Consider the following 227,444-nt stretch of genomic DNA (forward strand, 5'->3'; position numbering starts at 1 on the left):
CCATATCCCCAACAAAAGAAGAAGTAAAAGAGATGCTGTGGAGTGTGGATCATAACATAACAAACATTGGGATAGCAAGGAAAGCCAAATTCCAGACTTCTGCTTCATGCCTTGCTTTTCTTTGCAGGTATCCCAAAGCTAAGAAGTAGATTCATATCCCTATTAAAGAGTGACACCAAATATTAACGTGAATATGATTAAACTCTACCAATCTTGCAAACTATATCTCATATGATTATATGAATTTGTTACAATACTTGGAAATGATGAATGGTGAGCAAAATTCCGGGTACATGGTAAAGCTACCATGGGTCCGATCTGGATCCGAACGCCCGGTGGAATCAGGATCATAAACTAGGTACTAGGTCCGGAGTTGGTATGTTATGTTAATGTGGCTCATAAAGTTAAGCCTAAATCTCATTTATTGTCCCAAACCCAGAGTTATGCTTACCCAAAAAATAAAAATAAAAAATCAACAAATGTATAAAGCGAATAGGCCGGTACCCGATTTTGAAACTAATTCTTGCCATGTCCGACTTTTCATAACCCAAGACCCAGTTAGGTCCAATTTCGAGTTCAATGAAATTGACTAGGTGCATGACCTTGCTCGTTCGTAGAAAATATATTTTATAAGTAACATAATCACGTATTTTTAAACAGGATATTTTAGAAGCATGATTTTTAAATACTACGTTTTTTCACCAAATACTCCTGACAAAAAAATTTATTCAACAAATACCCCCACCTTTTTTCAAAATTCACCAGATACCCCTAACTTTTAAAAAAATTCACCAGACACCCTTACTGTTAACGGACGTTAGTGCTCCATTAGCCCGTAGTTACAAGTTTGTCATAAGTCAACTTAATTAACCCTAAGTCAACTTAATTAGCCCTAAATCAACCTAATTAGCCCTAATTAACCTAATCAAACCTTAAACTCTCCCTAACCCAACCCCAACCCCCAACCCTACCCCCAAACCCTAGACCCACCAACCCCACCACCCAACCCCAGCCCCACCCCTCCCCTCCCTTCCCCCTCGTCAGCAACCCCGCATACCCCCTTCCGGCATCCCCCTCCCCTCCCTTCGCCTCACTCGCACCTCCCCTGCCCCCTCCTTCCCTCGCGCCTCCCCTCCCCATCCCTCACTCTTGTTGGCCCCGCCAACTGCTACTGTTGTTTCTCGTTCATTGGAGGAGAGAGAAAGGTCGAAAATTCGCACAAATTCATAGTTCGCTGCAATCAGTGGCGGTGCGATGGTGGTCCATGGAGGGGAGGCGCGAGCGAGCGAGGCAAATGGAGGGGGCGGCGCAACTCGCAGGGAAGGGGAGGGGGCGACGCGACTGGCGGGGAAAGGGAGGGGGCGACGCGACTGGCGGGGAAGGGGAGGGGGCGACACGACTGGCGGGGAAGGGGAGGGGGGCTGGGTGGTGGAGCTGGGGTTGTTGGGGGGGGTGGGTTAGGGGAGAGAGAGATAGGGAGTTAGGTTAGTTAGGTTTTTTAGGTTAATTAGAGTTTTTTAGGGTTAATTAACACTAATGATTAATGGAGTTAAACGCGGTTAGTCATTAAGGGCATTATTTGTCATTTTTTAAAAAAATTGAGGGATCTGGTGAATTTTGAAAAAAGGTGAGATATTTGGTGAATAATTTTTTTTGTCAAAAGTATTTGGTGAAAAAACCGTAAATACTAACTCCTTAGACCTTAGTCCTTAGTACCAAACATAATCATCATATATCAAAATTATATCCCTTACTCTTTCTCTTACGCTTATGCCACATTACTGAACTTTCTCCATCCCTTCCACCAACATTGTGCTGCCGAACTTACCTTTAACTATGTTTAAAGTCACAAAGATTGTGGCCAATGTCATGTATAACTAGCTCCAAGTGTGTAATTTCTCTATTGAAGGTGGTAAAAAAATACTCCGAAAACTTCCACCTGTAAACTAGGTCATATCGACCGAACCACTTGAACTATTGCCCAAATTATAAGGCACTCCTTAGAGTTATAATAAGGACATGTACTCCTAACTCACAATCTAATTTTTTTTAACCAATATAATTTAAGTGAACTCCGTTTGAAGAAAATAAAATAAAATATTAAGATTGTGCGTTGATACATAATATTCCATGGTGTATTGTATATTGGTATACCTTTTGAAACTATTGTGTCTCTTGTTTCTCTTTTTTATCGCATTTTTTTTATACTACTTTCAATAGTCAAAACAGATTTGGGCTTCATCATAGCACCTTTTATTAGCTAACCACCCCATTTGTTCAAGGTGCGACCAACCTTATATAAAAATTTGTATATGTTCTTAATTACAAATATAAACATTACTCCCTCCGTCCCAAAATATAGTTCCCATTTCCATTGTGGGTGTCCCAAAATATAGTTCCCATTTCCATATTTAATTCCACATTTTTCTGTAATTTGTCTAGAAAAAACGTGTCCCATCATTTATTTGCTTTTTGAATTTTGTTTTTTCCTTTGTTTATTCAACCAAAATGTTACAATTAATGTTATTTCACCAATTATTCTCCATTATCTCTCTTAAAATCATCTTTTCCCATACAACATTTATTTAAATAAACAAAAAATCTTTATTATCCTTCTTATTTTCTACTTGCATAAATTACCGTGAAAAAAGGCAAATGGGAACTATATTTTGGGACGGAGGGAGTAGGATTTTTTGTTCGAAACTACCTTTAACTTTTAAGTTTTTACGAGAAACTACCTTATAAAAAAATTATTATCCCAAACTACCTTACTTTTACTATTTTGTTATTGACAGTTACCTTATGCCGTTTCCAGCCTCGACTGAGATTAATCAAGACTCAAGAGTTGGCAAATTGGCAATATAGACTTCATTAGTTCAGTGTGCAAGTCAGTCAACTCAAGACTAAACTCACCTCCCACTATTTAGGAGTGTCTTCACTCTTCCTCACAAAACCTCCCTCAGTGTTCTACCAAACAAAGCATAACACCACACCAATAATACCAGTAACCAGTGCAGCAACGTTGGTCGAAAACACACTCTAGCACAGCAGCAGTAATAAGCTCAATCTCTCTCATATTCTCAAACCCTAATTTTTCTTACTATTCACCAAAATTTGTCACCATTTTGATATTTCTTACTCATGTTCAATTTTTTTCCATGTATAATAAACTTTTCCCCTCATACTTCAATTTCAGGTGATTAGGGTTTACTGTGAATTTTGGATTTGCGCAATTTATCGGAATGACTACTTTAACGAGCCAACGATTGTTCTTGAAAGACTCCACTACTTTCAGACTCTCTCGCCCTGCTTCACCATATCTTTCTGACAGGTAAAATTTGTATTTAGCTGAATTATCTGATGTTTTAGGTTGAATTTGATGCTTGTTGTATGTAATTTGATGTTGTAGGTTGAATTTGATGCTTGTTGTATGAAATTTGATGTTATAGGTTGAATTTGATACTTGTTGTATGAAATTTGAATTGAAGCTTGTTATCTATTTCAATTTTTTTATGTACTACTACATAATCTTGTAAATTGGATTAAGGTAATTTCTGTTATTGATTGAGGATATAGAAATATGTCTCTGCTAGTGAAAAAGTGTGTGTTTCGTCATCCAATTCCTGTCTCATTTTTTCTTGCAGAGGATATGTTAGATGGAGGTCCCCTAAAGCTGCTGTGATTGCGAATTTCCATCTTCCTATGCGTAGTTATGAAATGAAGAACAGGTAATTTATCAATTTATGTTGTTATTAGTATGTGTTAACTACTGTTATGTCTTGTCAGAAAGTGTTATTTTTATTTCTGAGTTTTGTTTCCGTATACATCTTTGTTCGAGCATGTGAGTAACTTCGTTAAGCTGTTAACGGAGAACAACTTGCTGAAGTGTGCCACATATATTTGGATAGTCATTTGTAGATATGGCTTGTGTCCGTCCAGCTATGTCTGAAGTATGTAGGGCAAATATGGTCTCACACATATCTGGTTTATGGAATTCGTCATGTGCCGTTGCAAGGTCTAAGCTTCGAAAAGCATGTATGGTGCATTTGTATTATCAGTGAAGATGTAAATTTGGTCTACTTTCTTAGAAGTAGTTCTTCTTCTTCATCATCTTTAAGTAAAAGAAGTATAAAATACTTGAATATCTATATATGGATAATCTAGGAATTTGTTAATATGCATTTTACCTTGGTCATGTAAAGTATTTCCTGATGGCCAAACTTGTATGATGTATGGTAAATAATGTGCGAGATTGCTGTGATTGCAATGTGGATCACTGCCTCGAGTTTCTAGATGTATTTTATATAGCTATACGCCTATACTATTGTTTGCCTTTCTTCTTCTTCTTCTTTTTTTTAAACCTGTTGTTTCACTTATGTAATGTTTGTACATTTTGGTTGAGAAAATGGGAATTGGTTGCTAAAGGAGGAATAATGCCTAGAAAGTGGCGATAGATTCAAACTGGGAGTAAGAGTGGAATGTAGAATTTTTAGAGGATGAAAGAGAGAAACTTGGATTGGAATGTGACAATCTTGATTCTTGGTAATTCTTTTCCATTAACATGATGGACCTTCATTTTTTTATCTTCATGGAGCACTTCTCTCCATTAACATGATGGACCTTCATTTTTTTATCTTCATGGAGCACTTCTCTCCATTAACATGGAAGCACTTCTCTTCCTAATGTAATGCTCTTCTCATTACCAACTTTAAATTTATTGATGCACTTCTCATCAACCTTCAATAAATGGAGCACTTCTTTCCATAAACTCTATTTGACGTAGTCTTGCAAATTTGACCACATCCACTACTACAACTTTGGAAATCTTCTCTGCGTTGAGTACGACTTCTACACACTCGTAAAGATTACTCGATCTTCAACTTAAACAATTTTTTATGCCCTCTTTTTCACAGGATTGAAATCCATTTTCATGGGCTAAAAGGGAACCCAACAACACATCACACCCAACCATTACTTTCATGGTTAAACACAAAAAATTTCACTCAAACAAAAAAATTGCTCACAAATAATGAAATGAAGCTGCGTTGCTTGTTTCTTTTTACTCAATTTTTTTTAATACTCTTTTCCTCTCTCTCTTTTTTTTTTTTTTTTGCTTCATCTCTTTCCCTTTCCCGGATCTAACCCGATGCTCTTGATACCATGATAGTTTTTTAGAGTAGAGAGGAGATTGAATAAAATATAGAGAAGTTTTGCATTAAACTTGCTCAATTAATCTCAATACAATAAGCGCCTTTTATAGGCTTACAATAAAAAGTAACTAACCTAAAAGTTAGCCACACTACTAAGTAGTGGAAGACATATCTTATGCCATATCCTCCATAACTACTATTCACTAATCATATTTTAATTATAAAATAAATTACCCACTAACTTACTACTAGCCACTAATCCGAATTGTTAGGAAAATCATTTGACTATTTTTGGGGCATAATCCAACATGGAAAGCAAGCTTTAACTAGTATTTCTCCTGGTCTCAAGTCTCAACTACCATATCAATAACTAGCATTTTTACGTAGTTGAAAGGCATTTATTGGTGGAATTGCCCAATCCTAGCAATCGAGTTGTTCACTTCTTCAAAGAAAAATATAGTTAATTTGGGTGATAGTGTTGTTTCTCTTGTGGATGACTAGATGTTCCCATTTGCTGCAGTAGGAGCTAGATATCATTATATAAGAGGCTATCAAGAAATCAGCAAGTATCATTATGTATCAAATTTTCTTCATGACATTAACTCAATGAGATATTGCTGTTTAGCATGACAATTTGTTTTAGCCCAATATGTACATCAGATCTCCTCCTGCTGTAATTTACTCGCATGGGTGCATTACTCGAATCAGCTCACCTGACTTTGCGAATACATCCTAGCTTCTTGGTTAAGAACTTTTTAGTTATCTAGTTAAGAAAGAGATCTTCACGGGAGCTGGGACTTGGCAAAGATGGTTAACGAGGTCCTCTAGCCAGAAACAAATATGAAGATAACCCATAAACTTAAACTATATATCATGGTGTATGTGCTGGTTAAATGGGAGATCATATTACTTACCCCACTTCCCCCTCCTACCCTCCCCCCAACTCCTGAGAAAAATAGCAGAAAAAGAGAGGAAATGACAAGGTTGCTTTGTAAGTTTAATGTAGTTTTTGTGTCAATACTGCATCCCCCTCTTTTTTTACTGTTATGAAGTATTGCATTTTAACTTTTGTATAGCTGTTGTGGTATTGATATATTATAATATTAGCTTTGTTAATATTCCAGGACGAATGTGGATGATATAAAGTCCTTGAGGCTGATTACGGCCATTAAAACCCCGTACCTACCAGATGGACGCTTTGATCTTGAAGCTTACGATGCCTTAGTAAATATGCAGATTAATGGTGGCGCTGAAGCTGTTATTGTTGGAGGTACAACTGGTGAAGGACAACTAATGAGCTGGGATGAGCACATTATGCTTATTGGCCATACCGTCAACTGTTTTGGCAGTAACATCAAAGTGATCGGGAACACTGGCAGCAACTCAACACGAGAAGCAATACATGCTACTGAACAGGGGTTTGCTGTTGGTATGCATGCTGCACTTCATATCAATCCTTACTATGGCAAAACCTCAATGGAGGGTTTGAATGCTCATTTCGCAAGCGTGCTCTCTATGGGACCAGCCATCGTATACAATGTACCTTCAAGAACAAGTCAAGATATTCCTCCTGAGGTGATACATTCTCTAGCACAAAATGCTAACTTTGCTGGTGTTAAAGAATGTGTTGGAAATGAAAGAATTAAGCAATACACAGATAAAAGGATTGTCGTTTGGAGTGGCAATGATGATCAGTGTCATGATTCGAGGTGGTCATATGGGGCAACTGGAGTGATATCTGTTACTAGTAATTTAGTTCCAGGCTTGATGTGGCAACTAATGTTTGAGGGAAAGAATCCCTCTCAAAATTCCAAGCTTATGCCTTTAATTGAGTGGCTTTTTCAGGAGCCAAATCCTATTGGCTTAAACACTGCTTTAGCGCAACTTGGAGTAGCAAGGCCAGTTTTCCGGCTTCCTTATGTACCACTTCCACTGGAAAAGAGGATTGAATTTGTGCATATAGTGAAGCAAATCGGACGGGAGAATTTTGTTGGTGACAAAGATGTTCAGGTCCTTGATGACAATGATTTTATCTTGGTTGGTCGGTACTGAAATCTTTGTCTTTGTAGCGTTGCATTGTTGACAGAATCCGGAAATATGCTTGGGAATGAGGATTCAGGATTACCAGTTTGCTGATTCTTCTCCCTGCTTGTTTCAAATTTCGCTTAACTATGCCGACTGATTTTTCTGCAAGGTATGTGATGAGGTTGTCAGATTGGTATTAGTAGACGCCAAAAGTTTTGTTTCCAGTGTTTTATGTTAATTTATATGATTTTGGCATGTATGCTTTACCGCTGTTCCCAAAATATGTCATCCCTTGGTATATTGGCATATTCACTTGCTAAATTGCACCCCATGCTAATAAAATGCTGCAAGGAAACTAGTATGTGACTAATTTCTTTTCTCTTACTGTTCTCGTCTCCTGTTTTCATTTTTATACAATGCTGTGTGACCGTAAGCATATTTGCAAGACTGCTTGCTAGATAAGTGGGGTTTGCCATCAAAAGGAGTACTCTTCGTTTTTTTTTACTTGTTTCACTTTGAATTTATTCACTGTTTTTACATATCGGACTTTCACCATATTTATACATCAATGTATGAAAACAAATGTTGTAATGTGAAATATTATAGGACTTGTCTTAATGGTATTCCCAAAGTATAAAAAAATTATTGATAAATTTTACTTGTAAATTTTTAATATACTACTTGTCAAAATTGTGTGTTGGCAAATTGTGACAAGTCAAAGTGGAACAAGTATTTAAAAAATAAATAGTAGAGGGAGTAACATGCAGCTTGGAATTCAAATCATAGGCCATCGTCATCACTATTTGTATTGCATAATACTAAACACAACATTATGGTAATCTGTTATTTATTTATACTTACACAAAATCAGAAAAGTTAAAGGGAGTAACATTCAGCTCGGAACTCAAATGATATGCCATCATGGTCACTATTTGTATTACATAATACTAAACACAAATTATGGATTTGGTAATCCGTTATTTATTTGAACACACACAAAATCAGAAAAACTCCAAGGACCGTTGTAGGTTTCCTCTATCTTGTTGCCCCTTCAAACTCCAGCTCCAATTTGAATGCTTGTCCCACAAGCTGCCTTAAATCTGAAATCACTGACACAACAAAACCCCCTTGGTTGTGAGAACTTGTCCTCCGTCCCAATCCTTTGACCTTTATTGCTCCAGCATCCTTCTGTACTGTATACTCCTTTATCCTCACTCTTCTTTTCAAACCTAAAATGGTTATCTTATCCATGACCCATCTCTGGCTCATTGCATATCCTCTATTTACCACTTCTGACGAGATTGTCAAATTGTTTATCCCTGATTCTGCAAAAAACCTTACCAAAGTCCATTTTCCTCCAGGTCCCCCAATATCCATTTCAATTCCGTTGTCCAAGAAAAGCTCCCCGGTGCTGGCTACATGATCACTCATAACCACCAAGAGATGGAACGGTGTGCTTCGTGCAGCTTGAGTTGTCATAGCTTCTCCTTGCATAGCCACAATATTACCTGATAGAGATCAGCAGGAAACTTTATTCTATCTATCTTACTATCTATCTATCTGTATATATTATTTGAAATTTGGAATTCTGTTGACTGGTTGAAACCTCGAGAGTAACACCAGGCCATCTGTCATAATGTAAAAGAATCGGAGTGACGTCCCTTCCTAGCTTTGGGAGGGGTAAAAATGTATACATGCGGAACTAACTGCGCCCTACTAACAGTTGCAAGATCCAAAGTGCTCCTAGGTTTAATAATACCCAAATAGAAAAACAAAGCTCAGTTTTCATGTCAGTGGATTACAATAAACATTACCTTCGTGGATGTGAACATTGATGTGATCAGGGGGTGCACTGAGGCTCACATAAGTTCCTGCAGAGACACTCACTGAAGAAGTGTAGTTGAAAAGACTGAACCAGTTTCCTCTAGGGAAGTATGCATTGACAGATACTGCTCCAGGTTGCAGAACAGGTGAAACCATGATTCCTCTGCCAATGAGGAACTGGGAGCTAATTCCGTAAGTTGCGACATCATCCGGAAAAGTAAAGAAAAGAGGTCGGGCGATAGGGATTCCTCTTAAGTTTGCGTCGTACATCAATGTGTAGTAATAGGGGAGGAGTTGGTAGCGGAGTCCCAATACTGTCCTCGCTGAAGCAGCGACAGATTCCCATAGATAGAGCTCCTGATGAGTAGTATCGCGAGCTGAATGGTCCCTTGAAAAGGGATAGAAGGCGCCGAGCTGCATTTTAAACAAACACTCAAAAAAACTCACCAAATTAATGGTGTGCAGTTTGTACTTGTACAGTGGTACGAGTCTTTGGTCCAAGTTTATGCCAGGGTTTAAAGCATAAAGGAAGATTGTTATAAGGACATGAGTGGGGGAACACGACATTCATGTTAAAATGTATCTGATTAAAAGACTCTTGCTGTGACTTTCATGTTATCTGGTCGACTTGTTTGTTACCTGTGAACTATGATCTGCAAGTCATGTGTAACAATGTGAGCATATAACACATGACTTATGATTTTCTCCTCTTCCTCTCTGTTTTTTACTTTTTTTTTTTCCTACAAGTATGTGGTTCAAAACTTTTGAGCTGTGAGGATGAAAATAGAAGTGTTACGTACGGATTCCATATCCTTTTAGAGTGTCACGTGTCTGAGTTTCTGACACGGGTAGGCAAGACAAATGAAGTCTTGCAGTGACATGGCTCAAGATTCAAAGTATTAGAGAAATACCTGTATCCATCGGCGACAAAGCTCTTCTGTTGTACTCTCAGCAAAACCACATATATCTGCTCCAATCATTGGCATCCCAAAAAGTCCAAAGTTCAGCATAGTTGGAATTGAGTATTGCAGGTCATCCCATCTTGCAGCATTATCTCCAGTCCAATGTGCAGTGTACTTCCCAGACCCAGCAAACGTTGACCTTGAAAGTAGAAATGGCCTCTCGTTGCTGGTTCTAACGAGTGCTTCTCGGGTGGCTTGAGATTCAAGAAACCCATATAGATTATGGGCATTGTATTCTGTAACATTACCATAATGCATAGCTGTTGCTGGAATAGTCTTGCTATTTATTGGTACACGGCCTCCAGAATTATTGATCTTATATGGTGGATTGTCAAGCGTAGAACCAGGGGTAGGTGCGGAAGTAATAAAATTTGAAGCTTCATTCATATCTATCCAAATGCCATCAATCGGAAGAATATCGCGGAAACGCTTGATCTCGTCAACCCAGAAACTCCGAGCAGCAGGATCCAAAAAATCAGGGTAGTAAACTGGTCCTGGCCAAACAGAACCCAGGTATGGATTACCATTGCGCTTGATAAAGACATTAGATTGCATCCCTCTGATAAAAGTTCCATACGACTTATTTGTGTTGATCCCTGGGACGAAGAACAAAACCAGACTTAGCAGGTCAATAGCAGGTTTAATACACCTTTGTTTCAGGTGGAAATAGGTTATAGAGAGAACATGCTCTCTACAGAACCAGAAAATGTTCTCTACAGAATAAGAGAAGAGGAATTTAAGGGGTTACTCCAAATTGAAATTACAATTATCTCCCTCTCTATGCTTTGTGGAGAATAGTTCAGTAAATAGCTAAACTCTTTCAGTTGATGTAAAATTCTGATAAAAGCATTCCCAAATTGTCAGGTGAATTACCAGGATCCAAGATTGGAACATATCTTTGGCCATTCCTGTGGAGTTTTGTCACAAATTGCTGCATCTTGTCTAGTGGAAAATGTACAGGATCTAGAGTGAAATCTTTAAAGGCATCCATATAATCAATGTCTGTCCACATTACTTCCAGAGGTATTCTAGCTTCTGCATACTTGTCTACCACTGTCTCGATCTCATTTACATCACGATAGCCCCAACGACATTGATGAAAACCTGAAAATCGAGAAATAGCTTAGTTGCATACAAATCATCTGCTTTTGTTAGCATGGAATTAATGGTAGATCATCATCTTGTGCAGATTTTAAGATTAGTTTGCAGAGAATAGAACTTCAGTTACTCCCAGACCCCAGCATTTCTAAAAGGACCATTTGCTTTTGTTTCAACTCTATTTCTCATCAAGTGAAAAAGATTGAAGATCCAAAAGGAAAGTATGCAACAATTCTTTAATTCTCTTGCTAACTTTTTAGTTTGTTGCGAAGGATAGTCATATAAATGAGATTTGACCGTTGATATAGGGTATTTGCTTGCTAAATTTGATTTAACAAGATGTCAGAACAAGATTTGACTCGTCACCTTAAGTATTAAATTAAATATGTTCAAATGATGTCTTTAGTGATAAGTTCTAAATTTGTTTCTGTTTGTTTAAAAAGCTCTCATAAGTCATTATAATAAGCTTCCATAAGTTTAGATTAGTTTTAATAAGTTTAGATAAGCTTAGCAAAATTCAGATGAAAAAAACACACATGTAGAAATCCATGCATGGAAGTAATTAACAAGAATAAGCAAGAATCAAGGTAGAGAAACTAGAGATATGTAGATTACCAAAAGCCCAATAAGGCATTGGAGCTGGCCGACCGATGAGTTTAGTATACTGATCCACAACCATCTCTGGTGTACGTCCAGCAAAGATGTAGAGGTCAATAATGCCCCCAATTACCCTGTAAGTAATTCTATCACCAGTATATTCAACATCCATCCCATTGCTATTCAACAGAAACACCCCATGAGTGGAACCCACCATCGGCGAAGATCGAACATCCATGTAAAAAGGGTGGGATCCATACAAGTTAAGGTCCCTATTGAAGCTAGCAATGTCAGCATTCCACAGAGTGAGAATCTGGTTATGTGCCAGTTGGAAGGTGGGTTTGGTGTGCTCCCCAAGCCCATAGAGGTGGGCCTGTTGGGCTGGAAGAGAAGAGGAGAGTTGGAGGTATTGGTCCTTGTAAATAAGGAAGGTGGTGGGGTTGGATGGGATAGGAGTGGCGTCGAAAAGGACGTCATGGGTGGATTTACGATATATGGTGAAACCAAAGGGAGTGGTGTGTAAGAGAGTGAAAACGAGGTCGGAATGAGGGTGTGAAAGGACTGTGGTGGTGGGTTGGTTTTGTGGGATTGGATTGGGGAGGTGTTGAAGGGAGGAAAGTGGTGGCGGAGATGGTGGAGGTGGTGGTCGAGGGAGGACCTCGTTGGGGACTTCCCATCGACGATTGTTTGCATCGGTGATCCGAATTCTCAAAGTGTCGTCTTCCTCAAAGCTGCATGGTGAGTTTTGGGGTCAGCATAATTTGCAATATGGAACTATGGAAGAGGGTAGGGAGTAGAGATGGGTGTCTAAAACTCAATATTTCTGCACCTTATTGTAATCATAGTAATAAAATAAACATAACTTTTAAATCTAAAATGTAAGTCAATTTAATAACCTTAATACTCCTTCCGTCCCATAATATAGTGCTTATTTCTTTTTTACACGGTCCCCAAGACGTAACTTTAACCTTTAATATCTTTAATTTCGTATTAATAAAAAATATAAAAAGTTGATATTATTAAAGTACACATTGAGGTGAATTTAACAAGATCCTACATGAGTAGGTTTTTTTTTTGTATGTATTAATGAGAATATTTGGTCAAAAATTTTAAAGTTAGATCTACCAAAAATGAAGTAGGCATTATATTATGGGACGGAGGAAGTATAGTCCGTCTACAAACAATCAACATTTTGAAGGTAAAGTAGTACTATACCTAGCAGTGAAGCTAAGAAACTGAATGTCAGGCCCATAGACAGGGGAGTTACGAATAAGCTGCAGCAAAGCAGTCAATGATTTTCCAGTTGAGTTATCAACTTTAGCATTCTTCACTTGGTAGCCATACCCTATTGCTTCTCCTTGGTTATCATTCTTGGATGTTGTTGCTCCTTCTACGACCATGCACAACACTAGCGGTAACACTACCGCTAGTGTTGCGCAAATGTATCGCGGCAATCTAGATCTTTCCATGTACGATGAGTTCTGCTCCTCTTTCTTAACCCTCGATAAATGTTGAGCTTTTAGGATTGAAGACTAACAATATTTGCTGACAACAAAGAAGGTGTAGAAAGCTGAATGTTTAGGCTACTTTTATAGCAGTAGTCGTGGTACAATGTAAATTATACTATCTGATTGCCTTATGAGTTGTGTAGTGTATCATTGTATGCGTATTGCGTATCAAATTGCCTGGATGATAAGCAGAATAACAGGAAGAAATTGTGCAAAGGTCCCACTATATATCCACTCACAAATATCAAGAATTGGCCCTTTCTTCAAGTATTACTTTTTCTATTGGATTAGCAATATAAGTAAATTCTTAGTAAAGACAGTCCAAAAATCAAATCCTCAATTTGTTAAATTAAAGATAATTACAAAATAATCTTTGAAGTTAGATATTTACATAAAAACAATCGAACAGTAAGGGAAAAAGGTTAAATTTTAAATGATTTTAGATACAAAACGTTTAATCATATTGTCTCAGTGAAGACGACCTTTCTAACTTATAATTAAGATATACTTAAGTTATATAAAAAAAACTTGAATGAACGTGGTTCACAATAACTTATTGTGCACCAGATGTGATGTGATACAATTAGTTTTTATTTGATATAGTCCATTTATATTTAATATAGTTAGTTGTTATATGATATAATCACCTTTTGTATAATCAGTTTTTGTACGATATAAAAGTTTTCGTATAATATAGTCAATTTTCTCTAATATAGCCAATTTTATATGATAATTCAATTTGGGCTCACAATTTTTTATTACGAATCCCATTCATCCAAGACTGTCTATAAGTTATAACAAATTAATCCTATTAGAGAAGTCAATTTTCTCTAACAGTCAGTTTTTATATGATAAATTAATTTAAGCTCACCATTTTTTTATTATAAACCCCATCCATCCAACTATCCAAGACTGTCTATAAATTATAACAAATTAATCCTATTAGATATGGGTTCCTTTTGGAATTACTCCTACAATATTTTCTCGATAGGAATGAGTACTCCAAGATAAGCAATTGAATATATTATATTATAATATACCATTATAACAAGATCCAATAATATCAAATTTGGCTCTATATTCAGCTTTGGCATATCCACAAAAATGACGTATAATGATCAAATTATGATATTTTTTTCTTTACGAATTGTGATGATAAAGTAATGGTCTTTTTGTGCTACCCTTTTTTGAGTGCGGTTTTGGAAGTGGTCATACATATCCTAGTTCTTTCAATACCAAACCCAATACAAAAGTGACAAAAGAAGCTGTTGGCTCACAAGGCCACTACTATAAGTATTAAAGGTTTTCAAAAAAAACCTAATGGTCCCAAATCCCAATTACTTATTGAAAGGAAAATGTTGGTAATGTGCTTGGACCAGCCCACGCCTCCCCTATTTTTTTTTTTTTTTTTTTTTTTTGATTGGGAAATTAAGTCAGCCCAAGGGCTAACCCTACCAAGGCTACTAGCCTTGTAGGAACTACCAGCACATTGGCTGGTAAAGCATGCAAAGCATGCTAAGGAAATATCCCAACATAATGCTGGGGATAAGGATCGAACCCCTGACCTCAAGGATTAGAGGGGAGTGCTCTACCACATGAGCTAGCTCCTCATCCTTAATTAAGCCATGGTAGTGATGGTACCATGGAAAAAAAGTAAAATCCAATGTTTTTTTTTTCTAGAGGAACTAAAAAAATCCAAGTTAAATCAAAGAGTTAGTTGGATTAATAGTGGATTAATAGTAATTTTATAAAGATCCTCAATCTTACTATTAGATTAACTAATTTAAGGTGTATTAAACTTGTGTGTCCTTTCAAAAGATCTCTTTGTTAGTAAATGCTTACTATTTAGACTATACGCCGTTTATACTCTATGCGTTTTTTATTAACTTAAACATTTATTTGACCATAGGGTTTTAAGTGAATTAGGTATAATGTGAGTCATAAAAAGAAAAATAAAGTATTAATCTGTTGTATATTATATTTAAGTGAAATGCTTACTATTCAGAGTAAAAGATGTAAGTCATAGAAGGACAAAGTTTTAGCACAACTATGTGCCGAATCCATGAATCAACCAAAAGAACAAGAAAAGAAAGGATATGTGTAGAAAATGGTCTTTGATGATATAACCTCAAAAAAATTTATTAAAAGAGACGGTCTAATTTTAATATAAAAGTAGACATAGTTACTAAATGGATTAAACTAGTCACCGAAAGAAATTAACCTAATCACTATTGGTCTAATTCTCTTTTTAATATTGAGCTGATCATTGCCTAATTTTAACTTAAGCCGATCTCTTACTAGAAACTCTAATCTCAGCAATAAAAAATATTACTTATAAAATCATAAAAAAAAAACTAATGCCATGCACTAACCTTTACGTACTAGTTATAGGTTGATACTGAATAAAGATTGACAACCATTCTTCGGCGAAAACATCATGAATTACTGCTGTTGTTACTTAGGCTTAGCTTGTCCAAACAAGCCTAAGTATATATACTACTTCTGGAGGAGGCATTGGTAAATACTTAATTAAAAGAGTTGGAAGGCCCATGGTATTGATATCAATTGTATATAACAGTGGTATTGTGACATCAAATACTACTATAATAGGTGCGGAGAAATTGGCTGCTTCTTATATATGAAGCTGGAAATTAAGTGTAGAGCATTCGATAATGAAATGCATGCATGGAAGGCGTGAGTGACGGGAAATAAGATCAAAAGGCATTTACCTGTCATCCGAATATCCGATCCATTGCTTGATAGTGCTATAATAGCTAGATATTAGTATATTACATGAATCAAACAAAGCTTCGGATAAAAAGTTGTAACTGTTCGAAGTTGAGCTGGTGAATCTGACGATTATAGGCTAACACGTTTGTGTCATTTGCGACGCATCCATGTTGCCTTGATTTCTTCGAGGTAATAGCTTCTGTTTTGTATAATGGTTTAATTTATATTGTTACAGGTCAACACGTACGTGTGTTAGTGTGTCATTCTTGACACGTTCGTGTTGGCCTGATTCATAGCCGGTTTTATTTTACGACTTATTTTTGTGAGTTATGTTATCATAGGAAGCTAAAAAACTCTTTTATTTTGACGAGACTTAGGTTATATTATTTTTAAGACAAATATCTTCTTGCCAACTAAAGTCTTGTTCGGTTAACCTTAAAGATAACAATATTTTGCAAATACAACAAGAATGAGTATGATTCTTATTATATTTCTATCATACACTCGAGTGTACCGTGACTAGTAAACATGGTATACCAAAGATATTTTATTACTCATTACTCATCTGAAACTTCCAAATGTGCAAACTTTGTACAACAGGAAGAATTCTAGATGAGCAAATAGCAAAAAAACAGCCATACCATGGGTATACAATAAATACACTCGATAAGTCGATATCTTTGATAGTTCATATTTAAAACCACATTTACATGGAAATTCATTATTATTACAACATACACATAATAAGACTGAAACGAACCATTCAAAGAAACCTAGTTAGTAGGTTTCCTATCAGTACTTGAGCTCCAAGTTGAAGTTCTGTCCAATGAGCAGTTTCAAATTTGAGATTTCAGACACTACAAACTTCCCATTTATGTTAGAAGTTGAGCTTAGTCTCATTCCTTCACCCTTCAAAGTTCGATCAACACCTTTCTTTATGTTCACTCTTTTTCTTAGACCCAAAATGGTTATTTTATCAATCACCCATTTTTGACTCTTAGCATATTCTCCTTCCGTAACATTTGATGAGATAGTTACACTATTTGGTTCCAATTTTGCACCAAATGTCACCCAACTCCACCCTCCTTTCTTACTGTCCTTCACATCAACGCCGTCATCCAAGTAAATCTCACCGGTGCTGGCACCATGATCACTCATAACAACCAAGAGATGGAATGGTGTCTTCCTCGCAGCTCGTGTTGTCATGGCTTCACCTTGCATAGCCACAATATTACCTGATACATATTGGAGAGGAGCACTTTTATGAATGACAATAACCATACATCCAAGTTGATCTGTGTTTTTTTTAATAAGAAAAGATGAATGTCTCAATATATTAAAAGCCATGAAAACATCCAGGATGATATCAGATTAACTTGCTAATGTAATAATGAATGCTCATCTTCCACACTATGTTGTTATTGTTATTACTCTGTCACACTATTGACTATTTGGTCACATAAAATAATGAGAACATATCATACTTTTAAATTGTTGTAATAAGAACGTCAAGATTTAGTCTTTGCCAAAACATTAAACACATCTAACAGTATTAAAACAGAGAATATAATGATACTACAGAAAAACATAAGATTGCAATTCCTTCTTTTGGAGTGAATTTTTTTGAGCATTACCCAAATAAGTTTCTTGTTTTACCATTATATAGGTTGGCTATGCAATAATCTATTTGGATCTCCTCATCATACACTACCAGGCTACCAGCAATAACACAATCAATAGAAGATGGTCTTGTTGCTGCTATTGGTGCTTGGTTTCAGCTAGAAAATCACAGAGAAAAGGCTCAGCCTTTTTTATACATAGAAAAGGGGTACGAAAAACGTTACCTTCTCGGATGTGAACATTGATATGATCGGGGGGTGCGCTGAGGGTAACAGTTGTTCCTGTAGATACACTGACTGATTTCGAGTAGTTGAACATATCGAACCAGTTTCCTCGTGGAAAGTATGCATCAACAGAAACTGCTTCAGGCTTCAGAACAGGTGAAACCATCATTCCTCTGCCGATGAGAAACTGTGAGCTTATTCCGTAAGTTGTGGTGTCCTCTGGGAAAGTAAAGAATAGGGGTCGCGCTATGGGGGTTCCTCTCAAGTTTGCCTCATACATCAATGTATAGAAGTAGGGGAGAAGCTGGTAGCGGAGTCCGAGCACTTTTCTTGCAGAAATAGCAACAGAGTCCCACATATACAGCTCCTGGTGGATGCTATTTTTTTCTGAATGGTCTCTTGAAAACGGATAAAAGGCACCCAGCTGCAATTAAGAAGCATAATAACAAACAATAAGAAACCATATCAACAATTTGTCTATATTAATCGCCTTCTTTCAGCATGAATATCACATTCATGATTAATTATCATAATCCTATAATGACTATGCAATGCTTTTCATCAGAAAACTTAAAGACATCAAATGAAGCTCATGGCAAGGGCAGGAACATATCACACATAGAAATGTTGCTGATGCAGAATTTAGTCTGCAAATGCAATGGTTTAACATGCCATATATCATAAACACACACTAACCTGTATAATCTAACATACTACTAAAACTTGTAAGGATTCCAGATTAACCTGTATCCACCGACGACAAAGCTCTTCTGTTGTGTCTCCATTGAAACCACATATATCAGCTCCAACCATTGGTATTCCAAAAAGTCCAAAGTTCAATATAGCAGGAACCGAATATGCCAAGTCAGCCCATTTTGCAGCATTATCTCCGGTCCAATGTGCAGCATACTTTCCAAAGCCAACAAATGTTGATCTCGAAAGTACAAATGGCCTTTCTTTGGTAACTGCAATGAGTGCATCATGGGTAGTTCGAGCTTCAAGGTATCCATATAGGTTATGAGCATTGTATTCTGTGATATTACCATAGTGCAAAGCTGTTGCTGGCATAGTGTTTTTCGATATGGAAACCTGAGCTCCATTATTATTGATCTTATAAGGCGGATTGTCAAGGCTAGATCCTGGGGTTGGTGTGGAAGTGACAAAGTTCGATATTTCATTCATGTCAATCCACAGTCCATCGAAGGGAACAAGATCTCGAAATCTCTTAATCTCATCAACCCAAAAGTTCTGAGCAGCAGGTTTCAAAAAATCAGGAAAGTAAACTGGTCCCGGCCATACAGCACCCAGGTATGGTTTACCGTCTCGCTTGATAAACACATCAGATTGCATCCCTCTAATAAAAGTTCCATAGGAGTTATTTGTACTAATACCAGGATCAATGATAAGCACATATCTTTGCCCATTATTGTGAAGTTTACTAACAAATTGCTGCATCTTTCCCAGAGGAAAATTAACAGGATCTAGAGTAAAATCTTTGAAGGCATCCATGTAATCAATATCAGTCCACATTACTTCCAAAGGAATTTTAGCTTCTGCATACCTATCTACCACGGACTCAACTTCATTTATATCATGATAACCCCACCGGCATTGATGAAATCCTGCAACGCGAAAAGATAGCCACTATGTATGCTTAGAATAGTTGCATTGAACACATTTGCTTTGATTTTGTCAGAAGCAGTAAAAGAAAAAGAAAAGTACAAAAACAATTGACAGGATCACAATCATATGGCAAGGAAAGTTGTTCATGAATATGGTGGTTTCGAAGATCACCCTTCTTAACCAATCAAAACAAAGGTAAAGAAACAGTCACACAATTATACAAGAATGGTATCTCAAATATGCAACAGTTGAAGATCATCTTCCAGAACAGGGGCGGGGCAAACATAGCGGGGGCCTTATACGCTCTCTTAGAATTGGGCCTTTCATATTTAGTACATAGGAGAGAAAAGAGAGTAGCCACTAATGGGGAATTGGGGATTTGAAGCCGCGCCCCTTTGCCCCATCCCTTACTACTTTACCATTGATCCAAATGCTTTTCTTATGTTTTTCTTTCAAACATTTAATACATATAATATATTTAGGGGCCCTCTATTTTTGGGGTTCTATTGCATCGCCTATACTACATGGGCCAAGAACCGCCTCTGTTCCAGAAGATTGAACTCCCTTGCTCACAGAAAACAGTCAAATATAAGCATGGGTGGATTAGGGGGAGAGAGAGTTAGGGTTTACTTAGGGTTTGTAGGGTTAATTAAGGTTAATTAAGATTAATGACTAACGTAGTTTTCCGCCGATAGTCATTAAGGGAATTTGGATGTATTTTTTAAAAAGTCAGAGGTATATGGTGAATTCGAAAAAAAATTGAGGTATCTGGTGAATAAAAAAATTTGTTAAGAATATTTGTGTGAAAAAATCATTTCGTCAACCACCGCAACCACCACCACATCCGCTACCATGGCTTTTTCAAAAAAAAAAAAAACAATTTTTTTTTTTGGAAAAAACCATGGTAACGGATGGAAATTCCGTTACCTCCATGGTGGTAACGGAATTTCCATCTGTTACCATTTACCACCATGGTAGTAACAGATGAAAATTCTCTTACCACCATGGTGGTAACGGAAATTCCGCTACCTCCATGGTGGTAACGGAATTTTCATCTGTTACCATGCACTAGTGGTGGATTTTTTTTTAAAAAAAAAACTAAGAAAATTCTATTCTAGTGTGGTTGACGGTTCTTCGTGGTGCTCCAGTGGTGACAGTCAGCGATGGTGGTGTTAGATGGTGGTGTTGATGGTGGTGGTGGTTAGGTGGTGGTGGTGGTCAAGTGGTGGTGGTACGAGAAGTGAGAGAGTAAGAGTGGGGTAAACAGGGAGGAGTATGGGGGAATTTAAAGGAAAAAATACAGGTAATTTTTAGTAAATACGGATGGTAAAGAGCGATTGGCTTTGAAAAGTCATTTTTTTTTTTCTTTTTTGGTTCGGCAACATAGTAATTTTATACTTCTACTACTTCGGACTAGTACTTGGTACTTAGCCTAGGTATCAAAGTCTTACATTGTTTACTTTCAACTGCGCTCTCTCTCTCTCCCGCCTAAAAAAAACTGCTCTCTCTTTCCCCCCTAATAAAAAAACTTCTCTCTCTGATAGTCTGATCTCCCACTCGTTCTCTGGAATTCAGGTAAATGTCTTGCTAATCTTTGTTGTAGAATTTTCCTGTAATCAGATTGGTTTTCCAAACATTAACTAGATGAAATACTTGTGTCCCGTTTGTGAATTTAGCTTTTAAAAATTTTGATTTTTTAGAAATTTTCTTTCTGCCCATATAATACATATTCTGTTTTGTTGAATTTCTCTCCTATTCAATTCCATTGACGTGTTGATTTTAACCGTTTTCCTGAATTTTATCTATAATTGACTCCCTAATTTCAATTGGGTTGTATTTTCCGGAAATATTTATAAAGAAAAATCGCAGTTGAGCATGTTGATAATCTAGAAGATTTGGAAAGTTTAAGATTGGTATGCTCTTCATGGAGATCTGAAACGAAGGATGTTAGTTATATGAATTTGAATTTATGTCCATCAAAAAACACCCAACTTCCATGGTTAATGCTGGCTATTCACCCACCAATTTACACCGCCGATTTTACAGCCTCACGAAGGGCATGGTTCGTAAAATCGATCTACCTCGATTTGACGATGACGCTGACGCTGACGACCACCGAAGGTATTTTAGTTCAAAGGGATGGCTGATTGGTGTGAGTAGGAAAAGAGCTCTTATCTCATTTTTTTGATCCTTTTACTGGTAGTGTCATCAAACCACCAAGTCATCCCCTCCTTGAGTTTTCAGACGGATGGAAAGACTCACCGAAAGAGTACCAGAGTGCAAAATTTAAATTGTAGTTACAAGGATTCGATCCCTTCACCTCATGTAACTAAGGCCCAAAACACACCACTGCTCCATACACTTTTATTTGATTTATTATTGTTACAAACATTATAAGTACAAAGCTTTTGGGGCCCCTGTCAAACTGAGGCCTTGCGCGGTCGATCACTTCGCTCATGCCAAACGCCAGCCCTGGTTTCAGATTGAAGATGTGTGTTTTTTTAGGGGAGAATTTTATTCCATTAATGCCTACGGTCAAGTAATAGCCTTTGGAAGCGAAATACCAGATAGACCATTTAGAATCGTTGCAAATTTAAAAGCTCAAGGTTTTATACCCTATGTGGTTCATAGGTTTTACATAGTTGTACTAGAAAGCACACAAAAACTATTGTTGATACACAGGTTAGTGCACGTTAAGTTCCGCAAGGGTAATTTCAAGTATTGGAATACTTGATCTTTTCAGCTATTTGAGTTGGATGTTGACACTGGCAAAGCTAAACAAGTTAAGAATATAGGTAATCGGGCATTATTCATTGGTCACAACTCTAACTTTTTTGTACAGGCATCATCAGATAAACGTAGTTGTAGACCTAATTGTATTTATTTCACCGACGATAATTACGGACAATATTGGCGTACAACCTGTGGAGGAGGAATGGATATGGGCATATTTTGTTTGGAACAAAGAAAAGTGGTTGCTCCAGATTATCGAGGCCCTTCTCAGTTTAGTCACGAAACTCCACCTATATGGGTAGAGCTCCCCTAATTATCAAATCTCCAATACTTAGAAGTTTTTATTAGGAAGATGTTTTTAGTTTTACATTCTGCTTATCTGTAGTATTTAATCACACTTGGACTGAGAGAAACTGGGTTGAATTGAACTGAAAACAAGTCTAAAAAAACAGGGCCATAATCATATAACCTCTTGCCAGGGGACTATATATATACACAGTCATTGTCCCAAAAGGTATTTGCAAATCAAGACAAGTCGTGTTTACTTGTTCTAGCATAAAGAGTTAAAGACCAATCAATAAGCTAAATTCAACGGTTTGGTCCAAAGCATATTAAATTTAAATTTATACATCAGCAATACAATAAACTACTCCTCCATGCTCAATCCCAAAATAATAAGCCTTATTTGTTTTGTTTTGTTTTTTGGTACATCCTAGTCAAATTTTACTAATCATTTCCATAATAGGATGTTAGCAAAAACCATAAAATTATAATCTTACAAACATGGACTATTTATCAAGTTCAAAACAGAAGCATTGTTATACGTACTCCTCAATTCACATCATAACTCAATCAGAAATATCTATGATCTATCCACTTACAGGGTGTTTGGTATAGAATTATTTGATATAGAAAACGGATTCAAATAAGCATTTTTATTTCTAATTGTTTGGTATGAGTGTTAAATAACAAATACCGTTTTCGCAGGGATTCACAATCCCTCCATTTGTTACCCTTGTGAAACTAGTGGAAATAACGTTTCCATCCTCAATCATACACCTCTCAATTGTTTCTGTTTCACTAGGATACCAAACAACTATCAAAGATAACAACTATTATTTCTATTTCCCCTCCTTATCCAAATCTTTTCCATTCCGTTCCCATACCAAACGCCTTATTAGTTCTTGTATTTCCAATTAGTGTTGATCAGCAATTAACATAAATTGGCTATATATAGGAAATTCAAACTATACCATAACAAAGAATATATACACCCAATTCATAAAATCAATAACAAAGCTAATCAAGATTAGTAAAAAGATTACCAAAAGCCCAATAAGGCATCATAGCAGGCCGGCCCACGAGCTGAGTATATTGATCAAGAACTGCTTCAGGAGTTGGCCCAGCAAAGATGTAAAGGTCAATAATACCCCCAATAACCTTATAAGTAATCCTATCTCCAACATACTCAACATCCATCCCATTACTATTCAACAACAATACTCCATGAGTGGACCCCACCATAGGAGAAGATCTAACATCCATGTAAAAAGGGTGGGACCCATATAAGTTAACATCCTCATTGAAGCTAGCAGTGTCAGCATTCCAAAGAGTTAAGGTTTGGTTATGGGCTAACTGGAAGGTGGGCTTGGTGTGTTCTCCAAGCCCAAAGAGGTGGGCTTTGTGGGCCGGAAGGGAAGAAGAAAGTTGAAGATATTGGTCCTTGAATATGAAGAAAGTGGTGGGGTTGGTGGGGTCAGGTGTGGCGTCGAAGAGAATGTCATTGGTGGATTTGCGTGAGATGGAGAAACCAAAGGGAGATGTGTTGTGGAGAGTGAATGTGAGGTCGGAGTTTGGGTGTGTGAAGGTGGTTGTGGATGGATTGAGGTGGTGTTGTGGTGGTTGTGATGGTGGTGATGGTGGTGGTGGACGAGGGAGGATGTTGTAGGGGATCTCCCATCGAGGTTGGTTGGCGTCGTTGATTCGGATCCTTAAACGATCGTCTTCGTCGAGACTGTGAAAGTCAAATTGTATCGATTTTAAAAAAAAATTAGAAGAGAAGTATTATTGGAGAGTTAAAATACAAGAATAATAAAAAACAAAAAAAAAATTCTTTATCTAAATTAAGCAAATTATATTATTAGTCTCACATCAATTTAAGGGAACTATTTATTAATTCGATCTTGATTCTATAATAGAGGATGTGTTATCGATTAGCAAAAATTTTGTAACTCTGTCTTGATCTCATGTTTGTAGGGATGGTAGTAATGTGGCACTATGGCTCATAATCTTGCTAGGTTTATACTTTCGAAATTGAGCAAAGGTGGGAATGTCATGTTCCCGCCAATATTGCTTCTCGTGTATAAATGGACACTTTTTCCAGTCCCTTAATATACACGGTATGTTTTCTTTTAAAAAAAGAAAATAGAGGTGGCTGGTGAGCAGATTTGGGTTTGGACTAGGCCTGCTTTTTTATTAGAGATGCTTTGAAGTCAAGTATATATTTCTGAAAAAAAAATCTTAACGATATTCTGTAACCAAATGTAACGAATATGTAATTCAATACATCAAAATACCTGACAGTAAGACTAAGAAGTTGAATATCAGGGCCATAAACAGAGGAATTCCTTGTAAGTTGCAACAAGGCAACCAAGGATCTTCCTGTGGAGTTATCAATTTTGGCATACTTCACTTTGTACCCGTAGCCAATCACTTCTCCCTGACCACCATTTTCCGGTTTCGCCGCCGCCTTCGTTTGTACCGTCACCATGCACGACACTAGTAGTGACACCACTACTAATGTCAATGGCGATGCCAATAACTGTGATCGTTCCATCTCTCAATCTATTAACAATCACTGTCGAGTTCATTTGGGTTAGTAACTAGTGGAAATATAATAAGAATGTTGTTGAGTGCTCAATAGATCAACGTGAATAATGATGATTGTAATGCAAAAATACATGACCTTTTGGTCCTCCTTTGAATGTAGACTGATAATTGGCCGTAGCTTACACTGCCAAATACAAATCAACTTTAAATTGGTCAAAAATTCTTTGGTCCCATGAAAGAAGTGACAAAATTGGACTTAATTAACACATTTTCCTTGTACTCTAGTAGTGGTGTCAAGTGAATGATCAACTACTCCTAATTCCTATACACCTATTGGCTTTTTTTTTTAATGAGTATAACTTTCCACATCTCTTTAACAAATTATATTGTAATGTTCCCTAACTTATTTTAGTTCATGCAAATTAAACTCTTACCTTGGCATTGTACTACAACTTTAGAATTTTGTAGATGCTAATATTGAATGAGTCGAAGCATATCGTTACCGTGCTTCAAAATTTGACGTTAAATAAGTTAATCTTATTGACCTATTAAAATACAGTGTCAAAAAATCTTAATTTGAACCCATTTATTTTATTTTCATTGGTGTGAACGCAATTTGATAAATCCATTTAGTCTGAACTCTATTCTAGACTTTCTTTTTTCTCTTGTTTTTTAGGGACCTTGTTATCCATTTCGTCTTTTCATGTAATAAGGCCTAAGGAGTGTCAAGGACTTGATGATAACAATCATAAATAAATGATATAACTTTTATTAGTTCATATTAGGCGAAGTGTACACTCTTATTATTAGTCAATATTCCTAGTCTCCATCGAGACATATGGTACATCGAGGCAATGCGTGTCTCACCTAATATGTTTATGGAGATTCTATTTCTTGCATGGATTGTGAAGATCTGCAAGGGGGAAAATGGGATGCTTTTGGGTTTCCGTTTTTGCTTGGTTGGTGTTGTAATTTGAAAACAGGTATTTGAGCTAAAAGAACTCGAGAGAAATATGAGTCGTGTCTCAGTGCATCCTAAACAATAAATAATTATATTGTTCAACGAGATGAACAATTTTTTTTTCTTAAGCATGAACCAGTAAAAAGTTCATCCATTTACATTTGTTCAATCATTTGGAAATATGAATACTTCAAGGAATTGGTTCATCCATGAACCATTGCCAAGTGACGAACCATTTTGGAAGGCTGCAAACCGAATTTGGACCGTCAATTTTTGTTATCTTTCATTTTTTTTTTTGCAGTTATAAACCAAAAATTGGACCGTCGGTCTTTATTACCTTTTCATACATTTTTTTGTTGAGAAAGTCATGAACCAAAAAGACCGGCGAAAACATTTTGAAGTCGGTGTGAGCTGTTATTAGTGAATACAATGTATGATGGAACAGCTAGGTATGACTTAGGAGCATTGCTGACTTAAACTACTTGCAAAGACTTATAGAGTGGACAAGTATAAGTCTACAATCTTTGAGTCTTGACTAAAAGTCTAAAACTTATAGCCCTAACGGCCCGTTTGGCCGTTGGTCATAAATGGTGGTAATGGGAATGAATTTGTGTATAAATTTGTGAAAAATATCATTGTCCATTACCATGGTAATGCTAATTTATCCTAAAGTGTCCACTTTCCTTCTTGAATTTTCATTCCCATCCAATACCACCTTGTAGGGTGGTAATGAGTGGTAATGAAAATTGCTTCCCCTTGGAGACAAAAGCACAAGTTTAAGGGTGAGATTGCTTGTCCATGGAGAAAAAATGCCTCCCCATGGAGATATAAAGGGTGCTTCCCTAATAAAATTACACATAAAATTCATTCCCATTACCGCAATTTATTAACGACTACCAAACGGGCAGTAAGTGTTTACATATACTGATCTTTTCACGTAATGAACCAGAAGCAAAATTTTCTTGGCTTAATCAAAATTCAAACCTACACCTAGTCACCTACCATGGAAATCCTCCATCACCTTGTAATTCTCTTCCTACAAATTTCATGGCTTGTATTGTTATACCACATGAGTCAATGTCATGCTGCTGCTGTTCACAGTAGCATTAAGTGCATCGACCACGAAAGAGAAGCCATGCTTCAATTAATAAAGGGTATTCAACATGAATTTTTTTTATCCATATGAGCCACGAAAGCAGTATAAAGTTCAAAGAAGAGGAGGGGGAATCGAACTTGTGATTTATCATCACATCACCTCAATATTAACTACTAGGCTAAGACATCCTTGATTAGGGTATTCAACAGGATGATTGGTATCATTCCTTAGACGCTAGGAAACCTTCAAAATTAGCATCACTTGATCTCAATGACAACGGTTTTTAATTATCTCGGTGATAATTATGGCAGTGTTGTTCAATCCAACTTCCTGTGGCTTTCCCATCTTACGCTTTTAAAGTACATCAATTTGCGTAATTTGGAACTTGTTGAAGATAGCACAGCAAAATAGGCCCACCTGGACCTATGTTTAATCTCTCTCAGCCCATTGTCTTTAGTAATGGTATTTTAGTAATATGTCCTTGTTTTGTCTTGTAGTAAAGATCTCTTGGATCACGTGCCTGGTCCTAGGAATCAGTGTAGGGTTTCCTTTCTTTTGTATTAGCTCATATATATAAGCATTAGAGCTGTAAGGAATGGAGGATAAGAGAGAGATAAATGAATGAGAAAAGCTGCTGCTATGGGCAACCTTGAATGAAAATACTTCACTGAATCAGCTGATTATTCATGACATAAATGTCTTCATGGTATCAGAGCTTGAGGTTCGTTAAATCCTTCTGTTTTTTATTTAAAGTCTCAATCTTTATTGTTGTTGCACTGTGTAGTTGGTTCTCATGAAACATGCGCAGTAGGTTCTTCTTGTGTGAAAAATAATATCTATCAATGCTGTGAGGTTGTCTGCATGAAGAAGTAGAGTGCTTTAAATATCCTAGAAAGTAATTAAAGATTGAGTCTTTCAGTGATTTAGTGAAGTTATTTGAAAGTCTAGAAGGAAAAATGACTAACACTAAAATAGAGCCAGGTAGCTCTTTATACCTTCACCCTTCAGAAGGGACTCACACTATAAGTGTTGAGAAGTTAGAAGGACCATCAAATTACAGATCTTGGAAAAGATCGTTTGAGATAAGCCTTGCTTCAAAGAGAAAGCTGGGGTTTGTGACAGGGGGAGAGAAAAAAGATAGCACTGATGAAGTGAAGAGTGAAGCGTGGGAAACATGTAATAATATGGTGATTTCATGGATCCTGACCTCTGTGTCTGAATCCATTAAAAAGTCAGTGATGTTTGTTACCAATGCTGCTGAGATTTGGAGACAACTGGAGAGAAGATTCTCAGTAGCTAATGGTGCAAGAAAGTATAAACTTCATAAGGCTGTTTATGAAACAAAGCAGCAAGGAAGAGGAGTGGCTGAATATTATACTGAGATAAAGAGCATATGGGAGGAACTGGATGCCCTGAGAGACTACCCTGCAGTCACCAAACTTGAACCAGAAGTAGTTGCTTATATAGGAGCTGTGCAGAAAGAAGAAGAAGAGGAACGCTTGTTCCAATTTTTGAATGGCTTGGATGAGTGCTTTGGGACTCAGAGGAGTCACATCCTTATGATGACTCCCTTGCCTAATGTAGAAACTGTATGTGGTATGGTTCAGCAAGAAGAGTCCCAAAGAGATGCATTTAGCAGCATAAAGCAAGAAAATGAAGTGTTTGCCATGTATAGTAAAAGAAGTGAGATGAACTGTTCTAACTGTGGGAAAGTTGGTCATGGTGCTGACAAATGTTGGGCATGTAAGGCCTGTGGGAAGACTGGTCACACAACTGAGAAATGCTGGACAGTGGTTGGCTTCCCAAGCAAGCTACCTAAGTCTCAAAGAGAGTTCAAAGGAAAGAGCAAGGAAGTGGTGTATAAAGGTATGCAAGGAAGAGATGTTAAGCAGAGTGTACCCAGATGGAACAAAGGTAAGCAAGAAGGAAGAGTGCAAATGTCTGCTAATGTGTGTAGTCAGAATGAAGGAGGCAGTAATGGTGGGATCACTGCTCAGCAGTTGGAGCAGCTTCTCAAGCTTCTACCTCTTCCTTCAAGAAGCAAGGATGATGATTCAGGAGATGAAATGGAAACAAATTTTGCTGAAATGATTAAATGCAATCTTGCACAATCTGTGTGTAAAGATTGGATCCTTGACTCTGGCGCAACACATCACATGACAGGGAACTTTGAGCTCCTTGAAAACCCTATAAAGGCCACACATCAGCCAAGCATCAGTCTGCCTAATGGTGAAACCTCTCTTGTTTCCCATAGTGGAGAGACACAGGTAGCTGGAAACATGAAACTTCACAAAGTCATGTATATTCCATCATTTAGGCACAACCTTGTGTCTATTCAAAAGCTTACTCAACATCATGGGTGCAAAGTGTTGTTTCACCCTGAGTTTTTGCATTATCCAAGATGGGAAAAGCTCCCAGGTTCTTGCTATTGGGAGAGCTGTGAAGGGAATATATTACCTGGTGAATGAACCAGTGGAATGTGTGATAGACAAGGTCTATCAGAACTTGACTCAGTTGCATGAACATGATGAACGAAAAGGAAAAACAATGGCTGCTAACACTCAGCTAAAAATACCTACTACTGTTGCCAAGAAGAAAGTGAATCTAACTACTGTATGGCATTGCAGGCTTGGGCATGCCCCTGTAGAAAAGATAGGGAAAATTGAGGGCTTGCATGGTTTTGATGCTAAATGCAGTGAAGAGTGTCTGACTTGCCCTGTAGCCAAGTTCAGCAAGCTTCCATTTCCTAAAAGCACAAGCAGAGCCAAGAAACCATTTGATTTGATCCACATAGATACTTGGGGTCCCTATAGGGTGAGTACTAGACATGGTCAGCAATATTTCTTGACCATAGTGGATGACCACACAAGAGTCACCTGGATTCATCTTCTCAAGATGAAAAATGAAGCATTTAGAGTGATTGAAGAGTTTGTGAATATGGCTACTACTCAATACAATCAGAAAGTGAAGAGAGTGAGATCTGATAATGCTTGGGAATATGATGACAGGCACTGCAAACTGTTCTTTGGTAAACTGGGATACAACATGAGACTACATGTGTAGACACACCTCAGCAAAATGGGAGAGCTGAGAGAAGGCACAGGAACTTGTTAGAAATGGGGAGAGCTTTGCGTTTTCAGAGTGGTCTGCCACTCCAATACTGGGGTGACTGTCTCATGACTGCAACATTCATCACCAATAGAGTACCATCATCTGTGCTTGGACATCAAACACCATTTGAGGTACTTCACTCTCACAAACCTGACTACACTAAAATGAGAAGCTTTGGATGCTTAGCTATAGCTGTTAATCCTGAAAAAACTAGTGATAAATTCAAGCCTAGAGGAGTCCCTTGTGTCTTCCTAGGGTATCCAAGTAGTCAAAAGGGGTACAAGCTCTTGAATCTGCTTACTAATCATGTTTTTGTAAGTAGGCATGTCAAATTCTATGAGCACATCTTTCCATATCATGTTTTCAAACCTACTAGTGAAAAAACTACACCTTTTGCCCTTGATGATTTTGACATCTATTCTGAACCTCTCACACCTGAGGCTGTTCCTACCTCTCACACAAATGAGTGCCCTTCTCCAGTTCACTCTCCCATTCCCACTGAAGACTTTACTACACCTACAGACCCCCCTCTAATACCTTCTACTGTCAACACACAACCTCCCACTCTTCCTACTAGACACTCTACTAGAAACCATCAACCTCCAGCATGGCTCAATGATTATTACACTGGCCATGCTTCTCTTCACACCTCCCCTCTACCTATATCTCCCTGTACTGACACTCACAGCTCCAGTGAGTTCAGTTGTTTTCTCTCTCAAATTCTTCCCACAAGTGAACCTAAACACTTTAAAGAAGCTCTCAAACACAAGCAGTGGATCACTGCCATGAATGAAGAACTCAGTGCCCTAGAGGCCAATCATACCTGGGAAATCACCTCCCTGCCTTCACATAAAAAACCTATAGCTTGCAAATGGCTCTATAAAGTTAAATACAACCCAGATGGGACTGTGGATAGACACAAAGCCAGGCTAGTCATCATGGGCAACAGACAAAAATATGGCATTGATTATGAAGATACATTTGCACCTGTAGCTAAGATGGCTACTGTTAGATCCTTTCTTGCTGTAGCTTCCATTCAGGGCTGGTTAGTGCATCAAATGGATGTTAAAAATGCTTTTTTGCATGGTGATTTACAGGAAGTGGTGTACATGAAGTTACCCCCAGGCTATCAGGGACTTGGTCACAGATTCTCTGTTGCATCTGAGGGGGAGTCTACCTCTCCTCCTAATCAAGTGTGCAAACTCCTTAAGTCCCTCTATGGTTTAAAGCAGGCTCCCAGGCAATGGTTTGCCAAGCTCAGCTCTGCTCTCAAGGCCTTCTCTTTTCATCAGTCCAAGTGTGACTACTCACTCTTCACCAAGGTTCAAGGCCAGTCCTTCACTGCTATACTCATCTATGTAGATGACTTACTTGTTGCTGGTAACAACTTAGCTAGCATTAATGAAGCTAAAGCTTTCCTCTCTTCTCAATTTCAAATGAAAGACCTTGGTAACCTTAGGTACTTTCTGGGTTTGGAAGTAGACAGAAATGCTCAAGGCATCTTCCTCTCTCAAAGGAAATACCTTCATGATCTCCTCTCTCAGTATAACATGTCTCATTGCAAGCCTCTGAAGCTCCCTATGGACAGTCATATGAAGTTAACTCATGATCTTGGTGATCCTCTCCCAGATCCCACCTCCTATCAACAACTGGTTGGCAAACTCATTTATCTCACATTGACAAGACCTGACATAGCCTATGCCATCCATGTACTTAGTCAGTTTATGCACAGCCCAACTTCTGTTCACCTACAAGCTGCAAAAAGGGTGCTCAGATATCTCTCAGGCTCTCCACATCAAGGCATTCTCCTTGCATCTTCATCTGCAGCTAAGCTTTATGCCTACTGTGATAGTGATTGGGCAGGCTGCCCCAACACTAGGAGGTCAACCTCTGGCTTCTGTGTACTCCTTGGTCAATCACCTATATCCTGGAAGAGCAAAAGACAATCTGTTGTAGCTCGTTCCACTGCAGAAGCAGAATACAGATCCATGGCATTCACTGTCTGTGAAGTAATGTGGCTTAAAAACCTCCTCAAAGACCTTGGCTTGAAGTCCCTTGGTAACACCCCCATTTTTTGTGATAATCAAGCTGCTCTAGCCATCTCTGCCAATCCAGTGCACCATGAAAAGACCAAACATGTCGACATAGATTGTCACTTCATTCGAGACAAGACTCAAGATGGTCTCATCAACCCCACCTACATTCCTTCCTCCAAGCAATTGGCAGATATACTCACTAAGCAACTCCCTTCCACTCAACATCAGCTGCTACTGTGCAAGCTGGGAGTGTGCACATCCCCACTCTCAGCTTGAGGGGGAGTGTTGAAGATAGCACAGCAAAATAGGCCCACCTGGACCTATGTTTAATCTCTCTCAGCCCATTGTCTTTAGTAATGGTATTTTAGTAATATGTCCTTGTTTTGTCTTGTAGTAAAGATCTCTTGGATCACGTGCCTGGTCCTAGGAATCAGTTAGGGTTTCCTTTCTTTTGTATTAGCTCATATATATAAGCATTAAGGACTGTAAGGAATGGAGGATAAGAGAGAGATAAATGAATGAGAAAAGCTGCTGCTATGGGCAACCTTGAATGAAAATACTTCACTGAATCAGCTGATTATTCATGACATAAATGTCTTCAGAACTTAATAAAGCCACAAGTTTGTTCCAAAGTATCACAACCTCCCTTTATTAAGGGTCCTTTACATGGAAAAATGTCATCTTTTTTCACCAATTCCATCAACCTTGTCATACATCAATTCCCCAACCTCTATTCAAGACGTTACTCTTTCTGGCAACCAGCTCCATCAATGGATATTCCAATTTATAAATAATTGACAAAATATAAGGATTACTAGCATTATTCTTTCACATTAACCAAATCCCTCCAACTATACCAAAAGTTGGGGTTGGGGGTGTGGGGGTGGGGGGGGGGGCTGGTGGGCTAGGGATGGGTTAGGGAGAGAGAGAGAGTTAGGATTTACTTAGGATTTACTTACGATTAATTAGAGTTAGTTAAGTTTACTTAGGGTTAATTAGGTTTACTTAGGGTTAATTCAGGTCAATGACTAACAAAGTTAATCGTCATTAGTTTTTTTTAATCGCCCTTAGTTAATAAGGGCATTTGGATGTATTTTTAGAAAATTAGGGGTATATGGTGAATTCAAAAAAAAATTAAGGTATCTAGTGAATACAAAAATTTGTTAGGGATATTTGGTGAAAAAACTGTTTTTATTACACAAACTTTTAAAATGATATGGAAACTCATATTTTTTATTTCTTTTTTTGGTTCGGCAACATAGTTATTTTATACTTCAACTACTTCAGACTAAGTGGTTGATATTGGATAATATCGTATGTACAACCATATATTTAGAACTTATCCCTTGTCAATGATTGCAATACACACATATGACATGATTACAATATACATGTAAATAATCGCACACTTGTGCCTTAGAAGAGAGGGATGAGGAGCCATCCAGAGGCCCTCCTAGGCCGAGCGAGGGTCGTGCCAAGCGAGCCAAGGGAAGACAAAAGTGGGAAGGAAATGAAGGTCGTCTAAGGTCCCATGGGGATCCTCAGGCACCCCGGGGACCCTAGGGAGGTCCGGGAAGAAAAGAGTCAAGGGTCGCCGGTGCACCCCAGGGTCGTGCCAAACGAGCCAAGGGAAGACAAAAGTCAGAAAATGGCCCAAAAACATGAAAAATTGTGGATTATAGTCCACAAACTCTGGCGCCCGCTGGGCCCCCGGGCACCGGTGCCCATGGGGTGCACCCCAGGCTCGTGGGAGGCCCTCCGAAGGCACACTTGTATCCTGGAAGGGGCATGTGGTGCCGACCAGATCCCCTCGTAGGCCTACCGGGGGTCGTGCCAAGCGAGCCAAGGGAAGACAAAAGTGAGAAGGAAATGAGGGTCCGAGGCTCCCTGAGGATCTTCAAGGACCCCGGAGACCTATGGAGGCCTGGGACGAAAAAACTCGTAGGGCCCGTGAAAGTCGGAAAATGGCCCGAAAATTGGAAATTGTGTGGATATAGTCCACGAATCCGGCCCCCGGGACCCATGCAACGGTTCCCATGGGGTGCAACCTAGGGCCATGGGAGGCCCTTTGAAGGCACACTCGTGCCGTGGCAGGGTCATGTGGTGCCATCCGAAGACCCTCCTAGGACTAGCTAGGGTCATGCCAAGCGAGCCAGTGGAAGGCAAAAGTGGGAAGGAAATAAAGGTCTGAGGCCTCATAGGGGATCCTCAGCCACCCCGGTGATCCTAGGGAGTTCCGGGACGAAGAAATACGTTGGGACCCGGGAAGTCGGAAAATGGCTCAAAAACAACAAAAATCGTGGATTATAGTCCACGAACTCGGGGGCTTGTCGGGCCCGGGTACGGTGCCCATGGGGTGCACCCCAGGCTTGTAGGAGGCCCTCTGAAGGCACACTCGTGCCCTGGAAGGGGCATGTGGTGCCGACTAGGGGTGTTCACAAAAAACCAAAACTGAAATCCCGTACCGAAAAATTGGTTAAAATGGGCGGTGACCGAACTGGAAAATTTGAGATTGAATGGTTGGGTCACCGAACCGGTAAAAATGACGATTATGATTTTTTATAAAACGGTTAACCGATAATCGGATAAATTTAATTATTATTATTATTTACTTTTTTATAATAATTATATTAATTAGGCAGTAATTAGTAAGTAAAGTGTAGAGTGAGCACTCACTGGAGACTAAGAAATGTTTGTGCAGAGTGTGCACTCACTGGAGCAGCCCACGCACACTTGGATTTACATGTGCACTTGGAGCTTGTTCTCTTCGGCATAAAACAACCGAATTGAACTGAACTGAACTGAAATGAATAGTGATATGTGAGAGTAAAAGTATTGTCCAGAGCTAAACTGAATTGAATTGAACCGAACTGAACTGAAAATAAGTTGGGGAGAACAGGCCTTTGCTGCTGTTTTTCTTTTCTTGTAACTTCTTACTGTGAACTAAAAACTTGTAACATTGTGCTTGTTTTTTCTTAGAACTTTGAGATATGTATTCATTGTATTGTAATATTGTATGGTGTGGAATGTTTTTCGAGATGATTGTCTTTTATAGAGAATCTTGGTATTAATGGTATATTATTTATGTAGAGAAAAAATTGAAATCTAATATATAAAATTAGTAAATTTTTTATAATAATTATATTAATTAGGCAGTAATTAGTAAGTAAAGTGTAGAGTGTGCACTCACTGGAGACTAAGAAATGTTTGTGCAGAGTGTGCACTCACTGGAGCAGCACACACTTGGATTTGCATGTGCACTTGCTGCTATTTTTTTTTCTTGTAACTTCTCACCGTGAACTACAAACTTGTAATAGTTTAGATTTTTGTGCTTGTTTTTTCTTAGAACTTTGAGATATGTATTCATTGTATTGTAATATTGTATGGTGTGGAATGTTTTTAGAGATGATTGCCTTTTATAGAGAATCTTGGTATTAATGGTATATTATTTATGTTGAGAAAAAATTGAAATTTAATATATAAAATTAGTAAAATAATTTGATGAAACTTGAGAAACGGTTAATGATTAACCGGAAAACCATACCGAAAAACCGGTTAGTTAACCGTTTATGCAGTTACGGGTTTGAACTGTTACAATTACGGTTCGCAAATATGGCGAATCGATACTTTCAGTTACCGTCCCAAAATATCGCATGTACAGCTTGCTCAATTAAATGAATTGTACTATCAACTATAGTATGAATGTATGATACTACATATATTTTTTGAAGCTAACATGAAGGGGATCATTAGAGGGGAAATAAGAGGAAATCCTCAAATGAGTTCCATAAGGTTTAATGTCAAAACTGTAGGGATACGAGGTGGGATAATATGATTATATGGGTCATTCTTTCAGTGAATACGTGACCTAGTGGTAAAGGTTTGACCAGATGACTTCAAGGTTATGGGATCAAACTCCACTAGGGGATTTTTGGGGTTGAGGTTTCCCTTACCGTCCCCCTCCTTATCAAGGAGTATGACCAAAAAACCTAACTGATTAAACCCGAGCGATATGTCAGTTAAATAGGGTCTTTCATCTTACTTATCTAAAAATAGCAATAGTTATACAAGTAATATTACACGTATTTAGTGTACATATTTATATTCAAGTTGATTGAATGTGTTGTTGAATTTTACTTGGATTATCAAGTTATATTAGTTTGTGATTTTCATAATCTATTATATGCCTAATTTGCTATCGTGTTATGCATGAAGTTGAAAATTTTGTTGGTTGTATGATTTAGCATAGTCTATATAATATAACAATAGTATCAACTAGTTTAATTTAGGCCAATACATCATCATTAATATACTACAACAGTTGTCTTTTAATATGAAGTCATTTATAAAAACTTAAGTGTTTCTAAAATTCCATAACAAATTTCAGGTTACCAGAATTTATTAACATATCATACTTAGTTTAATTATTTATACTAGATTAGCCCAACTAGTTTTTTTTTTGACATCGAGAAAACGTGCATTAATTAAAAAAACGAAGTACATCCTATTACTAATACAACCAAACATAAAACAAAGTAAAACCTAAATGAGCTTTATGAGCTCTTACATGTCCTAAAAAACAAAAACAAGTAAAATCGATAGATAGTCACCTATCAAAGGAGAGTGTCCCTGGTCGACGATTATGCTGGTGGAGTCAAAAAAACTAATGACTGATGGAAGTGGTAGCAGAAGCGAGTGTTGTTAGGGTTTTATTTTAAATACCGCAAGTGTACGGTGTTATAGCACATAATTAAGGGTCGAACTTAAGGAGGTGAAAGATTAGTCACTACTTGATTCTAGATTATAACATAGTTACACAATCCAAAAGTGGAGAATAAACTATAAACTCAGGATAAACTAATGACAAAATCGGACAACTATGTGAATAAGATAATTAAAACACTAATTAAGATTAAGCATAACCACTAATATGAATTGATCAAACCATAACTCGCTTCCCATTTATTCAATTATAACTTAGGTGAGAATGACATTCCCTTATGACTTAACAATAGAGCACAGCTACGAACCGAAACTAAATCCTAAGTCATTTACCAATACCTAAAGCTCACTTTCATGATAACAAAAGGCCTAACCAATGTGTACATCTCCCATTTTCATGACTTACATACACAATTAGAAGCATTAAGAGCCAATGTCAATTAAAATCCAATTCCAATTCTCGCCTATTCTCATGGAAGAATTTGAATTAAGGACAAGGTGATCCTAACTAAGACTCAACTTTCGTTGATGAACTCAACTGAGAGTATAACAATTTAGCAAGCAAACATATAATCCTAATCCCTACTCCAACTTTCGTTGACAATTTAAATTAGGACTAAAATGAGATGCAAAATTGACTACAATAACAACCTTGTCAAACCCTAAGTCTATAATTCAATAAAATGGGAATTAGTGCAACAATTTACATGATCAATTCATAAATAGGGCTCAGCTTAACTTTAAATAGAAAAACTACTCACTAATCATGGCATTGAAAACAATAAACATAATTAAAGACATGATTAAAAAGATCAAAGAGAGAGGAAAGAGTAAAACTTATTGATAGCGCTTGAATTGTAGAGGAATCCCAAATACTTTATCAAAATTAATCAAAACTCTCAAGTGTTTCTCTAAAAACTGAATTTAGGGCTAAAACTAATAATAACGTGCATAACTAAATAATAAGAAACATCCCCTATTTATATTTTTCGAGAAAAAGGAACTAAAAAATAAAAACGCGAAAATAACATAGTAAGACTGTTGCCTATGAAACCGCGAGTTGTGGGCGCGAGTCGCGATCCAGACCACGAGTCGTGCCCACAGCCGCGAATCACTGTCCAGACCACGAGTCGCGGTAAGCTCACGGCAATCCACCGCGAGCTGCGCTCAAGACCGCGACTCATGGTGAACTGAATCTTCTTTTTTTTCCTTCCTTGGACTCTTCGAACTTGGCTTCCAACGCAATTTGACCTTGTAGGAGGCCCAAATACCTTCCTTTTGGACTCTACATCATATCCATGGTGCTATAAGGCTTCTAAATGAACTACAATGCATACTTCTCTCATAGTTTGACATTTTTCCTCAAATCCTATCACTTGGATACAAATCTCAACAAATCAATCTAAATCATACCATGATCTCCCTCAAAATGCACCAAAATAAGAACAAAATACGGGCTTAACAAGTGTCATTCACGATCAGGGCAACGAACAACTAAAGGCAAGATTCACATCTCGCCACATGAGCAATTTCAACGAAGTTTTGACGCTTGGGATTCTTGGCTCAAGATCTAATGAAGAGACACGTTCCTAGGGGACTCATGAATCTCTGTCAAGAGTAGTTCTTGTTTCTCCGTAATTCAAGATAGTGATATGTATGGGTATCAATCCCAAATATGTGTATTATTCTGAAATACTTTATCAACTAAAGATAGTTGAAATCCCTTATAGTTTGAAGTATATAGGACTCCGTAAGTGAAAATAAAAGCATGTAATTTCATATGGCCTCTAATATTAACTTTATGTCATAGTAATCCAAGAAAATCTCCATCGATAGTGAACAACTTTAGGCCTGTCTTATTTTTTGTCGTCTACTTCTATTGCTTCTCTAGGCTCGTCTCAGGTATGCTATTTTACATAAGATAAGAGATTCATGTGAAGAGAAGGATTTCTATTTTCTTTGCTGAATCAGCAGAATGAAATTGCAAAATCAATTGACAGGAACAGGATCACTTTATCGGGTATGTTAACATGTTAAAGTTGTGATAGGTTTCTTTTTCCGTGTAGGTAAGGTGAATTGCTCTATCAGGTAGAACCTTTTGCAAGTCAATCGGACTCTACAGTTCGAGATAAGATATTAGATACTTTAGGAGGGAAGGAAGAATAAAATAGTCCCTCATAAAGTGTCCTATCCTTTGTGTGTGGATTAAACTCTCAGCCTTAAATGAAAAATAATCTATTTTCCATTAGCTTTGTACGACAGAGTTTATTTGACATAGTTTGCTTAGCAAGACTTTGGAGGAAGTATACGGCAAAATCTTTTATTTTTCCAAGGGTTGACCAAGTCTATTTCGTTTGGTGAGACTTTGCATAAATTTAATATGACCAAGTCTATTTCGTTTGGTGAGACTTTGCATAAATTTAAAAATAATCTATTTTCCATTAGCTTTGTACGATAGAGTTTATTTGACATAGTTTGCTTAGCAAGACTTTGGAGGAAGTATACGGCAAAATCTTTTATTTTTCCAAGGGTTGACCAAGTCTATTTCGTTTGGTGAGACTTTGCATAAATTTAATATCTCTACCCCACTCTTGACTGCAATAGCATAAGGGCAACTGGGTACTTACAAAGTCACAAATCACAATAGCAAATTGAAAATAAAAGATAAGGACAATAGATTCCAACTATGTCGAGGATAATAATAATTTAGCAATGAGACGAGACAACTTGCTAACTACTCGAGATCGATTCAATCAACTCAACTCGATTAAGCTCGAATCAAACTCGAGCTTGACTTGAGACGTTAGCAAGTTGAGTTATTTAATACTCGACTCCAAAACTCGTGAGAAACTCAAAGTATGATGTAAGTTCATAAAATTATAAATAACCAAGGATGTATCTAAGTTTGTTTTTACTGATCTAACTTTTTAAAATTATAGTTTAGAATTCAGCTCCAGCTTCACTCTGACTAGAAATCAGCTTAAAATTTTCTAAATACACTCCTTATCCAGTGGGATCCATTGTACAATTCTACTAGTAAAATGATGAAATTCTATTACAAATCTGTGCTCTGGCATATATATAAAAATAAAAGGGTAAAGACAAAACCATGATCCATCATCTATACTCTATAGCTCTTTAAGACCCCAAACTCTTTATCATCATGAACCTCCCTGTGTGTACAGGAATTAATAAATCCGCTGACAAAGAATTAATAAATCTCGACCAAAATTTTCTAACAATTAAAAATCGGTCACCTTTAGTTCAAAAAAATAATAACATCTACAAAAAAAAAACCTCAATAATTTAAATCACTACCAAAAAAATTAGATTAAAAAAATATACGCCTATTCGTACATAATATTATCGACGCACGCATCACGTGCATATATACTGCTAGTATATAAAAAATAAAAGGGTCGAGACAAAACCATGATCCATCATCTATACTCTATAGCTCTCCCTGTGTGTACAGGAATTATTAGGATGTTTCGCTTGTTGAAAAATTAGCATTTCAAGAAGTCATTAATGTTGTTACATTCATCTTCAACTAAATATAATTAATGTAATCTATAAATAACCTCCCCCCCAAGCAATGATCATGGTCTGCATTAACACAATCTGATCATATTGGTGTTCTTTTTTTGTATACTATAGGCCTCTTATTCTCTGGATTTAATAAAGATGCAGAATTCTACTATGAAAACACTTCATCACCTTCTATTATCAATGTTCTTGCTTTATTTCCCTATTCTGCTATGCTTCTTCAGTCATTCTGTTTCTGGAAATGGGATTAGCAGTGGAAGCAAATGTATCAGCATGGAGAGACAAGCCTTGCTTCAATTCAAACAAGGTATCAATTTTGATCATTGTGGGTTGCTCACTTCTTGGGGAGACCATGAAGACTGCTGTCAATGGCGCGGCATTCGCTGCAGCAACGTTACTGGCAATGTTATCATGCTTCAGGCTCAAGGTAGTGGTGTAAATGATGACGAGATTTGTTTAGAAGGTCAGTTGGATCCTTCCCTATTTAAGCTTAAGCATTTGAAGTATTTGGACTTGAGCTGCAATAAATTTTCCCAGCCTATACCCAAATACATTGATTCCTTAGCCAATCTAGAGCACCTCAATTTGTCAGATGCTGGTTTTACTGGTGAAATTCCTCTGCAACTCGGAAATCTTTCCAAGTTAGCATATCTTGATCTCAGTAGTCATGGTTTTCCTTCTTCTGACAAACTTACTGCTAAAAGCTTGCAATGGATTTCCAATCTCACAATGTTGAAAGAAATCCACCTTAGTGGAAGTGATCTTAGTGAAGCCACAGACTGGTTCGACGCCATACACAAGATTCCTTCCCTAAGGGTTCTTTACTTGGATAGATGTAATGATCTTATTATACCATCATGACTTCCTTACATCAACACATCAACCTCTCTTCGCGTCTTGAGCCTTTCATCTAGCATTTCTGGCGATTATTCTGTATTCCAATGGTTGTTCAACTTGAGTGCAAATGGTAACCAATTTGAATATCTTGACTTTTCTTCAAACTATCTATCAGGGCCTCTTCCAAGTGCCTTTGGAAACATGCACTCCCTTTCATATCTCGATCTTTCTTCAAATCAACTTTCAGGGACTCTCCCAAGTGTATTTGGTAGCATACACTCCCTTTCATATCTCTCCCTCGCTTCAAATCAACTTGAAGGTGGCATCCCTACCAACTTTTCGAACCTAAGGTCTCTTAGAGTCCTTTCCCTCTCGGGTAATAACCTTCATGGTCCCGTTTCTAAAAGTCTGAGCAATTTATGCAACTTGCAAAAACTCGACTTAGATTTTAATAGCTTTGCCGATGATTTGTCCATTGTCATACAAGCATTATCAACTGGGTGCGCGAACAAGCCAATTGTGGAGTACTTGGATTTTAGAGCAAATCAGTTTTGGGGCTCTGTTCCAGACATGATCAACGCTTTTTCTTTAATGAAAGAATTACATCTTGATGGGAACAGGTTGAATGGCACAATCAGTGAAGGTATCGGGCAACTTTCTATGCTTGTCCAATTGGGTATTTCTTCTAATCCTTTAGAAACTACTCTAAACCACAATCACTTCTCAACTCTTTCAAGGCTACGTGAGTTGTACTTGCATAACACAGCATTGGCGCTTAGAATCAGTACCTATTGGATTCCTCCTTTTCAACTCAGCATCGCGAGTTTAAGATCTTGCAAGTTGGGACCTCATTTTCCAAATTGGCTTCTAACTCAAACCAATATCTCCTACCTTGACATATCCAATTCTCAGATTTCTGGCTCTATTCCTACTGCTTTTTGGGCTAAACTTTCGTCTAATATCCAGTACTTGAACGTGTCTTACAACAACTTTCATGGGGTGCTCCCGAATTTGTCAACCACCTTCGACTCCCTCGTTGAGATAGATTTGAGTTCAAACTACTTTGAGGGTTCAATACCTTCATTTCTTAGAGCAAATGCTACTCAATTTTTGTACCTGAGAGAAAACATGTTTTCAGATGCCTCTCATTTATTGTGTCCAAAAACTCAAATCATGCTGAAAGGTCTTTATTTGTCAAACAACTTGTTGTCCGGGGAGCTACCAGATTGTTGGATGAAATTTGATCAACTTCAGAGCCTGCACTTGGAAAACAACAAATTCTCAGGAAATATACCAGCATCCATTGGTGCCCTCTATCAAGTGCAATATTTGATCTTGCGAAATAATAGTCTGTCCGGAAATCTCCCTAGCTCCTTGGAGAACTGTACATATCTGGTTATATTAGATGTTGGGTATAATTCACTAACTGGCTCTATACCCTCAAACATTGGCAATGTTTTTGGAGGTCTAGGAATTCTTAATCTACGAGAAAACAAGTTTTATGGAAGGCTACCTTTAAGCCTTTGTCAATTGTCCAATCTTCAAATATTGGATGTTGCTAGCAACCACATATCAGGTAAGATTCCAGAATGCATATATAATCTTACAGCAATGATCTACGGATCAGACTACCTAACATCGATGGACGTCGAGGACCCTTTGGTGGGGGAAGTGGACACTCTTCCATATGGGGAATCTGCAGTTATTGAGTGGAAAAGAGAAGAACAGAGATTTGACAAGGCTGTGAATCTATATATATTAATCGATCTCTCTCGTAATCAGCTGGAAGGAAGAATTCCAGATGGAATTACACTGCTTAAAGGATTGATCTCTGTGGATTTTTCAAGAAACAAATTGTATGGAAGCATTCCTTCCAATATCAGTCAGTTGACAGTACTAGAGTTTCTTGATTTATCAAACAACCATCTCTCTGGAGCTATACCCATAAGCCTCACTCAACTCACTTATTTGGGGACCTTGAATTTGTCAAACAACAACTTGTCAGGAAAAATCCCATATGGAACTCAGCTACAAAGTTTTGATCCTTCATCATACATGGGAAACCCGTCGCTTTGTGGGGAGCCACTCAAAGAATGTCCAGGAGACGAACATCCTGCAACCAAACCGAATAGAGAGAATATAATTCCGCAACATGAACATGAACATGAACATGAACATGGCAATGGTAATTTCTATCTAGGCTTGTATATAAGTGTTGTGCTTGGATTCATTATAGGATTCTGGGGAGTTTGCGGATCTATAGTCCTGAAAAGATCGTGGAGACATGCTTTTTTTCGGTTCTTTGATAACATGAAAGACAAGTTGTATGTCATGGTATTCATAAATGTAGCCAGAGTTTGGAGGAAGCCTTGAGGTACTTCAAATAATCTGTATTGTATGATCTGTTCTTTTTTTAATGTTTGAAATCAATGATATATCTAGTATTCAATCCCAAATCACATGTATTCTTCTGCAATACTTGATCAAGTAAGATAATTAAAATCATTGTATGATCTTCAAGTATATTGTATATTTATTAAGTGAAACTGAGAGCATGTTATTGCATATGGCATCTGATATTGACCTATGACATACTATCATCCAAGAAAGTTTTCATTCATGATGAACTTTATGCCTGTCTTATATTTTTGCAGTCTACTATTGTTGCTGCTTTAGGCTCTTCTTAAGAATCCATCTTATGTCTCTTACGTAGAGAATATTTATAGTACACCTGCGTGTATCATGCTCATGGTACACCCAAGATTATTTTCTCCAAATGAGCAAAATGAGCGAATGAGCAAAATAAACAAATGAGCAAATGAGCAATGTCTACTCATTTAAAAAAATTGAGCAAACACTTTTATTACAAAATGAGCAAAGTGAGCAAATGAGTAAATGAGCAAAATGCCCATATGAGCAAATTTGGTGTCAAATGAGCAGCTGAAGTGTTAATTTATTACAAAAATACCCTTGTATGTACCATGCTCATGGTACACCCGGGTGTACCATGAGTGAACGAACTCCTCTTACATAGTGACCAATTCTTTTAATGACTAAATATATGACAAATAAAAAGAGTAATTTGCACCATAAACCTTTCTAACTTCTCTTTTTTTCCCCTGGCCTTTTTCAAGTCAGTCTTTTATCTTTATACATTAACTTTTGAGGATTTGCCATGATTAAATAATTAATACAGAAATTACCAAATTTAAATATACCTTCAATGAGAAACTAATGGCAACGCCAACAGTCAACGTTAGCTAGTAATATGACAACTAAATTCGAAAAAAGGTAGTACTATTCTTTCAAATTTCAAGTCATTATGAACGTACTACTAAACTATGATTGACGAAAAAAGAGAGTGATATATTACAAGTGAAACTATTATTTTGCAAAGCCGTGCATGCAAAGTAGAATTATTCGATTTTATTCAAGTGAATACAGTCCAAAAAACACCAGTCACAACTTAGCACTAAATGGAAGTAAAGCATATACTTCCAGGAGTTATAAGTAATTTTTAGGATATGTAGAAATCTTCCCAAGTTCTAAGTTCAGTTCTAACTTAAACTCACGTCCAATTAGAACTTCCCAACCTGAAAATTCAAGAATTAGGAACTTTCCATTGTTGTCCAGAGTAGTTGTTAGTCTAGTTCCATTGTCCTTAACAGTTCCAACACCACTCCTTAAGATACCCTCCTTAACATTGATTCCACTTTTCAAACCTAAGATAGTAAACTTATTGATGATCCACTTCTGCCCCCTTGCAAATTCTCCATTAACGACCTTTGACTTAATGCTTAAACTCTCTTCTGATAATTCAGCAGAAAATTTCACAAAACTCCAATTTCCTCCCTGTGAACCTATCATTACATCAACACCATTATCAAGGAAGAGTTCACCAGTGCTAGCTCCAGCACTGCTCATCACTACCAAGAGATGAAACGGTGTCCTGCGTGCTGCTTCAGTTGTCATGGCTTCCCCTTGCATGGCAAGAATATTACCTAAATAAGTGTCACACTTAATTTGTGAGGAACTAGGAAGTATTACCAAATTTAGGATGATCTTACACTTCAGCTATGTAAAATAAGACACAACTAGAGAAAAGTAAGTATGAAACAGGAACCTATTTACTGACAGAGAGAGTTATAAGAGGACATAGTACCTTCATGAACATGAACATTGATGTGATCAGGAGGTGCACTGAGTTTAACATGTCTTCCTCTAGCAGCGTATACTGAACGAGAGTAATCAAATAGATCAAACCAGTTTCCTTTTGGGATATATGCGATAACAGACACTGCATTGGATTTCAGAACAGGTGACACCATGACTCCTTCACCAATGAGAAACTGTGAGTTAATACTGTAAGTCCTAACATCTGCAGGAAAAGTAAAAAATAGAGGTCTTGCTATAGGGATTCCCGTAACATGCGCCTTGTACATCAATGTATAGTAGTAGGGAAGAAGACGGTAGCGAAGACCCAGCACTTTTCTTGCAGTTGCAGCAACAGAGTCCCATCTATAAAGTTCTTGATACAAGGTACCGATGTTTGAATGATCCCTCGCGAAAGGATAAAATGCCCCTACCTACACGAAAGAAGTAAATTTGATATAGTTTCAGGAGGGGGGGAAATCATCATATCCAAAGGTGTGACAGAGTTACCTGTGTCCATCTACGACAAAGCTCTTCAGTCGTGTTCCCAAGAAAACCACAAATATCTGCTCCCACCATTGGAATTCCGAAGATCCCAAAGTTCAAGATAGATGGAATTGAGTAAACAAGGTCATCCCAAGTTGCTGCATTATCTCCTGTCCAGTGTGCAGTATACTTTCCAGACCCAACAAAAGTTGATCTAGACAGCACAAATGGCCTTTGCTTAGTGACTTCAACAAGTGCATCATGGGTGGCTTTAGCTTCAAGGTGTCCAAATAGGTTATGTACATCGTACTCCATAATGTTACCGTAGTGCACAGCTGTTGGTGGTATAGTTTTGTTGATAATCGGTCGTTGAACTCCGTATTCATTGATCTTATATGGTGGATCATCAAGGGTAGATCCTGGGGTGGGTTCAGAAGTAATAAAATTTGAGGCTTCATTCATGTCAATCCAAATTCCATCAACAGGAAGTTGATCTAAAAATCTCTTCATCTCATCTGTCCAGTAAGCTGAAGTAGAAGGGTGCAAAAAATCAGGGAAGTACACATCCCCTGGCCAAACAGACCCAAGGTATGGTTTACCATCACGCTTGATGAAGATATCAAGTTCCATTCCCCTGATGAAAGTTCCATATGTATCATTTGTACTAATACCTGCAAATACAGTAAATACAATATCCGAATAATGTTAGCACACATTTTATTATCAATAAGATTTATTATGTGTTGGTTGCATGAGACGAGATTCTAGTTTTAGTGTTCGTCTACATAGATCAAAAGCGAGATCAGAATAATGTTAGTAGTTAGTACACATTTTAGTGTATTTTGATCTTAGAATGTCAGGTAGAATTTCATAAGTAGTGGGAAGATATCTGAACAAAATCTTACCAGGATCAACAATAGGCACATATTTTTGGCCATTCTTGTGAAGCTTACTAACTAATTGTTGCATCTTGTGTAAAGGAAAATTTACAGGATCAAATGTGAAATCCTTGAAGGCATCCATGTAATCGATATCTGTCCACATTACTTCCAAAGGAATGTTGGCTTTCGCATATCCATCAACCACAGACTCGAGTTCATACACATCATGATAACCATACCGACAATTATGAAAACCTGAAAGGTTTTAGATACATGCTTTTAGTCAAATACAAATAACAGACCATAGATTAGCAACTCAGTCTCCCCTCAGAGAAGGTAGAAAATCAAACAAAACCTACTATAATGTTCAAGTCTCAAATGCTAAAGTTTGTGCCTTGTGGTCATTGCCAGTATTATTTAGCTGCTCAAAAATCAGTTCTTAAATTTACAAGTATCCAATCATATTACTAAAATTCAAGAATGCCGCCAAAAAATTTCTTTGATATTATCCTATTCTTATTTTTTTTTTGAAACCAGTTGAGTTTTGATTCTTGGTTTGTTCCCTAATCTAGAGTTCTTGAATGCAAATTTAGATTTCGCCTTTCTAACAACTACTTCCATACTCACATGTGGATTATACTCTTAACAAAAGAGGTTAAGATGACGACAACTTTATCCTAATCATTTCAGCCAAAGAGATTGTCTTTAAAACCTCAAATAATCTGATTATATGAAATGACCTTACAAATTCAATCCTACAGCCTTTTTTCTACAATGTCCAAAGTAGTGCACAAATTTTGATAGTGAACAAAATAATTAACTCCTATGACCATTAAGGTAGAATCACTAGTTAAAAATAACATATCTCATTCGATCAACATCTTGACTCCCAAACGAGTTAACATATATCACAAATGTTCCACTGTACATTCAACAACTACGACAACACATATGTAGTATATTATTATCACCCCTTATCTATCTCTGATATCAACCGGCATTTTCTCTGCCCTTATCTAACTACATTATCAATCAACTTGAGAAAAAAAAAACAAGACAACAACAAACAAACAAACACATTCAAACATGTTCATGACCTCTAGCTTAGTTGATAAAATTTAATACTTCCTCCGTTTAGAAATAGTTGCACTATTTCTATTTTGTGCACTATTCACATCTTTCCCTTAGATTGTCTTTGGTGATTTATATTTTAGGAAAAACATTGTTATGTGGGGTCTTGTTATATTTGTCTCGATGTAATTTTTTTTAAAATTAACTTTTTATAATTTTTACTTATTGATAATTAAAGATATTATTGGTTGAAATCATACATCGACATGGGTGAAAGTTAAAAATGATGCAACTATTTCTAAATGGAGAAAATATATATCAGTGCGCTTGATTACTCATTTACAACCAAAAAAAACACACACATCCAAACATAAGAAACATTAGAACGAGAGATGGAGGAGAAATTACCAAAAGCCCAATAAGGCATAGGTGCAGGACGTCCAACAAGGCGAGTAAACTGCTCCACAACTTGGGCCGGAGTAGGCCCAACAAAAAAGTAAAGGTCAATAATACCCCCAATAACCTTATAAGTAATCCTATCTCCACTATACTCAACATCCATCCCATTACTATTCAACAACAGCACACCATGAGTGGACCCCACCACAGGAGCAGACCTAACATCCATGTAAAAAGGGTGGGACCCATAAAGGTTAACATCAGGAGTACTACTAGGAATATCAGCATTCCACATAGTAAAAGTCTGGTTATGGGCCAACTTAAAAGTGGGCTTAATATGCTCACCAAGCCCATAAAGGTGGGCATGTTGGGCCGGGAGAGAAGATGAGAGTTGGATGTATTGATCTTTGAAGATGATGAAAGTGTTGGGATTAGGTGGGTTAGGAGTTGCGTCAAAGATAACTTCACCTGTGGAAATACGAGATATGGAAAAACCGAAGGGGTTGGAACGTTGGAGGTTGAATGTGAGGTCGGAGGAAGAGGAAGAAAGGCGTAAGTTGCGGGGATATGGGGAGTAAGATAAGGGAGATGATGGAGAGGTCATAGATTTTTTGGGTAGTGATTGAGAGATCACTTGTTCAGGGAGTTCCCAACGTTGGTCGTTAGCATCGGTGATTCGGACTCTTAGTATTTCGTCTGATTCGAAGCTGCCAAGGTAACATACTATTCGTAAGCGGTAATAAATTGCGGTAATATAGTAACCAAACTTCCGGTCTTTGAATAAGTGACACACACTTATCGCGCTTTTATTTGAGAGCTTGTTGGGAGAAGTGTGTCACTTATTTAAAAACGAAGGTATTATTTAATAATATCGATTAACACTTGAATCTTAAATTAGGTGGACTTTGAATACTTAAAGTACTTAGAGTTGGTTTAGTCGAAGTGTTGTAAATAGAAATTACTCCCTCCGTTCTAAAATATAGTTCTCATTTCCCTTTTTTCGCAGTAATTTATGCAAGTAGAATCTAAAAGGGATAATAAAGATTTTTTGTTTATTTAAATGAATGTTGTATGAGAAAAGATGATTTTAGGAGGAGAATGAAGAATAATTGGTGGAAGAACATTAATTAACATTTTGGTTAAATAAACAAAAGGAAAAACAAAATTCAAGAAGCAAATAAATGATGGGACACGGTTTTTTTAGACAATTTACGAAAAAATGTAGTTATAAATATGAAATGATAACTATATTTTGGAAGACCCAAAATAGAAATGAGAACTAATACTATATTTTGGAACAGAGGAAGTAATAAATTAATATTTAATTTTCTAGGAAAATGTAAAAGTTCTATACTCTCAAATCTCAATCTTGATCTACAACAAGTCAACGCTAATCATATCAAAATAAAGTACTAAAAGCTAATAAACTTTAAGACTAAAAGAGTTAGTTATGCCTTCAATTTACCTAGCAGTAAGGCTGAGGAACTTAATATCAGGTCCATAAACAGGGGTACTCTTCACAACCTTTAGCCTGGCATTCAGTGACTTGCCATTCTCATCAAACTCTGCCCACTTCACCCTGTATCCATAACCAATATCATCATCCTCGCCTCTTCCCTTACTACTTTCGTATTCCGATGACGCCGGAATTGCGTTCACCGGACATACTAACAGTATTCCTAGTGTTAGCAACCAAGAAAATATAAGTATTTTCTTCATATTTAAGAAGTGTTCTATTCCTTCTCTCCGCTCTGCTACTTTCATCGTTGCATGAGTTTTAAAAGACTCATAAAGTATATTATATGACTATACAAGTATAATATAGGCATATAGCCAAAAGATGAAAGATTAATGAGATGTTGAAATTTGTGGATGAGAGCAATTTGTATCCTGCATTATATCTACCCATGGTCCCAGTTAGAGATGGCCAACATTGCGGGTCAATCCAGCCCATCCAACCCAACCCACCTCGTGGGCCGTGTGGGCCGGGCTCGCAAAAAGCCCAGTCCAGCCCAGCTCGAACCGTGAAATTGGTGGGTGGGCCTGGGCCAGATTTCTTGAGCCCAACCCACTAAAGCCCGCTACTAAAACCGCCCAGCCCAGACCACGAAACCGGTCCAGCCCAACCCATGAACCGGACCAGCCTGGTCCAAGTTATTATTAAACCAAATTGTGTATATTTTAATCAAATTGTATATATTTTAATCAAATTGCATATATTATAATTCAATCAATTTTAAAATAATGAAATTATTCATTAATTTTGATAATTGTATATATTTTTATTCATTTTAAAGATTTTATATAACAATAATGAATAATTTCAATGATTAAATAATTTTGAAAAAAAATATCTCATGCCGTCCCGCCAGCCCGGTCCATCCCACTAGAACCACGAACCGCCAGAACCGCTTCTCAAACCGTGAAAACCGGTAACAGACCGGTGTGGGCCGAGACTTTTCAGCCCGCGGACCAGCCCACCCAACCCATGAATTTCACGGTCCGGTCCTGGGCCGTGAAATCTCAGCCCAGCCCGCTATGGCCCACGGTCCAGCCCGCACCAGTGGCCATCACTAGCTCCCAGCTAGATTTTTGAATTTCAATCATTTCTTGATAAAATTATGACCACGTTTAAATTTTTTAGTACATTAATCTGTTTTATTAGCACTCATGTTATGAATCCACAAGTCTGAAGTCTCTATTATAAAAATTTGAATATTTGATAACTCAACTAACGAACCACAAGTCACTCCAAACCACAGCCTTCAGCCCTTCACTTTCATGTACTAGTAGATATAGTTCAATTTTAGCCTATAGTTTGTGCAATTGTGCCCTACTTCAAGAGTTTTTTGTGGAGATATACCAAAGTAATAGGGCATTTTGCAGAGATATATCTCACTAAATTTTTTTGTGGTGATATACCAACCTATATTTAAATTTTGTTAAAAAGTACCAAGAACATCATTTTCGACGAAAAAGTCAAATTTTCGACGTTTGACTTGCTTAAATACTCTTTGTATAGTGTGTGATATTCAATTGCTTCTATTACATTCATTTTCCTTCAACTTCCTCACTGTCATTTTGTGGCTCACTCTCGAGTTCTTACCAAGTCAAAGGCCGAAAAATTGACTTTCTCGTCAAAAATAGTGTTTTTGGTACCTTTTAACAAAATTTAAATTTAGGTTGATATATCCCTACAAAAAAAATTTAATAAGGTATATCCCCCACAAAATGCCCTTATCATTCTGATATATCCCCGCAAAAAAACTCATACTTGAATTGTCCTTATAAGTATTTAATCACGTGCACAAAAAAGTCATATCAAACATTTAGGCTATGTTCAGTTCACCTTATTTTTGCTTATTTCAGATCTAATCAGATCAGAAAAAATAAGTTCAGATCAGATCAGATCTTGCTCATATTTTAAAAATTATACTATTAAATATCTTTCATTACATATTAGTAAAAATTATAATAATTAAATATTAATAAAGTACTCATTAAGACGAATCAAACAAGACCCCACATGACTATATTTTTTCTTATATATTGAAAAAAATCTAAAAGATAAGATCTTATAATCAGATCAGATTAGAAAATATAAGTTCAGATCAGATAAGTTCAGATCAGAAAATTTCATGTGAACTAAACATGGCCTTATTCCAACAATAATAACAACCAGCAAGAAGCTCACAAATTTGGAAGAGTACTCCCTCTGTTTTTTTTTATCATTCTCACTTTCCTGTGCGCGTCTTCCAATGCACGTTTTTAAACTTAAATATCTTTCATTATATATGAGTAAAAATTATAACGATTGAATATTAATAAGTACTAATTGAGACGAATCAAACAAGACCCACATGACTATGTTTTTTCTTATAACTTGAGAACATTTGCAAAGATTCCTTCTAAACATGAATAGTGTCAAGATTCAAAGTGAGAAAGATAAAAAAAAACAGAGGGAGTATTGAAATTTGGAAATGAATGGACCTTCTATTTTATCCTTGCATAGCACTTGGGGCCTACGTAATGCAAAAGAAGTGTGGAATGTTGCTCGCTATGGTGACTTGGTTGGTGAGTATAGATAGATTTAAAACTCATACTTGAATTGTCTGTACAAGTATTTAATCACGTGCACAAAAAAGTCATATCAAACATTTTATTCCAACAATAATAACAACCAGCAATTTCTAAATTTTTCCTTTCTTCCTTTCTCTAATAACAACAACCAGCAGGAAGCTCTCAAATTTGGAAGAGTATTGAAATTTGGAAATGAGTGGCCCTTTTATTTTATCCTTGCATAGCACTTGGGGCCTACGTAATGCAAAAGAAGTGTGGAATGTTGCTCGCTATGGTAACTTGGTTGTTGAGTATAGATAGATTTAGAAAATACTCCTAAATCTATTCGAACAGTAGCACGCTCGTTTAAGTGAAGTATGCAGGTAAGTGAGAACGGTACTTTGTTTAGAGTAAGTCGTCTTTTCTCTTTATTGACAGGTTCTTTCCTCGACTTTCCTTCTTCCGTTTCCTCCGACACAATAAACACTCTTCCTTCATCATTCAAGGACACAACTGGGATATGTACTGCAATTGAAGGTTAAGTTAGTTTACCAGATGCAAGCTACCCATTCATAGTCAAACTGGAAGTATGTATTAGTATGTATTAGTATATAGAAAGGTGCCCAAAAGGCCAAAAGATACGGGAGGTTGGCTGCACAACTAGGGATGGCAATGGGTCCAGGACCCTACCCAGACCCACCCAGACCCTACCCTAAAATTAGGGTATGGGTATTAATTTTTTGGACCTATGGGTAAGGGTAGGGTATGGGTCTTGATCCTATCGGGTAAGGGTAGGGTATGGGTCCACTCCTCAAATACCCAAACCCTACCCATAGACCCATCTAAATAAAATATTTATTTTTTATTTTTTAAAATTAATATATATATATATATTATATATATATAAACATAACCTTCCAACTTCTAGCAGACTTCCTATAAATTAAAACCTTAACCGTTCCTCACTTACTAGCCGCAAATCTCACGTCTATCAGACTCACCATCTCTCACTTTGTCTTGCTCTACTCTATGTCTCTCACTCTCCACCGGCGACCAGTCAACCATCATTAGCCGAATAGCCGAGCCACGTAAAATTATGAATTTTCACTATATAAATAATATAATGAAGTAGAAGTGTAGAATTAGTAGAAGCTAATTGCAAAATAATATAAAATTGTGCTTAACGATTATATATACATGTGATAATGTACGCGGAATTTTTTTTGTTGGACCCATTTTAGACCCTAGACCCTACCCGGACCCTACGGGTATGGGTACGGGTCCTAAAAATTATTACCCTATGGGTATGGGTAGGGTATGGGTCTACATCCAAAAATTAGGGTATGGGTATGGGTCTAGCCTTACCCTACCCAGACCCTGCCATTGCCATCCCTATGCACAACTCTTGTAAAAACCACTAGTGAAATCAAGCACTGGGAGTCCGGGGGTTCTTGATTTCATTCAGACATGATATAATTTCATTAGAAACCAGCCAATGTCGAATCAGTATCAATTAGAAGGGCCAAAAACAAAGAGAAGCAGGTTTTGGATCCGATGAATCATGCATTAGCCACAAAACCAAATTAGACTAGCACAGCTCAGCATGCAGCTCTTGGCTTTAAGAAAATGAAAGCTGCAACTTCTGGACAGAAGTTGCAGCACTAAATATTAAAAAACAGACTTCAATGAATTAACAATCCTCTGCTATCATCCCTTTGTTTGTCCAAGTCACAACGTCACTAGGATAATATTATGCCAGTCTTAGCATAACGTAACAGAAGAGAATTTTGGTGCACAAAAGATAGATCTTTCTATGAACTTACAATTAGAAAAGGCAGCAACTGCTGAAAGTAATGCAGCATCATAAAGAGCACCATCAGCATCCAAACAGCATATATCCTGCACCAGTAAAAATACAAATAAAAATAAAGAATAAGGTCTAAAGCCTGATATATATGGTTTCGATAAAGATAGATCTTTCTATGAACTTCCACTGACCAAGCATAACTCCTTCAGATTTATCATCCCAGCACTGCAGGTCAGCAGATGGAAAGCATGCCAAAAGAAAATCAAACATATATTCAAGAGCTACAAAGAAACTTTAGAGGGCAAAAATCTTTGTTTCATGAAACAGTAAATTCATAATCGGAAAATATGATACAGAACTCCAAATAATTAAAGGTTGAGAGTTGAGACAGCAAACATTAAGGAAGAACAACATATCTATTTATGGTTTCGATAGCACTTGTAATTGATCTATAGCAAGTTAAACTGTACCCCCACTCAGATGGGAAATTTTCATGGTAAATATATTGAGATTATGATGTAGACTGAGATTAATTTTCATGTATGCAGTAGAATGGGTGTATTTCATCCTGTTTAATGGCTGTAATTCTGTAGCTCCTTTACAGCTGTAATCTTCTTGTTTTTTAGTGATCCTAGGATGCTTGTTTTAGGGACCACTTGGGTGATGTGTCTTTTGTCTTTTTGTACACATATCCCTAGGTTTATTGGAGTGCTGTGGCATATATACCCAGCACATTTTGGCTGCGCCGTTTTCATCACAAATAGTGAGAAAGACTGGAAGCTAGTTGCTGTCCAGGGAGAGAAACTTTGAATCTTTATTTTTCTTTGTATCAGAGCAGGTTTCCTTTAAGATCATTTAAACCTGGTTCAAGTTTTTCTGTTAATCTTTGAAAGTTCTTGTTCGAAATGGCTGGAACTAACAACAACAAAGATAAAGATAACAATTTAAATCCATATAAAGACCCTCTTTTCCTTGCTGTAAATGAAAATGCAGCAACCCCATTGGGAGGTATAATCTTTGATGGAGGAAATTTTCTCAACTGGAACAGAAGCATTAGGATAGCACTTGGTGCTAAGAACAAGTTAGGATTTCTTGAAGGAAACACAAGAAACCTACCACTGGAGCTGATGAAATCCAGAAATGGACAAGATGTGATTTTATGGTGAGATCATGGATTCTTAACACCATTAAACCTGAAATTGCAAGTAGTCTTGTTAGTATGCAGTCTACTAGCAGATTATGGGAAGAAATAGTTGAGAGGTATGGTCAAACCAACGCACCTCAACTATATCAACTCAAGAAAGAATTATGGGATCTTAAACAAGATAACTTGAGTGTGAGTGACTACTATTGTAGGCTCAAAGAGCTATGGAGCAGATAGCTGAGTTGGAAGATGTCCCACAATGCAGCTGTGGAGCCATGGGGAACTGTACTTGTGATTTGCACACCAAGATCTCACAGAGAGATTCTGACAACAAGCTCATGAAATTTTTGAATGGATTAAATGATAGTTATGAACAAATGAAAACCAATTTTCTCAGCATGGAACCTTTGTTAGCTGTGAACAAAGCTTATAATCTTGTTATGCAAGTTGAAAAACAGAAACAACTTGCTATTCAGATGAACCTTGGAGCAGAGATGAGTGCCTTAGCTGCAAACAGACAGAGCTATAGTCTTGGGCCTCTTAAAAACTTCCAGAAGAAGGATTATAAGAAAATGAAGATGGAAGACTATAAGAGAATGAAGATGGAGAAAGAGTTGAAGAAATGCAGTCACTGTGGCTTGAAAGGACATGTCAAGGAGGAGTGCTTTGAGATCAATGGTTACCCAGAGTGGTTCAAGCAACCAAGAGCAAAAGCATGGCAGAAGGAGGCAGCCAACATGTCGAGGCAGGAGGAAGAAGCTGCTGGAAATACACCTCTGGATCATTCTTACAGAGAGAAGGTTGTTTTGGTAAGCTTGATAAGAATGTAGTTTCTTCTTTTGTTCAGGAACTGATGAAGCTGATGGGGGATAAGCAAAATGGAGAAGGAGGAAGTTCTAGCAATTTTGCAGGTAAAGTTACAGCAAACATTGCTAACTATGTTCATCACAATGTAAAGTTAGATAATTGGCTCATTGATTCAGGAGCCAGTGATCATATCACTGGAAATAGGAAATTTCTAATGAACATAAAAAATGTAAAAGGAAATGTGAGAGTAGGATTACCAGATGGAAGTGTAAAGACAGTGAAGGAAATGGGAGACATAGAGCTGAATGAAGGAATCATTCTTTATGATGTTCTGTATATACCTGATTTTAAACATAGTCTTCTCTCTGTGAGCAAGTTTGTGAAGCAATGTAATAAGGAGCTTGTTTTTGACAAGAATGGATGCTTCTTACAGGACCATATCACTAAGAGGGAGGTGAAGCTTGGGAAGAATGAAAATGACTTATACAAATTTCTAGGAGGAGGAAGTACTGTCAAGGAGAAGAATGATTTAGGAAGACAAGGGAAAGCACATGTCAGTGCATGTAATAAAGTTGACAAACTGAACCTAATCCATGCCAGACTTGGACATGTATCTGTGTCTAAAATGCAACATTTACATTTTTGCAAATGTGATGATTTGAATGAATATTTTGTGATACATGTTCTATTGCAAAAATCTAAGCAGCCTTTCCTTCCTAGTGAGTCTGTCACTACTCACATATTTGATTTAATTCATGTGGACCTATGGGGTCCTTACAGAGTTGAAAATATCACAGGTGCCAGATATTTTTTAACTATTGTAGATGATTTTAGTAGAGCAACTTGGACACACCTTTTGTCCAACAAAGAACAGGTTAAGGGAGCCTTAACAGATTTTCTTTGTTATGTGGAGAATCAATTTGATACTAAAGTGAAGATTTTAAGAAGTGATAATGGGACTGAGATATTTCAGTCTGAATGCAGTGAGATTTTTCTTAAAAGAGGTATATTTCACCAGAGAAGTGTTGCAGGAGTGCCTCAACAAAATGCCAGGGTTGAGAGGAAACATAGGTATCTTCTGGATACAGCTAGGGCACTCAAGCTCCATGCTGGGCTTCCTGATTATCTATGGGGTGAATGTATCCCTCAGCCACTCATCTCATCAATCTGCTGCCTAGTCGTGTGATAAATTGGGAGACTCCCTACAAGAAGCTCATGAAAAGGATGTTAACTATGATCACTTGAAGGTGATTGGATGCTTGTGTTATGCAAGCCCTCACAAAAAACCCACTGACAAGTTTGCTGCCAGGGGATTGAGATGCATACTAATAGGATACCCACATAATCAAAAGGGGTACAAACTGTTAGATTTGCACAGCAAGAAAATATTTGTGAGTAGGGATGTGGTTTTTAAAGAACATATCTTTCCTTTCCTTTTAAAAAAAACAACTGATGATTTCAGTGATGTTTTAAGATATGATGAACTTTATAACAATGAAGATTCTGCTCCTAGTCATGACATTTCAGGTGAGTCAGCTGAACAGGAATCTCTACACACTGATGCTGTAGAGGAGGAGAACACAGCAAGAGATTCAGAAGGAATTTCTGATGATAATGTTCATCAGCTTGTGGAAGAAAGGAGACCTCAGAGAGGGAGCCACCTACCCAAGAGATATCAGGATTTTATTCTTGACATGCCCAAGAGCAGGAGCAAGGTTCATGATGTCAATCTTATTGCAGCCAACCTTGTTGATTCATCTTATTATTCAGCAGATTATCTAGCTTCTCTTTGCAATGTTCTCAGTGTAAGAGAACCTAGTCACTATGAAGAAGCATGTCAAGATGAAGGATGGGTGAAGGCTATGGATTCAGAGATCCAGGCATTAGTAGATAATGCAACATGGGAAATGGTAGATCTCCCACCAGACAAGAAAGCTCTTGATAGTAAATGGGTATACAAGATTAAATTCACTCCTGAAGGGCATGTTGACAAACTAAAAGCAAGATTAGTGGCAAGAGGTGATAGACAGGTAGAAGGGAAGGATTACAAGCATACGTTTTCTCCTGTGGCTAAGTTTGCTAGTGTTAGGATTCTTATTGCTCTTGCTACTGCCTTAAGCTGGCCTTTGCACCAGCTAGACATTAACAATGCCTTCTTACATGGGCATTTAGATGAAGAGGTGTATTTAAAGCCTCCAAAAGGTTTTCAAGGTGGGAAGGAAGGACAAGTTTGCAGACTTAAGAAGAGTTTATATGGGCTCAAACAGGCATCTAGACAGTGGTATTGAGCTCACTCAACACTTCCTTGCTCATGGTTACACTCAATCCAAGAGAGACTATTCCATGTTTACAAAGAAAATTCAGGTAAACAAACAATCATATTAGTCTATGTTGATGATTTACTCATCAGTGGAGATGATGATGTAGAGATTCAAAAATTAAAGACAGCCTTGACAGTGCCTTCACTATTAAGGATCTTGGGGCAATTAGATATTTTTTAGGGATTGAGGTCTCTAGAACTTCCCAAGGAACTATGTTGAATCAAAGGAAATTCATCCTTGATATCCTTAAGAGCACTGGGATGGAGTGTTGCAAACCAACCAAGTTCCCTTTTCCTAAGGGAATTAAACTGAGTATTGACACAGGTGATCTCATGGAAGATCCTGAATGTTACAGAAGAATAATTGGAAAGCTTCTCTACCTTAATCTAACGAGACCTGACATTTCATACAGTGTACAGCAATTAAGCCAATTCATGTCTACTCCTAGATTGCCACATTTTCAGGCTGCTGTTCATGTTATAAAATATTTAGCAGGGACTCTAGATTGGGGTCTCTATTATGCTGCTCATCAACCTTTGCAACTCACAGCCTTTTGTGACTCAGACTGGGGAAGCTGTGCTTTCAGTGCTAGGTCTCTCACTGGCTACTGTATTTTCTTGGGAAACTCTCTTGTTTCTTGGAAGACCAAGAAGCAGAAAACTGTATCTAAGTCTTCAACCGAGGCAGAATATAGGTGTATGTCTCAAACTACCAGTGAAATAGTCTGGGTTCATGGACTTCTGGAAGACCCTCTTTCTTCATACCTCAACCTATTGATCTTTTCTGTGACAACAAGTCAGCAAACCATCTTGCTTACAATCCATTTTCCATGAAAGAACGAAGCATTTGAAAGTGGATTTCATTATGTTCGAGAACACATTCAATCTGGTTTTCTTAAGGTTCTTCACATCAAGTCTTTTCTTCAACTGGCAGATATTATGACCAAATCTTTGAGTGAGACACAGCATAACCATTTATCATTCAAGTTGGGCATCGTGTCATCTGCTCCACCTTGAGAGGGGGGTATTGAGATTATGATGTAGACTGAGATTAATTTTCATGTATGCAGTAGAATGGGTGTATTTCATCCTGTTTAATGGCTGTAATTCTGTAGCTCCTTTACAGCTGTAATCTTCTTGTTTTTTAGTGATCCTAGGATGCTTGTTTTAGGGACCACTTGGGTGATGTGTCTTTTGTCTTTTGTACACATATCCCTAGGTTTATTGGAGTGCTGTGGCATATATACCCAGCACATTTTGGCTGCGCCGTTTTCATCACAAAATAGTGAGAAAGACTGGAAGCTAGTTGCTGTCCAGGGAGAGAAACTTTGAATCTTTATTTTTCTTTAAAATATCAGCAAAATCTTGATTGAGCTAATACTGTGAGCATTAACAAAAGTTTGACCACAATAATGTCTTATAGATTATGGAACTACACACCTAACACCACAATCAGTCATGGGGTTTATTGCATCCTATAAAGTCAATATGGGCAAAAATCGGATCAACCTTCCCAAGGACAGCGACACTGCTCTTGAAAGAAACCGTCATAACAACACCACCACAAATGCAAAACAAAGCCTAGTTGATTCTTAGGCTCCGTTTGGTAGGGCGTAAAATATTTTCAGTGTAAAATGATTTTCATGGAAAACAATTTACAATGGAAAACACAATTCCAAAATTAGTTTTCCGTTGTTTGGTTCGATGTAAAAAAATGATGAAATGAAAGGAAAATGAAAGGGAAAGTAAGGAGATAGTGAGAGAATTGTACAAGAGAGAGAAGGAAAATAGTTTTCCCTTCATTTTGAAAGGAAAATGGTTTTCCATCCTTGGAGAGTAATTTTACCCCAAGGGAAAATGGTTTTACACTCTTTTGCCAACCAAACAATGTAAAACTGAAAATAGAGGAAAACAGTTTTCCGGGAAAACGTTTTACGCCCTACCAAACGGAGCCTTAGTGAAACTTATTCTTTTGTGTTATCTTAGACCTAAGTAGACTTCTTCAGACTTAATATGAAATAATTTGGACGTATTATAGACCTAAAACATTTTAGGCAGAGTTAACGCACCCTCAAACCTCCACATTCCAGAACCTAAATGTGAGAGCCCCATTTCACATTTTGCGTAAAAGCTTAACGAGGAAAAACTACTAAGAATAGTATCTGATTTGTTCTCCAAGCCAGATTAAAATAATTCCTAGTGCATTTCTCAATCTAGGTTTGGTTTATATTCACAGCAAGAACCTCCCTACTCAACCTAAAAACCTACTCAAAGTTCTTAGCAACAGATTGCACCTAGGAAGAACATTAACGATGAAAAAACTTCATCCAAACATCATAATAAATCCTGCACAAAAAGAATAGATAGCCTACAGATCCAAAAGCAGAACAAAGCCTACCTAAAGGACAACACAAATCCTGCACCTTACACTGTTAAGTGTGAATGCCAAGCATAACAGAGTCTTTTGACTATAAAAGCTCTCCTACTCAACTCCAGCCCACAAAATTCATCTTCTGAGTTAGGAAAGAAATGATGAGCTCTATGCATAACCTTTCCCTACTTGTGCTAAGAAAAGAACATGCTCAACAATTCCATTTCTTAGCCGAAGAATTCAGATAATGTTTCTATCATGAGATAGAACAGACCCTAACCTGCCAAAAAGAGTGTTAGGAGAGGTAATGGACTGACATCAGTCAGTCCAAACAGGAGAAGTCTGGGTCACCAGTTCACCACTCACCAAGTTACCAATGAACCTGCAAATGGCACCTTGCTCCAGGTTAATTATTTTCTCAAGTCAAGAAACCATACTTCAGAAATTGAGAGTCGAGTCCCAACCAAAAGAGACAAGCTTCATGGGTTGAGCGAAAACTATCCAAAGAGAAATTGTGAAGTAAATAAACCATGTGTTTAATGTCCTAAAGAACATAAGACCACGGCCTAGACAACATGCATGGCTATTAACCATACATTCTGATACATAACAGCTTCCTCTCGGAAAGAAAGGAATCTAGCATTCTAGCAGTCCAATGCTTATCAAGGCAAATAACAGCAACAAAAGTAGCAAAGAAAAGTCGGAAATGCTAGAAGTGAAGGGAGAAGATTTTAAAAACCAAAACGGAAGATGGCCTTTATAAGCCCTCAGCCCACTACATCCAGCAAATTGCAACAGCAGTATAATAATCCAATACATTATATATATTGGATACCAATGGATTGGCCTAGAGGCATCAGAAACAAATCAAAGGTATAATTTAATATCCATAAGGAACTAGTCAATATGAACAACATTTTCTGTAATAAATATTCCTAACCAGATTGAGAAATAAAGTCAGCCTACAATACTTATAACCTGAAAACTACACAGGTTTACTCAAAGGAGAAGAGGAAGAGTAAAGACCTGCCAAGATTTCAACAATCAACATCATAAACTAATTAGCTGTTATTGTTGATAATGAAAAGCAAGATTTTTTAAATTGTGAAGCCAATATGCAGGGAAGAGCAACTGATAGAATGTGTATGCCATCAATGACAAATACATCTAAAGTGCAACCCAAATATTGTCTAAGATACAAGAAAGCTTTACAATGGAGTGTTCAGAACTAACATCCAATAATTAAAAATCATTACTTGCCTTGATATGGTGTCTGCTAATTGCTTTGATATAACTGGTGCTGTGTCTGCTGGCCTTCCGGGCCTAACAATGGGAGAACATATAGGAGGCATGTGAAACTCAATAGCTGCAAATAGCCAAATACAATAGACGACAATGTTAAGAGATAATATAGTCCCAAAAAGAGCACAAAACATAAGACACTGCAAGACAGGACTGACAAGAATGTAGTTTACCTAGGTTTACCCTCATCCGGTGACTCCATTGAAGGAGTCATAATTTCCATCTTGATCGCAGCTACCATAGTCTACATAAAGACACATGAATCCATTTAGAACAATATATAGAGGCACTCCTATTGACCATAGCAAACATAATTCCAAGCAATTATACTCGAACTCCGTTTCTCGTATGACTGCATTGTCATATCAAACACAATCAAATGTTTGCAACTGCCCAACTTGGTTATTCTATACTACAAAACTTTTATGATTTAACCCCATTTTGAAGCGTGTTGAAACATTCATACCCGTGTCAATGTGTCCTCAACTAACAAGGGTATTTAAGCAAGACCTCCACTAATCTATTTTATGAAAATATTATGTAATCTGGCTCAAATAGCAGTATTGAAGTCATTAAGTGCTAATATTCATAATAACTTCATACCCATGCAAAGTGTCGAGTATCTCACACAGGTACTAGAGTTAAAAGAACAAGTCGATTAAGATAATTAAGATCAAACAATCAGTATAATACAGTAACTTACAGTGCAGCCAACTTTAACAAGTGCTGAACCATTAGCAGATGAAACAGCCCCTACACAAGTATAATACAACATCATCATTTAGAAACCACAACTACAACAAATTTAAAACCCCAATTAAAAAGATGCAATTTATTCTTCATTCCTCTAATTAAAAACCAAAAAAATGCTGAAAAATTAAAGTAGACAATTGCAATTAAAACTAACCAAGGGCTATAGTAGTGTCTCTAGCAGAGCTAAGAGGCCTCGCATCAGGCCTTAAGGACTTGACAAAATGGCGTTCATAAAATTGCAATGGAAACAAGCGCCTGAATGCATCAACTTTCATATTAGCTGATCAGAAGCACTGATTTTATAGGAGAGAATCAAGCCAAAAAACCGAAAGCAGTATATGGGAGGATAGTAAGGGAATGTCATCAATCCTGTAACGGTCAAAACGTTACAAATCTCCAATGGTCACACACGCGCTCACGCAGGGTCCAAAAAGTTAGTTAAGTTAAGTTTATTCCCCAAGACCCATGGCCTTGACTCGGTCCGGGCGTGTTGATAGCAAGCCCAACCCAAACATGACATCCAACCACAAAACCATCTCAAGTACCAACTCAATAATAGGAAGGTGGGCCTCCCACAAGCATTGGGGACAATATAATAAAGGAAGCTAAGGTTTTTGAAGTCTTATTTCCAACATATTCATTTTGTTCCATTGTAGTCCAATTGGTATATTCAAGTCATTTTTTCCTCTTAGGGGTAGATTTTGGCTGAAGACAAGGTTGTTGATGAAAGTGAGCTAGGGAGATTGAAAAAAGAATTACAAGGGTTTATAAAGAAAACATATTGTGTTGCAAAGCAATTGCAATATCAAGCGTCAAGCATCAAAAAGCAGTTTGAGGTTCTGAGATCAAAGTGTGTTGAATTGTGAAAACTTACTGGGATTGAGGCTGAAATCTCAAAAATGTCAAGGATAGAGACTGAAATATCAAGGATCAATACTGAAATTTCGAACAAAAAAACTAAAATTTCGAAGATTAATGTTGATATTTCGAACAAAAAGATTGATATTTCGAAGATTCAACAACAACTAACTGACGACTTTGCTTTTGTTGAAGCTAAAATTGGAGTCAACGCTCAAAGGTTGATTCTTTCGAGTTCAATACTCTATCACTCTATCACCATGCCGTAGATTGTTGTCTTGTAGATTGTTGACTTGGATAGTCTTCTGAGCTATAGACCTCAATGCATTAACGATTTTAGAATAGAATTCTAGCGTGACGAAATTGTTCTCCCGCATCCCAATTAATCCACAGTGGAAAACCAATGAAACTCAAAAAGGTAGCAATCATACCAAATACCATTAGTCAATTTTCGCATGTTGAATGGTATTGAACAATAAAACTAATGAAAATATTGCCAAAACTCATTTGAAAAAAAAAAAAGACAAAAGAGAATTGACCATATCATCAATCCTTTCTTCAACTCCCTTGCTTGAACCAAAGTTGTGTTCATCTTATCAATGCAACCTTTTATTTGTTCCACGACTTTCTTGAACTCGAAAGAATCAACATTTGAGCGTTGACTCCAATTTTAGCTTCAACAGAAGCAAAGTCGTCAGTTAGTAGTTGTTGAATCTTCGAAATATCAGCCTTTTTTTTTTGAAATATCAACATTAATCTTTGAAATTTCAGCCTTTTTGTTCGAAATTTCAGTATTGATCCTTGATATTTCCGTCTCTATCCTCGACATTTTTGAGATTTCAGCCTCAATCCCAAAAATCTTTGACAATTCAACACACTTTGATCTCAAAACCTCAAGCAGCTTTTTGATGTTTGAGCTTGATCTTGCAATTCCTTCGCAACACAATTTGTTCTCTTTATAAACCCCTGTAATTCTTCTCTCAATCTCCTAAGTTCACTTTCATCAACAACCTTGTCCTTAGCCATAATCAATCTCTAAGAGGAAAAAATGACTTGAATATACCAATTGGACTACAATTAACAGGGCCGTATTTGGGCATGGGCGAGAGGGGCAGTTGCACAGGGATCCAAAACACATAGCCCAAATAAATAAAGGTAAAAGAGAATAAAAGGAAAAATAGAAAAAAAATGGAAAAGAAAAGATCACTGCAAAACTGCAAATGACGCCGACAAGTCGACAACTAAGCTTATTGCGAATTAAGTTTCTTATTCAATTCTCCCACTTGTTTTTCAATTTAATGTCAAACGCTCATAATTTTTGGGTAATTTCTCTCTTTTCTTTGCAATTTTTGTTCTTTATTCGATTTTTTTAGGTTTTGCAAATTCTGAATTTTATTACTTTATTGTTCGATCGAGAATTCTTATAATTATTTGAGAATTTCAATGATACACTATATTTTTTCATAGTAACTAAGTATTATATATGAAATCAATTTAATTTTTCTGAAAACTTAAATAAGTTTTGTGAAATAAGATTGTTGCTGATTAATTTTAATGAACGACTGAACTCGAAAATAGATTGGGCCATAGAAGTAGACAGATTAGGCCATGAAAATATGTTTTTATTTATGTCATGTTGTAGACCCTTAAAGGTTGTTAATGCATATAAATTTCAATCTTTCTTTAGTTTTTAGTCTTATACTCCCACTTGTATTTTCATTTAATATAAAATTTTGATATGTGTATATTGTAAAACTGCATAATGAATCGGAGTAATAAAATGATAAATTTAATTTTACCCCTATTGTTTATTGTTCTGAATAAGTTTAGATTAGTTCATAATATCTTATTGAAAAATAGTGCAAAAAAAAATTAATTAAAAAGAACATACCTTAATCCATAATTTTTTTTAATAAATTTGATATTATCTAATATAAATTTCAATTATTTTTATCAATTTGTTTCGGTCCAGGTTAAATTTTTCCGCCTTTGGTCTTTTATAATGGATAGTTGCAACTTTTTTTGGGTTTTGCAAAATTGCAACTTTATTTGTAATTTCTTTATTAATCATTTAATTGTGCCTCTTTTCAATTTCTTTTTTTGGATTTTCTGATTGACATATTAAATGATCAAGTACTTACATCCTTATTTTAACATCCCTTCAAAAATTTCGGACCAAAAAATTGTTTATTTTTTGGTCTAAACCGAAAAATAAAACATTCAAAAAACTTGGACTTAATCAGGGCCCTACTATGTAGGCTCGCCCTTGGGCCTCCAAAATCTCAGAAACGGGGCTGACAATTAAACAAAATGATTGTGTTGGATTGATGATATGCTCAACTCTCTTTTGTCTTTCTCTATTCAGTTGAGTTTTGGCAATAATTTTTTTAGTTTTATTGTTCAATACCATTCAACATGCGGAAATTGGTTAATGGTATTTGGTACGATTGCTGCTTTCTTGAGTTTCCTTGATTTTCCACTGTGGATTAATTGGAGAATGCTGGAGAACAATTTCGTCACACTAGAGTTCTATTCTAAAATTGTTAATGCATTGAGGTCTAAAGCTCAAAAGATTATCCAAGTCAACAATCTACAAGACAACAATCTAGAGGATGGTGATACAGTGATAGAGTATTGAACTCGGAAGAATCAACCTTTGAGTGTTGACTCCAATTTTAACTTCAACAGAAGCAAAGTCGTCAGTTAGTTGTTGTTGAATCTTCGAAATATCAGCCTTTTTGTTCGAAATATCAACATTAATCTTCGAAATTTCACCTTTTTTGTTCGAAATTTCAGTATTGATCCTTGATATTTCAGTCTCTATCCTTGACATTTTTTAGATTTCAGCCTCAATCCCAGAAGAGACTTGAGAACATCAAGCTGCTTTTTGATGCTTGACGCTTGATCTTGCAATTGCTTCGCAACACAATATGTTCTCTTTATAAACCCTTGTAATCCTTCTCTCAATCTCCCTAGTTCACTTTCATCAACAACCTTGTCCTTAATCATAATCTATCCCTAAGAGGAAAAAAATGACTTGAATATACCAATTGGACTACAATGGAACAAAATGAATGTGTTGGAACTAAGGCTTGAAAAGCCTTAGCTTCCTTTATTATATTGTCCCACATTACTTGTGGGAGGGAAGGTCTCCTTGTTTGTATATTCCTTCCCACCTTTCTATTATTGAGTTGGTACTGGAGATTTGTGGTTGGATGTCATGTTTGGTTTAGGCTTGTTATCACGCGCGCGCCGCACGCCCGGACCGAGCCAGGGCCATGGGCCTTGGGAAATAAACTTAACTAACTTTTTGGACCCGGGCTGAGCGCGTGTGTGATCGTTGGAGATTTATAACATTTTGACCGTTACAGGATTGATGGCAATCCCTTAATATCCTCTCATATACTGCCTTCCTTTTTTGGCATGATTCTCTCCTATAAAATCAGTGCTTCTGATCAGTTTAATACACACACAAAAAACATTCTCTTCTCCTTCCTTCTTTTCCTTTCTTGCACGGGTTCGTAGTTTTCTCCAAATTCTAGTCTGTTAGTGGTGGCAGTTTAGGCTGCTGTGTTAACCTTGGGGAGCTTTTCGACCAGATCGATTACCACCGTTGTCGGGGCGTAATTGCTTTCAAGTTAGTGGTCTCCTACCACGGCATAGCCTTGAAATCAGTGTTCTTTTGCCTTTGCAATTGTCAATTTCTAACAATTTGAAAGCAATTATTTTAATTCGCAATGGCCGACAGTTCGACCAAATCCATGGCTCACCTATCCAAACTTGGATCTCTTGACGAAAACAATTACAAACGTTGGACTCAAAAACTGCTCATGTTTTTTGAACAGCTGGACATCGATTATGTTCTGTTTAAGGACTGTCGTGCACCTATTTTTGCTTCTAAGTGATTCATGAGGACAACATATTCATAAGTAAACAAAGTACCTTTTGAACGCTTTCGATTATCAACAAATGAACTCAATCATGTATTCAATATAACAATATCATATTGGACAAGCTTTCTAAGATTCCCTCTTTCTAAAATAGGGTGCATGTATTTAATTAGGGGGAAGGTCTCATTAGTAATAGACTCCCTATAAATATTTCAAACAAGTATTTTGTTTCTGTAATAAGGCTCCTCGACACGTGCTTACTATGAGGTCTTTTGTAATACGTACTTAGAAAAAGAGTTGTAAAGGTAGCAAGTATGTTTAGTGCCTTAGTGATGGTATCATTTTATCATTTATGTTAGGTTAATTTTATGTTTGCTTAATACTTATGTGGTTGGTTCTTAATATAGTTGTAAGCCTGTAACTAAAGACATATGAATTCTAGTTTCCAGATTTGTTTGCATATTTTCTATAATATTATTGATCAAGCAATAGGTATAGTAGTACTATTTGTGTTTCCCCAGCTGTAATGGCTTGATATACTTTGGGTATGTATGTATGTATTCTTGTTATGATATGTTAAGCTTACTATCTTGTATTCCCGTGTATGCAAGTTTGCACTTGTCCAAAAAAAAAAGGTCCGTACTTCGGTAAATTTTTTTCTTAGACCTGTGTGGTTATGTACTTTAAGCGGTCTGATTTTTTTTTTTTTTTGTTTTGCAAAATGTAGCTTTTAACCTTTGTGCTTTAGTTTGGGATTTTAATGTTTAATTGTTGTGTATACTGTTGTATGTACTATTATTTTTCTTGGTAGGACTTTCAATGACGACATAGCAGCTCAAGGCTGACTTTCAATTGGTGTTCGTGAAAGAGCATTGATGGAAGGATGGATGCATCAAATTAAATTAGAAGAGTGCTTTGAACTAATCTATTTGGCTATAAGATAGGTTATATGTTAATGGAGTTGCTTGGACATAAGAACGTGTCTGATCTCTTTTGTAATCGGAGCCTTGGTAGGTGGTAGCCATATGGTAGCCTTTGACTACTTGGAGTTGGTGTTATTGACATGAGTTAGAAAAGCTTCCTTTAAGCTATTGGAAAGTACAGATTGAACTTCCCTTGACTACTTCCATTGTGTTTGTTTAAGCTTTTGTGTTAATGAAGATCCTTGATGTGGAACAAGATAGTTGTGTGTTACTCTGAGATTACACCGCTTCCCGGTGTTCCAATCGAACTAACATATAGCTTAAACCCACGATTACGTCCAGCAATGCATTGTTTGAACTTTTTGTTCTTCTTTGTTTAAGCAATTTGGCGTAATTATTTTGTCATTTGTCGCGATTACAACATCGCGTTTTTCACTTCTACTAGTTTCCCATGGTGCGCAATGCGCGTCGCGTTCAACTTTGATATTTCGTAGTATTTCTAATTTTAATAGAGTTATTAAATAAATTTTAAGCTAAAATAATCTGAAAGGGAGTAAAAAAAAATCTTACAAATGTTCAATACAATTATGAGTATGATATAACGTATGTCCCTCCCTTCCCATATGTCCTTAGCTACATGGCCACCAAAACTCGGGATGAAAGTCCCATCGATAAGCCCTCCTGCAACTGGACTCCTCGCGGACCAAGCCTCCACCTCGCCTCCTCCTAGAGCCATGCGAGCGACCACAACCGCGTCTAGGAACCGCTACGTCAACCCCAACCAGAAGTAGACTCCCCTCCTTTACCACTACCTCCACCCCTACCCATCTCCTGATCCCATGCCCCCCCCCCCGTCACGTCATGTAACTGAAGTTGCCTCCGCGCACCCTCCTGTCTACCCCTCCTCGCTCAAGCAGACACACCCCTTTTGCGCGGATGACGTGGACCTGAATCAGCATCGAGTGTCGCCCCCCGTATGTGACTAGAGTCATCCGCAGCTAAACTCGCAAAACTCGATCCGCAAACTGAGAGAAACCTAATTATTCCAGCAATGAAATTACAGTTAATTACAAATTATAGCATCTAACCATCTAGTTATCTAACGTCTTTAATTATTTAACGTCTAATTTTCTACACTAAAAAATAATTTTGATAGCATCTATTTAATTTTCTAACATAATTATCTAACATCTAACATAACTGCGGCGTTAGTCATCTCTTTAACGTCTAATTTTCTAACATAATTATCTAACGTCTAACAAATAATTTCTATAGCATCTCTTTAATTATCTAATTTTCTAACACAATTATCTAAAATAATTATTTTTTTAACATAATTACATAACATCTAACTATGTAACGTCTAATTATCTACCACCCTAAAAAATATTCTCGATAACATCTAATTATCTAATTTTGTACTAATTATCTAATAATCATACAATACTAATTATGAACTCATATATTTCCACTAGCCATAAGAATTACCAAAAATTAGCAACACAGCATAATCAACACATAATTATCGAGCACATATTAACAAATAATCTCATGATTCATTAATTAATGTAAAATTAATCACATCACATAATTATTGATTACACTTAATCATACTCCCTCCGTTTCCTAAAGATCTTCCCACTTACTGTTCCTACAGATACCAAGGAAAATCAAGTTGTGTGGGGTATGGTGTGAGTAAAGTAGGAGAGAGAAAGGGGTTAAGATAAATAAACAAATAAAAAGAGGTTAAAGTAGGAGAGAGAAAGGGAGTAAAATTGAATTAATAATGTAATGGTGAACACAATAGACATGAGAGGGTAAATAGGGAAATTTGTTTTGCCAAATAAGGAATAAAGCAAAAGAGGGAAGATCTTTTGGAAACACCCTTAAACGGAAAGAGGGAAGATCTTTAGGAAACGGAGGGAGTATCACATAATTAAGTAATTAATTTAAATGCATTAATTAACTGTTTCATCTCACTTAATTAATCACAAAATTAAACAATAGTTAATCAATTAATCATATCACCTAATTAATCACATAATTTAAATGCATGAATTTTCTCACATAATTAACTAACTGATGCATTAATTAATTCACTGATTAATCATAGAGAACGTATTGTGTTGGACTCGTCCGACACAATATTCTCGTCGGACGACTTCAGTTAGAAGCACTTGTGCTTCAGTTAGACTTATTTGAGTTTCAGTTGGTCTTTATTTTTTTTTAGGTAGTCTTCATTTTTGTTTCAGGTAGTCTTCATTTTTTTTCAGGTAGTCTTCATTTTTTTTCAGTTGGTTCTTCTGCTTCAGTTAGACTTACTTGGGTTTCAGTTGGTCTTTCTTTATTTTTTCAGGTAGTCTTCATTTTGTTTCAGTTGGTCCATTATTTGTTTCAGTTGGTATACATATTACGAAATAAAGTCCAACTGAAACAAAACAAAGTCCAACTGAAACATAACAAAGTCTAACTGAAAGAAAACAAAGTCCAACTGAAACAAAACAAAGTCCAACTGAAACAAAACAAAGTCCAACTGAAACAAAACAAAGTCCAACTGAAAAAAAACAAAGTCCAACTGAAACAAAACAAAGTCCAACTGAAAATGGAAAATAGGAAAAAAATGAAGACTGAAATTAAGAATTTCATGAAGAGCCCAATTTGTCACCACCCCAGCTACACGCCCTTCCTTCACAATCAAGTCTTCAGCCATACTCACGTAGTTGTCTTGCTCGTTATATATAATGTGTTACATTCAAGTGAAATTAAGAATGAAGACATGATGGTTGAGGTGAAAAGAGCAGCATGTTTGATTACAACGTAGTTGTTTTGCTCGTCATACTCAACACCAATCTCGTCTAAGAAGAGGTGTGCTGGTTTACGCACCACCATGGCAGAAAAGAGCTGAACACTGTACCGACGGCGAGTCTCCGGTGTCGGTGAGGGTGGGTTTTTTGCTGCATTTTTTGAGTCCCATTTTTTTGGGTTGTTATGGAGGAGAGAGAATGTGGGAAAGTTAGGGGTTTTGGGGAGGTGAAAAGTGTTGGAAAAATAGTGATGATTGAGCTTTGTGAAGAGCCAAAAGAGACGGTGTTTTGAGGTCAGTGGGTCAGCCCGTCTGACAGTAAGTATTTGATCAGACGGTCTGACCCAATACTTTCACTTAATCATATAATGTACTCATTAATTTCTCGGAAAAAAAAATTAAAAAAAAAAATTGGAACAAACGTCTAACACAGACGTTTCGTTTGTTGTCCAAATCGTCTGAAGTAGACGTTGCATACATGCTGCGAAACGTCTACCACAGAATCCATAACAATCGTCTAAAACAGACGTCAAACATCCATATAAAATCGTCTAATCCAGACGTTCTCAACCCATAGAAATCGTCTGGATCAGACCTGGACTGAAGTCTCCAAATTTTAAAAATTACTAACCTGAGCCGTCGCCACTAACGCCCGCTCCTCCACCATCGCGGCCCATCGCCGCCTGCGACGCGGCCAACTCTTGCGACGCCTACCTTCCTCACCTGCTCAACCTTCTCCCTAATCTCCGGCGCGACATGAATCTTCTTCCCCGGCCTCTCCTGCGCCGGCTCCTTGCACGGTCTGCTTGACATTGTTCTGATTTAAGTGAGGGTTGTTTTTGAGTTTTAAATTTTGTTTTTTTGAAACTTAAACTGAAGAGAAGAAAGAAGATGAAAGAGAATGGGAGTGAGAGATAGTGAGAGGGATGAGTGAGAGGGATGAGTGAGAGATTGAGTGATGTCGGTGGGTGGGGTTAAGGAAAGGGTTTTTTATGAGGGGTATAATGAGTTCCACCTAATAAAAATAGGGTAAGTATTAAATACTTCCTCCGTTCCATAATAAGTGAAACATAGGGATTGGGCACAAGATTTAATAAACATCACTTTCAAAAGCCAAAAAGTCATAAAATACCATTTTCATTATCAAAAGGAGGAGAGAGAAAAGCAAACCACACAAGTTTATGATGGGTATTCTTGTCATTTTATAACTTTCTTTTTTCGATTTAAGATATGTTTCACTTATTTTGAAACGTTCTAAAATAGTAAGTGTTTCACTTATTATGGAACGGAGGAAGTACATTTCTTTAAATAAAAACAGTTTAAGAATTCAAGACACATTTTCACATCAACTGATGTAATAAATACTTGATTCAATATTTTATTTCTATTTTAAGCACCTTATACATAGCCCTTTGTATATCATTTTCCTTAAAAATAAGTTCAATTCTTACGAACTTGAGGAGAGTTTCATTAAAAAAAATAGATTCAATTCAACAAAAAATAATAAGTTCAATTCTCTACATATATATACATTTCAGCAAAAAACAATTAACAATAATATGGCCTAAAGTTTTACTGAATTGAGTATGAGTTGCTCTGTTAGAGTAATATTAGGAGATATATTGTTAGGAAAGATTATTTTGATTGTTTCCTACTTAGTAAGGGTTTTCTTATTGCCCTTGTATATATTACTCTTGTGGAATTAATAAGAAAATACAAGCTTAACCTAATTATATCATGGTATCAAAGCCATATAGAGATTTGCGTAAACGACAAACCTGATTCGAAGAATCGCACGTAAAACCAGGAGGGGGTTTCATGTAAACTTCCTCACTAAAATCATCGTGAAGAAAAGCGTTGTGGACGTCCATTTGATGCAGCTTCCAATTTTTAGAAGTGGCAATAGCGAGGAAGGCACGGGCAATGACCATTTTGGCCACAGGAGCAAATGTCTCATTGTAATCAAGCCCTTCAGTTTGATGATTCCCAAAGACCACAAGACGGGCCTTGAACCGTTCAATACTCCCATTAGAGTTGTATTTTATTTTGTAGACCCATTTGCTCCCAATAGCCTTTTTACCTGCAGGAAGAGGTTCCATCGTCCACGTGTCATTATTTTCTAGGGCATGAATTTCATTTTTCATAGCCTGCTGCCATTCAGGATGTCACATGGCCTCTTTAAAGGATTGTGGCTCAGTACCTGCAGTGATAGCTGCCAAGAAGTGGCGATGTTTCATAGCAAATTTGTCACAACTAACGTAGTTTGCTATAGGAAATGGCGTACCTGGGGATGCTATGTCACGGGTGATCTATCTTTTTTATGTGATATTGTTTCTATTGATGATTGTCCTATTGGTCTTCCTAATGGGGCTTCGGTTCTTGCTACTCGATCCGGCATTGTTCATTTGAGTATACTCTTGGCCTCCATAATGTATTATATGTACCCCTTCTGCAGTGTAATTTGATCTCGGTCACCCAAATGAGCGATGATTTATCTTGTTTTGTCACTTTTTCTACTAACATTTGTGCTATTTAGGACCTTCATTCGAGGGCGCTGATTGGAACGGGTGAGAGGCGGGATGGACTTTACTATCTTCGCCAGCAACCTACAACTCTTGCGGTCTCTGTTGATCGCTCTGCTACTTCTGATTTGACTCTCTGGCACATGAGATTGGGGCATGCTTCTGAAGTTGTAGTGAAGTTACTCCCTTTTATTTCTTCTGCACCTCATTTAGATAAAGGTTGTGTTGTTCAATTTGTTATAAAGCTAAGCAGCCTAGGTGTAGTTTTTCTTTGAGTGGAAATAAAGCCTCTCGGATATTTGAGATGGTTCATTGTGATTTATGGGGTCCTTATTTGACACCCTCTTATTGTGGATCTCGTTATTTATTTACATTGGTTGATGATTATTCCCGAGCTGTCTGGGTTTATTTAATGGTTGACAAAACTGAAATGTTTCGTTTATTCATGTCTTTTATTGCTATGATTAAGCGTCAGTTTTCTCAAGAAATAAAAATTGTGCGTAGTGATAATGGAACGGAATTCAACTGTCTTGAATCATATTTTACTGCTATCGGGATTATCTTTCAAAAATCATGTGTGGGCACCCCACAACAAAATGGAAGGGTAGATAGCAAGCATCAACATATTCTCAATGTTGCTCGCGCTCTCCGTTTCCAATCTCACTTTCCTCTCTCTTTTTGGGGTGAGTCTGTTTTAGCTGCTGCTCATATTATTAACTGTACTCCCTCCATGTTGCTCCACAAGAAAACCCCTTATGAATTGCTTTTTGGTGTGCCTCCCCGTTTTGATGAATTGAAAGTTTTTGGTTTTTGAAATCTTGTTGCAAGGTAATTTTACTTTTGTATATTACTACATAGCACAATTACCATCTCAACCAACTTTCAATCATGTTTTAAGTGTTCACATTATAATATTTATACTTTTTAAATATTGAATTTTACTTAATATATTTTAATGGAAATTGGAAAAATACATATCAAATTCGAAAAATAAACCACCCGGAGCGACGCAGGAGCCCACATACTAAAATACAAGTTTGTATAGATAACCCGTTACAAATTTGCGGTTAATTCCTTGAATCCAAAACCTGGTGCGGGGACTCGTTTTCCTTCTCCAAGACTCCAACGTCCAATCTCCATTCCCAAAATTTTAAAAAATGAAAAGGTTCCCGCTAATACGAAGAACAAGACCAGACTGTTAATTGCTGTGTAATCCATTAATCCAATTCAAAAATTTCTGTGTAATCCAGATTTGCCATGGATGATGTCGACCGTTTGTTTGAATGTTTCAAATGTGGCGTCTCTCCTCCTCGTAATTCTCCTCACTCTCTTTCTCTCTCCTCAATTCATCTTTTCTTTCATTGCAATTTGCGAATCATCACTAGTAAACTCTATTTCATTAAGTATTATATTACAAATTCATTGCATTATTTGTTAACCATTACTGTTAATTGCTCTTCTAGGGGTTTGTAATTTTGATTTGCTTCCGAATCGTACTCCGTCGCTAGGTATAAGAATGTGATTGATTTTTCTTTTGAAGTTTTGGTTGAAATGAACTCTTGAGAAATTACTGTCTTTTTCTTTTTTTTTGTTAATTCGTTAAAACGTAATTATAATTTTTTGGGCGTTTTTTTATTTTATGAGAAATTACTGGCATAGTGCGTGATTTTACTAATATGCTTAATTGCTGACAATATCAAGATTTCTTTCATACTCTGGTCCTGTTTGATAATTATTGTAGAGTTGTTAGCTGTTAGCTGATTGTATAAGCTGATAGCGGATTGCACTAGCTGATTGTATTAGCTGTTTGTATATAAGTGTTTGGTAAGTAGCTGATAGTTGATTGTTACATAATTGTATCAAATGACCAATAAAGACATGTGTATAATTTTATTGTTGTACCTTTTGTTGTTTATTAATGTAATTTTCAACAACTTTAGGACATAAATGTTATTGACTCACTCATTCCCGAACTTCTAATGTCAAAAAGCTCCTCCATCTCGCTTTCTCAAAAAGAGCTTTTCGAGCGCAATCAACTAATTGAAACCTCTCTTACCAAACACTTAAATTAGAAGATTGACTAGTCAAATCCTCCAATATGAGTTCAAACCTCTAATTCTTCCCCAAACCTCTATTTACCAAACAAGGCCTTTATCCATTTCTTTTTCTTCTTGTTTGGAATATTTTTTGTGCGATGAAATTGGTCAAAGTAGGAAGAACTTTTTGAAAGGGAGGAGTAGCTGTTCGAGATTTATCCTTTTCTTAATATGCCATGGCTGATTATGCAACACATAAAAAAGGAAATAAATTGATAAAACATTCATATAAAAAGAATTCTCCTACTTAATTCGATATTTGATTTATAAAATTTAGTTTAGTATAGAATATCAGATCAAATGGGCTTTCTTTTGGTCCCTTCCGCAAGCGGATCAGTCATTTGAAATTAGTTAGAGCGAAAAGAGATGTTCCTATTGACGAATGCTGTTCTGAATTGATAAGGGAAATGCTGTATTTATCTTGACTGCATTTTTCATCTTCTTCAATCTAAAATAACTACATATGTGTACAGAATCTGCTTTTAGAGAGAAAAAAACAAGTGCGAGTAGATTGAAGCAAGACAATTCAAGCCTTAATAGCACCAAGTCTCCAAGTTCAGCCGGACAAGCCAAGAGAATTTGCCCGGATCCATGTCAAAGATTAGACAGCGTATGTCATTTGCTACTTGGAACTCTTTTAATTTTTTGTGTTAGGCCTATACTTCCATTGCAGAATTCAGATTTTGTGTTCCAGTTTATTGCTCAATTTATTCAAACATCTTTTCATTTGATGAACCAATCACAAGGTCAAGCTTGGAAAATTTCAGACACGCACTATGCAGGATTCTATGAAAGATAAAATTATTTCTTTGTTTATATGTAGTTTGTGATACATGGAAACTTAGTTTCTTGCACTTATTTTTCAGCTTGGTTCAGTGACAAATAAAACAAACAAGCTCATTGCTGGTAGACAGATTTCTCCTGGTGTATTTTATGGCTCACCACATGGAGTACCTCCAAAGAGGCCATCCAGTTTGCTTCGGGTATTGCGTGAAATACACCTTGATCTTGCTGGAAGACGTAAATCCAACTCAAGGTATATATGATGAACTATCATACTCTTGTTTCATTCATGTGTGTGACACGTCCCCTTTATTACCAATCGTTTATTTCCTTTATTTGATGATGTTGTCTTCTGATCTCTTCAAAATGAGAATTTTTCAAATGTTTTATCAGAAAGCAAATATGGGCTACATTTCCGAAGCAGGATGATGCTATGAAATTTGCAAAAGAACAAGCCAATGTTCGCATTTTTAGTTATCAAGATCACTTCAGTGGTCAAAGAAGATTTCTTGTTTCAACCTATCAAGAATTCTGGAGAAGGTTACTTATTACCATGAAGCTAACCTTATAGTTTTATAATTTGAACTTTCTCGGTGGCTTGTGATTTTGTTATCTAAAAATCGATCTTGCAACAATATTTAGGTACAAGAATATGGACTCAACTTTCCGTCATCACTATGAGGTGATTCAAGAGGTGAATATCTGCTGTTCGGTTTATTGCATGAACTTTTTCGAAAGATACATGATTATTCGTTGGTTTCTTGATATTTTTAAACCTTAGTGTGTACTGCTTGCCATTCATTTACCCTTGTGGCCTTCTTTGTGTTAATTCCTTGTATGTATTACTCCTATATGATCTTCCTAGTATATTTCCTTACAACCATGCCAACAGGAAGAGTCCCCTATGTTTAGTGGAGTTTGGTAAATTCTTCCATCACTATATATTTACATTTTTTTTGCGGTGCTGACCTGTCAATGCGTTTTTCCTTCACTCACGTTCATTAAAAAAGTAAGCTACTTTGCTTTGTACTTGAATCCAGAACGTGGACAAAATGTGCCATCTCCTTTCGCTGGCTGCAGCACTGACCCTTTAAACCTAAATGGAAATCATAGAGCACATTATCAGTTTATCCGTTCTTAATTCCATTAATATTTTTTAACAGTTTGCTCATAAATTTGGGAAGAACTGAAACTGGGAAAGAATTAGTGTAAAGCTTGTTCTAACTTGAAACTGAATAGAAGAGTGTTGGTTGTAGATTCCTTGTGTTTGATAAACACCATTCATGATTTACTTATTCTCTTAGTGCAATACAATGGAGGATTTACAAGCACTCAAATGTTCAGGAAGTTACCGTTTGCCTATGTGACTTCTTTGAGTATGTTTTACCTTGTCATTTAAAATATGTATATTATGAATTTTATGAGGTATAAAATAAATGAAATGGATTTGAAAGAAAAATATTAAGTACTTCCTCCATTTGGAACCATTAGATGCATATGCTATTTTGGGGATGTTTGGGAAAAAATATCACATTTCTTTAATTAGTATCTTAGTTAGATTTCCATGATATCCTATGACCCCCATTTGGATTAAATAAAGCAAAGGTCGGGAGGAACTAAATTATTACAAATGCTATTGTATCGAAATCGTTTTGAATCCTTCAAACAACTTTGTTCGAACAATGCGACGACTCTTACCTAAGGGACAGAGTGTATGAAGAGGAATACATGATAGCATTGTCTGGTACACTTTTTCAAACATGGTACTTGTTCAAATGAGACAATTTTAATCAGTTTGCTGGGTTATGCCTCATTCGCAGGGTTTGCCTTGTCATCTTTACTTTGATTTGGAGTTCAATAGGTTGGAGAATACAGATAAAGATGGTAATCAAATGGTTGATCTTTTGTTGTTGGTCATATTTGAGGCATTCTACGAGAAATACCAAATACAAGGAGAAGAAGATTGGGTTGTAGAACTTGATTCCTCCACTGAAGGTAGGGATGTCACTTAAGTGAGTGACTTAAAGACTTGAGTACTTTGACTTGATGTTCATGACTGAGTTTCTGAACTTTTCTTCTTTTACCTTTGTTCCTATTTTGTATATTTCCATTATATGCGCTGAGTGAGTACATCCGTATCATGATCTATAAAAAAAAGTTGCGACAGAGGCTGTTTTTGTTTCTTTGTTCTTACCATTTTCAAGAAAGTTACCAACCTTCCAGGAAAACAAATTCTGGTTTTTGGAATTTCGCTACATAACTTTTGTTTTTTGTAAATTTGGTTTTACAAATTTAAACTTTATGCTTTTTGGTTATATATTGCAGCAAAATTCTCTCGCCACTTGGTGCTACGCATTCCAAAGGCTGCTTTTAAGGATAATATCCATGCTGGTGCCTTTGTTTCTGAAGTATGTCTAGGAACAAGTTCTTGTGATGATTTTTGTTTGATTCGTAATGAAATTTTTCCTTATATCTGTATCAGATGTAGAATAGAGAGGTGAACATCATACATTGAAAGAATTGATTTATCTTCTTGATCTCTGTAGGTCTTGAAAAATGTAGATTTGTCTTCTTGATATTCATAATCATGAAAACTTCTGAACAAGTTTACTCCATCCTGTATCTTTTTACTATAATATAACCCAATATAGAGTTCGAATAGATACGTAATCACTTTGATGCCATTTTAATATCTGCACCATGTCCCCTCTTTTGCTCGTTCTTGGCTGTATAAACATCTGCATGCTTTTTTTGCCAATATCAGATATGCTCGCGAATTCATAGTGCAAGGGAGAAAGATGCAAGATTCGAGCAAATTTTTATATCCAAAGATTCAAGCTCCGCAGGACCTTCTTTGCAACTTTTTGTAGACAATGCTGTATATTCGAGAAATCGTTGTTTTCGCTTAGCTCTATCATCAAAAGCTGGGAAGACTTCTGTGCTCCGACCTACTGGGCGTTTCAAGTGTAGGGACATGGTACTGGACCTTTATGCATTTTCTTGTTATCACAATTTGATAGCTCAGAGAATTTACTTTTCTTTACCTGTCATTTCTTGCTTAGCTTGAACAATGGATGCATTTTGCTTTTTTTTTTTGTGTCCTTCCATATCTTAATATTTGTTATCTTTAGTATTTAAGGTCTTTTCTTTCCCCCCTCTTTTAACATAATATATGACTTACAGTGTGAAGAAGATGTTTTCATGGCATCCCTGATTTGCAACATAGATGATGACTGTGAAAAGCTTTTAGTCTGTAAAATGGAGTTGGATTGTATCAAAACTCTGCAGTTTGATACTGAGGTAATTTTCAGCTTGGATCGTATGCTTGTTTCTTGTTATTCACATGTTGATGCTGTCAAGAAAATTCAAAATTTTCCTTAAGATATCAGGATCTATTTGTAACTATTTTTTTTGAGGGACTGTTCATCCAAAAAAGTGTTCCTTGAGGGAACATAATGATTCTTTGAAATCCCTGTATTCAAGTCACTTCACACCATTCCTAATTTTCTTGATCTGATGCTTCAAAAAATCTATTATCTTTTTTGATCGCAAATTAGTATATTTGCTCGCTACAAATGCAGGTAAACTATTCTTGCAGGAGACCTGCAAATATACTTCAAGAATTAACATTGCACACCCGCGGAAGTGATATCTCACAAACTTACCTAACGGGAGCATCTCCATTTCCTGCCTTGGATGCATTTATAGAATCAGTTGCTTCTTTTGGAAGTGTGACTGGTAGGTAAAAAATTTGGACTGTTTATCAGCATTGACTAGCTAAGGTGCAATCTCAGATAAAATGGGCTTCTTGCCAGACTTACTGCACTAAATCAGCACTTGAAAGTACTTCTACTGAAATTACTACTGTGCTTATGCATTTCAGAGTTCTTTGGATTACATTACTTCCATTATAAGAATCAAGTACTTTTATCACCATGTAGACTAGTTTATTTGTAGTTAAAAATAAAAATTTTATGTGGTTGTAACTTGTATGTTCTAACTGCTAGGTTCTGTGAGCATTTACTTAATATTCTCAAATGGTTTAGAAGTGTTCTGATGAACTGCAAGGATTTTTTTTTTTTACAAATATCTTCCAAATTCATTATCTTTAGAGCCAATCTCATATTACAAGAGAATAAACAGCTAGAGAAATTTGATGCGTGTTGCTTGTATGTGGCGTCTGAGTTTTCATGAATACAAATATTGGTGCCAGAACTTTCAGCCCAGACAAGTCAAAAAGTTCCATCTGCTGTTGATTTTTATATTTTCGTTTTCTTTTGCATTGTTATGGTAATAGAGATTCCTATGATTTCCCTTCATCCATACCACTGGCTGCTTGATTAAAGGCTGTTGACTACTATCGATGAGTGATGACTCCCTCCAATTTCAGGAAAGATCCGAAGCTGGTATTGGTTCTCTGAGTACGGGTTGCTGGTCTACAGTATGTCAAAGAGTAGATACTGTGGGCGGATTGGTCGAGAACACAAAAGTAATCATGGTATGTTGCATCGACATAATTTGTCTTGTAGAACATTTAATGCATTTGTATCCAATTTAACTTCTTGTGCCCTCTAGTTATGTACGTGGTAGACTTACAGTGGGCTCTCTACTATCAGAAGTGCTATGATCCTGACTGTCGAGGTTTGTCCCATTGTATTTAAGAACATTTAAGTTAGACCTCCAGTGAATTCTTGCTAATTTTTTGCCTGGACCAGGCTATCGATCTCCCTCTCGTCCCATTCCGAATGATTTGATACCTGAAATACCCAGTCTGGGACACACGGGAACTATTGATGGCTCAGCTGATATCGATCAGGAAAATTTGGTCCCTGGTGGTCATGAAAGCTTGATAGATGGAGACAGTGATGATAGTTGGTGGCATGAAGCAGTGAAAGTTGCTGATAATGTTGAAAATATGGGAGATCTGTTTATAAGTTCCATGGTTAGTTTTATCATTATCCACCTGGTGTTAGTTCTGCTCCAGCAAATTTTTACTCTCTGATTAGTCAAAATTTATCCTCGTTTTTGTACATCTAGGATAATGCTACTGAAGACGATGATGAATGGTGGATAGCAGTTGAGAGGACTGCATCTCAGGCTGAACTAACTGCCACTGTCAAACACGATATACCCTTGCATTTATAGACATTCCCAACAAATACTACTTATGTCATGCTCATCCTCTTTCAAGCGTCATTCGGTAGGTCTCTGTGGATTTGACAGAAGAGAGGTAATTGTTATCACTGTGTAGTACTCGGAGAGGAGTTATCTTGGCACATGTCCTCTAGGAAAACGACCTAAATTTGCCCAATATTATCAACAGGGTAAGTAGTTGTGCATTTCTGAGAGGAATTCTGTGACTAGCTGCAGCAGTTGCTTGCAACAAGGGAACTGCAAAGCCGAAATCCTTACATTTCGAACTTTGAAGTTCAGCTTCTGCAGAGTGTAAAATGTTCTACATTCCCTGTACTATTAGCTTCTAGGAGTTCCTCAAGTAAAAAAATGAGTCTAGATGTCTAATAGTATCAATCATCTGGAATGCGATGAATACACGATTTCATTTGTAAATTAACCCTTGGATAACCTGCTTGTTGTACATTTTGAAAGATATTTGTGACTAGGTCAAAGGAGATTATGCACTTACCACGTAAAGGACTCTTGATGTTAAATAACTACAAGGTCTTGTAAACTTACAAATCAGGTTCCCTAGTGCAGATTGAATGTAATGCCATCCTGAATGTACAGTTTAATTTGAGGGATTAGCTTAATGCTAACCATTAAGGTTAGAAAATTCGAGAAATGGGAGATCAAATGAAAAACATCCCAGGCCAAGTACTCATTCTATTGTTCCAACAATTTTTTTTTACAAGTTTGTACATGGGTAATTTTCTGAATCAGATGATCTTAAACACTCTGTTTTACAAGAAAAAGTTAACTATGAATTAAGCAAAGCAAGTAAAAAATTACCAAGAATTAGTAGAAAGGGTACCAATTGTGTAGTTAACTACTATAAATTATGCAAAGCAAGTAAAAAGTTACCAAGAATTAGTAGGAACGGTAACAATTTGTGTACTTTTCACTTTTCATATATTTAGTTTGAGTATACTTGGTTCAAAGAAATGCTTATATTCGACTGTTTGACAGAAACTGGCTTATATGATAGTTGATGCACTTTACACTGCTAGTCTCATGGTAACTCTATAAGTTAGGTGTTTAGCCCCATTATTTGGATCGAGAGAAACTGAACTAAACGGAGCAGAACTAAACCGCAGAGAGTAATTGAACAGAACTGAAAATAAGTCCAAAAGAACATGGACTTTTATTCTTATCTAAGATGCAATAGTACAAAACTTCTATACCAAAAAATCAGGTATACATCATCATAAACCATTAGCAGTTAGCACTGCCCAATTTGATCTCTGATGACAGTTTCATACACTAACTGAGCAGTAAGAAGATCAACCACCCCAGAACCAACAGACTTAAACACAGTAATTTCCTTATCATTCTTCCTCCCAACCTTATCACCTTTGATCAATTCCACCAAAGTCCCACAAACATCATCCTTAGAAATCACTCCTCTCTCAAAAGCACCAACCAATTCCCCAGCTTCCTCCAATGCAACCTCATTATCAACAAACACTCTCCCCCTCCTTATCGCCTCGTCGTCACACTCTTTCATCGTCTGTTTAAACGACCCAACAAGATCAAGATGAGCTCCTTCCTTCAACTTCACTCCTTCAACCAATTCATGCTCCGAATTCGTGGCGCAACTCACAATGTCACCCAACCCAATCACATCCTCTAAACACCCATTACTCTCAAATGTCACCCCTTCAAAACCTTTCTCTCTTGTCAATCTATCTGCCAATGCAGCCGCCTTCTCGGCGGTTCGATTCCAAATGATCACCCTTTTAATGCTAGGCCTAACACTCAAATGGGCAGTGATCAAATGGGGTGATAAATTACCAGAACCCACCATAACAAGAACATGGGAATCAAAATTTGACAAATATAATGAACCTAAACCTGAAATTGAGGAAGTTCTGAAAAGGGTAAGTTCAGTAGCATCAAATAAAGCTAGGGTTTGTCCACTAAGGGAGTGAAAGAGGGTGTAACAAGCATGAATTCCGGGTAAATTAAGGGAAGAGTTTTGAGGATGTGAAGTTACAAGTTTGACCCCAATGTAAGGGAGAGAAGGGGAGGTAGAGAAAGAAGGCATGAGGAGAAGAGTGGAATTTTGGGATGTAGAGAGAGAGTGACGAGGTGGGGTAGAGAGAGAAAGAGAGGCGTTTGGAAGGGTGGATTTGAGGTGGCTAATTAGGGTTTTGTGGGAGAGGATTGATCGGAGTGTGGTGGTTGAGATGAAGATTGGTGTGGTTGTGCTTGTGATGGATGGTGTTGCCATGGTGTAAGAGAGATTTATTTGAGTATGAAATGGAATGTGGAAGACAAATGTTTTGAGGATTAATTTATAAGGTTAGGAAGGAGAATCTTCTTGTATGAGAAATTTCACTGAAATGTTGTTAGAGAATGTTGGAAATTTCTTCAAATCTTGAATTCCAATAAAGAATATGGGGAACATTTACATTGGTGTGTTTATATAGTGGCAAAATTGACTCGTGTAATTGTATTCCCTCTGTTTTTTGAAGTTCTACTTATTTACCATAGACACGGTATTTTAGACAACAAGAAAAAGAGTATAATTTTCTAGTTCACTTGTACTAATAAAAAAAGGAAAATATGATGAGAGAATATTGGGTCAAATTGTCTTAAATAAATACAAAAATGGCCATAATCCAATGAACTAATCATATTTCTTTTACCAATTTAAGTATAAAGTAAAATAAATAGAACTTCACAGAACAACTAAAATGGAAAATGAGTATAACTTCAAAAAAGAAAAGGGAGTATATGAATTTATATTTAGTTAAAACTCATAATGAATACTACAAGACTTAGTTAGATATAAATTAAGAATTGATCTTCTCTGGATCGAGAGTTACCGTGATATATATATATTTAATTTATCATACTGAGCTAATTGATTATATGGATAAAGTTAAACGAATCTACTCCAAGTACAGATGATATGATGTGGATATATGATCATAATTGGATAAACTATAATGAAAGAACTTAATTTAACATATGGTTCAGACTCTTTACTTTTGGAACATTGTTCACATATATTGAAGTATAAGATAAGTTCACTTGTGGAATTGAATCATTGTAGGTTTGGCTTCTGGTCGTGGCTTTAATTTACTTGTGTTAACTTTGACTTTCACATTAGACAACCTGCAGCATTGACCATTATATATTTATATGGCCATCTCCCATCAAATTATCATGAAATTCGTCCAACAATTTGATATGATATTTTTTAGGTTTTCAAGTTATGTGCAACTTGAAAGAAGAACTCTATTTAGATTGGCTTGTTGACCTCACATAATGCAGTAATCTCAAATTAGCTGGAAATTCCTCAAAAACATTCACTTGATTGTTTTCTTGATTTCCACCAAGCTGAATAATGCGTTTAACCTTTTCGTGTTTATACAAGATTAAATTTTTTCATTGCAGCAATATTCACAAAAAGGAAAAGGTGTAGTTGTTGCAATATGTTCATATAAAATGATCTAGGGAAGAATCATCATATAAGTTGCATAAGCTCATAATTTAACAAGGTAAAACCTTTGTTATAAAGGAATCTGGCTTTCCCGGGTCGGGTCATGGGCCGACTTTTCAAATATGCGGGTACCCGAAAAGCCGGGTATCGGGTTATGAACACCCCTACTACTATCAAAAAAGCTGCAGTAGAACGCAATTGCAATCAACACAGTAAATATCTATAATCAAGCCATCCATGCATTTGGTAAATGCATATTGACAAACGCATCTTTTTAAAATCGTGACAATGCTAAGTAAAATTTTCATACAAAATGTTTGAGAAAGCAGAGTAAAAACAATCTCCAGAATCATCACAGTAAGTTCTCTTGCATAGATGAAACTGTTGTTAACAATAACATTACATACAGCGCGATTTCCAGAATCATATGTTATGCCATTAACTTCATGATTGAACCTGATCTGCTTAAGTTTAGATGCTGATGTACACATCCCCCAAGGACATTTTCTTAGCAGAGGAGGGGGTAAAACAGTATATGCTAAAAAAACAAAAATGAAAACTTTGAATTTTCCCGAACAGGAGGAGAAATCTTCCCCCTCCGTCGTCCTCTCTACTGATCTACATTTGATGACAAATTTGTGCAATTTTACCATAAAAAAAACACCACCTCTACCTTGCTGTGAATCTATTACCAGAGCAAGCATATGTTGAAGGAAAATGGGCTGTACAAATTTCGCTAGTTGCAGAGCAAATGTAACTGAACTTTTGCTACATAATGATCTTGGTTAGAAATACATGAGATCTGGAGCTAAAAACAGAAATTCACCTGCAGCATCCCGCACCAAACTGAAGATTTCAAATGGAAAACTTTGAATTTCTATCCATTTAGCTTCAGCTTTCTTTCCTCCGGGTTTGTTTTACCTTTTGAGCCTTCTGATTGCTTCTAGGGAATAATAGATCATTAAGCTGTCTCTCAGCACTATATTCTGAAGTGGCCTGCAAGCATTATTATGATTACAGTGTGAGTAAGATTTCAGAATATTTAACATATAATTCTTGTGATCAAAGGGAAATTACCCGTGAATTGAATGCAAAACGCAACGTTTGTACTTGTGTTCCTGAGCAAACTCTTAGGTCGAAACCAAGAGAATCTACGCCAATAAGTGATGCCTCCTGCAACAAAAAGGAAGGAAATATAGATTACCAACTTGTTTGGAAACAAGAGTGAGATCCCTTTCAGAACGAGCTTTTGAAAAAAAAAAAAAAAAAAAGATCTAAAACAAGCCCGCAGAATCTCAAGGATGTTTTTTATCCATTAGAGATAGAAGAGCCCATGATCGTGAAAATAAGGATGCATGAAGCACCTTTACACCTAGAATTTAGGAATATCAACTACTATGATCTTTGTGAAAACCTTTCTTCACTGAATTGTTAACCAGGTATGGATGATTTGTTAAAGAGCCTTAGGTTTTGTTACTTGCAAGTTTAATGATGTAATTTTCAACCAGCTAGTGAGCTTAGGTTACTTTCCAAGTACACCTCTGCTCACTGTTATTTGGAAGAGGTATGCGTTCAAGTACTTTGGAAAGGAGCAAGAAAACAAGAAAGAGAACTAAGACCACGTTCACACGAAACATAATGCACTTGCAGGACAACGGGGTGGGGTGGGGTCGAGAGATAAGACTATAATTTGTGCACAGACATGAAATAATTAGCAATAACCATATATAATTTGTCTCACCTCTACTTGAAGACCCTTGCACCTCCAACACAGGGTTTTAAGGGCATTGGTCGTCTTTTCTCCTGCGGCACTCACACGAGATATTATTTTGGCAGCTGAATGCGCAATTGCGTCAGAACGTGCCTTACGGTAATCTTCAACTTCAACTGAAGTCTGTTACATCATCTCGACATCATTCAGAGAACGAACAAGAAGAATAACCACAGTCATAATTGTATTAACAACCTATTATTATATTTATTTAATGGCTGGGGAAGGAGAATTTGTTACAATGGACAAAACCATAAGTCCATAGCCACAGAACAGAAACTCACTTGAGTTGATGGCAGTTATAGTTTTTGGACTGAAAATAGCTTACATGGTGGATGCAAGTTCTGATTTAATAATTCTTCTTCCTCCATCCTTAGACTATCATTAATTCATAACTTCCACACGTGAATGATTGAAATATCTTTACACATCTAATATTGGTACCCAACCTGAATGGCCGAATCATTCATATGATGTACTGTATATCATATATAACCAATTATTTCTTTACTACTCCAAAAAGCTGGAGAGAAGTAGTTAGGGGTAAAGGCTATGCACATGTAGACCTTCCTAAACTTGCAAAATATATCGGCTACATTGGTATCAGTTTTACAAAGAGACCAAAAGGGTAGAATGGATATGAAATAATTGTGCCCTTCTCCAACAAGAGAAATGATGGCAACAGTGGAGAACAATTTTTGGTGATGCATTTTGCATATCTTCTTTTAAAATAACACTCATTTTAGGTGACCTCTCCAGTGATCACAAAAGAATCAATATATAAAATTGTTGTCAAGAACCAATTGTGCAATGACTGCAGTTAGATGGTCTTAAAATCTTAAACTGTAGGTAGTACCTGATTTCCATAGGCTGAAATTAGTTGTATCTTAGTCATCTCTAGCTTATAGAATGCAGTTCCACTAGACACACCATCATCCTTTTCCAAATCCTCAGTCCACACAGAGTTATCTTCAGGAGAAGCCGAAACATGAGCATGGCCATTAACTATACTAACATTTCCTACCTTGTTTTCTGTATTCTTTTCACCCTTGTTGACATCAGCGTCTTTATCTGGAAGAATCAACCTGTTCTTCTGAATGACAGATCGTTCTTCGATAAATGCAGGTCTCAGAAGGCCTTGTATAGCCAGGCCAGCTGGAGGTTGTACCATAAAATCTATAGGATTATCAGATGCAACCTGCAAAAAAAGGACTTTTTAGGACGATATTAACAATTTCCCAACAGTATAAAAACATATTGTACGAACCCTTGCTTCCAACTCAAACCAATCTTTAGCATTAGTCACACTGGAAAAATCACAACTACGTTTACCCAAATTTAAAGATACATCTTTGAACATGTACATCAAAATACTGCCAGAAGTGCCAGACATTAACATCAAGATATGCATTACATAATGAAATAAAGATCAAGGGGAACCTCAGAAATCTTTTTCGCGAAATACATAGGGTGTGAAGAACGCATTGTGTCTAATTTTGCCCAGTCTCCCAGAGATTCATCAGAATCAGCATGATCGTCATCAACTTCAAGAATATCAACCCAATCCTACAAAAAAGAAATTGAAAGAGGATGTCATACAGTCAGAACCATATTGTTCTCATTGAATTGAAGGCACAAATGAGCCAATAATGCCCACCCCCTCAAACTCATCATCCTCATCGTCATCACCCTCCTCCTTGTCTTCATCAAAATCACTTTCTTCTTCTTCTTCAATTTCCTCAATACCAAAATCTATTGTAGCTGGACCTGATAACTCCATCTCACTCAATATTTCCTTGGTGTCCAGCCCAATGATGACATGCTGCACAAAAGAAACCAAAAGTTCGACAAACCAACATGAGAAAAAACAGGAGGATACAGTTTCCGGCTCTCTGCACAAACTTATATGAGACGTTCTCAAACCAATTATATCGCTTTGAACAAGAACAGACTGCACCAAACTGGCACAGTTGGTTTTGGAGCAAAGAACTGAAGAAGTATCAGCGGATATAGGAGCTAGGTTTTCAAACAACAAAACTAGCACAATTGGAAAATCCGTCAAAGGAAAGTGCTACAAAAGTTCACATGTTTAGATATCAGATTTTGCATATTTGAAGCTCTTAAACTACATTAGATCCATCTTTAGATGATTCATTCTTTTGCTGCAGGAAATACAGTATCTGAAACCATAAATACGGATATAGACAAGCCAAATAATGATTAATACATGCATAACTTGTAATCATGTAATGAGCAAGTATTACTAAATGAAGCAAGGTTGCTGGGTGAATGTGGCCGTGTAGAAGTCAAAGAAAATATGGATCACAGTAAATCAGGTAATCTGAAATTTTGATATCTATCAGTAGATACAGAAGTAATGGGAACAGGAAGAACCAGATATCGTCCATGGACTTTCTCCCCTCTTTCTAATGATATCTTTTGTGATTGGGAACTGATAAATAAATCTAGGACTTCTGCAATGAACATAATCACCATGATAGCAAAGATATCAAGTTATGGAGTGTCATGTCCCACGCAGTAAGTAAAACATTAACTAGATATAGAGGCAAGAATATAACATGCTTCTAACTATTTGTAGGTTTTCGCTTATGATGAAGTCCATGAAACGTGATCAGGCTTTACTCCAGAGTCCAGACCCTGAAATAAAAAGTATAAATGACTACTATCTGGCAAGAGCTTTTCGTAATGATTAGCATTTTCACCTAGTCAAAACTCTGCGAAAGTTAATAAGCAAATAAGCTAACAGTTTTAAGAATCAATTAGAAGTTGAGGTAGCTTTTAGTGAAAAATAGATTTAAACTAAATGTAACATTGCTCCTTCACTACTTCAGATTCACTTACACTGCTGCCTCTTAGATCTAAACTAGATGCTAGTCACATCAAAACACATAATGGTTATCGAAAATGTCATTGCTAGTTCTACTAAACATGTCATATATACACTAACGGCAGGTATAGGTAACATAAGTGCTTATGTAACAGGAACAAAATGAAGATAATGTACTTAGCATTGCTTATAAATCAACATGGATTCAAAGTAAAACACACAGTATATGTAAAGGTTACATGGTCCCCCAATACCCAGGATCTCCACCACCATGTTGTCATGTTCCTCTGGGTCAAGGTTCTTACCACGTAGTTATTGTCAGAAGTCAGGGATTGCATAATGTCTTCGTCATTATCCACCTGGAAGTAAACATCTGAGAACAAGCCACATATGTGATACTTAGGAGCAAATAACGAGATTAAGCTCATCTAAAATAACTAAACAAGAGTACAGTAACACCAATACTAACTCACTTCCATGTTCGTCAATCAGGTAAGGCAGATCTGGCCAGAAAATGTTCTCATGAACTTCATCATTGATCATGCCAGAAAACATCAGAGTCGCTTTGCTGTTCACCTGACAACATATAGGCCACACAGTCAAAGGAAAAGATAACGAAAGGACCCATCAGCCAAAAGTACTCCAAGAAATTAGGTTGTAACAGACTTCCAAAGGACTTTTGTCATGTTGTATAAAGTACACTCGAAGGATAAGACTAGATGAGAAAGAGGTAAGTAAAGACCTTGGCCTTGAAACAAAAGGATATATAGAGCAATACTAGGGGAGTGACATATTTGACGCCTATAGTGCTAGAGTTTCATGTCTAAGGCAAAGACTCTAAGTAGACTTTAGGACAAAGTCAGAGAAATTCAAACTGTAAATTAAGATCTCCTATATATAAGCTCTAAGATCCACACTGTAATCTGTATGGGTGGAACCAATGATGTTCCAACAGAGATCACAAGCACCCAGCCTCGTCGAATGTTCATGGGGTTGAAAGAAACTCCTTGCCAAGCCACATATCGTTGAAACTCAACATAGACCCCCCAAGTTCCCCACCAGTACTTATATCTTATAGCTACAGCTTGCATCATTAGTTACCCAAACTTGATTTTGTTTGCTATACAGCATCTTCCTTCATCAAATAATGCTCCTATAAAGTCAAATCCAAGAAACTCTAACATCACTAAGGTCTCTGCTGGCTTTAGCCACTCCAACGGTCCAAATGTTTAACAATACCAACTACAACACACTATACAACATACAACTGCAAGTCCTATATAACATTTCAAAAAAGAAACCTTCATAAAATATTTCCCAAAATTAAAATTTGCAATAACTTTGTTTGTACCTCAATGATAGTCCTACTAGTTTCAGAAGTAGTAAGCCGACCCTCTCCAGCTTCAGTTGCTTCGGAGTCCGAAATATCCTCATATGGATGATACTTAGACTTGCCATTCTCCTCTATATGATCAGACCCTGAACCCAAATACTTCCCAGATGCTTGAATCCTGCTTTTACTTAACTCATTCCTTTTATTAACAAAGTTTTTTCTCAATCTCTTGACTTTATTCCTGCAAAACCATGTTCTAAAATCACAACATTTTCTTTTGTTCTCATCACAACTCCTAATGCAACACTAAACCCAATTCTCTTCTTATAATATTTACACAAATCAAAACCATATATTACATTTCAAATGATTTCTACACTACCCATAACCTCAAATTAAAAATCTTTATCAATAATTAATGGGTTCAACTTAAAATTACCAAGGTACAGAGACATTGACCCCCATAAAATCATCAGAACTCCAACTTGAACGGCAATCTGAAATCAATTTAAACAAGGGTATCTCATATAATGATCAATTATATTGCATGAAATACAATAATCTCTGCAAATTTATTTTTTTACAGAAAAAAATAAGAGCAAAGAGAAATCACAACTTACAAGCTAGTGAAAAAGAGGAGTGAACTCGAACAGCCATAGTTGTATCAATCAACATCATTTGCAAATTTTTTTTGCAATTTGCAAAAAGATAGATTAAAATATAGAAAGAGAGTGAGAAATAAAGATTGAGTGAAGTGCTGGGAAATTGTGGATGAGGGAAAGTTTACTCCTTTTGCAGCTTGTTCTAAAGAATGAAGATGCTTTTTTTTTTTTTTGGGTTTTTCCTCAATTTTAGTATTTCATCTTATTTTAGGAAATGATTTTACACGTCAATAATGCTTTAGTCCAATAGAAATGTGGCCACGTAGGCAGCTGCTTCTCTCTAATTGGTCAAGCTATTGTACAATCAGATATGGCTCTTTGGACTTTGGCATCCAACAAAACTTAAAACAATCAATATTCTACTACTCTTTATTTAATGGGCCACTTTAGGGATGATTACCGTCGTAAATCAACAACATCAAATCAATAAATAAGATTAGACATCTCCTTATTTTTGGATATTATTTAAATTCGTCATTCTGATCATCATTTGTACTTTATATATAAATAAATTTTATAGTTATGCAATGTCTTGTTTGATTATTTCTTTTAGAGATTGTTTTCATTTCAATGCAGAATTTTAATCTTTTATATTTTCATTTATTAATAAGGTAAAATTATAAAAAATTTATATATTAAATATAATTCGACATAAAACAAAAAAGATGTCAATAAAATTTATTGTTGGTTTATATAACTCACAAATAATACAAAGTGAGTAAATTTAAAGAACAAGGAACAAAAATACAGTATCTAAATGTGCAAAATTGTACTTTAATCATGATATTTTGTTGGAGGATTTTTTCATAGGATATTCTGTATTATTGCATATTCTACAAAAGATGCCTAATAAATGATGTTGTGAGCAAGTGATAGTACCGTCATACAAAAATGTGATAGTGTACAATTTTTGGGTGCAATGATGGTGTAAATTTCCCTCTCAAAAAGTAACATCATATTTTTATTTTTACTCTAACTTAACTCCTCCTTTAAATTATATTCCATCTCATTTTCACTATCACCACCGACGAGCACCACTGACTAACACAAAATTCCAACGAGAAATTTTTTTTAATAAATTTTATGGGACAAACTTTTGGCCTGGACGTTGTGTTCATAGAGCACAACTTTTGGCCTGGACATTTCATCTAAGGACGGAACATCTAGACTGGACGTTGCGTCCATGGATGCAACGTCCAGGCTAGTCGACACAATGTTCAGGCCACAAGTTGTGCCCCATAAGATCAACATGTAGGTTATATGTTAGCTTCATGGAATTCGTTAAAAATAAAATCTACTTTATTGGAAAAAAAATTATGTCGTCCACAGATTAGAGGTAGCGATTGATGGTCAGTAATTTTAGGTGGGAATAGAGAGAGTTGTAAAAACAGTTAAAAATATAATAGTACATTTACAATTTTACATGATAGTTGAGGTAATTTTAAGTAATCTCATAAAGATGAATAGAAGTTCATTTTCCAACATCTCCATGGGTTTTATAGTTTTATCTCTTCCTCAACTGCCAAAACCGTAACCAGTAACTTTCTTCCTCTATCTGCTATCTCCTCCACCACCACGTAACACCGTAACTGTACCTGTAACCTATGTCACTTGATGTTTAAACTATATCTATAGCTTAAACCCTTATCTTCCTCTCTGCAAAGTTGGATTTTTTTTCTGTGAATTCCCTCTAATGGTTGTAAAAATTGGTTGATAAAATAGTGAGCTTTTAGTACAAATGTCTCTGAAACTCATACCTTTTAGCAAGACTTGTGTTTTAAGACCACCAAATTTCAGAATTTCCAACAATAATTTATGTTCAAATATGCTTGGCTTGAGGTACCCACCACAAACAAAAAACCCTATATTGGAATCTGTTCATATTTCCAGCAATTGCAGCTCAAGATATGTAATTGTGAGTTTTAAATTTCTATCAAAGCTATTTTTTATTATATTTTTTGAGGAAATTTGTAATGATTTCTTGTTGGATTTTCATTATTTGGCAGGTTTGTGGGTTGAAAGGTCCAAGACCCAGATATCCTAGAGTATGGAAGACACACAAGAGAATTGGGACAATATCCAAATCCAGAAAGCTTGTTGATTGTGTAAGGTTACCTTTCTTTTCTTAAATACTTCTATTTGATTTGTTATGGCTTTTGTGTACCTGGAAGCAACCAAATTTGTTTTTTTTTTTTTGGGAATTTCCCATGTTGTAGGAAGAAGCTATTGTTGATTCATATTTCAGTTTTAACTTTAGCATTCTCTGAGCTATATTATGGCTAATGTTGAGGAGATAATTTGGTGAAATTCATTTTCTTAAGAATAGATGACAGTCTCAGTTCCTTGTGCTGGGATAGTATCAATTTTTACGGTGTCGTAGTATTTTGTAATCAACCTTATGTAAAGGATGGAAGCAATGAGGAGTTAGAAAGTGTGTTTATATGTATGTGATTGAGGAAGGATGGTAAGTAATTAGATGGAACAGAGGAAGAGTGTTTGGGGGTTTGATCCAACTTTTAAGCAGATAATGTCTTTCCTGTGCAGCTGCGCGGCTGTGCTTGATATTATACGTATATGTGAAGTGCGCACTGCACAAATGTTGATGCATTTTCTATGTGGGGTGTAACTGAAATACCCTTTATGGAATTTTGGGGTGAGGTTATACTTGTATCTGAAGCTCGATCCTTGTGAACTTCGAATGTTTTAGAGACTCTTTGAGCTTTTGTTTGATGGTTTTGTTTCTCATGAAAGAGCTTAACTGCCGTTTGGTAACAGCCTAACAGGTAATATAAATACTGGCTAAGGTGATGAGTTTATATGTAATTTTGTAAAGAAAGTGTTATGCTAGTGCCCTTATTAATGGAACATCATCCCCAAACATCTGCTTTTCTTCATGGATAATGATTACCAATCAGTCATGCCTCTACAATTGTAATGGATGGTAATGAAAACTTTATTAAAAAAAAAAAGAGGTATTTCTGATATATGAAAGCCAAGTTTTCGTGAGGAATTGTGCGAGTACTGTTAGATACACTACTAATGATCTTATCTTGCTCTTCTGGAAGACATAGGAAAGGCTCTTTAGCTGCACTGCACCTTCCCGCTGTTTGCTAAATTTCCTTCCTTTTGCTGCTTTGAAGTAATAATTCAAATGCTGAACATTGCAGATAAAGGGATTGTCAAATGTTAAAGAAGAAGTATACGGGGCTCTTGACGCATTCATTGCATGGGATTTAGAATTTCCTCTAATCACAGTAAAGAAAGCATTGAAGGTCTTAGAAATTGAAAAGGAATGGAAGAGAGTGATTCAGGTAGTAAGAAGTGCTGAAAAATTATTTCAATATATGAATGAGGATTTTTTTAGCAAGTTAAATAACTTTTGGGTGCAGGTGACAAAATGGATGTTAAGCAAAGGTCAAGGAAGGACAATGGGAAGTTATTATACATTAATGAATGCGTTAGCAGCGGAGGATAGACTTGAGGAGGCTGAAGAGCTCTGGACGAAATTATTTTCGGAGAATCTGGAAGCCACACCTCGCATGTTCTTTGACAAGATGATTAGTATTTACTACAGCAGAGAGATGCATGAAAAGATGTTTGATGTGCGTCCTATCCTACCTTCTATGAACTATCATTTCCATTATTTGATTGCACTTTTGCGTTAAGATGCCTAATGTTCTTCAGCAAACAAGGTGGAATTTGCTCTTGTTTCCATCTGACTCTCCTTTTTCATCAAACTCTTAAATGACGTTTTTCTCTATATTAATAATTTTATTGCTTGTTCAGCATGATATCTTACAAAGGTAACAGGAATTTGCTATCATGATATTTTTTGGGTTGTGTATATGGTATTGAATGTACTCTTAGAAAAAAGGTAGACCATCTAAACACAAACTATCTAGACCAAACATGGTTGTAGCTATGACTTGCTCATTTAACTAACGAACTGAGGTTATCTATTAAAGTATCTGGGATTTGCTTAGCTTCCAATTATCTTTTGGTTTCTTACGTCATTCAGGATTACAATTCTATTGCATGTCTAATTTTTGTTGAGTGGCTGATGTATGAAGTCAGTGTATAATAGGCTTGCCAGTTACTTGTGTCCAGAGAAATGGTGAAACTATGTTTCTTCTTTCACTATGTTTAGATATTCAATTTACAGGAAATGAACTTGATACACACTCTTGTTTGAAGTGCACATGTCCTTGGTTCCAGTTTTGTCTAAATCCCTTGCATCCTTCGTATGATTGTTGTTCTTTGTAGGTTTTTGCCGACATGGAAGAGTTGGGTATTCGGCCAACCACTTCAATTGTTTCGAAGGTTGGAGATGTTTTAAGAAAGCTTGGGATGATGGACAAGTATGAAAAGTTAAACCAAAAATATCCACCACCCAAGTGGGAATTTCGGTACATCAAGGGAAAGCGCGTCAAAGTCCAAACTAAGCAGCCCGATGAACTTCCTGATGAAAATATCATTGAAGAGTTTGATGAAAAAGGAGAATCAGATGGCACTGGCATAGATGCTTGTGACGAGGAACATTGACACATTGTGAACAACAAATTACTCAATGATGAGAGGACGACTGTATTGGGTTAAGCGTGAGAGGTTACTTAATGGAAGATATTGTGGCTGACTGATGCACATATAGAACAAAACCCCTCAACATGGTATATTATGCAATGTGGTTTTGCTTCCCCATGACTTTTTTTCTGTCGTTTCATACTTCATAGTGCCAAAAAACTACAATCGTAAAAATGATTGCAGTTTTACACCAATTGCTTCTTTTGGTTGTGTAACTTTTCTAGAAAATCCCTTCTATACAGACTATACTTGATAAAGGAATTGCATTTCACGGAACTCCACCATAAATAACATGGGCATTATATCATGCTTGACTTTATCATTGCAGTGTCATGTTTATTTACCTTTTATTAAAATATCTGAATCGTCAATCATTGAGCTCGTTTTGACCATTAATAAAATTGGTGAGTAATTAAATTGATAATTTCTAATGTAAATCTATTTCAACATATACTCCAGAATTAGCCAAGAAAAAAGAGTAGGTCATGATCGAAATCAAAACCTAATTTCTATGTTCAAGATACTCCATATTAACACAGATCTCACGGTTTCCCCAAAGAAATACGCATATAAAGATTTTGGAAGACCTGGCAAATATGACATGCAGTCCATAAAAATTTAAAACTATAAATGGTCTGTATCAAAATTGTATTTAGTTTGTTTTCACATTGCACTAGAAGGAAAGCCTCTACTTGAGAGTATTATTCTAGTTAACAAGTATGAAAATCGTGTTTCTACTCATCCTCAGAATCCGAGCCTTCAGAGCTTGACTGTTTACTCTTCTTACGACGATCACCATTTGCGGTGGTTCCCTTCTTTTTATCCTGCTCATCTTGCTCGTCCTCACTGTACTCACTCTCATAATCATCATATTCTTCTTCTTCAATTTCTTCTTCTTCCTCAACACCATCCTCCAATAAAGGCCCCTCTTCTACAATGGCACCACCCCTAGTGCCAGCCCTCGTTCTTTTCAGAACCTTCACCTTTAAGCTTGACTTGGTGTCGCATCCAATCCAAGTGTCACACAAGCAGTAACATGTTAAACTGTAGTTCCCCTCTGCCGAGGCCTGAAATTTCCCCATCACCAGCCGGGACCCTCCCTTCACTTTCTCAACAGCTTCCTTAACTGCTATACTGGTTTCTTTTGCACTGGCCCCTGAAACTTCCATCATTTCCTCAATTGCCTTGGAAGCAGTTGTTAGAGCTGTAGCTTCATCCATGAAGTTGATCTTTTGGGAGAACCAAACATTATTAGAGTTCTGGTCAGCAAGGAGAAACCAAAAGTTTTCATCTTTGTGATTTGGGTAGTAAGGTGCATGGGGAAGCGCACCAATCAAGCCATTAGGGCGTTGAAGTTTAACCCAAGCCTGAACTGTCACAATGTCACCCTCCTGTACACCCTCTTCGCCTTCTGTTTCACATTTGATCTCCATGGATAGGGAAGGCATCATTTCAAGTACCCTCTCCACATCCTCTATTTCAGCAGCAGAAAATCCAGCTGCTTGCGAAAGCAGCTCTGCACGCTCTTGTAGAGTCATTTCTCGGAGTTCCTCAAAGGTCCGGACTTTCTGTAGTTATGATCAAGTAAAAACATGGATCAGGTCTACATACATGATACGACAGCAGCAGCAACTCCAATAAGCTTACAGAAAACGAAGACAAGATGGATTAGCCATTTATGTATGTATTTCCCGCATTAGCTCAGTATATTTTTAATACAAACACAAGGCTTTGTTGGGAATCTAATGATTACTGTGATCTGGACTCCCAATACTCCCATCCACATAACAAAAGACAAATATTCTACAACTCCTGCTTTTTTTCCGACAACCAACTCCTGCTACTAATGCCCTGTGCACTTCAATTTCGAAAAATAATATTCAGTAATTGAAATTTTAATCAGCAAAAAACCAATTTTATAGAATCAAAAATGCTGCATAGGAGAAGACATTAGAGATTTAGCAAATATCAGTTGTAATCAGTAAAAATCAGTTTTAATAAGCAAAAATCATTAATCAGTAGATATACGTCTTGATCAGTAAATATAAATCAATCTTTAACACAGTTATGTGGATTCTCTACACTGGAGTCAGGTTATAACTTGTGTCCAACTAGTCTCCATGCAGCCAGTGCTCACACTAGATCTATCATACATCAACAGGCTAGGTTACTCGGACTCTTCAATTTATTTCAAGCACACTTGTCGGGAACTTGACACTCCACATGGGTATGAACACATCAACACAACCTTTTGGGCCAAAATCATGGAGATTTTTTATTAAAAAAAAACCAAGCTGGACACTTGAGCATGTACCCATGTCCAGCTCAAGTACCCGAGTCGGGAGTAACATAGCTAGTAAACCTTGGAAGTTGTCGTAGCTGCAATAAAACGATGACAAAGACATGCATGATAAAGATCTGAACTTTATGCACAAACCTTGCGTGCAATCTTTTTGGTAACAGCCTCGCTAAAATGTGGCAGTTGTAAGAATGGTGCAATGCCTTCCGCTGACCCTCCTCCAGCTTTCTTAGCACTGAGGGGAACAGCCTGCACAAAGTTGACCATGGATAAAGTAAATCCAGCATACTTTTAACACCATGAAGGAAAACGGGAGATAGAACAGGAAGTTACAAGGGAACAACACATAACAAGCTGGAAGCTACAGAAATACATCAAACATTTAATAGGTGACAGAACATGGTGCAGAAGGAGGATTTAGGCTCTAAACGAAGCCAAATCAACTACGACGCTTAAGATTCAAAAATTGGCTGAAAAACAAGTGACAACAAATCTTCAACTACACAACCTGCATTCTTTTTATTGGCAACATTTTGACTTACGCAATTGCCAAGGCACGACTTTGACCATCTATAATTTTAATTATTTATCAGTAGATATTATGAAAAGTTGATGATTTAACATTGAGATTAATTCAACATATTAGTAAAAAAAAACGGGTTAAGACTCAAGGTTAGTACTATCTCCATCCCAAAATAGTATCAACCAACGGTGCGAAACCAATGATGGAACGTGGTATGGGAACGGGTACGCCGAACACAACCTCTAAAGTAAACCAGATGGACTCCTAGACCAAGTACCACGACCCACGTACCAAGCCACGTTCCCGGTATCTGTGGTATCCACACTTTCCTTTTTTATTTGTCCTAAATTAGTTTGAACACTTCTAGTTTTAGCATGATTCCACTATTGTTATGTTAGTTTTCTCTGACTCAATCGGCCCCCACTATATCTTTATCAATTAAAAAAATATAGACCTTTCACCCCCTTTAAACAAAAAAATAACCCACCAACTCCTATCACATCAACTTTTTAATAAATTAACATTTGATAACTACTCCGTCTGTCTCATTTTATAGTTCCCCTTCTACTTTGGACACGAAAATTGAGAAAACAATGATTATTATATACTTGCATGGGGAGTTGTTGTTCTTTTTGGAATTATTGTCATAAAAAAATGAAAAAGAATGAGAATATTAAATGGGTAGGCATGTGAAAAGAGGAGAGAGAGAGTAAAAATGATTTTTGTTAAACCCAACCAGTGAGAGTTAAGGAACATTAAATGAGGGTGTCAAAAACCCATGTGAAAAGGTGGAGAGAGAGAGAGTAAAAAGTGATGTTCAAAAATGAAAATAAGAGAAATGGAAACAACATTTTGGGACACCCAAAATGGGATACAGGCACTATAAAATGGGACGGAGGGAGTATATTACAACTTACCGAATTACACTACGTGTCCCAACAAGTGTTCACATCTTTGTGACAGATAGAATATGAATAGTGCCAAAAAAATCAGAGGTAGTAGGTTTTAAAAAAATTGCAATAGACAAAAGTTACTATTATGCATTTTTTCGCTCTTGATTAATTCATTAAAATAACATCTACCCACCATCATAGCCACCATGCCATCACACTCTGGAACCCAAAAACTTTACTCACCAGCCATCTACCTCATTGTCACCATTCTTTGCATATACCTGAATATTATATCAATGATTCGACCTAAGTCACCTAACCCAAACTTCAAAAGATACAATGACAAAAAATGTTCTTAGCTAAAATTCGACTGCCGAACCCTGATGACCCTACCTGCTTCCACGCCGACGGCTAAATTTTCCAATCTTAGCTCCTTTCCAATATCTGGTGCTGCTTTGCTAATCTTTGTCTTCCATCAATTCTGATATCAAAGCTCCAGGGCATATCCAAGAACATTGAAACAGAGAAGATGAGTTAAGGGGAAGGAGAGAGGGAGGAGGAAGTGTATGGACCTGACGTGAAAATTGGAAGGAGGAAAGAACAGATTGGTCTCCTTTCCACTGCATCAGCCACATGGCTTCCTAAATAACTCTGAGAAAAATATGAAATATGAACCTACACTTATTTACTAGAAACTTTTGTAATAAAGAATGAAGACTCCCTTTTTCTTTCTTAATTTTTTTCTTATGTCAATAAATAAAAATAAGAAATAATAATTTTGTTTGTGATTTTAGTAAAGTTTCAAGTAAAAGTTCTATCAAAAAAATAATGAATGTGATGGAATATTCCATTTTTTGTACGAGGACTACTCGTATTCACATTCACACTTTTCTTGGAAAAAAAAGAAAATGAAAAGGGATTTTTGAACTTAACCGCAACGACGAAATGAAAAGAGAAAGTGCCTCGGGCCTCTCTTTTTAAAACAAAAATGAAAAAAAGAAAGCCGGAATCGGAATACGCTTTGCTTGGCATTGGGCTTCGTTGCTTTCCTGATCTTGGATTGAACCTAAACCAGCCTAAAATCCCGGGAAAACGCGAACTTTTTGGAATCTCGATAGAGAACGAAGAGGGGGCGAGCCGAAAGGCCCAGCTCTGACTTATTTGATGCTGAAAATCCGATCTGCAGAAGCAGGCGATTCGCCAAGCTAAAGCTGCCAGGCCCAGTCGATCTTGATTTGTTTTCCTCTGCCTTTCAAGTAGGAAGGTGTGCCTTCCACTACCAAGAGCATGCTTCAGAAATTGTGACCACATCTTGAGTATCTATGGATGCTGGGCTAACAAGGGAATTTTAAGAGTTTACCCCTCTGGCTTTAAAAAAGGAACAAAACAAGGGATAAAGAGAATGGCTTACTAGGGGAATGTCAATGTATATATCATTGAAGCTGGATGTCAATCTGAGTATTCTAGATCTTAGTTAATTATGCAGACCATCACTAAAACACAAGTCAACAAAGGCCTAGCTTATAAAAAGGAGGCAAACAAGAAACAAACTTGGTCATGACAGAAGCTGAACTTCTAAGTCTAATACTATGTAGAAGTAACCTGGATCCAGTTGTTCACTTCGGGGACGTAAAACTTCCTTCACAAAAACTACCAGTAGCACAAAATTTAAACTACGATAAATTAGGTGTGGATAAACTAGTATAGCATGAAATTGACACATATGAAAGGTTAAAGGACAGCACCTGAATGACACACTGCGAAAGCTCCACAACCCCAATTGCAGGCCTAAGCCACCCATGACCCTGAGCCGTGCGTGGTATCAGAGCCATCTGCATGAGAATGTGAAATGTTAAGGACACAACTGACAACATCTAGAGATAAGTGTCAAATTACACCCACAAAGAAAGCCTTAAGCAAACAGATGTATCAATCATGAGAAAAGCAAATAAGATTGTAAGATAAAACATCACAAATTTGAAACCTAAGCCAACAATAGATGATTTCCATAGTTAAATCTGTAAAGTAGCTTTATAAGATCTTTTTTTGGAAGGGGCGCCCAGAGTAGAAGTTATTTTAAATTAATCCAAAATTGGGATTGACTAAATAAGAAGCTGAAATAACTTCTCTAAACCAATAAGTGTTTATTGGAATGCGGACTCAATTACCAATGTACCCCCAAAAAGTTAAAAGAGACAGTATCAAGATGGTAGAATACTGTCATTTGAAATCAGATATATTTACGTCATTAACTTAACAAGAATTCCAAACCGAAGCTGAATGAGACCATTCAAAAATCCTCTTACTTCTTATCTTCAATGAGAATTACCTATGTCCTTCAACCATGAAGTGAAATATTTCATGCATCAAAATATCCCACCAAAAGAAGCAACCATAACATCGTCATTTAAAAAACAAACTACCAACAGAACTCCATAAGAGCAACTTCAAGTTTCACGACACAAATGTTTGTTGCAGAACTAGAAAAGCTCTTACAATATGGCGCGTTGGCGACTTAAAATAAAATATTCAAAGAAGGAAAAACGAGACAAATGCAGGTGGTCCTCCTATCCTATTCCAAATTTGAAAGGTTATGACCAGTATTAATTGATATCCTTCTAAAGTTAATAGACAACAATATGCAAATTTGTACAAGCAGCAGTAATCAAAATCATACATGGTTCAGAAGTATGTAGACTATTAATAGTTTAATACACTAATAATTAGGTGACAGTGGTCAAAAACAACAATTTCTGGCATGCAGTTGTAAAATTCAATTGTTTAGAACATATAAAGTTACCTTCATCAACTCCTCAAGTAGGCGGGGTGCAAGTTCCAGGACACGTTTTAGATCACCATTTAGCGTTGGAGGTAGGTCCATTGTTTCCCGAGTTAGATGGGCTTGAATTAACAATTGTGTCTAGTAAAACAGAAATTGGACACATAAGTAGTCAAATTTAGAATTCTTTAATTTTACACCCAGTAATCTGTAAAATAGCTTCCCACCTTTACTAGTGGGGGATGCTGCTTCAAAAATTTAGCTTGCTCTTGTTTGATGTTTTTGCTGTCCAGATTTAATTCACTCCTGACTAACAGCAACAGTTTATGAAGTGGTTCATCATCAACCCTTCTAACTGGAATTTCCATGTATTCAGCCGCCTTAATAAATACATCCAAAACTTTGCTGGAATATAACACAACATAATCAAATCAAACATGACATAAAGTTCAGAAGTATACCATTAGAGACAAGAGTCAGATGGTGTGACTTCTAGTGAAGACAAAATTGGAGGCAGAAGCAGATAATTCGGGCATGACTGATGACATCCAATCAGTAGATGAAAAATAGCTCTAAGGAACCGCAACCAAAGAAGAGGCAGACCTAAGAAGACTGACAAAAAAGTGATCGGACAATCGTTTCACCCACTTAAAGTTTACTCAGAGACATGATCCTGACTCAGAATCGACAGTGCATAGGGAGGTTTCTCCTCCTCCCACATACCCTCCACCATCATTCCCTTCTATGAAGGATCACTTGCATCCTTGGTCAAGATAGAGAGGTCGAATGATTGCATTATCTCCTCTCACTTCCCCTTTGTTCCCCCTCCCATCTGTAAGTAGCCAAGTTCACATATCTTTAGTTTATGTACTTTTCCTAATTTTGTAACTTCCCGCCCTTCCCTTCTCCCCTCCATACTACATATGATTTCCAAACTTCTTCTCACTAGTTTACTAACACTAGTGCTACTATTGCTAATACCATATTCTCATTGATGTTCTCTTACTTTCTAGCAGATGAGTATATTACCACTCTCTCCATCCCAAAAAATTGGCCTACATTAATTAAATCTGTCTATTTCAGGATTCAGGAAAATAGTCAAAAGCAATAAAAAAGGACGACCTTTACCTGTCATATTAATGGCTCTAGAAATGTACATATGAGTTACATTCAACTTCTTTTGCTGATACTCTTACATGTTAAGGCATCAATTGTACACACAAATTATTTGGTTGCATGTGAAAGCAAGGGACACTTAAAACATCCTTAAAAGGTACAATGAGCAAACTTTACAAGCGCAAGCAGAGAGTTTGCTTTTTAGAAAATTTTCAGTAGCAACTAGAGGTGTGAGAGTGCGCGTCTATACTCTATACATCAGTTAAAAAAATTCAGTAGCAACTAACACAACGTGAGAGTGTGTATACATCAGTAAGAGCATCGAATTTCTTCGAATTCAACAAAACTATATAGGCATAAGCCAAACTCATGTGAATGTAAAGCGCTAATTGGTCATAGAAGTAAATGTTAAAGATATTCAGCTGGGTGATACCACATTAAAGCCAGACCTTCACATCAATATATCATGTAATACTCAGAAGCACAGGTGGTACAAGCTCAAATATCTAAATTTCCAACTCCTGCTGAGTGCTACACAACAAGCACTTGGATGACAATAAAAGCCTTGGGCATGAAAAGTACCTTGGGGCCAGGGATGGTTTCATCAAGTGATAATAAGCCAAAAGTGTCTGATGCATGACATAGTTCCCTGTGTACTTGGACGACCTTGAGAGGTAGATAACAGCTATGACCAATGGCAACAGGATACAGACTCCAACAATCCAAAGCAACATTATCCCGCCAGAGGCACCTTCAATATTTAGTAGAAACTGGGGGAGAGCTATTCCCATTTGAAATCCCTGCAGACATCCAAGACTACTGTCGTAAGGTGTTCACTAAATCTCTCGCTGCGAAAGACATGCACAAGCAAAAACGAGGAAGAGAAGGACTACCACAGACAGTAGATTTTTCAACAGGATCAGAACTCATACCTGCCTCCCATCTGGATGACCATATTTTTCATAATTTTCACGGGAAACAGGATCAGTCAAAGCTTGGTAAGCTTTTGAGATATACTCAACAAAGTACTTGTTTGCCTCTGCAGAAACAAAGACATACCCCGTCATTAGGAAGAAGTAGGCATATAATGAATGAAAAAAGGTAAAAAGACATCCACATAAACAGCATCTACCGGGATCTGGATTTTTATCAGGATGGTACTGGATTGAAAGTCTCCTATAAGCTTTTTTAATTTCTGAATCAGAAGCTCCAGGTTCCAAACCAAGAATATTGAATGGCTCAAAAACTTGAACCTGAAGATCAAACAAGTGACAATAAAGTCAATGGGAAATTTTGTTGCCATTGCATTTCAGCAAAATAAAAAGTTTAGCACCAATCACATGTTGAAAGTTATAAAGACATTATAGTTATAGAGCAGATAAAACCAAGCAAAAACCACTTTCTATTGGCAGAAAACATCAACAGATTTCTATTGCAAAACCTACGTACCTCTGCGCTCATATTTTTAATGTAATAAACCAGGAAGGCCATAATGACCCACAACAACACAAGCGTCAAGTTACTACAAGTGGAGAAGTTTGAGATCTGCACATCATCAACAAAATTAAGGATACAAAAGATAGGCAATGATGCAATTCAAAGCAAAATAAACATATCACGAAAAAGAATGAATAAGAATGTATAGCAGATGACACAATGATCACAAACCCTTTTGAACAATGATTTGTGATATTTTCCAGATCGGGAGCATACAGCACATTGACAATGTAAGCTTTTCGCCTTCTTCTTGGCAGCATTACATAATTTTACAATGGTATAAGGCACTAAAGGCAGTGCCATCATAGTCAAAATAAAGATAGGAAACAGTGAACTATTCTCTTCTGAAGCTGCCATCTCTTCTTGATATGAAGGAGCTTATATGAAACCCTTATCCTGAAAAAATGATTGCAAGATCCAAATCTGTCAGAATCATGCAGTTCAACTGAAGCACTTTAAAGAAATCTCAGTAGACACTAATAAATGGACACAGAAAAAGAGTATAAATATAGATACTTCCTTCTTTTCTTTTTAATTTATTCACTTCACTTTGGGGGAGAACCAAGGAAGAAGTCCAAAAGTGAGCGAGAGAGAAAGACTGAAAAAATGGAGAAGAAAACTAAAAAGTAGAGAGAGAGATGTTATAACTTATGATAGTATGTCATATAAAAAGTGGACCACATGGGTTGAAAAAGAGGAACAAATAGATGGGACATGTTACCAAGAGTAGAAAAAGCACAATGTGTAAATTAAAAAGAAATGGACCAAAAAGGAAAGTGTGTTAGATTAAATAAAACGGAAGGCTGCTACTTCAATTGTTTCTTTTGCACATCAATGTGCTATGACATGAAAACATAACAGATTGGGGAGTTCATCATGTTAGCTCATACATAGAGCATCACTAAGGAACATTACGGGAGCCCCATCGTACTATGGACCAAAAGACCAGGGCCGCCATGCAATTAGGAAAAGTTTACCTAAGAACTCCATTCAAGTATATAGTGATACTAGTTATCATGGAGATGGAAACTTAAGTAAGAGCAGAAGATATTGACACAAGATCATGTGAAGAACGGAGGTTAAATCCCTGTTTCTAACAGCTGAAGCTAATATGATCCTCGTTTCATTATGGCCAACAAATGACATGGATGAATACGTTTAAAGTGACAGGAGATCTTTAGCTCCCAGCTCCAATATCTATATTGCCTTCATTAGCTCACTAGCAAATTACCCTTTTCCTCAATAATGACTCCGGCATTAAGCACACTAAAAGCAACTTCCAGAGATCAATACTAAAATTCATTTTCCTGGAGAATGCTTCCACCTAATCGAACACCGCATCAAACTTTTACCAACATCATCACTAACTTCTGTGGTCAATATCCATGACTGAGCATTCATTTAATCATTACAAAATAAAAATCACGGAATTGAAACATTCAACATCAAGAATATATCATGACCAGCTAACTATTCAAACTTGAATTTTATTTTTCCGCATGCAATTGTTGCAGCTAACTATTCAACAGTTAACCCTAGAAATTTGATTTCAACAACATTGATTTCAATCCTGGAGAAATCAATAATTCCTATAGACTGAATTATAAATCCATTATCCAAATATAATTAGATTTCAAATCCAAGATGCTACCAATACAAGTAATTAAGTTCATCATGTAAACTCAAACAATTCACGGAAGACCTACATCTAAAATGAAGAGAGATCTTCAACTTATAGCTTCGAAATGTGAATTCTAATCTAGTCAACTCACTAACAAAATAGGCCTGTTCATTGGGCCGGGTCCGGGTCGGGTCGGGTCAATGTGTTAATGGGCCGGGCCGGGTCAAGGGTGTTGACAAACGGGCTGGGTCGGGTCAGACCCATTACAATCCGACCCGGCCCGGCCCGTTTAAGTTACACCTACATTTTTTTCCATTAGACATCTCTTTAATAACGAATTATAGTGAAACCCAGTTGATAAATATCTAGAGTTACTGACTGCCATACTAAAACTGATTCAAAATTTCAACATCATCATCCATAACCATTCATATGAAAAGTAGAGTAGCAATCTATTACATAATAACATAACTTCATCATCCATTACTTTCAGAAAAATTCACTAACCATGCTGTTAAATTGTTAATACAAAAATATACAAGATTAATATGCATAAACTGATAACATTAACCCCATAACACCAAATATGCTTATCAGCAGCTTCATATATATGTAATATGCATAAACAATAACCCCTGTTAATGCTTGTAACCCATGTCATCAATTAAGATGTAGCATGTCGCATATAATAATTTGTCTAAAATTGGCAAGAAGCAAAAATTGCTTGATTTAACCAGTCATTGCAGAATTTTGATCTGTACCCTCAAGCTCCAAGTTGATGATCCATCATCAAACATCTCAGTTGCCAGCTTCTCAAATGGATAAACAGAACTCGTAACGCTACTTTTGTTCAAAATTCAGCTTATAAAATCTGCTCATACTAAATTAAAAATAGCAGAAAATGCTTAATTCATAATAGTACTAGCTCTATAATTCTATAAACCAGTAAAAAATCCACTAATCTTAAGCCACCCACAGCAGAAATCTAAATAGTTGATTTCTACTCCATAAATCCAGAAAAAATAAATACAAACTTATATCCTCTCTCGCTCATCCCGTCGCCCCTCTCGCCGGAGGTTCCCCACTGCTCGTCGGAGGTTCATCGTCAGCCGCCCAAGCTTAAGGGTTTAAGGGCATTATTTTGTTCCGAAAATTAGGTAATAAAAGCACACCCAATTTCTTAGAACAAATCAGTGATAATTACATAACATAATCGCAAATTCTACAAAATCAATAAGTTGAAATTGCTCAAATCTCAAAAAATCATACTCAAACAAATAAAAGGAGATCAAATCAAATGTCACGAATTCCACAAACAGAAAAGAGAGAATCTGAATAGTTGACAATCTAAGTCGAATTTCCCAATTTAAAGTTGAAAGTGATGGAGTTGAATAATGAAACAAATATCAATTATAAATCCACTTACTTGCGGTGTATTTCTGGATTAATTCTGAATTCTCCCTCAAATTTGCGGAAATCTGGAAGCTTTGGTAGAGTATGATCTGAGTTTTCCAGGTCGTTGAAAAGTTTGATTTGCCAGATTCGTATCCAATGAAATCCCTAATTTCGTATTGAAAATCCCAAAAATCGTCTCCTGAATCGCGAGAGAGTATTTGCAATTAAATAGAAAAAATAGAGGAAACGTTTTCTTGCAATTAAAAGGGTGGTCAGTGGACAGTGGTGTGGTGACAATTTGGGAAAGAAGGAACTAAGAAAAGTCTACAATTTAATCCTATATTTGTACATAAGTACATTACTTCCTCCGTTTCCTAAAGATCTTTCTTGTTACTGTTCCTACTACTAAGGAGGATCCACTTGTATGGGCCTTCGGGGTGTTGGGTGTTGGGTGTGGGGTAGGTGGAGTAGGTGAAGTAGGAGAGAGAAAGGGGTTAAGATAAATAAACAAATAAAAAGGAGTTAAAGTAGGAGAGAAAGAGAGTAAAATTGAATTAATAATGTAATGGTGGACCATATGATAGGGACATGAGAGGATAAAAATGGGAAAACAAATTCCAGTTAAAGAATAAAGTAAAAGAGGGAAGATCTTTTGGAAACGCACTTAAACGGAAAGAGGGAAGATCTTTAGAGCATCTCCATTCATGGGGCACCTCATTTTTTCTCTCTCCTCACCTTATTTGTCCACCTCATTTTCGACTACCTTCTCATTTTACCTTACTCAAATTTGAAACACATACCTCCACTCATCTACCTCCCCATTTATCTTCTCTCTCTTATTTCCTATACCCCACCACCTTTTCTCTCTCCTACTTTCCCCGCCACGTGTAAGCTTCTAATTTCTTCTTCATTTGGGCACCTCCCCTAAAACTTGAGCATGCTCATTAAATGGGGAGCCAACCCCACTCATGTGGAGGCCCATTTGAGGAAAGAGACTCCATATGGGGAGGGTATTTTTACCCATTGGAGGTGCTCTTAGGAAACGGAGGGAGCAGAACATTACCAAAATCCAAATACGAAAATAAACATTTTTTGTTTAAGTGGAACAAACTAAAGTTTAATTACTTAAATAGAACATATGCTTATCAAATATAGAACATATTTTCAGAAAAAATATAATATATTTTTTGGTGGGAAATAACTTTTAAAAGATCATTTTTTTAAATAGAACATTTGCTTATCGAAAATAAAATAGATTCACGGAATATAGAGCATGATCTTCTGCTGGAAAATAAGCTTAAAACGAACATTTGTTTATTGAAAATAAAACAATTTCTACGAAAATAGAACATATTTTTTTTGCTGAAAAATAGAATTTTTTGTGGGGATATACCGGGGTAATAGGGCATTTTGTGGGGATATACCTCACTAATTTTTTATTTGTGGGGATATACCAACCTAAATTTAAATTTTGTTAAAAGGTACCAAAAACACTATTTTCAACGAGAAAGTCAAAATTTTGACCTTTGACTTGCTTAATTACTCTTTGTATAGTGTGTGATATTCAATTGTTTCTATTTCATTCATTTTTCTCCAACTTTCTCATTGTCACTTTGTGCTCACTCGCGAAGTTCCTACCATGTCCAAGGCCGAAAAATTGACTTTCTCGCCGAAAATAGTGTCATTGTTACCTTTTAATAAAATTTAAATTTAGGTTTAGGTTGGTATATCCCCACAAAAAAAATTAGTGAGGTATATCCCCACAAAAAAAAATTAGTGAGGTATATCCCCACAAAATGTCCTATTACCCTGATATATCCCCGCAAAAAAAAACTCTGAAAAATATGCTTAAATGAACATTTGTTTAAATAGAACATTTACTCATCGAAAATGAAACAAATTTATTGGATACATGGTGTGCACCGTGCTCCCCATAACACAATAGAATTTTCACTTTAATCCAATTTAATCTAAGCTTGTTAGAATGGACGAAACTGAAAAAAGTTTGAATTAGATTTGGAGTCAAAATTTTAATTTCAAGTACAAATACAATGTTATAATAGTTAATAGGATTATTTAACTAGAATAAGATAAATTTTAGCCATTTCGCCAGTGATAATACAATCTTTCGACCTATGATAGGAATTTTGTTATAAAGTTTGCAATATCAAATAACAATTGAGAGTTTTTGTATCATTACGAGCGAATCGTCCAAAGTTTTTTATTCTAGTTAAATAATCCTAGTTAATACAACTATTTACTGTAACCACCTTATGCGATTGACTTCTTTCAAAACCGCCTTAGAAATACCTCTTAGAAAACAACCAGATTATTTGATTACTTTTTATTTTAGATTGCCGCCACTTTACTAATTTCGTTGGAATTCGTTGATTTTCATACAAATTTATATTTTCATAATTCCTTCAACTAATGCTAATAAATTAAAACGAAGGGAACATGTATATAAGGTGTACATCCATATAAAGTTATAAGATTATTATATGAAAAAGTCTACTGCTTTATGGTAATTAAAGTCAAATAATCTTTAATAGCAATCTTTCATCCACCCATCACACATGGTGGTGTAACTGTGTAAGCTATCAAATTCACCACCTTACCCATTAAAGGCGATTATGAGTTATAAAAGCTAACATTTGCTACAGCTAATTACAACTAATCTCTAATAGTAGTTAATATTTTTTTTTTAAAAAAGAAATTTCATTAATTGAAGACGAACAACATCTATATATAGGTATTTTTTAAAAAATAAAACATGTTTTCGCTGGAACTAAATTGAACCCGACTGACTAAAGTAGCGCAAAATCAATGTATTTGTTGAATCTTGCAACTATTAATAGAATAGTCTATCATTTTGACATAGTTTGAAGATTTTTTTATATCTAATAATATTGACTGCATACAAGCTTTTAATACTTTCATGTTGATGCTCGTGAAATACAATCAATTAGAATAGTCTCTCATACCTACAAACAAACAAACAAACAAACAAGACTTGCAGCTCCAATAAAGGAAAAAAAGATTTCCACAATAGAGACAACCTTCTTATAGTAGGGCTTGAAATACTTTAATAACGAGATACTACTTATTCAGTAAAACAAGAAAATGAACTTAACTAAAACTGAAAACAAGAGTAAAGGAGCTTACCATGGATGAGAACATCCATGACAACCTTCTCATAGCAGGGCTCAAGATACTCTCATACCAAGAGACTAGTTTGTTCAATAAAATAAGAAAAAGAACTAAAACTGAAATAAGAGTAAAAGGAGCTTATCATGGATGAGAACATCCATGGCAACTTCTCACATAGATGATGTATAGGGGAAAAAAGGAGAAAAGAGGGGCGGCGAGAGAGAACAGGTTAGAGATAGATCACTAGATTGTTAATATTTCGTCCATTTTTAATTACTCGCAAAATTTCCGTTTACACAAAGACCAACGAGAGTAGAAATATACAAAAAAAACCTTTAAAGAACGAACATATTGCCGAAAATAAAAATACAATAAGTAATAAAAAAACAAACAATTACGACAGCTAACAACCATATCAAACATACAGTTGCGACAGCTAACAACTATCCAAACAGAGCTAGTTACTTTTGTATGGAACAAGCCCAAAAGGTTTCTGTACTCAGCACTCACACCACTCAGCAACACACATCCACAAACACTCAAAACGAACCATTCCGCCTATAACAGCTAATGTGAACAACCTCTCTCTCTCTCTCCTCATCCCCTCTTCCATGGCGCCAGCAACAGAACCACACCACCATAACCAAACCTTCAACAATCCCATAACCACCTTCATACAATCAACATCTTCCAACATCTCCTCTCTCTTTTCCCACAAACCCAAAACATCGCCTTCCTTACACATCATATCCACAACTCATGGGTCACCTTCAACAGTCTTTCTCCCACTTCCTTTACCCTTATCCGAGTCAACTCAGCATGACTCGTCTCCTTCCCCGAGTCCAACTCTCCGGTCTAGACCGCTCGAACCCGGTTCGAGTTTCCCCTCGATGGTTCGAATCGGAGGGTTGAAGTCCGCTGGAAATGGCGTTGGAAATGGTAATGGTGGGCCAGCTTTTGTTGGGCAAGTTTTCAGCATGTGTGATCTTACTGGGACTGGTCTTATGGCTGTTTCTACTCATTTTGACATTCCCTTTATTTCTAAGAGGTAAAATTTTATGTTATTCACTCATTTTTTGGCTAAAATTTTGAATTTTAAGTTGATTTTATTTTGATTTCATGAAAGATGTTATTTTTTACTGGATGTGGGTTGTTTGAGAAGTGTATGATAGACATGATTATGTAGGTTTTATAATTATAGTACTATGTGAAATTGTGAATTTAGTAGGTTGCATTGATAATTGAATGAAACTTAAAACCCTTCAAGTGGGTGTTTTGGGAATTTGGCTGTTTTGCTGAGTGGTTGTTGAGTGTGTTTAGGTATGTTGTTTTGGAGACTTATTATAGTGTACTATCTACCTTAGCCTAGAAAGAATGGGTGCATATGTTATTGGTTTTCTATGCTTTTATTGCTCTATCCTTGTGATAGATCATTATTGGATTTCTGGTGATGCCCCATTTGAAATTGAGGGAGGAAAGGTGGGGAGGAAAGAACTATTAGAATAGAGTTTCTTCGGCGTATACATGTTAAAAGCTTAGATACAATGGGCTAGAGAATATGCCATTTTCTTTTGGATGGAGGGAGTAAAGACGAGATAAAATTTTGAGTTGGAGGTTGCTTACTTGCATGCTAATTCTACGTAGGTTCTATTTTCATTAGTTATGGTACTTGGTAATGATTAGTACTAAAGACGGCTAATGATTCAGCAACTAGTGTTAAGGCGTGGATAAAAGAGTCAGGAGTGTTATGTGGAAAGTTTAGGAGGGATAGATAGTCAATTTATGTTGCCGAGTATTCTTTATGTGAAAATGGATGTTATGCACTTGTGGATGTACCCCAATTTGTTGCAAATTGTCATCTGCTATACGCTGCCGAGAGGATTCACACTGTTTGTTTGGTCTCATGTCAGCACGCTAAAGTTTGTGACTTTTGGCAGAAAGCCTGGAGATTGTATGTTCACATTTAAAGCTTAGAGCAGGACATTGCCTTGTTGAAGGAGTGTTGGTTGGTCTGAAAGAAAAGAATCACATTTAATTGGAATGGAGGAACTGGTGGTAAATACAGTTCTTGTTGCGGAATGTGTTAGTGTTGAGATCAATTTAAGACTGAGATGTTGACAGTATCAAATTAAAGATGCTCTGGTGTTAGAAGTTACTCTCTGTTGCTTATCCGTGAATGGGCATATGTGCGGCACTAGTATGAACTATGCCTTGGTTTGTAACAGACACCAGTTATTCTATGGACCATTTCTGAAGGAATAGACGTAGGTATCTGGATGGTATTAATCACATACTTGATGATTTCCCTTTTCACCCTCTATATTTGCATTTTTATCAACTATAATGTGGATCAAATTCAATATAATTGAGGTGTCCAAATGAAAATTGATGTGTGTGAACTGGAATGCAAATCTGAGTGTCAAGTGTCTACTTGGGTGCTTAAAATATATCGAAGTCTCAAAGTGATATATATGGTGGTTATAAGTTGTCATTTGGGCTGTTGTGGTGGTTTTGAGTTATGGAGGTAATAAAGATGGTGGTTTTGTGCTAGCAGAGGTAGCTGTATGGTGGTGCTAATGGTTAATTGCAGAGGTAGATGGCTCGACGATGTACCAGAACACCAAATTTGACCTCGAGTGGGTATAGGAATGAGAAAACCTTTGGAGTAACTAGATGAAGCCAAAGTAGTCAGGGGGAACTTATATACACTAAACCAAACAGTCAAAGAGGACCTTAAAGTATAGGATTCAGTGTCCGTATTGATAAGACTCGAAATCGAGGGGGGAAGGGAATGGAGCAACACTCTGTCAAATCAAAGAACAGTAAGAAGAGTTATGCTACCTTGATTGGGAAGATATGCTCGCTAACCCATGTCGATACGGAACTGACATTGGCACGAAATTTGAGTCACATATGGCAAATGCACTCAGACGCGTTACCTGTGTAATCCATGAATCAAGGAGAGAGGGGAGGAGGGGGTATTCGACCCTCAAGTATGTCAAATTCAACTTAATTTTTCAGATCTAGTGTTTGAGAGAAACCCCAGATCTACTATTTGAAATCAAGGTTCATCTTAGAAATGGTATAGCAATGGGTTTTTTACTTGTGGGACTAAGGTGAGCCGAGTGCCATGGTTGGTGCTCAGCCCATAGTCTTTTTCCAGCTCCAAATTTCTATCTCCTCCCTCATGTAAACCTTTTACTCCATTCTTTCTTTTCTCACTCTCCTCTCTCTAAACGTGACAACTACAATGGTGTTTACAAATTACAACTATTACTTTCTTGTTACTCTTTCACCCTATCCTCCGCATGTGGCAACAATATCCTTTTATGTTTCTTCCCTGCCTCTTTTCTTGTCTGCTAGGTAAATATCAGTCTCTGGCCTTTAGAATCCAATAGCTACTTGGGCCTAGCATATTAAACAAGGGGCAGTCTCAGCTAACTTTTGAAAATAGATACAATTATAATTGTATATGTTTGCTGTGTCCCAGTATCGTGTCTAAATCCCAGACAGTCTTTGTGCGTCCTTTATTTTTGAATATGTCGCATCAGACACTCCTAGTCCAGGTAGCATAGACTCTGAGAGAGAGAGAGTGGAGGATGCCAAAGTGATGTATCCAGTCTTTGCTCTCATGCAATAGAAAATTTTACTTTTGTGCATAAATTGTGATAAGTGATAACCAGTTCCATTATATGGATCTACAGAACACCAGAATGGATCAAGAAGCTGTTTTCATCTGTAATAAAGAATGAATCAGGTCCCATCTTTCGTTTTTTCATGGACCTGGGTGATGCAGGTATGATTACATCAATTTGGCCACACAATTCCATCTTTTTTCTGTTTGTTTGTGTGTTATTATGATAGACCTAAGGATTGTGTTATAGGAAAATCCCTTGATTTTCGATGTATTCAAGTTGATGTAGATGGTTCACACCCTGTTGCAAGATCTCCTCTTTGTTATAGTTGCACTACTCTTATTGTATTCTTTTTTATGCTTTTTTTTTAATACTTGTCAAAGTTGTGATGTGTACATGATGCCTTTTGTTTACTTTGTAGTCTTTAAATGAACGTACCTCCTGCTAATTGTTTGTACCTTTTTAGTTTCCTACGTTAAAAGGCTGAACATTCCCAGTGGCGTTGTGGGTGCTTGCCGACTTGATTTAGCATATGAGCATTTCAAGGTATGTTGATTACCTGCCATTATTTCATGCTTAGTTCCAATAAGGTGAGACAGGTTGTAGAATGTGATGCATATACTTAACTAGTTAACTGTGCGAGATAGAACTTGATTCACAGTTTCATACCTATCCACCCAAAATTACCTATGATTGTATCATGCTGCTTTAGCTTGTTTATATAGGCAATCAATCAAGTATTACGTGTGCACATCTGCTTTCACACACTTTTGTTCTTTGGAAGTCTTTCTTCCTGCTCTAAAATTACTTTTAACATCTTTTTTTTTGTGCAGGAAAAGCCTCATCTTTTTCAGTTTGTTCCGAATTCAAAGCAGGTAAAAGACAAGTTAGCATAGTTAGACATATCAACTCTGGAGAAGTTAAGTGAGGACTTCATGTAATAATCGTGTTGTTGCAGGTGAAAGCAGCTAGCAAGCTTTTAAAGGGAAACAGAAAAACTGGTGGGGATAGATTTGATGGCGTTCCAGTTTTCTCTGCTCAAAATTTAGACATTGCAATAGCGACTCCTGAAGGAATTAAGTGGTATGCTTTTCTATTGTTTAGCAAATTAATTTGCAACTGTATCTCCTATTGAAGTTCTGACTCTCTTAACTCTTACCGATAATATGTGGAGAGATTGGTTCACAAGTCTCTAAAAACATGGCATTCATCCTAAAATACAAATTGCTTTGGAGATGCAAGGGACAAGTTGTTTGATAACAGTTTTAGATATTGGTTGGATGATATCACTTCGACATTGAAGGTTGTATGATCAAAGGAGATTAGTTGTAATTAGATTAGACTCTCATGTGTCTCATGTTACTATGTCTCTGCAAGAACTTGAATTGATGAAGCGAGCCTGGGCTTTGGGCAAGATATGAAGTATGCTGGAAAAGCAATCTAATAATTTATGTTAGAAATCGATTTCTGAGGCAAAGTACTGGCTGTGGTGGGAGTAATAGAATAGTGTTGGGATTTTCAACGTTTTAGTAATCATACCTAAGATGTTCAGTGAAGTTTTAAAGTGGGTTCAAGATTAAAAAAAAAGAAGAGATGCTGCTGGCTAAGCCTAAGCTATTTGTTTATCTTGTTATCTACCTGTAGGTAGGCTTCTATCATGTGGCACTTTTGTCTATAATAATAAGGACAAGAGAAACACACTTAAAATCTAAAGCTTTTATGTCTTCAGAATTTGATTGTCTTATGTTGCATGTTTTCATTTGCACCATGAAGACTTCTGTTTTATTGGTGTGAATATTAGACAGCCAAGAAATGGGAAAAAACATGATTAAATGAATGATAATAATTTTGCTTCATTTTTATTTTGGCTGTGGGATATTGTAGTGCCAAGGATGCTATAATGAGATCATGGGATATATGACTGGACAGAATAAGAGTAGGAATTTCTCTTATTTGTGAATGTGCTAAGGGGATGAAGCTAACTAGAAAATTCTGCAGAAGGCAATGAAGGAGATTTGGAACCCTGCATCTGTGGAGGATGCCTCTCCTTTATCGTCCTTGTTCTCTTATTTTTTTTTTCAATGGCTGGGGTGGGTGGGTTTGTTACTGTGCCTTGGAGTATGTGTTTCACCTTGTGTGCTGGGCTGAAAACTGAATTGTTCTTTTTGAAGTACCCTGTGGGTTTTAATGTCATTTCTCTTGTAATGAAGTGTATTGGATTTTATTGTTGTAAAATCACAATCTTTTGCTTCCAGGTACACTCCTTATTTTTTTGATAAAAACATTCTGGATAACATTCTAGAGGAATCAGTTGATCAACATTTTCAGTCTTTGATTCAAAGCCGTCATGTACAACGGCGGCGTGATGTTACTGATGATAACTTTGCAGCAGAAATGATCGAAGAGACTATAGACAGCATATGGGAACCTACAGAGGTGAGCAGATACATGTCTCTGTTTGGTCTTTAAGTAAGACAGGAAACTTGCGAACTCCCCGCACCCTCCAAAATAAAAGAAGGAATCAGAAAATTTGCTGGAAAAAAAACGAGACTCTTTTTATCCTACATATAAGCATTAGCAAGGGGAAAAAAAGAATTGGTCTCCTGGATTAGTATGTTTACAAACTTCCTTCCAATTGCCTTGATACAAATACTGAAGCTTTTAAAAAGGAAAAAGCAACTTAAGCTCATTAGAAAAGCAAATCCTTTTATCTTTTGTTTTTATGCAGTGTAATAATACTAGTATTGTCCATGTTACGTTTGTTTTCCAAACTTCTTTCTCTCGTCCTCCATCACTCCATCTCTATAGTTCTAATATTTTTCTTATGTGTGCTATTGGAGATTCTGCATACTTTCACATGTAGGATGTACATGTACAACATATTTTGCTGTCTAGAGTAAATTACAGATATTAGTTCTTTTGATAAATCGGGTAAGAATTTTGAAACTTGAAGAATCACAGGTGGACTTGTGCTCTTTTTTTTGTTTGATATTCAAGTTGTAGGGAAGGTAGGGACTAGGAAAAGATTTTCACAAATATGCTTTTGTAGTCCAGAATTGTTTTACGTAATCATCATTGTTCTTTCCACCCAAACGATTCAATACTTTAGGAGTGGAGAAGAAAAAGGAGAAGTCAGTTTATTTCGTTATTTCTTTCTCATATACTTCATACTTGAATGTATGATTCCAAATGCTATTGAAGTATATTTTAAAAAGATTTGTGTATTTTCTGAGACGACTTAGTTAAGAAATTTACATTTTCGGATGGAAGAAGCAAATCTTTATCAAGAGGAGAATGAAGAACAGATGTGAAATTTGAAGGAATTAAAAATGGAAGTGACAGATAACTAGGTAAGCCTGTGCTGTCAGGACTCAAATGGTAAGACAGTAAAGTTATGGATTGTTGATACCTTACGATTAGTGTGGTAAGATATGAGTTCGTGGACCATATGAAATCACCAAGCTGCATTTACTGATGGTCCAAAAGAGATTAAGCTAATAGATTGACTTATAAATTGACACTCATGTCTCATTAGTCATTACAAGGAGTCAAATTCTAGTGGAGATCCAACGCCTTAATCTAAGTGCTGACACCTCTTTGGTGAAGTATATATTTCTGGAATCTTCTCTTTTCTTCTGTTATCTGAACAACTTTCATTAATAGGTTCAGGACTTGATGGATGAGATGGGCCAGCCTGGAATACCTTTAAGTGTCATATCAAAGGCTGCAGAAATGCAGCTTCTATATGCTGTTGACAAAACGCTGCTGGGTAATAGGTGGTTGAGGAAAGCCACTGGGATTCAGCCAAAATTTCCATATATGGTTGACTCATTTGAGAGGAGGTATAATTCACGATGCTTCTGATGTCTCTTTTTCTCCCCCTCCCCCCTCTCGTGGCTGCCTGTTATGTGGGAGTTGGAATGAATGCTCCATTACCTACCCTGTGTATGTTTGGTAGGAGGGAAAGGAAAATGAAAGACAGGTTAGGGAAATTAAGTGGTTTGATCCCATGTTCTTCCATAAGAGTTGGATTTGTAGGTGGGAGTAAGAGTAATCTTCCATTATGGTATGATTTGCCTTCTGTATTACCTACCACCACGCAAGCGCCACACCCCTCCTTATGATTTCATGTGTTGCCACCCAGCAACTGGCTGGCCTCCAGCGTGTGAGGAACTATCATAATGAAGAAAATACCGGAGAGCTAAAAAAGGTGATTTTGATTGCTTATGCTCAAATTAAAGAGAATGAAGGATAATTATTCTAGACACTTGATGCTCTCCCATACCTAACTAAGCAAAGCTAATATAACTTCTCATTCCCACGTAATGAGGAGATTTGCTGTATATGAATTTGAAGAATGTATCTGCAGATTTATTTAGTTTTGCCTTAAGCAACCTTTGAGTGTATATGAGGAATGTACAGACTGGTTTTTTGAGGTGGTAAATTATGGTGTTTTGCTTACCAACAAGGCCAAACTAGTCTCAACTCATCAGGTATAGGCAGGGATGGTGGACTCTGTTAGGAAGCTATGGTGTATTTGATGATCAATGCTAGAAAGCTCCAAGCCTCCAAGATTTATGTGTTAATCTGCTACTTAACATAACCCTTCACTTCAATTGGTTGGTAAACGAACTGAATTATATCTGCATTTTTGTTGGCATGCAGGAGTTCCATTTCACGGACAAGAGCTTTCGAGTTAGCTACTTGTTCTGCAAATTCAGATATGGAAAGCCTAAATGAGCTGTCAGAGCAGTCTGCTTCTGCAAAGCTTGGACCAGAAAATAAAGATCAGGATGCTCTTCTGCAGCAAACAGATCTGGGTTCTTCGAGGAGAGATTGGCTAAGATCACCTTGGTCGAAATCCCTATGCGAACCCAATAAAGAGGCCGATTCAAGGTTCCGACTCTCCTCTACTGGTCCAAAAATTTCTGAAAGTAGCAACTAATAAATTGACTTTGATAGCTGTGTTAGATAACTAGGAAATCTGATGCTAGCTCATCATGTGTTGCGATGCTTATCTAAAGAACTTAGGCACAAGTTAGAGGTTTCGACTTGGACTCCCAAGGATATGCTATTCTCCATATGAACAGTAACACTCGGCAGGTCCTTCAACCCCCCCACCCCCACCCCCACACACACGCACAAAAAAAAAAAAAAGCCCTGAAACCAAAAGAATCTGCATGGCAATGTAGATAACTCCGAACACTTCTCTTCTAATAATCTCTGCGTTTCTTCAGGTTTATAGATTCTTCTGGTGGCGATATGAAAGAAGAACTTCAAAGTAGTCCACTTCTCCCAAGGATTACTATGGTTGGTATTGCAACAACTGAGCCAGGGCAAATGAGCAAATCAAGTGTAAAGAAGACTATGGAAGATTTAAGCAAAGAATTGGAGCAAGAAGGCCATGGAAATTCTGCCTCTAAGAACTCACAGAAGTATTGCAATGAGGACAGAGATCCTCTTTTTGTAGCAAATGTAGGGGATTATTATTCGAACATGGGAAAGACAAGCTCACCTCGGGGGCTACGAGGTGTGCACAGATGAAACACTATAAAGACAGCGTAATACATCATGCAAATCGGGTTGATAAAAATGGACAAGCACCTAAAGGAATTTCTGTTTGACGGGCCAACAATTGCTTCAGGGAGTTCCTTTAGTGTTTTGTTTGATATTGAATGAATAGCTATCACCAGGATCTTGGGATACTATGGACTGCTGCAGTGCTGCGGGGATCTAAGCTGAGAATGAAGGTTTGTTATACAGGAAGTCTGAAAGCAGTTGTATAGAAGTTTAGCAAGATTGATTAGTTTACCGCCTCCATTGTAGGAGTTATTAGAAGAGAGAGAGAGCAAGCTAAGGCGCTGGATCGTTCACGTCAAGAAAACAGAACAAGAGAGGTGCTGGGTCATTGTAATATCTCTTATAGGAGACTTTACTGTTGTACAAGGAAGTTTAGGATGTAGTGCTTTATTGTATGAAAAGGTGATCAGCAACAAGTTCTTGGCCTTTTTGTTTTCCGGTTTCTAATGTGCAAACCACCACCACCCCCCACATTTATACAGCGATAACCATTTGTGGTTATTGAATATGCTAGATCGAAGCCGTACTTTGGGTACCACCATGCTTGTAAGCTGCCATGTCTGTCGCCACCATGACATTACCATAGTATGACCATTTGAATTAGAAATAGTCACTGATAACTTGTAAGTTACTGAGATTCATTCCCTCATGAGTCATTTCGGTTATACATTCCAATGTCTAACTCGGCTATTTTATAAAATACAGCATATATAATATTTCACAATTTTTAGGTATCATCTCTTGTTTTTGAACGAAACATACTTCAAGAGGTGGTTGTAATGTTGTACTATCTATCAACCAAGAAGAAATTGATCAAAAAGCGTTGTTATTAGTAGTGAATCCCAGCCGACCTACATAACACTTTTATGGCACTACTTTGCCATACCAAAAGATAATAATGTAAAATCATTTGATAGCTCAACTTGCTATATCCTACTCCCGTAAAAAAAGGGAAGATAGGCTTTTGAAGTTTTGATTGCAGTAGTATCCATATGTAGGTTTTATGGTGCACTAGGTGTTTTTTTAACATGTTTTCTTGCCAAACCCATCATACTTTACATAAATCATGGGTCCCTCTTCCCACCCAACTCTTTATCATTGTACTTCCTCCGTTTCATATTACTCGCAACACTTCTCAATTCACGAACTCCTAGGCAATTTTCGGAGAAATGAGAGGTAGAGAGTAAAAAGAAAAGGTATAGGCGAGAGATAGAGAGAGTTTATTAGTGTACAATAAAAAGTATAACGAGTATTATGAAACGGAGGAAGTTGTAATTTCTAGAATTGCGCCATACATATGGGAGGGTGTGTAATGTGCACCCAACAATTGCTTGTTAATGAGGACTTGAAATATTTGGGGGCCCCAGTTAGTATAAATCTTGATATCCTATATAATGGCCCAAAGTCCTCCTCTCCATTTACTTAATACTCACAAAGCAAAAAGAATCACCAAGCTTATCTTGTGTTTGGTGATAGTGACCCAAAAGAACAATGTCTAATTCTTCTTTTTCATGTAGGAAAATGTGACACAAAGATTCTCAAACTTGGGACATAAAACAAAAAGTAATCTAAAAATTTGACAAATTGTAAGAATAATTACAAATTTATTAGATGAGATATGAATTAATTTTCAATGACTTTTCTATCACTTAAATCCCTAGGAAAAAAAAATATTCTCAAATTTGTCACACGGTTTGGAAATAAAATTTTCTCCAAGGTTTCTAATGTTTAATTGAGGAGCCCGAGAGTTGTATAGCGAAAATATGTAATAATTCAAGTTATATAGAGAGGAAATAAACTACTACTTCGGTCATGGCTAGGAGTGCAATTTCGAAGGTTAGCTCGTTCCTGGTTTTGGTATTGATCGTATTTTTTTTTTTGGAAAAAATTGTTTTAATTAAGTCAATCTTTGCGCAGTCTTTCCATTTAAAGTTTACCTTTTGATTATCTCTGACTGAGTTAGGCTTGTATGTCTGTATTCTTCTATTAAGTTTTAACCTATTTGTGACTTGTTTAGTAGGTTACTTATGATACGTGTTGAACATACATACAAGCCTAACTCAATCAGGGATAATCAAAAGGTAGACTTAAAATGGAAAGACCACGCAAAAAGTTGACTTATTTAAAACAATTTTTCCTTTTCTTTTTTCAGAAAAAAAGATTGGGGTTAAAGGATTTTAAGCTTTGATACCATGTTAGTTGTGTGTTGCTCTTCTATTCATAAATCAATCAATATATATACAACTTAGAAAACAAAGTCCTAATCCGAATCAATCTAGGAATATATGAACCATAAACCCTAAACCCCTGAATTATATATTTTCTCTGTTTCGTTTTAAATGCAAGAAAGAAGTATTATTAGTGAGATATAAAATATTACTTTGTTGCATTTAGAACGAAATTGATGAAATATATACATTCACTTCAAACTCGGAAAGTGAGAATTTTCAACTTGAATTCGATTGACGAGCTAATATGCTAAAAAATACACATGACCGGAAAGCTAATCAATAGAGACGGCTAACTAAAAACAAAAAAAGGGGGAAATTAGTTGACGCAAGGAATGTGATCGAATTCCTTACCCGAATCACATTGCAAGTGACTGATGCGGACACTTCAACCACTAGACCAAAGTACATTATCTACAATGTCCGCAAAAATATTTTATATGGTACGTACTGAAATGCCCGATTAAACAAAAAAAAGGAGAATTTTTTTTGGTCGAGCACATCCCTAATATAGTGATACCAGAAAGTCAATCAGACCCATAAATTTTAATTAACCGACCTGAAATAAGTTGAACATCCTAAGACTATGTTTAGTTCACCTGAAATTTTCTGATCTGAACTTATTTTTTCTGATCTGATCTGATCTCATTACAAGATCTTATCTTTTAGATTTTTCTCAATATATAAAGAAAAAATATAGTCATGTGGGGTCTTGTTTGATTCGTCTCAATGAGTACTTTATTAATATTCAATTATTATAATTTTTATTAATATGTAATGAAAGATATTTAATAGTATAATGATTTTTAAATATAAGCAAGATCTGATCTGAACTTATTTTTTCTGATCTGATCTGATCTGATCTGATCTGATCTGATTTGATTAGATCTGAAATAAGCAAAGATAAGATGAACTGAACATAGCCTTAGTATTATTGAAATTCCAAGCCTAAAATTTTAGTGTGAATATTGGAGTATATAAATAAGTGTGAAGTGTCCTTTTTTTTTCCAACCTTTTTTTTATTAAAGAGGAATTATGAACACGAGTAAAATTGACTAATGACTATCTTCCAAAAAAAAAAATTGACTAAGACGACCAATCAAAATTCTGATTCCCACCAACTTTATGGTTTAATCTCCATTTAAGAGGGTAAAGTACAGAAGTAAAAGCTTTTCTTAGTTAATGGGCAAAAGAGGAAGTAAACATCAAAGAAAGCTAGCTTACCTTAGTGGTGGTCCTATGAATTGGATTTGATATATTCTCATTTTGAAGCATTGTTTTATTATTATTGAATGTAGTTGTAGGTCTCTGTATCATGCCTTTTTCCATCATTTTCTATGAAAGATTGTCATTTTTTTTTTTGGTTTTCTGTTACTTTTTGAAGGTCAATTTGGCTCATTTCATGCTTCAAATTTATTCTCCTGTACTTATCATGCTTGCCTGCTTCGACAATCAATTTTGCATTGATTGGCACGAATAGAGGTTTTTGCAAATTAGGGAATAGATCCTTTTTTCTTTTTTCCTCTAGGAAAATTAGAGTTTATGAAATTCGGGTTCCGAGTCTCGCGACCCCTATTTTATTTGAGGGGTTATGGACCACCAATATGATTATATTTCATACGGTTGGTCTTGTAAGAGATCGTTTACGTTTAATTTAAAATTAGGCTCGACTCAAGCCCAATATTAAGAAGAGAATATGTTACCTTTTGTTTTAATATTGTGACCAATTTAATCTATTTAGGGACCAATTTAATTCATTTCCTGACCAGTATAATCTATTCAATAATTATATTCTTTAACCCATTCAGTGACGAGTTTAATCCATTTAGTGACTAGTTTTAACCGTTTCGTAAGACTACCGAGTTATTTTTTGAAAGTGTCTGTTGTAGTTCGAGAATTAAGAAAAAAAAGGAAGGAGAAGAGAAGGGATGACTAAAATAGTGTTGCATTAGAGTGAAACTGATTAGACTTGTTAGAAAAATTCAGTATTGAGTTCTTCTAATTTTATGTTAAAATTAGACCGCCTATTCTAATCATTTGTGTACTCCATAAACCCTGTCGAGTAAGTAGAGCAATAGATAACATTTTTAAAAAAAGCAAGAGTAATAGATATGAATTAGACCTATGATTTTGTCAACCAAACAACTTCATATACTTATACTTCCTAAGAATTTGCACTCCCCATGATTTATTTTGTCAACCAAACAAGGCCTATATATATATATATATATATATATATATATATATATATATAGAATTGGGTTCATATGAGAACCACCCTTATGGTGAGAACTACCTTATGGTGAGAACCACCTAATCAACCATTAGATTAATGAGATGAACTAACTCACAACCGTTAGATCACCACGACTCCTAACACTAATTTCTTTCCATTTTTCTCATTCCTCTTTCTCTCTCCTATGGGGCAAACGTCTGGCCTGGACGTTCGTCCTATGGAGCGAACGTCTGGCGTGGACGTTTGCTCCATAGGGCAAACGTCTGGCCTAGACGTTTGCTCCATGGAGCGAACGTCCAGGCCATACGTTCACCCCATGGAGCGAACGTCTAGGCCAAACGTTCGCCCATTTTATGTTTATGCCACTTTTTATCGATTATTTTAAGCGGTTCTCACGGTTCTCACCATAAAAGGGTTCTCATTAGAACCCAACCCTATATATATATATATATATATATATATATATATATATATATATATATATATATATATATATATATATCAAGTATTCGCTTAATTGCCAGATAATTAGGACGATTATCTTCTACTATTACATTCTTATGATAGACACTTCAATCATTTGCCGATCCCTATGTTTGGTGAGGAACTCGGATGATGATCTTTGCCAGATCCAATGCTTTGTTAGTTATGACATATTATGAAAATAATTTTTGTGAATGGTTCTTGAGAATAGTGATTTATAAGTAAATTTTTGTAAATGTTTTTGTATGTATTAACATTCTAGGTTATTAGTTTTAGTTGGTATGTTAATTTTAAGTTTTAATGAAGTTTCCCGATTATTTGAGTGATTTGCGTGATTTTTATAACGTGATTTTCTCAATTGTATGAGTGATTTGTAAAGTTTCTTCTTTTAAGTGATTTGTGAGTGAGTGTTGTAAATTAATTTTCGGTAGTTTTCTTTGAGTGCCGATTTTGATTTTGACATTCCTTTTGTAATTTAGAAAGGGAAAGGGGGCAAAATAGGCATTTCAAAAGAGTCCACCATAGCTTCCCCCTTCCCTTATATAATAGAGATATATATCAAGTATTCGCTAAATTGCCAGATAATTAGGACGATTATCTTTTACTATTTCATTCTTATGATAGACACTTCAATCATTTGCCGATCCCTATGTTTGGTGAGGAACTCGGATGATGATCTTTGCCAGATCCAATGCTTTGTTAGTTTTGACATATTATGAAAATAATTTTTGACAACCAATAGATGAGTAGGAAAATTTGGATCACTTGGAAATTTAAATCCAAAATCTTGTAACTTGTATAGCATGGAAACAACTTAAATTTTGAAAACATTTGTTCGAGCTTTATTAGCATGAAGATAATCTAGGTTTCGGAAACAGAAAACTCACGTCTTAGAAATTTCTATACTTAATCGATTGTAGAAGTAACTCTTTTAAATTTACAAGCAAATAATTATATTGAGAGAGGTGGTTGGCGTGAGGTTGTTAAGGTATTCTAGCAGAATTAATGAATTATCTTATCTTTTAATATTAGGGCATGTTTTCTTCGGGGTAAAACATGCTGAACTGAATTGATTGCAACTGAATTGGACTGATTACAACTGAATTGAATTAAATTTTAACTAATAGAATTGATATTTGAAGTTGAACTGAACCAATTGCAACTGAACTAAATCGAACTGATTGCAACTGAACTAATGAACAACTGAAAATAAAATGGGGAAAACATGTCTCGTAGGGAAGGCATAAATGTCACTATTTATAGATATATTTTGATGATGAACTGAAGCCCAAAGGATTTGAGGGACCACGCCCTTTTTATTTGCCTTCCCCCTTGCCCGCCCTAGTGATCTTGAAAAGGGTTACGTTATGACTGATTTTGTATAAGGTTAAACAAAGTATAAATTCAAGTAGTTACTCGATCTAGTATGAAAATGACAACAGCTTATCATTTCAATTCCAAATCTACCACCATTTTGTCCAAACATTCCAAATCTCCAAATATTTTTTCCAAAACGCTGGATGTATATTCTATTATAGATCAGAAAGGAGATAAAAGTTTGTACTTAACTAATCATGAGTACCTAATATTAGTATTACTTTGTATTAATATAAAAATATAGACAAAGTCTCATATAAAATGGCAGAACTATATAAGAATTATAAGTCTACAATTAACAAGGGGAAAAATGATGTTTGACCCAGAGCTTAGCTTAGCTGGTGAAGTGATATGGTGGGTTTGTAGAATATCACCTACGTTTCAGGTTCAATCGTTGTGATTGGATTACTATGAATGGAATGATCGGGAAGCCATCACAGTTCACAACCAATGGAGAGAATTATTGAAAAATTACGAAACAAAAAGTAAAACAAAAAACTCCAAACTTCGCCTTCAGAAGTCAAAACAAGCATATGTCACATGGGAAAACAATAAAGGTGGGCTGGTCGACAGTCTATGAAAAATGGACTTAGGGCCTGTTCTCTTCGGCATAAAACAGCTGAACTGAACTGAACTGAACTGAACTGAATTGAACTGAAATGAATTGAACTGAATTGAATTGAATTGAACTGAACTGAACTGATCTGAACTGATCTGAACTGAACTGAATTGAACTGAACTGAACTGAAATGAATAGTGATATATGAGAGTAAAAGTATTGTCAACAGTTGAACTGAATTGAACTGAACTGAACTGGTCTGAACTGAACTGAACTGATCTGAACTGAACTGAATTGAACTGAACTGAACTGAATTGAACTGAACTGAATTGAACTGAACTGAACTGAACTGAAAATAAGCTGGGGAGAACAGGCCCTTAGACCACCGGAGAGCCATCTAGGGTTGAAAGTTTTAGGAGTCGCTAGGAGAAACTAAACTTTTTAGAATTAGAGATTTTTTTTTTCTAACATATATATAATTTTTGTATGAAAAATTGACTTAATTAATTAGTCTTGCTTCTATTTGCATCAAAAATATGACCTTTATGGACTTTATCAACCATACTAATTCCTAAAGTCTTAGATTTAATATCCAAATTTATAAAATAGTAGAGATCGAACTTGTGATCTCAAAGTTACAAACTGTATATATCTTATCAGCTACATCAATTTTTATTTCATAACAATTAAATGTACTTATGGATGTACGATATATGTGTGCATATGCTAGCAATAATTATATTACAGTAATCTTTCAAAAAAAAGGTACATAAGAGTAAAGTACCCAATTTAATGCTATTAATAGGTTTTGATATATGCAACGATCCGTCATGATTGTTAAACATATCCGATCCAATGTAAAAAAAAAACATAATCTTCGATCCATTAAATAAAATTAGCAGGTAAAAGAGAAATTGTCCTTACATAAGAAGATCGAACTCTGCCTGATCCCAAACACCTCCTAAAACTCATTGTCATTACTATCATGTATCATTACCAGTCAAACAAGTGATTAGAGGATTCTAGATTTCTAGTAATAATACTTGGCCTATAAGAAATAAAAAAATCGGGTGAGATTTGGCTTATCAATATTTGGAAATTGGAATCCAAGAAAGTTATTACAAGAAGCCAATAGATGAACTTTATCCCTAAAGGATCTTCACCGAACTGCATCAAATTAATGCATACGTTCATCAACCCATTATCACGTACATAGAAATCAATATAAGATCGTTTACTAATGCAAACTTGGCACTTTGTTTGAATTCACGCAATGTGCCCTTCATGCAAAACAATTTCATGTCAAAACTCAACTGCTACCTAATGGCTAGTACGTATTGGTTTTGAGAATCCTTAGCTTTGCTCTAATTTTTACGTACTTTGCTTCAGTGCTTCTAAGTCCGAAAGCTTCCGGACACGAGCATGCACATGCAAACCATGCTATTATACAAGGCAACTAAGCAAAGTAAATTAGTAATAGAGCGCATTCATCATACACTATTTTTTACCTATTTGCGCATTTAGAGCTTATCTATTATGTGATTATGCTCATTTAGAGGTTTTAAATGAGCAATGAGTAAAAAATAGCCTTAGGTGTATTATAAACATGGTATATTATTGATACACCTTGGTGTATGATAAAAATTCTCTTAGTAATATTTCAACTTTTAAAATCTCATAATTTGGAAGAGAATGGGAACGTAATATGCTTATTATCTGAAATTACATGCATGTTATTAGAAGAAAGAGATCACTGCGTCGAAATATTCATATTACATATCCTGATAATGAAACAATTACTCCCTCCGATCTTTATCAGTTTACCCGTTTATTTTGCACAAATTTTTAGGAGAAACAATGTTGTTAAAGTTATAGAAAGAAAAACTATTATTTTATGTTAAAATTGAATGTATGTGTGATGGAAAGTTAATGGTCTCATTCCAAAAATTGAAACAAAAGAAATAGATAAACTAATAAAGAACATTTTAAAAAGGAATAATATGGATAAACTAATAAAGATTAGGAGGTATTTTTTTTTTACTGAATTTATCAAGGCAAGTAACGACAATCTTACAAGAATTTATAAAGCAAACTATCTACTTTTCTGAATCTTGCTTGTTAGATATAGGACTTTGAAGTATATCGTCTATCTCAAGTTTGAGGACAGGTTGGTTAACGTACACCCTCTAAAAAGCCAACAGTACGAGCATTTGATTCTACACTAAAATCTTCCACTTCAAAGACCTACAATTTATAGATGTTCTTTTGATCACTTTGAGCTCATACCATACTTTTTTATTATATGATTGAATTTAGCTTTAGAGGCAAAGAGCAAAAAAAAACACCAAAAAGGATGTTCAAGAGGACGAGCTTATACATACTTAAATACTTCCTTCATTTTTTATTAGATGTTACACTTTTGAAAATTTGGATTCCTTAGGCAAAAATTGAAGGAGTGATTAGGATAGAATAAGGGTAGGGCCGCAGGAGATTAAGCATGTGGGGACCATTGCACATGCATGGGGGTTTTAAGGGAAGGGAGGAGAGAGAAAAGAGGGACCCAACTTGATTCCCCCACCACCACCCCAGCAGCCCAACCTCCCTCCCCACCCCTGCCCATCTGAACTCCCACCACCACCCACCATCCGCCGAAATCCCCACCAACCCACCCGAAAACCCCACCAATTCAACCCACCCGAAAACCCCACCCAGCCATCCAAAAACCCCACCAACCCACCCGAAAATCCCACACAGCCACCCAAAACCCCACCCCACCCGACAAAAATCCCACCACATCCGACGAAATTCTCAATCACCCACCTGAAAACCCCAACCATGCGCTGAAAACCCCACCCAGCCTCGCAAAACCGCAACTCTACCGCCGAAAACTCCACCCCAGCCTCGAAAACCCCACCTCTACCGCCGAAAATGGAGGACCAATGTGGTTTTTGTGCGAAGAAGATGGCAGGTTATGCGCAAAGATGGCGTGTTTTTCGGTGGGTGGTGGTGGTGGTGGTGGTGGTGGTGGTGGTGGGGGAGGTTTTGCATGGGTGGGGCTGCTGTGGTGATGGGGAAGGGGGCTGCGAGGTGGGGGAAGGGATTGGGCAGCTGAGGTGGTGGAAGAAAGGGAGGAGGTTTAATTAATTTAGATTAGTATATAATGAGGTGAAATTAAGTTAGTTTAATTTTGGTTAATTGTTATAAGTAAGGGTAAGTGAGTAATTTTGGAGCATAAAACTTTCCAATTTAGGAAATAAAAAAAAGTGTAACATCTATTTTGATACATGCAATTTAAGAAAAGTGTAACATCTAATAAAAAACGGAGGAAGTAATTAAAAGTGTATCACTATAAACACATGTCATTATAGCACTCTTACTCCTTTGCTCTTAGGAAAAAAGTTGAAGTGTGTAAGCTTTTGAAATATAAGTTGATGGTGCCTTCATAACTGAACCTAAGAGTTTGGTCACGAGCCTAGTCGATATCTAATATGATTGACTTGGTTTGATTTGATATTATCAAGTTCGAACTCGGACTCATCTCGAACTCGAAATTTTAGTTTGAAATTGGCTTGATAAGAATTTTCCATGTTTGATATTGCGATTCAAATGTGACACGAGAAACAATGTTTAAATAGTCAGTATTATAAATTATTATAATCAGTTAATGCTCATCTATATAGTATGTAGTATTTGACTTAGGTCAAACATCATAAGAATAACTTTAAATTTGTTTGTGATTATATTTCTAAGTTATCGGGTAATCACATATAATTACAATTTGTTTTAGTCTTTTAAAATTACACATTATATTTTGAATTTTGTTCATTGATCCCATGATGCGAACCAAATTGTGTTCAAATTCAGCTTATTTAATCAAGTCGAGGCAAACAAAACTTTTAAATTAAGTGGAATCGTTTGCGATCTGTTCGCAACCACGCTCAAAGAACATCATTAAATAATATTTGCCTTTTTTACCATTAGGTTTAGCCTTTTTAGCTTCTTTTTTTTTTGACAATGGGGCCTTTTTAGCTTTACGTACCACGGTTATCCGAGAATATATATGATCGTACATGCGAAGGTTAAAAAACTAGTATAGTTATAATACAATTACAGTGGTCAAACAACAATCAAGAATGTCTTGGCCTAATGTTAGGTTAAGATTGAGGTGTTGAACGATAAGTCACATATTCAGATTCCTCTTCTCTTTCTTTGTACTTTGTACTGCCTTTGTGGTTCATATGAATTAAAAAAACAGTGGTCAAACAACATCAAAATCACTCCTATATTAGACATCTTTTTTGTGCAAAGCTAAGGTTTACAAAGCTAGTGGTTAAGATTGAGGTGCTGTGAACGATAGGTCACAAGTTCGAATTCCCCCTCCATTCGTGGCTCATATGGATAAAAAAAAACACAAAGAGAGCAAAGAAAGTTTGTACAACCGTACAAACGTTACTACAAGAGAAGACAGTAAAAGAAGCCAAAAACAGAAACAAAACTGAAGTAAAAGCACTGCATTTTTAGTTACAAAACCACTGGTTTCCCTCTCCAAACAGGGGGAAAATCTTAAATTCTACCCCTCTTTCCCCCACTATAAATAATTAAACAATTTCATCTCAAATCTTTGAGCTTTCATCAGCCCCCACCAAACCTTCCCTTCAAATATATTTTCCCTACTTAGTACTTAGCCAAAGTCAGCGCCTCCTTCTTCTCTTTTGTTCCCAATCACACAAACAACTCATCCAAAACACACACAAAAAAAAGTCTCCCATTGTAATCTTTATATCTCCATTAAATTGAAGTTTCTAAAATATTGATGGGAGAAATGGATATCAATGATTGTTGGTCTCTTATAGCAGTGGTGAAAGAATGCACCAGAAAAGCTAAACTTAGAGCTCAACTTACACCTGAAAATACACTAACAACCACGACCACGACCACAACCACCACCGCGGCTACCACTAGACTTAGCTCCTTTGAGACGAACTACGCCTATTCGCAAAAGCAGTTTTGTGACCAATTTGTTCCAAGTAAAAGTTCTGCTGCTGCTGATAGTAGCACGTCACAAGATGAGCTTAAAGATTTCTACACACCTTTTTTGTTTGATCAAGATCAACATGGTCCTATTTTTAGTCATAATATCAAGATTGATCCTGTCGTTGAACAAGGTGGCATGTCTAGTAATCTGATGATCGAACAAATCTCACAACAACAAAATCTTCAACTGAGAAATTTCCAAATCAATAAGAAGCAGAGTTCCCCTGCTATTAGTGTTGATCATCCTAAAAAGAAGTAATTATTACTTACTACTCATAATAAGAAAATATAGATGTTGCTTAAATCATTTCTTTCTTTCTTTTTTCATCTGAGAATAAATAATGATTGAATAATTTACTTCTGTTTTTTGCAGGAAGTTTGAGGATAGAAGAGTGGTGAGATTTACTCTGGAGGAACTGTCAAGAAATGATAAATGGGCATGGCGTAAGTACGGTCAAAAACCCATCAAAGGTTCCCCGTATCCTAGGTAAAATAAAGTTCGTTACTCCTCTATTTCTCAATAAGTTTAACAATAATTGTCAAACGACTAACTCAACCAAAAATTTAAGCTGATGGTTGGAGTTCCAGGAATAGTTTTATACTCTACCAATAATTACTAAAAATGGACGTTTCACAATAACCTTAACGTTTTCTTTGTCCTATCACATGTTCTTTCTATCTGTCAATCTCTCAAATAATTCTTGTTTCTTGTGCGAAGGTTATTGCGAAATTGATGAAGAATTATTTTCTGAATAAACAGAGAATTAATGAAGTTACTGATGGGTGATTGTCTTGCAGAAACTACTATAGGTGTAGTAGCCTGAAAGGATGCAAAGCAAGGAAGCAAGTGGAGCGAAGCCCTATAGACCCGAATATCTATATTGTTACCTACACAGGTAACCACTACCACCCGTGCCCGCCCCTTCGCAACTCCAATGGCTCCCGGGTCAAGTATTCTGGGTCTGACCCGGATCCACCACCCGAAAGTAAGACAGGGTATGGGTCCGGGTTGGGTGGTAATGTGATGAAGATTGAGGATGAAGAGCATGGTGATGAGGAACATAGTGGTGGTGGTGGTGGTGGTGGTGGTGATGAGAGCTTTGGAAGTGGAGAAATGGATGAAGGTAATACTAATGATTATGAGATTCTAATTCCGAATTCGATTGTAGATTCGGATCTTTTGACGGGTATGGAGCAGTTAAATGGGGGAGGGAAGATTAGTAGTAGTAGTCACTACAATGAGAATGTTGGGTTTGATGAGATAAAACAACATACTAAGGGATGTGACCCGAATGTGAATATGGAGGTCCAAGCGAAGGAAAGTGGGTTGGGGTATGGTGTTAGAATCAGAGAAATATATGCTACTACTCCAGCAACGTTGGCGGGGCCACATGAGTTGCCGAGTAGTATAGGCCAGAATAATTGGGATAATGGGATGATTAGGCCTCAAGCTTTCTTATTTTAGTCATGCTCTAATATAAATAGCATCACCTCAAAAAAAAAAAAAAGAGTTCGTAATTTGTAATATCCTAAAACTTGTAGAGTGAGAGATCGGGAAAAGTAAAAGAAAAACTAATAATTGGGTGTTTTTTAAAATGGAAGCAACTTTCTCATCGAATCCTATTATTGTTTCAGGGTTCAATAAGATAATTAGTATGAGAAATAGCTTCTAATTTACAAAACACCCAATTTTTATGAGAGTAAAAATGTTCTCTTTTCTTTCTTTTATTGATAATTTTTCTTGCTTTAGGAGAGGGAGGGGGTTACTGGCCTTTTTACCAACACAATTTCTAAGTACTATGTAAATGTAAGAAATGTTTAGCACTGAAAAAAAAGGCATCAAATATGTTAAAGTTCAAGTGTCTAATTCTTTTAGCGTTTTACGTCTTTCATTTCTCTCAGCTTGAGTAACAAAACCATATGTTACTTCTCTTTTTCTCAAGAAAAAAAATATATAGTTACATGAATAGCATGATCATTTTTATCATATCACAGTTATGAAATCTTGTTGGTGACAAGAACAACAGATACATTTTTTCTTTTCTGAACAATAATGCAGCCTAGTGTTACGAAAACCGCATTCCTTTCATTACTTTCTAATTTCGTACTTCCCTCGATGTAAAAAAACGATAATATACATTTTTCTTGAAGATAGAAACTTTCCAATGTGATGATTGTGCATTTGTGCCACCTAAATTGCTGTCAACAACCCCTAATACTAATTACTACACGAGAAAGTAAAAACTAAAGGTGTACTATTGAAGTATCTAGCAATGCATGGTACTAGAGCTGGCTATTCGGCAAGACTAATTGGACCCACCCCTGAGCTGACCTGCAAAAAGACCGGCTCCGTGCAGACCATCAGATGATCGGGCTTGAATCGGTCCGGAATCAGACACGCAAATGGGTTCTCGTTGGCTAAATTGATGACTGAATAAATCGGTCCGACTTTAATCCTAAATCGAACAATAATGCACCGCACTCAGTCCTAAACTGGATCGCAAACCGTACTCAATCCTAAACCGGTCCGTCAAACCAGTTGAGAAAATGTATAAAAATATTTTATCCTCGGCCAAGTTATCAAAAACACTAGTGTATATGGACGATACCGAAAATTATGTATTGTAAATGCTAGTACATATACAATTAAAATTTAAGGATGAGGAGCTAGCTCATGTGGTAGATCACTCCCCTCTAATCCTTGAGGTCAGGGATTCAATCCTTACCCCCAGCATTATGTTGGGGCATTTCCTTAGCATGCTTTGCATACTTTTTCAGCCAATGTGCTGGTAGTTCCTAGAGTTAAGTGTCTAGGAGGGTACTGAACTTTGATGAAAGTATCAGTTAATTAATTAAAAAGAAAAAGCTGACATAACATCAATTTTCTCTCTCCTCTTATTACTCACCTTCTTCTCTCTCCTATTATTCCTCACCTTTTTTTTTTACTTTTTACTACTTTTTATTTCAACAATTTAATAAACCAACTGAGTCAAACTTTAGTTTAATCTTAATTTCCACTATCAATCTCATCACCTCGTACAATTCCCATTTCATCTTCATCTGAAATTCGTTCTGCAACAAAAAAATTTCTATTAAAACCCATTTCATCTTCATCTTCTTCAGCTTCATGGAAATGTTTAATTGATAATAAACTATCAATTGTAACACAACGTAAACTTCGACGATCCATTGATAATTCAGAGCTCAAGAAAAAACTCTCTCTCATCTGTAAGTCTCACCATGCGAGTTTAGTGAAGCTTCATGGTGCTTCTGTTAGTGGAAATTATGTTTATCTTGTTTATGAATTTATAAATGGTGCTAATTTGAGTGATTGTTTGAGAAATCCTAATTTTACGGTTTTGTCAAATTGGGTTTCTAGGGTTCAAATTGTTGCTGGAATTGCTGATGGGTTGGATTATATGCATAATTGTGTTGGGTATAAAACTGGGTTTATTCATAATCATATAAAAAGTAGCTCAATTATTATATCATATGTGATGAGCCTGCTTTAGTTGCTAAGATTTGTCATTTTGGGACTGCTCAATTGTGTGGGGAGGTTCCTGAATTGATTGATGAGGGAGGGGGAATTGTACGAGGTGATGAATTGATAGTGGAAATTAAGATTAAACTAAAGTTTGACTTAGTTGGTTTATTAGATTGTTGAAATAAAAAGTAGTAAAAAGTAAAAAAAAGGTGAGGAATAAAAGGAGAGAGAAGAAGGTGAGGAATGAGAGGAGAGAGAAAATTAATGTTATGTCAGCTTTTTCTTTTTAATTAATGTCATGTCACATTTTATTTTTATTTTTGGGGATGTTAACGGTACAAACCAAAGTTCAGTACCTTAAGTTAACAGACATCCATTTTGAGTACCTTAACTGGTACATTTGAAAGTTCAGTACCTTAACTGGTACTTTCATCAAAGTTCAGTACCCTCCAAGACACTTAACTCGTAGTTCCTATAAGGCTAGTAGCCTTGGTAGGGGTTAGCCCTTGAGCTGACTTAATTTCTCAATCAAAAAAAAAAAAAATAAAAAAAATATACAATTAAAATTTAAAACTCAAAACGTATTTTCATTTATGCAAAAAAGACAACACCGAACTGGTTGGGCCAAATCTGAAATGACCCAACCCAACCCGAATACTGAACTCCGGCGGATCCGGTTAAAGTTCGACAAAATCCAACCCTAAACCCGAACCGGTTAAGATTAAGCTGACCGGTCCAGTTTACTGCCCATGGCCATGTCTACACATGGAACCAACAAATTAAAGTTTTGCCATTAATTTGATGTTCACTTGAGTTATCTTCTTTGATTCTGGAAAAATATAAAAATAAACAGTGGCATAACGTGTCATTGAACATTTCTAAAGCAATCGCTAGACTATTAAATATTGAAAATCGGACATAAGCGACATTACGACAAGGTAAGCATATTACTATATTATTATATTATTGTTAGTTGTAATATAAATATTATTAGTTTATTAGGATATACAAATTTTAAGCTGACACCATATGATTGCCATAGGTTTTTGTACGATTCACACATTCATTATGAGATAAACTGATTAGTGACTTGGTCGTGCTGTCGTACCTTATGTCATCCATGAAGTAGGTGAAAAATCTAATATAATACTAAACTTATTAATTTAATGCGGATAATATATATAGGGCATCAGTTTGTTGTTTTACCTTTTTTTTTTCTTACCTTTTCAATTTCATCTTTATAATGGTACGAACATTTGGGGTACTCCAGTACTCAATAGTTAATAAATTGTTTTCGAATTTCAAAAGTTTATAATTTAATTATTGATTTTGATGTTTTTGTTGTTTTAGCTAGTCTATACAAATATATTAAAAGGCGTACATAACAACGTCGATGTGCCACGTGGCACCTTCTTCATGCCACCAGAACTTTGCTACGTGTCTGTTAACCAACATCTAACATCTTGACCATATGTAAGGGTTTTCAAAGAATCACCATCTCATCTAACATCTCTTAGTGATTCATGTTTCCACAAAATTACAAATATTTGTTGTAGTTAGTTAATGTTATTAAACATATCCCTTGCATCCTTAAAAATAAATAAATTTGCATGTTCATTAAAATTAATTATGTATGCATGATACCATTTGAAGAGCAGTGTTGACCACTACAGTACTACTCCTAGGGAGTTTTAGTTCATGTAATCTATATACAATAAAAAAATTAGAAATTGCGTAGTATACGGTTTGATCTCGAGACTTCAAGTACATATACTAAAGTCTTAACCACTATGCTAAGTTGTATTTATTGTTATTATCATAAAGTATTATATTAATAAATAATTTTTTTTCTTATTCGGGGTATAGCCCGGGCCTAATAACTAGTTATTTGTTATTTGTCGTTAGAAATTGGAATTTATATACTTTTAGTTTTTATTTCTAGAATTTGAAATTAATGTGGCTTTAGTTAATTGTCACGATACGGGTTTGTGGCTTTAGTTTTTTTTTTTTTTTTTGAAAGAGAAATTTCATTAATTGAAGGCCAAACGGCATCTACAATAGGTATTAAAGTAAAATAAGATACAATTAAACAAGACTAAATCAAATTCGTCTTCGAAGAAACTACAATGAACCAGATCGAACAATACAGCACAACCCTCTTGTATTTGCTGAATCAAGCAGCTATTGATGAGGAAGTCTATCATTCTGATATAGTTTGGGAAGAACATTCTTGATCGAGTCAGGTTGACCGCATCCGAGATTCCAATACCTTCATGTTGCGTCTCGAACTTCAACCAATGAGAAAAATTTCTCACACCTAAAACCAAAAGAACCAAACTCACAACTCCCATAGGGGAGAAGGAGATTTCCAAAACTGAAACTAAAAACCCCATAACAGGATTTGAGAAAATCTCATAAAGAGAGACTAATTTATTGAACAAAACAAGAAAATGAATTAAAAACTGGAAATAAAAGGGGAAAAGGGGCTTACCATGGATGAAAACATCCATGGCAGCCCCTAATTGATGAAGAAGGGGTAGGGGAGGCTAGGGTTTGAGAGAGAAAAAAAAAGAGGGGAGGCTATTTTTTTTGTTTGTGGCTTTAGTTAAGTTTTGTTAATTGATCAATAGTGGAAATATGACAAAAACTTGTTGTATAAATTGCTTAATTTGCAATATTTTGGCTGGAAGAACGAGGAGCTTGGAGCATTTTTAAAAAAATGTAATTCAATAACTTATCTCCCCAATTATCGGTTGTAATCTGAAATTTAAATTAATATATTTAAATCTTTGCCTTTTTTGATCTCTTTTTTTGAACTACTTTGAACCAACGTGGATGAAATATTGCAGATTCACCACTCATAGACTGAAAAATAATAATCAACGTGAGTAGTGTTATGTAGTGCTAAACTCGTAAATTAGTACTACTATCTCGAACAATAGGTTCAATAGTAAGAGAGTTGTGCAATAATGTCTGGACCCAAGAACCCGAACCTGAGCTTCGCCTTCAGACCTGCAAAAAGGGACCCACCTTGGAGGTTTGGGTGGTATTTCCCCCTCCGAAACTTAAGTCAGGTATCAGGAGTGTAAATGAAACTTTTAGAGAGAGAATTTATGGCAGAATAACAGTATACTGCTCTGAAAAACGTATTTTTCCCCTGATTTCAATGACAATTTATAATGTCTAAAGTGACTGTTGTACCTTGATGTTACCCTAATTTAAGAGCATTTGATTGGCTGGGCAATAGTTTTATGTCACGTGGTGATCATTTATTGGAAAGTACACATCATCCATTCTATAAGGATTTCCTTTGTAAATGCTGGGCCTAAGTACAAATTGGGCCAGAAAGAGAGCTAGTACAACTCCCTTTATTCATAAAGGTGTACTTTAGGCCCTGCACCTTTCTGAGCCATGTACTTTTCTGCAGTAGTAAAGGGCCACGTGTAGGGGCGAGATAAAGCCACATGTCCCACTCATAACCGTTGATTTTTAGGCTATAACAAGTAGATTTATGACTCATAATATAACAATCATCTATATGATGCAGCAATTCATTTATGAAGATCATCTTAGTTTCGTCTCTCAACATTTCCTCTAATATCAGGTCTTCTTCAAGATATTCACCCCAACCCTACCTTTCATTGCTCACGACAAGTTTAAGTTGGTCTGGACTTATAATAATTTGTTTGCTTTGTTTTTTTATTTCATTATATTAGCATTAGGTTGTATTTCCTTTCTTAATTAATACAAGTTTTCTCATTTTCAAAAGGAAAAAAAAAACATCATAAACAAGGTACTAGAACTTTAAATTAATGCTTACCTAGCTATGTTAATATTACTTTTAGTAGAATCTAGTTATTTGCTTGCGTGATATCTCCTTCAGTCGATTTCCTCTCTTAATTTGGTAGGTATTACTCTCGTAATAAATTTCTAGATGACGTTTAATCAATATATATTATAAACCTTATGTCAGAATAACTTTTAGGCATGATATTCTCTTCTGTTTTTTCCTGATCAATAATCCAGAGTCCATAGAAAAGATTGCGAAAGAGGATAAATAGACATATAGTATTTGTATCATAATACTGATGTCAAATTGTCAATATGTAGCTCACACATTTATGTTCTTTTAAATATTTAGGCATTAGGGGCTATGCACTTATGGTTATGGGCAGTGGAATTCAATCTTTTAATAAATGGAATTTTATGCCATTCTTAGAACATATGAAATTGACCCATGCTTGAAGAAGAATATTGAGATAGTGAAAGTTTCCCCGGCCCATGCGCATGGGTACTCCTTTGTACACTGTTATGGTGTTATGGAATACATGTTGGCCTTGTTTGGCGATTAACGAATAGTAGTTAGCTGTTAGTTGATTATATTAGCTGATAGCTGATTGTATTAAATGATTTAACTAGATTATTATAATAGTTGTTTGTATAAAAGTGTTTGGTAAGTAGCTGATATATGATTGTTACATAATTATGTAAAATGACCAATAAGAACATGTGAATAATTTATTGTTGTGCCTTTTATTGTTCATTAATATAATTTCAACAATTTTGGGACATAAATGTAATTGGTTTACTCATTCTCAAACGTCTAATATCAAAAAGCTCCCCCCTAACTTGTTCAAAAAAGAGTTTTTTGAGCATAATTAGCTAATTGAAACTTCTCTTTATCAAACACTCAAATTAGAGGATTAACTAGTCAAATCCTTTAATATGAGTCTAAACCTCTAATTTCACCCCATACCTCTTTTTACCAAACAAGGTTGTTATGTTTTTCAACGCTCTTAAGCACACAACTTTTATCGCATTTTTATTTATCTATTAGATTAAAAAGTTCATACACTAAATATATATACATTAAAATTAATCTAATAACATTTTACATACGGCCTTATATAGGTGGAAAAAACCAAAAACAAGTTGGTCAAATTGACAAAACTCAATTTTAAGTAGCTAATTTGAATGACATAATTTTTACCATCAATATACTAATACTTCTTCATCAATTCCAAATTAGTTGCAATATAAAAAAATAGACAAATTTTAGGGAGTGAGAAATAGAAATGAAGGATAGATTAATGAGAAGAGAGATATACAAAAACTCATATCTATTGAAATTTTGTTGCAACTAGTTTGCAACTTTCAATAAATAAATACAAAATATTCAGTTAAATGGGTGTACAGTAATTTAATGTACAACATTAATAATTTTTTATCCTAAATGAGTCATTTACATAGATGAGACCCCTTTAAAGTAAAAAGTTACCTGTCAAATGAGATAACTTTAATTTTGCCTAAATACTGGGCTACCTTCATTTAAGATTATAGTTTATTTTTTGGCGACAAGATCAAACAGGCGACAATACTAACTACGTAAGTTACCGAGTCTGGTTGCAGTAGCCAGATCATGGGCTGGAGTAACCTCTAGCCGGCTCACCTTACGGATAACGCAATAGTTAAACTTGCTACATAATAAAACTTTAATGTCGTGAACCAGCGTAGAGATTTCAAACGGCTGTTGTTGACTTTCAATTGCACGGACAAGCTCCGTACTATCGGAGTGTACTTGGATACTTCTTATACCCTTGATGAATGCTTCACTCAATCCGTGATACATCGCGTAGCTTCTGCTTGAAGTGGCGTGAGGGCCATAATCTTGGCATTACCTACAAATGTTTGAATATCCTCTATGTAGGCTGACCATCCAATTCCAGCTCGTGGCAGCTGATTCTGATACCTTTTCCAGGCCCCGTCTACTAGAATTTCAGATTATAGTTATCCTTTGGTTAAAATGACCATCTATATCTATAATAATATATTAAAAGGCACCAGTACAAGAAACGACGCCATGTGACGCTTTTTCTAAGGACGATTTACTCCATGTAATGATGTAATTCACATACAATAAAAAAAATTAGAAATTACATTGTATAGAATTTGATCCCGCAACTTCAAGATTATATACTAAAGTCTTATCCATTCGATCAAGTGATATTTAATATTATCATCTTAAATTATAATATTAATAAATAAAAAATTTCCTTACCTGGAACATAGGGTATGTTCTCTTTGGCATAAAACAACTGAACTGAACCGAACTGAACCGGACGAAATTGAATTGAACTGAACTGAATTGAACTGCATTGAATGAACTGAATTGAAATGAATAGTGATAGTAAAAGTATTGTCTAGAGTTGAACTGAACTGAACTGATCTAAGCTGAACTGAATTGAAAACAAGTTGGGGAGAACAAACCCATAGTACATATCTAATAACTACTTTTTTTTTTTACTTAAAAATTGATCTATTTTGACTTAAAAATGACCTATTTTGAATAAAGGTGAACTAGTTTGACTATATTATTGATAAAATTAGTGCGTTGCAGTTCAAAATGAAGGAGGTATGCATTTTTTTTTTATTAAATTGAAGTACATTTTTTGAAAAGAAAAAACAACATAAGTAAATAACGAATAATACTTCAAGCCAAAATTAAAATCACGAAAATACTATTTTGAATCATTACCAATGATGTCTTGGCGTAGTTGTTAAGATTGAGGTAATGTAAATGATAGGACACAGCATCAGAGATTCAAATCCCACCTCCCCTTCTTTGTACGTTGTACTACCTTCGCGACTCATAAGGATAACAAAAAACTATTTTGAATCATTGGGTCGACCCGAAATGGAAAGCTGTGCAGTTACCGGGCTTTGCTTTTGCATCGTTGTGTCAAAGAAGCTGTAACCTGTAAGTGACAACTAGATATACACTAGACTTTTTGTTGGAATGATAGTAACTGGGCTTTCTTCCGGGACTCTTCCTAGTTGAAATTCTTCTTGTGAAGACTTATTTTGCTAATGGGCTGTGGCGAGGAAGAAGCAGCTTGACTTCTAATGGAAATCCTAAGACCACATCTACGGATTCCTGATTTCTTTTTTTAAACTTTAGGCGAGCTTCACTCGAGTTATCAAAAGTTGTTCATAGAAAAGGGAAAGTTACGGGGTTCTTTATTAGTATAAAAGTGCTTCCTGGTATTTATTTTTTAGTGACACAACTTATGAAACACTTTTAGTCTCTAGAATTTAGAACTTCTTGTATTATTCTCTCTGATTTTCTCCATTATAGTGAAGAAGCTCTAATTCCCCATCCGTGGACGTAGGTCAAATTTGACTGAACCACGTAAATCCTTGTGTTATCTTTATTGTTTTCTTACCTTTATTATTTCATTGATTTTCTGTTCCGCATTAAACAAACTACAACATCCTGTATCCTAATGGAACATATTAGTTATTATGAAACTATGCGTTGTTACTAATAGTTTAAGATCTCATGTAATAATATTTTTTACTTTTTTTATTTTCTAAATGATGTAATATTTGACTTACATGTTTGTCAAAGCGTAATTTTAACTATCAATATCTTTAATCATCTATTGATGTAACTTTTAGAAAGTCAATGTTTTTAAATATACATTAAGATAAATTCAACATCTTTACCTTAATTACCTACTTAATTATATATATATATATATATATATATATATATATATATATATATATATATATATATATATATATATATATATATATATATATATATATATATATATATATATATATATATATAAAAGTTCATATGAGAACCACCCTTATGGTGAGAACCGCTCATTTTTCCTCATTTTACGAAGATTTTGATCATTTCATAATATTTTTGCTCATTTTTTGTTTCACTTATTTTATGGTTTTGCTCATTTAACAATTTTAAGCTCATTTATCAACGTTTTTGCTTATTTTACGTTTTGCTCATTTTACTTTTTTTCTCATTGAATTTTTTTATATATGCCCATTTTACGTTTTTCTTCTTTTACATTTTTGTTCATTTTACGTTTTTGATAATTTAATGTTTTCTACTCTTTTATGTTTATGCCCATTTGTTACTTTTTTTTGCTCATTTTAGGAAGTTTTTGCTCATTTTAAGTGGTTCTCACGGTTCTCACCATAAGAGGGTTCTCATTAGAACCCAACCCTATATATATATATATATATATATATATATATATATATATTATATATATATATATAATATATATATATATATATATATATATATATATATGGTCGGGATCTGGTGAGAATGAATCCTTATGTGTAACATACATATATCATATGTGAGAACGTATTTATGTTTAGAACATACACCAACACTTTTTAGAATATATGCAATACGTTTTAGAACATACTTAAATTGTATTTTTAGAACATATTCAATACTTTTTATAAATTGAACATTCTAGTGCGACTATTTAGAACATGACAAGAACTATATAAAACACAACAAGACCTATTTAAAACACAATAAGAGCTATTTGGAATATAATAAGAACTATTTAGAACATAACAAGAATTATTTAGAACATACACTAGAAGAAGTATTTAGAACATATGTTTTACTATATTTAGAGCATAAGAACAACCGCGTAAAACATCCTTTTTTATTATCAACAAAATAATCACAAAACATGGGAGAAAAATATGTTATGAAACATTTTCTCTAAAAATTTAATTATATACATGAATACATCCTAAAAATAAAATTAAGTATGTATCCTGAAAAAAAAAAAAAAGTTTAATAAATATTGTTCTAAAAAGTGTTGTGTATGTTCAAAAAATTTAAGTTTGTTTCCATAAAAAAATATTAAGCATGTTCCCTAAAAAAATTATGTTGTTATTGTTGCATACTCTAATCTACACACTTATACTTTTCACGCATGCCAATGCAAATTTGTGAGTATATATCTTTAGTTTTGTATTTGTAAAAATTATAAAAAGTACATATTAATAAAATACTCCCTCTGTTGTTTTTTTTTATCTTTTTCACTTTCCTGTGCACATCTCCCAATGCACATTTTTGAACTTAAATATCTTTCATTATATTTTAATAAAAATTATAACGATTGAATATTAATAATGTACTAATTGAGACGAATCAAACAAGATCGCACATGACTATATTTTTTCTTATAAATTGGAAAAAATTGAGAAGATTCTCTCTAAGTATGAATAGTGCCAAGATTCTAAGTGAGAACAATAAAAAAAACAGAGGGAGTACATGTCATGATGAATCTAACAAGATCCCACATGACTATATTTTCATCTGCGTATAAATCACAAATGATGGTCAAAGTGAAATTTGTGAATAGTGTAAAATATCAAAGTGTAACAACTAAAATGAAACGGAGGGAATATGTTCTAAAAAGTTAAGTATATTTCCTAAATGAAAGGATTAAGTATGTTGTTCTAAAACGTGTCTACATATGTTCTAAAAAAAATGTTACATATGTTCTAAATATAAGAGATGTGTTCTCACGAGAGCCTTCTTATATATATAAAATGAGCACAATCAAAATGCTGCATTTTTTTTAGGGTAATGTTATATGTAGCCCTTAGGGCTACATATAAGCATTAAATATATTTCTTTAAATGGAAACAGTTTAAGAATTCAAGACACATTTTCACATCAATTGAGGTAATAAATGCTTGATTCAATATTTTATTTCCATTTTAAGCACCTTATACATAGCCCTAAGGGCTACATATATCCTTTTTTTTAAAACAAATGAAGTAAAATAAATGCTCTTCCAAAATGGTCAATTCATCATTATGATTAATGGGACCTTAATTGATAAGGATCGAAATAACATACATGCATATAATAATGTCTATATCATCAAACAAGATATAATTTTCATCTATTTATTAAAATCAATTACATAATAACCAAAAATGTCTTGACTCAGTAGTTAAGATTGAGATCCGATAAACAATAGATCACATATTCAAATCCTCCCTCCTTTTCTTTATAGTTGTACTACCTCTTTCTTCAATATGGTTGGTTCAATTTGAAGACACATACCACACCATCTCCGGATCTCCCTTACAAGTTACAACCTCTATTATTGTCCCATGAGTCTACGAACTTAGCTAAAGCTAAACTAGATGATCCTCCTTCACTAATAGCAACCTTAGCCTGATCCTTGATAACCAACATCTTCTTCCTCATTCTCTCCCCTACATCACTTTCCATGATTTCTCTCACTCTCATCTCCACCTCTTCTGCTGTTACAAACTTCCCTCCTTCTTCTCTCTCCTCCATAGCCACCGCAACCTTAACCTCCTCCACCAACACCACCTTATTAAACCTTTGCTCAGCAAAAAGTGGCCACGCCACTAGTGGAACCCCTGCACTAACCGCCTCAAGTATCGAGTTCCATCCACAATGAGTCACGAAGGCGCCCACAGAGCTATGGCCTAATATCGCCTTCTGTGGGGCCCACGACTTCACCACCATCCCCCTCTCCTTGGTCCGGTCCAAGAACCCACCATGGAGGATCTTCTCCAAGTCCGGTTCAGGTGGTTTACTGAACCGCTTTGAGGGTTCATTCAAAGGAGGTGGGTCCCTTACCACCCATAAAAACCTTTGCATACTTTTCTCTAACCCTTGTGCTATTTCCTTCAGCTGGTCTTGTTGAAACAATGCCACACTTCCGAAGCATACAAACACCACGCTTTGTTTCGGTTTCGAGTCGAGCCAACTCAAACACTCGTGAACGGTGGTGGTATTAGTACCACCATCGTAATCTAACGAGGAAACTAACGGCCCCACGCAGTAGACTGGTGGGGTAGTAAATCCTACAGGAAGACAAGCTCCTTCATACAAAGCCTTGACTACTCTATGTTCTAATTCTTGAAAAGTATTTACTATAACACCTTGTGATCTCGATAGATAGAGGCCAACGTTAATGAACTCATTATACGTGTGGCCTCTATCTAGCATTGGTTCCGGCAATGCAGTTGCCGGAACCAAAGGGAGACCTTCGATGCTGAATTCAGCATCGAAGGCTCCTCTGAACTTCCCAGTCATGATTTTATCAATGACTGGGAAGTTCAGAAACAACGCGACAGTAGATGCACCTGTCGCGAAAAAGAAGTAAACAGGGATATTGAATGAGACAGCCATGTCCAAAGCTGAGGTGCAGAAGAAGTCAATGATAAAAGCAGAGACACGAAAACAGTGAGGAAGGGAGAGAAACCAAGCAGATACATTGGGGTTATTAAGGCGGCCGAGCTCGAAAAAGAGGTCTTCGCTGTTGAGGTACGCGGTGGGGTGGCGGGGGAGAGAGGGGATAGGCAGATAGAAGAAGGTGATGGAAGGGAAAGATGAGGAAACAGAGGAGATGTAGGAGGATGTAGTGTCAGTGTTGTAGTCAAAGGGAAGGGTGGGGATTAAGAAGGTAATGGAGATAGAAGGATGGTAGTTAAGAAGGCGTTTTCCAAATTCTACTAATGGAACAATGTGGCTTAACCCTGGTGCAGGGTACATTACTACAATTTCCTCCATTGTTTTTGCTTACAAAGAGGTTGTTGGTTGTTTTATTTGGGTGTTAAGTTATGAAATGTATCAATGCTAATAAGGATTAATATATTTTCGGTTTTGCTAACAGCAAGTTATAATGCACATAACTTCTATAGATCGTCCAACAATTACTTAACAATCCTCATTATAATAATGTAATGCACTTTAATTTCATTCAGTTTTTATGGCATGTTATTAATGATGATTTTATGTTTTTCTTTAATGTAGTAACAACTATTTTTCATTTTGTCTAGTCTATACAACGGTTATGGACTTATGGTAAATCCGAAACACCAATATAATGTACTCTCTCCGTCCCATAATGCTTGTTTCTTTTTTACACGGTCTCCAAGACGTAATTTTGATCTTTAATATCTTCAATTCTATATTAATAAAAAATATAAAAAGTTGATATTATGAAATTACTCATGAGACGAATCTAACAAAATCTCACATGAATATGTTTTTTTATTATATATACAAATGAGAATATTCGGTCAAAGATTTTAAAATTTGACCCACCAAAAATGAAGTAGGCACTATATTATGAGACGGAGGGAGTAATCCTTTTATAATTCTAGAAGAATGGAGGGTTTTGAAAATTTAAACTAAACAAAAAGAATTGTGAAATTTTATGATAGGTTAATAACTTAAATACATATAGGTAATTGGCTGTATCATGTAAGATTTAAGAGATACAACATGTGTACGTAATCTTTAATTTTCTTGTCTAACTTACTTGGACAATATTCTTTTGCTTGTAAAGGAGTATTTTTAATTTTGCTTTGAGGTTTGTTTGATAGGTTATTGTACAATTTATTTGCACTACAATATTAGCAATATGAAAAAAAGCATATAAGAATAATCCTTGTGATTAGAAGAGAGATTGAGAAATGAGAAAAAGTGCCCATATAAATAAATATATGATGCGACGAGGAGAGAAACCCTCACCAAACAAAAGAAGTGTTGTAATTTGTTTCAATTAAGTAGCTAAAAAGAAAGTGTCGCGAATATTCTGAAACGGTTATATATGATATTTTTCTGGTCAACCCGTTATCTATCCTTATGTTTAATAGCTGCTCATTATTAAAAAAAAAGTTTAGCAAGTAAGGCTATGTTCAATTCATCTTATTTTTGCTTATTTCAGAGCTAATGAGATCATAAAAATAAGTTCAGATCAGATCAGATCATGCTTATATTTAAAAATTATTATTACTATTAAATATTATTCATTACATATTAGTAAAAATTATAATAATTGAACCCCTCAAAAAAAAAATATAATAATTGAATATTAATAAAGTACTCATTGAGACGAATCAAACAAGACCCTACATGATTATATTTTTTCTTATATATTGAGAAAAATCTAAAAGATAAGATCTTGTAAATCAGATCAAATCAGAAAATTTCAGGTGAACTAAATATAACCTAAGGGCCTGTTCTCTTCGGCATAAAACAGCTGAACTGAACTGAACTGAACTTATCAAAGCTGAACTGAACTGAACTGAACTTATCGGAGCTGAACTGAACTGAACTGAACTTATCAGAGCTGAACTGAACTGAACTGAACTGAACTGAACTGAACTGAACTGAATTGAACTGAACTGAATTGAATTGAATTAAATTGAATTGAATTATATTACATTGAAATAAATTGAATGTAATAAATATATAAATAATATTTTAAACAATAATAATATGAATATTAAATAATAATTATAATGATAAGTAATAATAATGAATAATAATAGTAGTATTTTGAATATTTTTAAATGACAGTTATAAATAAATAATATTAATAATCATAAATTAATAATAATAATAATAATTAATGATAGTAATGATAATTAATAATAATTATTTTATATTATTGTATTAATATATTAATACTTGACGATGATATATAATAACAATAATATCTAAGAAGTAAATTAATATTACTATTTTCATAATTAGATTTAATAATTTAAAAATATTTAGTAATAAAAATAATGATTGGGTTGGACCGCGAAAATTACATCATAAACCGTCTTGACGCGATTTGATTGGTTTATGAGCTAAAAAAAGTGGGTTTATTTGTGCTTTGACCTAAACCATGTTCCTCCTAATAATAATAGTAATAATAATTAGTAAAGCTACAATAAAAAAAATATATAGAAACAACAATAATAATAATAATAATAATAATACTTAATAGTAATGATATATATTTAAATAATAATAATAGTAATTAGTAAAATAAATTATACCAACATAATAATAATAATATTTAACAAAATGTTTATAAAAGAATAGAGCTGAACTGAACTGAACTGATCTGAACTGAACTGAACTGAACTGAACTGAACTTATTGGAGCTGAACTGAACTGAACTGAACTTATTGGAGCTGAACTGAACTGAACTGAACTTAATAGAGCTGAACTGAACTGAAAATAAGCTGGGGAGAACAGGCCCTAAGTCGCTATATATCTACGTGCCCATTAGAACATCTGGGGAAAAAGAAATAATCAGTCCTTCCTGTGGGCAAGACATCTGAGACAATAAATGGAAACCTACACAACATACAAGAAAATGTAGTAAAAGAATCACATAATTCTTCACGTTATTTCTAACATTGTAACACAGGAGACCTATCTAATTTAACAATCAAACCAGCTGCTCAGATTAATAGTTTTAGTCCAAGAAAGCCCAAGTTTTTCTTTCTTTCATGCTTTCCACACATTAAAAGCACATTAATGCTTTCCAGCTTAAAAAAAAATCAGATCAGCAAGTTATATATATATAGTTGTCCAATTCTATAATCATACGCACCATTTGTTGTTCCACAGAAAAATCTTTCTTTAAGGTTCGATTTTGAGTTTACAGGCAATTTATTTGGTAGGTGCATCTTCTTGGAGTATGATTTATGAATTTCATTTTACAAGCTTTGGTTGTTGTGAAATGTTTGTGTGGAATATAGAACATGCACCTACATAAGGTTAATTAGTTTATCATACGAAGCTCAATCAATCATGACTATGGTCTATATTATTTTGCTTAGCTTAATTTGTTTGCTATAATCATGTTCACAGGAGTCTGATGTATATATAGCTTCATCTCGTCTTTTCTTTTCCTAGAAGATAAAACAAACCGAACAACTTAACGTGTGTTCTACAGTTCTACTCAATTTACTTGAAGTACTTAATCAACTTATAGTATCAACTTAGCTCAACTCATTAACTTACTTTTTCCGAAATTAAATAACTTGAGCAAAACTACCTTAATAAATAATCATGATGCACGTTATTCTATGAGATCATCTAATTAGTGTTTATTTCTAATTGAGGGTGCGTTCCATCAACTAAATGTTTCACGTTCTACATTTTCCTGATTGAAGAAAAGTTTAAGTTAGACTAAACTTGGCAAATTCTTCTGCAAAGTAACAATTGATTGCACAAACTAATCATTTCTAGAATTTCTTTAAGGCACAAGTTAGCAGACAAGAAGTTTAGCAGAAGATTGGAACAAGAAAAAAGAGATGAAAATCCCATGTTTGGCTCTAGGAATAGTATTACTACTACACCTATATTTGGTGACTGAAATTTCATCGACGTCGGAACATAACGATGAAGGGACGATAATCGGGTATGGATACAAGGTTAAATGGGCAAAGGTTGACTCGGCCTCCCGTCGAACGTTGACCGCCATGCTTCAGCTTGTGAAGAATTCCTCCATTTATGGACCTGATATTCAGCTCCTTTCCCTTACTGCCAGGTTCTTTACTTTCCTCTGTTTTCTTGATCGTCTTATCATGCTAGGCACATAGTTATGTCGAGTGCGTTCTATTCACCTTAAACATAGAAAAGGTTTTTATGTCTATCATATAGAGTGAAATTAAATCATAGATGTCTTGACCTAGTGGTTAAGATTAATGTACTGTGAACGATAGGTGAACTTGATTCACACCAAAATAAGTTTTGATAGTTAATTCATATGATTTATGAAATGAAAACGTCATTATATTAAAAGAAAATACATATGAAAGATGAGTATATATAAATTGTCAAGTTTGACTACGTGAAAGAAAAGGTTGTTACGCCACAAAACAAAAATTTCATCATGATAAACTGATGTGAAAAAAAGTGATTATCAAAATACAAACAATCATGTGGTAGATATTAACTATATAACTAGTTATTACACCTGGATTATGCCTCGGATAAGGAAAAAGTTTATTTATTAACATTGTTTTTTAAAATGATAACACTAAATACAAGTTGGTCTAGTTGTTAAAACTTTAGTGTATGAACTGAACTAAAACTTCGTTAGGGAGAATGCCACGTGATAGCTTTCCTTTCACCGTTCTTTGTTTAGGAACACCTTTTAATAGATTTATATAAATATAACTTAAGATTTTAAAAGATTATTATATGAAAAAAAAGGAAAAATTAATTTAATCAGTCCCAACTATAGGCTTCCTGACAAAAACAGTCTCATCTTTCGTTTTTTATTGTTTAGTCCCGACTTTGGGAGGACCTTTATGCACGTGGTCCAAGATGACAGGTTACCTACTAACCCTGTAAAAATAAACCATTTCACCTCCTCCCTCCTTCTCCTTCCTTCTCCCCTGTCACCCCTATCACTCCACCTGCTCCCAAACCATTTCACCTCCACCCACCCTTCCTCTACTTGCTCAATCAACTACACCATTTCAATTTCCCATGTCCAATTTCAATATGTAATTCCTCAATTTTCCGGCAACTCATCATCTTCCGCCAATAACAACTGCCTCAACAACAATGGTGATCGATTCATGAACCGCTTTCTCCAATCCTAACAACATCAACATAGACATCAACATATGTTGCGTCGCAACAACAACCACCACCACAACTGTCACCAAAAACACTCTCTCCTCCACTCCCGACGTCTCTTTCACCATATCACCGCCAAATTTGCATATCAAATCATCAATCATTGATCAAAATCAACTCAACACTCTAAATTTTCAATTCACATCTAAAATCGACAAATTCTCAATGTCCAAACAATATTTGTTCGATCTACAGAGAAAAAAAAGTGATAAGGAACATTCTATATTATTCATACAATTTACCAGTAATTCACATTGAACATCGAAAATTAAAAGCCGAAGAAAAAATTTATGTGGATCGAAGTTAAAGATCCACAAACTCACCGCGTCGATGATGCGATTGTCCTTGACAATAAGTGCAATTTTTGGGGTGTCAGGGGAAGGGTGGTCAAGTGGTAAGGGACGAGTAGGGGAAGGGGTTGTTTTGGGGTGGCAGGGGAGGGGGGAAGGTTGTGGGGGTGGTAAAGGAAGAAGGAAAGAGTATAGAAGAAGAGGAGGAACTTGGTGAATGTTGTGATGCCATGGGAGGATCGCATATGGTAGGTATTAGGTAGAACTGTAGTTTGATTGTAAAAAAAAAGGGTAGAAGTTTAGAAGGAGAATGTGTTGCCATGGGAGATTTGGAAATTCTAAGTTTTGTCAACTTAAAAAGTCACGTGGAGGCACGTGACTAGTGTTTACCTGCATTAGCAGGTTGGTAACCTGTTAAGTCCATGCATGTAAAGTATCCCTAAAAGTTGAGGCTGAACAATAAAAAATAAAGATGAGACTGTTTTGTCAGGACGCCCAAAGTTGAGATTGATTAAATTAATTTTTCCAAAATTAAATTACTATATTAAATAAGTGTTTTTGATCCACACCAAGTCCACGCAAAACACACAAGAATGGTTTTTTTTATAGGACACAAGGAGGGTTTAATCTCAATATTTCCTAACTTCCTCTATTTTCCTCTTGAATTAACAGCTTGGAGTCCAACGACCGTCTAAGAGTCCGAATCACCGATGCCACAAACCAACGATGGGAAATTCCACATCACCTCTTCCACCGCCGTCAACCACCGCACTCTCCTCTCTTACCACCTCCCACCACCACCACTCAACGCAAACTCCTCCTATCCCACCCATTCTCCGACCTCACTTTCTCTCTCCTCAACACTTCCCCCTTTTCCTTCTCCATCTCTCGCAAATCCACCAAGGACGTCATCTTCGACACCACACCTATCTCATCTAATCCCAACACTTTCCTCATCTTCAAAGACCAATACATCCAACTCTCATCCTCTCTCTCCTCTTACCGGGCCCATCTTTATGGGCTTGGTGAACACTCAAAGCCCAATTTTCTATTGGCCCATAACCAGACTTTTACTATGTGGAATGCTGATATTCCTAGTAGTACTGCTAATGTTAACCTTTATGGGTCCCACCCTTTTTACATGGATGTTAGGTCTTTCCCTGTGGTGGGGTCCACTCATGGTGTGTTGTTGATGAATAGTAATGGGATGGATGTTGAGTATAGTGGTGATAGGATTACTTATAAGGTTATTGGGGGTATTATTGATCTTTACTTTTTTGCTGGCCCTACTCCGGCCCAAGTTGTGGAGCAGTTTACTCGCCTTGTTGGACGTCCTGCACCTATGCCTTATTGGGCTTTTGGTAATCTCTCTCTCTTTTTTGGTTTTGTTAGTTGGTTTCATGTTTGTTTGTTGATGTTCATTTGATTATATTTCATGTTGCAATGTTTGTTGTTGTAAGTTATAAATTGTAAGCATGAAATTAGTGTATTTGCAATAAATATGTTATACCACACTATTTGATTGACTATGTGGGTTGACACTTGATATTAGTTTGGAACATGGAACTTGAACCAATTGTTATGTAAATTATCAAAGCAAAATTGGCCTCAATACCTTGAACTATAGTTCGGGTGTACCCAACACCATCAACTATGACTACTAGCCTAAACACCACCAATTACGGGGTAGGGTGCAATCTGTACCACCAACTACGGGGTAGGGTACAGTCTTGTACCATAAAAACTGGCCGTTTTCGGCAACATTTTAGGCCCTTATTTATGGTACGGAATGCACCCCATCCATAGTTGGTGGTGTTGAGGCTACTAGTCGAAGTTGGTGGTGTTGGGTGCACTCGAGCTATAATTGATGGTGTTGAAGCCAATTTTGTCAATTATCAATGATAATGTTTGGCGTTGGCCACCTTGTGGATGAATCATGATTTATGAAGGGAGTAACAGATTAGTAGAATTGTAGAAGTAGTATTTGCTATCCCATTTTTACTATCAAGTAAAAAAGAAAGGGGAATAAGCTTCAATCAGATTTTAGCACTCCCTGTGTTCCTATACATTGTGCCACATTTTTAATTGAGTTTGTATTAGAATAACTGGCCACATTCTAGATTCATATTATGAAATTTTTGGTGTTCCCAAAAAAAAGTTAATCATACTCTTAACTAAGAATTAAGCAAAAGGTATGGTGGAGATATAAAGTTTAAGTCATTTCTTAAAAATGACCCTTGTTGTAACTTGTAATCTGTCCTATCCAAGTACTAATTTTTTTTTTTTTGAGATTGGAAGTTGGAACTATTATGACGTCGGCCAACATTTTAGTCCTTCTCTTCAAGTTTATATGTGTACTGATAAATTGCCTCTTGTAGTCTTGTTCAACGAAATAGCTATGAAAGTAGGAAAGTGAGAAGACTGGAAGTAGAAATAATTAATAGGGAGGAAGTTGTTCTATGTTCGTTGGAGTTTCGACTAGCCCATAGTAGGCATAGATATACCTTTATTTTATGGGTATTCTGTTAAAATGTTAAAAGCAGAGTTGTTGGCTGTATTAGGTGTAGCATTTTTGTACATTTACACTAGAAGCTTACTTCATAGTTGTAAACTGATTTTTGTCAGTGGATACCTGATGAGCTGATGTTTGTGTTCCTATTCTAAGGAACTCATCCTCCTTGCATGTAATTGGAATGATTGGACGGAAATATTAGTAGACTCTTGCTGTCGATGTTTGTAGATATTCTCTAAGCTCTTTATAGCTGGAACTTTCATGTGTTTCCACTTGTGAAAGCCATACTCTTTATCTTTCAGGGTTCCATCAATGCCGTTATGGTTATCATGATGTTTACGAGCTTCAGTCTGTGGTAGATGGATATGCAAAAGCTAGGATTCCTTTAGAAGTAATGTGGACGGATATTGATTATATGGATGCTTACAAGGATTTCACTCTTGATCCTGTCAATTTTCCTCTAGACAAGATGAAGCAATTTGTTAAACAACTTCACAAGAATGGGCAAAGATACGTAGTGATTTTAGATCCTGGTAAGATGTCCTAAACCTGAATTATTCTATGTATCCTACTCCTAGAGGGTTTTTCAACTTTATGACTCCTTTGATAGGCAGCAATAAGTGAAAAATATAATTCCAATATCTATGGCAAGAAAACTCAATTTCCAAAGATGCATTATGTCCCCCATGAATTTCTGTTACTACTCAACACACATCCAAAATGATATTGGATGGTGTTAAAATTTTATATACGAAACAAATGTTCGAAGATGGCAAAAGCATTACCCCACCTTGGCATGAGACCTCCCGTACAAAATTACACTTAAATTCATATTGCAATTTGCAATCGTTAATTACCACATTTCAGACCTAACTTAACTTTGTTGAATCTTGCACCATTTGGAATGCTAGTTAAGATTTCTTGACACCTTTTGTTCTTAAGATATATTTTATTCCTCATCGCAGGTATCAGCACAAATCAAACATATGGAACATTCATTAGAGGAATGCAACTTGATGTCTTCCTCAAGCGTAATGATAAACCATACCTTGGTTCTGTCTGGCCTGGACCTGTATACTTTCCTGATTTCCTAAAGCCTTCTTCTTTGACCTTTTGGACCAATGAGATTAAGAGATTTCTAAATATTTTGCCTGTTGATGGTCTTTGGGTTGACATGAATGAAATATCGAACTTTATTACCTCTCCGCCGGGATCTTTGCTTGATGATCCACCTTACAAGATCAATAATGCTGGGGTCAGGCTACCCATTATAACCAAGACTGTCCCACCAACTGCCTTGCACTATGGTAATGTTTCTGAATACAATGTTCATAACTTATTTGGATACATTGAAGCTAGAGTCACTCGTGCAGCCCTTGTTAAAGTCACCAAGAAAAGGCCATTTGTACTCTCCAGATCAACATTTATTGGCTCTGGAAAGTACACTGCACATTGGACAGGAGATAATGCTGCAACTTGGAATGATCTTGTATACTCAATTCCATCTATGTTGAATTTCGGACTTTTCGGAATCCCAATGATTGGGGCAGATATATGTGGTTTTCTTGGGAACACAACAGAAGAGCTTTGCCGTCGTTGGATACAGGTACAATCTAGTATGGTTTTCAATCTTGGCAATATGCCAGTTTAATCCTCTGCATATTGGAATTTATTTCACGCTTGACCTGCTCCTTTTTGGGAAACTCCTAATATTTGATATCGCAGTGGCATTATTTATTATTATTGTGAAAATAATTTTCCAGAGCACCCCTATCTTTCAAGGAAATCCAAAAAACCCTGTTAGTCTATCCAAAACTAGAAAAAAAGGCCATTTTCAGTTTATCACCAAGGCAATAATGGTTGTTTCACTAAAATGTATCGTGTGCATAAATGATGTTTTGCTTAATCAATTGAATGTACTACATTTTTGTAATGAAAAATGTTTTGAGTGCAGCTGGGGGCATTTTATCCTTTCTCAAGAGATCATTCATCAATTGGTACAACCTATCAGGAGCTTTACAGATGGGATTCTGTAGCTGCTACGGCTAGGAAAGTCTTGGGACTCCGCTACATGCTTCTCCCTTACTTTTATACGTTGATGTATGAGGCGTGTGTGAAAGGAATCCCTATAGCACGTCCTCTTTTCTTTTCTTTTCCAGAGGACATGAAAACTTATGGTATCAACTCGCAATTTCTCCTTGGTAATGGTATAATGGTTTCACCTGTCCTCGGACCTGGTTTAGTATCTGTGAGTGCTTACTTTCCAAGAGGAAACTGGTTCAATTTGTTCAACTATTACAGTTCAGTGACAGTTTTCACTGGGAGACGTGTTACCCTTAGTGCACCCCCTGATCATATCAACATTCATATTCGAGAAGGTAATGCTTAATATTTCACTACTAAAATTGAATACTATAGCTAAATATCTAGCAATTCATTGGTGTTGCCATTAATCTAAAGACATTAGTGCTTATCTGTACTTATTTTTGTTATGAATTGTAGTTTGGTCCCTAATCAGTACTTTTCAGCCCTAATTGGAACATATATCCCTTATCATATGTAACTTATATTACTTGTTTTTCTTTGTAAGTTGTAACACTTTTATCCTTCTGATTACTGCTAGGGAATATTGTGGCCATGCAAGGCAAAGCCATGACAACCCGAGCAGCACGAAGGACGCCATTCCATCTATTGGTGGTTATGAGCGATCGTGGGACAAGCTTTGGGGAGTTGTTCTTGGATGATGGGATTGAGATGACTATGGGAGTGAAGGGAGCCAAATGGACCTTTGTGAAATTCATTGCCGAATCAGCAAAACAGACTAAAGTTATCAGCTCAAATGTTGTTAATGGCAAATTTGCTGTGACCCAGAACTGGTTCATTGACAAGGTTACCATTTTGGGTTTGAGGAAAGGAACGAAGTTCATGGGGTATACGGTGCACGTGGGAGTTGTTACGAGAAAAGGCACAAAATCCAGGTTAAGAACAAGTCCAGACAACAAAGGAAAGTTCATTGTAGTTGAAATTTCTGGTCTGGACCTGCTTATAGGACGTGACTTTAAGTTGATACTGTACTGAATAGTGTCGTTTACACTTCTTTGATTATGTGTAGCAAATAATTGAATCTTATTTCATGTAATTACATTTATCAGCACTGCAATGATGACCCGTTTGGTAGTTGCTAATAAATCGTGGTAATGCGAATGAATTTTAATTGTAATGTTAAGGGAAGCACCCTTGATATCTCCATGGGGAAACAATTTCAAACCCCAAGTTTGCGTTTTTTCTACATGAGAAGCAATCCCACTTCTAAGATTGTGTATAGAGGAAGTAATTTTCATTATCACTTATTACTACATATAAGGTGGTATTGGATGGGAATGAAAATTCAAGAAAAAAAATAGACATTTTAGGATAAATTAGCATTATCATGGGAATGAATAATGAATTCTTCACAAATTTACGTACAAATTCATTCCCATTACGACCATGAGTAGCTTTTACTGAGTCAACAATAAGTTCAGTAAGTTGCCATTTTCTTATGTAATTAATGGTAATTAAGATTACAACGTACGAGACATCCCTTTCTAATGCCATACAACTCGACCCAAAAACAGAGGTTCAAGCCTCATTGATTAGTTTGACATCATTTTTCATGGGAATTTCAAGTTCTATCATTGAAGTTTCAATGATCCAGGTTCAACCTCTAAAGGTAATAACAATGTTTACTATAATTAAAAAAAGCATTAACAATTTTAAAATCAATCCTCTAGGCCTGTTTGATAGATGGTAAGATAATTTAGTACGACTTATAACAAAAATTCTATGTAAGGAGTATCATATATAACATGAGGATTGTTGGATAGGAAAGAAATTCCGAATTCTATCTGTAAGACTCAGGAGTTGAGAGCATATTGCTATCAAAAAGGCAAGAGTCATATAAAAATAATAAAAACCAAACAAAATTTAGAGAGAGAAAGTTTGAGATCATTTAGCAAAAAAAAAAAAGTGATTCTAAAAGGACAAAAGAAAAGAATAAAAGTCAATAAAGTTTCTATTTAAACTTTAGACAAATTTATAACATATAATAAAAGCATTATACTTAACAAGAAATGTATAGAAGTTTACAAGTTTGTGGAAGTTTTTTTTTTTTAATAATTTCACTTATAACGGGATCTAGCAATTAATGATCATTTTGACACATTAGTAGAATAGTAGTCATAGGAACTTCAAGTTTCACAATAATTCTTCGTTGAAGATTTAATTGTCCAACTTTAACCCTTAAAGACAATATCAACGTTGATATCGATCCTTCATAAGTCCATAGACCGTTTGATAGACAATAATACATAAAAATAACGATAAAGACTATATAGGTATATAGCAATATTAAAATTAATCTTCCATGAATCCTGTGATAGACTGTAATACATAAAGATAATAGTAATGGATATTAGTACAAACTTTGCAACGAGATTCTATCCTTAAGATTACCTAGAAGTCGGGAGGGAATTGTTAAAATTAAATGAGAAAAATGGATTATTGGGTGATTTGGTTTGAGAAATGAATTTTTATTTGAAGTTGAGTTTTTTGTGCAAGAAAATTCATATTGAGTTAATAATCCTTTGTTGGGTCTTTTGTGAGGAAGAATTGAGATGGAGAGATGAAGAAGGGAACTGAGTAACCGTTCCTTTGGTTTTTATTTTTTATTTTTATCTTTTATTTTATTTTCATTAATCTTTATTTCTTTTTCCTTTCCTTTTCTTTTCTTTTCTCCTTTCTTTTCCTTTTTACTAACAATACCAATTTGACCCAACTTTGTAAAGTTCAAGTAATTCTTTTGTTTATTATTTTGTTTTCTTACTAATGTAATTATTTAATCTAACATAATTTGTTATTATTTGCAACTCTTGTCATACATAATATATATATATTATATAATATATATTATAATATATATATATAATTATATATATATATATATATATTATATATATAAAATTAACGAACTACTTATCATTACTTGAACATAGAATAACAAAATTTCGATCATAACTTATGCTCAAAGGAAAATTTTAGCCACTAATTATTATTATTTAATTTAAGCAAGTTTAAATTTTCAGGATATTATAGGTGTTCATAGGCTTTTCGAGACAATGCTAATGGTGCGAAATACCCAAGCAACGTTACAAGTCACGTTGGCTTTCCTAAGAACGTTTCAAGAAAATATGACCATAATGTCCAAAAAAGCCAAATTAAAGGTTCATACACGCTTTCGGACTTTCCTGGAGGCAGAACTCCGAACGCCACATGATGCCTCTTAGGGACCTGGGAGGTCATTGGAAAAGACATATGGCTTGGGACGAATATGTGGATGCATTTATGTTCATTTTGAGACAATTTTGGGTTTCACGAAAAATGAACAAATGGGGTGTTTAAAGGCTTTTCGAGGCAACACAAATGGTGCCAAACACCCGCACAACGTTAAAAGTCACTTCGGCTTTCTTAGGAATGCTTCGAAACAAAATATGGCCAGTCCCAGAGAAGTCCAAAAATGTCCCAAAACCAAACAAAATTGAAGGTTATAATACACGCTTTCGGAGTTCCCAAGGTCCGAGCTCCGAACGCCACGCGACGCCTCCTAGGGACATGGAAGGTCATTGGAAATGAGTCACGTGGCTTGAAACGAATATGTGGATGCCTTTATGTTCATTTCGAGATAATTTTGAGTTTCACGATAAATGAACAAATGAGGTATTTAGAAGCTTTTCGAGACGATGCAAATGGTGACAAGCACCCGTATGACATTACAAGTCACGTCAGTACTCATAGAAAAGTTTTAGAGAAAATATGACCTGGCCGGAGAAGTCCAAAAATGTCGCAAATACAGCAAAAATTGAAGGTTATAATACACGCTTTCGGACTTAACCAAGGCCCGAGTTCCGAACGTCATGGGATGTCTCTTAGGGACATGTGAGGTCATTGCAAATAAGTCATATGGCTTGGAACGAATATGTGGATGCCTTTATGTTCATTTCGGGTCAATTTTGGGTTTCACGAGAAAATAAAAATGGAGTGTTGTATCTGTTTTTTTTTGGTTATCAATAACTATTTTGAATTGCCAAAAAAAAAGGGGAGTTTAGAAACTTTTCGAGGCGATGCAAATGGTGCCAAGCACCCTTGCAACGTTACAAGTCACATCGGTACTCATAGGAATGTTTCAAGGGAAAATATGATAAGGCCTGAAAAAGTCCAAAAATATCGCAAAACACCCAAAATTTAAGGTTATAATACACGCTTTCGAACATTCCTGGGTTCGAGCTCCGAACGAACCGGTGTCTATCCTAGGAATATGGGAGGTCATTGGAAAGGATTCATGTGGCTTGGAACGGGTATGTGGATGCCTTTACGTTCATTTCAAGACAATTTTAGGATTCACGAGAAATGAAATGGGGTGTCCAGAGGCTTTTCGAGGCAACACAAATGGTGCTAAGCACCCGCGCAACGTTACAACTCACGTTGGCTTTCCTATGAATGTTTCGGGAGAAAATATGACCAGGCTCGAAGACGTCCAAAAATGTCCCAAAATTGAAGGTTATAATACACGCTTTCGGAATTTCCCGGGACCCGAACTCCGAACGCCACGGGATGCCTCATAGGGACATGAGAGGTCATTGGAAAGGAGTCATTTGGATTTGAACGAATATGTGGATACCTTTACATTCATTTTGAGACAATTTTGGGTTTCACAAGAAATGAACAAAGGTGGTGTTCAGAGGCTTCTCGAGGTAAGGCAAATGGTGCCAAGTACCCACGCAATATTACAAGTCACGTCGTCTTTCCTAGGAAAGTTTCGGGAAAAAATATGAATAGGCCAGAGATGTCCAAAAATGTCCCAAAAACACCCAAAATTGAAGGCTATAATACACGTTTTCGGATTTTCTCGGGGGCCGAGCTTCGAATGCCACCGGATGCCTCTTAAAGACATGGGAGGTCATTGGAAAGCAGTCACATGGCTTGGAACGAATATGTGAATGTCTTTACGTTCATTTCGAGTTAATTTTGGGTTTGACAAGAAATGAATAAATGGGGTGTTCAGAGGCTTTTCGAGACAACAAAAATGATGTTAAGCACCCGCGCAACGTTACTGGTCATGTCGGTCTTCCTAGGTACGTTTCAGGAGAAAATATGACCAACCCTGAAAAATCCAAAAATGTCCCAAAAACAGCCAAAATTGAAGGTTACCCACTTTTGGATTTTCCCGGGGCCAGAGCTCCGACGCCACGGGATGCCTTCTAAGGACATGGGAGGTCATTGGAAAGGAGTCATGTGGCTTGGAATTAAGATTATAATTTGGCTAATTTATACTTTGATCCACACTTGTATTTGAAACCCAAAATTTTGAGTGACGTGTTGTAGCCTGTAGGCACATCCTTCTAGAATTTAACAAAAAATATTTCACTACCTTTTCCACTACTTGGCAACGACATCAGTATAATTCCACTACTTTTATTATTCATTTTCTCTCTCCTCTCACTACAAATCTACAAACCATATTTTCAAGGAACCTAGTTCATCAAACTATACACTATACAATAAGAAAATCAGCCTTTTCAAGTATTAAGCAAAGCAGTAGATCTAATTCATCAAAAATCCATCAGCCGTATCAACCACTTTTGAAGGAAGCAAACCAACTTCAGTTTTTTCTTGGGTCGATTATCTATCATCCCAAAATTTAATCCGAAAAGTATGAATCAATTTCAGTTTTTTTCCCTTGCCTAACATCTATTATGATTTCACAAACTTATATTTAAAATTTTCATCAGTCTCATATTTAAAATTATATTTGAGATAAAATTCTAAATTTACATACACAATTTGATATTGGAATTTTAAAAAAAAAAAACAAAAATCGTTTCATTTATCTTATTTTCTGATTTAACATGAAAATGAATTAAATTTAAATTGTGTAAAAGCCCTTTTTTTTCCATTTCAAAATTTTACAGTTGTCTTGGTGCTTAATTTCACTATTTGTTTTCGCAAAATAATGTAATTTTTTTTTGTGAAAATGGTATTTTTTTTATGAAAATGGTTTTAGCAAATTAATTTAATTGTTTTCTGAAAATTGATTTTTGCAAAAACCGTTCGCGAAAACTTTGATTTTGGTTTTTTTTTTTTTCAAAATTTATTTGTGAAAATGGTTTTTTTGCAAAAGTTATGAGCAGAATTTTTAATATTGGAATTTTTTTAAAAAAAAAAACTAAATTTGTTACTTCTATCTTGTTCTCTCATTTCATGTGAAAATAAAGGGTTAAATTTAAGTCCTTTTTAACTAATTGCTATCATCTCCCTTTTTTCTCCCTTTTTTCTCCCTTTTTTCTGTTAGTCGCTACATAACAATTGCTATTGTTTTTTCAACTAATTTGAAATAACTTGGAAGATTAAAAGAATTGATACCTTTTTGGAAATTTGCGATTCGCCGATGGACAAATGTGTGATATCCCCATCGAAATTTTATGTTTTTTTTACAGATTTTTATGCATAGCGTGTATAGGTAAAGAACAATTTGTAAGTGAAATTTGTGAGTTCTTGAGAACAATCATTTGTAAGTGAATTATGTGAATATTTTTTTTATGTATTTATGCCCTACTATATTAGTTTTGGTTTGTAAGTTAATTTTTAGTTTTTTGCAAAGTTTAGTGATTTGCGGGATTTCTTGAACGTGATTTAGAAAGGGATTTGTAAAGTTTCCTAACATAAGTGATTTGGGAGTAATGTTGAAATTTAATTTCCGGTAGATTTGTTTGAATCCCCATTTTGATATTGATATTATTTTTGTAATTTAGTAAGGGAAGGGGGGCAAAATAGTCAGTTCAAAAGAGGACACCATAGGTCCCCCTTCCCTTATGTAATAGAGATAATTTGGCAAGATAGGGTTTAGGGTGTAGTTAGTATAATATGAGAAAACATAAAGAATAGAATCTATAGAAATATATTAAAAAATGTTTATATCACTTCGAATACATATTTATGATCTCATTAAAAAAATATTAACAATTTGTAGCTATTAGGATTCAAACATATGATCTTTGAAATAATATGTCAGAGTTTTACCACCAATCCACTACAATTTCAATATTTAATTATTATCATATGTAATAACGAAGGCATAGACAAAACTTTTTGATCTCTAATACTTTTATTGAGGTAAAACATTCTCTTACCCCAATTCCATTGACATTATTTTATCCCTAATTCTTTGAAATATTTTATCATTCTATAACTTCCATTTTCCATACCCACTGCCAAAAAAAACAAAAAACTTCCATTTTCCAACTTCACATTAGAAAAAAAATTACAAAAAGTTAATGTTAAATATGACTTGAAATCTTGTGAATGGCATAAGGCTAACTTTGAATGCACATATCTCTCAATCTATAAATGATTTTGATGTGATTCAAATTGGAGGTGATAGCTTGTTCAAAGAGCTTTCCAACGATAGGTCATATGCCCAATTTCGATGAGAAACGAGAAAGTTATAACTGTTTTACGGAAAACTGACAAAGTTGTTTCGTCCCGGGCCCGATCGGGCGGATTTCGCCCGACCCAATCGGGCGGTGCGTGGTTTAGTTCGCTGAACGCGTTTTTTTCGATATTTTTCCGTTTTAAATTATCTTTTAGGGTTTGTACGGGTTCCCTATGATTATAAAAGGGCTCTTAGTGTTCATTATTATTAACACAACTTATGAAACACTTTTAGCCTCTAGATTTAGGATTCCTTGTATTATTCTCTCTGATTTTCTCCATTATAGTGAAGAAGCTCTAATCCCCCACCTGTGGATGTAGGTCAAATTTGACTGAACCACGTAAATCCTTGTATTATTTGTTTGTTCATCTTTATAGTTTTCTCACCTTCATTATTTCATTGATTTTCTGTTCCGCATTAATCAAACTACAACACCGATTTCCTAACAGTTAATAAAATCAATTATGACACATAAGTATAATGATATATTTGTTAATTGAGACTGCACGAGACATCGCATGGGCCAAAAATACTAGTTGAGAAATGTAAAAATGGGTAAATTGTTTAGTTAGTAAAAATTTGACAAAATAGGAGAAGTGAAACTCACAAATTTTTTTTTTTTTTGTTAAATAGTAATTAACTCATAGATTTGAAGTCATACCATATATACAAACTAATTCAAAACCAAAATACACATCAAATTAGATTAATCAAAATTTTATTATGTCAAAATCACAATATTGATAAAATCTAACAATTCTCCAAACCTTCCTCCACATGGATGTGTGATACTTTGTCAACCCAACACTTTTAGTAAATTTCTATAAATTTCATTTGATATCTATTCCCTATTATATGTAATTCATGGGAATTTTATTTCTCCATATGCAAAAATTATTAAAAAAGACGGTCTAATTTTAACATAAAAGTAGATCTAATAACTAAACAAATTAAACTAGTCACATAATCACTATTAGATTAATTCTCTTTTTAATATTGAACTTACCATTGCCTAATTTTAATTTAAAATTAGACTGCCTCCTCCCAGGCAAACTCTTCCATATGAACCAAACTTAACAAACCTAAGCTCAAAAGGGAAGAAATCACATAAAACAAGGAAAGTTAAAAAATGGTGAAGAAGGAAGCAAAGGACAGGCTATGCCGTCTTTTGATGTCTGATTCCAACCCTGACCCTTTACTAGAACCAAAGGGCACCAAGGTGAGCTCCAGTGTTTCGGTAATAATAATTTGATTTATTCAATTCCCATATTATCAATTATCATTTGTGTAAAATATGCCTTGAATTTAATTTAATTACACCCTATTGAATATTGATTCTTTATTTGTAAAACCCTATTGATTATTAGAATTGAGAATATTTTATTGATGAGTTTTTGGAGTTTTGTGTGTACATATGATGAATGGATCATATTCCATGGCTTTGCATGGTTGGATTGAGAACCTAGGAGTATTTTTTTTTTTTTTATGGGTATGCTTTTTCTACTCCAATGGTTAATTGAGTATGTGCTCATCTACCCAGACAACAATTAATTTGTGGGGGCTTGATGGAGAGTCCCATTCTCAGTGTGCTTTGAAGATTATTATATTAAGTTTACATATTTTCAGTTAACTAGTTCCTTAATTGGTATTGTATATGGATTAAGTATTTGTGCATTGCTAACATAACCAAAAATGTTCATTGCTCTTTTGCTGTGATTATGATGGACCGAATGAAAATGGCGCGTTTGAAGATTTGTGCTTTTTTGGGGATATTAGGTTAATTTTGATGATGATGTTGATGTAGATGTAGTGCCTTAACAAGGTTTCAATTTGGATTCGCAAATCCCTTTTCTTTTTGTCCAGCAAAAAGCATGTAGAAGTTTGGAATTGAGTTATGATCCTTGTGTATCAGGGATGTAGTCATACTGAAACCTTACTGCCCGTTATAGGTCGAGTCCAGTTAATCTCCTTTTATGGCCGCATATCTTTCCGGCAAAGGAATAGGAAATTTTTCTCCTTTGATCTTGATTCCAATTTTTATATCATTTGGGAAGGGACTTCTTTTTTGTCAACATTGACTCGTCTTTTGATCCAATAGAGTGTTCCGTTAGATAGTAAGAATAATTTGATAAATACTGATAAATTTATATAGTAATTAGAACACAATCTCCTTTTCTCACCTTTTGAGTAATTGTTCAGGGTACTTTGGCACTCCTTCATGTGTATACACCAATGTTACCTGATTTGCTAAAATGCAAATTGCGATCCAAAACAAGCGAGCTTGTACCTGGAAGGCCGCAATGGTATACTTTCAGGCTAATTTAACAAAAGTACGCGGAGGATTATTTTCCCGTACCGGTGACAACAGTAAGCACAACTGGATGCTTCAATTTGACCGCTTATATGCAAATTTTCTGAAAACAACTTAAGTCAATTGTACTTTTTTTAAACACTTCTACTGAAGTCTATGTGACATATCCATAGCTCAGTAGACAAAGCCTTTATATCTTGTGTGAATTTCTGAAATTGTTTTTTTCGAAAGCCTGAAAGACGCTTAATTTAGAAAATTGACGTGGAGCCAGGAGCTTTAACTTCTATAATATTGACAACAATCGATGCTATTGTGGGAAGACTTATAAGAAATTAAGAACTGCTGCACTTTTACACTCAAGCTTTTCACATACCAGTTGTAACTGTATCTTAGGCAGTGACTGGGTCAATTTGTTGCAAATGATGTCAATGGCTGAATTTTTATTGCAAATTCCTTTCTGTTATTCTGCATGTACGTGCCATTATTTCCATGCTTGGGCAATACCCACGAAACCACCATTCTGGATATTTAATCACGAATTGTACCTAACCTTATGTGCATTTGATTGTATTTATTTACTTATTGAGGAACTACAGCATTGAAGAATAGTGTTCATCTTTATGATGCTTTCGGCAATTATATATAGCTAGTTAACAACATTCTGAAATTATTTAGGCGTTTCTAGACCTACTACATTCATTCTTGGATGAATCTTCTTGTCAGTCATTAGGTGGCATGTATATATCCATTTAGTGGTATTTAGGGTAGTTTACGAGTTCATAAAGTAATGATTAAGGAAAGCATATACCTCACAGTAACTTTGCATCGGGAGGAATGATCCCACTAGTTGGCATCTGTCATTAGAATCTCACACATATGAGTTATATACAACTACAAGTCTAGAAGTCATTTCTATATTAGTGAAATGGCTAAGGTATATGGGTATAGATTGCATTGGTGAACAGTCAAACTTTCCTACTTTGGATTTATTGCCTTTCCTGCGTCCACTTCTGCTATGTTTCCAAATAACATGGGACAGGAGATTCTAGTAAACAGATATGTAAACAAATAGTATCATTCCTGTTCGTTTTAGTCAAATACCACAAAATGTTTGGACTTTTTACAGGAACCCAAGATTTTGATGTGAAGATGTGTTACATTTTTATTTTTTCCTGCAGGTCTGAACAAGTTTGTGTTCTACACTTTTAATAGCAAATCTCGAGCCACAAATCTTTGGAGGATGAAGATTATCTTCAGTACCCATGGCTCTCTGGAGTTCATGATGACACTGAAAAGACTTTCATTTTCTAAGCTTGAGCCACCAAATTGAGGTGTTAGCTTCCCTTATTGAAGGGTTTCAACTCAATTTGCATACTTACTACTGAGTCATATTTGCTGATGTACTGTTACTGAGCCACTTTGGTACAGCTCTATTAGTTTATAAACTTACTACCACATTCCAGCATATATTATATTCCTTACCCAATACTTTCTATTCGTATTTCTAGAATTTTTTATATTGAGCCCCTATGGTGGTTATGGTACACTTGTCCCATGCCAATGGGTTGAAAGAATTATTGATAATATATTAGTTTTGGGTCATAAAGGACCACCTTAAATTGGCTTAACAAAGTTATTCAGCACTCAATGCATTTCAAAATAAGGGCCAAACTGGAACTATCTTCCTATATTTGTATGAACCAGGGCTCCGTACGATTAATTGCCCCTTACCCTTTCAGGGATTGGGTTAATGATTATCATTAAGATTTGTCATAGTGAATGGAAACAGTTGCTCAATTATACTATACTAATTAGGGGTAAGTCTAAGTACAGTTGCGTACCCTTAGACCTACAATATAGCAGGACATACTAGTTGGGAGTTGTTATAGTCTTAGTACTAGTAAAATTTCCAATAGTGCAGCAGTTAGTATTTTATACAACCTTTGGCAGTTAGGGTTTTTGAAATGTGGGTTTCTAACTCTTTGTGCCTGTTGGTTTGTCTGATTTGTCATCTTTCCTAATTTTGAGGGTAAGTTGAGGGTGCTGAACTGCATGGCCATTCACCCTTCTTATTCAATGCTGTCGTCTTCATATTCGTGCTGCAGCTTCACTTTTCTCCCTTTATATCTTCGATCACCCTTTTTCATTTTGAAATCATTTTTCAGTTGTTGGGGGCTCTCGACACATTACATTTTTTTGGTGAAGGAGATATTTTTGCATAAGGATTCTATAGTTTTGTTTGCTTGACTCCAGTTCCCTGTAATCTTTTCCTGGAAAAGATGGCTGCAAATGATGTACCTTGCTGTGAACCCATGTTTTGGGTTTATCTGATCATATGTGTGGCTCTTGTGTGCTTTGCTGGTCTTATGTCAGGTCTTACCCTAGGGCTCATGTCTCTCAGCTTAGTTGATCTCGAGGTTCTTGTAAAGTCCGGCCAGCCCAAGGACAGGAAAAATGCAGGTTGATGTATAATTATTATTTCTCCTATGTTTTTATTTAGAATATTCCTTGACAGACAGACCAAGTTCCCTTTCTCAATTCTTTTGCATTTCCTGATCATTACAGGGAAGATTTTGCCTCTTGTTAAAAACCAACACTTGCTACTATGCACCCTCCTCATATATAATGCCATGGCCATGGAGGTATATCTGCTACTCAAAATTTCAGTGGTCTTTCCCCCGCCTTTTTTCTTGTTCACCATCTTTTCGTTCTCCAGGCTTTGCCAATTTTTGTTGACGCGCTTCTCCCAGCATGGGCTTCCATATTGATATCAGTCACTCTTATACTTGCATTTGGTGAGGTAATTGGAATATTTTGTATCATTGTGACTTCTGACATCGTTGTTGCTCTCTTTCTGTCCTCCCTTTTCTCTTTTATTGTTGCCCCTGCCTCAGTTTTGGATACTATCCATGGCTCTTTTATAAGAGTATCTGAGTATGTTTACACTATCATCGTATTGCAGATAATCCCGCAAGCTGTGTGCTCTCAGTATGGACTAAGTGTAGGCGCAAAACTTTCTGTTTTGGTCCGTCTACTTGTCATTCTTCTATTGCCCATTTCCTACCCTATCAGCAAGGTAAGTTTACTTCATTGGCCACCATCAAATGAGGTAAAACAGGGGCAGGGGCCTGAAAATGAGAGAAGTAAAAAAGCATTTACATAATCTTATATTATAATCAGATGAGATTGATGAGATAGGTAGTTTTAATGGAGGAGGGTTTATCCTGCCTAGTCTGAGGTGATAATGCATCTCTTAGGGAAAATCTGAGTTCTTGAACGTTGAATCTGTTTCTTTCCTTCTTTTTTTTTTTTGAGGGGTGTTTCTTTCCTTCTTAATACTCTGTAAAATGGAAAGTGAAGCATAGAGGGTACTGCTGTCTGCCTGTCTCTTCTATTAACTAGTACTGATTTATTTTCTGTATTCGTGTGGCAGCTGTTGGACTGGTTGCTTGGAAAAGGACATGCTGTTTTGCTAAGACGCTCGGAGCTGAAAACTTTTGTGGACCTACATGCTAATGAGGTCTGTGGTATATACCTATATGCAATCATAAATTCTACTGTAAAAGTCAGATTGGGATGGTGTTGCAGCATAAGATTGTTTTGCTGTAAATTTACAACCTGCTAATCATTGATAGAAGTGTCATAATACGGAGATATCTTTATCACATTAGGCAGGCAAAGGTGGTGAGTTGACCCATGATGAAACTACCATCATTGGAGGGGCTCTGGATTTAACAACAAAGACTGCTAAAGATGCTATGACTCCCATGTCTAAAGTATTTTCGCTTGATATAGATGCTAAACTTGACAAGTAAGCTTCTCAAAAGCCTTGTTAGTTGTGGTATAATTATATTTCCTGATCTTTGAGTTGTCACCATCAATTATGTTTTCAGGGACACAATGGAACTGATAATGAGGAAGGGACATAGTCGAGTACCTGTCTTCTCTGGCAGTTCAACAAATATCATTGGCCTTATATTGGTGCGAAAATAGAGATACATACATTGATATTCCCTGTCAAGAATTACAAACTTTTCTGTCAAATCATGGGGATGTATCTGCAGTTTTGCACCCTTTGTTCAGTTATTATTATTGTATTATATTATTTGACTGTGTAGTTCCATCCATGCAGTTTTCATGGAACTTGGCATAATTTTTCTATCAATTTCAGGTTAAAAATTTGATTATTTGCCACCCTGAAGATGAAACTGTAATAAGAAATCTTACTATTAGAAAAATCTCCAGGTTTGACCTTCCTCTATTACACATAAGTTGCTGACTTTGAAACTCATTTCTTTTGGACTAAATTTGAAATTCGTAATATTAACTTTATTAGTTTATTGGGGCAGCTTTTGTGGTCATTCATAGCCACGGCCGTCTTCACTTTATAATTATGTGCGTGCTGTTATAACTGAAGATGAGCATTGTAACTGTTACAGATTTTATGATCACTTGCCACTCTATGATGTTCTGAATCAATTTCAAAAGGGTCATAGCCATATGGGTGTAGTTGTGAGGAGCAAACAAGGCCTGAAAGATATGTCAGATGCTACTTTCAATTCGGCTACATCTGCGGTGAAGGCGAGTGTGATACGGATACCCGAACAATCAGGGAAAAAAGGTATTCTTAGAATAAGTGATGTCTTGATGATGTTAGTGTATGAGAAATTCTGCTGCAGTAGTAGACTTTGCCGAGATAATTCACATTTAAAGCTGTACACACAATTTCACAGGGACAAATCATCAGTATCATAGAAAAGAACAAAAGGAAACGTTGAGAAACACATCTGCTGTGCATTCAACGAAAACTGGACCTCATAATCATCCAGTAATTGATGCCTTGGAGCTAGGCAAAAGTATGATTCTGCATCATGAAGATGCAGCCATTCTGCAAGTTCCTGATTTAGATTCCTGTGCAGATCCCAGTGAAGAAGTTATTGGTATCATCACAATGGAGGACGTAATGGAGGAACTTCTGCAGGTAAAACTAATTAAGAGCCTTCTATTTTCCTTTTCTTCTCTTTTTGCTTCCTAAAACATTTCAATTAATGGAACTGAGTTGTATAACTACTATAGTTTGAGATGTATATTATATAGCAAGATATATGAGAAAGAGAATTTTTAAAAAATAATTATGTATGTATGAAGTGAGAGAGTGTCGAGTAACATCGGTATTTTACAAATAGATGAAATTAATCAGTGTTATGTGTAGCCTTTGCATTCTTCAATCTAGATAAAATAATCCTACTATCTCCATCTTTAAATATTAGGCCATACTTTATTGATGGTCCTTTTACATCTCCACCTTAGCAATGTGGCATTTCATCTTTAGTTAAGGTAATTATTAAGGGTAATGGGGAAATGTAAATTTTAACTTACTGTAATCAGAAGTAGTTTATTATTTTAACACAATAGATGATATAGTTAATTTTCTTCTATTTAAGGATGGATGGAGTACAACTTTTTTGTTTACATGAGTTCATATAATCACATGTGTAATACTTTATAATTGCTTTAGACTCTTTCTTTTGTATTAATCGTTTTGTTGGGGCTATTGCTCTTGTATTCTTGGTAATAACGATTCTTGTATATATAATCTTGCGGGTGTTAAGGTTAGAGATTCTTGATTAGTGATATGGTGATGATGCATTGATCATAATGATAATTCATGACTTGATGGTTTAGAGATACACAGCTTACGGGTATTGATGAGCTGATCAAGGGAGGTTAGTTGCAGCGCGAACTTGGAAACCAAAGTAACTTAAATCTTAGTTTTAAGTGTTTGTTAGGTTAGATGTAGGAAGTACCTTTCCAAGAATTTACAGTGCCCATCTAATTTTATTTTCTAGGAAGTGCTGATTTTGTTAGTTGAACACACGAAGTTCTTGTCCCATGGGAAGTTTCACTATCGAGGGGGACTAGTAAGCAATTTTCTCTATTTGGTGGAAGTAGAACTTCCTAGGAAAATTAACTTCTCGTGTATATGTATGTTAACTAAACAACCAGTCAAAGACTATAAGGCCATGGACAATGATAAGGTAGCAACTAACAGCCCTCATGTCATAAAATCCAATAATTTTTTTCTCCTCTGGTCTCTAGTTCTCTCATGAGGGTTTTCAACTCTTAGGGTCATCCAAACATTTTCCAATGGTGATAAGGTTTTTTATATCAGTATGGGACAAGATAACTTGCCTTTTTGTGGGGGAGATGGGGGATGTTACAGCGAAAAGTTTTCCTTTAGCTTTTGATAAGATTCCAGTTAATACACATTCAATATTTGATAAGCCCTTGCTATATTTTTTAAGACATCTTGGTATATAAGTGAAGAACATCATGCAATTTAAATATGTTTGTGCCAATTTAATTGAGAAATTTGGAACCTAACCATTTCTGTGGCATGCAGCTGAATCTGACTCTTATGTTCTCGACTTTGAGTTGCGATTTCTTTTACTTGTTTCTACTCTGTCAATTAAAGTTTTTGATGTATCCGTTGCATTTCAGGAGGAAATATATGACGAGACTGATGATTATGTTGATGTTCATAACAAGTAAGTGGGGCTTCGTACATCTTTTTCACTCGCCCATATCTTTGCCTGTTGACTTTTCAGGCTAAATTTTGTGCTATCATGGTAACTCGTAAAAATATATGACTTTATATGAAATGATTAAAATTATGGTCTATCAGGATCCATTGAAACTCATTTACAAACTCAACACTTTGCATTTATGTCTCCGTATTTGAACAGCCCAGCCAACAGCTAGTTAGTTACCTAGTTCTCCTTCATGCGCCCAGTGTATGACATCAATATCTTTACTAAACCCAAATTGTGTTAGATACACAAAGGCAATATTGTCAATGCATAGGGTGTTGGGAGGGAGAACTAGATTAGTCAAGCTACTCAAGTATGCCTTTTTGTAATCTGAACGTAACTTCTTGCTTCTGTAGTATACAAATCAATATGCTGCCTGTCATAAGATCAAGAACTCCTGAAGGCACACCAGTTTCTCATCGGAGTTGGAGTTCTGTAGCATCACCTCGTTCTTCTTATCATAATACTCCTATTCTGCAATCACCTATGCAAGCGTTTGTTCCATCGCCCTTGATAAGACCATCTCCACTAAGCCCTCCTATCATATCCAGACTAGCTTCTCCCTCTACATACTTGGGTTCTCCCATGCGTACTTCTCCAGCGAAGCAGGTATCTAGGAAGTCATATGAGAAGCTGCGGCGTTGATCTTCTTATATTCAAGAACATGTTGTATCATGACTCAATGCATCATTTTATGTTATACTGAGTTCCTATGTACCAAAAAGCTTCTACTATTGTTATTTGTTTTTGCTGGGAAATACACATGTACCTAACATTTCAGATATGAATACTTGTCATTATGTCAAGAAAGAACTGAACAATGTCACTACCAGACTATGTTATGTTGCAATCTAGCTTGCAAATATATAATACCTCGTCTTTTTTATACTTGTAACATCGGAAAAAATGCATAAGAATTCATGAAAGGCGAGAAATAGAAGAGAGAAAAAAAAAATCTCCGTTTCCTATATGTTAGGAAAGAGTAAGAGAGGATATATTGTAAAAAATATCAATATTGCAATTAATATTTAACTTATTACCTCATACTCTCATATGAAGCAAGTAAAGTGGTAGCTCAATGGAGTATTATTCTGAATTCCAGGGTATTACCTAGGGTTGGAATCCTCATCCTAATAATATGTTGGGGTATTTACTTACGGATTGTTGAGCCTTGTACTTAGCCTTTGAGTTGGTGTGTCCTGCAAGCTAGTAGCCTAGTAGGGTTTGATCTTTGTACCAATTATTTTTCCTAATAAAAAAAAGGGAAGCAAGTAAAAGAAAAAAAATGAATGAAATATGTAGCTTACATCTCAAGACGTCCAAATCTTATGGTCATTTTTTTAAAAAAATTCATTAAAGATAATACCAGACTTTTTATTTGTTGGACACCATCTTTCTTCCCCTTCACTTATACTCGATAATAGAGATTTTTTTTTAGTTTTGTTACGTTTTTGGGGTGGGAGGTGGGGAAGGTTGGCTTGCCTTTGTATTTTGTTTTACTAATGAGACAAAAGATATTATACTATCTTAGAATTTCATATGAGGTTACTTCCACCCATTTTTCAGGATAAACCTTCACAATATGGTAAACATACAAATATCTTATATGGGCAAGCATTAAACACAAGAAAAGAAAACATGAACACCCTGTTTACCTCTTATCATAAACCTCTCTTCACTCAAAATCTATGTTCAAGGGATCATAGAAACCAACCTTTTAACCCTACACCAATAAAAACCCACCTTCTACTCTCCACAACAACATCTTGGAAACTTCATGCTCAATCCAAAGGATTTGGGAATGGATCAAAATCTATACAAAAAAAGGAGAATGCACCAAAAATGAGCTCAAGTCAAGAAGAAGATGATGATGATAAAATCCCGGAAATCGTTTTCGATAGGATGATCAAAAGGATCCTGGCATCTGTAGGGATTCCCATGGCAATGGGGGCTGTATTGCTTAAAACTTTTGACATATTGAAGGAAAAACAAATGTGGGATGTGCCACTTTGGGTTACATTTATAACAACATTTGTGTTTTTTGGCAGCTCAGTTCTTGGGGTTGCTTATGGATCTTTATCTACAAGTTGGAACTCTGAAAACAAAGGATCTCTTCTTGGTTTTGAAGAAGCCAAGGAAAATTGGGTTGAGATGTGGAAAGAAGAAGATGGTCAGAAAAAGTGACTGTAGAACATATGCAAGGAATTGAAATTCATCCTTTTGTATTCTTCTGTAGAAGTATGATGGTAGATTTAATCCCACTCTTTTTAAGTAAATTTTTATTGGGATAACTAAATCTTTATGTAGTAACAGAGAAAAAGGCACTATTTATTCCAATATAGATTACAGGAGCAAGCAGCTTTATCCATATTGTAAGCATGGAAGGCTTTGGCTTGATTAAACTCCTCCCATTATTGCAGAAGCTAGGAAAACAATGCAACTTTCTACTATCTTAGAGCATGTACAATGGATAAATTTATATTAGTATTTGGATTCGGGCGCTGCCCGGGTTGGTATTGTGTTTCCGAACTTGATATGCATTTTTTTCCATTTCTACTAAAAGATATTAAGGAAAACACATGTTATAATACCAAGAGGTCACAAGTTCAAATCTTGTTGCAAGCTAAAAAAGTGGCATGTTATCTTCTTAATATTGAACTTGAATAGTTGCCTAATTGAGGTTGAGGTGATGGAGTAGTGATATCGCTTCCCTTTTGGTTATTGCTGAGGTGTAGAGATCAAACATCATAGGACTCATTTGAGTAATTTCCCATATCCCCTCATCTTACCAAAAAAAAATGTATATTTTAACTTTAAATTAGATAGTCTCTTATAAGACCAACTCTTTCTGCACATAGGTCACAATTTTTTTTGTTTCTATCTCTTTGCTTTCTTCAATTCCAGTCTCCATCAACATCTTACTTATTTTAGAATAGATGATGCATGGTAGTATTAAATTGTAAAGCACTAAAACTCCTATAATACACAAAAGTTTACATATTATAGATTCGTACAAGAGACGAGGTTACAATATACTTCCTCCGGTCTTTTTATATTACAATAATTACTATTTTGGGTACTTTTACATTTATTGCAACAATTCCAATTTTCGTATAAAAACCAACTTTAATTGACAATATTGCCCTTACTTTATCTTATTAAAACCATCAATTATTACTCACTTTGCCTTATAAAATTGCTTTTGTTTTTCAAGGATGATTTCTCTCCTACTCTAGTCAATTAAAGAGTTACTTTTATGCTAAACTACTCATTTGTTCCAAATCTTTAAAAATTGTGTCCAAACACATTGTTGTAAAAGAAAAAGAAAGGAGGTATTAGTTCGGCTAAATTTTAAACGGTTTGGGTCACCTTTAGTTTTTACTACTTATAACCTTCAATTTTGGTTGTTTTTTGGGACATTTTTAGACTTCTCCGGGCCTGGTCATATTTTCTTCCGAAACATTCCTAGGAATCGACGTGACTTGTGAACTTGCGCGGGTGCTTAGCACCATTTGTGTTGCCTCAAAAAGCCTCTGAACACCGTCATTTGTTCATTTCTCGTGAAACCTAAAATTACCTCGCAATGAACGTAAAGACATCCATATATTAATTCCATGCCACATGACTCCTTTCCAATGACCTCCCATGTCCTTAGGAGGCATCTTGTGGCGTTCGAAACTCGAACCTCAGGAAAATCTGAAATAGTGTATTATAACCTTCAATTTTGGCTGTTTATGGGAAAAAAAATTTACTTTTCCGGGATTGGTCATATTTTCTCCCGAAACATTCCTAGGAGTGCCAACGTGACTTGTAACGTTGTACGGGTCCTTGGCACAATTTGCATTGCCTCGAAAAACCTCTAACACCTCATTTGTTCATTTCACGTGAAACCCAAATTGTCTCGAAATGAATGCAAAGGCATTCATATATTCATTCCAAGTCACATGACTCTTTTCCAATGACCTACCATGTCCCTAGAAGAAATCACGTGGCGTCCGGAGCTCGGACCTCGAGGAAGTCCGAAAACGTGTATTATAACCTTCAATTTTGGATGTTTTTGGGACATTTATGGACTTTTCCGGACCTGGTCATATTTTCTCCCGAAACGTTCCTAGGAAGGTCGGCGTGACTAGTAACGTTACGGAGGTGCTTGACACCATTTGTTCATTTCTCGTGAAACCTAAATTTGCCTCGAAATGAACGTAAATGTATCAATACATTCGTTCCAAGCCACATGACCCCTTTCCAATGACCTCCCGTGTCCTTAGGAGGCCTCCCGTAGCATTCAGAGCTCAGATCCCGGGAAAGTCTGAAAGCGTGTATTATAACCTTCAATTTTGGTTGTTTTTGTGACATTTTTGGACTTCGCCAGACCTAGTCATATTTTCTACCGAAACATTCCTAGGATTGCCGTCGTGACTTGTAATATTGCGCGGGTGCTTGGCACCATTTGTGTTGACTCGAAAGCCTCCAAACGCACCATTTGTTCATTTCTCGTGAAACCTAAATTTGCCTCAAAATAAACGTAAATGCATCCATATATTCGTTCCAAGCCACATGACCCATTTCAAATGACCTCCCATGTCCTTAGGAGGCATCTCGTGGCTTTCGGAACTCAGACCTCGAGAAAGTCTAAAAGCGTGTATTATAACCTTCAATTTTGGCTGTTTTTGCGACATTTTTAGAATTCGTCGGGCATGGTTATATTTTCTCCTGAAACATTCCTAGGAAAGTCGGCGTGACTTGTGAAGTTGTGCGGGTGCTTTGCACCATTGTGTTGCCTCAAAAAGCCTTTGAACACCCCCATTTATTTATTTATTTATCTTGAAACCTAAAATTACCTCGCAATGAACATAAAGGCATGCATATATTCGCTCCAACTTCCAAGCCACGTGACTCCTTTCCAATGACCTACCATGTACCTAGGAGGAATCATGTGGCATTCGGAGCTCGGACCACGAGGAATTCCGAAAACATGTATTATAACCTTCAATTTTGGCTGTTTTTAGGACATTTTTGGACATTCGGATTGATCATATTTTCTCCCGAAACATTCCTAGGAAGTTCGGCCTGACTTGTAACGTTGCGCGGGTGCTTGGCACCATTTGTATTGCCTCGAAAAGACTTTAAACACTACATTTGTTCATTTCTCGTGAAACCCAAAATTTACTCGAAATGAACGTAAATGCATCCACATATTCGTTTCAAGCCACATGACTCCTTTTCAATGACCTCCCATGTCTTTAGGAGGCATCTAGTGGCGTTCTGAGCTCGGACACTGTGAAAGCCTGATACAGTTTATATAACCTTCAATTTTGGATGTTTTTACGACATTTTTGTACTTTTTCGGATCTAGTCACATTTTCTCACTAAACATTTCTAGGAGTACCGACGTGACTTGTAACGTTGCACAGGTGCTTGATACCATTTGCATTGTATCGAAAAGCTTCTGAACACCCTATTCGTTCATTTCTCGTGAAACCCAAAATTGACAAATTAGAATGTAAATGTACCAGCAAAATCATTTCTATTTTGATAGAAATAGTAACGGTCAAATTACAATAGCATTGAAATTAAATATCAATGATATAAGTAGTTGTTAAGACTTCTCATAATTAATTTAAAATATTTAAATAAACAACATATGATGTTTTCTCCCTCACTTGATTTAAGAATATTATTCTTCTGTTTCTCAATAAGGGAAACATAATAAGGGAAAGTTAATTATAATCTTGTCAAATTCTAATTTAATTAATCAATTTTAATTTTAATTAAAATAATTAAAACTGATCTAACCACCTATCATAACACCATCATCAACAACCATAACCAATAAACTAGAAAGAGAAGGTTGAAACCATAATAAAATAAAGTAATTAAAAAAGATTGTGATCGCTTCTTGCTTTTATAAGAGTATATTTATAACAAAGAGGTTTATTTTGCCATTTCAACCTTACTGTCACTTATTATAACACTTCCGTAAAGAAGTGTAATGTATCAAGTATTTAAGTTACGGAGGAAAGGTTAGAAATCGAACCTTGAAGGCTTAAAACATTATCACAAAATTAAAAACCTTTTACAAAACATGTTGTATGGAGGGGAAGAGATATAGGTGAGGCCAACTCCAAAATGAAATTATAGAATTATCCCCTCTTTGTACTCAGAATCAACCTGACATGTTCCATAAATAGCCGAACTCTTGTTCTATTTCAACCAACTAGAGTTCTGTATTGTCCGAATCAAATGCAACTACTGTGCGTTCATCTGCTGTAGCTTCCTGTACTTAAATAATCCTACATGAGTTAATAAAGGAAGATATGAGAAGGAAGCTGCAATTCTGGCTACTTCAAGTGATATTATACTACATCCTCAGATGAAATCAATATAAACAACGCTGGAGATTAGTTGTCTGATGTCTTATTAACATCTGAAATATAGGCCACCTCACACTATACTAAAGTTAATCTAAGAGTAGAAGATAGATTACTACACAGGAATTACAAGATTACATGTTGAGACCCCAAAAAACACTCGTAAATATACAGAGTTTCCTGTACAGTAGAATCATCATCGGCGAACTCAGAGCTTTACAACAAGTATGGCATCAGTTCAGCTACTTCTGCTTTGAAAATCTCCTATATACACACAAGGATACTGGAGAAAATCTGAGAAAACCAAGGCTAATCGTGTCTCCAATAACCAATTGGAACGAGTTGACAAAATGTGGTGGCCCACGGCAGCTCCGTTTGCATCAGCTGTATATTTATCTTATCACTTACCACATAAAATGTCCCTTGTACCACCAGATATGCCCTTGTCAGAATCAATGTCGTAGGATGAGAGCAGTCTTCTCTGTCACCAAAAAGGAAAACAAAAAAACTCAAAATTGTGATACCAAAAACAGTAATGTGAAGTATACATAAATCACACACACTGCCACCCTAAATAACTGTTGGTTGTGGTGCATAAAAGGTCCATATGCATGTAGCCATACACTAATCAATCTGAACTGATATACTGGATGTTTCTGATGAATCCAGCAAAAAGATGTTCTCAGAAAAAAAAGCACCAACTTAAAATTAAGGATACGATAAAGACACTCTGTCAAGTATCGCTGCAATAGTTTCATTTGAAAATAGACGGATCGCTTGACCAATGAATCCTACATCAGTTATCCTGGTCCACAGTTTTACTTGTGGAGGACAGGTATCTGGGATTTTGTCCAGTACTGAATCGTGAAAGTTCATTTAGCCAAAAGGATTAGCCGCAAGAGCCATTATGAAGCAATGGCATTAGAGATATGTTGTACTGGAACACCTCCTGTCACTTTCATGCTGCAATCACACTAGAGTTAATCTTCAATTACAATTATCAGATGTGCGAAAGGATGATAGTAAAACTTCAGTAGCAGGTGCTTCAGATGTGCGAATGAGGAAGATCTGCAGGCCTAGAAAGTGTCTTTTCAGAGAGGTTGTCTTTTCTTTTCTTTTTATGGGGGAGGGGGGTGGAGGAGGTGCTCCAAGAAATACTCCTGCACCACTTGGGCCTTGGCATTACATAGGAGGGATGATTTCTGTCCTATCATGCTTACCACTATATCTGAGCCTACTCTATTCCTAGGAGTTTGATTAGCATCATACAAGTTGCATCATTGCTGAAGATGTCACCTAGCATCCCAGATACAACAATTTGCAGATGCTTCATAAATGATGTCTTTTACTGTCTTTACACCCTCAACCCTGGGCAGGCCAGTCACCAATACACAGGAGGGCAGTTTGTATTTCCTTAATGGTTTTCCTGGGGAAAGAACATAATATTCAGCAGATATTGATACACTAAATCCAATGTGCTTTATAATTAAATGAAAGTTTACAATACCACATTCAGACAAATGATAAAATCTAAGAGAGGAATTTTGCAACATATATTGGACAAAAGAGCAATAATCCGAAAGCCAGAGGGAGAAAGCAACAACTCAGATTGAGGAAAGAAAAGTGAATAACAGTGTAACTTTTGTCACTTACATGGTCCTCAAAATCAGGACTCGTCAAATTGATGGAGAGATTCCTCATCAACAGCAATACCTGGACAAGATCAAACAAATAACGTGAAGCTATGATACACATCACACATTCTTGAAATCTTGACAGGGGAAGGGTAATACAACATTAAACATGCAATATATATGTATATGCTTATAAGTTAGCAATTCATACAATAAATGCAATTTGGAAAAAAAAAAAAAAACAGGGGTAAGGGGAAGAAAATATTAAAAAAGGAGATAATAAAGTCACTACAAGAATGTGTCAAACTTCCCCTCAAAAAAAAAAAAAGAATGTGTCAAACTAAACAAAATAGCACGAGTCTTATAAGTGGAAGGCTTGAGGTTGAGGAGGTTACTCGTGAGTTTGCACAAGGAAATTCTGCCAGCAATTGGAAAATTCTTATGGGAGTGAGTAATAGTCTACAAGATAGGCTTTGCATAATGTTCTCTACTCATATACCTTTTATGGTCTAATAACGAGGAACCTAAGAGGCTGCTTAAAAATTAACAAAGCTCTCCCAATTACAGTAGAAAAGTTCCACTGGCGAAGAAGACTTCACATGAAACGGGTCAATCATCAATGCCCTCCTTTTAGATATCTTGCCATCCAACAGCAACTAAACTCCAATTTTTGGAAATCTGCTTTGTTGGCTCTTGAAAGGGATTCAAGAAAGATGGCTATAACCTATAAACATATAATCTCAAGAAAACCTGGTATCCTGGTGTCATCTACATTAAGAGTGCCTAAATGGCCAAATAAGCACCAAGTGACTCAATTAATGAACTTGGGAGCCCGCTGCAACTTCCCTAAACTCCGCCAAGCTTTTCCATTGGCCTACAACAAGAATGTTACAAGCATGACTTGTTAATTGACACTTTGAAAATCTTTTCTCAACATTTCATCCAAATTTTGTGCCACCAAACAAACATTTACACGAGTGTGCGTTATAACTATAAAAAAAAAGGGTTGCCGTAAACAGACTTTAGGAGTGATTTTCATCTGTAGCAGTGATAAAAAGGAAATTAGAGGTTTCTAATCAATATGTGTGAAAAGATTTTTCATCAGTCTCTACAGTGGCTCGTATGAGAAGAGTTCAATCTTAGATGACGCGTGATCTATAGCCTATCAAGTAGCCATTCATAGAGTCACAAGGACTTCCCCCATTTTCTCATTTTCTTACAAAACAATATGCCAACCCCGACTAAGAATTTCAAACACAGCAGAATTTCCTCCCGGTTTTTCCAAGATTTCCCATAAACCACCCAAGACGGTCACTCAAATGACTTGTGACATTAGAAAGGCAAATAATTTTGGATCCTGCATTCCTGCATCATTTCTTCTACTTCAGCAAGAATGCTACAAAAGCTTCCGAAACGGAGTCGCAAGTAGGTATTCTAATGAGCCAAGCTGGCTATCAAACTATATGAGCTCAGCCCGGTCAAAGCTCGGCTCCAGGGGGCACAACTCAAGCTCGCGTTTGGCTCAAGACCTTAACAAGTCAAGCCGGGCAAACCCAAACTCAGGACGTGAACAGGCTCGGGTTCCTTTTCATCATTAAAAAATATTTTATACCCAAAATAATTTAAACAAATATACATTTAAGATTTTCCTATACATTTCAATGTAGTTATGTTACATACTTAAGTTATGTACTTAGCTGGACAAATTTGCATTTGCTAACATTTTTTGCAATACTTTATTTGAGCACATATGTGAATTCTGCTCTTACAAAAAGGATGGCACGAAGTAAATTAATAGACCATAAAAAAAAGGAGAGAATCTTTTCTTGAAAACTAATCAACAAAGTCAAGGCAAAATACAAGCAGCAACTACAACAGGAGTAGAATCATTCAAGTCCTACATTGACAAATACCATAGTGCGAGTGGAAAAATAGAAGTAGCGCCTGGGGCATTCTGCAAAAACTTGGTGGGTTTAGACAGCCTATATCCTAAACGGTCTCCCTACTGGGCGCCTGGTTGTATGCACATAAAAATGTTTAAGATGGGTTGGTAGACTTGAGCCTCATGAGCTTGAGCCAAGCTCAATATTTAAGGCTCGACGAGCTTTCGAGCTTGAGCTGAGCTTGGTCAAAACAACTTTCGAGCCCATCCTAATTAAGTTTGAGTTAAAACATGAAACCCTATGATATACCCAGATGAATCAGACGCAACCAAGCTTTTGAGACAAAAATAATAAAAAGAAGATGAAGCCAGCTAGGGCCGAAAGAGATAAAGAGGGGGTACATGTGGATAGAAAAGGACAAGTTGAACTACTACCAGCCCACAGCATTGCATTTCCTCGCCAAAAGATCTGTCAAGCATGATGCCGTGGCAGAGGAAGGCATAGTGCCTGATGCGAGTGAGAGTGAGAGTGACGAAGCAGAGAACATACAGGAATTTGGATGGGGTTTTCATGGCTAGGGCAGAGGTAAGTAATTGGGTGTTTAATCTCAATTGCTTGGAGCACTTCAGAAGGCAAGAATCGCAAAGTTTGGCTCCACGTACGTTTCCAAGATACCCCAATTTATCAATGTCATACTTCAGAACTCCACAACCCGTTCCCAGCAGGTTTCTGCCACATTTCCCACTACTTCCGGTTTCTGAGAGGGCGAAAGCCTGGATGGTTTAGCGGCTTCCATTCCCCATTGAATATGGATAAACGGTTAGCTTCTCAAAGTGATTTGGTAAGCTGGAATTACATAAATCTAATTCCCTACTTTGGATTTTGACATTTGATTGACTTTATTTTTCTGATAAACCAAACATCAAAAAGAAAGGCCCAAAAATAGAATGAACTCAAAGGACAAAATTCAAATAAATCAAAGCTCAAATTGCATTGCGAATCTTGGTTTATAAGAGGCACAAACCTAGGCCTTGGAATGTAGCAAGCTTTGGCGATGATGGACAAGTGATCAATGCCTAGCCTGTAATCAGGGCATGATCTAGCTAATTTGACCTCTGTGGAGGGAGTAAGGACATGTCCTTGACATTGGATTATAGTTCAGTAACCCCTAGGCTTATCATTGTATTTGGGGGAATGGGCTTTGGCTATAAATGCTATCTAGGTATTGTCCTCCCTCTACTAGATCAATGAAGCCATGACGTCACACAAGTAGAAAACAAAGCGAATCATTCTAAAAATCACAACCAACAGAAAAGACATTGCCGATGCAAAAAACAAATACATACCGTTTCAACATCAATTGGATCCATCTTCTTAAGCCTCTGTAAATGACCCTTAACTTCCGGATCAAAGACACTGCCAATAAAGCTGTATACTTGAGCAAAATCAGGCAGAACTGCATCAGAGTTAAGCTGTAATTAGAACAAGTGAATAGAGAATAAAGACAGACAAAGGCACCATCAAAAGCATATATTTTATTTTACACAATAAAGCTAAATCAAACAGCACAGACCTGCACAGCAGGCCCTTGCAAAATTTACCCACATTAGAAATAGGAAATGACTCATTTTTTGTAGGATCATCCTTCTTTACATACAACACACATAAGAAATGGATTTAATAATGTAAATGGATCTTATCAAGGTAGAAAGTCGTTTATAAAAAAATATAAATAAGGCAGAACCTATCCGGAACACATGCATGCTACAGGAATAGCTTATTCTATAGAGAGAATATGATCATAAGCACATGCTTCCCATAGGTAGCAACAAGCAAATAGATGTCCATGCATTCAACTAGCCGGTACTTGGTCTAGTGGTAAGATTTGTATCTTAAGGAGTTAGAAGTCACGCCTCCACTAGAGGCACTTTGTTGATTGAGATTCCTTTACCCTTCCCCCTTATCCTGGGGGTGGGACCTAGCCCACTAGAGGCTGGAGTGACAAACCCGTGAAGGATCAAGTCCAACTAGGTGTTGCATCTTACCTCTCCAAACAAAACTCTGAAATTCAAAAACCCCATCCTCCACTCCCAACAAAGAAGAATGTATGAGAGCGAAAAAATTAAACATCTAACATGACTTCCAAGTAACAATAAGTAATGAGACAAAAAGCATCACCAAGTAAGTACAACCACATCAAAACAGTGCGCATATCAACCCTGCACCTCATCATAAGAAGAGGAAGAGAAACTATATCACGGGATCACGAATAGTGAAATATATCTACTTCAAGGCTAACAAAGTGATGAATTAAATGACCATGTTTCAAGCAATGTGAAAAAATAGACACATAATAGGTGATGGTTTACACACACATAGTGAGTGATCTAATATGAGCTTTAGCCTGTTTAGAAAAACGAAGTAAAGAAATCAACAGACACCTCTTAAGGGTGGAGCATGTTTTACTGCTTCATTCATTTCACCAGCAGTGCGTGCCATTGCTGTGCTCTCGGTACTGCTTGAACAATTATTAGCAATCGGCGGCCCTACGGATTTCATATCACCTGACCATGTAAAACACAAATGAAGTAAGAATGCTAAGCAGCAGTGCAGAAACTTCAGCATGTAGATCATTACAACATCAGGAAATAGTCAAGGAACCTTTTGCCAGACTAGGCTGAGTATTAGGAGCCCAAGAAGATACAACTGCTGCATTATTAGGACATAGAGGTACTGATGTAGCCTCTGGCCTTTGAAGTCCAGGCTCAAGCAAAAGAGAAGATGGTTGTGCGGATCCAGTTGCTTGGGGAACTGATGGAACAGTTACATAGATCAGGCAAGACTGGCTCACATAAAGCTTTTTGAGACAAAATGCAACAGAAAACGTAAAGGAAGATGAGAAAGAACCACCAGAGTTTCACTATAGAAATTAGGGAAATTTCTTGAGGTACCCTTGAGGTTTGGCTTAATTCTCAAAATACCCTTATGGCCTGTTTGGATTCTGGAATTTCATTTGAAATTCTGAAATTGGGCCAAATCACTTGTTTGGATCATCTAAGAATTTGGAATTGTATTTGGCCCAGGGAATTAAAACTCTCCCGTTCCGTTACAGAACGGCCGTTCTGTAACGGATTTTGGATTTGCCGTTCCGCGAAATCCCGTTACGGAACGCCATAATAAAATTCACGTACTTCTCGCCGCGTTGCCCGTTCCGTAACGCGAACTCGCCGCGTTAGAACGATTTTATCCCCGTTATATCCGTTCTTTTCAAACATTGGCCAATTTTATATTATGATTTAATTATATAGTTGAGGAAACATGATATTCTATCAAATTTGATTATATTATGTTGTAATAATGCTTCCTAAACTAAAAAATTGCAATTAAGGTTAATACATTTAATGTGAATTTTTTAAAAAAATTCACGCTGCGTCGGCCGCGAAACGTTCTATTTCGCCGTTACAAGCCGTTCCCGCGACAACGCGACCGTTCCCGCGAACGCGACCGCGAGCGCATTTTTTTTCCCTGATTTGGCCCAAATCCAAGACTCATAAAAAGTAAGGCATAATTGGAGAATTTGAAATCCAACCAAAACATATGTCATTTCAAATCCAAAATAAGTGTCAGTTTATTTCTATCTCCTCTCTCATCACTCTCCCCCTTCTTCTCTCTCCCACCATTAACAATACCATTACAAACATGTTCAAATTATGCATTTGAATGTGGGGATTTACAATTCTAAAATTGAAATTCTAGAATTGAAATGAAATCCATGTTCCCAAACACAACCTTATTGAATTTTGAAGTTCAAAGTTTAAGTTTTAAGGGTATCTTAGAAAATTAGTGCACTTCAATTTTAGTGTATGATAAGGGTATTTTGAGCCTAAACACAAAGTTCAGGGGTATATGAGGAATTCCCCAAATGTGAGGGGTAATTTAAGAATTATGTCAAAACTCAGGGGTACTCGAGGAAATTTCCATAGAAATTATCCTCACATTCCCACATGGAACCCAGAAAAAATAGGGCTTTTCAGGGAGCGCGAGGGAAGACCCACCTGAGGGCTCCATATACTTTTACACATTAGACAGTCACCAACCTATTTTAGGAGCTTTCTGTGGATATGGATGCGCAGCTTTTCGTTTTGGCCGAGGAGGAGGCAGATGCTCGTTGCTACCACTTTTTTGGACCTTCAGAAAATACTTCTGAGCATGACTGCGTATCTGCACAAGCGACTATTATTATTGTCCTTGAATGAAATTTTCAATAGTTATACGCCTAAACAATTGTGTTAATCCTTAACTCTCATTAGTGACTTAAAAGCTTTCCTGACCAGAGAGCAGAAACCACAACCCATAAAACAAAAAAAAAAAAGCTAAAAGTGCTTGTAATACAAGGCATAACGTATGAAAAATGTGGCAAAAGTTAAATGTTGATTTATCCTAGAGCGTGAAAAGGTGTTCATTACCTGTATGACAGTTTTGGACCCAATAAAAGCTTCAATCTTTTTCCAATCACGGTCAAAGCTGCAGAAAGTGAAGGCAAATTATTCGTGCTGACTACTTTAACAAATTAACATATATTGAGTGCATATGGAGGTATCAAAATAAAGAGAGCACGGATTTAGCTTAAATAAAGAGAATGAAAAGTTTGCTTGAACGTATCAGTTTATGTTATTCAGGGCAGATAACTCAAATCCAAAACACGCCAACAAGATAACATTTCTCTAACAAATCCTTTTAGTAGCCCAGGAAACAATTTCATCCCATTTATGTGTGGAGAAATGTTCTATTGCTAAGATGTTATACATAGATCTCAACAGTTTGAAGTTTTGAACTCAACAATCAGGCATATTTTACCTGTAATCAAGAGTATCTCTATCTGCTAAAATATATGTAACTGATCCAATCAAGCTCAGAGCAGCAAAGGCCACTTATACGTGCATTCACCAATACTTAATCTACTGCTTTTTTAACACCTATAATTAGTAATATTCTGTATATTTTCTTTAGCATACTACTTTAGTATCAGCATTTGCTTTTCAATTTACTTCTCGCCATTCTGCAATGTTTTTGACCATAACTTAATCAACAGGGAGGAAAAGGCAATGACATACACATCCAAATGGTTTCCCTGACTTCCTGCACAAAAGAATGCCATTTCCTAGTCATTCTACTTGGGAGACCCTCTTTACATCTCCAGCTCAAAACATTAAATATTTATCATTTGACACTTCAAGCTCAACACATAAGCTCACAGTGTGGAAACACAGAGAAACCAAGTGAAAGGAGTTAAAACCATATCATCTCTGTGTGGCAGCCTATGTTGCTCAGACGCTTCATTTCACCTCAATACTCGGGTCGCATCCTCGACACTTGGACATAGATGGGACACTTGGACACTTCTTTTTGGGCCAAAAAAATTTAAAAGTTCCAAAAAATAGCCAAGCCGGACACTTGGACATGTACCCGTGTCGGCCATGGGTACCCGAGTCCGAGAAAAATAGGTGGCAGCCAAGACATGATTTATGTGGATACGGCAACACACCTAACTAACACAAAGTGACAAGGAATTCTCAAAAGGGAAGAGTGTTTTAATGAAAAATCGGCCCAGTAATTCCTTCACGAAAAACATTTTCCATGTGTATGGTTTTTCGTTTTCAATTGAATTGAAGATGACCAATATAAGCACAAGGGTAAGGCTAACTCATCACATGTCTGTATTTCCACCATCCAGTTAAAAAAAAAAAAAGGTGCATAATTTAACAGTTTATAACCCCTATAAGATTATCTTCAGAGTCTAAGGCCACACAGATTCGACATTCTCCCAGTTAAGACGGCTAATTGACCAAACAATACCACAATATGACCAGTTCTTACAAAAATAAACATCACCCCCAAATCAAAGCATATCCTAAACACCCTCTAAGAAATTCTGATTAATAACTAAAAGTTTAATATCCCCAATTCACAATCTCGGCTTCATAGAAATTTCAAGCAACACTAAACTAAAAAACTACACAATTTAAGTCACAACCCAGCCTAAAATGTCACGAATGTTAAGCGAAGAATCAAGCAATTTCTATGTTGATCAACAGTAAAATTAAACAACTTACTAAAATTTTAAACAAAAAAGAATCCTCTAATAATTGAGAAATTAACGGATAATTCAACTCAAAAGTAACCAGTTCCAAAACTTCCTATCAGAATTCTATTCTACAAAATACCAATAATTGAAGTAATAAGACTACTTCAGAAAACCCTAAAAATGAAAAATTCTGGAAAATTAGCAGGAAAAGTTAACTAAAAAAGGGTATTGAGAAATTAACGGATAATTCAACTCAAAAGTAACCAGTTCCAAACTTCCTATCAGAATTCAATTCTACAAAATACCAATAATTGAAGTAATAAGACTAATTCAGAAAACCCTAAAAATGACAATTCTGGAAAATTAGCACAAAAAGTTAACTAAAAAAGGGAAAAGTATTCAACTTACAGCTGTAGAGCTTCGAGAAATTTATCATGCTCAGGTTCAGTCCAACTTTCTCGAGACTTCGTAATTGTATACGGCTTTCGAATCTTCTTACTATTACACGAATCATCAGTCGGAGAAGACGACGTCGTATTCGTCGCCGTCGTCGGCGAATTCTCCGGTGGTGGCGCCGAAAAAGGATTAAGTCCCGGCAAAGCAGCGCCATTAGAGTCTAGGTAAAAGCCTTCCGGCGAATTAGGGTTCATCGACACCATTGAAGAATGAGGAGAGAGAAAATCTGAAAGAAGATAAAAAGAAGAAGAAAAGATGATAGTTGAAGTTTTTTTTTTGTTTTCTAGGGTTGCGTTTTTTCAATGAAAGAAAAATGTTGAGCGGGTGAAATGAAAGTGTATAGTGTATAAAAAAAATATTTATATGGGTGTTAAGCACCTGATTAAATTTTGAAAGGTTTATTATTGGTGGGGGGTTAAATCAACCAATGAGAATATGCCACGTGTACAATTTGAAAAATTAATTTTTTTTAGTTGGTTAAGCTAAAAGTATGATGTGACATGTCATATATGATCAACCAGATTTTAGGATTTTTTTTTTGGTGGGGAGAATAATTTTGCCAAAATTAATGTAGATTTTTGAGGCATATGGTATAAAAAATATCTTACTTTCTTCCTAGGTAGTCTCTTAAAGGTGGAGCCTGTCTATCAACATATATTACATATGCTTATGTTGGCTATTTTTTGTGTTCAAAATTAATTAGTAAAGATTGTTATTAGTTACTCCTTATTACACATGTTATCTTATCCTACCAGAACATACTATCACTTTGAAGAACACATGATGCATGTGTCAATTGGCCCAATATTAATAAAATCGAGATTCTAATTTGAATAGAAAACATGTTATCTTATCTTATCATAACATACTATCACTTTGAAGAACTGATAATGCATGTGTCAATTGGCCCAATGTTGTTAAAATTGATATTCTAGTTTGAATCGAAAACAACCTTTAGAATCAAATTGTAAAATCGAATCGTAGAATCGTAAGATTCTACAAACATGTATAATCAAGATATTGCACTCAATCTTTCTTGAATATGCTAAAATTATAAGTTAAAAGACCTAAAAATTGGAAAAAATAGTTGTTTACCCACTATATTGGCTATAACTAACAATATATATATCTCTTTTTTTTTTTGTTAGCATGATTTAAATTTGCGAGGTTTTCGCTAGTCAACAGAAATGTATAGAATCGTCTAGAATCGTGAATCGAATCGTCTACCATATTTTGAATCGTAAAATCATAAGATTTTAAGATTTGAATCGCGATTTTAATAACTTTTTATCGATCCGTTTGGTAGTTATAAGTAGTATTAATGGGAATGAATTTGTGTGTAGATTTGTGAATAATATCATTGTCCATTCGCATGGTAATGCTAATTCATCCTAAAGTGTCCACTTTCTCCCTTGAATTTTCATTCACATCCAATACCACCTTGTAGGTGGTAATGAGTGGTAATGAAAATTGTTTCTCCTTGAAAACAAAAACACAAGCCTAAGGGTGAGATTGTTTGCCCATAGAGAAAAAATATCTCCCTATGGAGATTTTAAGGGGCTTTCCTAACAAAATTACACATAAAATTCATTCCTATTACCACGATTTATTAACGGCTACCAAACAGGTCGGTTTGAGTCGTATGTGATGGTGTGTTGGTATTACATACTGTCACTTTGAAAAAGAGGTGGGCTATATGATTTTATTATAAAAGGATAGTGTTTTTTCAAAAGTTAAAGTTAATGTAGAATATGGAACATTTATTTTGTTTGGCACTTTGGCGACATATAAAATTTAGCTATTGCTTAAAGGTTATATACTTGTTTCACGCTAAATAAGCTAGTGAGAGGTTAGGAGCAGTGGTGGGAAGCTGGGGTGCGCAGGGCAGGGTCACAGGCTGAGGGGGGTTGGGCTAGCTCACCATGGCCCAGGATCGAACCCCGAGTTTTGCGGGCCGGGCAAGCTAGTTTAGTGCGCTAGTTTGCTCGCCCCCCTAACGATTTGGTATGGGCTTTCGCGGTTCACGGAGTGGGTTTGACAGGATATGGGAATGGTATGTACCGGGATAGGGAGTTTATAAAATAGACATGTTTACGCAAATTAATTAAGCAAGAGTCGGTGACTAATGTTAATGATATTTAATGTATAGTAGCATTAATTGTATAATTTTAGCCTAATAATTTTTGTTACCATAATATTAAATATTTTACACTTGCTCCCTCAAATAAAAAAATTACACTTGAAAAGTAATTTAAATAAATAATGATTAATAATTTTCTTGATAAATACTATTTGTCTGTATTATCATTACATCTTATTTATTAGAGTCTACATCTTCATCGTAAATAAAATTAAAACAAGTAGCAATATTAACGGTTTTGCGGGCTAGTCTAATCCATGGGTTGGGTTGATCAATTTTGCCAGTGGGCTTTGATGGATTGGGCTAAAAAACTTAACTCCTGTCCCATTCAACAACTTCATGGTTTTTACAATTTTGGGCTGGGTTGTTCACGAGTCTATCCCGCACACAAAGTGGGCTGGGCTGGATTGGCCCGCTCCGTTGACCACCTCTTGTTAAGACTTAGGAGTTAAACTAGCAAAAGAGGAAATTAACAAAAAAAACTAAGGAAAATGTTATGCAAAAGAGGAAATTAGTAAAAGAACAGAGAGGAAGAACTCAAAACTATTAAGACTACATGTGGCATTGACTTGAAAGTCGTTGTTGCACATGACTGATGACACGAGCTTCTTTGTGCCGACAAAATGCAGCGCAGCCACAGCACACCAGTGTAAGTGTGTAACACCAACTTACCGAGTAAGATGGTAAGAATTAGATCAAAACGATCTAAAAGATAATTTATAATGATTATGCGTCTCATGTGGTGCATAAATCAAGTATAATTATATTTATAGTTCTTCTATATCTTAATAGATTTTCAATTTTAAATTTTGATATTATTCATAGGTAAAGAAAATTTCTAAAAAAATATCCAATATATAAGAACAAATAATAATTATGCAAGATCTTGTTTAATTCATTTGTATACTTTGAAAAAATGTATCACTCCCTCCGTCCCATAATATGGTGGGTCAAACATTAAAATTTTTGACCGAATATTCTCATTTGTATATATAAAAAAACGTATTCATGTGGGATCTTGTTAGATTCGTCTCAATGTGTAGTTTCATAATATCAACTTTTTATATTTTTTTATTAATACGGAATTGAAGATATTAAAGTTAAAGGTCAAAATTACGTCTTGGAGACCGTATAAAAAAGAAACAAGCACTATATATATTATGGAACGGAGAGAGTAATATGTAATTAAAGATATTAATGATTTGGGTTTACAAGCTGAAGGTGATATTAATGTATACATCACCTTTGACTATTGAATCACTGAAAAAGATTTGGGTTTGTTTGGACAAAAGTGCGATGTCAAACTGTATATTTGCGGTTAAGATTGTGTGTTTGTGTCACATCCCAAACCACACCAATCCAAACCGCGAACATATTGAAATGTGAAAGTAACAATTTTAAAAGTAGTGACTTCATGGATAAGTTCTATTTTGTGGTACACACTCCTTTTTTTTTCTCTCTTCTCTCTCCTCTCCCACAAAACCCTAATTTTCAATCTAGGGGCTACCATCACCCTTTTGGGCGGTGGTAAACCATTTTTTTTTCCTTTTGTTACTAGTTTTTTTAAGTTTATGTTTATAATAAATTTCAGTCTCTCTCTAATGGAGAGTTTTCCTACCCATATATTGGGTTTTATCTCTCTCCATGTGAGAGTTTGGAGACTTTATTTTTGGATTTTTGTGTAATTCAAAATGTTGATTTGTTGATCGAAATTTTTGCGGAGTTGCAACAGATGTCAAGACTTCATCTACAATCACTTGAATTAAATCCAGTTCTACTTCAAAACTACAAAAGATCGACATACCCCCTTGCAGAAGGTTGCATCAGACAGTAATGTGCAAGACGAAAGTTTTCAGAATTGTTAGATCTACTCAACGATCGTGGTTTTGTCATATTAGAATTGCATTTATTTCATTTTGATATGTATTTGTTTAGTTTCTACTTTTATTGTAGATGTCGTATGACTTTAAATCAATGAATTAATGTTAATTTTTTTTAAAAAAAAAATCTATTTCCAGGAATACATTTTTTTTTTTTTCATTTTTCATCAAATCGTTCCCTCCTAAAATGGTATTGAAAATGATGCCAATATCAAGATTCTTGACGGTGAATAGTTAGTTGAATTTCATTCATTTGGTAATTTTGGTTGACTGAAGTCAACTTTTGACTACATTTTCTCAATAAATACAACACCACTTTAATCACTTATTCTTCACTTGCGTGACCATTTCTCTTAACTTCTCACACTCCCCTTTCTCCACAGTTCTACTACTCCACTACTTGAAACTTGAAGCTCTTTTTCTCTCTCTTTCTTCCTAGGAAAAAGACTTTAAATCAGATCTCTAAAATTCTTTCTATCTTCTTTCACCTGAAAAACTAAAATGAAGGTAACATGATTTTCTTTTCATTTTCTCCCTCTGTTTTTATAATTTTTTCATTAATCTCTATGCATTATGATAAATGGGTATATAATTATATACATTTCTGTTTAAATTACGCCAAAAGCTGCCTTTTTCTTAAATATATTACTCCCTCACTTTCGTTTTCAATGCGAGTATTATTTGTGAGATATAAAATATCCGTTTGTTGTATTTTAAAACATCACATACAAGGTTGACAGGGTTCCATCCTAAAACCAATTGGTGATAGGTGGAGTAACCCATCAATCTATATGTTAGTCATTCTCTCTCTAATTTTTCAATGTGGGACAATTATTTCTAACTCACATGTGGGATTTACTCTTAACAAAAACAAACGGAGGAAGTATGTTCATTTCTGAATCTCAAATCTCAATGATAATGATTTGTACCCTTTGGTTCTGAGATGATGATTAATTTTAGCATTGTGTGATTTGTTTAATTAATTAGTTGTATAAATGCTAAATTTGTCATTTAACAAGGCTGATTTGGTTGGCTTTATCTCTTCTTTTTGGCTCTTTTAGAAAGTGGTGCTGAAATTGGATGTCCATGATGAGAAGTGCAAGCAAAAGGCAATGAAGATGGCATCTACTCTTTCTGGTACGTATTTTCCTTTCTTTATAAGTAAAATTTTATACCATATAATCATATAATTATCTGTTTTATGTGTGATTTTCTTAAATTAACTCTACATTGGCATCCTTTTTAAACATTATTTTTACTGAAGAATAGATTTCGTCTCGTGTGGACCTGATTCACATTAATACGAGTGTAGACCAAAGCCACTCATGTAATATAATGATTTTTTTTTTCATATAATTATCTTTTACCGTCTAAAATCACGCTAATCTACCATTATGTATTATAGTGATAATTTTTTTCTTCGTATAATCACCTTTTCTCGCATTAGTTTATTATAATGAAAATTGCTTTTTATAACATAGTAATATTTTCTTTTTTTACAATCTACTTCCTCCCTCCTCTATTAGTTTACTCGTATTCTTTTTACGGGTGTCTCTCATTAGTTTACCCCTTTCTTTTTTTTTGCTATTTTTGGAATAAGACCACAAACTTCTCATCATACATACATTCAACTTTAATATAAAATAATAGTTTCTCTTTCTTTCTATGACCCACAACATTATTTCTCCTAAAACTATGTGCAAAAGAAAGGGTAAACTAATAGAGGACGGATGGAGTATATCTATTGTTTTTTAACGTAGTGACTTTTTTTTTCATAAATCACACGTACTAGCATTAGGTCCACTGTATTTAGTGCTGACCATGTCTATATAAATTTTAATAGTGATATGTCTATGAATTTCTTAGTATATTTTTTTTTTAATCTTTGTAAGAAATAGCTTTTGGTGATTTCAATATCTCCTTTTGATTTCAATATGTTTTAAGAATTTTTTTAGGTGTAAAAGTGGTGAAAATTACTAAATTTTATAAGTCAATTGATGAAATTGTAGGGCTAGATTCAATCTCAATGGACATGAAAGAGAAGAAATTGACACTAACCGGAGACATAGATCCGGTGGCAATAGTGAGTAAATTGAGGAAGGTCTATCACACAGAAATTGTCTCAGTTGGGCCAGCAAAAGAGCCCGAAAAGAAGAAAGATGAGCCCAAGAAAGAAGAGCCCAAGAAACATCAAAACAAGAAAAATGGGTCCAAAGATCAGGCCCAAGTGGGCGAGCTTGTAACGGGCTTCCACACTCTTCCCTATAATATACACTATTATGCTGAAAGCATGGAAGAAAATCCTAACTCTTGTGTTATTTGTTGATTAGTGAGTAGTTTAAAGGTTAATGACAATTATGATAATATTTGGTCTTTCCATGAGTTAAACTCGTATTTCAGTTAGGGTGTAGAAGAGAAGCTTAAAGTATATAGTATGGATAAGATTTGAAGAGTTTGGAGGATTGTTGTATTACACATATGCTTATCTCAATTGATGAATGTAATACTTCTTGTCTATCTTAGAATATGGTCATATGTAATATACTTCGTAATATCATTATTCATATATCACCTGAATTTGTAATTCGAACTCTTGTGCAAGAAAAATTAAAACACGGTAATTATATCCTCGATTCCTCGCCATGACGGAGCTACAAATATGACAACGATAAGTTTTGGATAAAATCTTGATGTTGTGGGATCAAATCCCACTAGAGGCATTTTTGGGAGTTGAGATTTCATCTTACCATTCCCCCTACTTCCAAAGGACATCGCCTGCAAATTCGGATCAAATTGACCTGCGCGAGGTTTTGGTCCAATTAGAATACTTTCTTCTTACCTTTAAAAAAAAACCCTTTAAAAATAACAGAGAAATAGGCCATTCTATTAAAGTGATGCAAATGGTGCAACCATATAAAGCCTTATAATATCGGAGGCCCAAAAATAGGTTGTCAAATAATTTACCATTCAACCTAAAGTAAACAAGTAGGACCTCTCTTCGTATTTTTCCAAACCCACGCAGGACCTTTTGATCCGTTTTACATTTATCTTTTGTGGCCTACTTCCTTTTTTCAGTACATGTTTTCTTTTTAGTTCCGAGTTTGTTTTTCTTTACCAAGGAAAGAAAAACTAGGCCAACCTCCTATAATAGAGGTCAATCTAAAAAAAAAAATCAGACTAATTGGGAAAAATTAACATCAAAAGGAGAAAAGAAAATAGTGGGGGAGTTGTAATGGTGAGTGGAGACCTTTAAAAGCCATAAAATCAGCTGCTTGATTGCCTTTCCTTCCAATATGACTAAAACGGATCTCTAAAAAGTCTACAATTTCTTTACCCACATCAGAATCGATGAAATCAATCCCAAGGCACCTTATTAGTATTGGAAAGGGCATTAATAACTTGAATATTATCTCCTTCAACAGTAATTTTATTTTGATAAAGGCTTTTGGCATAACAAATTGCTTTCCTAGCCGTCCAGGCCTCAACCTAAAGGATAGACAACTCAAGGCTAAGAGAATGAGTACCTGCATTGTTGTACACACAACATTTCCCAAATAATCCCGAATAACAAAACTAATGGCCGTACTACGATCATTTCGTATTCCAAATTTTAGTTTTGAGATTCTCACATTCTTTTTCAGTTTGGGTAATTATTGCTTGATGCTTAGTTATTCTGGAAAAAAAATTATTGCTTAGTTTTTCAATTGTTTATCGCTTACTCATTTTCTATTACTCCCTCCATTACTAGTTCAAATTGTTTGTTTGTCGATCCACGTACACCTTTGATTGTATATATTACGTATTAGTAAAAAGTTAATATTATTAAAGTTTTACTTAAAGGATAAATAAATCTCACACGATTATGTTTTTTTTTTTTGAGGGGAATCACACGATTATGTTATTTATTATTATATATAAGAAAAATTTAGAAAATTCTATATAATTTTAAATAATGCCATGATTTCAAGCAAAAACATTAATAAAGAATGAAGGAAAAACTTATTTGTGTAAGTTGTTACTCCCTCCGTTTCAAAATATAAGGCATTAACGTTTTACGAAATTTACTTTGACCATATCTGACGTAGGCAGACTAGCGGAAAAGTTCGAAAAGGATTTGCGGAAAAAGGCCTGAACTGTTTTGCGGAAAATGGGCCGACGGAGTCCGATTGACTATTGTAATACCTTTTCGGAAGCGGAACGGCCCAACGAGTCAAACTCACCGTTATGCCGTGACGTATAGGCGTTTTAGGCCATCCGGGTCCGTTTTAGGCCCGAAATCAGCTTTTTAATTATTTTCGAAATTAATTATTTCCTTAATTTCGTTTTAGGGTTTTGCTTAACGTATTTAAACATTATTAGGTCAGTGTTTGGAGGCAGTTTTGGACTTTTAATAATATCATAGAGTTTATACTCTTTCTGGTGGATTCCGGAGTTTTTACAGATTCATCGCTTGTGAATCTGCTTGTTCTTAATTCGAGATTAGTGCTTGCTAATCTCCATAGTTTCCGACTGCGTCAATATCTTTCATAATATGATAAATAAAATTTATAAAAATTATACCGTTGGATTCGTCATGAAAAATACTACAATAACATTAATTTTTTAAATTTTTTATCCATGTAAATTGAAAGTAATTAACTGTCAAAGTTCGACTTTAAATATCGTACGCGCCTTATATTTTAAAACGAAAGAGTATATTTCTAAACCAAACTTCTTCCGTTTCTTCTTCATTCCAAATTTTCATTTCACATGTATCCACTCTCCACTACCTTTTCTTCATTAACATCTACTAGTCTACTACTCCATCTACTAACTAATTGAAGTTTAAATGTTTCAATGATTGTTGTAATTGTTTAATATAGTTTGGTGCCTTTTGAAGTACTAGGCCACTTCCTCTATTGGTCGTCGTCAATTAGATTTGGTGAAAGTCAAGATATAATAAAAGATAAGAATCCAACCAAACATTATCCTACCGAGTTCTCCAGTCATTGTTAATGACATACTTTTACAAATTGTGACAATTTACGAGTCCTGTACTCCTGTTACATTATGCATTGCTCCTTGAAAGTAATACTATAACGCGTTGGTCACACATGAACACTATTCGATCCACTTTCAATAAAAGCTCAAGGATCAGATTTACCACAATTTCTTTGTTGGAATCAAGAATGTCTTAGTCTAATGATTAAAATTGAGGTATTGTGAACGATAGATCACATGTTCGAATTCCCCATCTCTTTCTCTGTACTTTGTACTGCCTTCGTGGCTCATAGAAATAAATAAAAAACATTTCTTCATTGGAAGATACATTATTGCTAATCATATTGTAGTACTAAGTACTAACAACGGAGAATTAGATATATGCTTTTACATTTCTAGATATTGTTGTACAGATTGCATGTAGTATCCCGTATTTAAGTAATACTAATTGTCGGATTAATTATAAATTAAATATTTCCAAACTAACAAAAAAACAAGAATTATAGATATTAGAATATATAATATACTATTTTAAGTTTCCTTTATTTAATCTAACTTGTGGACAATAGAACAAGTATATACTTAAGTAAAAATTGAAATTCACAAAAATGCCCCTATGAGTCTAGCACTAGCCCATCTTCTTCCTCCCTCCAATTTCCTTCTTTCTCAACATATCTTCATGTTCACACATGAAATCAAATATTCACCATTACATTTCAACACCCACGGACCTCCACGGCTCCACCTACCCAGCACTTCGTTCTCTCGCAGCACCCCTCTCCCTCTTCGACCCACCTGCGCCGCACCGTCACGACGACACCACCAACCTTCACCTTTGCCGCACCACCACAACGCCACCATCACCACTTGTGACATCGTATACCACAGCAGCCACGCACCAGCCCTCCTCCCAACCACCGAATACTTCCGCGACCAGCAACGACCCACGTACACTCCTTTCTCTCTCTTCGACCCACCTGCACGGCCGCACGAAACGCCACCTGAAACGAGCCACTCCGAGACCTTCAAACTCGCCGCTGCAGCGTCCATATCCGGCGACGTGCGTTGTATCGCGCCTCCTCTGTTCCTTGCCACTAGGTAATGAACGTTACCTTTTATTTTCTTTCTCAGTTTTTCATTCTTCTTTTCCTTTTTAGGCCCTAAATGTTTTAATTCTAAAATACTTATTGTATTGGTTTTATTTGGGCCTAAGTTCTAGAATATGCAAACACACTAAGAAGTAATGAAAATGTGATAAATTGTCCAACTCTTATATCAGAAACCCATGTACAAGTTGTTAAAAGTGATTACTATTTTAGTTGTTGAACTCTAAGAACAGTCATAAAAATTTGATCAAATTTATAGTCATGTGAAGAAGATAAATTAATTACTATAAAATTTAACTTAATGTATACTTATGAAAACTCGTAACTTATACATATCCACTAAATCATGAGTAAGCATACTTTACTAATATTCACAATAAGTTTTAATGTGAGTTAGATGTATGGAAATAAAAAGATTATTTTAAATGAAGGAGGTTATGATAATAATATGACTCCATGTATTTCCATAATAAGTGATGTAGGCAAAGGCATAAAAAAAAATATATATATATATATATATATATAGGAGATAAGTCTTAAGGTTAAGATAATCATTAATATTATTTAATATTGGTTAGATTAAGGAAAAAGGGATATTACAAGCCTCCCCCGACTATCAAAGTTACTAAGCAGATTTGAGGTAACGTCTACTGCTAACACCCGCATTCCCTTTTCTAAATATATGTTTTATATTGATATTTATAATGTTTATGTTAAATGTATGCTTTTATGGATTGCGGGATATGAAGTACTTTTTATAAATATGATATTTCATGACGTTACGTAATATATGATGAATTACGAAAGATGAAAGAATATGATTTCCATGATGATTGTGAAAGTATAATGTATAAATAAAAAGAAATGAAACATGATAAACAAAAGTGGAAGATGGTTCTTGGCAGTACGATGTTATGTTGGTCGTGCACGTACCGTTCTATTCTATGGCGGAAACGCCACCTTCTGGTTAGGGGCAATTGTCCCTGGTGGCACCGCACTATGCATGGCTTTATGCCACCTTCTGGTTAGGGACATTGTCCCTGGTGGCTATTGCCCTACGATTATGATGATGATGATGATGATGGGAGACGTCCCTATATGTTATACTCGCCAAGTTACCAATAAGATAATTATGATGATGATTATGATATGAAGATAATAATGAATTTATGTTTACATAAAATGTTTATGAAATGTTTTTACTCTATTCTCTTCCTCCTGTTTGCAACTAAAATGAATTGAAATGAATTTACGATGTTAGAGTAGTATGTTACTGGGCTTCGGCTCATGACGTTTTGTTTTTTGTTTTAGGTAATGACGGGGATGACGAAATGGCGTAGCAGTGAGGAATAATTACTACTTAAATTATGCAGACTCTTATTAATATGTATTCTAAGCTTGAGAACATTAGTTTATGAACCTTAACTATATTTCACCTAGTTATTTATGCATTTCTAAATTAGTTATGAAGTTTAATATTTATAAAGTTACGTTCTTTAACGAACTTATGTTGCCTTGTATTTTCCAAAAGGAAAGTACGGCAGTAACGCACCGACTAAGTTAAAGTCTTCCGCTGCTAAGTAAGAGTTAATTAATGAATTAATGATGCTTAGGAGTTGGGGCGTTACAGAATGGTATCAGAGCCAACGGTTCCGAAACCTTAAGTAAAACCTTACAGTTTTACGTATTTCAATAAGAACTAAAATGGTTTAGGATAAGTAATTTAGCTAAGATGAGATAATAATATAAACAATAAAATGGTTGTAGATAAATAAGGAAAACAATAATGAATATGAGTGTGAGAGATAGGACGGGAATGGGAAACTTTTACGCACTTTAACGCTGTTGACAGAGTATGTTACTGGCAAATGAGTATGTCATAAACGTGAAATATTTTATGTGTTAGACGATGGCCTCAAGCGAAAGTGACCCTATTAATGGAGGAAACGCAAACCACGAATCCGAGGTCACGCTCGAAGAAATGAGGGCAAGGATTGACGCATTGCGTAGCGACCCTGTTTTTGGAGATGCCACGGGAGATGCTAGTGATAACCGAATGGATTTAATGAGGCTGATGATGATGGAGCTTTTACAAGGAAATCGACAAAGGCCTAGGACTGAACAAGAAGAGTGCTCAAACATGTTCAAGAGGTTTTCGGCTCATAAGCCCCCAACTTATGATGGAAAGCCAGACCCCACTGAGTTTGAAGAATGGCTCAACGGCATGGAAAAATTGTTCGATGCCACCCAGTGCCCCGATAAGTGGAAAGTTAACTTTGCAGTCTTTTATCTGAAAGGACAAGCTGATCTTTGGTGGAAAACTGCCAAGGAAATGCAACAGCAACCTGGATTCGGATGGGAACATCTAAAGGAGGCCATGCGCAACCAGTTTTATCCTCAGTCATTGCAACTCCAAATGGAGTCGGAGTTTATTCATTAAAACAAGGAATATGACAGTCTTGGAATACGCAGTGAAATTCAATGAACTTGCTCGATTCGCTCCAGACTTGGTTTCCACTGATCGTCAACGGATGAATCGTTTCGAAGGAGGTCTAAAGTTGACCTTCAGGAGAAACTAGCAGCCATATGAGCAAATCCTATCAGGAATTGTATGATAGGGCCATCAATGTCGAACGCAAGACGAAACTTAGAAAGGAGGTGTTTGAGAATGGTAAGAGGAAAGGAAAACCTCAAGAAGGCCAATCAAGCAACAGTTTCAACAAGAAGTTGAATACTGGTCACATGGAGGAAAATCGTAATCAAAGACAAGTTCCTCGGTGCAACAAGTGTAACAAGCAAGGCCATTGGGCAAGGGACTGTCGTAAAGGCACTGACCAATGTTATCGATGTGGTAAACAAGGCCATATAGTGAAAGATTGTCCTGTTCAAGAACAACGAGGCCACAACGTGAACAACCATGGCTTCACAAGAAATCAAGGGAATGGACAAAAATCCACTTATAGCGGCAATGCGAACAACAATCGTAATCCTCCGAGAGGACCTCCACAAGCTGGGAGAGTGTTCATGATGCAAAGAGAAGAAGCTGAAGCTGATGATACCTCATCACTGGTACTTTTCCTGTCCACTCTATACCCGGTTTGTTCTTTTTGATTCTGGAGCTTCACATTCATTTATATCTACTGCATTTTCTAGAACTTTGAATGCAAAACCATGCCCTAAATTCTCTGCCATGTCAGTTTCCATCCCAAATGGTGAATCTATCTCATGTGATGTCATGTATAGAAACTGCCCTATCCTTATAGGAGGCTATGAGTTCCTAGTTGACCTAGTTCAATTTGAATTAACCGACTTTGATGTGATATTGGGAATGGATTGGTTATCCAAGTACCAAGCCGACATTAATTGCCTTAACCATGAGATAACCCTTAGAAGACCTGATGGATGCAAGGTGTCTTATCGAAGAAGAAAAGTCAAACCCGTATATCTCAACCTCAAAAGTATTCAAACTACTTGCGAAGGGTTGTTACGGATACCTTTGCAATGTAATAGACCTAACAAAACCTGAAGACTCTTTGTCCGACATCCCTATAGTAAAAGATACCCTGACGTGTTTCCAGAAGACATACCTGGTATGCCTCCGCAAAGAGAAATAGACTTTAGCATCGACCTTATTCCGGGAGCTGCCCTATCTCGAAGGCACCATATAGAATGGCACCAGCTGAACTGCAAGAATTGAAGAAGCAACTGATGAATTGCTCGAGAAAAGGGTACATCCGACCCAGTGTTTCACCCTGGGGTGCACCAGTCTTGTTTGTAAAGAAGAAAGATGGAAGTATGAGGTTGTGCATCGATTATCGAGAGTTAAATAAGATTACCATCAAAAATAGATATCCCTTACCCCGCATCGACGATCTTTTCGATCAGCTGCGAGGTGCAACCATTTTCTCCAAGATAGATTTGAGGTCTGGATATCATCAACTTCGCATTAAGCCAGAAGATATCTCAAAAACCGCCTTCAGAACTCGATACGGCCATTATGAATTCACGGTGATGCCCTTTGGATTAACCAATGCCCCAGCCGTTTTCATGGACCTTGATGAACCGAGTTTTCAAGCCCTACCTTGATAAATTCGTTGTTGTATTCATCGATGATATCTTGGTATTTTCAAGAAACTCAAGTGAGCACGAAGAACACTTGAGAAAGGTGTTGGAAATACTAAGAGAAAGAAAGTTGTATGCGAAGCTGAAGAAATGTGAGTTTTGGTTGAAAGAAGTTGCCTTTCTAGGGCACATCATTTCTGAGAATGGAGTCTCCGTTGATCCTCAGAAAATAAAAGCCATAATGGAGTGGCCTAGACCCACCAATGTCCCCGAAATTCGAAGTTTTATGGGTTTAGCTGGATACTACCGAAGATTCGTCCAAGACTTCTCAAAGATAGCTATGCCTATAACGCGATTGGTGAAGAAGTCGGTCAAGTTTGAATGGAGCGATGAATGTGAAGAAGCTTTTCAGGAGTTAAAGAAACGCCTTACCTCTGCCCCAATTCTAACCCTTCCTTCTGGTACAGATGGCTTTGTAGTGTATAGTGATGCCTCCAAGCATGGATTAGGATGCGTGCTGATGCAAAACGAGAAGGTTATAGCATATGCTTCTCGACAACTCAAACCGCATGAACAAAATTACCCAACCCATGATCTTGAACTAGCCGCTGTCGTATTTGCCCTGAAAATCTGGCGACACTATTTGTATGGTGTTCCGTGCAAAATCTTTACCGACCATAAAAGCCTCAAATACATCTTTACCCAAAAAGAGTTGAACTTAAGACAACGTAGGTGGCTAGAACTCCTAAAAGACTACGACCTTGACATTCAATATCATCCTGGAAAAGCAAATGTTGTAGCTGATGCCCTAAGTCGAAAAGCTCACCTAAACACAACCGTGACCCTACCAAAAGCTATAAAAGATGATCTTTGGAAAATGAAAGTAGAGATCATTCAGAGAAAAGAAGGTGCATACTTGAATGCATTGGAGTTAGGCCAACCCTGTTGGCAGACATAAAGGAGGCACAAGGTGAAGACCCAGAGTTAGAGAAAATAAAGAATGATGTGAAAAGAGGGAAGTCGCCAGGATTTGTGATCCAAGAGGATGGTACTTTGAGATTTCAAGGAAGGTTATGTGTCCCCAATAAGGAGACATTAAAGAAGAGGATTTTAGAAGAAGCTCATAATAGTCCTTTCTCAATCCACCCTGGAGGAAACAAGTTATACAAAGATTTGAAACAGACATTCTGGTGGAGCAACATGAAGCAAGAAGTCGCTGAATTTGTGGCAAGATGCTTGACTTGTCAAAAGGTCAAGATAGAGCACCAAAGACCTGCAGGGCTCCTACAACCTTTGAGTATCCCTACTTGGAAGTGGGATTCGATCTCATGGATTTCATAATGGGACTACCACCGTCAACTCGAGGCATGAACTCTATCTGGGTGATTGTGGATAGATTGACGAAATCCGCGCATTTCTTAGCTATAAGAAATAATTGGAGCTTAGACAAGCTAGCTGATTGTATATGAAACAATTGTCAGGCTACATGGAGTTCCGAGTTCAATCGTATCTGATCGAGACTCAAGATTCCAAGCAAAGTTCTGGAAAGAATTGCAAAAAGCTCTTGGCACTAGACTCGACTTCAGTACAGCCTTCCACCCAGCAACTGATGGTCAAACGGAACGGACGATACAGACCCTGGAAGATATGTTAAGAGCATGCATGTTAGATTTCAAGGAAGTTGGGAGAAGTACTTGCCACTGGTAGAATTTTCTTACAATAACAGCTACCAAGCTAGCATCAAAATGGCCCCATATGAAGCACTCTATGGAAGAAGATGTAGAACACCCCTTTGTTGGAGTGATATTGATGAAGCTCGAATGATCGGACCCGACTTGATACAAGAAACGACAGAAAAAGTACGATTAATTCAGACCAGGATCAAGACTGCGCAGAATCGACAAAAGAGTTATGCAGACCGACGAAGGAGACCACTAGAGTTCATAGTAGGTGATCATGTTTTTCTGAAAGTCTCACCCACTAAAGGTGTCATGCGATTTGGTCAATCTGGTAAGCTTAGTCCAAGATATATCGGTCCATATGAGATTCTCGAGCGAGTGAATGACGTGGCTTATCGACTGGCGCTACCGACAGACCTAGATAAGGTGCATAATGTCTTCCATATATCGATGTTAAGAAAGTACATACCTGATCCAAGCCATGTGATTAGGCATGAACCTTTTACAACTGAGAAACGACTTGACTTACGAAGAAAAACCGATTGAAATTCTTGACCGTAGGGAAAAGCAGCTCAGAAACAAAGTAATTCCCATGGTAAAGGTTTTATGGGCCAACCATTCGTCGACTGAAGCAACTTGGGAAGTTGAAGATCAAATAAAAGCAAAATACCCTCATCTATTTGCTTAGATTATTATGTATGTTTATCATGTTTGATCTGCATATGTTATCTAAATTATGAATATGTTTTACTTTCATAATGATTTTTGATATGCATTGCATGACCTTATTTTGACTTAGTAAGTTTCGAGGACGAAACTTTTTCTAAGAGGGTGAGGATGTAGTATCCCGTATTTAAGTAATACTAATTGTCGGATTAATTATAAATTAAATATTTCCAAACTAACAAAAAAACAAGAATTATAGATATTAGAATATATAATATGCTATTTTAAGTTTCCTTTATTTAATCTAACTTGTGGACAATAGAACAAGTATATACTTAAGTAAAAATTGAAATTCACAAAAATGCCCCTATGAGTCTAGCACTAGCCCATCTTCTTCCTCCCTCCAATTTCCTTCTTTCTCGACATATCTTCATGTTCACACATGAAATCAAATATTCACCATTACATTTCAACACCCACGGACCTCCACGGCTCCACCTACCCAGCACTTCGTTTCTCTCGCAGCACCCCTCTCCCTCTTCGACCCACCTGCGCCGCACCGTCACGACGACACCACCAACCTTCACCTTTGCCGCACCACCACAACGCCACCATCACCACTTGTGACATCGTATACCACAGCAGCCACGCACCAGCCCTCCTCCCAACCACCGAATACTTCCGCGACCAGCAACGACCCACGTACACTCCTTTCTCTCTCTTCGACCCACCTGCACGGCCGCACGAAACGCCACCTGAAACGAGCCACTCCGAGACCTTCAAACTCGCCGCTGCAGCGTCCATATCCGGGACGTGCGTTGTATCGCGCCTCCTCTGTTCCTTGACTAGGTAATGAACGTTACCTTTTATTTTTTTTCAGTTTTTCATTCTTCTTTTCCTTTTTAGGCCCTAAATGTTTTAATTCTAAATACTTATTGTATTGGTTTTATTTGGGCCTAAGTTCTAGAATATGCAAACACACTAAGAAGTAATGAAAATGTATAAATTGTCCAACTCTTATATCAGAAACCCATGTACAAGTTGTTAAAAGTGATTACTATTTTAGTTGTTGAACTCTAAGAACAGTCATAAAAATTTGATCAAATTTATAGTCATGTGAAGAAGATAAATTAATTACTATAAAATTTAACTTAATGTACATACTTATGAAAACTCGTAACTTATACATATCCACTAAATCATGAGTAAGCATACTTTACTAATATTCACAATAAGTTTTAATGTGAGTTAGATGTATGGAAATAAAAAGATTATTTTAAATGAAGGAGGTTATGATAATAATATGACTCCATGTATTTCCATAATAAGTGATGTAGGCAAAGGCATAAAAAAAAAAAAATATATATATATATATATATAGGAGATAAGTCTTAAGGTTAAGATAATCATTAATATTATTTAATTATTGGTTAGATTAAGGAAAAAGGGATATTACAAGCCTCCCCCGACTATCAAAGTTACTAAGCAGATTTGAGGTAACGTCTACTGCTAACACCCGCATTCCCTTTTCTAAATATATGTTTTATATGATATTTATAATGTTTATGTTAAATGTATGCTTTTATGGATTGCGGGATATGAAATACTTTTTATAAACATGATATTTCATGACGTTACGTAATATATGATGAATTCGAAAGATTAAAGAATATGATTTCCATGATGATTGTGAAGTATAATGTATAAATAAAAAGAAATGAAACATGATAAACAAAAGTGAAAGATGGTTCTTGGCAGTACGATGTTATGTTGGTCGTGCACGTACCGTTCTATTCTATGGCGGAAACGCCACCTTCTGGTTAGGGGCAATTGTCCCTGGTGGCACCGCACTATGCATGGCTTTATGCCACCTTCTGGTTAGGGACATTGTCCCTGGTGGCTATTGCCCTACGATTATGATGATGATGATGATGATGATGGGAGACGTCCCTATATGTTATACTCGCCAAGTTACCAATAAGATAATTATGATGATGATTATGATATGAAGATAATAATGAATTTATGTTTACATAAAATGTTTATGAAATGTTTTTACTCTATTCTCTTCCTCCTGTTTGCAACTAAAATGAATTGAAATGAATTTACGATGTTAGAGTAGTATGTTACTGGGCTTCGGCTCATGACGTTTTGTTTTTCTGTTTTAGGTAATGACGGGGATGACGGAAATGGCGTAGCAGTGAGGAATAATTACTACTTAAATTATGCAGACTCTTATTAATATGTATTCTAAGCTTGAGAACATTAGTTTATGAACCTTAATTATTTCACCTAGTTATTTATGCATTTCTAATTAGTTATGAAGTTTAATATTTATAAAGTTACGTTCTTTAACGAACTTATGTTGCCTTGTATTTTCCAAAAGGAAAGTACGGCAGTAACGCACCGACTAAGTTAAGTCTTCCGCTGCTAAGTAAGAGTTAATTAATGAATTAATGATGCTTAGGAGTTGGGGCGTTACATTGCACCACAAAGATAGCTTCATTGGTGGAACCATGGGAGTATGTTAAAATCGGGTTGAGTTATTTGAGTGTCATGCCCGTACTTTTAATGTTTTAGGTCACATTGATTCGAAGAAAAAACGTCCATCTGATATGTCTGTTGAGATGTGGGCACATCTTGATTCCATAGTCAAACCATAGTTTTATGGCACAATTTCATCCGATCTATTACAAATTGTTCTTTCCCGTGGGTTACATTTGTATCCTACTACTAAGTTGTGCTTGATCACTTATATTGATGTTGATTGGGGTGGGATGTCCTAACATTTGCCATTCTATTTTGCGATTGTTGTTTTCTTGGAGATAACTTAATTTCTCAGCAGTTTAAGCGTTAGCCTACTCTCTCCACATAAAGTATCGAGGTAGAATATCATGGCATCATCTATGTTGTCGCATGAGCTTGCTGGTTAATACATAATCTTCTTATGATGTTATAGTGCCCTCTCGATACAAATATATTAAAAGGCGTGCATAAACAAGAAAATGTGCCACGTGGCACTCTCTCTAGAGAGTTTTTTTTTTTTTGAGGGGACTCCCTAGAGAGTTTTAGTTCTCAATAAAAAAATTTAGAAATTGCATAGTATAAAGTTTGATCCTGCGACCTCAAGTACCTATACTAAAGTCTTAACCACTAGACTAAGTTGTATTTAATGTTATTATCATAAAGTATTATATAATAAATGAAATTTTTTTTCTTACCCGGAGCATAACCCGGACCTAATAACTAGTTAAATCTCAAAAGGTGAATTATTTCAATGTATCTGATGAAATTCAATTTAATGAATCTCCAAGAGAAGTGGCCGAGGCCGAGTCGGATGCTTCTCTGGTAATAAAGGTTGTCGCATTATTATGTGTATGTAATTATCTGAAGTAAATTGGAGAGGGGAAGGTCAATAAAGGTGGCTGATGAAGGAGATCGTACTAAACGTAAGCAAGGGGTCAGAAGTTTCCAAAAAGAAGACTACGTACATGAGTAGGGCTGGGAATGAGTTGAGACAGCTCGCGAGCTACTCGAACTCGACTCGGTCAAAACTCGATCAAAGCTCGACTCGAGTGAGCTCGACTCGAGCTCGAACTCGACTCGACATGTTAACGAGTCGAGTCGAGCAACTCAATACTCGACTCGAGAAACTCGTGAGATACTCGATAAAATTATATATATATATATATACTTTTAATTTTTTATGAAATTTTTACTTTATTTTTTTCTATAAAAATACTTGTACCTTTCTTTTTAAAAAATGAAAAAAAAGTGTATAAAATGACCAAAAAGTAAAGTAAAGAATTTCTTCTATAAAAAATAAAAATATATCAAATGACCCAAAAACATGAAATGAGTTTGAGTTCGAGCTTGAAATGAGTTCGAGTTCGAGCTTGAAACGAGTTCGAGTTCGAGCTTAAAACGAGTTCGAGTTCGAGCTTGAATCGAGTTCGAGCTCGAGTTCGAGTTTAGGTTTCGAGTTCGAGTTCGAGCTTGAAAATTTGAAACTCGCGAGTTTTCGAGTCGAGTCGAGTTTGAGTATGAGTTTTCGAGTTCGAGTCGAGTTTAGTCAAACTCGAGCTCGACTCGCATCATTGCCAGCCCTATACATGAGCATTGACGATTGACGATTGACGCTGAAGTCAATGATAGAGATCATGTTAAGTAATGTCAATAACATCGTTGCATATACATGATACATCATACATGCATCATGTATAACATGATAAACATTAGCTCTTTCTACTGTTATTAAAATATTGTGTTTTTTTAGTCTTATAAGACATTATATTATGCATTGTAAGTGACATCCATAGAAATGCATACATATTCATCAATATGATTAACTTAACATGTACGCACTGGCGGATTTAGAAGAGGGATTTGGGTACTGTCATACCCCACAGTGTCATAAATTGGTTTATTTTCGTGTATAAGAAATGACACCTCGACCAAAGAAATCAAAAGGGAAATAACCCGATCTTCTGAAGTTTTTTTTTTTTTGATTGGGAGATTAAGTCAGCCCAAGGGCTAACCCTACCAAGGCTACTAGCCTTGTAGGAACTACCAGCACATTGGCTGGTAATGCATGCAAAGCATGCTAAGGAAATACCCCAACATAATGCTGGGGGTAAGGATCGAACCCCTGACCTCAGAGATCAGAGGGGAGTGCTCTACCACATGAGCTAGCTCCTCATCCTTCGATCTTCTGAAGTTATGTTCAAGGATATGAAATCTCAAGGAATGTTTTTTTTTTCTTTTACATATTTTGGGATTTATGACATTAAATTTTGAATAATATTCTATGTTGTAATATTTTGAACATAAAATATTTTTAGATATTGAGATCAAGTTTATCCGATCAATTCATGCGCACAATATTGAAAATTTGGATCCGCTATTGCATGTATGTGTGCGTTTACTGTATGTGATGTTTGTGGGAGTAGGTGTCCTAATTTAATTATAACCTAGATAATTTTAATATTATATTTTGACATGTAATGTAAACAAATTTAATCTTCTAGACAAAATCGATGATGTAAGAGCATGTCAAACTTTTCAAAAAGAAAAGAAGACGCATATCACACATCATAAGTCATAACATCGGTGATCATGTAGAAAATTATTTATTTTTTTGTAATTTTTTTTTATAATATAAATTACTGACAACTAACAAATATGTGATCTATTTTGTGACATAACTAATATCAACTATGAAGTTTGTTAGCTACATGGTTCATTACTAATGTTGCTCATTTGATTTAATTTGTATATCCATTTTTTAAGATTTATATCATTTTTCACCATACAAATTCTAGAATACTAATAATAAAAAGTTGGCGGTCCCCACTTTCTCTTTATACCTTTCTTAAAAACTCTCCACTTTTTCTATATAACATCTATAAAAAAAAAAACGCAAGAAGTATCTTATTATCTTTCTGAACCCTCCCCCCCTCCAATTTATTTTTTTCCAAAATCTTCTTTTATTGATTATAACAGTTAAAAATAGGACACTCTATAAAATTTAGTCTCTCCCAAAAATGAATAACTTCATACCGAGTTTGTTTTGTAAGAGATCACCTACTGTTAAATTAAAATTAAGCAATGGTAAGCCCAATATTAAGGGTGCGTTCTATTCAACTTATTGGGCCTGAACTTATTGGACCTTATCTGAACTGAACTTATTGAACCTGAACTGAACTTAGTGGAACTTATTAAACCTGATTGGACCTGATTCAACTTAGGGTGCGTTCTGTTCAACTTAAAAAATTAAGTTTCAGGTCCAATAAGTTCAGATAAGTTCAGATAAGTTGCAATAAGGTCTAATAAGGGCAATAAGTTCCAATAAGGTCTAATAAGGTCCAATAAGTTCCAATCAGGTGCAATAAGTTCCAATCAGGTGCAATAAGTTCCAATCAGGTCTAATAAGGTCCAATAAGTTCCAATCATGTCTAATAAGGTCCAATAAGGTCCAAATAGTCAATGTTTAATAAACATTTGTATTATTGTCCATTATTTTGTTATTCATAATTTCATATCACTATTAGCTGATTATGTTATTATTAGAATTTTAATTAAAGTACCACAATAATTATATAGTAGTATACTTGTATTAGTGTCTATTATTTTATTATTTATTTGTATTATGCCTATTATTTTATTATTTATTTATATTATGTCTATTATTTTATTATTCATATTACTATTAGCTGATTATGTTATTATTAGAATTTTTTATTAAAGTACCACAATGTATATTATTATACTTGTATTATTGTTTATTATTTGATTATTCATATTGCTATTAAATAATATTATAGTCATGGTCAAATAATTAAGGTTAACAATAATAATAATAATTATAATTACAATATTTTGCAATAATAATTATAATTACATTATTTTATTATTTATTTGTATTATGTCTATTATTTTATTATTTATTTGTATTATGTCTATTATTTTATTATTCATATTAAATTTTTTTTGCTTTTCTACTAGTGTTTTATAAAATCAAAACAAGACTATTAAATATATTAGTGGTGAAAGAAAGTTATGTATAGGCAAATATATAAATAGTAATTTTTTTTGTTAAATTAATTATCATGAGAGATAATTAATAATCATTATTTTTTAAAGGACGAATTATAATAATTATTACTCCATAAAAAATTTTGAGGGGCAGCATTTACGTTAGTGGTAATATTTATGTTATTAATGATCAATTTTTTTGTCTAATAAGGTCAAATAAGTTTCAATCAGGTCCAATAAGGTCTAATAAGTTTCAATCAGGTCCAATAAGGTCTAATAAGTTTCAATCAGGTCCAATAAGGTCTAATAAGTTTCAACCAGGGCCAATAAGGTCTAATAAGTTTCAACAAGGTCAATAAGTGTTCCAATAAGGTCCAATAAGTTCCAATCAGGTTCAACCAGGTCCAATAAGTTGAATCAGGTCCAATTAGGGTGCGTTCTATTCAACTTATTGTCCCTGAACTTATTGGACCTTATCTGAACTGAACTTATTGAACCTGAACTGAACTTATTGGAACTTATTAAACCTGATTGGACCTGATTCAACTTATTGGACCTGATTGAACCTGATTGGAACTTATTGGACCTTATTGGAACTTATTGACCTTATTCAAACTTATTAGACCTTATTGGCCCTGATTGAAACTTATTAGACTTTATTGGACATGATTGAAACTTATTAGACCTGATTGAAACTTATTTGACCTTATTAGACAAAAAAATTGATCATTAATAACATAAATATTACCACTAACGTAAATACTACCCCTAAATTTTTTTTATGGAGTAATAATTATTATAATTCGTCCTTTAAAAAATAATGATTATTAATTATCTCTCATGATAATTAATTTAACAAAAAAATTTACTATTTATATATTTGCCTATATATAACTTTCACCACTAATATATCTAATAGTCTTGTTTTGATTTTATAAAACACTAGTAGAAAAACAAAAATTCTAATATGAATAATAAAATAATCGGTTTTTTCACCATATACCCCTGACAAATTTTTTTTTGCACCGTATACCCTTTCAACTTTCCAAATTCATCATATACCCCTCACATTTCGAAAAATACATCAACTTACCCTTTTGACTAACGGTGTTAGACTTCCGTTAGTCATTAACCCCTAATCCCCTCTAACCCTAATCAACTAACCTAAATTAAACCTTAACTCTAACCCTAATCTAATACACTTTGGGATCTAACCCACTGCCACATCACCCTCATCCCTTAACCCACTTCCACATCACCCTCACCCCTTACCCCACTGCCACATCACCCCCACTCCTTACCCCCACTGCCACATCACCCCACCCCTTACCCCACTCCACCTCCCCACCACTGCCACATCACTGCCACATCAGCGCTGCCCCCCTCCACCTCCCCACCACCCTCGAATCCCGCCTCCCCACTCCCCGGCAACCCCCTCCCCACCACCCTCGAATCCCGCCTCCCCACTCCCCGGCAACCCCCCTCCCCACTCCCCGGCAACCCCATTCGATTTTCGCACCCCCACACAACCCCCGAGACCACGCATCCCCTTCTCCCCAGACCACCCACCCCCGTCGATTTTCGCACCCCCCCACCCCAGTCGATTTCCTCGTCGATTTCCGCAGCAGGTCAGCCCACAGAAGGGCGAGATCCGACGGCAACTTGAAGAGACAAGGAGGGGGTTTGGTGCGACGGAAAATTGGGGGGAAGGGGAGGGGGAGGGGGTTGCGGGACTGAGGGGGGAAGGGTTACGGGGGGTGGGGATGCGGGGAGGGGGCTGCGGGGGTGGGACTGCCGGGGAGGGGTGCGCCGGGGAAGGGGGAAGGGTTACGGGGGGTGGGGATGCGGGGGAGGAGGCTGCGGGGGAGGGGGCTGCGAGGGAGTGGGACTGCCGGGGAGGGGTGCTGCCGGGGAAGGAGGCTGCGGGGGGTGGGGCTGCCAGGGAGTGGGGATGTGGCTGTGGTGGGGGAAGGGTGGGGTGGGGGTGGGGGTGGGGGAGGGGTGGTTAGGGTTTAGGGTTGATTAGAGTTAAAAGAAGATTAGGGTAGGGTTTAAGGTTAATTAGGTTACAGGGGGTTAGGGTTTAAGTTAGTTAATTAGAGTTAAGGGGAAATTAGGGGGTTAATGACTAACGGACGTTAACGCCGTTAGTCATTAAGGGTAAGTGGATGTATTTTTTCAAACCTGAGGGGTATATGGTGAATTTGGAAACTTGAAAGGGTATACGGTGCAAAAAAATATTTGTCAGGGGTATATGGTGAAAAAACCGTAAAATAATAGACATAATACAAATAAATAATAAAATAATGTAATTATAATTATTATTGCAAAATATTGTAATTATAATTATTATTATTATTGTTAACCTTATTTATTTGACCATGATTATAATATTATTTAATAGCAATATGAATAATCAAATAATAAACAATAATACAAGTATAATAATATACATTGTGGTACTTTAATAAAAAATTATAATAATAACATAATCAGCTAATAGTAATATGAAATTATGAATAACAAAATAATGGACAATAATACAAATGTTTATTAAACACTGACTATTTGGACCTTATTGGACCTTATTAGACCTGATTGGAACTTATTGGACCTTATTGGACCTTATTAGACCTGATTGAAACTTATTGCACCTGATTGGAACTTATTGCACCTGATTGGAACTTATTGGACCTTATTAGGCCTTATTGGAACTTATTGCCCTTATTAGACCTTATTGCAACTTATCTGAACTTATTGGACTTGAAACTTAATTTTATAAGTTGAACAGAGAACGCACCCTTATTGGACCTGATTGAACCTGATTGGAACTTATTGGACCTTATTGACCTTATTGAAACTTATTAGACCTTATAAGCCCTGATTGAAACTGATTAGACTTTATCGGACCTGATTGAAACTTATTAAACCTTATTGGACCTGATTGAAACTTATTTGACCTTATTAGACAAAAAAATTGATCATTAATAACATAAATATTACCACTAACGTAAATACTACCCCTCAAATTTTTTATGGAGTAATAATTATTATAATTCGTCTTTTAAAAAATAATGATTATTAATTATCTCTTATGATAATTAATTTAACAAAAAAATTTACTATTTATATATTTGTCTTTACATAACTTTCACCACTAATATATCTAATAGTCTTGTTTTGATTTTATAAATCACTAGTAGAAAAGCAAAATTTTTAATATGAATAATAAAATAATAGACATAATACAAATAAATAATAAAATAATAAATATAATACAAATAAATAATAAAATAGTAGACATAATACAAATAAATAATAGACACTAATACAAGTATAATACTATATAATCAATGTGGTACTTTAATTAAAATTCTAATAATAACATAATCAACTAATAGTGATATGAAATTATGAATAACAAAATAATGGACAATAATACAAATGTTTATTAAACATTGACTATTTGGACCTTATTGGACCTTATTAGACCTTATTAGACCTGATTGGAACTTATTGCACCTGATTGGAACTTATTGCACCTGATTGGAACTTATTGGACCTTATTGGAACTTATTGCCCTTATTCGACCTTATTGCAATTTATCTGAACTTATTGGACCTGAAACTTAATTTTTTAAGTTGAACAGAACGCACCCTAAAAAGAAGATTAGCCCAACAGTAACTAAGTTAATTTCTTTCGGTAACTAATTTAATCTATTTAATAACTAAATCTACTTTTATATTAAAATCAGACCGTTTCTTTTAATAATTTTTTTTTAACCCTCACAGCCTCACTTTGTACACTGCCAAATTGGAAGATGCCTTTGGCCTCACTTTCACTTTACCACGCAAACGGGGCACTCGTATTTCATACGACCTAGTCTTAGTCTCATAAAATGATTGAATTTTAGGACACTACTTACATTCTAACTTTTAAATTCTAAATTATAAATTGATGACTTAGCTTTCTAGCACGTTGACTTGACGTTATTCCCATTATCCTTCGTATCATGTATTAAATACGCAACTAAATCATACATTTCTTCCTACTTCACTTCTGTCAGCACTTTCTACTCTGTTTTTATTATTTTCTCTCATCTCATCAACTATCACACGTAATTTCAGTCCACAAATAACAATAAACAAAATGAAGGTTTCAATTTCATCTCTTACCTTTCAAATCCTAATTACTAAGTTATTTTTCTTTTTTTATTGTTGAATTAGGGGTTTTGTTTGTTTTATATTTCTTATTGATTTATTCTTTCTTTATTGTTTATGATTCAGAAAGTTGTGTTGAAATTGGATATGCATGATGATCTTAGTTGCAAGAAGACAGCTTTGAAATTGGTCTCCTCTGTTCCTGGTAATTCAATGTCATTTCTGACCTTTATTTTCTCGATTTAGCTTTTCATGTTAATCATCTATGATACTTTGACACTTTCATTTACCTTAAGAATCGCAAAAACTTGACTTTTTTTACAAAATAACAGAGTTGGATATCTGACTATTTGAGTACATACTTAAATTATTTATTTTTTGAAAAGAAAATTCATTCGTTAATATGAAGTCATACGACATCAAACTGAAAGAAACTTTAATTTTAATCTGGCGAAATTATGATTGTTGAGCAGAAATAACCCGTTTAAATACCTTCACATTGTTGTCCGATATAACTTTCTAAAAAAGAGTCGTGATTTGATGTAATTTTTATGGTAGAACTAAAGTAGACATTTAGGGCATGTTCTCTTTGGCATAAAATAACTGAATTAAATTGAACTGAAATGAAATGAATAGTGATATGTAAGAGTAAAAGCATTGTCCAAAGCTGAACTGAAAATAAACTGGAGAGAACAGACACTTAGGGTCTGTTCTCCCAGCTTATTTTAAGTTCATTTCAGTTTAGTTCAACTCTGAACAATACTTTTATTCTCAAATATCACTATTTATTTCGGTTCAGTTCGATTCCATTCAGTTTATGTCGAAGAGAACGATCCTTGATTCATATCTGAGTAACATTGTTAATCATACATGGCATTATATTTATTAAGACATTATTCTTATTAATTTCATTCTTATAATATTAGCAAAGACTAAAATTAGATTAACTTTTGTAGGGCTAGATTCAATCTCAGTGGACATGAAGGTACAACAATTGACTGTTATTGGCGATGTGGATCCTGTAGCAGTGGTGAAAAAATTGAAGAAGAATTTTTACGTAGAACTTGTCTCAGTTGGGCCTGCAAAAGAGCCTGAAAAGCCCAAGCCCGCTGAGCCCATACCTGTTGTTCAAGTGAATGACTATGTGCATGCACATAATTACTCCTACGGATATAATCATCCAAACTATTACGTCTACAGCAATGGTTATGTCAGATGTGTTGAAGAAAATCCAAATGCTTGTGTTATATGTTGAGTAATTAAATCAAAGAGATTTAATAATAATTAAGGATGAGTTAAATTTTTATTTTTTGATTACTTAAGGTGTAAAGTAAAGATTAGATTGTATGCAATTTTGTTAAGGTAAGATTTAACTTGTATAATTATGTGTCTTAATTTGTACGCATTATCGATTTTTTTTCCATTGATTGTAACTAGAGATTAAGTCATGAACGTCAAACTTTTATCTAATTAGTGAATATAATTATTCAATGTCAACAAGATTAATGAGCACATTTTTAGAAATTATTGATCGAAAAGATTGTATATTTTTTTTAATAATATTTTAGAGAGAAATGCATATTTGTACGTAATTCAAATTTAGAATATGAAAACAATATGTTGTTCATTTGTTTTTCTCGTTGCACTAGTTTAACCCATTATCAATCCTTGTTTTCATATTTGTACGTAATTCACGCCTATCACATGGAGTAGAATTGAATTTTCTTAGGTGGAAAAAACGGGGGTCGACGTAAAACAATATGTAGTTCATTTGTTTTTCTCGTTGCACTAGTTTAACCAATTATCAATCCTTGTTTTCATATTTGTACGTAATTCACGAATCACGCCTATCACATGGAGTGGAATTTAATTTTCTTAGGTGGAAATAATGAGGTCGACGTTCCTCTTAATGATTTAACTGATTTGTATCCCCGCCTCCCTTTTAAATGATGTAGGGGGGCATTTGGTTGGGGTCTTGTACTTTATTTCCGTACTTGTATGTTGTATGTTTAGTCAATTTATTAACGGAATCCTTGTTCTTTTGTTACTCCCAAAGTCCTCTATTTTTATTTTCCCACCTTCAAGGTTTCACTTTCCCTTTGACTCGTCATTAACCACCCAACCACCACTTGAACAAACTGTCTCAACCACTAGCATAACCCACCAGCACCTAACCACCCAACCACGACCACCAACTCCCCAACCAACCAACACGATTTGACCTGACCACCACTTAACCCCTCAATCAAGACACGAGACGTCGAGAACCGCCCACACAACCAACATAATAGCTCACATAAATGATCCAACAATCGAGAACTATCACCCAACCACCACAATCGCCCACACAAGTGATCCAACCATAGAGAATTCGCCATTACCATCCACCACCTAAACCTCCTATAAATTAACCTTAGAAAAAACATGGAAGAAAAGAGAGAAAGGGAGGAACGAAAAATTGGCAAAGGCAAGAAAAGGAAGGGGAGAAGGTGGCGACGTAGGGAAGGGGAGGGGGAGAGGCGAAATGTTGCCAAAAAGGAAGGGGAGGGGCAATGGCGCGGTGGAAACGGGGAGGGCAACGACTCGGCAACGCGATGGCGATACTGGTTGAGGAAGGGCGGCGGGGGCACAACAAGAGAGGGAGAATATATTGGTGCTATGGTGGAAGAATGGTAAGATGATGAAGAAAGAGGAATGACAATATTCTGACTAAATAACGTTTTAAATTTAAGAGTTTTGCTTTCCTTTCTCCCTCTACACCTTTCTGAAATATATTCCCTTAACCCTTGACAACCAAACGTCCCATTAATTTATTTTTACAAGCAATTACACCCTCCCCTTTCCAATTACACCATCCCCTTTCAATATCTTCATTTTTTGTCTATTAATTTTTCCGGTTTTCTTCCCACTTCAAAACATCAATATTAGGGACTTGATACATGGATCTAACAAGATATCATGTTTATCCTCTCATAACAAACGGCAATACAAATTTTAAAAACTAGAAGCTAACAATCGAGACATAACTCTTACAACTTGATCATATCACTATTTAGTTTTACCCTTAAAGGCATAATCAAGTTCCCAAATAACAAACATGGAAAAATGATGACTATATGGAAGAATTATTACAATACTAATACATTTATGGGATTCTCAATAATGAAAAATAGATTTTTGAGGTTTCGTAATTTCTCTAAACATTTTATGGAAGATATACTAAGAAAGAAGGGAAGAAAACACATAATCTATTCTAAATTATAGATATTTTAGTCATATCTATATTAATGTTTAAAAGTCAAATGCACGATAGGTCTTCATACCCCAATCCTCACCTTTCAAGCATTAGATAGGAAAATTGAAGAAAATTACAAAATTGACTTATATTTCTAGCTAAATAGGAAAATTGAATAACAAAAAAGATAATAATTAAATTTTTTCAAACAGATCTTCAATTGCTAATATTTTTTCTAAAAGTAAGGAGAATTCCCTTGCAAAGAAGGGGGGAAATTGGGAATCCTTCTTGCAAAATGTGAGAATCGAACCCTTGTCGTCACAGGCGTAGAAGGATGGCCTTACAACCACCATGCCAACCTTGATTCTCAAAAATTGCTAATATGGTTAGGCAAACATCACAGAAACATTTTAAGTGCTCGTTTGGTATGCGTGAGAATTTAATTCCTGTAGTAACTTTCATTTCCTAGGAAATTACTTCCCTTATGTAATTCCTAAAAAATTGCCTAAATTTGTTTGGTTGACATAAAAAACATTTGCAATTCATGTGGGAAGTCTGATTGATCAAAGGGGGAGTGGGTGATTAAATTCCCACACTTTGTGAGAATGTTAATTTTCCAAGGAATTTCTATTGCACCCAATTCTCAATTTCCTGTCCACCAAAGAACTTCTCAAAGGAGAAAATCATGTGAGTTTTTATTGCCTACACAAATTTTTGTCAACCAAGCAAACACTAAGACTACAATTAACTTATACTTTTTTTTTGATCAATGTGATAAAATTATGAAACTTCAATAAAATTGATTATGATTTATCTTCATGCTAGGTCTGCCATGTTTAATGGGCCATCCTCATGGCAACCGCCACCAATATCTTATGTTAAGGTCAATGTAGATGCACACATCACTCAAGGAAATGGGGTGAGCTTGGGATTGTTAATTCGTGACGATCGTGGCGCTATCAAAGTTGCTGGGGTTAAGTCCAACAAAATCACTTTGTGCAAAGAGTAACGATGAGTGAGAAAGAAGAGAGAGGTTTCTCTCTTCTCTCTCCTCCATTACCACCACATAAAACTCAACCCCAAACCGCCCTCAAGGCACAAAGTCACCTACCACTCGCCATCCACACAACCCAGCAAAGCCAACCGGAGGATCCAGCCGCCACCGCCGCCAACGTTAGAACATCACCGGAAACCTCCACCATCAACAAAGGTACGTTTAAACAGGCCCTGGGAAGGGCAGATTTCAGAGGGGGTTTTACACTGTCGGAATCATTCAATACAATGACCCATAATCTACCATTTGCTACTGCACCACCACCTAATATGGAAGCGAAAGACGTCTTCCTACCATTATCGGAAGAAGAGTATGGTTATTAAGTCAACCATGGCAAAATGCTATCATATGTAAACCTATGGGGAAATCTCTCTCTAAAGAATTCCTCAAGCAAGAACTAAGTAAGAAATGGAGGTGGAAAGGCGTGATGGAGGTCACGGCCATCGGAAAAGGATTCTACATAATTGTATGTCCATCGATGGAGAAGAAGGTGGAGGTGCTTACGGGAGCCCATGGTGTGTAGCTGGAGTTACATATGGACCCAACCTTGGGTACCCGGATTTAAGCCTTCCCAAGTAGCATATCACAGAAGCAAGTATGGGCTCATCTACCTGAGCTTCCAGTTGAGTTCCTCCACAGGGAGATACTTTGAGAATAGGGAAAGCTGTGGGAGAGGTTCTAAAAATTGACACTAACTCCATTGAAGGGGATAAGCGACGGTACGTCGATATGCTTGTGGGTTAGTGCAGCAAAGGTACTACCAACTGGAGTTTGGATAGGGAAACTATACCAAGAGGTAATCTATACGGGTTGTCCGGGATTTTGTAGTGGTTGTCACACCTTTGGACACCACTCAAAAACATGTCCTAAAGCCACCATGATACACCACAGGGAGGAGAAAGGAAAAAATGAAAATGAAATTCCCGTTGGAGCAGGGTGGAAGGAGGTCCAAGGGAAAAAAAGGAGGGAAACAGGTAAAAATCAAAAACAAGGCTTTGCTGAAAAGTGGGTCCCAAAGACTTTACATGTCAACGGCAAAGAGGAGAGAGGAGAGATGAAAAGTGTGTCAGACCCAAATCCCTTTGAAGCACTTTGTGAGACCCAAGGAACCTGCAATGCCGCCTTTTCTCCCCTCCCTTCTGATAAAACAGAAATCTCACCCAATGACAACTCGAAAAGTGGGGAAGGAGCTACCTACACGGAACCCAACCAAGTTAATTTATTTAAAGAAAAGACCCTGCTGCCATCTATTTTTTCGACCGAAAACTCTGAAGTAAAAACCCATAAACTCATCACAGAAAACCTCCCCATAAAAATTGCCATACTAAAACCTCGAAATGGACCCCTTTCCACTTCTAGCCTTCCAGAACCAACAACGGTCGGAAATCATCATCACATCCCCCCACCGCTTCCCCCCAGACACGCACCACCATCACCACCCATTTCCCCCCACGAATTCCAGTTCCAGGACTACACGGGCCTCTCCTGTTCAATCGCCATGTGCGACCGCTAATGCCGGAACTGAATCCGGGATTCACGGATTATGTGTTCCCACTGGAGGAGGAGGGTTATGTAGAAGACATGACATTCGAGAAAATGAAGGAGATGATCTTGAACCCGAAGGTCGACCCGAAGATGTCGAAAATTCTGCTCATGTACAACCACGATGCGTGTGCCTTCACTCCCCCGCACATGCCTCAGTTTCAGACATGCATCACCTACCGGCCACCATGAAATATTCATGAAATGGTTGCTGCAGAAAAAAGGGGGGGTGGAGGAGGAAGAAAGAGCACTTCTACAGAACCTAGGGCCTTGGTTGGACCCAACCCCACTGCTTCCCACCGAAGGCTACTAGTTCGAGTATCATATTCAGCACAGAGAGTGACATTCAAGACAAACCAATGCTCTAATAGCAGCACGGATTCGCACACCTCTGAAACAATCCAATTGTCAGTGAGTTGGGAAGAGGAAAGCGAGAAAAACGCCTGCGGAAGCCGTGACGGTTCTATGGCCACAACGTGCCTTTTGGATGTGCCCGATAACGGGACGAGAAGTAGAAGTGTTGGGAGCTCACGGAGGGGAGCTATACCAACATTCTCAACCGACCCCCGTACCTAGGAATATGTCGGTGCTATTTGGAATGCACGGGGGATTGCTCGCCCTTCATTCAAAGCAAACTTTAGGCAGTTAGTGAGTACACACGGGCCGGACATAGTAATTTTGGCAGAGACTTGGGTTAGTAGGGAACATACGGAGGTGATCGTGAGGAAGCTACCGTTTTCGGCGTGGCACTTGGTGGATCCGATTGGTTTTGCTGGGGGTATTCTTCTCTTATGGAACCCGGATAGGGTAACTATCCATATTACTGGAGGGAGTACTCAAAGTGTGCATGGGCTTGTGGAGGTACGTAACCCCATATCTTCCTTTTTGCTTTCTTCAATTTATGCTAGTCCGAATGCTATTAAACGTCAATCATTGTGGGACGAACTTGTTGTGGTGGCAAATACTGTGAATGTACCTTGGATAGCTGTCGGTGATTTTAATGAGATTTTATGCCAAAGTGAAAAATTTGGTGGAGACCTTTGAGTAGAAAAAGAGCTGAATTGTATGCTGAAACAATGAATAAATGCAACTTGATAGACATAGGTTTTCACGGCCCTAAGTTCACTTGGTCCAATAAAAGAAAGAATAATCCTATTTTCCAACGCCTGGACCGGGGGTGGGGGAACCCTAATTGGTTTCTTGCCTTCCCAAACTCGGCATTGTGGCATCTTCCTAGGATTACGTCGGACCATTGCCCGATTCTCCTTTACCTAGATAAGAGACCCCAACCAATAGGAGCGAAGCCGTTTAGATTCGAACCAATGTGGCTACTTGAGCCTTCATTTCATGACTTTGTAGAGGTCGAGTGGGAGAATCTAAGGGAGGGAGACCTGCAGGAAAACTTAGCAGCCTTGTGTCGTTCCCTTATCCATTGGAATAGGACCACATTTGGGAATGTATACCATAGGAAGAATAGAGTGCTAGCAAGACTGACGGGAACCCAAAAGGCATTAGCTGAATCCCCACATTCCAGTTTCCTTTTTGACCTAGAAGTAGAACTCCAGCAGGAGCTAACCCAAATCCTAGACCAGGAGGAGGCCCTATGGGCAGCCAAGAGCCGAACTAAGAACATTGCAGAAGGGGATAGAAACACACGATACTTCCATAGAAGTGTGGTTATTGCCCGGAATGTGAGCAGAATTTTAAGTATTAGGGATGGAGTCGGGAATATCTTGGAGGATGCCGCAGATATTAGAGAGCACATTTCAAACTTCTTTGTCAATCTATATGGGACGGAAAAGGAAGTGAGCATTAGAGAGACTAGGACCCACCCTATCTTGATTGACTTACAGGGACCAGTAACCAATGAGGAAGTGAGAGGTGCGCTTTTTGGGATGCACCCCAATAAAGCTCCAGGACCAGATGGCCTCCACCCGGTCTTCTTTCAAAAACTATGGAACCTACTAGGGGAAGAGGTCTGTCAGACAATTAAAGGTTGGGTGAGGGAGGGTTGTATACCGGAAACTATGTGCGAGGCCACAATTTGCCTTATACCCAAACAAAATCCCCCGGAAACTGTAAAACACCTAAGACCTATAAGTTTATGCAACACTCTCTACAAAGTTCTCACTAAGGTTCTAGTTAATAGGCTTAAACCGTTTATGCCTAAGCTAATCTCCCAAAATCAGAATAGCTTCACTAAGGGAAGGGGACCGGATATAAACCTAGTGGTAGCTTCGGAGGTTTTACACTCTATGTCTAGGAAGAAGGGTAAATTAGGATGGTTTGCACTAAAAATTGACCTTGAGAAGGCTTATGATCGAATTGAGTGGAGTTTTGTTAGAAAGTGCCTTCAAATCCATGGATTGGATGACCACACGATCAAAATCATCCTTGACTGTGTTTCCAAGGCCTCGTCAACTATTTTAGTCAATGGTAGAAAAGGGGAAAATTTTAAACACACTAGGGGACTTAGACAAGGTGACCCAATGTCACCCTACCTGTTTAATCTGTGCTTGGAGGCTCTGACAACACTGATTAATGAGGCCTGCCTAGCAAAGAAGTGGACTCCCTTTTGGGTGGGAAGGAAGAAGGTCCCTGTGTCCCACCTCATGTTCGCTGATGACCTCTTACTGTTTGGAAGGGTCGAGGAGTCGACAGCCTTCACGGTCAGGGAGGTGTTGAAGCAATTTTGTGAATCTTCTGGGCAGAAGATTAACGAAGAGAAGAGTCGTTTAACTTTCTCCTCGAATACACCGGAGATTGACCGCCTCCTCTTTCAAGAGACTTTGAACATCTCCCAATCCGAAGACTTAGGCACTTACCTGGGACTGCCCCTCTCTCATAAGAGGCCGACTAAGAGCCAAGTTCAATTCGTTATCGAAAAGGTGAGGAGAAAGCTGGCAAATTGGAAAACAGCGTTCCTGTCTAAGGCAGGGAGGCTCTGCTTAATTAAATCCACCCTATCAACCATCCCCACTACTATATGCAGGCGACCTTTCTGCCAAAGGCCACAATGGACAACATTGATAAGATTTGCAATGATTTCCTATGGGGTGATACGGGGACGAAAAATCGTATACACCTAGTCAACAGACACATTACCTTCCTACCTAAGGAAATGGGAGGCCTAGGCATCAGGAACCAACTTGCCCTAAATAGAGCGTCTATGGCCAAGCTGGGATGGAAGATGTGCCATGGAAAAGATAGTTTGGCCAAAGAGTGTATTTTATCTAAGTATGTACACAAGAACCATGTAACCAGCTTCAACTATGGGTCGCCAGTTTGGAAAGGGATAGGAAAGGGTTGGGATCTTCTGACCAAAAACAATACCTGGTTACTAGGGAAAGGGGAGTCCATTAATTTTTGGAGGAGGACTGGGTGGGGATTGGCCCTTTAAGGAAGTGTATAGAAGGTCCCCTTAGGAAAGAGGAGGAGAACTTTAGGGTTTCGGACATTCTTAGAGACAACGAGTGGGAGTTTCATAGACTCTCCTTTTCCCTACCCTCGGGCATCAAGAAGAGAATTCAAGCTGTACTATATAATGAAACCGATCAAGACCACCCCATTTCGAGGTTAGTGACTACACAAGGCTTTTCCCTCGCCCTCGCGTATAAGGAGAGCCTGTGGGACATTATAGGGAAGAATCATCAGATGCACACGGAATTACAGAGAGTCTGGAAAGCCCGTACACCTCCTAGAATTAGGTTTTTTCTCTGGCTAGCATGGAGGGACCGAATCCCACACAGGGCACTCCTCTACACTAGACGCATTATCCAATCGCCTGTTTGCCCAATATGTGATAACGCTTATGAAGATAGTCTGCATGTATTGCGAGATTGCACACTCGCCACTCAAGTATGGACAGTCATGACAACCGGGAATAGCCTACATCATGGCACTTTAAAAGAGTGGTTAGGTCAGAACTTGGAGGACACGACGGAGGTTAATGGACTACCCTGGAAGAGCCTTTTCCCAACACTATGTTTCCAGATTTGGAAAGCTCGAAATTTGGAAGTATTTGAGGGAAAACATACTAATACCAACGCCATTATAGATCAAGCATTATACCTTAGTCGAGAGTTTGGGACCCATACCAC

General features: G+C 36.2%; 20 protein-coding genes and 2 pseudogenes across 32 annotated transcripts; 13 read left to right on the top strand and 9 right to left on the bottom strand.

Moving 5' to 3' along the window:
- The first annotated feature begins 2,880 nt into the window (after positions 1-2,880).
- LOC104888348 (4-hydroxy-tetrahydrodipicolinate synthase, chloroplastic) lies at positions 2,881-10,935 on the top strand. 3 transcript variants are annotated; one of them, XR_007272407.2, is made up of 6 exons: positions 2,881-3,053; positions 3,197-3,331; positions 3,645-3,728; positions 6,275-7,344; positions 9,747-10,474; positions 10,826-10,935. XR_007272407.2 is itself a non-coding variant. In XM_010673287.4 (4 exons), exons 2-4 carry the CDS (start codon positions 3,243-3,245, stop codon positions 7,200-7,202), a joined length of 1,101 nt encoding a protein of 366 aa, XP_010671589.1. In that variant the 5' UTR covers positions 2,881-3,053; positions 3,197-3,242; the 3' UTR covers positions 7,203-7,559. The 3 variants fall into 3 exon arrangements, 1 of the variants encoding a protein (XP_010671589.1); XR_002039475.3 differs by lacking the exon at positions 9,747-10,474; XM_010673287.4 differs by lacking the exons at positions 9,747-10,474; positions 10,826-10,935 and having other exon boundaries at positions 6,275-7,559.
- Positions 7,950-15,620, bottom strand: LOC104888349 (alpha-glucosidase). The gene is made up of 7 exons (XM_010673288.3): positions 15,537-15,620; positions 12,872-13,201; positions 11,675-12,387; positions 10,835-11,065; positions 9,911-10,557; positions 8,990-9,413; positions 7,950-8,683 (listed from the first exon to the last, which is right to left on the bottom strand). The coding sequence occupies exons 2-7, from the start codon at positions 13,123-13,125 to the stop codon at positions 8,211-8,213; spliced, it is 2,742 nt and encodes a 913-aa protein (XP_010671590.2). The 5' UTR covers positions 13,126-13,201; positions 15,537-15,620; the 3' UTR covers positions 7,950-8,210.
- An 806-nt stretch (positions 15,621-16,426) lies between these two features.
- On the bottom strand, positions 16,427-25,045 carry LOC104888351 (alpha-glucosidase). Its single transcript, XM_010673289.4, has 5 exons — positions 24,671-25,045; positions 23,420-24,108; positions 18,483-19,360; positions 17,739-18,162; positions 16,427-17,129 (listed from the first exon to the last, which is right to left on the bottom strand). Exons 1-5 carry the CDS (start codon positions 24,928-24,930, stop codon positions 16,687-16,689), a joined length of 2,694 nt encoding a protein of 897 aa, XP_010671591.2. The 5' UTR covers positions 24,931-25,045; the 3' UTR covers positions 16,427-16,686.
- A 2,891-nt stretch (positions 25,046-27,936) lies between these two features.
- Positions 27,937-29,448, top strand: LOC130590683 (uncharacterized). Its single transcript, XM_057393233.1, has one exon. The coding sequence runs from the start codon at positions 27,937-27,939 to the stop codon at positions 29,446-29,448; it is 1,512 nt and encodes a 503-aa protein (XP_057249216.1).
- A 10,587-nt stretch (positions 29,449-40,035) lies between these two features.
- On the top strand, positions 40,036-43,752 carry LOC104888599 (receptor-like protein EIX2; annotated as a pseudogene).
- An 884-nt stretch (positions 43,753-44,636) lies between these two features.
- LOC104888352 (alpha-glucosidase) lies at positions 44,637-50,015 on the bottom strand. Its single transcript, XM_010673290.4, has 6 exons — positions 49,687-50,015; positions 48,231-48,928; positions 46,776-47,006; positions 45,895-46,541; positions 45,395-45,818; positions 44,637-45,233 (listed from the first exon to the last, which is right to left on the bottom strand). Exons 1-6 carry the CDS (start codon positions 49,983-49,985, stop codon positions 44,737-44,739), a joined length of 2,796 nt encoding a protein of 931 aa, XP_010671592.2. The 5' UTR covers positions 49,986-50,015; the 3' UTR covers positions 44,637-44,736.
- A 2,351-nt stretch (positions 50,016-52,366) lies between these two features.
- On the bottom strand, positions 52,367-63,114 carry LOC104888353 (uncharacterized). The gene is given in 8 exon segments (XM_048640903.2): positions 52,367-52,805; positions 54,104-54,312; positions 57,873-57,898; positions 61,104-61,124; positions 61,986-62,095; positions 62,215-62,275; positions 62,735-62,784; positions 62,939-63,114. Coding segments are annotated over 8 exon segments (897 nt in total). The 5' UTR covers positions 63,060-63,114; the 3' UTR covers positions 52,367-52,506.
- An 11,720-nt stretch (positions 63,115-74,834) lies between these two features.
- LOC104888354 (uncharacterized) lies at positions 74,835-82,779 on the top strand. The gene is made up of 14 exons (XM_010673292.4): positions 74,835-75,092; positions 76,350-76,486; positions 76,743-76,912; positions 77,053-77,199; positions 77,302-77,353; positions 78,480-78,654; positions 78,985-79,067; positions 79,424-79,636; positions 79,843-79,959; positions 80,241-80,397; positions 81,050-81,157; positions 81,235-81,300; positions 81,375-81,601; positions 81,697-82,779. The coding sequence occupies exons 1-14, from the start codon at positions 75,038-75,040 to the stop codon at positions 81,802-81,804; spliced, it is 1,815 nt and encodes a 604-aa protein (XP_010671594.2). The 5' UTR covers positions 74,835-75,037; the 3' UTR covers positions 81,805-82,779.
- Positions 82,780-82,949: 170 nt separating this feature from the next.
- On the bottom strand, positions 82,950-84,218 carry LOC104888355 (protein SAR DEFICIENT 4). Its single transcript, XM_010673293.4, has one exon. It carries the CDS (start codon positions 84,065-84,067, stop codon positions 83,057-83,059), a length of 1,011 nt encoding a protein of 336 aa, XP_010671595.2. The 5' UTR covers positions 84,068-84,218; the 3' UTR covers positions 82,950-83,056.
- Positions 84,219-85,637: 1,419 nt separating this feature from the next.
- LOC104888356 (hypothetical protein) lies at positions 85,638-92,081 on the bottom strand. Its single transcript, XM_010673294.4, has 11 exons — positions 91,858-92,081; positions 91,677-91,734; positions 91,256-91,478; positions 90,378-90,480; positions 90,210-90,277; positions 88,714-88,878; positions 88,497-88,622; positions 87,913-88,254; positions 87,027-87,179; positions 86,363-86,458; positions 85,638-86,281 (listed from the first exon to the last, which is right to left on the bottom strand). The coding sequence occupies exons 1-11, from the start codon at positions 91,913-91,915 to the stop codon at positions 86,177-86,179; spliced, it is 1,497 nt and encodes a 498-aa protein (XP_010671596.2). The 5' UTR covers positions 91,916-92,081; the 3' UTR covers positions 85,638-86,176.
- A 1,292-nt stretch (positions 92,082-93,373) lies between these two features.
- LOC104888357 (pentatricopeptide repeat-containing protein At4g21190) lies at positions 93,374-96,799 on the top strand. Its single transcript, XM_010673295.3, has 5 exons — positions 93,374-93,814; positions 93,906-94,004; positions 95,067-95,210; positions 95,289-95,501; positions 96,163-96,799. The coding sequence occupies exons 1-5, from the start codon at positions 93,638-93,640 to the stop codon at positions 96,439-96,441; spliced, it is 912 nt and encodes a 303-aa protein (XP_010671597.2). The 5' UTR covers positions 93,374-93,637; the 3' UTR covers positions 96,442-96,799.
- Positions 96,800-97,073: 274 nt separating this feature from the next.
- On the bottom strand, positions 97,074-108,912 carry LOC104888358 (dnaJ protein ERDJ2A). The gene is made up of 11 exons (XM_010673296.4): positions 108,635-108,912; positions 105,759-105,983; positions 105,540-105,635; positions 105,223-105,343; positions 105,023-105,129; positions 104,673-104,890; positions 103,202-103,379; positions 102,996-103,115; positions 101,941-102,027; positions 98,918-99,028; positions 97,074-98,048 (listed from the first exon to the last, which is right to left on the bottom strand). Exons 2-11 carry the CDS (start codon positions 105,942-105,944, stop codon positions 97,215-97,217), a joined length of 2,058 nt encoding a protein of 685 aa, XP_010671598.1. The 5' UTR covers positions 105,945-105,983; positions 108,635-108,912; the 3' UTR covers positions 97,074-97,214.
- A 3,342-nt stretch (positions 108,913-112,254) lies between these two features.
- On the top strand, positions 112,255-121,394 carry LOC104888360 (hypothetical protein). Of its 2 annotated transcripts, XM_010673297.3 has the most exons (9): positions 112,255-112,801; positions 115,458-115,549; positions 115,855-115,934; positions 116,222-116,263; positions 116,347-116,471; positions 117,644-117,824; positions 119,052-119,230; positions 120,054-120,284; positions 120,626-121,394. In XM_010673297.3, the coding sequence occupies exons 1-9, from the start codon at positions 112,365-112,367 to the stop codon at positions 120,930-120,932; spliced, it is 1,674 nt and encodes a 557-aa protein (XP_010671599.2). In that variant the 5' UTR covers positions 112,255-112,364; the 3' UTR covers positions 120,933-121,394. The 2 variants fall into 2 exon arrangements, with proteins under 2 accessions (XP_010671599.2, XP_048496862.1); XM_048640905.1 differs by lacking the exon at positions 115,458-115,549.
- A 10,981-nt stretch (positions 121,395-132,375) lies between these two features.
- LOC104888361 (probable WRKY transcription factor 27) lies at positions 132,376-134,744 on the top strand. Its single transcript, XM_010673298.4, has 3 exons — positions 132,376-133,140; positions 133,259-133,372; positions 133,684-134,744. Exons 1-3 carry the CDS (start codon positions 132,665-132,667, stop codon positions 134,348-134,350), a joined length of 1,257 nt encoding a protein of 418 aa, XP_010671600.2. The 5' UTR covers positions 132,376-132,664; the 3' UTR covers positions 134,351-134,744.
- A 1,152-nt stretch (positions 134,745-135,896) lies between these two features.
- Positions 135,897-136,549, top strand: LOC125495444 (cold-responsive protein kinase 1-like; annotated as a pseudogene).
- A 9,763-nt stretch (positions 136,550-146,312) lies between these two features.
- LOC104888600 (UDP-glycosyltransferase 88A1) lies at positions 146,313-147,776 on the bottom strand. Its single transcript, XM_010673624.3, has one exon. The coding sequence runs from the start codon at positions 147,774-147,776 to the stop codon at positions 146,313-146,315; it is 1,464 nt and encodes a 487-aa protein (XP_010671926.2).
- A 3,359-nt stretch (positions 147,777-151,135) lies between these two features.
- On the top strand, positions 151,136-158,747 carry LOC104888362 (alpha-glucosidase). The gene is made up of 6 exons (XM_019248532.3): positions 151,136-151,548; positions 153,611-154,299; positions 155,753-155,983; positions 156,416-157,056; positions 157,405-157,828; positions 158,074-158,747. The coding sequence occupies exons 1-6, from the start codon at positions 151,313-151,315 to the stop codon at positions 158,526-158,528; spliced, it is 2,676 nt and encodes an 891-aa protein (XP_019104077.2). The 5' UTR covers positions 151,136-151,312; the 3' UTR covers positions 158,529-158,747.
- A 7,292-nt stretch (positions 158,748-166,039) lies between these two features.
- On the top strand, positions 166,040-174,765 carry LOC104888363 (DUF21 domain-containing protein At2g14520). Of its 6 annotated transcripts, none has more exons than XM_010673301.4 (14): positions 166,040-166,195; positions 167,176-167,343; positions 169,661-169,747; positions 169,853-169,929; positions 170,004-170,087; positions 170,250-170,363; positions 170,721-170,807; positions 170,959-171,098; positions 171,181-171,268; positions 171,459-171,532; positions 171,727-171,908; positions 172,021-172,268; positions 173,789-173,835; positions 174,234-174,765. In XM_010673301.4, the coding sequence occupies exons 2-14, from the start codon at positions 167,229-167,231 to the stop codon at positions 174,520-174,522; spliced, it is 1,632 nt and encodes a 543-aa protein (XP_010671603.2). In that variant the 5' UTR covers positions 166,040-166,195; positions 167,176-167,228; the 3' UTR covers positions 174,523-174,765. The 6 variants fall into 6 exon arrangements, with proteins under 6 accessions (XP_010671603.2, XP_048496864.1, XP_048496865.1 ...); XM_048640907.2 differs by lacking the exon at positions 167,176-167,343 and adding an exon at positions 168,466-168,709 and having other exon boundaries at positions 166,041-166,195; XM_048640908.2 differs by lacking the exon at positions 167,176-167,343 and adding an exon at positions 168,466-168,618 and having other exon boundaries at positions 166,041-166,195.
- Positions 174,766-175,414: 649 nt separating this feature from the next.
- On the top strand, positions 175,415-176,406 carry LOC104888364 (hypothetical protein). Its single transcript, XM_010673309.4, has one exon. It carries the CDS (start codon positions 175,417-175,419, stop codon positions 176,059-176,061), a length of 645 nt encoding a protein of 214 aa, XP_010671611.3. The 5' UTR covers positions 175,415-175,416; the 3' UTR covers positions 176,062-176,406.
- Positions 176,407-180,195: 3,789 nt separating this feature from the next.
- LOC104888365 (protein REVEILLE 6) lies at positions 180,196-190,638 on the bottom strand. 5 transcript variants are annotated; one of them, XR_007272410.2, is made up of 9 exons: positions 190,259-190,637; positions 188,232-188,289; positions 187,863-187,986; positions 186,427-186,576; positions 186,207-186,329; positions 185,112-185,221; positions 181,902-181,961; positions 181,469-181,674; positions 180,196-180,724 (listed from the first exon to the last, which is right to left on the bottom strand). XR_007272410.2 is itself a non-coding variant. In XM_048640910.2 (8 exons), the coding sequence occupies exons 1-8, from the start codon at positions 190,507-190,509 to the stop codon at positions 180,701-180,703; spliced, it is 900 nt and encodes a 299-aa protein (XP_048496867.1). In that variant the 5' UTR covers positions 190,510-190,638; the 3' UTR covers positions 180,196-180,700. The 5 variants fall into 5 exon arrangements, 3 of the variants coding, with proteins under 3 accessions (XP_048496867.1, XP_010671614.2, XP_010671616.2); XR_007272409.2 differs by having other exon boundaries at positions 180,196-180,729; XM_048640910.2 differs by lacking the exon at positions 181,469-181,674 and having other exon boundaries at positions 190,259-190,638.
- A 4,006-nt stretch (positions 190,639-194,644) lies between these two features.
- LOC104888366 (hypothetical protein) lies at positions 194,645-196,832 on the top strand. The gene is made up of 3 exons (XM_010673315.4): positions 194,645-194,833; positions 195,388-195,463; positions 196,336-196,832. The coding sequence occupies exons 1-3, from the start codon at positions 194,828-194,830 to the stop codon at positions 196,650-196,652; spliced, it is 399 nt and encodes a 132-aa protein (XP_010671617.2). The 5' UTR covers positions 194,645-194,827; the 3' UTR covers positions 196,653-196,832.
- Positions 196,833-217,375: 20,543 nt separating this feature from the next.
- LOC125495810 (heavy metal-associated isoprenylated plant protein 39-like) lies at positions 217,376-219,037 on the top strand. Its single transcript, XM_048640638.1, has 3 exons — positions 217,376-217,508; positions 217,640-217,718; positions 218,470-219,037. Exons 1-3 carry the CDS (start codon positions 217,503-217,505, stop codon positions 218,766-218,768), a joined length of 384 nt encoding a protein of 127 aa, XP_048496595.1. The 5' UTR covers positions 217,376-217,502; the 3' UTR covers positions 218,769-219,037.
- The last annotated feature ends 8,407 nt before the right edge of the window (positions 219,038-227,444 follow it).

The sequence above is a fragment of the Beta vulgaris genome, chromosome 3 (assembly GCF_026745355.1).
Source record: "Beta vulgaris subsp. vulgaris cultivar EL10 chromosome 3, EL10.2, whole genome shotgun sequence".
NCBI lineage: Eukaryota > Viridiplantae > Streptophyta > Magnoliopsida > Caryophyllales > Amaranthaceae > Beta > Beta vulgaris.

What these genes read in the sequence shown, in the direction of transcription:
- LOC104888355 (XM_010673293.4), bottom strand. Translation starts at nt 84,067, where the DNA reads ATGGCAACACCATCCATCACAAGCACAACCACACCAATCTTCATCTCA.
- LOC104888354 (XM_010673292.4), top strand. Translation starts at nt 75,038, where the DNA reads ATGGATGATGTCGACCGTTTGTTTGAATGTTTCAAATGTGGCGTCTCT. An exon ending in ATGTGGCGTCTCTCCTCCTC is followed by an intron (nt 75,093 to 76,349) that starts GTAATTCTCCTC and finishes ATATGTGTACAG; the next exon opens with AATCTGCTTTTAGAGAGAAA. An exon ending in AGAACACAAAAGTAATCATG is followed by an intron (nt 81,158 to 81,234) that starts GTATGTTGCATC and finishes TGTGCCCTCTAG; the next exon opens with TTATGTACGTGGTAGACTTA.
- LOC104888356 (XM_010673294.4), bottom strand. Translation starts at nt 91,915, where the DNA reads ATGATGTTGATTGATACAACTATGGCTGTTCGAGTTCACTCCTCTTTT. An exon ending in CTTCTGACAATAACTACGTG is followed by an intron (nt 88,879 to 90,209) that starts GTAAGAACCTTG and finishes TCTTTTGTGCAG; the next exon opens with CATGTCATCATTGGGCTGGA. An exon ending in GCAAGGGTCTTCAAGTAGAG is followed by an intron (nt 86,459 to 87,026) that starts GTGAGACAAATT and finishes TTTTTGTTGCAG; the next exon opens with GAGGCATCACTTATTGGCGT.
- LOC104888364 (XM_010673309.4), top strand. Translation starts at nt 175,417, where the DNA reads ATGAGGTTACTTCCACCCATTTTTCAGGATAAACCTTCACAATATGGT.
- LOC104888351 (XM_010673289.4), bottom strand. Translation starts at nt 24,930, where the DNA reads ATGGAACGATCACAGTTATTGGCATCGCCATTGACATTAGTAGTGGTG. An exon ending in GATGCCTTATTGGGCTTTTG is followed by an intron (nt 19,361 to 23,419) that starts GTAATCTTTTTA and finishes TTCGCGTTGCAG; the next exon opens with GATTTCATCAATGCCGGTGG. An exon ending in TTTGTCGTCGGTGGATACAG is followed by an intron (nt 18,163 to 18,482) that starts GTTAATCTGGAA and finishes TCTTAATTGCAG; the next exon opens with CTGGGTGCCTTTTATCCGTT.
- LOC130590683 (XM_057393233.1), top strand. Translation starts at nt 27,937, where the DNA reads ATGACTAACACTAAAATAGAGCCAGGTAGCTCTTTATACCTTCACCCT.
- LOC104888352 (XM_010673290.4), bottom strand. Translation starts at nt 49,985, where the DNA reads ATGAAAGTAGCAGAGCGGAGAGAAGGAATAGAACACTTCTTAAATATG. An exon ending in TTCCTCAGCCTTACTGCTAG is followed by an intron (nt 48,929 to 49,686) that starts GTAAATTGAAGG and finishes TTACCTTGGCAG; the next exon opens with CTTCGAATCAGACGAAATAC. An exon ending in TTTGTCGTAGATGGACACAG is followed by an intron (nt 45,819 to 45,894) that starts GTAACTCTGTCA and finishes TCTTTCGTGTAG; the next exon opens with GTAGGGGCATTTTATCCTTT.
- LOC104888365 (XM_010673312.4), bottom strand. Translation starts at nt 190,509, where the DNA reads ATGGTGTCGATGAACCCTAATTCGCCGGAAGGCTTTTACCTAGACTCT. An exon ending in ATCCAATTGATGTTGAAACG is followed by an intron (nt 181,962 to 185,111) that starts GTATGTATTTGT and finishes GATCTTGTCCAG; the next exon opens with GTATTGCTGTTGATGAGGAA. An exon ending in GTCCTGATTTTGAGGACCAT is followed by an intron (nt 180,730 to 181,901) that starts GTAAGTGACAAA and finishes TTTTGGTGACAG; the next exon opens with AGAAGACTGCTCTCATCCTA.
- LOC104888362 (XM_019248532.3), top strand. Translation starts at nt 151,313, where the DNA reads ATGAAAATCCCATGTTTGGCTCTAGGAATAGTATTACTACTACACCTA. An exon ending in CTCCTTTCCCTTACTGCCAG is followed by an intron (nt 151,549 to 153,610) that starts GTTCTTTACTTT and finishes TTGAATTAACAG; the next exon opens with CTTGGAGTCCAACGACCGTC. An exon ending in CAACATTCATATTCGAGAAG is followed by an intron (nt 157,829 to 158,073) that starts GTAATGCTTAAT and finishes GATTACTGCTAG; the next exon opens with GGAATATTGTGGCCATGCAA.
- LOC104888361 (XM_010673298.4), top strand. Translation starts at nt 132,665, where the DNA reads ATGGGAGAAATGGATATCAATGATTGTTGGTCTCTTATAGCAGTGGTG. An exon ending in GTTGATCATCCTAAAAAGAA is followed by an intron (nt 133,141 to 133,258) that starts GTAATTATTACT and finishes TGTTTTTTGCAG; the next exon opens with GAAGTTTGAGGATAGAAGAG. An exon ending in AAAGGTTCCCCGTATCCTAG is followed by an intron (nt 133,373 to 133,683) that starts GTAAAATAAAGT and finishes ATTGTCTTGCAG; the next exon opens with AAACTACTATAGGTGTAGTA.
- LOC104888360 (XM_010673297.3), top strand. Translation starts at nt 112,365, where the DNA reads ATGGCGCCAGCAACAGAACCACACCACCATAACCAAACCTTCAACAAT. An exon ending in TAGCATATGAGCATTTCAAG is followed by an intron (nt 115,935 to 116,221) that starts GTATGTTGATTA and finishes TTTTTTGTGCAG; the next exon opens with GAAAAGCCTCATCTTTTTCA. An exon ending in GTTGACTCATTTGAGAGGAG is followed by an intron (nt 119,231 to 120,053) that starts GTATAATTCACG and finishes GTTGGCATGCAG; the next exon opens with GAGTTCCATTTCACGGACAA.
- LOC104888357 (XM_010673295.3), top strand. Translation starts at nt 93,638, where the DNA reads ATGTCTCTGAAACTCATACCTTTTAGCAAGACTTGTGTTTTAAGACCA. An exon ending in AATGGAAGAGAGTGATTCAG is followed by an intron (nt 95,211 to 95,288) that starts GTAGTAAGAAGT and finishes TTTTGGGTGCAG; the next exon opens with GTGACAAAATGGATGTTAAG. An exon ending in TGCATGAAAAGATGTTTGAT is followed by an intron (nt 95,502 to 96,162) that starts GTGCGTCCTATC and finishes TGTTCTTTGTAG; the next exon opens with GTTTTTGCCGACATGGAAGA.
- LOC104888358 (XM_010673296.4), bottom strand. Translation starts at nt 105,944, where the DNA reads ATGGCAGCTTCAGAAGAGAATAGTTCACTGTTTCCTATCTTTATTTTG. An exon ending in ACAAATCATTGTTCAAAAGG is followed by an intron (nt 105,636 to 105,758) that starts GTTTGTGATCAT and finishes GATGATGTGCAG; the next exon opens with ATCTCAAACTTCTCCACTTG. An exon ending in TACTTGAGGAGTTGATGAAG is followed by an intron (nt 102,028 to 102,995) that starts GTAACTTTATAT and finishes ATTCTCATGCAG; the next exon opens with ATGGCTCTGATACCACGCAC.
- LOC104888600 (XM_010673624.3), bottom strand. Translation starts at nt 147,776, where the DNA reads ATGGAGGAAATTGTAGTAATGTACCCTGCACCAGGGTTAAGCCACATT.
- LOC104888363 (XM_010673301.4), top strand. Translation starts at nt 167,229, where the DNA reads ATGCAAATTGCGATCCAAAACAAGCGAGCTTGTACCTGGAAGGCCGCA. An exon ending in ATAGATGCTAAACTTGACAA is followed by an intron (nt 171,099 to 171,180) that starts GTAAGCTTCTCA and finishes TTATGTTTTCAG; the next exon opens with GGACACAATGGAACTGATAA. An exon ending in CGAACAATCAGGGAAAAAAG is followed by an intron (nt 171,909 to 172,020) that starts GTATTCTTAGAA and finishes ACAATTTCACAG; the next exon opens with GGACAAATCATCAGTATCAT.
- LOC104888349 (XM_010673288.3), bottom strand. Translation starts at nt 13,125, where the DNA reads ATGGAAAGATCTAGATTGCCGCGATACATTTGCGCAACACTAGCGGTA. An exon ending in TTTCTTAGCTTCACTGCTAG is followed by an intron (nt 12,388 to 12,871) that starts GTATAGTACTAC and finishes CTCACCATGCAG; the next exon opens with CTTTGAGGAAGACGACACTT. An exon ending in CAATGTTCACATCCACGAAG is followed by an intron (nt 8,684 to 8,989) that starts GTAATGTTTATT and finishes GATCTCTATCAG; the next exon opens with GTAATATTGTGGCTATGCAA.
- LOC104888348 (XM_010673287.4), top strand. Translation starts at nt 3,243, where the DNA reads ATGACTACTTTAACGAGCCAACGATTGTTCTTGAAAGACTCCACTACT. An exon ending in TCACCATATCTTTCTGACAG is followed by an intron (nt 3,332 to 3,644) that starts GTAAAATTTGTA and finishes TTTTTCTTGCAG; the next exon opens with AGGATATGTTAGATGGAGGT. An exon ending in AGTTATGAAATGAAGAACAG is followed by an intron (nt 3,729 to 6,274) that starts GTAATTTATCAA and finishes TTAATATTCCAG; the next exon opens with GACGAATGTGGATGATATAA.
- LOC104888366 (XM_010673315.4), top strand. An exon ending in GATGGCATCTACTCTTTCTG is followed by an intron (nt 195,464 to 196,335) that starts GTACGTATTTTC and finishes ATGAAATTGTAG; the next exon opens with GGCTAGATTCAATCTCAATG.
- LOC125495810 (XM_048640638.1), top strand. An exon ending in ATTGGTCTCCTCTGTTCCTG is followed by an intron (nt 217,719 to 218,469) that starts GTAATTCAATGT and finishes TAACTTTTGTAG; the next exon opens with GGCTAGATTCAATCTCAGTG.